General features: G+C 40.8%; 4 protein-coding genes and 1 pseudogene across 5 annotated transcripts; 1 reads left to right on the top strand and 4 right to left on the bottom strand.

Moving 5' to 3' along the window:
• Positions 1-12879: 12879 nt before the first annotated feature.
• Positions 12880-13239, bottom strand: LOC123037304 (putative uncharacterized protein DDB_G0283431). The gene has a single exon (XM_044457367.1). The coding sequence runs from the start codon at positions 13237-13239 to the stop codon at positions 12880-12882; it is 360 nt and encodes a 119-aa protein (XP_044313302.1).
• A 21192-nt stretch (positions 13240-34431) lies between these two features.
• LOC123037245 lies at positions 34432-35069 on the bottom strand. Of its 2 annotated transcripts, XM_044457120.1 has the most exons (3): positions 35017-35069; positions 34899-34956; positions 34501-34838 (listed from the first exon to the last, which is right to left on the bottom strand). In XM_044457120.1, exons 2-3 carry the CDS (start codon positions 34915-34917, stop codon positions 34516-34518), a joined length of 342 nt encoding a protein of 113 aa, XP_044313055.1. In that variant the 5' UTR covers positions 34918-34956; positions 35017-35069; the 3' UTR covers positions 34501-34515. The 2 variants fall into 2 exon arrangements, with proteins under 2 accessions (XP_044313054.1, XP_044313055.1); XM_044457119.1 differs by having other exon boundaries at positions 34432-34838; positions 34899-35050.
• Positions 35070-90930: 55861 nt separating this feature from the next.
• On the bottom strand, positions 90931-91696 carry LOC108045136 (annotated as a pseudogene).
• A 3453-nt stretch (positions 91697-95149) lies between these two features.
• LOC123037210 (proton-associated sugar transporter A-like) lies at positions 95150-248600 on the top strand. The gene is made up of 5 exons (XM_044456955.1): positions 95150-95339; positions 95395-95606; positions 247821-247934; positions 248019-248251; positions 248320-248600. The coding sequence occupies exons 1-5, from the start codon at positions 95273-95275 to the stop codon at positions 248522-248524; spliced, it is 831 nt and encodes a 276-aa protein (XP_044312890.1). The 5' UTR covers positions 95150-95272; the 3' UTR covers positions 248525-248600.
• Positions 149006-152627, bottom strand: LOC108052102 (E3 SUMO-protein ligase ZBED1-like). Its single transcript, XM_044456954.1, has 3 exons — positions 152609-152627; positions 152488-152549; positions 149006-152304 (listed from the first exon to the last, which is right to left on the bottom strand). Exons 2-3 carry the CDS (start codon positions 152504-152506, stop codon positions 150674-150676), a joined length of 1650 nt encoding a protein of 549 aa, XP_044312889.1. The 5' UTR covers positions 152507-152549; positions 152609-152627; the 3' UTR covers positions 149006-150673.
• Positions 248601-288358: the final 39758 nt, after the last annotated feature.

Genomic DNA, 288358 nt, shown 5'->3' with positions numbered 1-288358 from the left:
ATAAATAGTATTCTTAATTAAGAAAGAAGTATTTCTAAGCATGGTCATGCTAAATGCAATTATGAAATAAACGTTTTTAATCTATCCTTATGAACTTTTTGTTTTTTGTTTATATTATTCATTATTATAATGTTTAAATTACTTGTTTTACCGAAGACTAGCTCATATGGACAATAAGTATGTCCCATAGAGGGGGTCGTGTTGAAACAAAAGACAAAATATTGAAGCCATACGTCCCAATCAGTTTTATCAACCGATATGTAAGATCTTATGTACTCATTGAAAGTTCTATGACTTCTTTCTATTGTTCCAACTGTCTGGTGGTGGTGTGCTGTGGATGTAATATTTTCAATATTTAAATATTTGCACAAATCGTCTATAATTGAATTCTTATATTCTGTTCCCATGTCCGTAATGAACGTCTTCATTGGACCGTACTTCAGGATAAAAGATTCAAATATTGCTTTAGCGACAGTATTAGCATTTTTATTCGGAACAGGTATGGCAACTAAATACTTAGTTAAATCACATATTAAAGTGACTGCATACTCATTGCCATTTTCTGATTTTGGTAGTGGACCAATTGTGTCCACTATCACTCTGTCGAAAGCATTTATTGGTGTGTCTGTAATTGTTAAAGGGGTCTTTGTGTGTTTAGTTATTTTGGCTTTCTGGCATTTTTGACATTTTCTTACGTACTCAGTTATATCTTTAGACATACTTTTCCAGTAATAGTGTCTTTTTACTTTGGCCAAAGTTTTTGATATGCCAGTATGACCTCCTTGAATTGGATCATCATGAAATGTAGACAAAATTGCTTCTTTTTCTTTTAAATTTGTTATTTGGGTCACCGGGTTGAGTAGCGCTACTCTTAAAGTTTTCAAGATTTTATTGCCCATTAATTTGAAATTATCTATTGAAGTATGTTCAAAGATATTTTCCCACGGTGCCACTTTGAGTTGGCTGATTTTATGTATACCGGCTTGCATTTCAAGCCTTTGGAAAAATTGATCTAAGTCAATAACTCCATTAGTATATAAATCGCTAACATCATATCTTGCAGTGATTTTTCTGCCTTTTTTAAATAAACATAACGTATTTTTTATCTGCAAGGTCACTACTTTACGTACTTCATCATTGTTTATGAGATTGCATAGGCAATTCTTGTTCTTGATTTTCCGCGCGGAATTTTTGTCTACTTTGATATCTAGTAGTGACTTTCAATATATTTCCAGTTATATTTTGTAGATCATTGATGGTTATCCTTGATAACGCATCAGCTACATAATTATTATTTCCCTTTAAATATTCGACTGTAAAGTCGTATTCTTCTAGTTCGAGCCTCATACGTGTCAGTTTAGAACTGGGGTTGATCATTGAGAAAAGGTATGTTAAAGGTCTATGGTCTGTTTTTATTAAGAAATGTTTTCCATATATATATGGTCTGAAATGTAATATCGCCCAATGAATTGCAGCTAATTCCTGCTCAGTAGTACATTTGTTACTTTCACCTGTTGTAAATGCTCTTGATGCGTATGCAATGGGAAGTTGGAGACCATTATGGTTTTGAGTTAAAACCGCTCCACATGCTTGCCTACTTGCATCTGTTATTATTCAGAATTCTTTAGTGAAATCTGGATATTGTAGCAAGGTAGGTTCCATAAGTTTTGTTTTTAAGTATTGAAATGCATTTTGACACTCATCCGTCCATTTAAAAGGAACATTCTTTTTACATAATCTTGTTATGTGCCGTGAATAGTCGGCGAAATTTTTTATAAAACGTCTGTAATAGTTACAGAATGCTATGAAACGTCTAACGCCCTAAATCTGAGGGCGTACAAATTTAAGTTAATCGTGCCGAGGATCGGAGTCCATCTATGTAGCATTTAGTATATTAGTATATAAGTATTACAATTAGCTTTAAGATTTGGACATGGAGTCCACCCCTGTTATCAATATGAATTAATAGTAACTAAGGAGAAACTAATTAAGCTGGTGTTTACAATTGAAGCCGAGACACGCACCACGGGCAGAACCCCCTTAACCCGCTATCGCACTCCTGAGGGGGGGGCAATCGATATCACGATCGATAACAGGGAACTGGGTCAGAGAACACGACGCGAGCTGAAGTACGATCGCTAGAAATCTGACTCGGTCTCTTCTCTTTGGTTTCGACTTTTCACCGCGAGTAGACGTGTGCACAAACAATCCTCCGACACGCGATTCAGAAGCCAAACGCCTAGCCTGAGATTCACCGTGCTCATCCGCGCCACACCAGTTGACATCCTCAAGGTTACACGTAAGCAAGAACACCCATTGTGAGGGCAGCAGCCAGGGAACCACTTTCACTAATTATCAAATATAAGCCTGAAATTAAATAACTAAAACCCCGCGTGTTATTTCTTTACCAATACACCTCCCCTCCTTCTAACCTCACCCGTTCTCGACCCCGACCTACGCCGTGTGTTTGGTTTCGCATCCACACGACGTACTTCGGCCGAGAGCTCCCTCCTTAGAATCCTCGTAGACTCCGAGCCGGAGTGTAGAAACCCGTAGGCTCCGAGTATAGCCGGAGTGTAGACCCCCGTAGGCTCCGAGTATAGCCGGAGTGTAGACCCCCGTAGGCTCCGAGTATAGCCGGAGTGTAGACCCCCGTAGGCTCCGAGTATAGCCGGAGTGTAGACCCCCGTAGGCTCCGAGTATAGCCGGAGTGTAGACCCCCGTAGGCTCCGAGTATAGCCGGAGTGTAGGCCCCCGTAGGCTCCGAGTATAGCCGGAGTGTAGACCCCCGTAGGCTCCGAGTATAGCCGGAGTGTAGACACCCGTAGGCTCCGAGTATAGCCGGAGTGTAGACGCCCGTAGGCTCCGAGTATATCCGGAGAGTAGACACACGTAGACCCTAAGCTCACCCGGAACGGATCAACCCCGCCGTTCATGCCCAGCGGAGTTCCCCTCCCCGTAGCCCCCGCAGTCAACCCCAATCGGAATCATCCGAATTCACCACCAAGCAGTGCGATCGTCCTCCACCACCAGAGGGCATTACTGACGGGTCTCACCCAAGTTCCCCACCAAGCAGTGCGATCACCCACTGAGTACCTCGTCCTATCACCAGGGGATGCCTCAAGCAGGATCCTCCCGGGGTTTCGCACCAAGCAGTGTGGGCGGCCTTATTCCCACTGCAGGCCGCTAGGCGGCGCTCTAGCAAATGCCTTGTCGTCAACCTCGTGTTCAGATCGGTTTGACCAACGGCTCTTGCGCGTAGAGGGCGCCTTACAGCCTTCCCATACAAATTCCTACTACAGGTCCCACCCTTCTATATAAATTTCTTGTATAGGTTCCTTGGCCCCGATTGAGATTCTACCCCGGCCAGAGAACTGCGTTACAAGTGGCGCCCGAGCAGGGACCTGATAGGGAGAAAGACCAGGAAAACTACCACCTGTATGGGGAGTGCGTAGGCCCCGAGTGAGTGACGTAGTCTAACGGTTTCCGCGAAAGTGTCCCGACCGGGGAGAATAACCTTGACGAACTAGTGAACGCGCCCGGTATCAAGCCCACGAGCTTACTCGCGATCCCGTATAGTCCACGCGATCGAGTGTCTGTGAAAATACAAACGTATGGCCCAAGAAGCCCCGTAAAGACTCCAACAAGCGAAGACATCATTCCAAGACAACGCACCAAAGACTCGCTGCAAACATGGACCCCGACCAGAAAATTTCCGGTGAGTCCGTTCCACACTTATTTCACAATCCCGGGGTTCCCTCGCGGTGGATTTATTCCCGCTTGAAGGCCGAATTACTAGCCTTTGCTGACGAATTCGGGTTCTCCGCCGAGGGGCTCGTCGACGACTTGCGGCGAAACTTTGTCACCCTAGTTAGAGACTCGGAACAAACCCAAGAGGTATGGGCTCGACTAGCCGACCTAGGAAGACAATACTCATCACGTGCTCCGAGCCCCGCACCTTTGGGGGAAGACAAAACCGGCCCCAGCGGCCCCGCCCCGAACATAAGCGTCGGAGCAATCCCCGGTGTCTCCCCCACAGACCGAGCTCGAATTACCCCTAGCCTCACGGTTACTGTCGCCTCTCCGGTCGGCAGTAATCAAGAAACTTTCACGGAGCCGAGCCATGACCGGAATCGCCGCGAGGTTGTTTGCGTCCCCGAACGAATTCGTAAATGGGGCCTCCAATTTGACGGATATTCAGACCCCTTAGCCTTCATCGAGCAGGTCGAAAGTCGGGCCTTATCCTACGGGATAGACCTAGGACTCCTTCCGCGAGCCATGGCAGAGCTGCTGACGAGCAGAGCAGACAAATGGTTCCAAACAAGCCGCCTCCAAGGGGCTGACTGGAAAACATTTCGGCGTGAATTCCTCGAGTTTTTCCTCCCACCCCGATACCTCCAGCGCTTGGACGACCAGATTCGGAGTCGTGAGCAGTTGGAAGGGGAAACATTTAAAGATTTTATGCTAGATCTCCGAGTCCTCATGCGCCATGCGGGCTACAACGAAGGCCAAGAGCTAGATAGGCTTTACGAAAATGTCGCGCCGGAATACCAGATGTATATCCGACGCAGCGAGGTACGGACCATTAGGGAATTAGCCCAATTGGCCACCGAGTTCGAGGCCGTTCAGAAGCGGAGCCTCGGGAGGAACAACTATAACCCCGCCACCAGAAATCCGACAGCGTACCGCTCCCCTTCACAAGGTCAGACCCAACCTACGTTCGCTGAGAGAGCCCCCCTACGGAGCCCACCCCGTACATCTCCAGAGCCCAGAACTGCCCCGCCAGCTAGGGTTAACCGGGTGACCGCACCCGAACGACGAATCGATGTGCGGGATGCTTGCCGAAATTGCGGAGCACCGGGACACTTCAGCCGCGACTGCCGGAATCCTCGACAGTACTTCTGTTGGGACTGCGGACGACGGGACGTCCGCACAGTCGAATGCTGTCGACGCCAACAACCGGGAAACGGGATGGGTCCCCTCGACCGGCGGAATTCGTCGGGACCCAATCCTCCGGAGAACCAACAGTAACCGCACCGCTTAGGGTAGAGAGAGGAAGGATCGCCGCGGAAGTCGACCTTGGAGGACACGTACGGTTAGCCACCATCGACACCGGGGCATCGAGGAGTTTCGTTAGCCAGGACATCGCCGACGTAGTCGGTCAGCCACACCAGTTTAGGGAGATTCGCACCCAGATTAATCTCGCTGACACGTCTCGAGTAGAAGTAACAAGGTTACTCCTTGCGGACGTGACGCTCGCCCGGAAGACAATTCAGGTTCCCCTTCTAGTAATGCCCGCCATGCTGGAACCTTTAATCCTAGGGATGGATTTCCTCGCTTCTATCGGCACTACCCTCCGATGCGGTACGGCAAGCCTCACGCTGTCCCGACAAAGACCCAGAGAAGGTCAGGCGATTAGATACAAGGAACCACGGCCTGACGATCAAGGCAATCCATCAGAACCACCACCTCGACTCCGATCGCGAGGACCAACCAGCCCCGAAGCTACGCCCAGCACAGCCAACGGACATCCATCAACGGACACGCAGGAGCCCCTAGCGAGAAGCGGCGCACCGAACGCGGTGTGCGCGGCAGCTTCTCCTGATACAACGCAGCTCCAGGAAAACCCCGTGGCAGCCCCACGACGGTTGGTGGGAAAACCCCATAGGGATACAGTCACTACAGCTCCCAAGCAACAGGAACGTGTACGACCGGCGCCTGCCGTGGAGAACCCCTTCCACCTGGAGCCCTTGGCTGACTCCGCCATAGCCCGGAAAAGGAACCCTTTTCGAACGGAACCTCGGCTAGGCATAGCCAACCACGAGACAGGGTCATAGCATGACAGGGATGCGCCCGAAGGGCAGCATAGAGTACAGGAAACGCATTACGCCACAGCATGCAAGGAAGAAGACGCGACCAGCCCCACAGGAGGAGACACCAGCATGGCAACCGAGGACCACGACAGGAAACGCCGGGAGGAACACGCCGAGAATCCACGAGGGACATCCGATACGGGCACTGTGTCCCAGGGGAATCAGGTACCCAATCAGGAGGGCAAGGAACGCGGCTGCGAGACTAATCCGCAGGTCCAAGCGTTCCTTAGCGAACAGCTAGCGCGATTTGAAGGAATGGCGGGGGTAGCAAACATAGCGGAACACCGGATCACCATGAGGGACGACCGGCCGATTAAACAACGCTATTTCCCAAAGAACCCTGCCATGCAACGGATCATAGACGAGCAAGTAGACGCGTTGCTGGAGCAGGAATGTATCGAACCGTCGCGTAGTCCGCACAGTGCTCCGTTGGTCTTGGTCCGGAAGAAAACCGGACAGTGGCGCATGTGCGTGGACTACCGGCAACTAAACGCGAAATCGATTCCGGACGCGTACCCGTTGCCGCGCATTAACCACATCTTAGAACGACTGAGAAACGCGAGATACATTTCGACCCTGGATCTGCGCAACGGGTACTGGCAGATACCAGTGGCCAAAGATAGCCGGGCATGTACCGCCTTTACGGTACCCGGACGCGGCCTATTCCAATGGCGCGTCATGCCTTTCGGGCTGCATTCGGCCCCGGCAACTTTTCAGCGAGCCCTAGATAGCGTGATCGGACCCGACCTCGACCCATACGCGTTCGCCTACCTCGATGACATTATTGTCATTGGGGCCAGCCTAGGGGAACACATGGACAACCTGCGCAAAGTTTTCGAACGATTGAGGAGAGCTAACCTGCGCATCAACCAGGAAAAGTGCTCCTTCTTCAAGAGAAAACTGGCCTACCTTGGACATGTGATCAGTGACCAGGGTATCCACACCGACCCGGACAAGGTAGCCGCCGTGCGAAACCTGAGCCCTCCTAGTAGTTTACGGGAGCTAAGGAGATGTCTCGGGATGGCCTCATGGTACCGACGATTCGTGCCCAACTTTGCCTCGGTAGTCCAACCCATGACGAACCTGCTAAGGAAAAACCAACGGTGGAAGTGGGAATCGGAGCAGCAGAATGCATTCGATCTCCTGAAAGGTTTGCTGACAGACGCACCAGTGCTGGCGTGCCCAGATTTCTCCGTCAAGATGACGCTCCAAACTGACGCCAGTAACTACGGACTCGGGGGAGTGCTAACCCAGGAAATCGACGGCCAGGAGCGAGTCATTGCCTACGTCAGCCGCAAACTCGATGCCGCGGAGTTGAACTATTCGCCCACGGAAAAGGAATGTTTGGCCATCGTCTGGGGAATACGGAAACTGCGATGCTACCTCGAAGGCTACAGGTTCGACGTAATCACCGACCACCTGGCCCTGAAATGGCTGGACCAGATCGAAAACCCCACCGGAAGGATTGCCAGATGGGCCTTAGAGCTCCAGCAATATCAGTACGATGTACATTACCGGCGCGGGAAGTATAACGTGGTAGCCGATGCTCTCTCCCGGCAACCACTAGAGCACTTACAGAGACTCACGGACGGCGAGCACCAGTGCAAATGGCTGCAAAGAAAGATGAAGGACGTTCGGGACGACCCCCAGAAGTTCCCCGACTTCATCATTGAAAACGGAGAACTATATCGCCATCTCGGCCACCGTCCAGACGACCAGGACTACGTGCCCTGGAAGCTGTGCGTAGCAGCCGAACATCGGGATCGAATCCTACATGAATGCCATGATGCCCCCACCGCCGGACATCTTGGCATTAGGAAAACCATCATCAGGATCTCGCAGAAGTACTACTGGCCGGGGATGTTCCGCGACGTGCGACGACACGTGCGACAATGTATCCCGTGCCAGAAATACAAGTCAGAACAGCGACAACAGGCCGGAAAGATGCTAACGAGACAGGTCAGCGAACCCTTTGGAGTTCTGTGTGCGGATTTCGTCGGACCTTTGCCCCGCTCCAAAGAGGGGAATACCATGCTCCTCGTCTTCTTCGACATATTCACCAAATGGGTCGAGTTAATACCCCTACGCAGAGCAAGTACGGCGACCTTGATACGAGCTTTCCGCGAACGGATCATCGGCCACTTCGGAGCCCCGAGGAAACTGGTATGCGATAATGGTTCACAGTTCACCAGCAAGGCGTTCAAAGACTTCCTCAAGGAAACGGGAGTGGAACCTCAATTCACTGCCCCATACTGCCCGCGAGAGAATCCGACAGAGCGCGCGAATCGCACGGTGAAGACTATGATCGCCCAGTACGTGGAAAATGGGCAGAACACCTGGGATATGTTGCTACCAGAACTCTCACTCGCGATCAACACAAGTGTCTCGGAATCGACCGGGTATAGCCCAGCCTTTCTCCTACAAGCTAGAGAACCACGGCTACCCGGATCCTGGTACGACAGCGTAACTCCCGGAACAGCAACGACGTCCTCGAGCCCATCGGAGAGAGAGGAACGCCTGAAGGAGATCTTCCAGATCGTGCGGAACAATCTCCAAAAAGCCAGCCGAGAACAGGGGAGACATTATAACCTGCGTCGTCGAACCTGGAAGCCCGAAATGGGATCACTGGTCCTCGTGCGACAACATCATCTGTCTAAAGCAGCAGAGGGGTTCGCAGCAAAGCTCGCCCCAAAGTTTGACGGACCGTATAAGGTGGTCGCTTTCCCGTCACCCAACGTCGTCCGAATCCGCCTACCTGGCCAGCGGAAGGGGCGACTTGCTAATATTGGGGACTTAAAAGCGTTCTTTTCTTCTTCCACAGGTAACCCCGAGGATGAAGACAGCGAAACTCCCAGAGAGGACACCGGCGACCAACCCGGGCAGCCCCAGAGTCCGAACCAACCGACCGCCATTAGCAACGAGGGGTGATCATAAGTACCCTAACCTTCCTTTGTGTCCCCGCTAAGTTTAAGTTTGTCATAAGCCAGTAAGACCTTAAGAATGAAGTTAGGAGATTCTTTCGCTGCAGCCCAGTTATCCCTATTGCTAAGCATCAATAGAACTAAGCTAGTTTAGTTGTTTCTTTCACAGAGCTGACGGGCAGAAATGGACATCATCGTACTGTCGTCCGGCGACAGCGACGAGGAGTTTGAACCCAGCGTTCAAGGTAACCGCCAGTCGACGACCACACGGGATCCTCGGCTACGCCCAGGAACGGCGTACGCCGAGAGATCCACCCGGTCATGCCCGACGGGTAGGCGCCAGCCAGGAGTCTCGGGAAGAGCGACCCCATCCTCTCCCAGATCCTGTGCTCGGTCATCATCCCGCCGGGCAGCGTCGAACTGCGCCCCGGAATCCAGCGACTCCGAGAACGAGTCGATGCCGACGCCACCCCGAGCCGGGGGAGTCTCGCCGCACTACACGGACGCGGCCGGACATCGGATCTACCCGACTCACTATGAGCACTACCCGAGTCCAGCCGGGTCAGCGGAGAGCAACAGGGAGTATAACCCTTGCGGTCGCAGCGAGGACTACCGGGATCAGCCGAACCCCTACCCCAGCGACGAGGAGGAAGAACGGGACGAGCAATCCCCCTATGTCGAGGATGCGAGCGGCTCCGATAACGCGGAGACACACTCGGTGAGCAGCCGGGAGGACGACGACGATTCCAGGGAAGGTGCGGCGCACTACGTTTTCACGGGCGAGGACCGCTGCGGATACCACCAGGGGTCCTGGATCTATCTGATGAGAACCAGCTGGGAGACGATCCGGATAGAAGCACCGTATCGGCCACCCGAGGTACCCATCGTGACCTTCCCACCGTCCCCCGTGCACCTGTGCATCATGGGGCCTGACGAGACCGAGGCAGCCGAAGATCTCGGATTCCCGACGGATTGCCCCGTTGAGGTGACCTACTCGCAGGACGAAGAGATGGGACCAGGGCCGTCCACCTCCCTCCCCTCGCGGGCCGTGCGCGACGCTTTCCCGCGGTCCGACTACAAAGTTTTTCATCGGACCATCCACCACCCTCTCTACGGGCAAAGCCATGGAGTGGGAGTCGGAACCCAGCGACGACGAGGAAAACACCTGGCAGCTTTTCCGACGGAAGGAGCCCACGCTCGCTCTAGCTCCGTGTCCACCACCACCAAGGGATACACTCTTCGACGTGGCGGCCCAGCCCACACTCCCCCTTGGCGGACAGGGACCGGACACCGAGACAGTCGCCTACGATTTTCCCCTCCCCACAACAGCAGCCTCCACTCCATCGGATACCGCGATGGGGATGTCACCCACGACGCTAGACCTCCTGCTGGGACAGATCTCACCAGACATGGAGAGACTATGCTGGGAGCCGTCACAAGAATGGCTTTCGAACCCGGACGACAACCCGCAGGCCGCAACGACAGCCCCAGATCTGGAGCACTCGGCCGCCGAAAACCGTCCACCCCCGCTCCCGGCTGGATGGACGTGTAACACCACCGACGGCCAAGTCTCGGTCGCCGTCTGGCAGGCCATCTGCGCCCGACGTCCTGCAGCCCGCACCGCGCGACAGCGCTTCAGAGTCCCGACCGAGGAGGGCTCCTACCAAGTCACCCTAAAGCCGAACGGCGCGGGAAATATCTCATTCCTTCCCCGAAGTAAGGAGGGAATGTAACGCCCTAAATCTGAGGGCGTACAAATTTAAGTTAATCGTGCCGAGGATCGGAGTCCATCTATGTAGCATTTAGTATATTAGTATATATTTAGTATTACAATTAGCTTTAAGATTTGGACATGGAGTCCACCCCTGTTATCAATATGAATTAATAGTAACTAAGGATAAACTAATTAAGCTGGTGTTTACAATTGAAGCCGAGACACGCACCACGGGCAGAACCCCCTTAACCCGCTATCGCACTCCTGAGGGGGGGGCAATCGATATCACGATCGATAACAGGGAACTGGGTCAGAGAACACGACGCGAACTGAAGTACGATCGCTAGAAATCTGACTCGGTCTCGTCTCTTTGGTTTCGACTTTTCACCGCGAGTAGACGTGTGCACAAACAATCCTCCGACACGCGATTCAGAAGCCAAACGCCTAGCCTGAGATTCACCGTGCTCATCCGCGCCACACCAGTTGACATCCTCAAGGTTACACGTAAGCAAGAACACCCATTGTGAGGGCAGCAGCCAGGGAACCACTTTCACTAATTATCAAATATAAGCCTGAAATTAAATAACTAAAACCCCGCGTGTTGTTTCTTTACCAATACACCTCCCCTCCTTCTAACCTCACCCGTTCTCGACCCCGACCTACGCCGTGTGTTTGGTTTCGCATCCACACGACGTACTTCGGCCGAGAGCTCCCTCCTTAGAATCCTCGTAGACTCCGAGCCGGAGTGTAGAAACCCGTAGGCTCCGAGTATAGCCGGAGTGTAGACCCCCGTAGGCTCCGAGTATAGCCGGAGTGTAGACCCCCGTAGGCTCCGAGTATAGCCGGAGTGTAGACCCCCGTAGGCTCCGAGTATAGCCGGAGTGTAGACCCCCGTAGGCTCCGAGTATAGCCGGAGTGTAGACCCCCGTAGGCTCCGAGTATAGCCGGAGTGTAGGCCCCCGTAGGCTCCGAGTATAGCCGGAGTGTAGACCCCCGTAGGCTCCGAGTATAGCCGGAGTGTAGACACCCGTAGGCTCCGAGTATAGCCGGAGTGTAGACGCCCGTAGGCTCCGAGTATATCCGGAGAGTAGACACACGTAGACCCTAAGCTCACCCGGAACGGATCAACCCCGCCGTTCATGCCCAGCGGAGTTCCCCTCCCCGTAGCCCCCGCAGTCAACCCCAATCGGAATCATCCGAATTCACCACCAAGCAGTGCGATCGTCCTCCACCACCAGAGGGCATTACTGACGGGTCTCACCCAAGTTCCCCACCAAGCAGTGCGATCACCCACCGAGTACCTCGTCCTATCACCAGGGGATGCCTCAAGCAGGATCCTCCCGGGGTTTCGCACCAAGCAGTGTGGGCGGCCTTATTCCCACTGCAGGCCGCTAGGCGGCGCTCTAGCAAATGCCTTGTCGTCAACCTCGTGTTCAGATCGGTTTGACCAACGGCTCTTGCGCGTAGAGGGCGCCTTACAGCCTTCCCATACAAATTCCTACTACAGGTCCCACCCTTCTATATAAATTTCTTGTATAGGTTCCTTGGCCCCGATTGAGATTTTACCCCGGCCAGAGAACTGCGTTACAAGGGTAATCGCCTGAAGCGATATGAGCCGTTGCTCGTTGAAAAAGACGTTATATCTCTTGAACCTTTTTCTAGTTTAATTTGATGGAATCCTGACATTAAGTCAAGACATGAAAAGTATTTTGCTCGACCTAGTTGATCTAAAATATCATCAATTCTAGGTAATGGGAATTTATCAGATAGTAATTTTTTATTAATCTGGCGGTAGTCAATTACTAATCGCCATTTTATTACATTTGACCCGGGGATGATTTCTTAGGAACAAGTAACAATGGGCTATTATATTCGGATACTGACGGTTCAAATCCTCTCTTTAGTTTTTTGTTTTTTTTGTAGGTTTTTTTTTTTATTTTTAAAAATATTATGTTTTTTTTTTTTTTTATTTAAATTTTAAATTTTTGGTTTTATTTTAAGCCAATCTTCAGATGGCTTGAAGTCTAATTGACAGTTGTATTTTTTAATAAATAAAGTCGATGCCTAATATTCCATCGCATGGGAAAAGGATATGTGAATTTACGATATGAAAATCGTGTGGAATTATGTATATAAGTTGTCTGTATCTCCATAGAAACTAAACCTTGGGATTTGGTTATTTCTTGACTTATGCCTTTTATGTCTATGATGTAATCATCTTGGATGTTTTGGAAGTTATCCGAAGTTTCTTTTAAAATGGAAATGTCTGCACCTGTGTCTATTAAAAAGATAAGTTATTTTCCAGTAGCTACATTGAAAAATGAAACGAATATATTTTGGCTGAGATTAATGGTGTGAACTCTGACTTCTTTTATTGTTGAGTATTTAAGGGGCTTTGGGAGTTTTCCGATGTGTTTTGGTTAGTATTTTGGGTAATTCTGACATTGCTTTTGTTATTGCCATTGTGGCCTCGGTTCGAGTTACCACCACCTCTATAGTTTCCACTATAATGGCCTCGTCCTCCATTGTTATTTGGGTAATTGTTGTTATAGTTATTGTTGTTGTAGTTATTGTTGTTGTAGTTATTGTGGTTAACACGAAAATTACCTCTATAATTTCCACGTCCGCGATTTGAGCCGCGCTGTGGATAGTTCTTGAAATATAGGACGGTGTTTGACTGTCCAGTTGCTTCAGTGCAACTATTGACAAATTTGTAAACGGCATCGTTCATAGTACTAAAGGTGCCAGCTTGCATGATAAGTTTTACCTTATCAATTGTGCAATTTTTAGTCATTGCCTTGACTGCATGTTGCGTGGAATAACTTCTGGCTAGCTCTAAAGGTAAACCATCTGTTATATAAGCACCTTCTAAGGCTTTCGTCATCTGCTCAATTTCTTGTGTGTATTGGTTAGCAGTTTTATTGCGCTGATGTAGGTTCATCAGCTTCGCTGATAATACTTCTACAGTTTCGCCTTTGACGTTGCCTCTTAGTCTGGAAATCACTTCAGTAATTGTTGTTTCATTACCGATTAGATTTCTGGCGACACCTTTTAGCTTTGTTTTAATTATGGAAACAGCTAATTCTTCGTGCTCGCCTTTTATTGATTCTATTATTTGTAAAGCATCAATGAAGCTTGTTAAATTTTCAGCCTTACCATCAAAAACTGGTACAAGCTTGGATGCTGTATTAATAAAATCAATATTTGATTGTGCCATTGTGATAGAGTTACTTATTTTGTTTTCTATTACACTCGAAGTATCTGAATCTGTTGAATTGTCAGGTCAGTGTATACCGCCGGAATAGTAAGATTATTCAAATCGTCATCTTCTATTTTGAGGTTTACTTCGGGAAGCTCTTCTGACTCCGATTCGTTCGTTTCTGTTGATTCCGGGTCAGGTGCAGTGTCAACTGCTATTGGAGTTTTTAGAACGGTTGGTACCGATATTTCTAAACTGAACTTTTGTTTAACAAATATTAAATTAGATCGTAGTCGTATCAAAAGTTTCGATACCTGTGACCAATGATCTTGATTTAATCTTTCCCTGTGATCATGTATTAGCATTCGCGCTTCATTAAAGCACTCTACTAATATTTCAACATGCTTCCTAACCGTGTTCTTTTGGATAGGTCTATTCTGGGTTAGTGACTTGTATGATCTGTCAAAATTAGTTTTAATGTTTGATAATTCCCCGTACAATTTGTTCCATTCCATGCCTTTAGTTTAGCCATACTTTGTAAGAAGAATATATTGAAATATTTTTATATTTATTTTTTTTTGTTATTTATTAGCTTGTAATTCCATTCCATTATATTATGGATTTGAATTATTTCTTGAAAACTGTCATTACTATTGCTCTACCTAGTATTGGGTGCTCGTCTACTACCGATCTAACTTGTACGCCTGGAATAGTGGATAATACAATTCCCTTTTGGGTGCTTGTGCAATGTATTAGTGGAGAAGTATCTAAATTAAATGTTTCAATATATAAATTTTCTAAACCATAAATGCTCACTGAAGTTGCTGAAACTAATTGCAGAATTCTTTCTTTAAAGTGAATGTCCCTATCATACGTGTCTCTAATTGCCTTTAGTGTAGCCATTTTTATTTAATATATATTTTTTTTATTTTTATTTATTCATTTTTATTGTATTCCATTTTCTTATATTCTAACAATTTGATTACAGAATTAGTTTTCTATTATTGTTGTTGTGCTATATATTTTTAAATTTTGTCCAGATTATTTGCCTGGCTCATATATTTCTTTTTAAGACAATTATTATGCAGCTTGTAAATTTTGTAAAAGAAAGTGGTGCACATGATAACAACAATGATTATCAAGAGTATATGTACCCAATATAAATCGATGTTGCTAGATTCTACCTTGTTGATGACATTGGCAGTGGAATCCACTGTTTTTATGTCCAAAGTCATTTTGGTGGGTTTTGCATATACTTTTATTTTATGTGTATAAAGTGTTTTATTACAATTATTATGATCTTCTATTGAAAATTTACTTATCGCATTACTGCGGATTTAAATTAACAAACTTCCTACCTAGTTTTTTGCATAGCTTTACGGGCACACTCTAATCGGGCAGAAAAGGTTCCGCTCAATTTTACAAAATATTATATTATATAAAAAAAATATCCATCGTAGTGCAATCAAAAAAATTATGCAACGCAGTGCATGGGTAAAAAAAAATTTTGCTTCCAGCTTGGTTGGTTTCTCTTTCTTCCTTCTACGTCTGCTGGTCGTCGCCGGTTTGGCTACGCTGACGCTCCTTTGAAGGCGCAGGTGGCGGTCGTGCCTCCCACGCTTGATATCTGCTGCTGCTGTCCTGGGCCTATGGGCTCAGGCGGTACCGGTGCTGGTCTTCGCACTGGTATTCGGCTTCATGCATGCGGAATTGCATGCCGCAGAGTTGAGAGGTCCGGGGCAGTCGGTCGGGCAGACTTGTGTTCGCTTCGGCAGTGGCTTGGGAATATTTGGTTTCGATATTAGTTTTTGATTTATAACTTGTATTTGGTTTGCTGAGGGAGTTGTGCCTTGTGGTACTCTATTTTGGAGGGTTTCCCTTAAAAATTCAAGCTCATTATAAAGTTTTTGCGCCGTCGTCCATGGTGTTGATTGAGCAAATAGCACCCACTTTATGCGGGCTATTCTTTTGTTAATTATATTTTTCTGACCTCCACGTACCATCACGCACACTCTACTCACTCAGACGTGTTTTTTTTGGATATCCTCCTTGTATTATTGCCACAATCTTCCCGATCCGCTGCTCCTTGTGACTCTAGTCACGGTCGCCATGAAATATAATTATTCTGTAGTTCAAATTTGCTCCATGATTTCCAAGTTCAATGATTAGTCTTGTTTGTATTTAGATTATATTTGTCTTGAGTTTTATTTGGGTTTATTATGTTTAGTTGGAGCAACAATGGTGCCGCTCCAACGATCGAAGTGTCTCTGTTCTTTTACAATATTCTTTAAGTCTAATTAAGGTTAAGTCCCGTAGCTGCGCTGCTCGCAGGCGGCGGCAGAGAGACGGCTATGTACCTATATATTATATGTATTAAATTATGCTCTCTTAAGCTGGAGCGCGAGGGTATATGCATGCACTTGAGTTCGGCCGGCGCGTGTAACAGAATGCTGACACTTGCACTTTCTGTGAGCGCGCCGATCGACTCGTGTTCGGCCACTTGGGTTTTTTGACCGGGCCTTTATGAATGCACTGCAACAAAGTGTTACAGTGTGTTTACAGAAGATATTCAATATATGCGCATACTACATCTCCCTCCTTTTGATAAATAAAGTAATATATTATGACGTTATTTTATTGGTATATTTTACTTAAAGGAATAATAATAATTTTTTTTATTACAATTTTTTTTTTTTAATTTTTTTTTTTTGATATAAAGAGATTGGAATTTATAATAGTATTCTTATTTAAGAAAGAAGTATTTCTAAGCATGGCCATGCTAAATGCAATTATGAAATAAACGTTTTTAATCTATCCTTATGAACTTTTTGTTTTTTGTTTTTGTTATTCATTATTATAATGTTATTTCTTTCTCCTATTTCCGTTACTTTATACGGACCTGTATATTTAGGATCTAACTTATGACCTGTCTCGTTTTTTAATAAAAGTTGGTCACCTACTGATATATCTATATCCCTTACTTTATGATCGTATATTAGTTTATTTCTATTCTTATTTGCTTCTAACATAACTCTAGCTCTTTTATAGGCTACTTCTAATCTATACTTACTTTCCTTAGCATAGTCATCTATATTATATAGTGCTTCTACACTGTCTATGCTATTAAAATGTTTCGGTAAATTACTTGTTTTACCGAATACTAAATCATATGGACAATAAGTATGTGCCATAGAGGGGGTCGTGTTGAAACAAAAGATCTGGATATTATAGCAAGGTAGGTTCCATAAGTTTTGTTTTTAAGTATTGAAATGCATTTTGACACTCATCCGTCCATTTAAAAGGAACATTCTTTTTACATAATCTTGTTATGTGCCGTGAATAGTCGGCGAAATTTTTTATAAAACGTCTATAATAGTTACAGAATGCTATGAAACGTCTAGCACTGTCCGCGTCGTGCGGAACTGGGTAGTTCATAATGACATCGTATTTCTTGCAATCTGGAAGTATTCCTTTATCAGTGCATTTATGACCTAGAAAAGTCACTTCATGCATAAAAAATGAACATTTTTCTGGATGTAACTTTAGGTTGTATTTCCTACATTTCTCAAAAACATCTGTTAAGTTCTTAAGCATATGTTTTTCGGAACAACCAATTACTATTAAGTCATCCAAACAAAGGAATGCTTGAGAAGGTTCTAGACCAGAGAACGCAATAGTCATCATCCTCTGAAACGAATTAGGAGCTATTTTTAATCCGAAGGGTAATCGCGTGAAGCGATATGAGCCGTTGCTCGTTGAAAAAGACGTTATATCTCTTGAACCTTTTTCTAGTTTAATTTGATGGAATCCTGACATTAAGTCAAGACATGAAAAGTATTTTGCTCGACCTAGTTGATCTAAAATATCATCAATTCTAGGTAATGGGAATTTATCAGATAGTAATTTTTTATTAATCTGGCGGTAGTCAATTACTAATCGCCATTTTATTACATTTGACCCGGGGGATGATTTCTTAGGAACAAGTAACAATGGGCTATTATATTCGGATACTGACGGTTCGACAATCCCGTCAGAGACTTGGGATCTTGCTGGCAGAAGTATTGAATTATTGCCAGAACTATGAGCTATTGGTACATTAATTGGAAATTTTAAATTATTGGGTCTAATTATAAGCCAATCTTCAAATGGCTTGAAGTCTAATTGACAGTTGTATTTTTTAATAAAGTCGATGCCTAATATTCCATCGCATGGAATAGGGAAATGTGAATTTACGATATGAAAATCGTGTGGAATTATGTATTTAGTTGTCTGTATCTCCATAGAAACTAAACCTTGGGATTTGGTTATTTCTTGACTTATGCCTTTTATGTCTATGATGTAATCATCTTGGATGTTTTGGAAGTTATCCGAAGTTTCTTTTAAAATGGAAATTTCTGCACCTGTGTCTATTAAAAAGATAAGTTATTTTCCAGTAGCTACATTGAAAAATGAAACGAATATATTTTGGCTGAGATTAATGGTGTGAACTCTGACTTCTTTTATTGTTGAGTATTTAAGGGGCTTTGGGAGTTTTCCGATGTGTTTTGGTTAGTATTTTGGGTAATTGTGGCCTCGGTTCGAGTTACCACCACCTCTATAGTTTCCACTATAATGGCCTCGTCCTCCATTGTTATTTGGGTAATTGTTGTTATAGTTATTGTTGTTGTAGTTATTGTTGTTGTAGTTATTGTTGTTGTAGTTATTGTTGTTGTAGTTATTGTGGTTAACACGAAAATTACCTCTATAATTTCCACGTCCGCGATTTGAGCCGCGCTGTGGATAGTTCTTGAAATATAGGACGGTGTTTGACTGTCCAGTTGCTTCAGTGCAACTATTGACAAATTTGTAAACGGCATCGTTCATAGTACTAAAGGTGCCAGCTTGCATGATAAGTTTTACCTTATCAATTGTGCAATTTTTAGTCATTGCCTTGACTGCATGTTGCGTGGAATAACTTCTGGCTAGCTCTAAAGGTAAACCATCTGTTATATAAGCACCTTCTAAGGCTTTCGTCATCTGCTCAATTTCTTGTGTGAATTGGTTAGCAGTTTTATTGCGCTGATGTAGGTTCATCAGCTTCGCTGATAATACTTCTACAGTTTCGCCTTTGACGTTGCCTCTTAGTCTGGAAATCACTTCAGTAATTGTTGTTTCATTACCGATTAGATTTCTGGCGACACCTTTTAGCTTTGTTTTAATTATGGAAACAGCTAATTCTTCGTGCTCGCCTTTTATTGATTCTATTATTTGTAAAGCATCAATGAAGCTTGTTAAATTTTCAGCCTTACCATCAAAAACTGGTACAAGCTTGGATGCTGTATTAATAAAATCAATATTTGATTGTGCCATTGTGATAGAGTTACTTATTTTGTTTTCTATTACACTCGAAGTATCTGAATCTGTTGAATTGTCAGGTCAGTGTATACCGCCGGAATAGTAAGATTATTCAAATCGTCATCTTCTATTTTGAGGTTTACTTCGGGAAGCTCTTCTGACTCCGATTCGTTCGTTTCTGTTGATTCCGGGTCAGGTGCAGTGTCAACTGCTATTGGAGTTTTTAGAACGGTTGGTACCGATATTTCTAAACTGAACTTTTGTTTAACAAATATTAAATTAGATCGTAGTCGTATTAAAAGTTTCGATACCTGTGACCAATGATCTTGATTTAATCTTTCCCTGTGATCATGTATTAGCATTCGCGCTTCATTAAAGCACTCTAGAAGAATATATTGAAATATTTTTATATTTATTTTTTTTTGTTATTTATTAGCTTGTATAATTCATTCGTCTATAATTCCATTCCATTATATTATGGATTTGAATTATTTCTTGAAAACTGTCATTACTATTGCTCAACCTAGTATTGGGTGCTCGTCTACTACCGATCTAACTTGTACGCCTGGAATAGTGGATAATACAATTCCCTTTTGGGTGCTTGTGCAATGTATTAGTGGAGAAGTATCTAAATTAAATGTTTCAATATATAAATTTTCTAAACCATTAATGCTCACTGAAGTTGCTGAAACTAATTGCAGAATTCTTTCTTTAAAGTGAATGTCCCTATCATACGTGTCTCTAATTGCCTTTAGTGGAGCCATTTTTATTTAATATATATTTTTTGTTTTTTTTTTATTTATTCATTTTTATTGTATTCCATTTTCTTATATTCTAACAATTTGATTACAGAATTAGTTTTCTATTATTGTTGTTGTGCTATATATTTTTAAATTTTGTCCAGATTATTTGCCTGGCTCATATATTTCTTTTTAAGACAATTATTATGCAGCTTGTAAATTTTGTAAAAGAAAGTGGTGCACATGATAACAACAATGATTATCAAGAGTATATGTACCCAATATAAATCGATGTTGCTAGATTCTACCTTGTTGATGACATTGGCAGTGGCATCCACTGTTTTTATGTCCAAAGTCATTTTGGTGGGTTTTGCATATACTTTTATTTTATGTGTATAAAGTGTTTTATTAAAATTATTATGATCTTCTATTGAAAATTTACTTATCGCATTACTGCGGATTTAAATTAACAAACTTCCTACCTAGTTTTTTGCATAGCTTTACGGGCACACGTCTAATCGGGCAGAAAAGGTTCCGCTCAATTTTACAAAATATTATATTATATAAAAAAAATATCCATCGTAGTGCAATCAAAAAAATTATGCAACGCAGTGCATGGGTAAAAAAAAAATTTTGCTTCCAGCTTGGTTGGTTTCTCTTTCTTCCTTCTACGTCTGCTGGTCGTCGCCGGTTTGGCTACGCTGACGCTCCTTTGAAGGCGCAGGTGGCGGTCGTGCCTCCCACGCTTGATATCTGCTGCTGCTGTCCTGGGCCTATGGGCTCAGGCGGTACCGGTGCTGGTCTTCGCACTGGTCTTCGGCTTCATGCATGCGGAATTGCATGCCGCAGAGTTGAGAGGTCCGGGGCAGTCGGTCGGGCAGACTTGTGTTCGCTTCGGCAGTGGCTTGGGAATATTTGGTTTCGATATTAGTTTTTGATTTATAACTTGTATTTGGTTTGCTGAGGGAGTTGTGCCTTGTGGTACTCTATTTTGGAGGGTTTCCCTTAAAAATTCAAGCTCATTATAAAGTTTTTGCGCCGTCGTCCATGGTGTTGATTGAGCAAATAGCACCCACTTTATGCGGGCTATTCTTTTGTTAATTATATTTTTCTGACCTCCACGTACCATCACGCACACTCTACTCACTCAGACGCGTTTTTTTTGGATATCCTCCTTGTATTATTGCCACAATCTTCCCGATCCGCTGCTCCTTGTGACTCTAGTCACGGTCGCCATGAAATATAATTATTCTGTAGTTCCAATTTGCTCCATGATTTCCAAGTTCAATGAATAGTCTTGTTTGTATTTAGATTATATTTGTCTTGAGTTTTATTTGGGTTTATTTTGTTTAGTTGGATCAGCAATGGTGCCGCTCCAACGATCGAAGTGTCTCTGTTCTTTTACAATATTATTTAAGTCAAATTAAGGTTAAGTCCCGTAGCTGCGCTGCTCGCAGGCGGCGGCAGAGAGACGGCTATGTACCTATATGTTATATGTATTAAATTATGCTCTCTTTAGCTGGAGCGCGAGGGTATATGCATGCACTTGAGTTCGGCCGGCGTGTGTAACAGAATGCTGACACTTGCACTTTCTGTGAGCGCGCCGATCGACTCGTGTTCGGCCACTTAGGTTTTTTGACCGGGCCTTTATGAATGCACTGCAACAAAGTGTTACAGTGTGTTTACAGTAGATATTCAATATATGCGCAGACTACACTGGACTGACGATCAAGCCTATAAATTGTGTACTTACCCGGGAGAATTTCGGAGCTAAGAATATCCGGCCTTAACCAGGTCTCTGTACATACCATAATATTATATGGGAAAGAAAAACTATCCAAATAAAATTTAGTCAGCTTACTAAGTGAGCCTCTTGTATTCTGATAGCAAAGAAGAAAAGAGGAGGCTAGTTTTTTGGGACAGAAGAGGATGTTATTTTCCGTTTCCCCTGAACTATTCTTTTTTCTCTTAGCTTCGTACTCTTTTACAAATATGCCCTCGGGCCAGAAACTGGTGGAACACACAGATGCAAAAAGAGCACAAGGAATACCAATCTTAAATGATGATACTTTCCTAGCATAAGAAAATTTAAATTATTCGACCTTCAAATCATCAACTTGGATTTTGTTACGAATATAAGCCGTAATATTCAATGATGAGAGGTCTGGGGCGAGCCGTGAAACAAATACATGTTTTAGCTGGGGCACCCGAACACAAGTAACCGTTTTTGGTGCAACACATGCAACCCTTTTTGGTACTACAGAATTTGTATCTGTAGTACCAGTATCGGCCGGTAATCCGGACGTTAAGTCTACATGAGGTGCTGGGGCCACTACTTTATTTTGATCGGACAGAGCGGAAGTACCTAGCGGAGCCACATCGATTCCAGCCACTTCGGATACCGAATCACTTTTTACCCCCGATCTTAGTACCATTTGAGTGGCGCCTAAGATTGGCAGCTAAGCTGGAGTCGAATCGCGGGCAGCAGGTTGCACAGCACCTGCCATAGAATGCCCACCAACCGCGACTTTTTTGCGCTTTGGGGAATCGGGCTCAGCTAGCATGCGGCTAGTGAGCTGAGATTCAATCGCCACGAGCAGGTCCGTATTTTTACGGCAGTTCCGGATTAATTCCGTAACACTGCTTTTTGTGAGCCGCCTAATAGTTATTGCCTGGTTCTCGTATACAATTCATTCATCGCAGTAGTAGCGTAGGCCACTCCTCTTATCGATGGCATCACGAACCAGGCCAAAATAGCCAAGACACTTTGCGTGATAAATTTTATCACATGTATGGCAGGGAATACTTTGCTGTCCAGCCGAGATAACTTTCTTGCAATTTTTTAATGAACAGAAAGCCATTTTCGCTGACCACGGACCACTGTGCACTATAGCGGACAAAAAAATCGAAAGCGCTCAAGAACTTTTTAATGAGAGATCAAGCAGAGCGACAGAGCGGGAGCGAAACACCGAATAACTTTGATGTTAGGCACTACGAAATGATATAGAAACGAAAAGAGAGAGAGAGAGCGGGATTATTAACCGATTAACTCCGGTATAAAACACCTCTGAGAGATATGACCGTTGGAGTGCGTGCCGTTCCAACAGCGCTCAACGACGAAGAGAAAGACTGAAAAGAGGAGCAATGGAACACAATAACAACAAACCAGCACCTAATTAAATTATGATAACAACTTTTTGTTTACTACACACAAGTTAATCACGATGCACTCGCGAAGCGAACGGAAATTTGTTAGAAAACACTTAAAGGTGTAGAAACGTTAAAGAGATTTAAGTAAACCCCGGTGGTTTCAATAAGAAAAATGAAAATTCGGAGCGCAAAACAAAAACACGACCGTTCTCTGTGAAGACGCACAAGATTTACATCTCTGAAAAGTTTCTGGTCCGTTCTTCAAACCGAATGGCATTCAGGTCTAATCATAATGTTCATGCTAGGTCAAGCAGGCTATTTTGGTCACCGAATTTGTATCCATATGTATTTGTCGAAAATATTTTGCTTATCTAATATATCGTCCATGACGGGTATTGGGAATTTGTCATCTCCGTAAACTTATTGAAAATCCGATAGTCAACTTTTACTACTTTTTGGTTCTCTTCTACGTTCAGATGTTCTATCAACATATCATGAAAGTAGAATTCAGCTGCATCGGACAAATTTTTCTTGTAAAAAATTGTACTGCTTCTTTTATTTAAACGACATCATTTATTTCTTACGGAAAATGACGTACGGGTTTCTTTTATAAAATTTAAGGAGCTCCCTGTGTCAATTACACACCTCCAGTAGATGTTGTTCATCATTATTCCCATGAACGGATTTCCTGATTTTATTCTTCGTCTTCCGTCTTCGAGGCCCTAAGTGGGCCGTGAATTTGAATTTGAATTTTTTTGTATTATTTAATGTACTTCTGCTTTTTGGTTATTTTCTTTCAAAGTTTATTTTCGTAATTTTGGCGTTGGCGTTAGGAAGGGGGAATTTGTTTACGTCTGTCTCAAGCTTGGCTCGCCGTTTGTTTACTAGGTGCGAGAGTGAGAATGTTTATATGATAAGAACTCGTGAGAACTCAGTAGCAAGCTCTGCCAAAATAAATTGCTTACAATATTAATATGAATACTGGATTAAAGTTAAGTTAATTGTCCCATTCCTAAAATGAATCATCCCAATTTATTGCATGTGTGCTGGGAGGGACAGCTGTGTTTTCAGACTCTGCAATTTATATTTCTTTTTGTGTTTTGGGACGATTTATTTGAATTTTATGTATTATTTTTATACCCTTGCAGAGGGTATTATAATTTTGGTCAAAAGTGTGCAACGCAGTGAAGGAGACATCTCCGACCCTATAAAGTATATATATTCTTGATCAGGATCACCTCCTGAGTTGATATAAGCATGTCCGTCTGTCCGTCTGACTGTTTCTACGCAAACTAGTCTCTCAGTTTTAAAGATATCGAATTGAAACTTTGCACACACCCTTCTTCCTATAAAAATATAAATTTTAGGACATTTGGTCCGTATTTATTTGCACAAAAATTGGAACTAAATTATGTTTACAGAAATTGCCATATTTATACCTAATAACTTTGTCGCTGCCTCTGCCAACGTCGGAGCTTTGGCGTTGTCGTCGCTGCAGCGGGAAGTGGTTCAGACGCTGCAGTCAGCACTTTTTGGGAGCTACTGACCGAAGCCGGGAAGTTGCCCTTGCACTTCTACTTGCTGGTGCAATACCGGATGCGCGTGGCCAACTTTGGTTGCGAATTCGTTTTGTGTTAACTCCTCCACCTTTAAAATCGAGTGTCCACGCTCGATGCGGTCATTGATCTCGTTATCAGAAGCTATTTTGTTGATGTGCAGTATTTTGACCCTTTTAATCTAGAAGCGGCTAGCTAGTGCAGTTAGTCCGATGATTATTATGGAACTTATTAGAAAATTGGCTGTATGCGATGTTGTTTTTAGAAGTTCCAAGGTCTTGGTATTGTTGATGTTCAGTTCTTTTACCAGTTCTAATGATAGCTTTTCTTCTATGGTCATCTCAGTTTGGAGAATTGCTGGCATCGGGTGATAGTGTACCGTGTCTTTGTTGGTGAAGGTCTGTCCATCAATATTAATTGCGGAATTGCTGAAGTTAATAACAAAGGTTCCGTTGAGACTTGTGGATGTCCCATTTATTTGTACGTTGCCGGAGAATTTGTTGAGTAGAATGACTCCAGGTGTGAGTTCGTCAATAACTAGAATGTGTTGGTTGTTGATTCGAGTGCGTATCTAAAGAAGTATCTAAATTAAATGTTTCAATATATAAATTTTCTAAACTATAAATGCTCACTGAAGTTGCTGAAACTAATTGCAGAATTCTTTCTTTAAAGTGAATGTCCCTATCATACGTGTCTCTAATTGCCTTTAGTGTAGCCATTTTTATTTAATATATATTTTTTGTTTTTTTTTTATTTATTCATTTTTATTGTATTCCATTTTCTTATATTCTAACAATTTGATTACAGAATTAGTTTTCTATTATTGTTGTTGTGCTATATATTTTTAAATTTTGTCCAGATTATTTGCCTGGCTCATATATTTCTTTTTAAGACAATTATTATGCAGCTTGTAAATTTTGTAAAAGAAAGTGGTGCACATGATAACAACAATGATTATCAAGAGTATATGTACCCAATATAAATCGATGTTGCTAGATTCTACCTTGTTGATGACATTGGCAGTGGCATCCACTGTTTTTATGTCCAAAGTCATTTTGGTGGGTTTTGCATATACTTTTATTTTATGTGTATAAAGTGTTTTATTACAATTATTATGATCTTCTATTGAAAATTTACTTATCGCATTACTGCGGATTTAAATTAACAAACTTCCTACCTAGTTTGTTGCATAGCTTTACGGGCACACTCTAATCGGGCAGAAAAGGTTCCGCTCAATTTTACAAAATATTATATTATATAAAAAAATATCCATCGTAGTGCAATCAAAAAAATTATGCAACGCAGTGCATGGGTAAAAAAAATTTTGCTTCCAGCTTGGTTGGTTTCTCTTTCTTCCTTCTACGTCAGCTGGTCGTCGCCGGTTTGGCTACGCTGACGCTCCTTTGAAGGCGCAGGTGGCGGTCGTGCCTCCCACGCTTGATATCTGCTGCTGCTGTCCTGGGCCTATGGGCTCAGGCGGTACCGGTGCTGGTCTTCGCACTGGTCTTCGGCTTCATGCATGCGGAATTGCATGCCGCAGAGTTGAGAGGTCCGGGGCAGTCGGTCGGGCAGACTTGTGTTCGCTTCGGCAGTGGCTTGGGAATATTTGGTTTCGATATTAGTTTTTGATTTATAACTTGTATTTGGTTTGCTGAGGGAGTTGTGCCTTGTGGTACTCTATTTTGGAGGCTTTCCCTTAAAAATTCAAGCTCATTATAAAGTTTTTGCGCCGTCGTCCATGGTGTTGATTGAGCAAATAGCACCCACTTTATGCGGGCTATTCTTTTGTTAATTATATTTTTCTGACCTCCACGTACCATCACGCACATTCTACTCACTCAGACGCGTTTTTTTTGGATATCCTCCTTGTATTATTGCCACAATCTTCCCGATCCGCTGCTCCTTGTGACTCTAGTCACGGTCGCCATGAAATATAATTATTCTGTAGTTCCAATTTGCTCCATGATTTCCAAGTTCAATGAATAGTCTTGTTTGTATTTAGATTATATTTGTCTTGAGTTTTATTTGGGTTTATTTTGTTTAGTTGGATCAGCAATGGTGCCGCTCCAACGATCGAAGTGTCTCTGTTCTTTTACAATATTATTTAAGTCAAATTAAGGTTAAGTCCCGTAGCTGCGCTGCTCGCAGGCGGCGGCAGAGAGACGGCTATGTACCTATATGTTATATGTATTAAATTATGCTCTCTTTAGCTGGAGCGCGAGGGTATATGCATGCACTTGAGTTCGGCCGGCGTGTGTAACAGAATGCTGACACTTGCACTTTCTGTGAGCGCGCCGATCGACTCGTGTTCGGCCACTTAGGTTTTTTGACCGGGCCTTTATGAATGCACTGCAACAAAGTGTTACAGTGTGTTTACAGTAGATATTCAATATATGCGCAGACTACACTGGACTGACGATCAAGCCTATAAATTGTGTACTTACCCGGGAGAATTTCGGAGCTAAGAATATCCGGCCTTAACCAGGTCTCTGTACATACCATAATATTATATGGGAAAGAAAAACTATCCAAATAAAATTTAGTCAGCTTACTAAGTGAGCCTCTTGTATTCTGATAGCAAAGAAGAAAAGAGGAGGCTAGTTTTTTGGGACAGAAGAGGATGTTATTTTCCGTTTCCCCTGAACTATTCTTTTTTCTCTTAGCTTCGTACTCTTTTACAAATATGCCCTCGGGCCAGAAACTGGTGGAACACACAGATGCAAAAAGAGCACAAGGAATACCAATCTTAAATGATGATACTTTCCTAGCATAAGAAAATTTAAATTGTTCAACCTTCAGATCATCAACTTGGATTTTGTTACGAATATAAGCCGTAATATTCAATGATGAGAGGTCTGGGGCGAGCCGTGAAACAAATACATGTTTTAGCTGGGGCACCCGAACACAAGTAACCGTTTTTGGTGCAACACATGCAACCCTTTTTGGTACTACAGAATTTGTATCTGTAGTACCAGTATCGGCCGGTAATCCGGACGTTAAGTCTACATGAGGTGCTGGGGCCACTACTTTATTTTGATCGGACAGAGCGGAAGTACCTAGCGGAGCCACATCGATTCCAGCCACTTCGGATACCGAATCACTTTTTGCCCCCGATCTTAGTACCATTTGAGTGGCGCCTAAGATTGGCAGCTAAGCTGGAGTCGAATCGCGGGCAGCAGGTTGCACAGCACCTGCCATAGAATGCCCACCAACCGCGACTTTTTTGCGCTTTGGGGAATCGGGCTCAGCTAGCATGCGCCTAGTGAGCTGAGATTCAAGCGCCACGAGCAGGTCCGTATTTTTACGGCAGTTCCGGATTAATTCCGTAACACTGCTTTTTGTGAGCCGCCTAATAGTTATTGCCTGGTTCTCGTATACAATGCATTCATCGCAGTAGTAGCGTAGGCCACTCCTCTTATCGATGGCATCACGAACCAGGCCAAAATAGCCAAGACACTTTGCGTGATAAATTTTATCACATGTATGGCAGGGAATACTTTGCTGTCCAGCCGAGATAACTTTCTTGCAATTTTTTAATGAACAGAAAGCCATTTTCGCTGACCACGGACCACTGTGCACTATAGCGGACAAAAAAATCGAAAGCGCTCAAGAACTTTTTAATGAGAGATCAAGCAGAGCGACAGAGCGGGAGCGAAACACCGAATAACTTTGATGTTAGGCACTACGAAATGATATAGAAACGAAAAGAGAGAGAGAGAGCGGGATTATTAACCGATTAACTCCGGTATAAAACACCTCTGAGAGATATGACCGTTGGAGTGCGTGCCGTTCCAACAGCGCCCAACGACGAAGAGAAAGACTGAAAAGAGGAGCAATGGAACACAATAACAACAAACCAGCACCTAATTAAATTATGATAACAACTTTTTGTTTACTACACACAAGTTAATCACGATGCACTCGCGAAGCGAACGGAAATTTGTTAGAAAACACTTAAAGGTGTAGAAACGTTAAAGAGATTTAAGTAAACCCCGGTGGTTTCAATAAGAAAAATGAAAATTCGGAGCGCAAAACAAAAACACGACCGTTCTCTGTGAAGACGCACAAGATTTACATCTCTGAAAAGTTTCTGGTCCGTTCTTCAAACCGAATGGCATTCAGGTCTAATCATAATGTTCATGCTAGGTCAAGCAGGCTATTTTGGTCACCGAATTTGTATCCATATGTATTTGTCGAAAATATTTTGCTTATCTAATATATCGTCCATGACGGGTATTGGGAATTTGTCATCTCCGTAAACTTATTGAAAATCCGATAGTCAACTTTTACTACTTTTTGGTTCTCTTCTACGTTCAGATGTTCTATCAACATATCATGAAAGTAGAATTCAGCTGCATCGGACAAATTTTTCTTGTAAAAAATTGTACTGCTTCTTTTATTTAAACGACATCATTTATTTCTTACGGAAAATGACGTACGGGTTTCTTTTATAAAATTTAAGGAGCTCCCTTTGTCAATTACACACCTCCAGTAGATGTTGTTCATCATTATTCCCATGAACGGATTTCCTGATTTTATTCTTCGTCTTCCGTCTTCGAGGCCCTAAGTGGGCCGTGAATTTGAATTTGAATTTTTTTGTATTATTTAATGTACTTCTGCTTTTTGGTTATTTTCTTTCAAAGTTTATTTTCGTAATTTTGGCGTTGGCGTTAGGAAGGGGGAATTTGTTTACGTCTGTCTCAAGCTTGGCTCGCCGTTTGTTTACTAGGTGCGAGAGTGAGAATGTTTATATGATAAGAACTCGTGAGAACTCAGTAGCAAGCTCTGCCAAAATAAATTGCTTACAATATTAATATGAATACTGGATTAAAGTTAAGTTAATTGTCCCATTCCTAAAATGAATCATCCCAATTTATTGCATGTGTGCTGGGAGGGACAGCTGTGTTTTCAGACTCTGCAATTTATATTTCTTTTTGTGTTTTGGGACGATTTATTTGAATTTTATGTATTATTTTTATACCCTTGCAGAGGGTATTATAATTTTGGTCAAAAGTGTGCAACGCAGTGAAGGAGACATCTCCGACCCTATAAAGTATATATATTCTTGATCAGGATCACCTCCTGAGTTGATATAAGCATGTCCGTCTGTCCGTCTGACTGTTTCTACGCAAACTAGTCTCTCAGTTTTAAAGATATCGAATTGAAACTTTGCACACACCCTTCTTCCTATAAAAATATAAATTTTAGGACATTTGGTCCGTATTTATTTGCACAAAAATTGGAACTAAATTATGTTTACAGAAATTGCCATATTTATACCTAATAACTTTGTCGCTGCCTCTGCCAACGTCGGAGCTTTGGCGTTGTCGTCGCTGCAGCGGGAAGTGGTTCAGACGCTGCAGTCAGCACTTTTTGGGAGCTACTGACCGGGAAGTTGCCCTTGCACTTCTACTTGCTGGTGCAATACCGGATGCGCGTGGCCAACTTTGGTTGCGAATTCGTTTTGTGTTAACTCCTCCACCTTTAAAATCGAGTGTCCACGCTCGATGCGGTCATTGATCTCGTTATCAGAAGCTATTTTGTTGATGTGCAGTATTTTGACCCTTTTAATCTAGAAGCGGCTAGCTAGTGCAGTTAGTCCGATGATTATTATGGAACTTATTAGAAAATCGGCTGTATGCGATGTTGTTTTTAGCAGTTCCAAGGTCTTGGTATTGTTGATGTTCAGTTCTTTTACCAATTCTAATGATAGCTTTTCTTCTATGGTCATCTCAGTTTGGAGAATTGCTGGCATCGGGTGATAGTGTACCGTGTCTTTGTTGGTGAAGGTCTGTCCATCAATATTAATTGTGGAATTGCTGAAGTTAATAACAAAGGTTCCGTTGAGACTTGTAGATGTCCCATTTATTTGTACGTTGCCGGAGAATTTGTTGAGTAGAATGACTCCAGGTGTGAGTTCGTCAATAACTAAATGTGTTGGTTGTTGATTCGAGTGCAGGTGGCAGTGCAACTTTTTAATAAATTTGGTAGGCAAGAGGAATTACTTATGTCTATCATATTTCTTTGTGTACAAATGGTTATCTCTTTATAATTATTACAATTTTTGCAAAAAGTTTTCCTTTACATTTGATTACATTTTCGCTTTGAATTTTATTAACATATTGACCAATTTTTATTGGTTTGATTAAAAGTTCTTCACAATAGTTGGTGTCGGTTATAGGAATTTTAATGATATAAATAAGTGTTGGCCCATTGCTTGCTACGCTTACTTCTGCTATTTTCATGGCTTCTTCAAAATTAGTGTATGGCAACTGGTCTTGATCAAGTGTTTTTATAACTTCATTTACCTCTTCATCTCCTAATATCTGGGTGTTACTAATATCTGTTTTTGCCCATTGTATTGCGTGGTTTAAGTTGACAATTTCTTCTTTAAGCATTTTAATTTGAAACATTAATATTGTGCTAGTGTCTCTTTGAGGATCTCCTCCGTATTTTAAGCTGTTTATAAGATTTGCATTGGTCTGGGTGATATTATTTATTTTTTCTACGATAAGTCTGTTTAGAATAACTTGATTGTTGTTGTTAGTTAATGCTGAATTTATTTTTTCCTGAACTATTTCGAAATCTCTACTGTCGGGAGATCCAGCTAACCATTTCCAGGCGCTGCCTAATAAATCTATATATCTTTTCCTTCTACTCTTAATCTTGAGGTTATTAATAAAATTTTTTGAAATTCTAATTTCTTCGGTTATAAATGGCAATATTGGGTCGTATGTTTTTAATTTATAGTTAGCAGTGTAATTAATTTTTTCAAGTGTTTCTTCGTATTTTTCTAAGTCAATAATATGAATTAATCTGAAGGTTCCCGTTTGAACCTTTGCCAGTCCGGTAATTAGAGTCACGATATTGGATTTCGTGTAGTCAGTTATTTGTACGTCAGCAGCGCACGCAGTGAAAAGGGTTCTGTAAATGTGATTTAATTTCGAATAAGTTGTTTATGAATAATTCTTCCAGTTTCTGTTAGTACTGTGGTGTTTCTGTCTTCTTTTACAGTTTCTTTTTATAACTGGCGGATAGTTTTGTACCTAATATTTTATTATTTTGAACAAATATCTTATCTCCTGGGGAATATTTTTTTATTTGATCTCTACTTTTGTTATGGTATGTTAGGTCTTTTTCCTGAGTGGTTGTAATGTTCTCTGTAATTTTTTGTCTCTCTGTTTGTTGTAGTTTAGGGTTAAGTGCTACCTTTCTTCCAAAAAATAAGTCAACTGGTTTTCTGTTAGTGGTTGAGTGTATTGAATAATTATATTTGACAACTGATCTGTCTATAAGATCTTTTAACGAAGCGTGTACTTTGTCGGCCTTTTGGCACCGAATAATTTCTGACAGTGTGGAATGGAAACGTTCGATTTGGCGGTTTGCTAAACTGTTATATGGAGGTGTTTTGTAAACTTCGATATTAAATTGATCTTGTAGCATCCGCATTACGGGAGCCGAACCAAGTGATTTCTCATTATCCATTACTACTATTTCTGGGATACCAAAATTGATTAATAAATCTTTTAAAGGTTCTTTTATGTCTTGAGTTGCTCGAGATTTGACTATCCTAGCCTGTGCAAATTTTGAAAATTTATCTATTGCAGTCAAAACGACTTGTTTGCATGTGAGGTAAAAATCAATCAATTTGACCTGGGTGTTGTGGTATTGGTGTTTTTTGTAACTCTGGTTTGTTGGGGTGTCTTTCGTATTTATGTTCCTTACAAATTTGGCATTCTTTTACAAGTTTTATTATCTTGGCCCTCATGTGTGGAAACAATTGTTGTTTGTTTTCATTGCTATTTCTATGTGCTCTTCTATGCTCTGTTATAATTGCATTCTCTTGATCAGTTTCGTCTTTTAAATCTTTAACTAGTCTGCTTGAGAATCTGGTTTTATATTTATTGAAAAGTGGATAGATTTCCTGAAGTTGACCTAAGGTTTTTTCGTCTGTATGAATTCCGTTAATGACGGACGGGTTGAGTCTATCTCTTAAAATTTTTTATAAGATTTCTGAATTAAAAATTGGTTCTGTAATAAAGACACATTATTACAGAACCAATTTTTAATTCAGAAATCTTATAAAAAATTTTAACGTGGGAAAAACAAGTTCGAATTTATAGGAGGGTGTATTTCCTAAATATAATAGTATAATAAAACATTTACTGGTTCTTCTGCCATTGGTATTAGTCTGTCAGGAGAACTAGAACTGCTGTGAATAGTGCCTGTTAGTAGAGCTGCAAAAAAATCGATAGTAGCACCATCGATAGTTTTGAATTTTTGCGGAGTAAACATCGATACTATCGCGATAATATCGCCCAGATGTAAACATTAGGGGTATTCATGTAAAACCAATATAATAGGGGCATTCCTTTAGGCAATTATTTATTAAAAATAGTGTAATTAGGAAAATTTTAATTTTCAATTATTTACAATTAAAAACACAATTAGTTTAATTTGTTTAAATTTAAGTGAGACCTTTTCTTTAATAGCTTTGGCAGGATTAATTCTAATACTTTTCCTTTGTAAGGAACCAGTTTTTGTTTATAAACAAAAGAATATTAACAGTCTTTGGTTTTAACGATGCCCGTCGATCGGATATAGTAAGGCCCGCCTTGGAAAACATTCGTTCAGATTCCGTGGAAGTTGCGGGAATGCACAGTCCCTGCTTTGCGCTTATAGCCAGTTGGGGCATCTCTTGTTCATGTTGCTGCAGTAAAAAAAAATAAAAAATAATAATAGAAAGAATAGAAAGAATTAACTTACCTTCCAATATTCTAAAGGATCATGAGTTTCTTCTAAGTTCATGCGTTCGAAATACTGCCTTAGCTGTATGATTGACTCAACTTTATTAGATCTTTGCTTCAAATCAATATTTTGTTTCACAAAATGAAGTAGCGACGTTTTTTGTTTTGGTGGTTCCGGAGTGAAAGTGGGTTCCTTATTGGCTTGAGGGAGAGATGAAATTGTTTTCTCGAGGAGAGAAACGGCTTGCTCCGCATTAAAATGAGACCGGAAACCCTCTTTTTTAAATCGAGGATCCAAAATTTTAGCCAAGCGTGTGAAGGACCGTTCTTCATAAGGAAATAGTCGTTTTTTACACTTCTCTATTAAAAGGTGGCACAGTGTTTTTCCTTCTGCTGTCCTTAACTGGTCGCATTTTTCATTTAGACTTTGGACAAGTCCATTTGAAATGGGAATTACACTGGACACAGTCACTTTTGTGCTCGAAGACAATTGCTTCGTTACTTCATCAAACGGAGCCAGCAGGTCTTTCAAATCCTCCAATAAAGTAACATCGTCTGCTGCCAGCGGCTCCGGCGCCATGGACAAGCTAAGCAGCATTGGTGAAATAAACTCTTTGGTTAAGAGTATGCGCTCGACCATTTGGAAAGCGCTGTTCCAGCGTGTGCATACCTCCTGTTTCAGGCTGTATGGCTTGCCGAGACCTTGAGCTATTTTGAATTTTTCATAGGCAATTGTGCTGCTTTTAAAAAAGGTCACTATTCGCTTGCATTTAGCTAACACTGTATGAATCTCTTTTATAGCAAGGCAGTCTTGTATTACCAGGTTAAGGACATGAGCATAGCACGGAAGATGTCTTTTCTCAAGAAGTTCACATGCCTTCACCATGTTGCTAGCATAGTTACGGATAAAACTATTGCGCAAACTTTTGGCAACAGATTCCATTTTATCAGTTCTGCGCGCAATGATGATGCGATATTGTCAGCAGAATGATTTGTTGCACATAGGAGTGGCTGTGTTGCCAATACTGCCGAATTTAGCTGGAAGTTTCCGTCAATGAAGTGAACAGTTATGGTCAAATAACCAGTGTTGGCTTTGCTTGTCCAGCAGTCCGTTGTAATCGCACACTGATCGACTTTGTCAAGCATCAACTGTAGTTTTTCACTGAGCTCTATGTACATGTTTTTCATTTTCACGATCTAACAGCTTGACAAACTTCCTAAACCCTTCGTCCTCCACAATAGAAAAAGGTTGTATGTCCTTAGCAATCATGCCCATCAACGCTAATCAAGACTTGCTTTTCGGACCGAATTGCTGTCGTACTCATCGTTAGTAAACAATGTCTTTATTGTCGGTTGTGTGGCCTTGTACTGGCTGTGAGTTGGGTGGAATCTCCTTAAATGGTCAGCAAGGTTGCTAGTGTTTCCGCTAGTTTTGTAAATTTTTTTACAAATTCGGCATTTTGCTTGTCTACCATCTTTTGTTTTCTCAAAGAGATCCCACACCGAACTTGCCAGTCGGCTCAACTTTTTCAAAGATTTCTCTTGCGCCTTGCCCACTTCTTCAATACCTTTCGATGCTGTCTGCTCCACATCCTTGTCTCCATCTTTTGTGAAAAAAAAATATTTGTGAATTTAATCTCTTAATATCTTTTCCATCCACTTACTTTTTCCCTCGCCATCCATTTTTAAGGAACCACCGAAACCACCAAAATTTGAATATTGCTGTCGAAAACAAAAAAAAAATTAGTAAATATTTAATTTTTCGCATCCAAACGTGTTTACCTTCTTAATTCTTCGAAATCCAAGTGATGAAAATTTTTTGTAATACTATCGTGATAGTCTAAAAAATATCGTAGACGGTCACCGGCGGCCAGCCATCGATATTATCGATAGTACCATCGATTTTTTTGCAGCTCTACCTGTTAGTGTGTTTACTTCCCCTCGCGTTTGAATGGGAGGTCTACTCAGAGCATCGGCAACAACGTTTGCTTTGCCAGGTTTGTGGAACAGTTCGTGATTGTACCCCTCTAGAATTGCTTTCCATTTCTTCATCTGATCGTTACGGCTTTTAGGGTTAGTTGGGTGTGTGAGAGATTCGTAGTCTGTAAATATTTTCACTTTAGTCGGACCGTACAGAAAATTTCTAAGAGTCTGTATAGACCAAATTATAGCTAGCAATTCCTTTTTGTTAGGGGCATAACTTTCTTCTGCCTTACTTAGAGTCCTAGAAATAAACATTATAGGTTTGTCTTCTTGGGCCAATACGGCACCAATAGCATAATCTGAAGCATTGGTAGTTAATTAAAATTCTTTATTGTAGTGTGGATATGATAACATTACCCCGTCGGAGGCGAGAGTTTGTTTTAATTTTCTAAATGCTTCCCTTGCCTCTTTGTCAAGATCAATCAGAGTTTTGCTTGAGGCATTTTTTGAGATACGGCCTCGTCCCTCTTCCCCTCTTAAAAGCGCTGTCAGGGGCTTTCCAAGCTTTGCATAATCTTTAATGAAGCGACGGTAGAACCCTGACAGTCCTAAAAAGGAACGAAGATCTTTAAGTGTCTTTGGTTCGGGGAATTCGACGATTGCTCTCACCTTTTCCGGATTTTTCTTAATACCGGTATCTGCTACTAAAAATCCTACAAATTCAACTTTTTTCTTAAAAAGTTCGCATTTATCTAACTGAATTCTCATGTTTGCGCCTTCAAGAATTTTGAATGTCATCTAGCGCTCTTTGAAAAATGGAAGGGGCATTTTTAAGTCCAAACGGAAGTCTGGTAAACTTATTTTTGCCTTGATTTACTGAAAATGCGGTTTTTTCTATGTCTGATTGTCTGAGTGGGATTTGGTGAAATCCACTTTTAAGGTCTAAAACAGAAAAAAATTTATTTTGTCCTAGTTGTGCCAGTACATTGTTTATGTCTGTTATAGGGTATCTGTCTGGAATATGTTTTTTCTGTCCGGAGGCATCCATTTTTTTGGGTACAATCCATATTGGAGAATTATACGGAGACCTTGAAGGTCTAATTACGCCGTTTTCGAGTAGCTCTTGTATTTGTTTTTCGACTTCGGGCCTAAGAGCTTCTGGGTATGGGTAGTGCCTCGAGTATATTGGACTTTCGTTTGTACTTCTAATAGTGGCTTCTACTTTGGTGGTGTATGTCAGTTTTTCGTCCGGGTCGCCAAATAAGTTTGGAAATTTTAAGCAAATAATTTTTAAATTTTCTTTTTGCTTTTTTGTTGTATGGTCTATTCGAATATCTAACTTGTTGACTTCGGGAGAAGCTTTATGTTTTATTTTAATTTTACGTTTGTTATACCCGTTACTCGTAGAGTAAAAGGGTATATTGTATTCGTGCAAAAGTATGTAACAGGTAGAAGGAAGCGTTTCCGACCCTATAAAGTATATATATTCTTGTTCAGGATCACTAGCCGAGTCGATCTAGCCATGTTCGTCTGTCCTTCTGTCTGTCCGTCCGTATGAACGCTGAGATCTCGGAAACTATAAAAGCTAGAAGATTGGCATTTTGCATGTAGATTTTAGGAGTTCCTACGCAGCGCAAGTTTGTTTCAAAATGGTGCCACGCCCCCTCTGACGCCCACAAGCCACAAGCTGTGGCCACAGTTTTGATGCTATTATGAAAATTTTAATTGATATGTATTTGTTTCGTCAATACCTATCGATTGGCTGAATAAAAGTTTGCCACGCCCACTCTAACGCCCAAACACCCATTAAACGCTTAAGCCTGGCTAGCGCCTACATTTCCGCCTTTCATGGCGCCATGTAACGGATGACTTTGGAACAGCTGGCCAAGGTGCTCAACAGAGTCAACGTTAATTCTCGATAAGGATTTCTATTAAAGGAAATTGCGATGGTTTTCATTTGTCAATACCGAACTATATCCCAAGAACTATGCAAATCAAATCAAGTTAGCCAAGTTGGAGGTCTGAGTCAAACGATGGCGTATGTGTGTATGTATGTAAGCATATACATATGTATGTATTTACATTGTACACAGTTGCAATCGTTTAGCTGAGTAACGGGTATCTAATAGTCGAGGCACTCGACTATAGCGTTCTTTCTTGTTTTTAATTAAAATGTAACCTTCCTGCATATTTATTTGAGCGTTGATTTCGCGAAGTGTATAATTTCCTATAATAGCATCGAAAGATTTTAATGAGGGTAGTAAAAAGAATTTAACAAATGTATCTTTTAAGTCAAATGGGTTGGCAATTGCGTGGTGGGTGATATGGATATCTCCGGCTACGGAGCTTACATAAAAAGATTTATTATTTTCGATTGGTTTTTTTACCAATCGCGGTTGGATATAATTTTTATTAGAGCCGGTGTCTATTAAAATTTTGACCATCTCTCCATCACCGGTTTTACATTGAATGAAGAGGATTTTACTCTAAAAAGTAAAGGCCATTATATTCGGTTTCCTCTGTTTCTTGTTCGAAATCTGGAATTTCCGCGTAGTATTCAGCTGCTGTCTCGTCAGTTTCCGTTAATTGGTCGGTATTTTCTAATGTCTGTTCTTGTTCAGTGTTTATGTGAAAATTTCTCTGTCTTTTATCTACCAGTCCGCTTGTCATTTGAGGTGGTGGTCGTTTTCCCTGCATTCCATTATTTGGTCTGTTCATATAATTTATTTGTCTTGTCTGTAAACTTTTATCTATATCCATAGGTTCTGGCTTAGGCTGAGGTTTTGGAGCCAATGAACGTGGTGGTTGTATTGCTGGGTAAGCAGAATATTGTTGTCGATGTCCACTGAATTGCATTTGCTGCTGTGGAAATAGGGTGTCGTTTTCGGGGTCTGTGGAACGTGAGCTAAATGTGGGATAAATGGTTGTCTAGCTGTGTTGAATGGTTGCTGTGCCAATTTTTTTTGGTAAGGCAGGTCCTCTAGTAGGGCCTTCAAATTTTCTTGAATTGTTTTGATTATTATTGGCGTAATTGGTTGTGAAATTTTGATTTTCTAGTCTTTCGCAAAGTTGAAGTGCAGATGGAAGATCTGCCGGCTCTTTAGTACCTAGCAGTCTAGGCAAGTCGCCGTTAAGACCTCTAATAAAAGTATCAAGCGCCTTGTCTCTGTAAGATTTGGCAAAAAGGTCGATTGATTCTCTTCCCATTTCCATGCATGAAATTTTGTTCAAGATGAGTGATAAGTGAGTATAGACCTGTTGGTAGAAATCTGCTGTGGTTTGATTACCCTGTACTAGCGAAGTCATCTGATATTCTAATGTCGTATCAGCGTAGTGGGCTGTTAAACATTTGGAGATTGCTGTCCAGTTTAGTGGTGTGTTATATGATTCTAGAACTGAGTCTGCATTACCTACTATTTTGTTTCTAATAACATTTAAAATTGAATAGTACCTGGGGGATCCTTCTGTTAATAAATAAATTTTTATTATTCTCTCTACGCTCTTTCTCCAAGAGCTGAATTCTCCTGCTTGCCAGAAAATTCCCTGAGGCTTTTTACTATGTCTGGGACTCTGTCAAATTCATTCATATTATTTGCATTAGCAGTATAGGTTTGATCGAGTAGCGGCACTGAATCTGGATTTAATTTTTGATTTAGAATTCTCTCTACTATTTCTTGTATTTGGGCTTGCATATTAACTAAGTTTGCTGGGACTTGGTTTATTTCAGGAGCTTGTACCCCACTATTGGGTAGCATCGCGGGGCTGATCAGATTATTAGGATTAGCCATTGTAATAAAATATTTTTTGTTTGTGTAGGGTTGTATGTTAAATCTAAATTCTTAAAATAATAATTTTTTAGATTTAGATATGATTTGTTTTGTGTGTTTCTTTGCTTTGTTTTTGCTTTTGTTGTGGCTTTTTTGCCTTTGTTTTAGCTTTTTTAGCTTTTGTTTAAAAGATTTGTTTTAGGTATGTTTCACTTTTGTGATTTCTTATTTGGTTTGTGGTTTGTAATTAAAAGTTAGCTTACAGTAAAATAAAATTCATCCTGAACCGGTCAGTTGGTAGTAGTCCTTTTTGCTCCTTGCTACTGGGGTACCTTTTCCTGACACTCCCGTCCAGTTGTCTACGGCGATCGCCTGCAGTCTGATGTAAGTGAGTCCTTTTCTTGGCGGGTCGTCCAGCAGTGTTGCCTTTCCTTTGGTGCGCCTTTTTTCCGGTGTTACCAGGGCAGCCTATGGGGTGCACTTGCAGGTGATTTTTGGAGACGCGACTTATTTTTCGGATCGGTGGAACCCGGGCAGCCTATGTGGTGCTCTTACGAGTGTTCCTTTGATTCGATACCATGGATATTTCCGCGGACAGGACCCTTAAACGTTGGGCGCCAGTTAAACACGAGTGACTTCAGTATTTAAAAAAATATAAATTTTAGGACACTTGGTCCGTATTTATTTTCATAAAAATTGGAACTAAATTATGTTTAAAGAAATTGCCATATTTATACCCAATAACTTTGTCGCTGCCTCTGCCAACGTCGGAGCTTTGCCGTTGTCATCGCTGCAGCGGGAAGTGGTTCAGACGCTGCAGTCAGCACTTTTTGGGAGCTACTGACCGATGCCGGGAAGTTGCCCTTGCACTTCTACTTGCTGGTGCAATACCGGATGCGCGTGGCCAACTTTGGTTGCGAATTCGTATTGTGTTAACTTATATGTCGGAACGGACGGAATCGGCCGACTATATCCTATAGCCGCCATATAACTGATTGATCGGAAATGCCATAACTTTGGTGTTTGTTAAGTTAGGAAGTTGGGATTTTCTATGGGTTTTATTTTTGGCCAATCAATCCGACCTATCAAATTTCATAAGGATCGGCTTATATCCTATAGCTGCCATATAACTGAAAGATTGGAAATGCCATTACTTTGGTGTTTTTAAAGTTAGGAAGTTGGGATGAATAATTTTGGAGAATATAATTTACAGAGTATTCTGCAAGGGTATATCAACTTCGGCTCCGCCCGAAATTAGCTTTCCTTTCTTGTTTGTTATGATTTTCAATGCATTTTTTTTTACTTTTAATTCTAGTATTTTGAACCGGTAGGCTTTGCCTACATTCGGGTCTATTATTTTTATACCCGTTACTCGTAGAGTAAAAGGGTATATTGTATTCGTGCAAAAGTATGTAACAGCTAGAAGGAAGCGTTTCCGACCCTATAAAGTATATATATTCTTGATCAGGGTCACTAGCCGAGTCGATATAGCCATGTCCGTCTGTCCGTCTGTCTGTCCGTCTGTCCGTCTGTCTGTCCGTCTGTCTGTCCGTATGAACGCTGAGATCTCGGAAACTATAAAAGCTAGAAGATTGGCATTTTGCATGCAGATTCTAGGAGTTCCTACGCAGCGCAAGTTTGTTTCAAAAAGGTGCCACGCCCCCTTTAACGCCCAAAATCGCTTATATACGATTTTAAAAATTTAAATATTTCGGAAAAGTAAAAATGCAGTTTTATTGTGTTTATCAATACCTATCGAAATATAGAAGAACTTTTTCAAATCGGACCATTCGTTAAAAAGTTATGCGTGATCAAAGTTTCTATCTCCATCTCCCTCGCACTCCCTTTACCTGAGTAACGGGTATCTGATAGTCGGGGCACCCGACTATAGCGTTCTCTCTTGTTATTTTTGGGAACAGCCGCGAATATTTTTATACCCTTGCAGAGGGTATTATAATTTTAGTCACAAGTTTGTAACTCAGTGAAGGAGACGTTTCCTACCCTATAAAGAAAATATATTCTTGATTAGGATCAATAGGGGAGTCGATATAGCCATGTCCATCTGTCCGTCTGTCCGTCCGTCCGTCTGTTTCAACACCGTTTGCGAGCTCAGTTTAAAAGCTGGCGATCTGAAACTTTCACAATCATCCTAAAACATGTGTACGCTGATCAAGTTTGAGCAATCGCAGATTCCATAGGAACAATCGGATATAACTTGCAAGAAAGGAAGATATTTCGCGCAGTGTAAAAGCTATTGACAAAAGTCTTTCCAAATCTTATTTTTTTATTCATACCTTGATCAGGGTAAAAGCGCGTGGCGACCGGACGTCTATATCCTATAGCTCCCATAGGAACAATAGGGTGAAATCGGTTAAAATTTAATGATTTTTTGAATTTTTCGCGCAGTATATAAGCTATTGACAAAAGTCTTTCCAAATCTTATTTTTGTATGCAAGTTATATAACACATTACTTAGGGCCACTTACCCGATTTATAAACAACTTTGAGCCCAGCCCAATTTCCATATAATTCAGAACTGACTCCTAGATAAACCCGTAGTCAGCTATTTCATTCAACTACGCCTTCGACTGGTTCCCACCCATATCATTTCACACTCCGCATTGAACGGATTCTGTAAACATCCTCAGCCGATATTCTAAACATCGGAGCCCAAAGCGACCCTCGAAGCTCGGCAGAATCTCGATTTCAGATTCAATTGCCAAATTTCATCATCCTATTTTGCCGGCTCTCTTGAGTCACTCTCTTAATCAATTTTTGAAGATAAAATCTTTTAAGCCGAGGTTTGATTATTAATCATTCAGCCCAAATGCAGTCCGTTTTTGATATCCGAAAGAATAAGACCAATAGAAGTGAATTAAGTATAAGATCGGAGCAGTGAACTATTTTAAGTGCAACCTATGAAATGTTAGTGATAAGTGAAGTTAATTAAATAAAAATAAATTTTTTTAACCGAATCACTAAGGAGATCGTTAATTGGCGCCCAACGTGGGGCCGCATAGTTAAAACCAAGCAAGGCATAAAAATTAAAAAAAAAGTTCAAAAAAGTTTTTATGTGAAAAAATGAACTTAGTGCGGCTAAAAAAAACCCAGATACAACCCGCTGAAAATAAAAAAAAATTGTGTTATAAAAAAGGCAGGAAATCAATAAATGCAATAATCCTCCTTAAATCAAAATAACCAATTAAAACCAAAAAAAGTGTGTTTTAATCTAAACAAATCTTTAAAAGTGGAAATCAATAAATGCAATAATCCATTTTTTAAAAAAAATATATAAAAACCTCCCTAATAAAAGTAGTGCTTGTCAAAAAAAAAATTTTTCACTGCTCCGGACACATAAAGTTATAAAATTAAAAAAAATAAAATTACCAACCAAAAAGTTACAAAAGTGAACAATAAAATAAAAAAGAACCAACACCAGCAAAAAATTCAAAAAAGTGAACCATTAATTATACAAAAGGAAAGTCTACAAAAAAAAAATTCAAAATCTACAAAAGAAAAAATTCAACTAATAAGTTGAATACAAAAATCTACAAATCATCAAAAAGAAAAAACAAAAAAATACCAGGCTGTAGGGCAATCCCTCGCCAAATAAAGAAGGAAGACAAACCAAATAAAGAAGGAAGACAAAACAAAAAAAGACCCCAACAGGATCATCAATCAAGAGAAGACCCCAACAAGGATCATCGGCTGGAAGAAGGACAAGTCGTGAGCGAGAATATTTTTGTATATTAATTAAGAAAAATTATAAGAAATATAAAAATACAAAGTGGAAGAATTAAAGATTTTGAAAATATTTTAAAAATGAATCCAGAACAAGCAGGTCCAAGTAATAAAAGGCCTCACAACGTAATTACCCCTCAAGAGCCTACACATGCAATTAACACAATGATAAATGTAGGAGAATTAATTAAACAAATTGTTAATTGTGAATTGAATCCATTAAAAGAAGAGATAGTAAGTTTAAAATCACAGCTTGCTAATAAAATAAAGAAAGTTGAAGATTATCAAGTAGAAATAGTTGATTCAAATATTAAATGCGAAACATCTTATGAGATCATCAAATCTGTCAGAGAGTATAGGGGTGAAGAAGACAAATATGTTAGCTGGAGGGAATCAGCTGAAAAAGCTATGGGTCAATATGCCAGAGGTAGCGAAAGATTTTTTTCAGCATTATCAATATTAAGAAACAAAAGAACAGGGATACCCAATGACGCCTTAACCCATAACGGTACAGTTTTAAACTTCGATGCCATAATGGCCAGACTAGACTTTGTCTACAGTGACAAACGTCCTATCCTTATTATTGAACAGGAGTTAAGTGTTCTCAGCCAGGGTAAATTATCCATAATGGACTATTATGAAGGAGTCAATAGAAAATTGACTTTATTAATTAACAAAACAATTTTTACTTACGGACGTAACAAACCGATTACTCAGGAAATGAATATATATGGCAGCTATATGATATAGTCGCCCGATCCGGCTCGTTCCGACTTATATACTACCTGCAATAGAAAGACAACTTTTGGGAAAGTTTCAAGCAGACAGCTTTAAAACTGAGGGACTAGTTTGCGTAGAAACGGACGGACAGACGGACATGGCTAGATCGACTCTCGTGGTGATGCTGATCAAGAATATATATACTTTATAGGGTCGGAAATGTCTCCTTCACTGCGTTGCAAACTTTTGACTGAAATTATAATACCCTCTGCAAGGGTATAAAAATTAAATGAAAATACAATACCTGACAGATACCCAATGCAGGATCCTTCAGTAATTTTGTCAAACCTTGGAAAGGCAAAATACTTTTCAACAATTGATTTAGAATCTGGATTTCATCAGATTCTCATGAAAGAAACAGACATTAAAAAAACCTTTTTTTCAATAAATAATGGTTGTTGTAGAGGGGCGATCCTTCCACAAAAATGAGTTGGTTGGCAGAAATAATTCCCACGGCGCAAACGCAAAGGAAGACGAAAAAATGAAGAAGTCGGGGGCGTCGTGGTATTATTCAGTGTGCTTTATTCAGCTGTATACATGAGACTAATTAAAGCTTAAACCGCGCTCCCGCCCGCTTTACTCCGCTGGAGCGAGAGCGGGAGATCGGCAGCGGCCGTCCGAGGAGTTCGCACTCTGGAGCGCGGAGGTTGCGAGAAGCGAGCGAGGGAGCGCAAGAGGGGCGAGAGCGAAAGCTCGCAGAGCTCAGTGAACAGCCCCGATGCAGTGGGCCACTGGCCTAAACATTCCGCCCCCCCTTGCAACTACTCGGGTTGCAACATAGCCTGTTTGCTCTTTTCACGGCTGGTGGCAGGCTCCGGACACGACCCACCCAGACACGGTGCTCTGGGCTACTGGCAGTCCATCTTGAATTTTTAGGAAGCCCGGCCGCATCACGCTCGGATACATATCCGCGCCCAGGATGATGGAGATCGTCGCGGGGAGATAGAACCGCTCATCAGCCAGCGTAATGTCCCGGAAGTGGGTCCTTACCGCGTCGCTCAGCTCCCGGATTGGAGTGCGGATGCGCACGTGAGGCCCTATTTTAAAAATTGCGTCGAGCCGGACAGCGCTGTCGATTCTTGACCCCACGGTTGCCGAACAGATCTGTTCGCCTCCCACGTTGGTGGTCGGCAAGCGGAAACTCGACGCTAGCGAAGCGTCGATACAGCTCATAGGCGTACACGGGTCGATGAGCGCCGCAGTGTCGAAGACTCGACTCCCGGTCTCTAAACGCACCAAAGCCGTCGGTAGGAGGTTGACGCTGTGCCGCTGTAGGAGGGACGTTAGAGACGGCGCGGCGACCGCGGGCTGCGTGGCACCCCGACGAGTAGCAGAAAATTGCCGCGGAGTGTCGGATGAGTGCCGTGGGGTGGCGGACGAGGGCCGAGGAGCGGCGGAAGAATGCCGTGGAGTGGCGGACGAGGGCCGAGGAGCGGCTGAAGAATGCTGTGGAGTGGCGGACGAGGGCTGAGGAGCTCCTGAAGGGTGCCGTGGAGTGGCGGACGATCTCTGCGACCGGCGTGCTGCCGGGCGGGACTGCCGCGATGCCATCGGTGGTTCCGAGAGATGAAGGAGATTGTGGTGATCCTGGCCGCACGTTTTGCAGCGATCACCTCGCCGACAGGCTCTGTCGGAGTGCTCGTGGGCCAAACAGCGGTGGCAGTACCGGTTGGCAAGGACAGCCCGGAGCCTCTTCTCGGCACTCAGACGGAGGAACCGACGACACTTCCGAAGTGGATGGATCCCGCTACAGACTCGGCAACGGTAGGATTGCATACCTAGAGTTCGTCCGTGTTCCAATGCGATGGCCCTGCGCGGACGTGGAGACATCGTGTGAGATCTGATTGGCGGAATAGGACAAATGAAAAATTTGGATCAGTACTGAGAAGAACTGCGAATTGGAACTACGGGTTGGAACTATTAATTGACGCTACGAATCGGAGTGATGAATTGGAACACCGGAGTGAAGGGTCGACTGGTTATTGCGGGCAGACGGCTCTTTCATTGGAAGAAGGACGCCCTTCGCTATAGGACGCTTAATGAGTCCCCGCGCAGTGCGGATATCGACCACACGAACATGGCCATCGGATCCTGGAAACACTGCGTCAATTCTGCCTAATCGCCACTCATTGGACGGAAGGTTGTCTTCCTTGACTACCACCATGTCCCCTGCACGGAGATTTCTTGTAGGGGTTCGCCACTTATTCCGCTTATGGAGTTCCTTGAGGTACTCCTCCTTCCATCGCAGACGAAATTGTTGATGAAGAGCCTTCAGGTACTGCCAGCAGGTCAGTGGGGTCTTCGGACTTCGGCGCGAGCGAATTCAGGCATGCTTCGATCCTAGCTAGAAGCGTGGACAGCTCTTCGAACGTATATTTCCGCGTCACCGTAGACTTTTAGAACAGGGTCTTGAAGCTCTTAACACCTGCTTCCCACAAGCCTCCCATGTGGGTGCTCCCGGAGGAATGAATTGCCAGAGCAGCTGCTGGTGACTATAGGCACCTGTCACAGCTTCCTTGAGAGCTTGGAGAAACCCGCGGGAGAGTAGGGCAGCCGCACCCACAAAGGTCTTCCCATTGTCCGACTGAACTTGACGGGGGCATCCTCTTCGGGACACGAAACGAGCGAAGGCGGCGAGAAACTTCTAAGTCGTAAGTTCGGAAGTAGGCTCTAAATTGATGGCCTTAGTGGCGAACCACACGAACACCAGCACATACCCTTTCGTAATGAGACAGGCTCGTCCCGTGTAGTTTTTTATGTCGAAGGGACCGGCATAGTCCACACCGGTATATGTGAAAGGGCGCGAGAAGGACGTTCGTTCTTTGGGTAAGTCTCCCATCAGTTTCGTTTGCAACCTCTTTTTGTGGATGATGCAGACCTTGCATGAATATATGACGGACGTGACCAAATTCCTCACCCTCGGGATCCAGAACTTGGAACGGATCAGACGGATCATCAGCTGATTGCCACCGTGCAGCGTTATGCGATGCGTAAAATGGACGAGGAGTCGAGACAGATGGCAGTCGTATGGAAGGATGTCAGGATGCCGTTCATCATACTGGAGAAGTTCGGAGGCCGTGACTCGGCCGCATGCTCTCATGATCCCTTGGGAATCAATGAACGGGTTCAGGTTTTGGACAAGGCTGGATGCTGGCACTGGCCGTTTTTGGCTTAAGCAGCCAATCTCAAGGGCAAAGTGACTGCGTTGCGTGACGGAAATCAGGAGCCGCTCGGCCGACGCAATTTCAGGAGCTGTCAAGGGATCCTCAAACGGGGACATGAGCTTTCGCGAACGCTGGATGAACCGATGAGCGTAAGCGAGGACTCGCAACGCCTTGTCGAGTGTGGAAAAACGCTCCAGAATGTCTTCAGGGGTGCCTTCGCAACATGGACCTTGACTGCTCGCTTCTCGAGTTCAGTCACAGGGGGTTCATAGCCTTGAGTTGGCCACTCGCAGCGAGGCCACTGCAGCCAGGCATGACCATGCCACCATAGCCAGGCGAGAACAATCGTAGAGTCCGTCCAACAGTGCAGGGCGGACGCCTGCCCGGGCATCTTCGGAAGAACGGCGTTGGCCATTTCGGACAATAACAAGGCTAAGCACAACTCGAGCCGCGGGAGCGACACCGTTTTTACTGGGGCCACCCGCGTCTTTGCCGTGAGCAAGCTCACCATTACCGCGGACCCAGCCTCAACTCGGACGTAGATGGCTGCGCCGTACGCCTTCTGCGAGGCCTCGCAGAACCCATGATGAACCCATTTCAAATGTGGTCGGAAAGCGACCCATCGGGGAATGTGGATCTGATCGAGAGCGGAGTAATCTTCCAGGAAGTCAACCCATCTTTGGCAAAAATCTCGAGAGAGGGCATCGTCCCATCCTAGATTTTGGAGCCAAATGTCCTGCATGAACATCTTTGCCCGGACTATGAAGGGGGCGAGCCAGCTCGCTGGATCAAATAGTTTGGCTATTTGGGATAGGACTTGACGCTTTGTGAACGTTGAACCTAAGGTCAATTCGGGCGGAATGAAGAAAAAACTCGTCAGACGTAGCCTTCCACCGCACTCCGAGAGTTTTAGCCGTGCTCTCTGCGTCGATTTCAAGGAAGTCCGCGCGAAGGAGATGTTCACTCTGGATGTTGGCCAAAATCGCCTTGCTATTGGATGTCAATTTTCTAAGGGGGAATCCTGCTGAATCCAGGGCCCCCTGGAGCTCGCGGATAGCCGCTTGCGCTTCGGTTTTGGAGTCTGCCCCCGCGAGTACGTCGTCGACGTACATGTACTGTCGGATAATCCGACTCGCCTGCGGATACCTCGACTCTTCGTCGTCGGCAAGCTGTTGCAGGACACGGATCGCTAAGAACGGGGCACAATTGACCCCGAAGGTGACTGCCTTCAACTCGTAGTCGCGGAATTGCGGAATAGAATACGCTGCAAGGGAGTATGCTGGGGGTCTACCGAAATTTGCCGATATATCTTCTCGATGTCGGCGTTGAAAACGAACCTAAAGTATCGCCACTTCAGGATTTGTATCGTGAGGTCGGATTGTAAGACCGGGCGTAAAGTATGTCATTTAGACTGGTCCTGTTTGCGGAAGGGCTAGAGGCGTTGAAAACCACCCGCACTTTAGGGGTTGTGCTCTCGGGCTTAAGAACGGCGTGATGTGGAAGGTAGTACGTGGCGGAACTACTCGTCAAAGGGACCTCGGCCATGTCACCTAAGTCGAGGTATTCTTGGATCACAGAGTCATACCGGGCCTTCAGGGCAGGATCTCTTTTTAGGCGCTGCTCGTTACGCAGAAATAGAGCCAGAGCAAAGGATCGTGAAGATGCGAGCTCGGAACCACTATGCTCGGGATCGCGCAAGGGGACCATCACAACGTATTTGCCACGATTGTCCCTTCTTGTAGTCTGAACAAAATTGTGTTCACAGACGGAATCAGACTCGGGGACTATCTGTGTGGGCACTTCCTCCACCTCCCAGAATTTGGTAAGGAGATGATCCAACGAGTTTTGTCCGCAGGTAACTCGAGTGGAGAAGGCGGACAAATTGCGGGGGCCGCTGGAGATATGGGGCCTGTCAACACCCATCCAAAATTGGTTTCCTGGCCGAGAAGTGAACCGCAAATGTTAGCCCTGGCGTTGCCGAGGAGGATGGACGGAACAATGTCGGCTCCTATCAAGACATCGATTTGGGAGCTCTCGAAGAACTTGGGATCCGCAAGGGGGATGTCAGGAATTCCCTTAAGTAGATTTCGAGGGACTGGATACGAATGCAGATTCCCGGCCAGCTGCGGAAGAACATAAGCTGAAGTTTCTAAATGCAGCCCGGGTCTGGAAGGCGATCGAATAGAAAAATGACAGAGTTTCGTGGACTGAGCGGCAACGGTTTGATTAAGACCAGAGACTTGGGCCTGGATAGTCTTGAATGGAAGTTTAACGAGGTTGAAAAGTCTCTCCGTAATAAAGGTTGCCTCGGAACCAGAGTCGATCAGGGCTCGCGCCTGGAAATTGCGCCCTAAATGGCAAATGTTAATGAGGGCTGTGCCCAGTAAGACGGCTCTTGAGCCGGAAGCGAAGCACACTTGCACATCAGAGTGATCTTCTGTGGGGCTCGTGCCTCTTGTAGTAGGAGCGGGTCGAGACCTGGATGGCGCAGACGGACTTGGAGCGGCCGCGAATGGATTACCGCGGTGCAGGAGGGTGTGATGACGGCTGTGGCACGTGAAGCAGCTATGGGCGCTAGTGCAATCACGTTGCAGGTGCCGTCGTGCAAAACAGTTCAGGCAAAGCTGCTTTTTCTTAATGTAGTCGGAGCGACCATTTACATCCATCTCAAGGAAGCGCGGGCATAAGCGAACAGGATGATTCTCTCTGGAGCAGAGATCGCACCCTCTTGGGGCTGGAGTCACTCTGGCCTCGTAGGAATTAAGCCTACGCGCTGGGGCGCTCGCAGGTGTCGACCTTGGCGGAAACTGACCCGAACTGCTAGGCCTGATGTCATCGATAGCCTCCAGAGTGCGATGACGCTCTGTCAAGAACGAGTCTAACTCATTCCATGTTGGAATCTCATCCTTGTTGTGAATGGATTGCTCCCACAACGAAAGCGTGATTTTGGGAAGCTTTAAAGAAACCATGTACACCAGGAGACAATCCCAAGTCTCGACTTGAATAGAGGACATCTCTAAGGCTGTCAGGCAACTTTGGATTGTGCCTTGCAGCTCTTTCAGAGCGGCTCCGGACTCTTTGGGTACTGCCTGAATGTTGAAGAGGATTTTCAACTGGCTATTGACTAATAACCGCCGCTTTCTGCGCTTTCTGCCCTTGGAATGGCAATGGCAGCCTTTGGTGTTAATTGAGACGGCCGTGGAGACGCGGATTGGAACCTGTCCAAACGGATAGATGGGATCGACCTCGGTTTCTTGTCGTCTCCCGTGGGCATTCTCGGACTCGAACGTTGCGGATCAGCTCTTGTCGACTGACCTCGTGCAGAACGTAAGGATATTCACCGTTAAGCTCTCGGCGCGATCTGAGTCGCCAACGAGTTGGTCGTCGCTGCAAATGAACGCACGCAAAAGAAAAGAAAGCCACAGAGTACGGTCACACTGTTAATTTGTGCGGAGTAGAAAGCACACTGCCATAAACAACGAGAAGAATCGGAAGAAAATATTTGGAAATCGATGAAACTGTATTGATTGTTTATATATTTGTATATCTTGTTACTCTCTTTGTTGACTTCTGTTTTTTTTGTTTATTTTTTTTTTTGCCTTAGTTATTGTTCCCAAATAATTTTATTGTATTTAGTTATTTATTTATTTATATTTTTTAGTTTGAAAAATATCTTTGATCGCAAAAAAAATTCGGAAAAACGCAATTAATATAAATTAATTAATCCATTAAATAAATAAATTACTTTGCCGTAAAAAAAATAAAATAATATTTGTAATTAAATAGTAATTATAATTATGAATTAATAATTTTTATAATTAAATAATAATTATAATTAAAAATACTTATTTTTGAGCGGAGCCGGAACGGTGGATTTAAAAACCTTGGCTTCGTTTCGGGAGAAATGTTCAGTGGGTTATGCCGTCGGCAGCGCAGTGCATGCGTGAGGGAAGCGGAAGAGAGAGAGAAGGGAAAAAAAAATCAGCAAAATTAAATAACACAGCCGTTGGGGCGGTTAATTGCGGCAATTTGGAGAAAAAACAATCACGGTCGCACCCGTGTGGATTTGAATTTATTTTATTTTATGTTCCTATATGTGGAGGCAGAAAATATATTTATGTAGATATGGGCATGCATGCGTTTATGGATATGTGTAGGAGTGGACTGTATTTGAAGTGACGGAACAGATTAAATTATGTGGAGAGAAAAAAACACAAGACAAAAAAATATCTCGACAGCGGGGGACTTTTCGGCGAACAGGGAAACTCCCGAAATTAGTTCACACCGAGTGGCTGATATTAGTTATGCCACTGGCCTAAACAATGGTAAATACGAATTCCTTCGATTGCCAATCGGGTTAACTAACGCTCCCAGAATTGTCCAAAGAGCAATGGATGATATATTAAGAGATGAAGTTGGTAAAATTTGTCATGTCTATTTGGATGACATTATTATTTTTTCAAATACTGTTGAACAACATTACAGAGATTTAATTGTCCTCGAGAGAGGGCATCGTCCCATCCTAGATTTTGGAGCCAAATGTCCTGCATGAACATCTTTGCCCGGACTATGAAGGGGGCGAGCCAGCTCGCTGGATCAAATAGTTTGGCTATTTGGGATAGGACTTGACGCTTTGTGAACGTTGAACCTAAGGTCAATTCGGGCGGAATGAAGAAAAACTCGTCAGACGTAGCCTTCCACCGCACTCCGAGAGTTTTAGCCGTGCTCTCTGCGTCGATTTCAAGGAAGTCCGCGCGAAGGAGATGTTCACTCTGGATGTTGGCCAAAATCGCCTTGCTATTGGATGTCAATTTTCTAAGGGGGAATCCTGCTGAATCCAGGGCCCCCTGGAGCTCGCGGATAGCCGCTTGCGCTTCGGTTTTGGAGTCTGCCCCCGCGAGTACGTCGTCGACGTACATGTACTGTCGGATAATCCGACTCGCCTGCGGATACCTCGACTCTTCGTCGTCGGCAAGCTGTTGCAGGACACGGATCGCTAAGAACGGGGCACAATTGACCCCGAAGGTGACTGCCTTCAACTCGTAGTCGCGGAATTGCGGAATAGAATACGCTGCAAGGGAGTATGCTGGGGGTCTACCGAAATTTGCCGATATATCTTCTCGATGTCGGCGTTGAAAACGAACCTAAAGTATCGCCACTTCAGGATTTGTATCGTGAGGTCGGATTGTAAGACCGGGCGTAAAGTATGTCATTTAGACTGGTCCTGTTTGCGGAAGGGCTAGAGGCGTTGAAAACCACCCGCACTTTAGGGGTTGTGCTCTCGGGCTTAAGAACGGCGTGATGTGGAAGGTAGTACGTGGCGGAACTACTCGTCAAAGGGACCTCGGCCATGTCACCTAAGTCGAGGTATTCTTGGATCACAGAGTCATACCGGGCCTTCAGGGCAGGATCTCTTTTTAGGCGCTGCTCGTTACGCAGAAATAGAGCCAGAGCAAAGGATCGTGAAGATGCGAGCTCGGAACCACTATGCTCGGGATCGCGCAAGGGGACCATCACAACGTATTTGCCACGATTGTCCCTTCTTGTAGTCTGAACAAAATTGTGTTCACAGACGGAATCAGACTCGGGGACTATCTGTGTGGGCACTTCCTCCACCTCCCAGAATTTGGTAAGGAGATGATCCAACGAGTTTTGTCCGCAGGTAACTCGAGTGGAGAAGGCGGACAAATTGCGGGGGGCCGCTGGAGATATGGGGCCTGTCAACACCCATCCAAAATTGGTTTCCTGGCCGAGAAGTGAACCGCAAATGTTAGCCCTGGCGTTGCCGAGGAGGATGGACGGAACAATGTCGGCTCCTATCAAGACATCGATTTGGGAGCTCTCGAAGAACTTGGGATCCGCAAGGGGGATGTCAGGAATTCCCTTAAGTAGATTTCGAGGGACTGGATACGAATGCAGATTCCCGGCCAGCTGCGGAAGAACATAAGCTGAAGTTTCTAAATGCAGCCCGGGTCTGGAAGGCGATCGAATAGAAAAATGACAGAGTTTCGTGGACTGAGCGGCAACGGTTTGATTAAGACCAGAGACTTGGGCCTGGATAGTCTTGAATGGAAGTTTAACGAGGTTGAAAAGTCTCTCCGTAATAAAGGTTGCCTCGGAACCAGAGTCGATCAGGGCTCGCGCCTGGAAATTGCGCCCTAAATGGCAAATGTTAATGAGGGCTGTGCCCAGTAAGACGGCTCTTGAGCCGGAAGCGAAGCACACTTGCACATCAGAGTGATCTTCTGTGGGGCTCGTGCCTCTTGTAGTAGGAGCGGGTCGAGACCTGGATGGCGCAGACGGACTTGGAGCGGCCGCGAATGGATTACCGCGGTGCAGGAGGGTGTGATGACGGCTGTGGCACGTGAAGCAGCTATGGGCGCTAGTGCAATCACGTTGCAGGTGCCGTCGTGCAAAACAGTTCAGGCAAAGCTGCTTTTTCTTAATGTAGTCGGAGCGACCATTTACATCCATCTCAAGGAAGCGCGGGCATAAGCGAACAGGATGATTCTCTCTGGAGCAGAGATCGCACCCTCTTGGGGCTGGAGTCACTCTGGCCTCGTAGGAATTAAGCCTACGCGCTGGGGCGCTCGCAGGTGTCGACCTTGGCGGAAACTGACCCGAACTGCTAGGCCTGATGTCATCGATAGCCTCCAGAGTGCGATGACGCTCTGTCAAGAACGAGTCTAACTCATTCCATGTTGGAATCTCATCCTTGTTGTGAATGGATTGCTCCCACAACGAAAGCGTGATTTTGGGAAGCTTTAAAGAAACCATGTACACCAGGAGACAATCCCAAGTCTCGACTTGAATAGAGGACATCTCTAAGGCTGTCAGGCAACTTTGGATTGTGCCTTGCAGCTCTTTCAGAGCGGCTCCGGACTCTTTGGGTACTGCCTGAATGTTGAAGAGGATTTTCAACTGGCTATTGACTAATAACCGCCGCTTTCTGCGCTTTCTGCCCTTGGAATGGCAATGGCAGCCTTTGGTGTTAATTGAGACGGCCGCGGAGAAGCGGATTGGAACCTGTCCAAACGGATAGATGGGATCGACCTCGGTTTCTTGTCGTCTCCCGTGGGCATTCTCGGACTCGAACGTTGCGGATCAGCTCTTGTCGACTGACCTCGTGCAGAACGTAAGGATATTCACCGTTAAGCTCTCGGCGCGATCTGAGTCGCCAACGAGTTGGTCGTCGCTGCAAATGAACGCACGCAAAAGAAAAGAAAGCCACAGAGTACGGTCACACTGTTAATTTGTGCGGAGTAGAAAGCACACTGCCATAAACAACGAGAAGAATCGGAAGAAAATATTTGGAAATCGATGAAACTGTATTGATTGTTTATATATTTGTATATCTTGTTACTCTCTTTGTTGACTTCTGTTTTTTTTGTTTATTTTTTTTTTTTGCCTTAGTTATTGTTCCCAAATAATTTTATTGTATTTAGTTATTTATTTATTTATATTTTTTAGTTTGAAAAATATCTTTGATCGCAAAAAAAATTCGGAAAAACGCAATTAATATAAATTAATTAATCCATTAAATAAATAAATTACTTTGCCGTAAAAAAAATAAAATAATATTTGTAATTAAATAGTAATTATAATTATGAATTAATAATTTTTATAATTAAATAATAATTATAATTATAAATACTTATTTTTGAGCGGAGCCGGAACGGTGGAATTAAAAACCTTGGCTTTGGTTCGGGAGAAATGTTCATTGGGTTATGCCGTCGGCAGCGCAGTGCATGCGTACGGCACGCGGGAGAGAGAGAGAAGGGAAAAAAATCAGCAACAATAATAACACAGCCGTTGGGGCGGTTAATTGCGGCAATTTGGAGAAAAAAACAATCACGGTCGCACCCGTGTGGATTTGAATTTATTTTATTTTATGTTCCTGTATGTGGAGGCAGAAAATATATTTATGTAGATATGGGCATGCATGCGTTTATGGATATGTGTAGGAGTGGACTGTATTTGAAGTGACGGAACAGATTAAATTATGTGGAGAGAAAAAAACACAAGACAAAAAAATATCTCGACAGCGGGGGACTTTTCGGCGAACAGGGAAACTCCCGAAATTAGTTCACACCGAGTGGCTGATATTAGTTATGCCACTGGCCTAAACAATGGTAAATACGAATTCCTCCGATTGCCATTCGGGTTAACTAACGCTCCCAGAATTGTCCAAAGAGCAATGGATGATATATTAAGAGATGAAGTTGGTAAAATTTGTCATGTCTATTTGGATGACATTATTATTTTTCAAATACTGTTGAACAACATTACAGAGATTTAATTGTCATAATTAAAATTTTGCTGAACGCAAACATGAAAATTTCTATTGAAAAATCAAAGTTCTTTAAATTAGAAACAAATTTTCTTGGTTACGTTGTTTCTCATAATGTGAAAATTTCTACAATTTTAAAATACCCAATTCCAAAAAAAAATTTGAGAGCTTAGAAGCTTTCTAGGCCTAACAGGATATTACAGAAAATTCGTGCAAAATTACGCCAAAATTGCAAAACCATTAACCAAATATTTGGAAGGCGAAACTGGCAAAGTATCTAAAAAAGCTTCGCGTAGAACTTCCATACAGTTGGATGATTGAGCTGTAGGAGCTTTTAACGAGCTCAAAGATAATTTAATCGCACAAATAGAATTAGTACAACCCGATTATAATATATATAATATATAAAAAAAATTACTTTAACCACTGACGCATCTGATTTAGCAATTGGAGCTGTTCTCTCTCAAGAAGGAAAACCAATTACTTTCTATTTCTAAAACTTTATTCAAAACTGAACAATTATATGCTACTAATAAAAAGGAACTTTTAGCCATAGTTTGGGCAAAGACCAATATAAACTCTAAGATGCGTAACGCTTATACATTGGTTTTGCAATATGCAGTTCGTTTTTTGGTGGCGACGAAAATTCCGCTCTCTCCGCTCGCACAAATAGAATTGCACGAATAAGGAAGTGCGTATGTGTGCGTATTTGTTCCAGAAGACTATTTTCGTCCAGAAATCATTTCTGGACTAAGAAACTAATTGAGTGTCAAAAGAACTTCTATGATTGAACAGGATGATTATTTAAATTGCATTTATGTATATATGGCAATGAAGCTTGATGTAAAAGTTTTTTATATACCTTAAAAATTAATATCTGCATATTTAATTCATAGTTTCGTTTTACATATTTAAATTAAAGCTAAAAACAAAACTTTTAAATCAAAACATATAAAACTGCTTTATTAAATTTAAAAATTTTTCAATAAAGTTTAATATATTTGAATATACTATGATTGTTAAACAAAAACAAAGCGACTTTTATTTAAATTAAATATATTTAAAGGATAAAGGCTATTATCCATGTCTGTTTTTTATGAACTTTAAAATGGAAATATTAAATTTAATTTTTATTCAAATATATTCAACTTTGATTTAATGATTTATGGAAATATTAAATTTAATTATTCAAATATATTAAACTTTGATTTAATGATTTATGGAAATATTAAATTTAATTTTAATTAAAATTTATTAAATTTTGATTTAATGATTTAAAATATTTAGGTTAGGTTAGGTTAGGTTAGGACAACTGCCAGACTGTAGCCTGGTACACGTAGACCTCTGTGGGTCCATTGTGATACCGTATGATCTCTATTTTTGGGTCCCCTATCCGTTAAGAGTCAGCCTGTAGGTTGGTCGATCAGCAACCCCCCCATCCGGAGGATTTAATAAAAGAGCTTACACTCTTCAGGTTAGTCTGCGATATTTCGGTCAGGTCATTTATAAAGGGATATCCTAAGTGTTTCAGTCTAAGCCTGCATAGGGCTGGGCATGAACAGAGTAGGTGTTCCACCGTTTCCTCTTCTTCCTCATCCCTGCAGCTTCTACAAAAATCATTTTTTGGGGCTTTTAGCCTGCCGGACGTGTGCGCCAACGAGCCAGTGGCCTGTGAGTACTCGAATTAGCATGCCGCACTCAGTGCGGCTGAAATTGAGTAGTTATGATGTTTTCTTATTGTTTATTACATGTCTGGTGAGAGATTCGGCATTGCGGTGTGTTTTGCCAATAAGTGTTGGCTAATTTGCTGAAATGGTTTTTAATAATTAGCTTGCAAGTAGCCATAGGCATGCCAACATTCTCCTTTCCTGGAAGGAGAGGTATGGTGGTGCCTTGCCTGGCTAGCTCGTCTGCTATACAGTTGCCTACGATATCCCGGTGACCCGGAACCCATATAAGGCTGACAGTAAACTGACTAGCCATCTCGTGGAGAGATTTGCGACAGTCTGCTATTGTTCGGGAGTTTGTATTCGTCGAGTAGATTGATTTAATAGCCGCTTGGCTATCACTATATATGTTTATGTGTCTGTTCTGGGTGTTTAAGTCCCTTAAACAGACAAGTGCTTCCATTATAGCATACACTTCCGCTTGGAAGACACTGCAGTGGTCAGGAAGTCTGAATGACCGCCTGATCTCTAATTGCTCGGAGTATATGCCTCCACCTACGTGTCCGTCTAGTTTGGAGCCGTCTGTATATAAACAGATTGCGTCTATTGAGCCCGGTCGGCCACGATCCCATACTTCCCCGCCTGGGATCAGAGCTTCGAAGGGCGTGTATTTGTATTCACGGGTTTTACATAGATCCGTTTTTGGCGGGATCAATTTGTCATGCTGAAGAATCTTAGCGTGACCATACAGTTGGGCTTTCCATTGCCCCGTATCCCTTAGTCGAATGGCTGCCGATTTCGCCCTTTCCATGCCTGCTAAGTCCAGGCTCTGGAGGTTCAAGATCGCATTCAGCGCTTCGTTTGGGGTAGTTCGAAGGGCTCTACTAATACACAAAGCCGCCATGCGCTGTACTTTGTTAGGGAGAGTTAAGATACATTGTTTGTGTAAAGCGGTCCACCACAGAGCCACTCCATATAGTAGGATTGGCTTGACTACCACTGTGTATATCCAATTGACGATTTTAGGGGACATACCCCATCTTAGCCCGATCTCTTTTTTACAAGAGTAAAGTGCAATGGTCGCTTTCTTGGTTCTCTCTTGGTTGTTTAAGCCCCATTTAAGACGCTTATCTAATACTAACCCCAAGTATCTTGCGTACTCGCTAAAGAGAGAGTTACAGTTGTTTAAAGTGGGTGGGTTAAGTTTTGGGATTTTGTATCTATTTGTAAAATGGACTAGTTCCGTTTTTGAGGGATTTACCCCAAGTCCGTTCTTTGCAGTCCATTCCGATAGTGTTTTTAGTTTTGCGGTCATAAGATCGCATAACGTTTGTGGATACTTACCATTAAAGATGATAGCGACATCGTCTGCGTATGCCACTATTTTACAGCCTCCTCCTTCAAGAATCCGCAGTAGTTTATTTACCGCGATATTCCATAAGAGGGGTGATAGTACACCTCCTTGCGGAGTGCCTCTGTTCACTAATCTAGTCTGGGTCGAGGTCCCTAGTGAGGCCGTGACCAGTCTGCTTATCAGCAATTTGTGGATCAGCCCCACCAGCGGTGGCTCAACCCCTAGTTCAGTGAGGGATTCTGTTATTGCCGTGGGGAGCACGTTGTTGAAAGCTCCTTCTATGTCAAGGAAGGCGATCAAGGTGTATTCTTGTATACTGAGTGATTTCTCGATGTTGCTTACTACCAAGTGTAGCGCCGATTCGGTCGACTTACCTTTGGTGTACCTCTTACCTCTGATATCTGCGTCGGGTCAATGATGTCTCTAATGTGTCTAGGATTTTTAGCAGGAATGATGTCAGACTTATCGGTCTGAAATCCTTCGCTGTAGTATGGGTGGCTTTCCCTGCCTTAGGGATGAAAACGACTTTCGTTTCCCGCCATGCTGTAGGTAGTTCTCCTACTGCAAGAATGGTCTGGAAGATTTTTCTCAGCCAGTTTATAGCTAGTTCTCCTGCTTGCTGAATATGTGCCGGTGTTATATTGTCCGGTCCCGGCGATTTGTATGGCTTAAAACTATGAATGGACCAGTTTATATTACGGTCTGATAGTAGGAGATTTAAGTTTATTCCTTCTCCAGTGTGTCTTCCTGGGGGATGTCCTGTTTGCAGGCTCCCTGGGAAGTAAGCGTCTAGGAGTAGGTTTAGGGATTCTTCACTAGATCCGTCAGCCTATTGGAGATAGCCCAGGGATACGTCTGTCTTAGAAAGTATTTTTCTGAGCCTTGCGGCATCAGTTGTCTTTTCAATATCCGAGCAGAAGTTCTTCTCTTCTCTTTTCTGATGGCCTTTTTGTATGTGGCTAGTTCCTTTTTGTAGCTTTGCCAGCTTATGTCCTCATTTGTAGCTTTCGCTCTGTTGAACAGGTTTCTGCATTTGGCTCTTAGGATTGATAATTGCTGGGTCCACCAAGGAGGTTTTTTCCTTCCTCTTGGTTTCCCTAACGGGCATGCAGCTGTGAATGCCGCGTTGCATGCTTCTGTGAATTTGTTTACTATATTATCTAGCTCCTGAGTGCAAAGAGTGCTTTCTGGTGGCTCCCTGGGGAGGAAGTTCGATAGAATTTCTTTGTATTTATTCCAGTTAGCCCGCCTGGGGTTGGCAAAGGTGACCGGCGCAGGTGACACTAGGGACAAAGTTGTCTCTATAGACCTATGACCTGAAAATGAGTGCTCGTCGGAGACAGCCCAGTTTGTGACTGTGCTTATGAGTGAATCTGATGCCAGGGCTAGATCTATGATCGTTTGGCACGTTTTTGTTATAAAAGTAGGGGTATTGCCCCTATTACAAAGAAATAAGTTCGAATTTAGAATGAAATCAAATAAAGACTCACCTCTGTCGTTGTTGATAGGGCAGCCCCACTGAGTATGGGGGCATTTGCATCGCATCCTATCACCAAACCTTTCTTAAGCTCTTCACATTCCTGTACCAGTCCTCTGACTAGCGCGTCTGGGGGTCTTCCTTTTCAAAAGCCATGTAAGCCGATAGCATCCTAAAAGAGCCGCTTTGCAGCTCCAGGCTTATTGCTGTGTTGTCTCCGTTGCTGTAGTTGCGAAGCAGAAATGTACTAAGATGCCGTTTGGCTAAAATGCAGGTTCGAATTTTACCTTGTTTGGGGTCAAGCATAAGCTTGTAATCTTTTGTTCCTAGTCCAGCAACCCTGCCTCCTGCTACCCAGGGTTCCTGAACTAAGACCACGTCGGCTTCGCCTTTGGCCAGTCGAAGCAAAAGAGCAGCGGACGCTGCTTTACTGTGATGTAGGTTGATCTGCAGGAGTCTTAGGGACATCCCCAGCTGCAACCTCCACCACAGTAACGTCGGCCTCCGAATCGCTCAGGTCCACTTAATCGATTGCCGGTCCCATCGCTCGCATCTCTCTGCTCAGCGACGAGTCGGTTGAGTAGCCGTCCTCCGGCACACCAGGGGCCTCCACTTCCTCCGCAAGCACCTGCTCAGCTGGGTTGCCGGCAGGACTTCCCGAGGAATTAGAGTCCCCTTTATAGATCTTGATATGTATGGCACTGAACAAATAGTTGAAAGTTCCCCGAGCAGCCTCTATGGGAGCGACCGACTCCTTATTTAGTACCACGATCGCTTGGTTCACGTCACCTACGTGCTCCTCCCCCTTAACGACTTTCCAGTCTTTTGTGGGGAGATGTGGGTTGCATTCTTGCAACATATAGAGGATGTCCTCCGGTGATGCGATTGCTGCTGGGAGCCAAATTCTGGCTCGCGGTCTACTGGGGACGTCACACCAATCTAGTGCGACTATGTTTGCCCCTACGTAAACTGCTCCGAGCTGAGCTACCGCCTGTTTATATAGGTCAGCTGATCGCTGATTATCGCAGGCCACCACTTTTACACTGCCCTGGTACCAGCCCGCGTCTATACAGCAAGGCGCTGAACCGGGCTTCTCGCGTACCATACGCAGGCAAATGGGAGACAGCTTGGACTCAACCGCCTTCCATTTATTTCTGGGGATCCTGTTCTCCGGATTTCCCCTATCTATAAGTCCAAGTAGGACCCGATCCTTGGTGATCTCGGCAAAGGAGACCGACGGCTGGATCTTCGATCTCTTCGCCGACGGACCGGGCAGCTCTATGGAGCGTTGCCTCTTCGCCTGAGCACCTTCTTGCTGGGGCTTCTCTTGCCCATAGTTAGGAAACACCGTCCTTGCCCACTCTACCTTCTTTAGCCATTCGGGCAAAGGCGTGGCGACATTGCTTCTGGCATGCGAGCGCAGGGTTTGGGCGGCAGTCCGTCTCTCTGCGTATGTGAACTTCTTTACACCAGCGGGTGACCCGATCGACTTTGCTGCGCCTACCGCTGGTTTTGACGCAGATGCGCACATAGCGGAGGCGTTAGCGACAGTCTTTCTGTCCCCCGACATCCCTAGTTTGGGATGGGGCCCTTTCTGAGCCCTACTGGTGCTTGCAGAAAGTTCATCTTTGCAGCGCCGGGTTTTTGTGGAGTTCCCGTCTCCGTTTTCTTATTTGTATTTTTATTTATTGTTTCCATAATTGGTCCCACGAGCTGCGGAGAAAGGGAAAGGTCCGCCCGGGCAGAGATCCGCGGTACCCGGGTAAGGCGGTAGATAGATCAGGGGGTCGCCATCTCCCTGAGCCCACCGTTTGAGACTGAGCTAGTTGTTGATCCGGGCCCCCAGCCAGGCTGACTCTTGGCACGGTCCGAATTACACCGTAGTCCGGCCCGGAGTGAGATGTTGTTTGGGAGAGGAAGTGGGTAGGTGGTGTGTGGGGGCTATTGGGTTTGTGTAAAGCAACTGTTTAGATGCGGCTGAACAAATCGCATCGTCGGTACTGCCTCGTTGCAAGATACCCGCTGGTTGTCCGGGACTGCTTATTTGCTGGGGTTTCCGTCCACGATTCCGTGTTTGACTTCCACCGCCAGCTTATTCGCAGTTGGCCTCAAGTGAGGTCGTCCGCTATCGGCAACCTGCGACCCGCTCGGTCGCCCCAGCTAGGCGGCTTCAGAACCATCTCACAAGTTCCTCAGACTTACTTTAAAATATTTAAAGTAAATACGAATATCATCATATCTAATACTATCAACCTGCATTTAAATATTTTAATCAAGCAGTTTTATTTTAATTATTTAATAGTATATTTTATATAATGATTTAAATTATTTAAACAATTTAATAGAATATTTAACATATTAACTATTTTAATTATTAAGTATATTTAATAAATAAAATAGTTGATATACAAATACATATACAAATATTTATTATGTATTTTTACAGGGTAGGTTTAATTTTCAAAATTTAGCTACCTTAGGAGTATATTTATATATAATACCAGTACATTTTTTATAAGTTATCCTAGTAACATTGGGGAGTTTCTGACGCTCTGCTTCCATCCCCGTAGATAGCTGATGAGTCTGAGGTGACGTGCAGACGAAACTAGCTAGTCCTATCATAGTCGGGTTCACTCCCCAGGGAGTGTAAGTGTGATGAAAGTTAAGTGGAATAAATCGTTGTGTTATAGAAGAAATTAAAATATAACCAACGTATGACCTCGAGTAATTCAATAACACTACAATTATTGTTTACAAGGTCGCTACAAAACCAACTTAATTTATATTATGATAATAATTTTATAAATTGTTATTATAATACGTATAATATAAAAATACCACATAAATATAAAAATATTCATCCTGTTCAATAGCAAAATTTCTGAAACTCCTAAAAATCGTTCACACGTCGCATGCTGAATACCCTAATGACAATTATTCCAATGGGAAGTCATGTATGAAATGAATTATGTTTTTTTTATATACTTAGATATATTTGGTCATTACAAAAAAATATTATACATTCGAATAATTAGTAAATAAAGTAAATATAAAGGCAATACAATATAAGTATTTTTAATAATTTTATAATTTTAAAATAAAGAGTATATTTCGACAGCGCGCTGCAGCGAATTTCTTAGCTTGTGAATACATGTGCACACATACATTCGTCGGCTGTCGCAATATGCGTGCAAAATTTTCTCCAAAAAAACCCAAATATTGAAATGAAGAGATGGTATTATTTTATTGAAAGTTATTCACCAAAAATTATTTATAAGCCAGGAGAACAACAACATTTGCTGTCGCGGATGCCTTATCAAGAATCCAAATAAATAACTTGACAGAAAGTAATGAATCGGGCTCAGATCAAAACACTCAGCATTCAGCAGAGAGTAGTTTTTGAGAATGTTATACAAGAAACCCGAAAGCCCTTAAACCAGTTTAAGCAACAATTGTGTAATGGTCGTCATTTATAACCAAGTACCAGTTTCAATAAAAACATTTCAGCCAGCATTTTACATCCAGATAACTGATTAAGGAAAGCTCAAAACATTCCACAGATTTATCTCGTCCCTTATCAGTGTATACTTTAAGGAGGCGATCGGTTATCTAGGCTTAGCTTTATCTTATCAGCTGCTTTGTTAAGCGCAGCCAACTTTAGTCGGTGAAATTATTCTCTTCTCAGCAAAAAAGCTTATTGCAGTGGAAATTTTCGGTATATAAACGCCCACCCGGCTGCAATTGCTCTTCTTTTTCAACCAGCAAAAAGTAATATATAATTCACGTATATGTACTCTGCACAACGCCATAGGTTAAGTTTGAAGAGTCGAAAATTCAATTTTTACCATCGCTGATCGTGTGAAATTAATAAATCAAAGAAAACAAAACCAAATTTGTGACCCCAAGTGCATTGGCCAAAGACTAGTTAGTGGTTGGCAAAACCCTAGTTGCCACTTGCACGTGCTGGTTTCCGGAAACACTTCCGGCGGGAAGCTGCTTCGGATAAAACTCCCGGGAAGTATATTGCATCATAGGTATGTGTACTTCTGGATAATATTCTACTGAATAACAGAAGCTATCTATCCCAGTTTCAAGTGTGTACCTGGCCACAAGCCCCATAAGCAGACGCCTCACGGCTAACACCAGCCCTTGGTCCGCAGCAGCCTACCGGATAAAGTAGTGCGCGGTTTCCATATCACGGCCATATCACCCACATAACCCGAAATTCAACTTTAAAGGCAGTTATTGTGCGCAATCTGAATCGACTAGGCGCAGCAGCCTCGGATCAGGAAACCGAGCTCATCATTAAAATTAATAAGGAAGATTAATTAAGTTAGGCCCAGTGAACTTCTGTATACCTTTGTAGAGCCATTAGAAGTGGTGACGATGGTTGTTGGTCGAGGCTAAGTATCCGGCTTTAGCCAAAATAAATTCCTAAAATAAAAGTTTTCCTTTGCCAATAAAATCTTTATCAATGTACAGAGTTTAACCGTCTGCAACAACAACACCGTGTAACCCATCTCTACGCTGGAAGGCCTTTCAACGCTGGAGCTGTAAACATGTGAGTGATACTTGTGCGAATTTGCATACACATCTTGTATTTTATTTAAGCCGATCCAATCTCTCATGTGTTGCTCAATAAGTTGTATAACACAAATTCAAAATTAAATAAAAAAAAAAAAAATGTTATTGTATTGAGAGTTTTGGTGACTGCTTGTACATTTATATTGATAGTTTTTTTGGCAAATAAAAGTAAACAAAGAGAAAGAAAAAAAAAAATAAAATGAATTAAAACTTTGAACAGACAAATTAAATAGATAAAAAAAAATAACAAAAAAATTAAAACCTAGCTATACCAACAACTTTCGTATATCAGCAACCACACCCAATAAAATAAAAATTAACTGTTATGAAATTATAATCTTTAAATATGGAAACGTAAATAAATTTTTAAGAATTTCTATATTAACGTTAATTATGTTTAGGCTCATTTCAATAAATTAAGGCAATGTTTTTGAATAATATCCAAATCAATAATTATAATAAATTGTAATATTAATACTCGCTATGAAAATAATAATTCGTACTTCAACACTTTGTAGTCGTCTGATTTAAACCTCATTATATTTTGTCCGTTTTCCCAAGTCTAAATTATCCGATTGATGATATTAGTAACTTTTAGTAAGTAGTTTCAGTAGGAATCCTAAAAATTAAAGTATGTTTGGGCAGTTAGAGAAGGCAATTAGACCCACCCCACCGCCGAAAGAGCTAAGGTACCAGAGGATTCAACCCGCCGTTTCTCCCAACTGAATAGAAGTTTGAAAGCCCGAATGATCAGTTGCCTGGTTTATCGTGTACCCCGTGAATCCTGTGCTCGATATCTCGGAATCTCATTCTTAGTCAACATGGGACAATTACAAACTTTTGGCATCCCAACGACGGTCCCCCATTACAAACATTTGGCGCCCAACCGGTGAGGCCACTTTAAGGATCAACACTTTTATTGGTACAGACATAGATTTGTGTTTAGGTCACTCAATGCTTATATCATTAGTGCTGAAATAGTTTAGACTAGGTAGGTCGTACTATCGCATTAAAGGGTAGAAGATGACTTCGATCCTCTACTAGGACCACGAAGCTGTTATTCAGAAAAGGATAACAGACCGAGAAACCTATGAGGCTTGACCTACACCAAAAGAAAGGAATGAATATAGCAACAACATCAGCTTTAGGAAAAATCTTTTCTTACTCACAACAAATGCTCGTTTCTTTTAGGTGTTTGTTTTAGTATACCTTATTGTAGGGAAATAGTCTTCCGTGTATAATGAATGAATATTGTGATTTCGACTAAGCACGGATACCAATACTTCAGTATCACTACTATTTTTTTTGCAGGGCTTTACTTTAACAAAACCAAAAACCATGAAAAAAAGGAGATTTTAAATTGCCAGTAAATATTTTTCCTAAGGGTAGCTGTTGTCCGGAACTCGTTAAAATGCGTTTCATTGCGTTTACTTGCCGAATAGAACCCCTTAAGAAGTTATTAATCTGACAGTTTGAAACGATCCAGTTTTATTTTCAACAATCCAGTAATATTTAATTTTCAATTGCCGGTAAAAATTCTTCCTAAGGGTAGCTGTTGTCTGGAACTTGTTAAAATGCGTTTCAATGCGTTTACTTGCCGAATAGAACACCTTTAGATGTTATTAATCTGACAGTTCGAAGTTTAGTTTCAATAATCCGGAACTTTTAGTAGTTAGACGCTACAGGCTAATCCGATTTTTTTTCCTTGCCATTGTATGTCAGGTTCAGGAATTATTAAATTTAATAGAGAAAGAAGAAAACTATTAATCAACATGCCAGTTATTAACACGCCTCCAAATCCCTCTTCTGTGGATAATATAGAGAATAATTGCGCATTATGTGCAACTGTTATGGATAATACCAATGCTTGTTATTTATTGGCGTGCAAACATGTCTTTCACAAAAATTGTGTAGATGCATGGTTAACAGAAAATTCTTGTTGTTACACTTGTAGTGCCCCAATTACCAGAAAGCAAATTAAATTGGTTGAAGGAAATTGTTCGCCATCCCGATCGCAACAATTGCCACCTTCACACGAATCAGGTCAGCAAGGAGTTAAAACCAAAGAGTTAGCCAGAGCGTTAGCTCAATTAGAAGATGGTAGTTGGCCAATCTACTCTTACCTGTCCCTTTAAACGCAAGTGGAGCTCAATCTTCGGCTTTGGATGCTAGCCAGAGTACTATCCCTGTTGAAGGCATTGCTAATAGACCTTCTCGGGGTAGACCTCGCGCGGTTAGATCAGCCCGCACTACAAATACCCGCCGAAATCAAGCGGTGGATTATAATACCATTCAAAACATGATAGAACAAACGGTCAATAGAGTTATAACGTCTTTAAATAATGTCACAACCTGATAATGTTCAGATGTCAGAAATTCGAGAATCACCATCTTTCACTTCATCATCTATACATATTGGGCAGACATTCGACATCATGCAAAAATGGGGAGTTCATTTTGATGGATCAACTGAGGGATTAGGAGTTGAAGAGTTTATTTATAGAATAAAAGTGCTTACTGATGAAACTTTGAATAGTGATTTTATCAGTATGTGTAAGAACATGCATGTCTTGTTCACAGGAAAAGTTCGATCATGGTATTGGAGATACCATAAACAAGTAGATGGAATTGTTTGGTCAAACATTTGCGCTTCACTCCGTCAACAATATAAAGATTATCGATCAGACCATATGAGCATGGAATTGATCAGAGCGCGTAAGCAAAAGCAGGGTGAACCGTTCCCAGCTTTCTATGAGGATGTGGCATCCTTAATTGATAAGGCTTCTATAAAAATTGGAGAAGAGGAGCTTATCGAAATATTAAAGAACAATTTGTTGCAAGATACCAGGCAAAAGTTGCTGTACCAGCCAGTCCATTCGGTAGGACACTTACGTCGCTTAGTTCAGATGAATGAAAACTTATCACATGAGATAAGCTGTCGTGCAGAGTTCGGTAGGACAAAACAAGTAGCTAGTCGCAGACAAGTATATGCTTTAGAAGAAAATAATTCTGAGACAGAGGAGAATGAACAAGCGGATGCTGAACTTGCTGCCTTACGTATCTCTCATGCAAAGATAAAGTGTTGGAATTGTGAAGAGTTAGGACACATCTGGGAGAATTGTTTAGCTGAACGTCGTATTTTCTGCTACGGCTGTGGTAAGCCAAATGTATACAAGCCGCAGTGTCAAAACTGTCACCAAAAGCGGTCGGAAAACCGTCGAACGGGTGCATCCAACAAGAACTGAATGCCCCCGAAAACTTAATTCCAAACACTACATTGGAAAAATACGAAAAATTTAATTTTGTACCAATGCGATTGCGTCCGTACGAAGAGCGGAAGCAAAACTATTTAGAAGTAAGAAATCGTGCATTTCAGGATGTAGAGCCGCAATGCAGTAAACGCATTATTAGATTAAAGTCATATTATGCTGAGGTTAAGAAAAATAGAAAACTACAAATTTCAACTATTTTTATTTACGCTAAAGACTTGCGAAGCTATGCAGAAGTGTCATTCCTGGAGCACACAGAACTTGGTCTGTTGGACACGGGTGCGAACATTAGCTGCATTGGAGCAGAGCTGGCTCAGAAAGATTTTTCAAAGCTTCCTGAATACAAACCATTGAAAACGCGTGCGAAAACAGCAGGCGGGGAAAATCAGGCAATAATAGGTTTTCTTGATATCGAAATGAATTACAAAAGTGTCAAAAAGCCATTGCGATTGTATATTATTCCCACCATCAAACAAAAACTGATTTTAGATCACGATTTTTGGACAACCTTTCAGATTGCTCTTCTCTTCAGGCAGAGGAAGAAACAAATGAGGTTTCCGGGGAAAATTTATATCCCTTAAGCGCTACGCAAAGTCAACAACTAGCAGTAGTGAAGCAACTTTTTCCAAAAGCATCTGAAGGATTAGGTCGCACTCCACTGATAGAACATAGCATTGATGTGGGGAACGCAACACCAGTTAAACAGAGGTTTTATCCTGTTAGTCCCGCAGTAGAGAAATTGCTTTGTAAAGAGATTGATCGTATGATACAGTTGGATGTAATTGAACCTTCCGTGAGCCCTTGGAGTTCACTCATGCGTCTTGTTGTCAAGCCTAACAAAGTTCGACTTTGCTTATCCATTGCCTAGCATCGACGGGATATTTTCAAGATTGCCAAAAGCTAACATCATCTCCAAGATAGACTTGAAGGATGCCTACTGGCAAATTCAGCTAAGCGCAGAATCCAAGCACTTAACTGCATTCACGGTGCCTGGGCGACCGTTATACCAGTTCAAGGTAATGCCATTTGGCTTGTGTAATGCACCTTCCACGATGTGCCGCTTAATGGACCAGATCATACCACCATATCTTCGTCATTGTGTCTTTGGGTATTTAGATGACCTTTGCGTTGTCTCTGAAGACTTTGCCTCACATTTGTCAGTATAAGTTCAATTGGCCGAGAAATTTCGAAAAGCCAATCTTACTATTAATGTGGATAAAAGCCAGCTTGGAGTTACAAGTATTAATTACTTAGGGTATGTAATTGGTAGTGGAGGCATCTGTACCGATCCTGCAAAAATTTCGTGTATTGTAAATTGGCCACCGCCTAAAAATCTTAAACAAGTGCAAGGATTTCTCGGTGTTTGTGGCTGGTATAGACGATTTATACATAATTTCTCTGATCTAACCTATCCAATAACAGATGTACTTTCTAAAAAGGTAAAATTTACTTGGCCCCCAGAGGCTCAAGAGGCTATGGATAAATTGAAAACTATACTGACCTCTGCCCCGGTTTTGACAAATCCGGATTTTGATAAAAAGTTTTATCTTCACTGTGATGCCAGCGATTTCGGAGTTGGGGCAGTATTGGTTCAACTGTCTGAAGATCAGGCTGAAATGCCCATTGCTTTCATGTCGAAAAAACTTAGTCGTTCGCAACGTAATTACATCGTTACCGAACGTGAAATTTTGGCGGTAATACTCGCTATTGAAAAGTTTCGTTGCTATTTAGAATTGCCAGAATTTGAAGTAGTCACCGACCACTCTAGCTTACTGTGGCTCATGAGGCAACAGAACGTGTCTGGCAGAATCGCTCGTTCGAATCGATCTTTCGCTTGCAGCAGTTTATTTATTTATTTTTTTTTTTTTCGCGCGGAGTCCCACGGCCCACTTACCCGCCCAACCGACCGAGGGGCGCAGCCGTGTATCGTACGGCACGATTCGCGATAGGATAGACGCGAGATAGGAAAATAAAGGTAAAGGTCCGGGGAAAAAAGTAATAGTTAGATCAATCTTGTGCCAATGAAGCAAGTATTAATCGTTTTAGGAGCGGCAGATTTGATATTACAGGAAAAAGTCTATTATAGTCAGAACATAATACTCTGAAAGGCTCATGCAAGGCATAGTTAGATCTACAATGATTTAAAATTAGGGGAATATAATTTCTAGTTAATCTACTTGGCACAGAAAAGTTTAGCCGACTTGTTACCTTTTTTGAAAAGAGGAATAACAAATTTTTCCTTCCAAATATTTGGGAATTGGGACGTTTCTAGAGATAAGGTAAGCAACTTGTGAAGAGGTTTGCACAGGGCCTTAGCGCAATACCTAAGCACGCACCCAGGAATACCATCGGGCCCTGGCGAATAAACAGGCTTAATACGAAGAAGATCCAAAAGAAGAGAGCTTTCTGTTAAAGTGGGACAGAATATGAGGTTTGACTTGGGCATGGTGTAAGAATAAGGCTGAGATGAATAATCTAAAGTAGAGTAAGTCGTTTGAAAAAATTGGGCAAATATATCGGCTATTGCCTGATCTGTGGTTCCCGTCATGTTTTCGAACGACAGCGAGGAAGGATAAGAATTAGATTTACGCTTGGTGTTAACAAAATTATAAAACTGTTTCGGGTCCTGAGAGAACTGGACCTTACAACGGTTTAAGTAACTATTATAACACTGAGCATTAAGCACGGTAAATCTTGACCGAGCACTTAGATATCTAGTAAAAAAGATTGAGAACCGGTATTTTTATATTTCCTAAAAAGTCTGGACTTTACATTTTCTGGCTAAACCAAGGTGATTTATTGGAAGTTAACGGATAGTACCACGGAACACTGCATCGGACATATTATTGCATAAGTAAAGATCAGACCAATTAAAGCCAGAAATAAAATTATTAAGCCTCAGAAAGTCTGCCTTGCGAAAACAATGTATTCGTTTGGATTTTTCTGATTTTTCTTCTATAACTCTACCCGTATCAAATGAAAGTTCGATTGTTGGGTGATATGGATCTTCAGGTTGCGTGAGTGGTGCTACTCTGGACAGAAACACACCTTCAGGATTCGATACAAAACACAAATCAAGTAGGCGACCTAATGAATTTCGAACATGGTTTACTTGAGATAGAGATATGTCAAGCAGGCCATCAATAAAATCATGTTGTGCTATAGGTAGTAAGACATTCGATCCATCCTCAGTGGACCAAGTAACTCCAGGTATATTAAAATCACCTAGAACTATCAACTGATCCCTATCGGAAAGCTTATTTGCAACGGACTTAATAACGGATAGGTGATTTAAATAATCAGGAAGTTTAGACAACGGCGGAATATAAGAGCAAGTTATGTATATAAAGTTACCAGGAAGCGATAACTTTACACAAATAAATTCAATGGTATTGAATTCATCAAAAAATAACTCCTGAGACGGGAAGTTTGAATCAACTCCAATTAAGACTCCACCTCCCCGTCTAGAGGGACGGTCATACCTATATATTGTGTACTTACCTGGAAAAACTTCGGAGCTAAAGATCTCCGGCTTTAACCAGGTTTCTGTGAACACAATAATATGAGATGCAGAGGAAAGGCTATCAGAATACAATTTAGTGAGTTTGCTACGCAAACCTCTTGCATTCTGATAGGAAAGAAGGAGGTTAGAAGTTAGTTTTTTGAAATTGGTACACTGGTTTGGCCTCGACTAGGAAGTTTTACTCCCACGGGCCCCTTCTTCTTTATCTTAGCCTCGAGCTCTTTTACAACCATATTATCCGGCCAAAAGTCGCCCAAGCATATGGCTTCAAAAAGCTCGTTAGGGACAGTTATCTTGAAAGATGAAATGTCTCTAGCATAAGAAAACTTAAACTTCTCCACCTTTACACTATTACAATCGGCTTTAGTTTTGTCTTGTATATAAGACAATACATCAGAAGATGTTTGATCAGGGGAAAGCCGAGAAACGAAAATTTGTTTCTTTAGTGGAACCACTAAAAGGGATTTTGGTGGAGCAGACATTGTTTCTGCAAAACCAACTTGAGCCGGTTGTCCGGACTCAGTAGTCCCTTGTGGTGGTGATACTACATTCTGAGAGATAGGTGGATCCACTAATTGTGAAACCACTACGGACAAATCGGAATTCTTAGAAGTCCCTGGTTGCATGCATTCTGTAACGGATTGTTCGGATACCGAATCTTTTTTAGCTGCTGATCTTAGCAACATTTGAGGGTTTGCTGAAATCTGTTGTTCTTTTGATTTCGGTTGCGGGGTGTTCCCCTTTTGCTCCTTACCACCAGCGGCCTTTTTGCGCTTAGGGGACTCTTCTAATAGCTTACGACTATTAAACTGCGAGTCCAGCGCAGATAGGAGATCATCAGCTCGGCGAAAACTATCTCTAGCCACTCCGAAACAGCTAATCAGTCCCATCAGACCGTTTGTTTGGCGCATGAACGATTTCATCTCGTTCGCAACCCCGACACAAGCGTCACAACAAAACTGCAAATTGGGCCCCTTTGAAAGGTCATCACTTGTCCGGCCAGTAAAACCGGCGCACTTGGTGTGCACCATATTTTCACACAGCCAGCAAGTCATATTAGACTGGTCAGCCCTGATTACGAGGCTGCATTTTTTGCAGAAGCAGACTAAATTTTTATTATTCATTTTATTTATTTACCACTGTACAAAGAAAGCGAAATTGAAATTTATAAGCGAGCAGTTATAAGTACCGCAAGAGCGCAGAAACTGCACGCTTAGAACTTTCAAAAGCAAAGAGAGCAAGAGAGCGGGGCGTAAATAAGTTAAAGTGCATGCACAAAAGAGAAACAGCGTGGATATAAATAGGATAGAAAACACAGATAAGAATTACGAAAAACTAAAACAATTTATTAGTATCAATACAAAGTGCACTCGCGAAGCGAACGGAGTTTAAATTTATGTTTAAATAACCGAAAGAAAATTTAATGTTGTTTTTATAAAACCCACCGATGGGAATAAACGAAAACAAAATACAAAATTCGAAGCGCAGAAAAAAAACACGACCGTTCACTTTGAAAGTCAAAGACGATTAAATTCACTTTTTCGCATAGAAAAGGAAAAGATCATGTTGTCCCTGACGCCTTATCTAGGTTATGCGAAAACGAAATATCTGCGTTAGACATGGCTCCTATGATAGATCTTAAATCCGATGCTTTTCAGGATTTTGCCTACACGGCGTTAATAGCCAAGTTTACTGCTAACAAAGAGAAATTTCCAGATATAAAGATAGTAGATAACTTTTTGTATATTCGTACCGAACATGCTGACGGAACCGAATCCCAAGAAGCATAGTCCTGGAAATTATGGGTTCCAGAAACACTGAAAGAAGATGTTCTAAAGCAAGCCCACGATAGTCTTACATCCTCTCATGCGGGAGTGCATAAGACCATAGCCAAGCTAAGGCGAAATTTATTTTGGCCAGGCTTATCTAAAGATGTTAGAGTCTATATTCGAGCCTGTGACGCATGTAAGGAGAACAAAGCACCTCCCCCAATGGGAGAGCACTGTCCATCGTACAGACTCTTTCAACGTCTATATATAGACTTGCTCGGACCTTATCCCCGTAGTAAGCAAGAACATGTTGGCTTGCTAATAGTACTTGACCATTTTAGCAAATACAACTGGCTGCAACCTTTGAAAAAATGTACATCGACGGCAATAATAGAGTTTGTATTAAAACTATAGTTAGTTCTATTAGACTATAGTTAGCGATAATGGTGTCCAATTTAAAGCCTCTCAATTTAACGCTTTTCTAACCGAATTGGGAATAAACCACGTTTATACCGCTCTTTACTCGCCACAAAGTAATGCGGCCGAGCGTGTTAACCGTTCCTTATTAGCTGCTGTCCGTACGTATCTTAAAAATGATCAAACCGAATGGGACTTGCACATCACTAGTATTTCATGTTCTTTAAGATCATCGTTACACCAATCGATAGGATGTTCCCCATACCGTGCTTTGTTTGGATTGGACATGATCACACACGGAGCAGATTACAAGTTGCTAAAAGACTTATCTCTTCTGGAAGAACCTATAGTGCCTTTATCTCGGTCTGATAACTTAGCTCTTTTACGAAACGATATTAGAGTAAATATTCGTCGCGCTTATGATCGCAATGTCCGACAATACAATTTACGCGCTAAGCCGACCAATTTCGCTCAGAATAAATTTGTGGAGAATTACAACGCAAAATTAGGCCCTCAATTTGTAAAAAGCAGAATTCGAAAAAAACTTGGCAATTGCTATTACCAACTGGAGAATTTACAAGGAAAGGAGGTAGGAACCTATCACGCGAAAGACATTCGAAGCTAATTCCCGCTAATATTGCATCTAACGAAGAAATATTATCGGGTGGTGTAATGGTCGTCATTTATAACCAAGTACCAGTTTCAATAAAAAAATTTCAGTCAACATTTTTCAACCAGATAACTGATTAAGGAAAGCTCAAAACATTCCACAGATTTATCTCGTCCCTTATCAGTGTATACTTTAGGGAGGCGATCGGTTATCTAAGCTTAGCTTTATCTTATCAGCTGCTTTGTTAAGCGCAGCCAACTTTAGTCGGTGAAATTATTCTCTTCTCAGCGAAAAAGCTTATTGCAGTGAAAATTTTCGGTATATAATCGCCCACGCGGCTGCAATTGCTCTTCTTTTTCAACCAGCAAAAAGTAATATATAATTCACGTATATGTACTCTGCACAACGCCATAGGTTAAGTTTGAAGAGTCGAAAATTCAATTTTTACCATCGCTGATCGTGTGAAATTAATAAATCAAAGAAAACAAAACCAAATTTGTGACCCCAAGTGCATTGGCCAAAGCCTAGTTAGTGGTTGGCAAAACCCTAGTTGCCACTTGCACGTGCTGGTTTCCGGAAACACTTCCGGCGGGAAGCTGTTTCGGATAAAACTCCCGGGAAGTATATTGCATCACAGGTATGTGTACTTCTGGATAATATTCTCCTGAATAACAGAAGCTATCTATCCCAGTTTCAAGTGTGTACCTGGCCACAAGCCCCATAAGCAGACGCCTCACGGCTAACACCAGCCCTTGGTCCGCAGCAGCCTACCGGATAAAGTAGTGCGCGGTTTTCCATACCCTAGTTGGCCTGCAGTGAGCCCGTCCAAGCGCAAGACGGCCATATCACCCACATAACCCGAAATTCAACTTTAAAGGCAGTTATTGTGCGCAATCTGAATCGACTATGCGCAGCAGCCTCGGATCAGGAAACCGAGCTCATCATTAAAATTAATAAGGAAGATTAATTAAGTTAGGCCCAGTGAACTTCTGTATACCTTTGTAGAGCCATTAGAAGTGGTGACGATGGTTGTTGGTCGAGGCTAAGTATCCGGCTTTAGCCAAAATAAATTCCTAAAATAAAAGTTTTCCTTTGCCAATAAAATCTTTATCAATGTACAGAGTTTAACCGTCTGCAACAACAACACCGTGTAACCCATCTCTACGCTGGAAGGCCTTTCAACGCTGGAGCTGTAAACATGTGAGTGATACCTGTGCGAATTTGCATACACATCTTGTATTTTATTTAAGCCGATCCAATCTCTCATGTGTTGCTCAATAAGTTGTATAACACAAATTCAAAATTAAATAAAAAAAAAAAAAATGTTATTGTATTGAGAGTTTTGGTGACTGCTTGTACATTTATATTGATAGTTTTTTTGGCAAATAAAAGTAAACAAAGAGAAAGAAAAAAAAAAATAAAATGAATTAAAACTTTGAACAGACAAATTAAATAGATAAAAAAAAATAACAAAAAAATTAAAACCTAGCTATACTAACCACTTTCGTATATCAGCAACCACACCCAATAAAATAAAAATTAACTGTTATGAAATTATAATCTTTAAATATGGAAACGTAAATAAATTTTTAAGAATTTCTATATTAACGTTAATTATGTTTAGGCTCATTTCAATAAATTAAGGCAATGTTTTTGAATAATATCCAAATCAATAATTATAATAAATTGTAATATTAATACTCGCTATGAAAATAATAATTCGTACTTCAACACTTTGTAGTCGTCTGATTTAAACCTCATTATATTTTGTCCGTTTTCCCAAGTCTAAATTATCCGATTGATGATATTAGTAACTTTTAGTAAGTAGTTTCAGTAGGAATCCTAAAAATTAAAGTATGTTTGGGCAGTTAGAGAAGGCAATTAGACCCACCCCAACGCCGAAAGAGCTAAGGTACCAGAGGATTCAACCCGCCGTTTCTCCCAACTGAATAGAAGTTTGAGAGCCCGAATGATCAGTTGCCTGGTTTATCGTGTACCTCGTGAATCCTGTGCTCGATATCTCGGAATCTCATTCTTAGTCAACATGGGACAATTACAAACTTTTGGAATCCCAACGACGTACCCCCATTACAATTGCTAATAGCAACGGGGAGGTATACAATACATGAGTCGATAAACTCATTTGGAAATACAAGACATATAATAGAATATGATACTCCAGAAAATTTTGTATCAATTCTAAGGGAATATATTCCACCAAATATAACTATAGGAATTCATTTTACTTTAGAAGATTTTTATAGAATACAAAAACCACTTAAGGATAATTTTATTAATACATTTTTATATACGAAAATATTTGTCCAATATGTCGAAAATGCGGAAGACCAGGCTCTTATTATCACGGAAACTCATTGTAGAGCTCATAGAGGGCTTGATGAAAATTATAAGCAAATATGTAAATTATATTATTGGCCGAATTTATACAAAAAACTTAAAGAGTATATTAATAATTGTCAAATCTGTAATCAGAATAAATACGATAGACACCCAGTGCAAATTCCTATCGGAGAGGCACCTATTCCAGAAAGAGAGGGTGAAAATTTACATATTGATATATATTATGCTCAAAATTTAATATTCATTACTTGTATAGATTCCTATTGAAAATATTTGATAGTTAAAGAAATCCAAAATAAATTAATTATAGAAAATAAAGTTTCGGAAATTTTACAACAATTTCCATTAGCCAAAACTATAATGTTAGATAACGAGCCAAGTTTTTCATCTTCCCAATTTAAATCTTTTTCACAAAGAAATGGGTTATCACTATATTTCGCTGACCTACGGCATAGTACCTCCAATAGACAAATTGAAAGGGCACACTCGACACTGAAAGAAATTGCCCGTTGCATTAAAGACGAGCTTAATTTAGTCGATTATTCAGAAGTTATTATTAGAGCAGCACAAAAATATAATTTAACCATACACTCAATTACTAATCAACGACCATATGACATATTATTTAATAAAATTAAGCATGATACAACTCCCCAACTGCTTAAACAAGCTCAGGAAAAAATGTTAGATTTTCACAATAAAAATAAACGAGAGAAAAACTATCACGTGTGAGGTAATTTTTGAAAAAAAACACGGGGAAAGAAACAAACTTAATTCAAGATACAAAAAACAAGTAGTAAAGGAGAATCATCCTAATAAGGTTATTATTAATAATCGAAATTCAAATTTCAGATAATGATATCATTAACTTTCTTATTATTGATAGTGGCTACATCCAAAGCCGAAATTATGGATTATACAAACCATGATTTCTTCCTTTACAAGGATACCAAAGATGCTCTTATTTATGAATCATACGCGGATTTATTTTATATTACTAATATAAGTTTTTATAAAGAAATAATTAATCTTGAATCAGAATTTATAAATACTGATCAGAATTTACATTGGGAAATAGCACAGGATTTAAAAATAATTAAAATGCTTATCGCACAAATCATACCCAATAGATCAAAGTGGGGAATTAATGAATTCGGCACTATTTGGAAATGGTTAGCTGGTACTCCAGATAGCTGTTCAGAATAAAATCAATGATTTAATACAAAATAATTTTTTTTTTTTTTTTTAACATTTGCATTTTATTTATTGGATCTTCTCTGAATTGAGACTAACAATAAGTATATAGAATCTTAAATTAAAAAGCTATCTGACAGTCAAGGTGACTGGCGCGAAAATTTAGGGGCTCTAATAACTATTGCTGAGCTGGAAGGTCATTGCGTTGCAATCGGGTCCGGATGGAAGCCCTGGCTAGGCCCCTGGCGAGCTGGTTTGGATGAGAAGTTAGCTTGGTGTGGTAGGACGCTTTTTGTTTTGATATTTCATCTTTTACGGGTAGAATGCCAAGATCTCTGTGGATGCTGTCGTTCCGAACATACCAAGGTGCCCCAGTGATAGTTCTCAGGATTTTTGATTGTGCTCGCTGAATAATGTCGATGTTGCTGCTGCTCGCGTTTCCCCACAATTGGGAGCCGTAGGTCCAGACTGGCTTAAGCGTTGAATTGTAGAGCAGGACCTTGAAGTCCAGGCAGAGGGGGGAGCGCGCGTTTAAAAGCCAATGGAGACTGTTTGATTTTAGTTTTAGGTGAATTTTCTTAGCTTCGATATGTCTCCGCCATGTAAGTCTCCTGTCTAGGTGGATGCCAAGGTACGTTACATCGTCAGCTTGTGGAAGTGGCGTGTTATACAGGGTTAGCGGGGAACACGTTTGTCTGTTAAGAGTAAACGTTATGTGTTTACACTTTTGCGCATTTATTTTTATATGCCAGTCTGATAACCACCTCTCCACTACCACGAGATGATCAGCTAGTAGTGCTGTTGCCTGAATTGGGCATTTGGACCGACTTATGATCGCGGTATCGTCTGCGAATATAGAAGTAGCGGTGTATCTGCGGTGTAGAGGAGAAATAGAGTTGGACCAAGGGCGCTACATTGGGGAACTCCAGCCTCTATAGCGTAGTCGTCGGTTGTTGTTGTGTTCCATCTCACGACGAAGGCTCTGTTGTAAAGGTACGATTCAAGTATCCTGTGAATGTTTCCCGGCAGGATCGTTATGATTTTTTGCATAAGGCTATCAAGCCAGACTCGGTCAAAAGCCTGTGCAACGTCAAGGAATACCGCACTGCAGTATTCCCGAAGCTCGAATGCAGTCCGTATTTCTGTTGTTAGTCTGTTGACTTGCTCTATTGTTCCATGGCTTTCTCGAAAGCCAAATCGATGTGCTGGAATAACGTTGTGCTCTTTCAGATATGGAATGATGCGCATCAAAAGGCATTTTTCGAGCAGTTTTGACAGACACGAGAGTAAACTTATCGGTCTATACGAAGCTGGTATTGTGTGATCTTTCCCTGGCTTTGGGATCATTATGATTACCGATTTTTTCCATTTTTTTGGGAAATAGCCAAGTCGTGTAATCCCGTTGAAGAGTTTACAAATAACCTCAACTGCACAGTTTGGAAGTTCGATTAACATTTTGGCAGTTATTTGATCACCGCCTGGGGCCTTTTTTGGTTTCAATTGCTCGCTGATTACTTTTGCAATTTCATTTGGTTGAAACAGAATTGGCTCCGTCTCAGATTCAATTCGAATTGACGGCGACGGTAGTGCGAATGAATTAGTTGCAGGGTTTGGCTGAAAAACATTTCGAAGGTGTAAAGCAAATGTACAAGCTCTGTCTTTGTCGCTTCTGGCCTAGCTGCCTGAAGAGTCTCTTATGGGGATTACTGTTTCGGCCGGCGCACTTAGTTTTGGGTGGGCCCTCCACAAGGGATGCTTAGTGCTGGTGGGTGAAAGTTTCTCAATGTACTGGCGTTGTGCTTTTTCTTCTTCTTGCCTTAGAGCCCTGGTAAGTCTGCGACCAGCTTCTTTAAGACTTTGTTTTGAGGATGGCGATCTGCTGGTTTGCCAAGTACGTCTCAAACGTCTTTTCTCCAGAACAAGCTGTTCGATTTCATGGTTAGTTTTGTGTTGGTGTGTGTGCCCATCCCTCCCTTGCGGTGTTGAGACTTTGGCTGCTGCGACGAGTACAGACTCCAGGGCATCGGCGTAGCAGTCGATGTCATCCTTGATGTTGAGCTGTGGAGTTAGTTCAATGTGGGAACTTACGTACTTTTTGAACTTCAGCCAGTTGGTTCGATGCGACGTCAGCCTGTGAGGGTGCTCGATTAATTCAGGGCTTTGATGAAGAGTTATTAGCACTGGTGAGTGGTCCGATGATAGATCCAAAAGCGATTTTGCAGATATTAGATTGCGAGAGATGTTTTTTGTCACAGCAAAATCAATTAAATCAGGTAGTTTTCTAGGATCTGTAGGCCAGTATGTAGGGCTGCCTGGTGAAACGTAGTCCAGTTTGTTGCATGTTTTAATGAGTGTTATATATAGTTGCCTTCCTTTGGGGGTCACAAGGCGGGATCCCCAGTGCGTGTGCTTGGCGTTGTAATCTCCTGCTGCTATGAATCGCTCTCCAAGCGAATTGTAGAAGTCCATGAATTGGTCTTCGGAGACTGTAAAGCGGGGTGGGCAGTAGACAGCGGCAATGGCAAGGTTGCAGTTGCCCAACTGTAATTTTATCGATGTAGCTTGCAGATGATTTTTAGCAAACCGTTGGTGAAAGTGGTGTTTGACGCGGTCTCTTATTAAGATTCCAGTGCCGCCATGCGCTTTACCATCTGGATGATCTGTGCCATAGAACGGGTATCCCCGTATTTGAAAGTTATATTTGCTGGTGAGATGCGTTTCTGCCAGCAACATAACGTCGATGTGGTTTTCGTTCAGAAATTGAGTTATTTCAGGTTTATGCCGTGAAACACCGTTGGCGTTCCACAGAGTTATTCGAAGGCTAGGCATGGTTTATTTGGACTGCTGAGCTGCAAGCATTTGTAGTAAGATATTTTGGTTTTGCATAAGGGTTTGCATGGTGGTTTTCATGAAGGACATAAATTCCATCATATTTTGTTGCAAAGTAATCATCATAGATTCCATGTTACTTTGTGGCTGTCCCATGGCCTGCTGGATGTTATCAACTTTCGGCTCTATGTGAGCTGTGCCTGATCTTAGAGCATTGGCGTAAGAAATTCCGTTGGTGGTAATTGAAGGGCCAAATGATGATCTGGCTGCTTTTGCGAAGAAAACTTCCGGTGATCTCATGTAAGTGTTTTGTGTGTTCAGGGAGCGTGCCGTTGTTGCTCGTTGCATCCGACTTTTCATCGCCTTGTAGACTGGACAGCCTCTGTAGTTAGCTGTGTGGTTTCCTTGGCAGTTTACACACTTTTTAGTGAGAGAGTCTTCCTTGTTGGCAGGGCAGGGTTCGGAGCCGTGGCAGTTTCCACAAGCTACACATGCTGACCTGAGGGTGCAGTAAGCCCTGGTATGACCGTATTCCTGGCAGTTTGTGCATTGCACTGGTCCGGTCCGTTTGTGCGGCTCTTCCACTGTGATCCTACGGTGCAGAAGGTACTGCAACTTGTAGATCGGGTGCACTGCGTTTTTTTTTCAAAGTTCTGCTGTCTGGCTCCAGCTCGACCTTGAAGAGTGGTTGCGGCTTCTTGTTTTTGTTCATAATGTTTCTAACATTTTTTGCGCAAAAACCGTTTTCTTTTAAGGCCTCTGTAATTTCGCAGGGGGTCACATCGGGTTCTATTCCCTTAAGCACAACTTGCAAACCTTTGCAACTTTTCAGCTGGTACGTGTAGTAATTCTTTTTGGCATCGTTTAAGTACTTCGACACTGCTCGGAAATCGTCTTCGGTTTTGGTTTGGAGTTTAGTTTCGCTTATATTCCCTTTCATAAGCGGAATAACATGAAAGTTATCTTTTCCGACAAGCTCAACTATTTTGTTGACTAGGGCATTCGAGATCTTCTCCCGAATAAAAATAGGTGGGGGCTTTAGTTTCCTTGGGGCTAATTGTTCAGACTCTGTTTCAGGCTCCGCCAGAATGGAAAATCTGTTTTCATCTAATGGCCCGGGATTTACAGGGCCTTTGCTGGAACGATTTATTTTGGGCTTATTGCCGTCCGAGTTTTTTGGGGGTGTTAGCTTGCGCTTGGAGATATTAATGTAGCGATCCATGCCTGTCTGAATGGCCGAACCCGCTTGCAGAATTGTCACTTCTTCTACCGTAGCTTTGTTTTTGCCGTTTGCACCGATTTTTGCACTTGGTTGTGTTGTTGCTTTACCCGCAGCACAAGAAGAGGGTGGAGACGTTATTGCATTGTTGGCGACAGAGACCGTTGTAGTAGTCGTAGTAGTTTCTGTTGTTGTTGCGCTAGGCGGCAGAAGCTCTGTTGGAGTCTTGCATTGCTCACTCCATGGCGTTCGAGCGGTGAAGAGCAGGGCGGGAGAGCAAGAGTTAGCTCTCTGGTTTTCGGCGGTCAGTAAACTTGCACCTTCAAGCACTTTCGGTTCTAGAGTATTACTCGTCACCGTAAAATAGGCGTTGTTACGGGCCAAAGAGAGACGACGTTTGTCTTGATCTCTCTGAATTTTTTCACGGGTTTCGTCTTGTTGTTTTTGTCGTTGAGTGCGCTGATCCACGTTCTTACTCATTTGTTTATAGTTAGTGCGTAAAGATTAATTATTTAATTAATTAAAACTTTAGTTTACGATATGCGATTTGCATCGCGAAACGCAAAACCTCGCTTTTTTTTTTTTTTTTCGAACGTTTTCGACTGATTGGCTAATTGTTTTTCCGGAGCGTTAATAAAACACGTCTGCACGCAGCCGAATTGAACAACTGATACAAAATAATAACGATCAATTCGTTATTAATTCTAAAATATTTAAAGAAATAAAAACGTTATCTGATGAATTCAAATCTGCATTTAAAAGTCAAGAAAATCCACTTAGATACAATTACACTTGCAAAAATTGATGTTTTTAACACTAAAATTTTTAAACAATGAGGACCTACTACTTACAAGAAATTTATAAACATGAACAAAAGCCTGTAATTATAACTGACCTATTGGATATATCTGAATTTAAAATTTCTTTGCACCAAGACATTTTTATTATATACATAAAATATCCCATTATTACCGATCGTTGCGAAGTATACAATTCAAGATCAATTTCACATAAAGATGGAGAATTATTAATCGACAATCACGTCTAATGTCTAATTTTAAGAAAGAAACAATTACTGCACAATAAATCCAGAAGGACCGTGTTTTACCAATTTATTAAATGGAGAAAAAACAAAATGTAAAAAAATCAGATAAAAAAATAAAAATGTAGATCTAATCCAAGAAGGAGCCATTTTTGTAAACGAAAAGAATGTAATCAATGACACCCATTTAGAAGGGTCGTATTTAGTAACTTTTCATGGCACTTCTATAATTAATGATGTAACCTACACTAATGTAGAAAATAAGATATTGAAATACATCACTGCTCGTAAACATACCGATTTTTTAGTAACCGAATATATGTATAATGTCAAATAATTCGGAGCTTTCATTCGATAATATTAACTAACTAACTAAATCCTTTTATTCAAATCAAACAAACTCAAATACCAATTTCGTTAATATTGGTCATACTTACATTTATATACTTAATGATTATGCTTATAATTAAATACAGAACATTTTTAATATTCAAATCACGGCAAACCCATATAGAAATTAATGAAGAAAATAATATACCCGAAAATGAAAATACCAATATTCCCGACAATGAAAACACCCTAGAAGAAAATATCATTGTCGAACTGACTAATCAATTACAGTCAATATACCCTTCAGTTCCAATGAATCGGGACGATTCAATTTAGGATGGGGGGAGTTATATAACACATTACTTTGGGCCACTTACCCGATTTATAAACAACTTTGAGCCCAGCCCAATTTCCAAATAATTCAGAATTGACTCCGAGATAAGCCCGTAGTCAGCTATTTCATTTAACTACGCCTTCGACTGGTTCCCACCCATATCATTTCACACTCCGCATTGAACGGATTCTGTAAACATCCTCAGCCGATATTCTAAACATCGGAGCCCCAAAGCGACCCTCGAAGCTCGATAATGTAAACACCGATTTCCGGCAGAATCTCGATTTCAGATTTAATTGCCAAATTTCATCATCCTATTTTGCCGACTCTCTTGAGTCACTCTCTTAATCAATTTTTGAAGATAAAATCTTTTAAGCCGAGGTTTGATTATTAATCATTCAGCCCAAATGCAGGCAGTTCGTTTTTGATATCCGAAAGAATAAGACCAATAAAAGTGAATTAAGTATAAGATCGGAGCAGTGAACTATTAGAAGTGCAACCTTTGAAATGTTAGTGATAAGTGAAGTTAATTAAATAAAAATAAATTTTTTTAACCGAATCACTAAGGAGAAAGTTAATTTGCATACCTTGATCGGGGTAAAAGCGCTTGCCGATCGGACGTCTATATCTTCTAGCTTCCGTAGGAAAAATTGTTAAAGGTAGCTAAAATATCCCATTTTTCTATTTTTATTTGATATTTTTGCAGTATAAAAGCTATTGACATGAAACTATAAAAATCTTGTACACCTTATTCTTTTTGCTACTTTTTTAATTTTAGCAATTTCGGCAAAGTCTGCAAGGGTATTAAAACTTCGGCTTGCCGAAGATAGCTTCCGACCTCGTTTTTATTTCATTTCAATATACATATCTTGACAGTGCGGGTCCCACGTTAGACGCCAATTACAAAAACGATACCAAAAATATTAAAGAATATGAATTTATTTAACTAATTTTTGAGTTAATAATAATTGGTTGAGTTGATAATAGGATAATTTTCCGGACTACCCAAGCTTGAGATGTTTGTCTTCCTTTGTTGCCTCGGGATCGATTGCTGTGATCATCATCAAAAATTTGGAAGCGAACATGATGCCTAAAATACGGGATCCCGGTGTCGTAATTCTTACAGATGTTTAGTCTAAAGTTTGTCTCGCCGTTGGAGGCTAGCTGGGGGACATTTGCTTATGTCTGTCTCAAGCTTGGCTCGCCGTTTGATTACTAGGTGCGAGTATGAGAATGTTTAAGTGAACTCAGCAATGTCAAAATAAATTGTTTACAATATTAATATGAATACTTGATTAAAGTTATAGTTAATTTGCATACCCATTAAAATACACGTTCTGACCCTTTGTGCCCAAAAGTAAAGAAAAGCGGGGACGGAAGCTAGCTTCGGCAGGCCGAAGCTTTAATAACTGTGCAGACATATTTTTTTTTTTTTTTTCGCGCGGAGTCCCACGGCCCACTTACCCGCCCAACCGACCGAGGGGCGCAGCCGTGTATCGTACGGCACGATTCGCGATAAGATAGACGCGAGATAGGAAAATAAAGGTAAAGGTCCGGGGAAAAAAGTAATAGTTAGATCAATCTTGTGCAATGAAGCAAGTATCAATCGTTTTAGGAGCGGCAGAGAGTCAAGATTTGATATTACAGGAAAAAGTCTATTATAGTCAGAACATAATACTCTGAAAGGCTCATGCAAGGCATAGTTAGATCTACAATGATTTAAAATTAGGGGAAAATAATTTCTAGTTAATCTACTTGGCACAGAAAAGTTTAGCCGACTTAACAAGTCGGGGCAGTCAATATCACCATGTATAAGGTTATAAATAAAGATAGTACCAAGCATCGTTCTACGATTGGCTAGGGATGGTAAATTAATCAAAAGAAGTATACCAGAATAAGAAGGTAATATAAGATTTGCATCCCAGTTTAGGCGCCGTAAAGCAAAAAGAAGGAAGTTTTTTTGTACAGATTCAATACGACCAATATGTATTCCGTATTGTGGACTCCAGACGGGAGACCCATACTCCAGAATCGGACGGACTAGCGAAATAAATAAAGTTTTAGTCAAATAAGGATCATCGAATTCTTTTGACCACCTTTTAATAAATCCAAGCACTCCTCTGGCTTTATTAACCATGGACGAAATGTGATTAGAAAATTTTAGTTTAGGGTCCAAGAGAACGCCAAGATCGTTTACAAGAGTTATTCTATCCAAAGAGCTGCCACTTAACGTGTAAGTCGCGTATATCGGATTGGCTCGATAAAAAGTCATCAGCTTGCACTTGGAACCGTTTAAATTTAGTAAATTTTCTCGGCACCAGTTTTGAAAATTATCTAGATCGGATTGCAAGTCTAAATGGCAGGAAATGTCCTTATACTGCAGGCACAACTTAACATCATCTGCGTACATAAGTACGCGAGAATGACTTATAATTGATGGAAGATCGTTAATAAATAATGTAAAAAGTAACGGACCCAGATGGCTCGCTTGTGGGACACCGGAGGTAACACGGAGAATTTCAGAAATTGAATTTTTAAAAAGGACCCTTTGTGACCTGCCATTTAGATAACTTGAAATCCATTTGAGCAGATCAACTGGAAAACCTAAAAGGTCAAGTTTTTGAATAAGAAGTAAGTGATTTACAGAGTCAAATGCTTTACTAAAGTCAGTATAAATGACGTATGTTTGAAAACTACTATTAAAGCCTTTTATCACAAATGTAGTGAGCTCTAGAAGGTTTGTAATTGTGGATCTATGTTTAATAAATCCGTGTTGACACGGAGAAATAATTGATCTGCAAAGGTGCTGCAAATGAGGAGTAATAATTTTTTCAAAAAGCTTAGGAATAGCTGACAACTTAGAAATACCTCTGTAGTTACTGGCTTCTAACTTGTTACCTTTTTTGAGAAGAGGAATAACAAATGATTTCTTCCAAATATTTGGGAATTGGGAGGTTTCTAGAGATAGGGTAAACAACTTGTGAAGAGGTTTGCACAGGGCCTTAGCGCAATACCTAAGCACGCACCCAGGAATACCATCGGGCCCTGGCGAATAAACAGGCTTAATACGAAGAAGATCCAAAAGAAGAGAGCTTTCTGTTAAAGTGGGACAGAATATGAGGTTTGACTTGGACATGGTGTAAGAATAAGGCTGTTATGAATAATCTAAAGTAGAGTAAGTCGTTTGAAAAAATTGGGCAAATAAATCGGCTATTGCCTGATCTGTGGTTGCCGTCATGTTTTCGAACGACAGCGAGAAAGGAAAAGAATTAGATTTACGCTTGGTGCTAACAAAATTATAAAACTGTTTTGGGTCCTGAGAGAACTGGACCTTACAACGGTTTAAGTAACTATTATAACACTGAGCATTAAGCACGGTAAATCTTGACCGAGCACTTAAATATCTAGTAAAAACAGATTGAGAACCGGTATTTTTTTATTTCCTAAAAAGTCTGGACTTTACATTTCTTAAGTGTGTCAACTCTTTGCTAAACCAAGGTGATTTATTGGAAGTTGACGGATAGTACCACGGAACACAGGAATTAAAAAATGAGTTTATTGCAGAGTAAAAAACATTAACTGCATCGGACATATTAATACATAAGTAAAGATCAGACCAATTAAAGCCAGAAATAAAATTATTTAGCCTCAGAAAGTTTGCCTTGCGAAAACAATGCATTCGTTTGGATTTTTCTGATTTTTCTTCTATAACTCTACCCGTATCAAATGAAAGTTCGATTGTTGGATGATATGGATCTTCAGGTTGCGTGAGTGGTGCTACTCTGGACAGAAACACACCTTCAGGATTTGATACAAACATCAAGTAGGCGACCTAATGAATTTCGAACATGGTTTACTTGAGATAGAGATATGTAAAGCAGGCCATCAATAAAATCATGCTGTGCTATAGGTAGTAAGACATTCGATCCATCCTCAGTGGACCAAGTAACTCCAGGTATATTAAAATCACCTAGAACTATCAACTGATCCCTATCGGAAAGCTTATTTGCAACGGACTTAATAACGGATAGGTGATTTAAATAATCAGGAAGTTCAGACAACGGCGGAATATATGAGCAAGTTATGTATATAAAGTTTCCAGGAAGCGATAACTTTACACAAATAAATTCAATGGTATTGAATTCATCAAAAATAACTCCTCAGACGGGAAGTTTGAATCAACTCCAATTAAGACTCCACCTCCCCGTCTAGAGGGACGGTCATACCTATATATTGTGTACTTACCTGGAAAAACTTCGGAGCTAAAGATCTCCGGCTTTAACCAGGTTTCTGTGAACACAATAATATGAGATGCAAAGGAAAGGCTATCAGAATACAATTTAGTGAGTTTGCTACGCAAACCTCTTGCATTCTGATAGGAAAGAAGGAGGTTAGAAGTTAGTTTTTTGAAATTGGTACACTGGTTTGGCCTCGACTAGGAAGTTTTACTCCCATGGGCCCCTTCTTCTTTATCTTAGCCTCGAACTCTTTTACAACCATATTATCCGGCCAAAAGTCGCCCGAGCATATGGCTTCAAAAAGCTCGTTAGGGACAGTTATCTTGAAAGATGAAATGTCTCTAGCATAAGAAAACTTAAACTTTTCCACCTTTACACTATTACAATCGGCTTTAGTTTTGTCTTGTATATAAGACAATACATCTGAAGATGTTTGATCAGGGGAAAGCCGAGAAACGAAAATTAGTTTCTTTAGTGGAACCACTGTAAGGGATTTTGGTGGAGCAGACATTGTTTTCTGCAAAACCAACTTGAGCCGGTTGTCCGGACTCAGTAGTCCCTTGTGGTGGTGATGCTACATTCTGAGAGATAGGTGGATCCACTAATTGTGAAACCACTCCGGACAAATCGGAATTTTTAGAAGTCCCTGGTTGCATGCATTCTGTAACGGATTGTTCGGATACCGAATCTTTTTTAGCTGCTGATCTTAGCAACATTTGAGGGTTTGCTGAAATCAGCTGCTGATCCGCCGGAATGCTCTGTTGTTCTTTTGATTTCGGTTGCGGGGTGTTCCCCTTTTGCTCCTTACCACCAGCGGCCTTTTTGCGCTTAGGGGACTCTTCTAATAGCTTACGACTGTTAAACTGCGAGTCCAGCGCAGATAGGAGATCATCAGCTCGGCGAAAACTATCTCTAGCCACTCCGAAACAGCTAATCAGTCCCATCAGGCCGCCTTTAGTTTGGCGCATGAACGATTTCATCTCGTTCGCAACCTCGACACAAGCGTCACAACAAAACTGCAAATTGGGCCCCTTTGAAAGGTCATCACTTGTCCGGCCAGTAAAACCGGCGCACTTGGTGTGCACCATATTTTCACACAGCCAGCAAGTCATATTAGACTGGTCAGCCCTGATTACGAGGCTGCATTTTTTGCAGAAGCAGACTAAATTTTTATTATTCATTTTATTTATTTACCACTGTACAAAGAAAGCGAAATTGAAATTTATAAGCGAGCAGTTATAAGTACCGCAAGAGCGCAGAAACTGCACGCTTAGAACTTTCAAAAAGCAAAGAGAGCAAGAGAGCGGGAGCGTAAATAAGTTAAGGTGCATGCACAAAAGAGAAACGGCGGGGATATAAGAAAAGAAAACACAGATAAGAATTACGAAAAACTAAGACAATTAATTAGTATTAAATACAAAGTGCACTCACGAAGCGAACGGAGTTTAAATTTATGTTTAAATAAACCGGAAGCGAATTAGAATTGTTTTGATAAAACCCACCGATGGGAATAAACGAAAACAAAATGCAAAATTCGAAGCGCAGAAAAAAAACACGACCGTTCACTTTGAAAGTCAAAGACGATATGAAATATATATATATAAATATAAATAGAAAAAATGGGATATTTCCAGTCTTGTATTTGGGTTATGCAATGCAGCACAATAAATGTGTGGACTGATGGATAAATCCAAGGGGCATTGCTTGTCAACGATTTGTATATCTTAACAATGAAATGGTAACTTTACCTACTTTTGAAAAACTTTTGGGTTTGTTGACTCAGCGACTGTTTGCAGTAAGCAAATCTTACCCTAAAGTAAGTAAGTTCTTGACAGCCAAGACCAGTAATCGCTATACAACCACGGAGAATTTTAGGGAGGACAGGATGATTTACCCCGGCCCCGTTCTTGTAAAACCAGATTTAAATAACCATTATCCAGACTGATGATGATGAAAAAATTCAGGGGGTATGGTATTTAAAAAAAAAATTTTGTTTTCTGAATGCACATCACGTAAAACTTCCGAAGTTATGGGCAGTATAACGTAGGTAAGTTAGCAAGTTTTATGTTCGATTTTTGGGTGTCCTAAACTTTAAAACGGTCTCCTCAAAAATTGTTATTTTTAAAGTCGGTCTACACGATTCTTTTTGCGAAAATGGAGGTTCTTGACTTTTAATTGCTTTTTAAAAATTGAAAAAAAATATAAAAAAACAAGAAAGGAAAGCTAACTTCGGACGGAGCCGAAGTTGATATACCCTTGCAGAATATTCATATGATGCATTCTTAATACTCATAAAAAGTCCCAACTCCCTAACTTTAAAATCACCAAAGTTATGACATTTCCAATCGTTCCGTTATATGGCAGCTATAAGATATAGTCGGCCGATCCTTATGAAATTTGATATGTCGGATTGATTGGCCAAAAATAAAACCCATAGAAACTCCCAATTTCCTAACTTAACAAACACCAAAGTTATGGCATTCCCGATCAATCAGTTATATGGCGGCTATAGGATATAGTCGGCCGATCCCGGCCGTTCCGACTTATATACTGCGTGCAAAGGAAAGAAGGGTGTGTGAAAAGTTTCAATTCGATATCTTTAAAACTGAGAGACTAGTTTGCGTAGAAACAGACAGACGGACAGACGGACATGCTTATATCAACTCAGGAGGTGATCCTTATCAAGAATATATATACATTATAGGGTCGGAGATGTCTCCTTCACTGCGTTGCACACTTCTGACCAAAATTATAATACCCTCTGCAAGGGTATAAAAATAGAGATTGACCGAAACCGGGCGTACAAAATGGCAGAAAAAAGGCGACAGACGATGTTGCACCACTGTTGCAATTCCTTGGCTTCACTAATTTCCATGAATTAAGTTATTTGCTCTAATTTAATCATACAAAATAGTTTGTGCTTTTCCACCCCACCTCTAGTTGTTTGTCGAGTGAGCTATCGGTTGCTTAGCTCCATAGCTTGAGCTACGAACAGCCGTTGTAATAAAAGCTATCAAACGAAGGCGAAAGGATTTCATTTTGGTCATTTCCGAATTAGAGCTTGGTGTACAATTGTTATTTGACATATTAGGGCCTTTGTAAATATGTAAATACAACATCTTTATTATAATCATAGGACTACCACTTTTATTTAACTTTGTTATGAATCTGCCTCGCCCGATTGCGTTTGATGAGCTTTAATATTTAAGATATTTGGGCACTGGCTAGAAAGCTTAACGAAAGTACAAGCAGTCGCAGCCAGTCTGGCGGAATATTTTAAAAGTGTAAGTTCCAGTGGAATTTTGTAAGGCAGGTTGCTACTCTGTTTTTTTCAGAATTTATTATGAGGAAAGTATTGAAGATAGAATACTCAAATTAAGTAGAGTTTATAAAGCAACATTTTTTTTTTAATAAACATACATGTAAATGTATTTATAAAGAACAGCTATGCCATTTCATAGGAGTTTATCAGCGACAGATTTAATTAATAAGAATAAATACTTTCCACGATTGGTTTCTGAATATTCGCTAATTTAGCATAACATATGTAGAAGTAAATTTGAAGGACTAGGAACCAGTACGACATATAATTATGTTTATGTATATGTATGTAAATGCTAAACGGTAATAAGATACAATTTTCAAACTAATATAAATGAAATGGTTTCTCTTATTGTCAAGGGCATGCTTAATTTTTAGTAGAACATTTTGGCTTATTTGCAATTGCGCTCTATACATATAACGATAAGGAAATAAATTATCAACTAAATTACACTTATAGGCATCGAAAACTAACCAACTTTTATGGGCAAACTAATTTGCGATTGTTTGTATTCTTATCAAGTGGTACTGCCAGGTATGAAGGAATCGGGTATAAGGGTAAAAATCTCACATAATCTAACTAAGTCCCAAGGTGACTGAACAAATAAGTTAATAAATATGAATCAGGTCCGGGTTTCCATAAAGAGATCCCGGATAGCCGCTCTGCTGCTACTTTTTTTTGTCGAATATTGGAAGCCTTGACTTGACCGCACCTTCGCACACCATCATCCTTTGCTGTGCCGGCTTCTTGTCGAGATCAAAGCACAGAGCATCCGGATTCAGGTGCCGCTTGAAGTCCGAATAGCGACGCGACTCGTAGAGGTAGTTGGATCCCAGTGCCGAGGCAGCCACAACAGCGGCCACCGTTCCGTTCCCATTGCGGTGGTGCAGCGATGGTGGAGAAGAATCTTGCCGCTTTCGCTCAAAATACTCTACTATCTTGGTTATCTGGGCGGATCGCGTGCTGGGCAGGGCCGTGAAGGAGCGATCGTCACAGAGCAGGGAATCGGATCCTGCCAAGCTGCTTATGTCATCGGAACTGTCCGTGTAGATGGACGAGGTGCGGTTCTTGCAGTACAGCAATTGGTTTGAATCTCAGAGTCGAGGGCTAGTCGATTGATCAGGCCTGTCGTGGCCTCCATCTGTGAATCGCTCCCATTTCCGCTAAGCAATGCATGATGGCAGGTGTAGCGTCGCTGGTGTGTGGGTCGCGACGCCACAATTTCGGCGTCCAAGTCATCCATAGAGTCCAGCGCTGTGGAAGATAAGGTTCTCTCCGATCACAGCGGGATCATTGTCGATTAGCAAAACCGATGACGAGGTCGAAGATGTCTCGTCTAAGCAAGTGGCTCTGCTGTTGTAGTTGGGCCGCAGCAGCGGCAGCAGTTACAGCGGCATTCGAAGTGGAGGTGGCGTAGTAGCAGCAGCGACACAGACTCGCAAGTTTATCGTTGATTTCACTATCTTTGTATTTGACATACAAATTTTCTTGAATGGCTGCATGAAAAAAGGGGGAGGGTGAGTCCACACAATGACGGACCGCTACCTGAAGTAATTCCGCCGGTTCTGCTAACATATATAGAAATATAATACAGATTCTTAATCTGAACAGCATTGTTGATACAATTAACTACAACTATAAATGAAATATTAACAATAAAAAAATTATGAGCTTTTGAAAAAAAAATTCGATTTATCTAATTTCTCCTCTACATAATATTATGTTTGATAATAAATTTTCAATATTTTTAAAAATTCTTAGCTTGCAAGTTTCATTAAACCCTAACACATATCATATTGGCGCCAAGATTCTAACTATTGCTTCATTACAGCGACTTGTATCACTTCCGCTAGTTGGAAAAACGTAGTTTTGAGAAAAACGCGTTTAAAGTTCCATTCAAGTATGGGCCTATCTATACAAAAAAGCAATACAAAAATAGATTTTTTTCCCATAACATAGTAGCAATCTGCCTTAAGTACTCTTGACGTAGCACATATCATGTTTTTCAATTATACACTTGGCAGTTTCAAAGAAATCATAATTTTTCTTATTTTCAAGAAAGAACATTTCACATTAGCCAGCAAATATAAATAAATATCATGATCAAATGTTTTCATGAAACTATTCGCATCCGTCTTACCACTAACCATACAACATATAGACTGGTCATTTCATACAACGAATTTGGTCATAAAATTTTTCAATCGGAGGGCCCCAGTGCTGGAATCGGCAGGCCCCGACACTTCGTGTGCCTTCGGGTTTTTTCGCCCTCGTTCTAATTCTTATTTTGACGCTCGCGCTCGAGTTCGGTCGTTCAGTCGCAGAGACGCGCATTTTGAAGAAGGTTGGCCTGCGCTTGAATTGGGCTTTGTATGTATGCGTGTTCATGCATTCTCATACAGGGGTGCATGTGTGCGATCATTTTATTTCGATGCAGCAAGAATACTTTGTCTTTTGCTACTTTTCAGACTTGGTACCCTAACAATATGGGCGTATTCACTATTGGGTTAATGATAAAAATAAGAATATTATATGTTATAGTATATTTTTAATATTTCAGCATATATTTCATCTTGGTTTACAAATTCAAATCAGTGGTAGCAAAAAAATGTTTTGCATATATGTATGTATTCCAATTAATAGAAATCAATCTACTGAGATAGGAACAGGGCACATCGCAGTCGGTGTCTGCGCTTAGTGGTTCAGAAAACTTCAAACCAAATCAGCTTTGGTTGTTGTTCTGCGAGCGGATGGTGCCTGCATAGCCTACCGACGATTGAATTTTAGGGGTGGGTACAGAAACAAGAACGTTTTTTAGGACACTTGTTTTGAATGTTATGTTTAATGATAATTAATTTTATAATTTTTTTTTATATTAAAAATCATTAAAAGTTTACTTCTTGATTTAAAATAGTAATATAAATTTAAGAAAATCACTTCAAATTTTTTTGTCTGTACTTTATAGTGGATAAACAATTTGTTATTTTCCAAGATTAAAACTATAAAATTATTATATGTACATATGTATGTATATTTATCGGTAACTAATTCAAGCGGCGACTTTCAAGAATAAGCAAACATAAAAATATATATAACTAGATCATTAAATAACAACATTAAACAAAATTACACTGCGAATCAAAAAAAAAATCAACCAAAACTCATTAAACATATCATTCAAAACAAGTGTCCTAAAAAATGTAAACAAAACAAAAGCCAAACAGCCGTTCTTGTTTCTGTACCCACCCCTAAAATTCAATCGTCGGTAGGCTATGCAGGCACCATCCGCTCGCAGAACAACAACCAAAGCTGATTTGGTTTGAAGTTTTCTGAACCACTAAGCGCAGACACCGACTGCGATGTGCCCTGTTCCTATCTCAGTAGATTGATTTCTATTAATTGGAATACATACATATATGCAAAACATTTTTTTGCTACCACTGATTTGAATTTGTAAACCAAGATGAAATATATGCTGAAATATTAAAAATATACTATAACATATAATATTCTTATTTTTATCATTAACCCAATAGTGAATACGCCCATATTGTTAGGGTACCAAGTCTGAAAAGTAGCAAAAGACAAAATATTCTTGCTGCATCGAAATAAAATGATCGCACACATGCACCCCTGTATGAGAATGCATGAACACGCATACATACAAAGCCCAATTCAAGCGCAGGCCAACCTTCTTCAAAATGCGCGACTCTGCGACTGAACGACCGAACTCGAGCGCGAGCGTCAAAATAAGAATTAGAACGAGAGCGAAAAAACCCGAAGGCACACGAAGTGTCCGGGCCTGCCGATTCCAGCACTGGGGCCCCCCGATTGAAAAATTTTGTGACCAAATTCGTTGTATGAAATGACCAGTCTATATGTTGTATGGTTAGTGGTCTTACTTAGAAGATTTACAGATTGGGACACAGTACCAGTTCGGATTCCCGGAAAAAAAATTTCCGCTCTCAATCGCTTAGTCTTATTTGTAATCAAAACGGATACTTTTTATCGTCGACTTTAAAGCTGCATTTGACACCATTAACAGTCACAGATTTTTTAGGCATAGTTACCTTCGATTCTCGTTCCTTCTTACTAATGACACGAATCTACTCTAAAAACAATTCTTAGCTTGTAGCACTCATGGTGAGTTTCGTCACGCCTAGTGTATGGTGCACCACAACCTCGGCAAAGAGAATTACTTCTCTGATCTGCCGGGCTAGATGTAAAGTTTTGGTGCTAAACTACAGACATCACTGGACCTCAACAAACGTGGAATGCAGTCTGTCTTTAAGAAGCTTAAAAAGTGTCTCGTTTTATTAAAATTTTTCCATTTCGGATGTCTATTCTACAATACCGCTCCCTCAAAAGGATAGCAGGCTTATTACCTGAATAGCAATGACTGGGACAAACTGTCTTTCTTTCTTGACCAGGCATGTCTGTACTGAAATAACATCATGTCAGAAGTATTTTTCTAAAATCAAAAAAATATCGTATTGAAATTTCCATTTATATGTATAGACAAACTGCTAACAATGGTCTTTATTTATTTTAAGGACTTCTTTTGGTACCAAATGGCGAAACCTTGGGATATTGGCTTGGTGATGGAAATGCATACGCGGAAGATATAGTTTCAGAAAAGATGAATTTACAAAATCTCACTTATAGTCATCAAACGACATCGAAATCTTCTCATTCCTGGGGTATATTTTTTACAGTATTGGGAACTGTGCTTTTGGACTTTGATGCTGATGCTTGTCAAAGTCCTGCACGAGCTTATCTTTTAGACGTATGTTTACCAGAAGATCACGCAAAAGGGCTGTCTACATTCACCATAATGGCAGGAATGGGAGGATTTTTTGGTTATTCAATGGGAGGTCTAAACTGGGACGAGACTGAAATCGGTAAGAAAAATCAAAATAAAACTTCGCCCAGTTTTAATTATTACTTTTGTTTTAGGACGGCGATTGGGTGGACATGTGAAGGCCGTCTTTTCAATAATAACAATAATTTTTATAATGTGTGTTGCATTTACAATAACCAGTTTTGCCGAAATCCCTCTTTGGGTACTCGCAAATGCGGATTCAAATCATGGTAAGGCGGAGTCTAGATCATATGGTGCCTGTGGAAGCAAAGATGAAACATATTCCGTTCCCGAAGAAAATACACAGGTAATTTTTAACAAGAAGATCGAAGAGTAAAAAATAAAAGTAAAATGAAAAAACTATTTACTATTATTTATAAATCAAGTACTGTGCTTCCACATAAGTGATAAATACATTTCACGCTTACAATGCTTAAGCTTGTTATTCCAACATGTACTTCCGGTATAAAAGAATAGTACAAGTTTTAGTCGTTTTTTAAGCAAACGTAAAAGATATTGAGTTTCCTAATGTCATATTGTTCAAAGCATTCGTACTTGTCCAAAACAGTCTTTTATTTAGTTTATAAAATAGTACCTTTAAGACTTGAACTATTCTAAATTAATTTTGGAGAACCTGGTTTTATTTCACAGTTCCTATGCTCGCATTTTGAGCCATATTTAAATTGTTTTTTTATTTTTTTATTATTAACTTGCTTTTATTTATTGAATCTTCTCTTAATTTTGAGACTAACAATAAGTTTACGAATCTTAACATTAAAATGTAACTAACAGACTGCATTCTGGTTGCGCGTCCCCCAAGTCGTTCGCGGCTAGGGTAAGCTGGTTGCCAGTATTTAGTTATATATTTATGATAGTGGTGCTTAATTCGGCTTCTGATTAGAATTCCAGTTCCACCATGTGCTTTACCATCTGGATGATTTGTTCCGTAGAATGAATAGCCTTGAAGTTGAAAATTATATTTGTTGGTAAGGTGTGTTTTTAAAAGGAGCATTATGACGATATGATTGTCGAGTAGGAATTGAGCTAACTCTAGTTTATGATGTGAAACGCCGCTGGCGTTCCACGTATATATCCGTGGGGAAGTCTTTACTTGGATTGTTGGGAAACCAGCATTTGAATCCATAGATTTTGGTTTCGCATTAAATCTTGCATAGTTGTGCGCATAAACGACATAAACTCCGTAAGGTTTTGTTGCAGGCTGCATATCATAGCTTCAAAGTTGATTTTTGGCTGCTCCAGGGATTGATGCTGTTGAGCCGTTTTCAGTTCTTGAAATGCTGATTGCAGAAATTAACTTTTTGAGACAGGGATAGGCAGCCCTGATTTTAAAGAGCTTGCAAGTATCACATTTTTGTCAGAGTTTGTGGGTCGTAGTGAGGATCTGGCTGCAGTCGAGAATAAGCAACTGGGCAACCTCTGTAGTTAGCAGAGTGATTGCCACCGCAGTTGCCGCACGTTTGCCATAACTTTGGTGTTTGTAATGTTAAGAAATTGGGTTTTTCTATGGGTTTCATTTTTGGCTAATCAATCAGATTTACCACATTTCATTAGGATCAGCCGACTATATCCTATAGCTGCCATATAGCTGAACGATTGGAAATGCCATAACAGAATATTCTGCAAGGGTAGATCAACTACGGCTCCACCCGAAGGAAGCATTCCTGTCTTGTTTTTGTTCTGGTTTCGTACAGCGCAGCGGCAAACGTATTAATATTTGCGGTGCTAGCTTTTGTTGACAAAGGTGCTAATGATGTCGTTAAACGCACAGTTGCGGTTGCTGTTGTTGTTTCAGTTGACGTTTTTAAGGGGGGAGCCTGTTTTAGAGCCTGCAAAAAATAGATTTTTTTTGCATAAATGTCTAGCCAAACTATCTAAGAATGTGTCCCTAAAATTTCAGAAGAAAATTCCAAATATTTTTAAAGTTACAGGAAAAATAGTGAGAAAGATTTTTATATACGAAAACTTTTTTTTACGATTTCTCCCAACTGGCGGGAAAGATAAAGAACTAAAGGTTCGAAACGAGACAACCTTTATTGGATTCGTGATAAAATTCTTAATACCTTAAAAAAGATATGATTAACCTATTTTTAATCTGCTTTGAATTTCTAACTTTTTGTTCAATTTTTTAGGTTTAACCAGAAGCTATACTATTGAAAATAATAAATTTTTTGATTTTTTTCGGATAAAAATTGCGACCAGGCATAATATGACATATATTTTAATAAAAAAACTTGAGAAGACTTTTGAAATGAATAACAATAAAACCTGAAAGTTTCGTTTCAATCGAAAAAAAAAAGTGTTCGAAAAAATCGATTTATTAAAGCTTCTAAAGCAGGCTCCCCCTTAAAGAAATTGCGGTGGTCATTGCATACCATAGGTCATTGCATACCTGCATTGGAGCACATTCAGCGCTCTTTGGCTGCGGAGACATCGATGGTAGGGGGGTCAATGCTCAAATACTATTAAATTAATAATATTTGTATTAACCCACTTGTTAGAAAAACACACCATTTAGAAACGTATTTTTACTTTTTTATTAATGCTCAGAATTAATTTCCGCAAAACCTTGGCATTACTTAATTTACCAATATAAACTCACAAGCTGCGGGGTGAAAAATTAAACAATCTTTTTAAATCCAGGGACTTTATTGAAAATACTCAATCTTGGTCATAAACGGATATTAAAGTTATTAACCAACTGCACGCTCTTTGCCTAAATTAGGACTGAAAGTGACTCAAAAAGAAATGTCAAAAGTATTTTTTTTTTCATAGCGAAAAAGTGTTTAGCAGCTGAGAATTTCAGTTTGGAGAGCTCATGGTGAAATGTTTGCTTTTAACAATATTAGCTCATGCGAAGCCAACGATTTTACTAATCACGTGGATTTATAAATCCAACACAATCATGGACATTTGTGATTGTAAATCTCTCGCACGCAAAAAAAAACTATGCTCAGAAAACTATCAACTATTTACGATAAGTTAACCTTGCAAGTAAGTCATACTTTAGGGGTTCAAGCAGGTGACCTCATCGCCAATGGGATCGGTAGATTTTTTCGAACAGGCCTCTCGATAAGCTATTGTTACTGACGTGGTTACTAAGTTCCTAGAGGAATTGGTATTAGTTCGAGGTGTTGAGGATGGATGAACGCAAGATTGCTGACACCAGTGGCCATAGGAAATGCCCGCCGCCTTAAAATTTTCGATTGTTTATTTCTTTTGATTCTGTGGTTCGGGATCGAAATGAGAAACGTTGTTCGTATTGATCAAAACTATAAAAATACAAAACAGCGTATCGTCTATAAGAGCGTCTACAGCTTCAGGTATATTCACAGCAGTTTGACCCGTAAAGTATCCCATTAGCTTGGTTTCCGTGCTTTCGGCATTTCCTCAAAGCAAGCCAAGTTGTGCAAACCTCTCCTCCCCCTATGATGGCGGTGTCCTCCGTCTGTCCGTCCGTCACGTGTATTAATATTTGTTAGGCAATCTGCTTAGATATTAGGGACATGCTTTGGAGTTTCCAGAATGTGAGAACTCACTTTTGTATTTTTGAAAACACAATCGTCCTTGACTTTCAATGTGAACAGTCGTATTTCTTTTCTGCGCTCCAATTTTGTATTTCGTTTCGTTTAAACCCATCGGTGGGTTTTTCAAAACATTTGTACAGTCATTTAAATTCAGTTCGCCTCGCGAGGGAACTACAATATTAACTTTGTACTCAAACTTAAAAGTTTTAGTTTTGTATTTCTGCGTTGGGTTTTCGGTTCTTGTAACACCACCGTTTTTCTTTTGTGCTTTATCCGTCGTAGTGCTCTTTTTGCGGTACTGTTCGCTTATAAATTTAAATTTCGTATTTTTGGTACAGTGGTTCAAATAAATAGAATGAGTAACAATTATTTGGTATGTTTCTAACCAGTCTCACATGACTTGCTGGCTAAGTGATGACCTTTCAAAAGAGCCCAATATGCAGTTCTGTTCTGACGCTTGTGTCGAGGTTGCGAACAAGATGAAATTGTTCATACTCCAAACTAAAGGAGGCTTGATGGAGCTGATTAGATGTTTCGTTGTTGCTAGAGATAGTTTTTGACGAGCTGATGATACTGCCTGCGCTGGACTCGCAGTTTAAAAGCCGTAAGCTGGTGGTAAATAGCAAAAGGGAAAAACCCAGCAAACTTAATCAAAAGAACAGCAGAGCTTTCTGGCGGATCAGCAGCTGATTGCAGCAAACCCTCAAATCTTGCTAAGATCAGCAGCAACCAGGGACTTCTAAGAATTCCGATTTGTCCGATGTGGTTTCACAAGAGTCACAAAGGACCAGTGAGTCCGGACAGCCGGCTCAAGTTCGTTCTGCAGAAACAATGTCTGCTCCACCAAAATACCTTTCAGTGGTTCCCATAAAGAAACAAATTTTCATTTCAAAACGAAAGCCGATAATAGTGTAAAGGTGAAAAGTCTAATTTGGTTCTGCAGAAAGAATGTCTCCTCCTCCAAAATCCTCAAATTTTCTTTTCTAAACTAAAACATTTTCAGAGTTCATAAGGACTACGCATTCAGAGTCGCCAAAGTGATCGCTTCTGCCGAATCAGAGCCGAATTTCCTAGACTTATAAGGGCGAATATAACTGTTGAATAATAAAGTGATTTCCGATTATGAGAGCCAATACTCTTGTATATATCAAAATGAACAAATACAGTTGTGTTCTTTCTAAAAAGAAAAAAAAAAAGGTCCTACCGTAGCTTGAACTAAAAACTGAAGAGTTGGCACGATTTAGAAGCTCAACGCGATTGACTGCAGCCTCAAAATTGGTTCGTAAATTCAGCGAAATGTTTGTTTAAGCCATAAACAGACCAAGAATGCGATAAAAGGCGGTTGATAGATTTTACCAAGTCGCACAAGTCCGTGCTCAAAATAATTTTCGCTGTTGAGTTCGTACTTTAGGAAGAGTATTGTAATCAAATGTGAACAACTGTTAAAATGTATTTTATGAATTAGCATGTAATCCCGAAATATAGAAGCAAAATCTTGAGATTCATGATCACCACCACTTGGAAGGCAAGAAACATTTCGATTTAGTGTGTCTAAAATGTTAGCTAATATTATTCAGGAGGACAATATTCATTGACTGTGTAACAGGCCAAGTAGATTAAATATAAGCTGGCCACACTATAAGAGCGGTGGCTCTCTCTTTCAAGAGAGGAACTATCTCTCTCTTTCAAGAGAGAGAGCTCCAGAGAGAGCTGCCTGCGTGCAGCGAAGTAAAGTCTCGATCGAACGAAGAACCAAGAACGTGTGTAATAAATTAAAGTTAAATAAAGATACCGTGTTTATTCCTGGTACAACTGATAGGCCAAAATTTGTCATAGACTAGTTGGCGAGGACTGATTGGACCCATTGTCCTTACCAGGAGGGTTGTAAAAATGCGAACTACATGACCAGCAGCGCCCAGATCAACCTAGATGAGCCACCCAAAATTTTGAGCTGTCCTGTAAGTTTTTACATCGGTTTTTTGTCATAACACGCTTTAATACAATGCCAGTAAAGGGCTTTTCAGGCCCCGATTTGTTTGGAGGGGAAACATTATCAGAACTTTTTACGTGTCAGCCACAACTTTGAATACTTTAATTAAACACTTCTGTTTGCTATCGGCGACTATATGTATTTATTATAAAAAGTGTTCTCAACAGGCCTCGTTTATTAAATTGTATTTCCGCTGACATCAATGATAAGTGACAATGACGGAATGCTAATTATAAGTGTAAAAAAACGTATTTATAAGATGAGCTGAAATTGGAATAATGGGTAACTCAAGTGTAACGAGTTCAAATTAAGACGGTTAAATTCAAAATTTTATTTTCACCAGCAACATTCCCCTCACCGTGAAACGCGTAAGTCTTTTTACCTAAAACGTCAAGAACCGCTAGCTTAGAGATGGGGCGCTTAAGTGCACCAGTTGATGTCTGCACTTCCGCAATTCTGATTTGATCATCCTAAGCCTTAAACGTTTGGGTAACAAGGCCCTTCTTCCAGCCTCCTCTGGGTTGATTTTCGTCACAGATCAAGACTAGATCTCCGTTTTGAATTGGCTTGGTATATGCAAACCATTTGGTGAGCTTCGTTAAAGTAGGAAGGTACACTCTTATCCAACGTCTCCAAAATACATCCTTTAGCTGCTGAGCAATACGGTACTGTTTTCGATGGCAGTAATTATAAATCTCTCCAGGAGTTTTTGTAGAGTTTATGGATCCTAGTAGAAAGTGATTTGGGGTGATTGGTTATACTCTTGGTGCTTGCTCCTTTATAGTTACGGCTAGGACACGCTTATACTTAGGATTAGCTGGACAGTCAAACTCCCAGTTGATGTCCTTGGTCGCCAGCGTTGTCTCTATATACTCACAATGGGAGTACTCCTCAGAATATTGTCGATACCACCAAAGTTTGTGCATATATCGGAGCGAAAACGCCTCGTCTATTCACGAAATTTCTATTAACTACAATGCCTTCATCAGATGATAAGTCCTCTGCAACCCAACGCTTTTCATGACGACGCTCTATTGTAGTCAAGCCCTGTGTAAGTAAACGGTCAATTGTACGGCGTAACATTATCTTTGGGCAATTGCCCCAGCGTGGCCACTGGCTTTACGTTTTCGTTTTTGCAGTACTGACAGTACAATTTGGCTCGTTTGCTAGCTGTACGTATACTGCTCAACCAGAACTTACAACGTATTTTGTTTACTAAATATTAGTTCGTCATTTTGATGTCAACATATTTTCTGATAGTACAATATAATTAAGTCGGTAAGTGCATACCCATTTGGAAGTATTATTGGCTGACGAGTACTTACAGCCAGTATAGATGCATTGTTCAGATGCAGGGCAGGCTCCTGCCCCACCAACAAACCATCTTCATTTAGACCAGGTGACCATGAATATATTGGAATTCATTTGGAAATTAAATCATTTTGCCGAAGAGCGCTTATTTACATAGCTTACACAATGTTTTCTCAGCATTGACCAATTCTTTGAAGGAAATTGCTCTTTTTATACCCTTGCAGAAGGTATTATAATTTCAGTCAAAAGTTTGCAACGCAGTGAAGGAGACATTTCCGACCCTATAAAGTATATATATTCTTGATCAGCATCACCAGGAGAGTCGATCTAGCCAAGTCCGTCTGTCCGTCCGTCTGTCTGTCTGTCCGTCCGTCTGTCCGTTTCTACGCAAACTAGTCCCTCAGTCTTAAAGCTATCTGCTTGAAACTTTCCCAAAAGTTGTCTTTCTATTGCAGGTTGTATATAAGTCGGACCGAGACGGATCGGGCGACTATATCATAGAGCTGCCATATAACTGAACTTTGGTGTTTAAAGTTAGGAATTTGGGATTTTCTATGGGTTTTTTTTTGGCCAATCAATCCGACCTACCCAATTTCATAAGGATCGGATGACTATATCTTATAGCTGCTGCGGATACGCCCGAAGTTAGCTTTCCTTTCTTGTTTAATTTTATTTTCGTTTTTTCGGATGTTTTCTATGAATCTGGGCATCCACCTCATCTTTTGCTTTAGGCGCATAAAGTTTAAAAAACGACCAATGTCTATTGGTTATTCTATTGCCATTGTCAGGACTATCTTGCGCTTTTCGTTAGAGTCATCTGGTAATGCGATCGTTTTATCGGTGGCTGGGCAGGCAGATTCCTGTTCTTTCAGGAACAATAGGCTTAGAGTCCACACAGTTTATCATAAGATCAGCCAGCATGCCAAACGGGCCGTACACTGACATAATGATACTGAGAAGTTTTTCTCTTATTTGGAACTTTTATTCCTGCTTTATTTCGTTATCAACTCTGTTCATTTCAATATCGAACAAGAATACATCCTTTCTACTATCCCAAAACATACCTAGGATCTTATCGACTGAACTAGAATCGAGATTTATCAATGAAGGAATTGTAATGTCTGGCGAGCTGTCTGCACCGTTTAGCAAGTTTTGGATATTCGATGAGTTTGATATTAAACCTCTCAAATCGAAGTTGGCTAATTTGTGGACGTTCTTTACTTCATAGCTTATCTCAATGCTACAAAATCATCTACATTTCTTCTAGGACCTTAATAATAGCTTCCTTCCTGTTAGAAGCATTTAAGGCATTTTGATTTTTTATATACTGCGCACAGCAAGGTTAACATGTAGCTCCAAATATAAGTACTTGCTTCTTATAAACCTCAATATTGTCATCGGAATCACACCATAGGAATCTGAAGGAGTCTTGGTCTGATTCTTTGACCTTTCTTTGCAAGAACATTTCTCGGGTATCGGCGTATACAGTTATTATGCCTTGTCGAAATTAGAATAGCATTTAAAGTAGTGAAGGGTTTTCGTCTGGTCCCCTTATCAATTGGCTGTTTTAAAACAAGCCTAATCTTGTTTAGTTTATTAATGTTATGCACACCAAAGTGAGGGAGATACCAGGTTCATGGGCCGACACTTTTTATATATACAAAATCCATTATAGCCTCTTAATATTTCTCCTGCTTGTCAGAATCGAAAATCTTGCGATCAGCCGCGTGAAGCCGCTTTAAAGCCATATCTAAGCTATTAGGAAGGATTATATTATCATCACTCCACAAAAGAGCTGTCTCGTAATTCTGGTCAACACGTAGAGAACTTTCTTTTAAAATTTTTCGAGCCCTGACAATTTCATTTTATTCCAATACATTATTTGTTAACTTAACCAGAAGGCTCTCTGAATTAAAATATTTCGCTATTAAATCATTTAAATCCTTTTGAAAAACGGTGTTTATATCATTATAAGGATTTTCTTATTGAGGTTGTGTGCGTCCATATGCAAGCGGTCTGAACGGCTATTAAACTCTTTTCCAAATAAATACTTCCAAGCGTATGGTTAAATTGCAATTTTCCACTCCAATCAAAATATTTGCATCTATTTGCTGGACTTCTTCCTTGTTGATCTTGAACTGTTTCTGTCGAACTATTTACAGCGACAAGATTCTTATCTTGATGTAGCATGTAATTATGAAACTAATTACAGTTTTCGTCCTTAAAAATTCGTTTCTTCTTACACACGTTTAGGTTGTACCCCTGTCGAAGACATCCAAAGTTTCTTTAAGTTTCTTGACCATTAACCACCCATTAATTTTATCTATCCACGAACCAAAATGTCCTAGATCAGTATAAGGTTGGATACCTGAGTTCGCATGGGTAGATTACTTACAAGGTCATTTAATAGGACAAGAGCTTTACAGATGCTGCAAAGCGTGAGCAGATTTAAGAGCCATGATCAGGTTTGATACTTTTGCTGCATATCATATATAATTTTGTTCAGGTTGTTTTCTGAGATCTGCTGTATTTCAGATACCTTTTCTAACTAATTAGCAGTCCTGATTGTCCATACCTAAACTGTATAATATGATCAACATTTACTGGATTTATTAACATTGCTGCTAACTCTTCTTTAGCAACACCTTTTAAGCCCTTCTGTAGTCGGAGTTCATTTTTCAAATCTGAGTACTTGTATGCGAGAGTTCTCTCAACAAACATACTACTGACGTCTCTTTGGCGAATTCAAGTTCGATACACGCAGCGAATTCTAATCTGAGTGAATTGCCGAAAATTCAAATCAAACGGTTCTCTGGCAACTACACAGAGTGGCCCTTCTTTCAAGGCATCTATGAAAACACAATTCATAACAAGCAACATTTGTCCAACACCGAGAAGTTCCATCACTTGAAAACTCTTCTTGTTGATGAGGCTCCCAACTTGGTACGGCACTTTGCCATTACGGATACAGCATACAACACTGCTTGGGAATCGTCCACGGCACATTGTAAACGCATTTTTGGAGCAGTTTATGAGCCTACCAACAACTACAAAGGTAGATGCATCAATTCTACGGAAGGTGTCAGACGGAGCAAACGATTGGATGCAGTCAACCAGATGGGACGCGATTGCTGGATCATCTATTTGGCCTGGAGAAACTTGACGCCGATACGCGGTGCAGGTGGATTGAGCGCAGCATGGACACAGATTCCCCCACTCTCTTATCGCCATTTCTTCGGTGTTCGGATGGGTAATAACCTCACTCATCACATCGAATCCAAGCAACGCTATTGCTCTGACTACAACAGTAGACATAGGCGCCACGCTTAAGAAGTTTTGGGAATTGGAAAACGCTCAAAGCAGCGCAAAATTGGATCCGGAGGATGACCAGGCTGGGTGGGAAGCTATTAGTAGTTTTAGATGGAACATTTCGCGACGCAAATGGTAACGCTTTAAATGACACCCTGCTTACAGGGCCCAGTATTCAGCGCGATCTATTTGCTGTGTGCGTTTGTTTTCGAATGTACACATTTGCATTCTCATCGGACATCGTAAAAATGTTCGCCCAGATATGGGTCGAAGAAAAGCACAGAAACTTCCAGAAAATCGTTTGGAGAGGAGATTCATCCGATCCCATCAAGCATTTCCAATTGTGCACGGTTACCTACGGAACTTCATGCGCACCATTCCTGGCGGTGCGAGTGCTGGAACAACTTGCTGTCGATCCTCAAGAGGAATACCCAAATGCGTCGGAAATTCTGCTGGAGGATTTCTATGTAGATGACGTTCTTACTGGGTCAAACAGTGAGGATGAGCTACTTCGAAACCGAAACTAGCTGATTCAGCTGATTTCTCACGCAAACCTTGAACTCGGAAAATTGGTATCCAATAGACCATGTATACAAACTGATGATAGCGACACACAATCTGCACAAACGTCACCAGTAAAGGTTCTCCGACTGTAGTAGCATCCTGGAAAAGGCATTCTAACGCACAATGTCGGTCTAGCTGAAAAGCCGGATTGCACAAAGAGACAAGTCTTGTCCGACGTCTCGAGGATATTTGATCCTCCCGGACTCTTGTCACCCATTGAAATCCAATTCAAAATCCTTATCCAAAAGATATGGCTCTTGAATTTGGATTTGGATGACTCACATCCAACTAAACTCTCGGACAACTGGCTCAAGTGGAGAGCAGATTTGGACACATTTCAAACATTCCAACTTCCACGATTGGTCGCCAAGGACCCGGACAACATCGAACTCCACGGATGCGTCAACCAGGGCATATGCTGCTGTGGTGTACATCAGAGTCACAAATGACGATGGTTCCATCTTGGTATCCATTGTGGCTGCAAAAACCAGGATGGCTCCACTGAAACAACAATTCTTGCCACGTCTGGAACTTTGCGCAGCACTTCTCCTCAGCCAACTGATTCGCTCGTTCACATCTGGATTACGCCACAAAAACATAACAGTTTTTGGCTCGTACGACTCATCACTAAAGTTCACCTGCTTATCGTACCAGCCACAAAAAAGAACTGGTGGTCACAAGAAAATTCCCACGGCGCAAACGTAAATGGAGACGAAATTAAGAAGGCGGGGGCGTCGTGGTATAATTCAAGTGCTTTATTCGGCTACGTACATAAGACTTGACTTAAACCTAAAACCGCGCTCCCGCCCGCTTTACTCCGCTGAAGCGAGAGCGGGAGATCGGCAGCGGCCGTCCGAGAAGTTCGGATGCGAAACCCTAAGCTCGCACTCTGGAGCGCGGACGTTGCGAGAAGCGAGCGAGGGAGCGCAAGAGGGGCGAGAGCGAAAGCTCGAAGAGCTTAGTGAACAGCGGCGATGCAGTGGGTCACTGACTTAATCATTCCGCCCCCCCTTTCCAACTACTCGGGTTGCAACAAAGCCTGGTTGCTCTTCTCACGGCTGGTGGCAGGCTCCGGACACGATCCACCCAGACACGGTGCTCTGGGCTACTGGCAGTCCATCCATTTTCAGGAAGCCCGGCCGCATGACGCTCGGATACATATCCGCGCCCATGATGATGGAGATCGTCGCGGGGAGATAGAACCGCTCGTCAGCCAGCGTAATGTCCCGGAAGTGGGTCCTTACCGCGTCGCTTCTGGACCCCACGGTTGCCGAACAAATCTGTTCGTCTCCCACGTTGGTGGTCGGCAAGCGGAAACTCTAGCGAAGCGTCGATACAGCTCATAGGCGTACACGGGTCGATGAGCGCCGCAGTGTCGAAGACTCGACTCCCGGTTTCTAACCGCACCAAAGCCGTCGGGAGGAGGTTGATACTGTGCCGCTGCAGGAGGGACGTTAAGGACGGAGCGGCAACCGCGGGCTGCTTGGCACCCCGACGAGTAGCAGAGAATTGCCGCGGAGCGTCGAATGAGTGCCGTGGGGTGGCGGACGAGGGCCGAGGAGCGGCTGAAGAATGCCGTGGAGTGTTGTGGAGTGGCAACGGATCTCTGCGACCGGCGTTCTGCCGGGCGGGTCTGCCGTGATGACATCGGTGGTTCCGAGAGATGAAGAAGAGTGTGGTGATCCTGGCCGCACGTTTTGCAGCTATCACCTCGCCGGCACGCTCCGTCGGAGTGCTCGTGGGCCAAACAGCGGTGGCAGTACCGGTTGGCAAGGACAGCCCGGAGCCTCTTCTCGGCACTCAGACGGAGGAACCGACGACGTTTCCGAAGTGGATGGATCCCGCGACAGACTCGGCAACAATAGGATTGCATACCTCGAGTTCGTCTGTGTTCCAATGCGATGGCGCTGCGCGGACGTGGAGACATCGTGTGAGATCTGATTGGCGGAATAGGACAAATAAAAAATTTGGATCAGTAGTGATAAGAACTGCGAATTGGAACTACGGGTTGGAACTATTAATTGACGCTACGAATCGGAGTGATGAATTGGAACACCGGACTGAAGGTTCCACTGGTTATTGCGGGCAGGCGGACTCTTCCATTGGAAAAAGGACGACCTTCGCTAATCCCCACTCATTGGACGGAAGGTTGTCTTCCTTGACTACCACCATGTCCCCGGCACGTAGATTTCTTGTAGGGGTTCGCCACTTATTCCGCTTATGGAGTTCCTTGAGGTACTCCTCCTTCCATCGCAGACGAAGTTGTTGATGAAGAGCCTTCAGGTGTTGCCAGCGGCGAGAAACTTCTAAGTCGTAAGTTCGGAAGTAGGCTCTAAATTGATGGCCTTAGTGGCGAAGCACACGAACACAAACACATACCCCTTCGTAACGAGACTGGCTCGTCCCGAAGTGTAGTTTTTGGTGTCGAAGGGACCGGCATAGTCCACACCGGTATATGTGAAAGGACGTTCGTTCTTTGGTTAAGTCTCCCATCAGTTGCGTTTGCAACCTCTTTTTGTGGATGATGCAGACCTTGTACGAATATATGACGGACTTGACCGAATTCCTCACCTTCGGGATCCAGAACTTGGAACGGATCAGACGGATCATCAGCTGATTGCCACCGTGCAGCGTTATGCGATGCGTAAAATGGACGAGGAGTCGAGACAGATGGCAGTCGTATGGAAGGATGTCAGGATGCCGTTCATCATACTGGAGAAGTTCGGAGGCCGTGACTCGGCCGCATGCTCTCATGAGCCCTTGGGAATCAAAGAATGGGTTCAGGTTTTGGACCAGGCTGGATGCTGGCACTGGCCGTTTTTGGCTTAAGCAGCCAATCTCAAGGGCAAAGTGCCTGCGTTGCGTGACGGAAATCAAGAGACGCTCGGCCGACGCAATTTCAGGAGCTGTCAAGGGATTCTCAAACCGATAAGCGTAAGCGAGGACTCGCCACGCCTTGTCGAGTGTGGAAAATCGCTCAAGAATGTCTTCAGGGGGCGCCTTCGCAACATGGACTTTGACTGCTCGCTTCTCGAGTTCAGACACAGGGGGGTCTATAGCCTTGAGTGGGCCACTCGCAGCGAGGCCACTGCAGCCAGGCAGGACCATGCCACCACAGCTGGCTGTCCGCAAGGTCTTGAAGCGCCACCCCCGGCAAGCGAGATCTGCCGGGTTATGCTCGGTGCGGACGTGTGCCCATTTCTCCACCTCGGTGAGCTGGGTGATCTTGGTCACACGATTTGCCACGAATGTTGTCCAGTGGAACACTGGCTAAACGAGCAGCGCGAGAACAATCGTAGAGCCCGTATTACAGTGCAGGGCGGACGCCTGCCCGGGCATCTTTGGAAGAACGGCATTGGCCATTTCGGACAATAACAAGGCTCCGCACAACTCGAGCCGCGGGAGCGACACCGTTTTTGCTGGGGCCACCCGCGTCTTTGCCGTGAGCAAGCTCACCATTACTCGGACGTAGATGGCTGCGCCGTACGCCTTCTGCGAGGCCTCCCAGAACCCATGATGCTCAATTTTCAAATGTGGTCGGAAAGCGACCCATCGGGGAATGTGGATCTGATCGAGAGCGGAGTAATCTTCCAGGAAGTCAACCCATCTTTGGCAAAAATCTAGAGGGAGGGCATCGTCCCATCCTAGATTTTGGAGCCAAATGTCCTGCATGAACATCTTTGCCGGACTATGAAGGGGGCGAGCCAGCTCGCTGGATCAAATAGTTTGGCTATTTGGGATAGGACTTGACGCTTTGTGAACGTTGAACCTAAGGTCAATTCGGGCGGAATGAAGAAAAACTCGTCAGACGTAGCCTTCCACCGCACTCCGAGAGTTTTAGCCGTGCTCCCTGCGTCGATTTCAAGGTAGTCCGCGCGAAGGAGATGGTCACTTTGGATGTTGGCCAAAATCGCCTTGCTATTGGATGTCCATTTTCTAAGAGGGAATCCTGCTGAATCCAGGGCCCCCTGGAGCTCGCGGATAGCCGCTGGCTCTGTCGGATAATCCGACTCGCCTGCGGATACCTCGACTCTTCGTCTTCGGCAAGCTGTTGCAGGACACGGATCGCTAGGAACGGGGCACAATTGATCCCGAAGGTGACTGTCTTCAACTCGTAGTCGCGGATTTCTCCATCGGAATTGCGAAATAGAATACGCTGCAAGGGAGTATGCTTGGGGTCTACCCAAATTCTCGATGTCGGCGTTGAAAACGAACCTAATGTATCGCCACTTCAGGATTTTTATCGTGAGGTCGGATTGTTAGACCGGGCCCGTGTAAAGTATGTCAGACTGTTCCCTTTTGCGGAAGGGCTAGGGACGTTGAAAACCACCCGTACTTTAGTGGTTGTGCTCTCGGGCTTGTGAGGAGTCTTGAACTCCCCACAAATCCCGATGCAGGAGATGCAGGCCTACCAACAGCGGAGGAGGCGAGAAAGCCGGAGAAATGAAGGGCATCCAGGTCAAACGGGAAACATTCGGACCTTGGACTCTCATATGGCAAGGGCAACGAGGTCATACGGTGAATTGGCGGACTTCGGACCCGCCTAAAGAGGACATACCGTGAACTAACGGTACCTCGATGGACCTTGGACCCGCGCCCGGCAAGGGCAACGAGGTCATACGGTAAATTGGCGGACTTCGGACCCGGATGAAGAGGACACGCCGATAATGAACGGTACTTCAGTGGACCTTGGACCCGAGCTCGGCGAGGGAAATAACGGCACCTACAGCGCCTATAAAAGGACGGCGCAAGCGCAGCTCGGGACAATACGAGTGCGAGAATCAGAGCGAGTGCGTGAACGCGGAATAAGTACAAATCAAAACCGAAGTGCCCAAAGATCAAGATCGCAAAGTCGAGACGCCGATCGACGATAAGTCTACAAGGCTGAAGCTACAACGCTGAGATCCAACGGTGCTAGGTCGTGGTGAAATCAAACTTAAGGAGTTCTTGCGCGGTGTCAGGCGATAAAGGTGGCTAGGCGTAAGGGAGAACTTTGTTCTACCTGCTAGGCGATACACCTTGCCGACAAAGTCCAGGCTAAACTGCGGAAGCCAGGCGATAAGGCGAAACTTCGGTTCACCTGCTAGGCGATACACCTTGCCGGCCCCGGTAGGGAAGCTCGCATAACATCCAGGGTTTTTGGTGGAGCCGTCCCGATCTCAGTCACCCGGAGCAGCAAGTCGAAGCAACGCAGTAGCAGGCCAGGAGCGACGCAGCGGTAAGCCTGGAGCGACGCAGCAGCACACCAGGAGCAGCGCAGCAGCGATCCAGGAGCAACGCAGCAGAAGACAGCGACAACGGGCAGCAGAATAATAGCAATAAGGCTATATTTTAAAGAATCAATAAACCAGCACCAACCTAATCATTTCTGGCGTTATCCTTTGGTCACGGGCAGTCACTCAATATAAATTTGGTGGAACGAACTCACAACCTCTCTGAGCTAGCCGCACATTTACGTAGCGAGCAGAAACGAAAGAATCAGGTCGTTACATCTGGCGCCCAAGAGTGATTGTACTGACCAAGGAAACAAAAGTTCCGAAATGGGGAAGTCCTGGATTTATAATCTCAGGAAGGAGGAATAGAACTGGAGGGCTCAGTCGAGTCGATGAGGAAGACTCTGGGAGACTTCGTTGACCAGACGGCAGAGGAGCCGGACATCGCCGATTTGGTAACGGGCCTGGAAAAGAAATTTCGGAAAATGCCCACGCCAAAATTCAAGCTCACAACCGCAAGTGCCGAGGGCCTCATAGCGAGCTTGGAGGTGTTGAGCATCGCAAGCCACGCAAGCCGGCAGCGGGAGAATAGCCGGGAAAGAAAGGAGAGTTCCAGGACGCACACATAGGACTACGCGAAGGTGGCGAATCAGGTCCGGGAGTGAAATTTTCGGTACGACTGAAACGACAAGCCGCTGGAAGTTTTGGAGCAAGTAGAGTGGTCAGTCGTGACTTACGGTCTCGACATAAACCAGATCCCTCGAGCAATGCCGGAGCTGCTACAAGGCAGAGCCTTGAAGTGGTTCATCGCCAACAATAGGCACAGGGAGACCTGGGGAGACTTCTTATACAGCTTCCAAAATTACTTTCTTCCCCGAGGATACATGGCGAGGCTGGCGGACCAGGTCAGACAGAGGAATCAAGCCTACGGGGAAAGCTTCAAAGATTTTATGGTGGACATGCAGACCCTGATGCGGCCACTGAATATGTCGACCAAAGAAACGCTGGAGAGGATAAAAGAGAACAGCACGCCGGCACTCCGAATGTTCGTTCGCCATATGAATGTCGAAATTTGGATACCTTGATGGCGCTGGCAGACGAGTTTGAGGAGCTCGACCAGCAGCGGGAGAAATTCGAGCTGGAAAACAATCCCCGCATGCAGCAAGGGCAGAGCCACCCAGAACCAAGGCCAAGATCAGACCAGGGTGCGGTGTGCAGGCGGTGCCAGGAGGACCACGAAGTACGCCGCGCGGCCACGAACCAGCAAACAATCGCGGCGGATACGTAGCAAATCCTACCCAGACCACTGGGCGAAGGAATGCCGAAACCAACGGCTTACGTTCTGCTGGCGATGCGGAAAAATAGGAGTTCGGACGGTTCAGTGCTGTTCCGGGTCGGGAAACGACAAGTGACCCCAGCCTCCGAGGGGCGGCCAGGGATCGCAAGGTGCTACCTCTCGAAATTAATGGGCGACCTGCAGGCGGAAGAAATGCAACTGTCCGCCACGGTGCTCATAGGTGAAAGTAAAATTAAGGCCACGGTGGATACCGGCGAGTTTCATCAGCAAAGAGCTGGCGGACAGGCTGCAGGCGGCAGGAAGGGACGGACCCACGAGAAGGCAAGTACGGATGGCAGACGGTCGCTGCGGGGAAATAAAATCACAGCTGTAGACCAAAATTGGACTGGGCACGAAAACAATTTCAATGGAGCGGCTGATTTTACCAGGACTGATCGACGCCCTGATGTTGGGATGGAATTTTCTCACCAGAATCGGGGCCGAAGTCGAGTGCGCAGGACACAGCGCGTCGATACCGGCAAAGAATAGACGAGGAGGATGGCTGGAGGAGAAACTGTCAAAAAATTTGCGGAAAAGGATGTGGAGGGATTTCTAAAAGCCGAGTTGGACGAACTGGAAGGCATAAAGGGAACATCCAACGTGGCCGTACATAGGATCACCATGAAGGACGACCAACCAGTCAAACAGCGGTACTACCCTAAAAATCCAAAAATTCAGGGTGAGATAAATGCCAAGGTAGACGAGCTGCTGGAAAAAGAATGTATCGAGCCGTCTAGGAGTCCCTACAGCTCACCAATAGTCATGGTGAGGAAGAAGACTGGAAAGTGGAGGCTGTGTGTGGATTTCCGGCAAATAAACGCGAGGTCCGTAAAGGACGCATACCCAATGCCGATGATAAATTACATCCTGGACCAGCTGCGGGAGGCGAAGTACATCAGCAGTCTCGACTTAAAGGACGGTTACTGGCAGATCCCCTTGGAGGCAGAAAGCAGGCAGTACACGGCGTTTACTGTACCAGGAAGGGCCTGTTCCAATGGAAGGTGATGCCATTTGGCCTACACTCCGCGTCGGCAACATTCACGCTTTCGCGTATCAGGACGACATTATCGTCATCGGACGAACGCTAGAAGAGCATATGGATAACCTGAAGGAAGTGTTTAGGAGACTACGGGCTGCCAACCTGAAAGTAAATGCGGAAAAATGCAAGTTTTTTTAGAAAGGAACTGCAATACTTGGGCATCGCATAACAGAGCAAGGCATCGGAACAGACCCAAAAAAGTATCAGCAATTGCCTTAAAAAAACCCCCGGCCAACGTTAAGGAGTTGCGACAATACTTGGGAGTGGCGACAATACTTGAGCTGGTGAGGCGAAATATGGAAAAGGCAGCGCAGGATCAGGCACGCCACTACAATCTCCGTAGACGCCCATGGAAACCGAACATCGGTGACCCAGTCTGGGCTAAGGAACACCATCTGTCCAAGGCTGCAGAAGGATTCGCCGCAAAATTGGCACCAAAGTACGACGGGCCGTTTAAGATAATAAATTTTAATTCGCCGGTGATATGCAATTCGCGGCATGAAAGTACTGGCAAAGAAAAACCGCCCACATTAGCCAATTAAAACAACAATGCATTGGTGGCCAGAACCGAGGATCAAAGTCGGACTTAGCGGGGGCGCACTGTAAGTCCAAAGAGAGGGAGAGGACGATACACAGTATCGAACGCACACAGATACGTTAGGAGCGCGAGAGCGAGAGAGGGAGGGTCATAGGATGCGGATACCGTTACCGGGTAAAGAGAGGACCCGTTGGAGCCCCGTAGCAAGGGGGAGTCCAAAGGCCGCGGCGGACAACGGAACTAGGAACCATCGGAAACCGAGGTTTCGTCAGCGCGCGAGCGCCACAAGACGGGCCTATTTAAATCAGGTCGCCAACACGTACGCAACGAGCAGCAGCAGCAGTAAGTCCGTGAGGGGAGAGGGGCGGGGAGGCAGCACTGGGCAACAGCCAGCGGCGAGATGGAGGCGGGACTCAGGTTCCGCACTCCAGCTGCTGGCGTCCCCCCTAGTGTCGCGGTCCCCGTCACCGAACCCAGAGACGGAGGACGAAGGACGGATCTCCGACGTGGAGCTGGAGGAGGAGGAGGAGGTCGGCGTCCGGCCGGCGTCCGGCCGGCGTCCGGCCGGCAGGGCAGGAGACCGAGGTGCCGGTCATCGACCTGTCCTCGTCAGAGGAGGAGGAAGACAAGGAGGACACCGGGACGGATTTGGTGAGTCCGGAAGTCTCCTCGGACGAGGAGGACGAGCCACGCCAGGCGGCGAAGGCCCGGATGGAGTTCCGGAGGATCCGGAGGGCCGCAGCCGGATACGGGCGGATTCGCTTGAACGACGCAGCGCCATCGTGCCGCCCGGAGGAGCTGAGGCGGATATTCGCAGCACGGGCGGACGTGGTGCAAAAAGTGTTCGCGCATCGGGCGGTGGCACGGGCAGCCGCCGCAGCCAGAGAGTGGCAGAAGCGGCTGGATGAGGCCGAGGCCGAAGAGGCGGCAATATGGGCACAGCCGGGCCCTCCGGAGCAGCCGCCGTCGCTGTCGCAGCCACCGCCACCACCGTCGCCGCCGCGGGCAGCAGGAAGCACCACCGCCACCGCCACCACCGTCGCCGCCGCAGGGAACACCACCGCCACCGCCATCACCATCGCCGCCGCAGGAAGCACCACCGCCACCACCGTCGCCGCCGCAGGGAACACCACCGCCACCGCCACCACCATCGCCGCCGCAGGAAGCACCACCGCCACCGCCACCGCCGTCGCCGACGCAGGCAGCAACACCGCCACCGCCACCACCGTCGCCGACGCAGGCAGCAGCACCGCCACCGGCATCCCAGGCAGGTCGTGACGGAGCGGAAACGCCACCGCCTCCACCGCCGCAATGGGTGACAACCCCATCACCGCGGCCAGCAAAACGGCTCGGCGGAGAGCCGGAGGTCTGGGAGAAGGGGCCATGGGTGTGGCCGTCACCGGGAGAGCCAGCCCCACGGCCGTCCAAATTCGCCAGGCTGTCGTCGTGTCCGGAGCCGCGGCCCCCACCAGCAAGGCCGTCAATAAGTCGAAAACAGTCGGCGGATAACAGCCTCTGGGAGGAGGTGGCCGAGGAAGGGTGGCCGCCCAGGGTAGCAGCCGAAGCCAGCAGGCAGGTGAGGAGAGCCCGGAGCAGCCGCTGGGCCAAGCTGCTGGTAGTAAGTGGCGTCCGTATCGTATCCGGGTGGCGGGCTGGGTGGTGAGGGTCCTGAAGGGCTAATAAAAGGCATCCAAGATTTGAAACCGAAAAGTCTTTGTTTATTTACATTTGGGAATAAGGGAGTTGCCGGACGTACTGTCTGGGAAACTGGGGACTGTCTGGGAACAGGGAACTAAACATCAAGGGCGGGGAAAGTCACCACTTTCATTACGTTTCCGAAGGAAGGGTGAAATGTGAGGAGTCTTAAACTCCCCACAAATCTCGATGCAGGAGATCGGCCTAGCAACAGCGGAGGAGGCGAGAAAGCCGGAGAAATGAAGGGCATCCAGGTCAAACGGGAAACATTCGGACCTTGGACTCTCATATGGCAAGGGCAACGAGGTCATACGGTGAATTGGCGGACTTCGGACCCGCCTAAAGAGGACATACCGTGAACTAACGGTACCTCGATGGACCTTGGACCCGCGCCCGGCAAGGGCAACGAGGTCATACGGTAAATTGGCGGACTTCGGACCCGGATGAAGAGGACACGCCGATAATGAACGGTACTTCAGTGGACCTTGGACCCGAGCTTAGGGGTGCAGAAACATCGAGTGAAACATCGATAACATCGATGTTTTCAAAACATCGAAACCATCGATGGTTCGTGACCACCAACACATTTTCATTTTTGCAAAACAAACAAAGTGAAGTGCACCCGAGCCGATGCCATTATTGCCACAAGGCAATTTATGGAAAAGGAAAACACTCCTGACACTTGCGACCCCTTAAAGTATTGGGAGGTATGATTTTCAAATAATTATGTGGGATTTGAATCAGGCGGGCTTAATGCACGGCACACTCGTAGCGGGTTAAGTTATATGGCAACTCTTAATCAGTTTACCAAAACATAAAAGTACTCGATTCTTCTAAGGCCGTCGATACCTGAACGAATGAGGGAGGAGTCGTCGAATAGCGTTCGTAAAGAGAACAGACAATTTAAGAAAATCAAGAAAGAACTTTGTAAAACTAATATAAGCACCTCTAATGTTTAAACTTAATCCCAATAAAACATTGTGAATATAATAATTCCTACAATTATGGCAAACATTTTAAATAAGAAATACTTCTTACAGATGACTGATGACAACGAATTAAAATTGGTTGCAAAAAAATATTTCTGTGTACAAGCCTTGTCCTGTATCGATGTTTCACTCGATATTTTTTTGAAAACATCGAAAACATCGATGGGCACGAACATCGATGTTTCTGCACCCCTACCCGAGCTCGGCGAGGGAAATAACGGCACCTACAGCGCCTATAAAAGGACGGCGCAAGCGCAGCTCGGGACAGTACGAGTGCGAGAATCAGAGCGAGTGCGTGAACGCGGAATAAGTACAAATCGAAACTGAAGTGCCCAAGGATCAAGATCGCAAAGTCGAGACGCCGAACGACGATAAGTCTACAAGGCTGAGGCTACAACGCTGAGATCCAACGGTGCTAGGTCGTGGTGAAATCAAACTTAGGGAGTCCTTGCGCAGGGTCAGGCGATAAAGGTGGCTAGGCGATAAGGGAGAACTTTGTTCTAACTGCTAGGCGATACACCTTGCCGACAAAGTCCAGGCTAAACTCCGGAAGCCAGGCGATAAAGGTGGCTAGGCGATAAGGCGAAACTTCGGTTTACCTGCTAGGCGATACACCTTGCCGGCCCCGGTAGGGAAGCTCGCATAACATCCAGGGTTTTTGGTGGAGCCGTCCCGATCTCAGTCACCCGGAGCAGCAAGCCGAAGCAACGCAGTTGCAGGCCAGGAGCGACGCAGCGGTAAGCCAGGAGCGACGCAGCAGCACACCAGGAGCAGCGCGGCAGCGAGCCAGGAGCAACGCAGCAGAAGACAGCGACAACGGGCAGCAGAATATTAGCAATAAGGCTATATTTTAAAGAATCAATAAACCAGCACCAACCTAATCATTTCTGGCGTTATCCTTTGGTCACGGGCAGTCACTCAATATAAATTTGGTGGAACGAACTCACAACCTCTCTGTGCTAGCCGCACGTTTACGTAGCGAGCAGAAACTAAAGAATCAGGTCGTTGCAGGCTTAAGAACGGCGTGATGTGGAAGGTAGTACGTGTCGGAACTGCTAGTCAAAGGGACCTCGGCCATGTGACCTAAGTCGAGGTATTCTTGGATCACAGAGTGATACCGGGCCTTCAGGGGAGGATCTCTTTTTAGGCGCTGCTCGTTACGCAGAAATTGAGCCAGAGCAAAGGATAGTGAAGATGCGAGCTCGGAACCACTATGCTCGGGATCGCGCAAGGGAACCATCACAACGTATTTGCCACGATTGTCCCTTCTTGTAGTCTGGACAAAATTGTGTTCACAGACGGAATCAGACTCCTAGAATTTGGTAAGGAGATGATCCAACGAGTCGTCGAGTCCGCAGGTAACTCGAGTGGAGAAGGGGGACACATTGCGGGGGGCCGCTGGAGATATGGGGCCTGTCAACACCCATCCAAAAATGGTTTCCTGGCCGAGAAGTGAACCGCAAATGTTAGCCCTGGCGTTGCCGAGGAGGATGGACGGAAGAATGTCGGCTCCTACCAAGACATTGATTTGGGAGCTCTCGAAGAACTTGGGATCCGCAAGGGGGATGTCAGGAATTCCCTTAAGAAGATCTCGAGGGACTGGATACGATGGCAGATTTCGGGCCAGCTGCGGAAGAACGTAAGCTGAAGTTTCTAAATGCAGCCCGGGTCTGGAAGGCGATCGAATAGAAAAATGACAGAGTTTCGTGGACTGAGCGGCAACGGTTTAATTAAGACCAGAGATAGTCTTGAATGGAAGTTTGACGAGGTTGAAAAGTCTCTCCGTAATAAAGGTTGCCTCGGAACCAGAGTCGATTAGGGCTCGCGCCTGGAAATTGCACCCTAAATGGCAAATGTTAATGGGGGCTGTGCCCAGTAGGACGACTCTTGAGCCGGAAGCGAAGCACACTTGCACATCAGAGTGATCCTCTGTAATGCTCGTACCTCTTGTAGAAGGCGCGGGTCGAGACTTGGATGGCGCAGACGGACTTGGAGCGGCCGCGAATGGATTTCCGCGGTGCAGGAGGGTGTGATGACGGCTGTAGCACGTGAAGCAGCAATGGGCGCTAGTGCAATCCCGTTGCAGGTGCCCTCGTGCAAAACAGTTCAGGCAAAGCTGCTTTTTCCTAATGTAGTCGGAGCGACCATTTACATCCATCTCAAGGAAGCGCGGACATAAGCGAACAGGATGATTCTCTCTGGAGCAGAGATCGCACCCTCTTGGGGCTGGAGTCACTATGGCCTCGTAGGAATTAAGCCTTAGCGCTGGGGCCTCGCAGGTGTCGAGGCATCGATGGCCTCCAGAGTGCGATGACGCTCTGTCAAGAACGAGTCTAACTCATTCCATGTTGGAATCTCAGCCTTGTTGTGAATAGATTGCTCCCACATCGAAAGCGCGATTTTGGGAAGCTTTAAAGAAACCATGTACACCAGGAGACAATCCCAAGTCTCGACTTAAATAGAGGACATCTCTAGGGCTGTCAGGCAACTTTGGATTGTGCCTTGCAGCTCTTTCAGAGCGGCTTCGGACACTTGGGGTACTGCCTGAATGTTGCAGAGGATTTTCAACTGGCTATTGACTAATAACCGCCGATTTTCGAAGCGGTCGGTGAGGCTTCGCCACGCGGAGATAAACCCTTCGTTGGTCAGCGGGGCTTTAGGAACAATGGCGTGCGCATCGCCACTTGTTTTGGACAGTAGGTGGAACAACTTCTCTACCGGTGTAAGACGCGAGTTGTGGATGTATATCGCGGTAAAAAGATCTCTGTTGGTGGGCCAACGCAGGTAATCACCAGCGAAAACTTCGGTGTCGACTGGTGGCAAACGACAGCCCGTAGACGGGCAACTTTCATAGCTCTTCTCCACCTTTTCCCACAGGGCCCGGATTTGGTCCCGATGGACTTGGCACATGCCACGGGAAAGTCGTTCTGGTGCAGCGGCGCTCGGAGTATGAATATCCGCTTGAAATTGGCTAACCCGGTCTGTTGTGCCAATAAACTTTTTCAGGGCGATGTCCATCGCAGTTTGAGCCATCTTGGACGCCGACCGAGAAAGCCTTGACGGTGGACCGAGGATAGTCTCGAAGGACTCGTCGCTTTTTGCCCTTGGAATGGCAATGGCAGCTTTTGGCGTTAATTGAGACGGCCGCGGAGACGCGGATTGGGACCTGTCCAAACGAATAGATGGGATCGATCTCGGTTTCTTGTCGTCTCCGTGGGCATTCTCGGACTCGAACTCTGCGGATCAGCTCTTGTCGACTGACCTGAGCAAGGGGCGTTTCGTTCGGAACGTGAGGATATTCACCGTTAAGCTCTCGGCGCGATCTGAGTCGCCAACGAGTTGGTCGTCGCTGCAAATGAACGCACGCAAAAGAAAAAAACGCAGAGAACGTTCACACTGTTAATTTGTTCGGAGTAGAAAGCACAGTGCCATAAAAAACGAGAAGAATCGAAAGAAAATATTTGGAAATCGATGAAACTGTATTGATTATATATCTTGTTACTCCCTTTGTTGACTTCTGTTTTTTTTTGCTTGTTTTAATTTTTTTACCTTAGTTATTGTTGCCAAACAATAAAATTGTATTTAGTTATTTATTTTTTTTTTTTTTTGGTTTAAAAATATCTTTGATTGCAAAAAAAAATCCGGAAAAACGCAATAAAAATAAATTAATTCATACATTAAATAAATTAATAACTTTGCCGGAAATAATTAAATAATATTTATAATTAAATAGTAATTATAATTATGAATTAATAATGTTTATAATTAAATAATAATTATAATTATAAATAATTATTTTTGAGCGGAGCCGGAACGCTGGAATTAAAACCTTGGCTTTGGTTCGGGAGAAATGTTCACTGGGTTATGCCGTCGGCAGCGCAGTGCATGCGTGAGGGACCCGGCAGAGAGAGGGAAGGGAAAAAAATCAGCAACAATAATAACACAGCCGTTGGGGCGGTTAATTGCGGCAATTTGGAGAAAAAACAATCACGGTCGCACCCGTGTGGATTTGAATTTATTTTATTTTATGTTCCTGTATGTGGAGGCAGAAAATAGTTTTATATAGATATAGGCATGCATGCGTTTATGGATATGTGTAGGAGTGGACTGTATATGAAGTGACGGAACAGATCAAATTATGTGGAGAGAAAAAAACACAAGACAAAAAAATATCTCGACAGCGGCGGACTTTTCGGCGAACAGGGAAACTTCCGAAATTAGTTCACACCGAGTGGCTGATATTAGTTATGCCTTGTTATTTTCCACCACACAATTTCACTTTTTGTCGTATTTCTTTTTCGGAGGCAGAATTGCACTGCACTATGTACACAAGTCTGGATGCACATATGTATGCCTTGACCGTTGGCAAGTTAATGTACAACGGGGAACGAAAGGAAAACGGCAAGGAGTATGGCGACGCACACAAAGCGGAGACGGATAGAAAATTTTTTGAAATTGAAGGAATGTTCAATTTCTCGACTGCCGTTGTCGGGAAAACTCGGACGTGGAGTTGACACGAAAAAATTGATCTTGCTGCAGTGTGAACGAAATTCAATGTTCAAACCACTGCTAAAGACCGGCAGCGAGAGGGAGTCGGAAAATGCTCGTACTTATCTTTTTTGCGGAAAAAAATCACAGGAGCTGCTGGTCGAATGGCAGAAGGATATCCTTATCCGGCTCGAAGGACCAAAATGTTGTTCCCACGGCGCAAACGTAAATGGAGACGAAATTAAGAAGGCGGGGCGTCATGTTATAATTCAAGTGCTTTATTCGGCTGCGTACATGAGACTTGACTTAAACCTAAAACCGCGCTCCCGCCCGCTTTACTCCGCTGAAGCGAGAGCGGGAGATCGGCAGCGGCCGTCCGAGGAGTTTGGATTCGAAACCCGAAGCTCGCACTCTGGAGCGCGGACGTTGCGAGAAGCGAGCGAGGGAGCGCAAGAGGGGCGAGAGCGAAAGCTCGGAGAGCTCAGTGAACAGCGGCGATGCAGTGGGCCACTGACCTAAACAGTTGAAAACAGAACTTTGGAAATCCTTGACAATATTCCACAGAGTGCTTGGCGTCTCGTAGGTTCCAAAACAAAGCAAAAGTTGCAGTATTGCCCCATTCAGAAACTGTGTTTAGGGGCGCGTCGGGATGTTCGTGAACGCTTGCAGCTTTAATCGTCTCTAATATATAGGCGCATAATAGCATCTCTATTCTATTCTATATACTTTAACCTATGTACAAGAAAAAATGTATACATATATCTTTTAGGTTTCTGGCAACGCCGTTAAGACGGCTTCGTATTGCGAAATTCAATTCAGTGTCAAATAGGCTTCGCAATTTTTTTTTTTTATTAAAGCTTGGTTTTTTTTATTGGATCTTCTCTTTATGAGTCTTACAATAAGGTTGCAAATCTTAAAATAATACATTATCTAACAGTTTAATTTTAATTAAATAGAGACTACATGGTCCTAATAATTAGCGCTGGATTGGAAGGTCGTTGCGGCAAAGACGAGAACTGCTGGAAACTCGCGTGAGGGCTCTCGCGAGATGATTTGGATGTACTGATAGCCTGTTGTAGTACTGTGTTGTGATTCGTGCTATTTCTTCTCTGACGAGTAATATGTGAAGGTCCCTGTGAATGTTTACATTCCGAACGTACCACGGTGCCCCGGTGATGGTTCTGAGAATTTTTGATTGAGTTCTTTGCATTATATCCACACTGCTGTTACTGGCATTCCCCCACAACTGAGAGCTGTACATCCAGATTGGTTTCAAAACGGTGTTGTATAAAAGTACCTTATAGTCCAGGCTAAGGGGCGAGCGGCTATTGATAAGCCAGTGGAGGCTGTTGGCTTTGAGCTTTAAATGTGTTCTTTTGGCTTCAATGTGGCTGCGCCAAGTAAGACGTCTATCGAGGTGTACACCAAGATATGTTACTTCATTTGCTATCGGAACCACTGTGTTGTTTAGAGTAAGTGGAGCGCAGTCTTGCCTGTTAAGTGTGAACGTTACGTGTTTGCATTTTTGTTCGTTAACTTTGATTCGCCAGTCGGATAGCCATTTCTCCACTGCCACTAGGTGTTTAGCAAGTTGCGCCGTTGCTTGCTTGGGGCATCTCGAGCGGCTTAGGATCGCTGTGTCATAAGCAAAAGTGGATGTGGTTAGTTGCATGCTCGTTGGGATGTCCGCAGTGTAGAAAAGGTAGAGTGTTGGTCCTAACACGCTGCCTTGAGGAAGTCCGGCTCTGATGATGTAATCATTGGACATGGCAGCATTACATCTTACTGAGAATTTCCTGTTGTAAAGGTATGATTTCAGAAGTTTGTGAGTGTTGGATGGGAGCATTTCTGTTATTTTGTGCATTAAACCTTCTAACCATACTCTGTCGATAGATTGTGATACGTCCAGAAATATCGCAGTGCAGTACTCCCTTTGTTCGAATGCATTTCGGATTTCTGAAGTTATGCGGTTGACTTGCTCGATGGTTCCATGTTTTTCTCGAATTGGTGAGTCGGGATTTTGTTGTGTGTTCTGAGATATGGGGTAATATGTGCCAAGAAGCATTTTTCGAAGAGTTTTGATAGACACGTTAGTAAACTAATTGGTCCATATGATGAAGCAATTGTGGGGTCTTTGCCAGGTTTTGGTATCATTATGATGATCGACTTCTTCCATCTCTTTGGGAAGTGTCCATGTCTCGTTGACTCGTCATTGAAGAGTTGGCAAATAGCTCGAACTGCACAGAAAGGAACTTCAATAATCATTTTTGGTGATATTAGGTCGCATCCTGGAGATTTTTTTGGGTTGAGTTGTTCATTTATGATTTTGAGTAACTCATGTGGTCTAAATACAATTGGTTCATACGTAGATGTGTCGATATCTGATGTTGCTGGCAGTGAGATCCCGTTTGATGCTGTATTGGGCTAAAATACGTTTTGAAGATGTTCTGCAAATCTGTCGGCTCTTTCTCCGTCGCTGCGCGCCCAGTTGCCTGTGGATGTCCTTATTGGCATTGCAGATTCTAATGGTGCGCTGAGTGATGAGTGTGCTCTCCAATGTAATGATTTTGGGACCTTTCTTCTTCCTGACGTAATGCAGCTGAGAGCCTCCGAGTAGCATCTTTTAACCTTTGTTTTGCAGATGGTGATCTGTTGGATTGCCAGTCTCGCCGTGAGCGTCGCTTTGCTAGAACAAGCTGTTCTATTTCAACGTTCGTGTAACTTATATGGCCAATATGTAGGTGTCCCAGGTGACACACAGTCTAGCTTATAGCTTGCTTTTATCATTGCATTGTACAACAGCCTTCCCTTTGGAGTCGCAAGTCGAGATCCCCAGTGCGTATGCTTGGCATTAAAGTCTCCTGCTACTATAAATTGTTCGCTCAGAGAGTTAAAATAGTCCATGAATTGGGATTCGGATATTGTAAACCGAGGAGGACGTATACGGCGGCAAGCTTTAATGAACGGGGATCCATCTGTACATCTATAGATGTAGCTTGCATGTAGTTAGTGGCGAAGCTATTGTGGAAGCAGTGCTTAATGCGATTTCTAATCAGAATCCCAGTGTGCTTTCCCGTCTGGGTGATTCGTGTTATAGAAAAGTAGTCTCGAATTTGGAAATTGTATTTATTTGTAAGATGAGTTTCTGCGAGTAGCATTACATCGATATGGTTATTATTAAGGAATTGAGTTAACTCGAGTTTGCGCTTTGAGACGCCGTTGGCGTTCCACAGTGATATACGGAGTGGAGCCATTGATTTCTTAGTCTGTTTTTGAGCAACAAGCAGCTCAATCAACACGTTCTGGTTTCGCATAAGATCTTGCATAGTTGTCTGCATGAATGACATGAAAGCCATCATACATTGTTGAAGATTACATATTATTGTTTCAATTTTGTTCGTAGACTGTTCTCCTGGTTGATGAGGGGAAACTGATGATCGTGGCTTGGTGGGAGCGCTACTTTTCAGACCCATTTTTAGAGCAGTTGCAAAGTTTTCGGGTTTGTCGGTGAACTCATTATTAGCTGAAGATGGCTGTAGGGGGGAAGACATCACGCGTGGTTTTCATAGGTGTTATATGTGAGCGAGCAGTGATCACTCTTTGGTGTGTACGACTCAGTTCCATGTAGACTGGACAGCCCCTTTATTTTTTGGGCATTTGTGGGAGTCATGAAGGTCTCCACAAGCAACGCATACTGGACGAAGCGTGCAATTAGACCTTGTGTGGCCATATTCCTGACAATTAATACACTGCACCGGCCAGCGGCTCTTCTACGGTTATTCTGCGGTGTCGTAGGAACTGGAGAGTAAAAATTGGATGCACTTCATTTTTTTTAGAGGCTTTTATTTGGTTTCGGGTTCAAGTTCTACCTTGAAAAGAGGTTGAGGCTTTCTTTAATAACATTTTTTACATTAGAGAGAGTTTTGTAGTTTACTTCCGTATTAGTCTTCAGACTTTTGTTTCGTGAATATTTCCCTTTGTTAATGGAATTATGTGGAAATTGTCTGGTCCGATTAGATTCAGTATTGAGTTTACTAGGTCATTAGAACTTTTCTCTCGAATGTAAATCGTCGGGGGCTTAGGCTTTTTATTGTCCCCTACGATGTATTCAGGAGGTATATCATCGGATTTATCTGCCCAAATAGCAAATCGGTTGGGGTGCTGCGAGTTATTTTAGCAAAATTACCAAGTCTAGAGTTCTGCGGGCTGAGCTTACGTTTTATTTGTATATACCGATCCATACCAGTCTGTACGGCCGAACATTGTTTTGAAGAGAGCGCGCTGGTGTAAGGTGCTGCATTATTTGCTTGCACAGCAGATTTCGTTGTTACAGTATATGGTATTGCGCGAGCAGTCGATACTATTGTAGTTGTTGTAGATGTTGCCGTTGCAGTTGCTAGTGACGTCACTGTACTGGTGACCGTGGCTAAGCAGGTTGGCATAAGGGAAGGGTATGGGGTTTTGTCCAACAAGAGCGCTCGAGAGCAAGAGAGCGCCCTGCCTAGCGATGTTGGATTGAGTTCTTTACTCGGGCTTGGGGTTATTGATCGTGGTTGATTAGTTTTTGTTGGGTTTGCGGTCGCGTTGTCCTGCATTGACACGATTGAATGGTATGCCTTGTTACGTTGCAGAGTGAGCTGACGCTCGTCTTGCTGACGTTGGAGCACCGTATGAGTGTCGAATTCACTCATAACTTACTGTTTTGGATTTTCTTCTTGTTTATTTACACAAAAAGTACGAAGTTCATCGCACTAAGCGTCTTTTCGCCCACTGTGTGTTGTTGTTTTTAGCTTGCACTGCTTTTATTTAAATTTTCTTTGACGATAAGAAGACAGGAAAAACACGTCAGCACTCGCCGACGTTCGCAACTGGCAAAAATAAAAATTAATACAGTCTACACATATGCAACTTAACTCATTCTTATATCTGAACAATCGTGTAATTTCTTTTCTGAATGGTTCGTCGTGGTTCGTGATGTAAGATAAGGGGTATTCTATAAAATGTCCAGGTTACCACGGAAGGGTGGGTAAAGAATAGGTGGAAAACAACATCCAAGTCTCCCTAATCCTTGATCTTTTGGAAGATCTGTTTCTCTTAGCGTAACTTAGTAGTTGGTATAGCCGATTACAACAATTTTAGGTACATCTTATTAGTTTCCGAAAGTGCACTTATTTTCTTGTTTTATATTAGGTATAGCTGAAGTAGAAAGAACCTACGTCCGACGATCATAGCGCAGAGCATCGCTAGAAGTGCACATACCGGGTAGCGACATGAGAACCATTAGTATTCGAGTTGAACGCTACATATCACTGGGGCACCGCGGTATATTCGCAAACGAAACATCCATAATGGCCTCGGCATGCTTGCAGTAAACTTTGAAGTAGACAAACAAAAGACGACCTGCAAATCATCGCGCAAGAGGCTTGACTCGGGTTTCCAGCAGAACCCGCCTACAACGCAACGAACTTATTGATCCTACGTACTGCGCCAATTACACTATTCCAGTACTGTGTTTCTAGTTTTCATATCCTTGCAGACGTTATTATAATTTCAGTCAAAAGCTTGCAACGCAGTCATGGAGACATTTTTGACCATATAAAGTATATATATTCTTGATCAGCATCACCAGGAGAGTCGATCTAGCCATGCCCGTGTGTCCGTCCGTCCGATTCTACGCAAACTGGTAGCTAAGTTTTAAAGCTCTCTGCTTGAAACTTTCCCAAAAGTTGTCTTTCTATTGCAGGTAGTATATAAGTCGGAACGAGTCGGATCGGGCGTGTACCTCCCATAGGAACAATCGAAAAATTTTTTTTTTTAAGGTATAACATTTTTTTTTATTATAAACATTGTTTTTATTTATTGAATCTTCTCTTAATTTTGAGACTAACAATAAATTTACGAATCTTAACATTAAAATTTAACTAACAGTATAATAAGACTGCATTCTGTTTGCGCGTCCCTCAAGTAGGTCGCTGGGTGGGTAAGTCATTGCGACGAAGGCGTGATTGGTTGATCAACCTCTCGCCAGGTGGTTAGGGTGCAACGATAGCTTGGTAAAGTACTTTTCCTTCTGTTCTGCGATCACTTCTTTGACTAGTAGAATGTTTAAGACGCGATGTATGTTTTCGTTGCGAACGTACCACGGTGCCCCGGTGATTGTTCTCTAGATCTTCGACTGAGGTCGCTGGACTAGGTCAATATTGCTATTGCTGGCATTCCCCCATAACTGAGAGCCGTACATCCATATAGGTTTTAGTACCGAGTTATACAGCAGAACTTTATATTCAAGACTAAGGGGAGACCGAGCGTTGATGAGCCAATGAAGGCTACTGGCTTTTAGCTTTGGGTGTGTTCTTTTGGCTTCAATGTGCCGGCGCCATGAGAGTCTTCTGTCGAGGTGTACTCCTAGATATGTCACTTCGTTTGCTTGCGGGAGTAGAGTATGGTTTAAAATGAGCGTCGGGCAGTTTTGCCTGTTCAGGGTGAACGTTTTGTTCGTTCACTTTAATTCGCCAATCTGAAACATCGACCAGATGAAGAGCTAGCTGCGCAGTTGCTTGCATCGGGCATTTTGAGCGGCTGAGAATGGCTGTATCATCAGCAAATGTTGTTAGTCGTGTGCTTGTTGGGATGTCTGCTGTGTAGAGGACATATAATGTTGGCCCAAGCACGCTTCCTTGAGGAACTCCAGCTCCAATAGTGAAATCGTCAGTTATAGCAGTGTTGCATCTCACAACAAATTTTCTGTCGTAGAGGTAAGACTCTAAAAGCTTATGGGTGTTGTAGGGGACCATTGTTTTGATCTTGTACATTAGACCTTCTAGCCAAACTCTATCAAAGGCTTGAGAGACGTCGAAAAATATGGCAGTACAGTACTCTCGTTTTTCGAACGCGTTCCGAATTTCTGATGTTATCCGGTTGACCTGCTCAATTGTTCCGGGCTTTTCACGAAACCCAAATTGATGTGACGGAATTCCTTCCTGGATTCTTAGGTATGTGTTTATCCGAGTCAATGCGCATTTTTCAAAGAGTTTAGATAAGCATGGAAGTTGGCTTATAAGTCTATACAACGTTGGGATTGTGTGATCTTTTCCCGGCTTTGCTATCATTATTATAATCGACTTTTTCCATCTCACTGGAAAGTTGCCAAGTTTTGCGATGGCATTAAAAAGCTGGGTGATAGTGCAAACGGCGCAATATGGGAGCTCAATGATAATTTTTTCGGATTCAGATAATTTTTGATGATGTTAACGATTTCGTTTGGGCGAAACCTTACCTTCTTACCTACTTATTCAAGTAGACTTCTGTTGATTAATTTACCCTCCCATGCATGAGCCTTTCAGAGTATTATGTTCTGACTATAATAGACCCTCAAATCTTGACTCTCTGCCGCTCCTAAAATGAGTAATACTAGCTTCATTGGCACAAAATTGATCTTACTATTACTTTTTTCACCAGACTTTTACCTATATTTTGTTATCTCGCGTCTATCTTCTCGCGAATCGTGCCGTACGATACACGGCTGCGCCCCTTGGTCGGTTGGGCGGGTAAGTGGGCCGTGGGACTCCGCGTGAAGAAACTTAATTAGCTTATGCTGAAGCTGAGGCTTATATGGTTTAATAAACGCAAACTTGCTGGCTCTGTCTGCATCGCTGCTCGCCCCGACGCCAGTGGGATTTCTAATAGGCATCATAGTTACTTTCCGTGAGCTTACGCCATATTGAGTGTTTTGGACTAGATGTTGACAAATGCTCTATGTAGCGTCGGTGGACATAAGCTTCCTCTTGCTGTGAAGCTTTAGTGGGTTGACGGGAGGCATGTTTTAAGCGTTGCCTAGCAGATGGCGATCTGTTGATTTGCCACTCTCCACGTAAGCGTCGTTTTCGAGGACGAGCTCTTCGATTTGTAGATTTGTCTTTTTTTGGTTGCAAGTAGTTTGAGGTGTTGAAACTGGAGCTGCAGAGACGAGTACAGACTCCAGTGTATAAACTAAGCTGTCTACATTGGCTTGATCGTTGAGATGAGCTCAATGTGTGAGCCAATATATTTCCTGTACTTAACCCAATTGGTTTGGAAGTCAATTTAAAGGATTGTTCCAATGTTCCTGGATATCGGAGTAGAATAAACAGGACAGGCGAGTGATCATATAAAAGATCCGAACGCTTATCAGATTTTTAGAAATGTTTTTGGTAATCGAAAAGTCTATTAAATCGGGTACTTTCTTTGGGTCTGCCGGCCAGTATGTTGGTCTGGCTTTTGTAATTGCATTATAGAGCTGATTTCCTTTTGGAATCACGAGACGTGATCCCCAGTGTGTGTGCTTGGAATTGTATTCTCCTGCTGCTATGAAGTATTCTCCTCGTCAGTTAAAAAACTGCATAAACTCATCTTCAGCTATAGAGAAGCGAGGGGGGCAGTATACGGCGGCAAGTGTAAGTTGGTTACCAGTATTTATTTGTGTATTTATAGATGTGTTCTGTAGGTAGTTTTTAGCCAATTTGTTATGATAGTGGTGCCTAATACGGCTTCTGATTAGAATTCCAGTCCCGCCATGTGCTTTACCATCTGACTGATATCATAACTTTAAAGTTGCTTTTTGGCTTCCGGCGATTGTTGCTGCTGAGCCGTGTTTGGTTCTCGGTATGCTGATAGAAGAAATGAACTATTTGAGACAGGGTTAGCCATTTTAAGCGATTTTAAATCGCTCGCGTTTGGCACATTTTTGTCAGAGGTTATGGTGAGGATCTGGATCTGAAAGCTGTCATCTGTTTATTTTGTGTGCGACATTTCTGCTCCTTATAAAGTGGGCAGTCTCTTTAGTTAGCAGTGTGATTGCCACGGCAGTTGCCGCACTTTTTCGAGTTGCAGTCATCTTTTCTCGCTGCGCAGTGTGCGGTGTCATGAAGTTCTTCACAAACTACACACACCGGGCTCAGTTTACAGTATGACCTTGTATGGCCATATTCTTGGCAGTTCGCACATTGTATCGGGTTTATGCGGTTCCTCAACTGTAATTCCGCGGTGCAGCAGGAACTGAAGATTCGTATTTCTTTAGGGGCTTATTTTCTAGTTCGAGCTGAACCTTAAAGAGTGGCTGCAGCTTTCTACCCCTGTTAAGGATGTTGAAGACTGTCTTAACGCGAAATCACTTCTCTTGTAGCGCATTTGTTATCTCTGTAGGCGTCACGTCGGACTCTATGCCCTTAAGTACGACTTGCAGGCGCTTGCTACTTTTTAGCTGATATGTGTTATATTTATTTCGATAATACTCTGTAATTATCTTTAGACTTCATTTGAACCTTTGGCTCTTGGATGTTGCCCTTTACAAGTGGTATTATGTGGAAGTTATCCTTTCCAATAAGCTCGATAATTTTGTTGAGAAGAACATTTGAACTTTTTTCTCAAATATAAATAGGCGGAGGCTTTGGCTTCCTTTTCTCGACTTCAGTAGATTCGGCCGCCTTAATGTCAGAGGTGTCAGCCATGATTTTAAATCGGTTTGTATTCAAGGGCGTTTCTTTTGCAGCTAGGTTTGCATTACCACGGGTTATTTTGAGTTGAGAATTTAGGGGGCTCAGCTTTCTTTTGATTTGGATGTAGCGATCCATACCAGTCTTCACATTAATTGTATTTGTTCTGTTTTTCGGGCAGCGCAGCGGCAGGCGTATTAATATTTGCGCTGCTAGCTGATGATGTCATTTAGCGCACAGTTGCGGTTGTTGTTGTAGTCACAGTTGACGTTGTTAAAGAAATTGCGGTGCTAGTTACTGCTGATGAGCTAAGGTTATTGCATACCTGCATTGGAGCACATTCAGCGCTCTTCGGCTGCAGAGACGTCTATGGTAGCGAGGGGGAGCAAGAACGCGCTCTCTCGCTCGCTACGTTTAGGAATTCGGTCAAGTTTGGGGTAATTGCCCGCGCTTGATCAGGGCTTGCATTATTTTCAGTTGCTTTAAAAGAGAAGTACGCGTTATTTCTTTGTACTGAGAGCGGTCTCTCGACCAGCTCACGTTGAAGTTGTGTGCGAACGTCGTTCAGACTCATTGTATTCGTGGTAAAGTTAATTAGAGTTTTAAGTGTTAAGTTTTATATTAATTAAGTGACCAATCAATATAAACATTCGCGATTTCATCGCAGAAAGCGTCTTTTCGCGTTATAGTAGATTTTTTAAACCAGTCACTGCACTTTTATGATTTTATTGAATACTTTTTCCCGGAGCACAATAAATACACGTCTGCATGCGATGACGGTTTAAACTCTCTTAGTATAACTTTGTTGGCTAAATTTTTTTTTTTGTTTTTTGGGATTTGGTAATATTTAAATACTATGGAATTACGATTTTAATAAAATTAAAATCGGATATGTATATCTATAGCTAAGGAACATCGAAAAAAAAACCATTTTAAAAAATATTTATTTTGCTGTTTTTGTGTTTATCAAAATATTTCCGCCAGTCTTAGTAAGTATTTATATATCAGAGTTACGCTTTTAGTTTTGTCAAAATCGGAAGACAATATACATATACAGCTGGGTTCGCCGAAATAGCAGTGCGGCAGAAGAAAAACTATAAAACGGTGTTTTGGAATACTCCTTTTTGTTAGTTGATCTAATGCACATTGATTTTGTAAAATGGAACATAGAGATAATAAATAAGCAAAAGTTTCGTTAGATTTGCCTTATTTTTATTTTATCTTGATATTTTCTCTCACGTACAAATCGTTTTGGCTATTCACCGAAATAGCAGTTTTTGATTTTGTTTCGCAAGAAGTGCCGAAATTTTTTGTAATTTTGTGAAAAGGGAGTTTAATTGAGTTCGTTATTATAGTTAATACGACAATAAACTTTTACTTCGCAAAAAATTTTATTTTAAAGGGTAAAGGACCCGACTGCTCCAAGCGAGAAACGGAAGAGATCATTCGGCTTAGAAGGGAGGGCGAAATATATAAAGATATTTGAAGTCTCTTGAAATGTTCTGCCAAGATGGTTTTTAATGCCATAAAATATGAACTGGTACTTGAAAAACGAGGTGGGATTCGCAAAACTACAATTGCAGAGGACCGACGCATAGTACGCTCTTTTTGCTTCCTATAGGGATATAAAAGCCAGGTTAGAGTTCGTCAAAATCTACTTGAACTGACCACTATCCAAATGGCGTCCAAACTGTTTTAATTTGTTGGGAAAGGATCAAGACAATATGTCGGTCGACCTCCAAATAAAGATGTACCACCCAAACCATACACTGAAGACAGTAGAGCACGGTGGCCTTAAAATCATGGTATGGACATGCTTTTCATACAATGGTGTAGGTCCCGTACATATGATCGATGGGATCATGGAGCAACATGCATATGCACAAATACTTAAAACTGTCATGCAGTCGTATGCTGAAAAAGGGATGCCTTTTATTTGGACATTTCAGCAGTACAGTGATCCTAAACACACCAGCAAGGTAGCCAAGGAGTGATTTATTAAAAAAAAAGTTGATGAAATGCTATGGCCAGCACGGTCCCTGGATTTAGATCCTATTGAAAACTTGTGGGGAGACATCAAACCCTACGTTTCAAAGAAGTCCCCGACTTCTAAGCCGCAGCTTTGTCAATTTCTGCAGGAGGCATGGGGCCAGATTCCCCTCAAGCGTTGTCAAGATTTGGTGGACTCCATGCCACGTAGGTGTGAGGCTGTGATAGCTAATAAAGGCTATACAACAAAATATTAGACCATAGACGAATATTGTTTTAGTAGGATTAGATTATTTATAAGATATTTTGAACTTTATTAAATTTTTTGTTAATTGTTTACTGTGACTGCATTTCAATGAATTGCATAATATATACTTTTTATACCCGTTACTCGTAGAGTAAAAGGGTATATTGTATTCGTGCAAAAGTATGTAACAGGTAGAAGGAAGCGTTTCCGACCCTATAAAGTATATATATTCTTGTTCAGGATCACTAGCCGAGTCGATGTCTGTCGTCTGACCGTCTGTCTGTCCGTCTGTCTGTCCGTCTGTCTGTCCATATGAACGCTGAGATCTCGGAAACTATAAAAGCTAGAAGATTGGCATTTTGCATGTCGATTTAAGGAGTTCCTACGCAGCGCAAGTTTGTTTCAAAATGGTGCACGCCCCCTCTGACGCCCACAAGCCACAAGCTGTGGCCACAGTTTTGATGATATTATGAAAATTTTAATTGATATTTATTTGTTTCGTCAATAAATATCGATTGGCCTAATAAAAGTTTGCCACGCCCACTCTAACGCCCAAAAACCCATTAAACGCTTAAGCCTGGCTCGCGCCCACATTTCCGCCTTTCATGGCCCGTGGTACCAATGTCTTGGGGTAGATGGCGCAATACAATATCGCCATCTAACCAATGACTTTGGAACAGCTGGCCAAGGTGCTCAACAGAGTCAACGTTAATTCTCGATAAGGATTTCTATTAAAGGAAATTGCGATGGTTTTCATTTGTCAATACCGAACTATATCCCAAGAACTATGCAAATCAAACCAAGTTAGCCAAATTGGAGGTCTGCTGGTGCAGGACAAAAGCTGCCTGCGCTAAAGCAGCGCTGGTGCTGATGCTCGTGCTGTAAAGCTGCCAGCGCTAAGAGATCGCCTAATTCAAATTGATAATTTGAACTTTTTGTCCTTTTTTTCTGTTGTCACTCTAATTCACATTATGTTAATGCAAAATTTAAAGTTGTTTAGCTGAGTAAAGGGTATATAATAGTCGAGGCACTCGACTATAGCGTTCTCTCTTGTTTTTGTTGTTATTAGCTATATCTTATAAAATGTTTAAGTTACCCAAATGAAATAGTTGTTATATTATTTATAATTAAATACTCTAAGCCTTTATGAAATAAATTGTTAACAAAGTAGTGTTTGTAATAGAATTTTTTAATCTTACGTGCAGGTCGTAAGCACTGCTATTTCGGTGAACACAGCTGTAGCTGCCATAGAAACGATGACAAAACTCAGCGCAAAATCGACACAGCTTCATTGTTTTTAGTAATGTGGACATATAAATCGTAATGTAGTCGTTTTGGTATAATCGTTTATAATTTTTGATAAAGGAAATTTATTTAGTAGTATTTTAAAATTCATTACTTTGATGATATTATTTTCTATGATTAAAACTTGCTTGTTATTAAATTTTTAATTTATTACTGATTCCGATATTTTGCACAATTAACACAATATATGTTTGGATCTACGTAGTGTAAAAAGATATATAACTTTACTTGTTTAAATATATGTATTAATCTTTATTCAACTTATATCAACTGCTCTTCTCAAAAGCAAGCAACGCTATGGAATTTTCTTGTATTTTTTTCGTCGATCAGGGGACCGAAGTGAAAAAAAGGCCCGACGAAAAGTGAACGCCAGCTGTTTGCCTCTCGCTCTCTCTCATCATAGAGTAAGAAACTATATAGAGGTTTCATTTGCTCTGCCCGGGCCTCTGCCAAAGCTCTGCTGAGAGCCAGGTTCGAAGATAACTTATTCTAACTGCGGTTTCTCACCACTTCTATCATGTGCGAAGCACAAGCAATAGTATGGGGAATTCTCACACCTATCCTTAGGAATAAGAGCGACCAGTGCAGCAATAAGAATTCACCATGGGCATCGACAGAGCAAATTAAACCTCTATATAGTTTCTTACTCTATGACGCAAGCCACCGAATGACGCGTGTTGATCTTTCTCTATGCTTCCATTCCTTTTATCTGTGTTAGTGTGCTAGGCATACATTTTATCCTTAAATGCTAAGTGAACCTGCTAGAAAGGGATGACAGTATAATGCTTAAATCTAACGGAGAATCGATCTTATTGTTATACAGCAGGCTTCATGCGTAATTATCTAAATGTATATAGTACAGTGGGCCTTGCATGTATCCTTACTGCTACAACTCGGTCGTCCTGACTGGATGATACCCTGATCACTGTTAACATTGATATCCAATTTTTACATAAGGTTTTTAATTACAAAAAAAAATGTACTTAATTTAGTTACAATATGGTACTCGTTTTACCAATACATACAATTATTTTACAAAATCGTTCCTTAATATTATATTATGCCATTTATTTATATACTTTTTCCCTTTTTTCTTTGTAATGCTCCAGACCTTGGTACGGGTTACGGGATACCTGAAATCCTTCTACGTCTCTTAACAAGAATCTGTCATTTCTTAATACTTTTGAAATTTAATAATAAATAATAATACATTTTCTAGTAACTCCTCCTGTGCTATCGACATTTTTACCATTAATCTCCTATTTTGTATTCAGAAGGCTTTCTGGCTGTCTTGTCATAATGTACTTGTACGCTTGTATTTTTTCCTGATTTTTTGCAGTTTTATTTCTAATTTTCTCCAAAAATCCGTCTTCTGGCATATTTTCCGATTCTTATAACTTTTCTTTCAACTCGTCCACTATCCCTCTTAGTTCTATCCCAAAAAGCACCTTGCCTGGACTTTGTTTTATACTGCGGTGTTGGGTGTTATTCAGTACGTGTTCTACTTTATCTATTACTGTGTTTCAATATATACCTTTCTCCGGCTCTATCAGCTTAGCTATCATTGGTCCAAGACTTCTGTTGACTCTTTCAACTTCCCCATTTGCCTGCGGTGATACCGTTGCTATCTTCATATGCTTAACGTTAAACTCTAATAAAAAATCATCGAACTCTTTGGACGTGAAACAGCTCCCTCTAACTGAAATTATGCATTTTGGCTTACTAAAAATAGTCCTTTAATGCTGTAATGACTTTCCTTGTGTTGGTGGTCTTAGTGGCATATAACCGTGTGAACTTTTGTAAAACCGTCGATGACTACAAAAATATGTTTTTTTGATCTACCTGAATCGAATGGGCCATAATGATCGATATGTATTAACTCGAACGGTTTGTTGCCTTTTGGAATGCAGTGTTAAAATCCCTCCTTCCTTAGGGGAAAATGCAATACATTTTAAAAAGTATTCAATGTGACTTAAACATTTGCCTTTAGCGTTAGGAAACCAATAAGTTTTCGAAATGGTATCTAACATTTTGTCCCTGCCTATGTGGCCGATTTGATTATGGTACTTGTACAGAATATGCTCTTCCATATCCGTAGGAACATAAAATAATAGTCTGCCATCGTTATATTTCCTATACACTATTCCGTTTCTCATTTCGAATAATTTATGCTCGTTTTTCTCTAGGCGTTTTTTACTTTCCTGAATTTTTGGATCCTTGGCTTGGCAGACTATTCTTATTATTATTATCTAATGCTAATTTATAGTTAAAACTGTAAGCTAACAGTGGGTTTATATCAAAGTATTGTGCGTTGGTGAACTTGGTGTGTTCAAGTCGCATTCTGTTGATATTAATTTGTTCTCTTCTATACATTTCGTATTTGTGTGTGAATGTAGTGGGTTTCAGTTCATTGTCTAAGCATTGTTTTAGGTGGCGAGCGATGTCAGTAAAATTGTAGCTAGGGGTGTATATAAGGGTGGATTGAAGGCTAAGTTTGGCACCTGAGTCAGCAGTTTCCTTGCCTTTTATTCCTATGTGGCTAGGAATCCAAATAAGGCTTATTTTTGGGAAGTTTTTGTTTATGATGTTTATTACTGCGATTGTCAATGACAACAGACGTGTTTTTATATCGCTCCGCCGCGAAACTAAAAATACACCACAAATAGCCGAATTCTATTTCGCGAAAAGACGCTCAGAGTGTACGCATAGGTACTTGTGCTCATGTGCTTTCGAAATGATCAATTACTAAGTGTTCTAATTACTAAGATAAGTAATAATCAAATAAAGGCAATGTGTAAGAGCGAAAGTTTTGTATCGAAAAGCTATAATGAGCAAGACTCGGCAGCAACAACAAGACGAACGTCGGCTCTCGTCTATCAGAAATATCGCTTACTTCTCCATAAGAGCGGAAGAGTTCTGTTAACTCTGCAACTCGGCAACAACTGCAACACTGCAAGCGAATACGGAGAGAGCACGCTCCCCCTTTCCCGGCTTATTATGTCCAAGCGGCACACCCGTCTCCCGACCCCTACAACATAACCAACGATCTTCCCATTACAACAACGACCAGCACAATGCCCTCGTTTAAAACGGTGGCTTCGACATTAACGACGTGAACAACCACCACATCAACTGCAGTTTCTGTTTCGTCAGCTCTTACTGACAAGCTTTAGGGGCTAGCTTACTGACAAGCTGTAGGGGCTAGCTTGCCAGTATGACCCAGATATACAAAAAATGTTAACGGATTATTAATACAAACAGGAATCGATCGATATGTGCAAATAAAAAGAAAACTAAGCCCGCAAGCAGCTAAAAAATCTAATCCATCAAAAGTAAACAAGAAAATTGGAAACACTGTGTCAAACAATGCGCTGACAAGTAATACAATTTCTATTCTTGGTGATCCAAAAGATGATGACAATACCGCTCAAACACCTAGGGCCAAGCAACCAAGCCCACCACCAATTTTTGTACGTCAGGGAAACTGTGCTGAATTGGTTAAAAAAATAACTGATCAAATTGGAGCAAACAAGTTCTATGTAAAGTCCATAAAAAGGGGTAACATCAACGAAACAAAAATACAAGTGAACGACGAGCAAGATTACCAATCAGGAATAGGGCCACACGAAAACTTACTGAACTTTACGCGATGTCTGCGTTGCCTGCGGGGATGCACATTCAACTGAGGCCTGCCCTACAAATAAGGAGAACCACTCTGCCAAAAAATGTAGTAATTGTGGGGAAAACCACACTGCAAATTACAGAGGTTGTCCTATCTATAAAGAGTTAAAAAGTCGACTAGGCCAACATATAGTTGCAGCTCGAAATCCTGTAACCCGAAACAATTATCCATATAGACCATCGACCACGACCCCGGGAGTTTCTTTTGTTCTGGCAAACACACAATTGCCTAACGGCGTAGAAACAATGCTGGTAACTATAACCAACACAATGGTAGCAATACAGCAAACGCTGCAGGAACTTATGCTCTCTCAACTTACGCTTTATTAAATCTGCTTAGTTGGTTTCCTCAAAAATATGTTTCTGGAATGCGAACGGCATTTCACAGAACAAATACGAGCTCTTGCAGTTCCTAGATCAGTATGACATTGACGCCATGCTTATATCAGAGACTCACCTAACAAACAAAAACTATTTTCACCTTAATGGCTATACATTTTATGAAACAAACCATCCAGATGGCAAGGCTCAAGGCGGTATTGGCATACTGATCAAGAAACGCATCAGGCACTATGAGTTACCATCATTTGCAACAGCCTGTATATAAGCTACATCAATACACATCGATACCAGAAGCGGTTTCTTAAACTTATCCGCTGTATACTGCCCTCCACGCTTTTCCATTTTCGAAGATGAATTTGTAAAGTTCTTGACCTATTAGGTGACCGTTTTTTAGCGGCTGGTGGTTACAATGCAAAACACACCCACTAGGGCTCTCGACTCACCAACCCCAAAGGAAGACAGCTGTACAACGCTATAATAACACCAAGAAACAAGCTCGGTCTTATCTCTCCTGGTAAGCCTACATATTGGCCAACAGATCCTAATAAGAAGCCTGACTTGATTGATTTTGCCCTCGAGGGAGCGGCATAAAACAACAAACTATCTTCTACGCACAGCTTTAGAGGATGAATCTAATCGATCTCAATTATCCTATTTGCAGCATCTCTCCCCAAAAAGCAAACGATATCCACTGCGGAAAGCTAAATCAGGTATGTGTCCACCAATCGAAAGTGAGTCTTATTCCAATCAAGAGAAGTGATAAAAATGATAAGGGCTCAAGAAAAAAATAAAGGACACGATTTAGTCTCCCCTAAAATGATTATAGAATTGCCGAACTGTGCAGTAAAACTTCTCACCACAATATTCAACAGCATGATCATATTGGGCTATTATCCACAACAATGAAAAAAGTCTGTCATCACTATGATCCACAAAGCCGGAAAGGGCAAGTCCCAGTCTTTATCATATAGGCCAATCAGATATTTGAAAAGTTGCTCCTGAATCGTATAAAGCAACACCTACAGTCCCATAATGCCATTCCAAACCACCAATTTGGTTTTCGCAAGAAACACGCAACCGTTAAACAAGTACACCGAATAACCTCCGAGATACGAAATACATTTGAAAATCGAGAGTATTGTTCCGCAGTCTTTCTGGATGTCGCCCTGGCCTTCAACCGCGTTTGGCTGGACGGCTTAATTTATAATTTATAATTTGCTTCCACAGTACACCCAAAAAATACTGGAGTCATATCTTGAGCATAGAAGTTTAGCGTGCTTGGTATATAATTTACACAGCAGACCTTCCGACAACCAGTCTTAAAAGCTCGACATTTACTGATAATACTACCATTCTAAGTCGATCTAAGTGCTCCATAAGAGCAACGCAACAGTTAATAACTCATATCAGGCTTCTACAGAAATGGCTAGCAGATTGGCGCATAAAGGTTAACGAGCAAGAGAGTAAACACGTAACCTTTACCCTAAACAGACAAACATGCGACCCACTATATCTGTACAACATTCATATTCCACAAACAACTGAAGTAACATATCTTGGAGTCCACCTTGATAGACGGCTTATATGACGAAAGCACATCGAAGCTAAAACAACACAACTTAAATTAAAAGCAAGAAGTCTTCATTGGTCAATAAATGCCCGTTCTCCGCTGAAATTGAAGTACAAGGTTCTTCTGTACAATGCAGTCCTCAAGCCAATTTGGAAATATGGCTCCGAGCTATGGGGAAACGCATGCGTTAGCAACCTAGAAGTAATACAGCGAGCTCAATCAAAGATACTGAGAACTATAACTGGTGCACAGTGGTACTTACGGAATGAAAACATTCACAGAGATTTAAATGTGAGATCTGTTAAAGACGAAATCGACAACGTAAAAGCAAAGTATACGATCAAGCTATAGGCTCATCCAAATAGGCTTGCGCGGTCTTTAAACTGGAACACTAGCCATTCACGACTCAGGCGAAGAAATCTCACCACCCAGCAACAAAAGCTAGGGCCGTTCTCCTAAAAAAACTTAATTTTAACTAATGGGGATTGTAAGGACCTGAAAAGTTGTTGGCAAGTTGTTGTAGGGGTATTTTGTTTATTATGAGATGACAGACTAGTATCGATAGCTTTATGTATGGTAGTCATATTACATTTTTTACATTAAAGAATCGGATAGGAGATACGGGGAGGGATAGTTGGTTGCATGATTTGATTATCCTGTCTATGGTAGTGGGGGATCTGTATTTTCTTTTGTGTGGCTTTATTAGTTTTGTTATATGGGTGCCGTGGGCGCAAAGGATATTTTTGCCTAATTTGGCAGTAAGGAAGTTTCGTTTTTGTTCAATGTATTGTGTTTCTAGTAGTAAGTTTTTTACTGGTGTGGTTCGATAGGCTCCTAAGGCTGATCTAAGAGCTGCATTTATTGTTGTTTACTGTTAATCAGTTTAATTTAGATTTGGGAGAATATCCGTAAATTGGCTGGCAAAGATCGATTTATGAAATGAGGATAGATTTAATAGTATTGATAAGAGTGGTTGTGTTTCTGTTATATTTAAGGGAAGAGAGATGTTTAATAATATTTAGAGTTTTTGATAGTTCTGTTTTTACTTTTGAAATATGGGCGCTCCAGGTGTATTTGTTGTTAATAGTAAGTCCTAGTATTCTGAGGGAGTTGGTACTGGGAAGTTATGTTTTCTGCAATTGTAAAGGACTTGGCATTTTTCTTTTGATAGAATTGATCCAGAGTACGTACACCAGTCGTCTATTTGAGAAAGCAGGATTTGGAGGTTGGTATTGGGGTTTTTTTGTTTATAAGATGGAAGTCATCGGCGTATGCTGTTAGTTTTATTTCTTTGTGTAAGGAGATAATATGAGAGAGTGTGTTATACCTTATATGAGAAAAATAATTACTGAGATTGGAGACTGGAGATTGGATGCCATTGTTGAGTGGGAAAAAGCTTGAAAGGTTGTTGCCGGACTTAATGATTATTTTTCTGTTTGATATAAAGTTAAGGACGTAATTTAATATGCGTTTTCCTATTTTCCATTCCTTCAGCTGGTTAATTACTAAGTGGATGCTATTTTATCAAAGGCCTTGTTGAAGTCAAGAGAGATCAATGGGAAATGTGTAGCAGGGCCCTGAAGGGACTTTAAAACATGAACCCAAAATAAAATTCATGCGAAGAAATATAAATTTGTTAGTTTAAATAGCTGTTAAATTACTGCAGCCGTTACTGCGGTCGTTCCGAGTAGCCAGATCGCAAGTATCTAGGTTTGGTGCCAGTTTTAACTAGGCGTCGCCACCTGATCACGATCGCACCAGCGTTATCACCTGTTCACGATCGCACCAACGTTGCCACTGTGTTAGCGTTGCCATTACGGTAGCGTTGCCGACCACGTTAGCGTTGTCAACCACGTTAGCGTTGCCAGTCGGACCTATCGGTTGAGCTCTGATTGGGATAAACGCAAAAATTTAGGCACCACGTTCCTGGAGAATTTTCTCTGCAGCCGAACAGATAAAAGCTCGAATTCCAATTGGGACGACCTTTTTACTTTGTGCGCATCCGAAACCGACAGTCCGGTCCGTGTCCGTTGGCACGGTGAAATATAACCTCTGTGCGGGTAGCTAAAGTGAAAATTTAAATCAAATTGGTGCTGAAAACTTGGCTAGTAGTGCCACCGCGTCGAATTCCCCAGGCCAAGGGTATTTTCGGTGGTGCTTGCAGGAAGGTGTTGTTTGCAGAGAAAAGTGAGTTATAAGGGGATTCAAAGTGAACCCGCGTGGTTAGCCTAATTTTTCTACAGGGACAAATTTTGGAAAAGTCGGATCACGGGATAGCTTCGTGTCCGGCTTAAGATCTCATGACTGCTGAAAGTGGCTGAGAATTCTGGGAGTAAATCAGGCTTTCGAGGGGCAGGATCCGGAGGTATGTAAATGAGTGAATAGTGCGGATGGGCCAAACCTAACCACAGTGCTTTTTAGGAGGTTGTGCACCTAAGCCTCGGGCAAGGGGAGAGAAGAGAACTTATGTAGCTAGCTAAATCAACGCTCCTAAACCAGTCGCCGGCATTAACCCGTTGCTGCAAGAAAATATCGGAGGAAATTTAATCCCCAAGACCGTCGCCAACCTGCAGCCGTTATATATATCACCACGATGCTCGCGATCGAACCCTTCTCACATGGAAAATCCACACGTTTTTAAATATGGAGAGAGTCTATGAAAATTTTATTCTTATTTCTTTCGCCCTTGTTGTATAACCTGCCAAGACCAAATTCTGAGCCTCCACTGAGGAGCAGCATGTTCCTGTTCGCAAATAAATTTTTTTTTGTAGATATAATTTTATTTTAGTGATGATCATTTCTAGAATCAATTAATTTAAATTAGTTTGAAGTTCCTAAAATATGCTTATATAATATTTCCTGTTTATCTAACCTAAATTTTTCCAGTGTATGCATATGCGCGCTGTTAAGCCTAAAGCTCTGACCAAACAATAACAATGCTCTTTTTGCATTAAGTTGCATTCTACACAGCGTTTGGCCAATTACATTTTTTTTATTGTTTTATGGTTTTCGAGTAGCAAACAAAGCTCCCTATGCGACCTTTAAATATTTCTTTCAGCTTTCAGCCATGGGGAGATCGATCTTTCGTCGCTCGATCTGGATCAAATTTGTGAGTTATATTGCGCAAGCTTTACTTATGTTTACCTGTCCTATTTACATAATGAAAGAAGAAATTTGTACATTGAATTTTAATGAGAATTTGCCAAGAGTTGTGAGAACGCCATTAAAACAGAAAATTAATGAAGTATTTAAATAAAACAAAAAAAAAAAAAAAAAATTAATAAAAAAAATAATTAATTAATAATGGTCCGATTTGAAAAATTTCGATAGGTATTGATAAACACAATAAAACTGCATTTTTACTTTTCCGAAATATTTAAATTTTTAAAATCGTATTTAAGCGATTGTGGGCGTTAAAGGGGGCCTGGCACCTTTTTGAAACAAACTTACGCTGCGTAGGAACTCCTAGAATCTGCAAGCAAAATGCCAATCTTCTAGCTTTTATAGTTTCCGAGATCTCAGCGTTCATACGGACGGACAGATGGACATGGCTATATCGACTCGGCTAGTGACCCTGATCAAGAATATATATACTTTATAGGGTCGGAAACGCTTCCTTCTAGCTGTTACATACTTTTGCACGAATACAATATACCCTTTTACTCTACGAGTAACGGGTATAGTAAGTCACCACGCTTGGAGCGTTCTAAAAATTATATTCTTACATTTATTTTGTCACAAATTTATTTACTTACTCTACCATATTATACCATACCCTATCATTGCTTATATTCATTAGAATTATTTTATAATGTTAAACCCTAGATTTAGACTGAATATTAAATTGTGTTGAATTTGAATAATGAAAACCAACTAAACTAAACTATCTGAACTCAGCTGATGTCTACGCGGTGGTAGGATGAAAGGGATCATCAGCAAACGCTAGAGGAAGAAGATCACAGGTTGGGAGGGCAAAGTGCGACCACAATTACAACAGTGGCTTCGCCTTGTTTACTTTCTCTCGCAGCTTCAATACTTTCTTCGCTATTCTTTTAACTTTTGAATATCTATCAAATTCTACCGGTTATTTCTTGCATTTTATTGTCGCTAGCACGCAAATTTTCTCGACTTAGTATTATTAATGTGTAACTAGCATGATCCGTCCGAAGCAAGACCTCCACCCCCAAAGCCGACGAGCAAGAGCCGGAACATAACGCGTGCCCCAGCAAGGACGGGTCCAAAGCATCCCAAACCTCGTTGGACGTTACAAATATTTCTTGAGGGAAAGGGATCTTGTTGCTTTGTGGTCTACTAAGAGTAGACTGTCTACTTTGCTTTCTTTAAGTTAAAGGAGGGTTTGGAGGTGTAGGGTGAGGGGGAGGTATTAAGGTTCATTGAGATTAAGATAGGAAGGTGATCACTTCCGTAGAGGTCGTCTATTGTTTCCCAGAGAAATTCTGGGCCTATAGTGAATGAAGAAAAGGATAAGTCTATATGTGTGAAAGAGTTGTGAGTGGAGAAGTGGGTGGGGCTTTTGTCGTTTAATAAAATGAAATCTGAACGGTCTAGGAATTTGGCAATAATATTGCCTATGGTATTAGAGCTAGGAGAGCCCCAGTAGGGGTGCCAACTATTAAAGTCTCCGAGGACTAAAGTGGGTGTGTTGTCGAAGCTAAGGACGTTTTTTAAGTTACTTCTGTTAAAGGACTTAGTTGGTGAAAAGTAGGCTGATATTATGTTTAGTTTAAGTTTTTTATCTATTGAGCCTCTAGTTATGTATCAGGAGTGCTGCGCCCCTGTAAGAGTTGGCGCAGCATTGATTAATTAATATCGTTCCTTTGCAGTGTTGTTTGGGTTACTTTGAGCGTTTTAGTTGGTTTGTATTTACTGTTTTCGATTTTCGATTAGAGTGTTCTTACTGGTTCTGTTAGATTCTGTTATATCCATTTCGATGTTGTCCTCGCTTGGAGTTTGTGGGGTAGGTTGTATGATGTCGTCGTAGGTCGTGATCTCATGAGTGTCCGATTTATCCAGAACTGGGGCGTCAGAATTTGAAGGAGCTTGTGATGCAACTTGGGAGTAAGGAGTGGAACTGTGGAAGTGACGCTGAATGTAGATTATTGTGACGCTTTTGAAATCAACATTTTCTATTGTTTTAATAGCCATTATTCTTGTCCAATGGGCTATGATAAGGGTTGTCGAGGTGTTTGCAGTTGATGCAGAATTTAGGCTTGGTGCAATATTCGTCGTCGGGGGAGTAAACTTCAGAGCAGATAGAGCAAGTTTTGCCGTTATTGCAGGCCTTGATGGGGTGATTACATTTTTTGCAGTTTCGGCTTTAAAGAGATCGAGGAATGTGTGATCGAATTTTGACACGTTCATATCCAATATTTATGGTTTCGGGAAAGGTGGTGGTGGCGAAGGTGAGAATGATGAGTCCGGTTTCTTCAAGATTATTATCTTTCTTTCTGAGTGTTTTATCTACTTCGGTGACGTTTTGCGCCTTGAGTTCATTGAGAATTTGCTTATGTATCGGAGGTCATTGGAATAGATGACTACTTTTGAATAGTTAGGTGTTTTGTGTTCTGATGTTTCAACTTCAAAGTCGTGGAATTTAGTGAGTTTCATTAGCCATTGAGCTTGGAGTCGGTCTTTGTTTTGGACAAGAAGAGTACCTGCTTTGGTCTTTGAAACTGACGTTACTTCCCCGCAGCATGTATAGTCAATATCTTTTTTGATGATGAACTTTTTCAATGGATGCATTTTTATACCCTTGCAGAGGGTATTATAATTTCAGTCAAAAGTTTGCAACGCAGTAAAGGAAACATTTCCGACCCTATAGTGTATATATAATTTTGATCAGCATCACCAGGAGATCTAGCCATGTCCGTCTGTCCGTCTTTCCGTCCGTCCGCCCGTTTCTACGCAAACTGGTCCCTCAGTTTTAAAGTTATCTGCTTGAAACTTTCCCAAAAGTTGTCTTTCTATTGCAGGTAGTATATAAGTCGGAACGAGACGGAACGGGCGACTATATTATATAGCTGCCATACAACTGAACGATCGGAAAAGCCATAACTATGGTGTTTTTAAAGTTAGGAAGTTGGGATTTCCTATGAGCTTTATTTTTGGCCAATTAATCCGACCTACCGAATTTCATAAGGATCGGACGACTATATCCTATAGCCGCCATATAACTGATTTATCGGAAGTGCCATAACTTTGGTGTTTGTAAAGTCAAGAAGTTGGGATTTTGTATGGGTTTTTATTTTTGACCAATCAATCCGACATACCAAATTCCATAAGGATCGGCCGACTATATCTTATAGCTGCCATATAACTGAACGTTTGGAAATGCCATAACTTTGGTGTTTTTAAAATTAGGAAGTTGGGACTTTTTATGAGTATTAAGAATGCATCAAATGAATAATTTTGAAGAATATAATTTACAGAATATTCTGCAAGGGTATATCAACTTCGGCTGCGTCCGAAGTTAGTTTTCCTTTCTTGTTGTTTTTTCTTTAAATGAAGATGAATTTGGGTGTATAGTAAGGTGTTTTTGATTTGATTTATGTCTGGTGGTCGTGTCATGGTTGTTGTTGTTGGGCTGCTGCCCGATGCACTTGCACTCTTGTAACTGTTCAGATGCAGAAATTGTTTTTCTTTAGTTGGCGAGTTAGCTTTGTGGTCTTATTTGTTTTGAAAAAATTGGTAGATAATCATTGCCGATAACACTAGCGTGGATTTGCCTATAGCACGTCTTTACTCTTCGAAGTCTAGGTTGTTTCTGCAGATTATTAAATTATCCTCAAACGTATTTGATTCTACTATCAAAATATTCGTGCATCTACTAAGAGCGTCAACATGTAACATAAATCTTATTACCTTATCTATGTATCAGCTCGTAATCATAATTTTGGAGTTCTAACGCCCACCTAGCGTCAAAGTGAGAGAATTGCAATCAGTAATAATCTTAAATCGTTTTCCATACAAATATATCCGAAATCACGTAATTTAATATGCGTTTTCCTATTTTCCATTCCTTCAGCTGGTTTTTATTACTAAGTGGATACCTATTTTATCAAAGGCCTTGTTGAAGTCAAGAGAGATCAATGGGAAATGTGTAGCAGGGCCCTGAAGGGACTTTAAAACATGAACCCAAAATAAAATTCATGCGAAGAAATATAAATTTTGTTAGTTTAAATAGCTGTTAAATTACTGCAGCCGTTACAGCGGGCGTTCCGAGTAGCCAGATCGCAAGTATCTAGGTTTGGTGCCAGTTTTAACTAGGCGTCGCCACCTGATCACGATCGCACCAGCGTTATCACCTGTTCACGATCGCACCAACGTTGCCACTGTGTTAGCGTTGCCATTACGGTAGCGTTGTCGACCACGTTAGCGTTGTCAACCACGTTAGCGTTGCCAGTCGGACCTATCGGTTGAGCTCTGATTGGGATAAACGCAAAAATTTAGGCACCACGTTCCTGGAGAATTTTCTCTGCAGCCGAACAGATAAAAGCTCGAATTCCAATTGGGACGACCTTTTTACTTTGTGCGCATCCGAAACCGACAGTCCGGTCCGTGTCCGTTGGCACGGTGAAATATAACCTCTGTGCGGGAAGCTAAAGTGAAAATTTAAATCAAATTGGTGCTGAAAACTTGGCTAGTAGTGCCACCGCGTCGAATTCCCCAGGCCAGGGGTATTTTCGGTGGTGCTTGCAGGAAGGTGTTGTTTGCAGAGAAAAGTGAGTTATAAGGGGATTCAAAGTGAACCCGCGTGGTTAGCCTAATTTTTCTACAGGGACAAATTTTGGAAAAGTCGGATCACGGGATAGCTTCGTGTCCGGCTTAAGATCTCATGACTGCTGAAAGTGGCTGAGAATTCTGGGAGTAAATCAGGCTTTCGAGGGGCAGGATCCGGAGGTATGTAAATGAGTGAATAGTGCGAATCGGCCAAACCTAACCACAGTGCTTTTTAGTAGGTTGTGCACCTAAGCCTCGGGCAAGGGGAGAGCAGAGAACTTATGTAGCTAGCTAAATCAACGCTCCTAAACAAGTCGCCGGCATTAACCCGTTGCTGCAAGAAAATATCGGAGGAAATTTAATCCCCAAGACCGTCGCCAACCTGCAGCCGTTATATATATCACCACGATGCTCGCGATCGAACCCTTCTCACATGGAAAATCCACACGTTTTTAAATATGGAGAGAGTCTATGAAAATTTTATTCTTATTTCTTTTGCCCTTGTTGTATAACCTGCCAAGACAAAATTCTGAGCCTCCACTGAGGAGCAGCATGTTCCTGTTCGCAAATAAATTTTTTTTGTAGATATAATTTTATTTTAGTGATGATCATTTCAAGAATCAATTAATTTAAATTAGTTTGAAGTTCCTAAAATATGCTTATATTATATTTCCTGTTTATCTAACCTAAATTTTTCCAGTGTATGCATATGCGCGCTGTTAAGCCTAAAGCTCTGACCAAACAATAACAATGCTCTTTTTGCATTAAGTTGCATTCTACACAGCGTTTGGCCAATTACATTTTTTTTTATTGTTTTATGGTTTTCGAGTAGCAAACAAAGCTCCCTATGCGACCTTTAATTATTTCTTTCAGCTTTCAGCCATGGGGAGATCGATCTTTCGTCGCTCGATCTGGATCAAATTTGTGAGTTATATTGCGCAAGCTTTACTTATGTTTACCTGTCCTATTTACATAATGAAAGAAGAAATTTGTACATTGAATTTTGATAAGAAATTTGCCAAGAGTTGTGAGAACGCCATTATAACAGAAAATTAATGAAGTATTTAAATAAAACAAAAAATAAATAAAAATAATTTAGAAAGAAAGTGCACAAAATTTTTATAAAAATAAGTCACCACGCTTGGAGCGTTCTAAAAATTATATTCTTACATTTATTTTGTCACAAATTTATTTACTTACTCTACCATATTATACCATACCATATCATTGCTTATATTCATTAGAATTATTTTATAATGTTAAACCCAAGATTTAGACTGAATATTAAATTGTGTTGAATTTGAATAATGAAAACCAACTAAACTAAACTATCTGAACTCAGCTGATGTCTACGCGGTGGTAGGATGAAAGGGATCATCAGCAAACGCTAGAGGAAGATGATCACAGGTTGGGAGGGCAAGTGCGACCACATTTACATCAGTGGCGTGTGTGTAGTTAATAGGAATGCGTAGAATGTTAAAGTTATGTGTGTTTCTTGTAGGGCAAGAATTAGGGGGTTAATGGTCTTGATCAGGGTTTCGAGTTCGATGTTGCTATTTCTATATCCATGGATTTAAAGCATTAAATGTAAAGAGAGGTGTATTACTTAGTACTAGTTTGAGTGATTAATTAATATCGTTCCTTTGCAGTGTTGTTTGGGTTACTTTGAGTGTTTTAGTTGGTTTGTATTCACTGTTTTCGATTTTCGTATAGCCAGAGGGTTGGTTTTTTCTTTGTTGTGGCTTCTGAGAGTGCAGTCCGATATTAGAGTGTTCTTACTGGTTGTGTTAGATTCTGTTATATGCATTTCGATGTTGTCCTCGCTTGGAGTTTGTGGGGTAGGTTGTATGATGTCGTCGTAGGTCGTGATCTCATGAGTGTCCGATTTATCCAGAACTGGGGCGTTAGAATTTGAAGGAGCTTGTGATGCCATTTGGGAGTAAGGAGTGGAACTCTGGAAGTGACGCTGAATGTAGATTATTGTGGCGCTTTTGAAATCAACATTTTCTATTGTTTTAATAGGTGTCGAGGTGTTTGCAGTTGATGCAGAATTTAGGCTTGGTGCAATCTTCGTCGTCGGGGGAGTGAACTTCAGAGCAGATAGAGCAAGTTTTGCCGTTATTGCAGGCGTTTGTGATTACATTTTTTGCAGTTTCGGCTTTAAAGAGATCGAGGAATGTGTGATCGAATTTTGACACGTTCATATCCAATATTTATGGTTTCGGGTAAGGTGGTGGTGGCGAAGGTGAGAATGATGAGTCCGGTTTCTTCAAGATTATTATCTTTCTTTCTGAGTGTTTTATCTACTTCGGTGACGTTTTGCGCCTTGAGTTCATTGAGAATTTGCTTATGTATCGGAAGTCATTGGAATAGATGACTGCTTTTGAATAGTTAGGTGTTTTGTGTTCTGATGTTTCAACTTCAAAGTCGTGGAATTCAGTGAGTTTCATTAGCTATTGAGCTTGGAGTAGGTCTTTGTTTTGGACAAAAAGAGTACCTGCTTTGGTCTTTGAAACTGACGTTACTTCCCCGCAGCATGTAAAGTCAATATCTTTTTTGATGATGAACTTTTTCAATGGATGCATTTTTGTTTTTTCTTTAAATGAAGATGAATTTGGGTGTATAGTAAGGTGTTTTTTCTCGCGGTGTGGTTTGGTTTATGTCTGGTAGTCGTGTCATGGTTGTTGTTGTTGGGCTGCTGCCCGATGGACTTGCACTCTTGTAACTGTTCAGATGCAGAAATTGTTTTTGCTTTAGTTGGCGAGTTTGCTTTGTGGTCTTATTTGTTTTGAAAAAATTGGTAGATAATCATTGCCGATAACACTTGCGTGGATTTGCCTATAGCACGTCTTTACTCTTCGAAGTCTAGGTTGTTTCTGCAGATTATTAAATTATCCTCAAACGTATTTGATTCTACTATCAAAATATTCGTGCATCTACTAAGAGCGTCAACATGTTACATAAATCTTATTACCTTATCTATGTTTCAGCTCGTAATCATAATTTTGGAGTTCTAACGCCCACCTAGCGTCAAAGTGAGAGAATTGCAATCAGTAATAATCTTAAATCGTTGTCCATACAAATATATCCGAAATCTGCGCAATGCGTAAATAAAGGCTATTGTCTCCAGCTCGAAGCTGTGATATTTTGATTCTGCAACGGATGTGCGTTTGGATAAATATAAGATCATATAAGGTTCCTCTGTTGGTGGTGCTGGCTGCGGTCGTGGAGTTGTTGTCATAACGGAGTTCAGCTCTTCCTGCAAAGCCTTGGCCGCTTCCTCCGAGTTCGATTGGGCAAGGAACCCTTGCTTCTTGAATCGCGGATCGAGAATTGTTGCGATACGAGGAATCGTTCTAGTTTCATATGCAAACAATCTTTCCCTTAGACGAATCTTCATGTAATCTGCGGCAGCGATTCCTTCAATTGTTTTGAAATCGAATCCATTAACTTTGTGGAAAAGTTCACAAATTACAGGAATGATCAACGAAATTGAGACATTGGTGTTCGTCGAAACCGACAAGGTTGCATCCGCGCATGGAGCAAGCAATATCGAAATCTCTTTTAAAACGTCAATTTCTTCGGCAGACAACGGTGAAGGGGCATTGTGAGATACAGCCAATACTACACTAATATATTCGTTTGTCAGAATTACTCGCTTGATCATTTCGTATGCGCTATTCCAGCGCGTCGGCATTTCTTGAACCAGGCCATATGGAGTTTCTGTTTTTTGTGCTGCTTTGAATTTTGCATACGCAGTCGAGCTTCTTTTAAAAAACGATACAACAGTCTTGCATTTGCTTATAATTTCCTCTAATATTGGCTGTTTTAATATGTCCTGGACCAGCAGGTTAATAGTGTGGGCCACACACGGCAAGTGTTTGTATTTTAATGAAACGCACGCCTTTTTCATGGAAGCGTCGTTATCAGACACAAGACATACAACTTTTTGCGCTATCGCCCAGTCATCTAGCACCGATTTTATCGTTTTTGCTATATTTGCAGCGGTGTGATTTGTTGGCGTTAGAAGATGTTGTGTTGATAAAATTGCCGATTCCAATTTGAAATTATTGGATATGAAATGGCATGTAATGGTTATGTAGCCCTCGTTGGCTCGAGATGTCCACAAATCAGTTGTTAGTGCCAGATGATCAACACTGTTTAGAATTCCTCTCAGCGTTTCTATGCATTTTTCGTACTCTCTTGGCAAATAAACATCCCGCAAGTATGTTCTACTTGGCAATTTGTATCGAGGATCCATCTTTTTAAGAAGGGCACTAAAACCTTCATCCTCGACACAACTGAATGGCTGAACGTCGACAGCTATCATATTCAGTACCATCTCGTCAAGTTTGCGTTTCCTCGCCGAATCATTTGTATAAAAAACCGTGGCCCTTCCCGCAAACACATCCAACGCGGTTGTAGGATTTTTGCCCTTGATATTTTTTATGCGTTCTGGGTGGACGTGATTCAGGTGGTTGAGCAAGTTTGTTGTGTTTCCCAATGTGCGTATCGCTTTCCCACAATACTTACACACACCGTGTGTTTTCTCAGCCGTTTTGTTGAAATGATCCCACGCAATGGAAGCTTCACGCTTCTTTTTTTGAGCTGGCTCCTCCACATTCTCCTCTGAATTTGATGTTCCTAAAAAAGTAATATTTTCATATAAATATCATATAAAATATTATATACATATCATATATCAAATGTACATGTCATGCGGTTGCATGCAAGCAGGCGTACATACATACATATGTATGTATGTATGTATATGTACATTTGTAGATGCACACATATTTCACCAGCTTTTATATTAACATTACTTACGTTTCAGGTATCTGTCCATGACCGTCCACTCCACAACTTCATCCAGCACCACCAACAGAACACTAATATAAAACAAAATATGAGTAATTTATAAAAAATAAATGAATACAAATTTACTTACAATTACACGTTTTCTTCCTCAGATGCGCAGTTAGAGATGGCTTGCCAAACATCGATGTTACCGATGTTTTGAAAACATCGATTACATCGATGTTAACATCGATTTTTCTCCACCTCTAATAAGATGGGGTGCAATTTTCCGTCTTCTTTCTTTTCGCACAAAACAGCACCAAAACCAAGAGCACTGGCATCACAGTGTAGTTCCACATCGTCTTTGTAATTGTAAATTGCCAAAATCGGTGCCTGCACTAGCTTATCTTAAAGACTTAAAAAACAGTTAATTTCCTTTTCGCCAATCTTAAATTTTTCATCTTTTCTGAGAAGATTATATAATTTTTTGGCTAATGTTGAAAAATCCTTTATGAATCTACGGAAATATGAACACAAGCCAAGAAAACTTTGAAGAAAACTTTAATCTTTGTTTTGTCTGGTGTTGGAAAATGTTTTATGGCTTATATCCCCTTGTCGTCAGCTCTGATACCCTCTTCGTTTATGATAAATCCTAAATATTTAATATTAGTCTGAAGGAACACGCATTTATCCATACGTAATTCTAATTTGTTTGAACTAATCTGAGAAACACTTTTTTTTAAACCTGTAAATGTTCTTCGGTATCCTTGCTGGCGATCATTATGTCGTCCATGTATACAATTACTTTGTTGTCTCTAATCAGATCTTCAAAAATCTTGTTTACAAACCTCTGAAATACTGCCGATGCAGTTTTTAGACCCATTGGCATCTCTAGTTTTAAGGCGAAAGCGGGAGCTAATAAAGCTTTCATTCGCTCTTGCGAATTCGCCCCGTCTCTCGCTCCAAGAGATGATTATTGAAATTAAAATACCAGTGTTAAATCGAATCCGATCATCACCACACTCCATTTCGTCGTCGCTAGTTTTCGCAAATAAAAATTTGTCGCTTCTCCAATCAAAGCGGCGTTTTTGTTAATACAAAATAGTATTTAACTTTTCATGGTGAGTGTTCGCGATTGTGCAAACTAATTTACACCAAAAAACAATAAAGTCGCGTCGGTACGGCAACTAACTCTTTTTTGGAACTACGTTGGAAGTTTCTGCCGACCCCTCTGTTGCTGTTGCTGCTGTTACGCTGAGATGGACCCAAAGGAAGTTTCAAGCCCCGAATTGGTCTAGCAGATATAGAGTGCTAAAAGTTGAAAGTTAATCTGTGGCGTTTTTTTAATTGGTAAAAGTTTAAAGTTAATCTGTGGCGTTTTTTTAATTGTGTTTGGCCCATTTTTCAGCTTTTTGCATTCGTTAAGAATCGGTAGATGGTGAGCATTCTAACCAAGAAAATAATAATTTGCATGTACTAACAATTTTAATTCTGACATACATATATACATACATATATAAATATTTCAAATTAAGGGGACCCCCCATTCTCGATATCAAATTTTGACGATTTTCAATGGGCTGGAAAATGAACATATATTATTTTTTAGGCTTGCAACTTTGCATCCATTTAATTGAAGACTTAAATAATAAGAAAAAAATTAAACATAATTTTTTTTTTATTTTCGTCGGCGTAGTGGATATAAGCTCACTGGAACATCTGAAACCAAAAATTCCAACGGGATTAGGAAGAGTATATGTATGGCTATAGCATGAATTCGGAGAAAAATTTACAAAATGGCGGACCTTTGAACATTTTTTGTTTTTAAATCGCCTTCTTTTCAGCCACAAATCAAGGTAAAAAGTAAAGAAGATCTTCACTATCCTAGTTCATGCTATAGCTATATATGCATAGAAAATCGTATTAAAATTTGGAACCAATTGGATAAATAGTTTTATTTTTTTTTCGGACGTTGATGCACTATTATCAGCGCAAACAAGTGGCCCTTACGACACCAAGCAGTGCTTGTTACGCGCGGAGCCTAATAGAAGCCTAGAAGTTAAAAGCACAATGCAGAAGCGGACAGACAAGATTAGAAATACGTACGAGACTAATACTAATACTAATTTTGTGCTAGGTAAGATAAAATTAATGATTTTAGGCTTGGCAAAGAGTCGGTAGTAGAAATAATGTGGTATAGTCTTTATAGTCGTTACACAGTACTCTAAACGGTTCATGCATATCAAAGTTAGATCTACAAAGAGGAACATAGTTCCTGGTAATTCTATTGGGCACGGAGAAGCTTATGCGACCCAGTAACTCGGGACTCTCCACATCCCCGTGAATAAGTTTATAGATAAAAGTTGTTCCAAGCATCGTTCTACGGTTTACTAAGGATGGTATATTAATTAGGAGAAGTCTACTAGAGTAGGATGGTAAAATAAGGCTTGCATTCCAGTTAAGGCCCCGTAGAGCAAATAATAAAAAGTTACTGAGGACTGAGGACCATAGAAGTAATATGGTCACAAAACTTAAGTTTAGGGTCAAGGCGGACGCCAAGGTCATCAACATGCGTAATTCTAGACAACGCGCAACCACCCAGCGTATACGGACAAATACCCAGCGTAAAAGTGGCATATTGTGGGTTCACCCGAAAAAATGTCATTACTTTGTACTTAGCGCTATTTAAATCCAAAAGATTTTTACAACACCATGTTGAAAAGCATTTAGGTCCGATTGTAAGTCTGAACTGATGAAAATTTTGTCATATTGCAGGCATAACTTAAAGTCATCTGCGTACATGAGGACACACGACTTTGTCAAGACTAGAGGGAGATCGTTTATAAATAAAGTAAAAAGAAGTGGGCCAAGGTGGCTTCCTTGTGGGACGCCTTAAGTAACTCGGATCAAATCAGAGATCGAGTTTTTAAAGAGAACTCGTTGAGTCCTACCACTCAGATAACTTGAGATCCATGTTAGAAGATCACATGGAAACCCTAATAAGTCTAGCTTTAATACAAGAAGCGAGTGATTTACTGAATCAAACGCTTTACTAAAATCAGTGTAAACTACGTCAGTCTGCATGTTCTTTCTAAAGCCATTTATTACAAAAGACGTTAGCTCTAAGAGGTTTGTCGTCGTAGATCTTCGCCTTATAAATCCATGTTGACATGGAGATATAATCGATCTACAAAGATGTTGCAAATGGGGTGTAATAGTGTTTTCGAAAAGCTTTGGGATGGCGGATAATTTTGATATGCCTCTGTAATTACTTGTATTGCATTTATTTCCTTTCTTATGAAGGGGAACGACAAATGACTCCTTCCAAATAAGTGGAATTTGAGATGTTTTTAAAGACAAGGTAAACAATTTGTACAGCGGTCTACACAGAGTTTCAGCACAGTACCTCAGCACGCAGCCTGGAACTCCGTCCGGACCCGGTGAATAGACAGGCTTAACTTTATGGATATCCAAAAGAAGGGAGCTTTCGCTTAACCTCGGACACAAAATCAAGTTCGACTTGGGTATGGCATTTGAATAAGACGGATTTGGACGGGATGAAACAGAATATGTTGTCTTGAAAAACTGGTCAAATAGATCGGCAATTGCCTGATCAGAATTTGACGTAGAGTTTTCGAATGATAGTGATGCAGGGTAACAGGCTGATTTACGCTTAGTGTTAACAAAATTATAAAACTGTTTTGGATCTTGTAAAAATTGGACCCTACAACGAGTCAAATAGCTTTTATAACTCCGGGCGTTAAGCACGATAAAATTTGACCGAGCCCTTAGGTACAGAGAGAAGGCAGATTGGACTTAATATTTTTTAGGTGGGACAACTCTTTATTAAACCACGGAGGTTTATTTGAAATTGACGGATAGTATAACGGAACACATAGATAAAAGAAGGAATCCAATGCATTATAAAAGATATTAACGGCCTTAGCCACGTTAGTGCATGAATGTAATTAGGACCAGTCATAGCCGGATATAAAAGTATTTAAAAGATGAAAGTTCGCCTTACGGAAGCAGCGGATTCGTTTAACCGACTTTTCGGATTTTTTATTCAGCTCTGTTCTTGCGTCTACAGTCAGCTCTAGAGTTGGATGATAAGGATCTTCCGGTTGTGTAAGTGGTGACGTTCTTGATAGGCAAACGCCTTCTGAATTTGAAACAAAACACAAGTCCAGTAAACGTCCTAAGGAGTTCTTAACATGGTTCACTTGGGATAGCGCAATGTCAAGCAAGCCGTCAATAAAGTCATGCTGCGCTAAAGGAAGTAAAATGTTAGAGTTTTCGTCAGGGGACCATGTCGCACTAGGTATATTAAAATCACCCAATACTATTAACTGATTTCGATCTGACAGTTTTTTGGAAATGTACTGAATAACGGAAAGGTGATTTGCGTAAATAGGGAACTCAGATGATGGTGGGATATATGAACAAGTAATATATACAAAACTACCGGGAAACGATAATTTTATACCTAGGAATTCGATGTCATAAAATTCTTCTTCGAAAGTTAGTAATTCAGTCGAAAAGGTGGAGTCGACAGCAATCAGGACTCCACCTCCCCGTCTGGACTGACGATCAAGCCTATAAATTGTGTACTTACCCGGGAGAATTTCGGAGCTAAGAATATCCGGCCTTAACCAGGTCTCTGTACATACCATAATATTATATGGGAAAGAAAAACTATCCGAATACAATTTAGTCAGCTTACTAAGTAAGCCTCTGGTAGTCTGATAGCAAAGAAGAAAAGAGGATTCTAGTTTTTTGGGACAGAAGAGGATGTGGAGGGCGCTAGGGATGGTTCTTTAATGGTATTTTAAATTTCCCCTGAACTATTCTTTTTTCTCTTAGCTTCGTACTCTTTTACAAATATGCCCTCGGGCCAGAAACTGGTGGAACACACAGATGCAAAAAGAGCACAAGGAATACCAATCTTAAATGATAATACTTTCCTAGCATAAGAAAATTTAAATTATTCGACCTTCAAATCATCAACTTGGATTTTGTTACGAATATAAGCCGTAATATCCAATGATGAGAGGTCTGGGGCGAGCCGTGAAACAAATACATGTTTTAGCTGGGGCACCCGAACACAAGTAACCGTTTTTGGTACAACACATGCAACCCTTTTTGGTACTACAGAATTTGTATCTGTACTACCAGTATCGACCGGTAATCCGGACGTTAAGTCTACATGAGGTGCTGGGGCCACTACTTTATTTTGATCGGACAGAGCGGAAGTACCTAGCGGAGCCACATCGATTCCAGCCACTTCGGATACCGAATCACTTTTTGCCCCCGATCTTAGTACCATTTGAGTGGCGCCGAAGATTGGCAGCTAAGCTGGAGTCGAATCGCGGGCAGCAGGTTGCACAGCACCTCCCATAGAATGCCCACCAACCGCGACTTTTTTGCGCTTTGGGGAATCGGGCTCAGCTAGCATGCGGCTAGTGAGCTGAGATTCAAGCGCCACGAGCAGGTCCGTATTTTCACGGCAGTTCCGGATTAATTCCGTAACACTGCTTTTTGTGAGCCGCCTAATAGTTATTGCCTGGTTCTCGTATTCAATGCATTCATCGCAGTAATAGCGTAGGCCAGTCCTCTTATCGATGGCATCACGAACCAGGCCAAAATAGCCAAGACACTTTGTGTGATAAATTCACATGTATGGCAGGGAATACTTTGCTGTCCAGCCGAGATAACTTTCTTGCAATTTTTTAATGAACAGAAAGCCATTTTCGCTGACCACGGACCACTGCGCACTATAGCGGACAAAAAAATCGAAAGCGCTCAAGAACTTTTTAATGAGAGATCAAGCAGAGCGACAGAGCGGGAGCGAAATACCGAATAACTTTGATGTTAGGCACCACGAAACGATATAGAAACGAAAAGAGAGAGAGAGAGAGCGGGATTATTAACCGATTAACTCCGGTATAAAACACCTCTGAGAGATATGACCGTTGGAGTGCGTGCCGTTCCAACAGCGCTCAATGACGAAGAGAAAGACTGAAAAGAGGGGCAATGGAACACAATAACAACGAACCAGCACCGAATTAAATTATGATAAAAACTTTTTGTTTACTAAACACAAGTTTATCACGATGCACTCGCGAAGCGAACGGAAAGTTGTTAGAAAACACTTAAAGGTGTTGAAACGTTAAAGAGATTTAAGTAAACCCCGGTGGTTTCAATAAGAAAAATGAAAATTCGGTGCGCAAAACAAAAACACGACCGTTCTCTGTGAACACGCACAAATCTTTTGAGTAATCTCTTACGCCAGTCGTAAAAATACTGTTTCGAGAAAAACGCGTTTAAAGTTTTGAGAAGCTCTCGCTGTCGCTTAAGGCTTCCTTCATAAATCGGCTATATCTTCGAAAGTTTTTGAAATGTTCACTTGAAATTTTAAAGGAACATTCTTGAATACTTATAAGTAAATAAAAAAAATCGATTTTTTGAAACCGATAATGGAGGCGGGAGTCCCCTTAGGCAGAAGTAAATCGCTTTGGACATTAAAAAACCCAAATTAGTGCAAACTTAATTCTCCCATTTTCTTCGTAGTGAGCACCAATATAATTTATTGCTAAAAAAGCTGGAAAAAAGTGAAAATTTTAAAAAATGAGATATTTGCGGCAAAAAATCAGCGTTTTTCATAATTTTTTCCCGCGCCTTTCAGCATCAGGCTTATATCGATATTATGTCGATAGCCGCGTTCACATACGCACGCACACCACTGCCGCGATTTCGAGTTATCTTTGTCGTTTTCGTTCTCGATCTCGGCAGCAGTGCAATTGTTGGTTTGCTTTAACGGTTGTTCGTTGGTTTTCGGTACGCTTGGGCGTTGGCGTGTTCTTCCCTACAGTGCGTGCGTTCGGCATAGTACCATCGTAGGTTTTTTATACAAAATTCTAAAAACTGTAATTTAGATTTTTTTTGATATTCTTTCGGCACTTAGCTCCCCTACAGTGCATGCGTTCGGCATATTACTTGTTAGTCGTTTTATATATTATTAAACAAATACACAGAATTAATAAAAAATAAAATATATATATATTTAAAACGTCTTCGATTCCAAAAATAAATAAATAAAATATAAACGCAATGGCATCCTAGGGTATCGAAGAGCTTAAACATAAACGAGATATTTACAAGAATAGTATAAACCTAACGTATCGCAACTTAATGACAGTAAATTCTCTGTAAATCCGGTTGAGCTAGAGTGTCGATTAGAAATCCTAAATTCGCACATTCCAAATGCTTCACTTCTTCAAAACCAAATAGAAGTGAGAGGTCCAAAAGATGCCTTCCGCGAAGAGTTGGAAGAGTAATCAGTTTTAACGAAATCATTATTGATTTCATTTTTAAATAACGCAAAACGAAATTCTGTAGAAAAATCCGCTCCGTAGCCAAGTCGGCCGCCTCAATGCCGCCTGCCGAGCGTCGCTCTTCCAATATTTAGCGGAAAACACTGCGAATTTAAAAATTTTATAATCCTTTTTGAAACATTTGTTCACAAAGATGATACGCTACACGATATTGAGAATTTAAATTATTTAATTTCGTGTTTAGCTGGAGACGCTTTAGGAACAGTTAGGGCATTTCAAGTCACTGCGGAAAATTATCCCAAAGACCTTGCTAGCCTGAAGCGGGTGTACGATAATGATTGCCTTATTTCTTTTGACCACATATCGACACTTTTTAATTTGCAAAAAATTACCCAGCCGTTAGCTTCAGCCTTGAGAACCCTCATCGACAGAGTGAGACGACATTGAACAGGCGTTACGAACATATGGTACCGGAAGAGGCCTCCAAGCCCAAAACTGTTCAGCAAGTCCAATCTAATCCTAATAAGAAGGGAAATAGGAGTTGTTCGTTTGTCGCTGCCAGGAACGACACTCAGCTCAACATCAAATTGGAAACTGCGCTTCCTTCGCAGCTCTAACAGTTCAGCAAAGTTTCGATTTCGCTAAATGAGCACCCTTGTGCATTAACTGCCTTCGAAAGGAACACACTTTTAGAAAATGCAAATTGAACAGATGCAGAGTGTGCAATTCCTCACACCATACGTTGCTGCACATAGATTTCCCAAACACAAATCGCGCGTTGCCACCCTCTGCTCAGCCCACGCTCATGCAGGAGACTCCATTCGCTTCGCATGTTTTGCATGGAGTCATTCTTGCAACTGCTGTTGTGAGCGTTCAAACAAAAAGTGGCGAGTTTGTATTGGCTCGAGCGTTGCTCGACTTAGGATCACAAATAAACTTTGTGACCGATAAAGTCGCTCAGAGACTTACGAGGCATTGGTGGGACGAATGCCCAAGCTACAAAAAAAATACACACGGTTGTGAAGTCGCGAGTAGGGAATAGCTGACAAAATGGTACATCTCAGCTGCCAAGAGGAAGCGTTGAACTTAATTGACACAACCCTTCGGAAATTTTGGACTGTGGAGGACTGGCCGCCCAAGGCTAAAGTCCATACTTCTGAGCAGAAACTTTGTGAACAACACCTTGAGAAAAATACTGTCGTCCGGTAGATTTTCGGTTCGTATGCCGAACCAACCAAAGTTCGCAACCAAAGTCGCAACCAAAGTTGGCCACGCGCATCCGGTATTGCACCAGCAAGTAGAAGTGCAAGGGCAACTTCCCGGCATCGGTCAGTAGCTCCCAAAAAGTGCTGACTGCAGCGTCTGAACCACTTCCCGCTGCAGCGATGACAACGGCAAAGCTCCGACGTTGGCAGAGGCAGCGACAAAGTTATTGGGTATAAATATGGCAATTTCTTTAAACATAATTTAGTTCCAATTTTTGTGCAAATAAATACGGACCAAGTGTCCTAAAATTTATATTTTTTTAAATACTGAAGTCACTCGTGTTTAACTGGCGCCCAACGTTTAAGGGTCCTGTCCGCGGAAATATCCATGGTATCGAATCAAAGGAACACTCGTAAGAGCACCACATAGGCTGCCGGGTTCCACCGATCCGAAAAATAAGTCGCGTCTCCAAAAATCACCTGCAAGTGCACCCCATAGGCTGCCCTGGTAACACCGGAAAAAAGGCGCACCAAAGGAAAGGCAACACTGCTGGACGACCCGCCAAGAAAAGGACTCACTTACATCAGACTGCAGGCGATCGCCGTAGACAACTGGACGGGAGTGTCAGGAAAAGGTACCCCAGTAGCAAGGAGCAAAAAGGACTACTACCAACTGACCGGTTCAGGATGTATTTTATTTTACTGTAAGCTAACTTTTAATTACAAACCACAAACCAAATAAGAAATCACAAAAGTGAAACATACCTAAAACAAATCTTTTTAAACAAAAGCTAAAAAGCTAAAACAAAGGCAAAAAAGCCACAACAAAAGCAAAAACAAAGCAAAGAAACACACAAAACAAATCATATCTAAATCTAAAAAATTATTATTTTAAGAATTTAGATTTAACATACAACCCTACACAAACAAAAAATATTTTATTACAATGGCTAATCCTAATAATCTGATCAGCCCCGCGATGCTACCCAATAGTGGGGTACAAGCCCCTGAAATAAACCAAGTCCCAGCAAACTTAGTTAATATGCAAGCCCAAATACAAGAAATAGTAGAGAGAATTCTAAATCAAAAATTAAATCCAGATTCAGTGCCGCTACTCGATCAAACCTATACTGCTAATGCAAATAATATGAATGAATTTGACAGAGTCCCAGACATAGTAAAAAGCCTCAGGGAATTTTCTGGCAAGCAGGAGAATTCAGCTCTTGGAGAAAGAGCGTAGAGAGAATAATAAAAATTTATTTATTAACAGAAGGATCCCCCAGGTACTATTCAATTTTAAATGTTATTAGAAACAAAATAGTAGGTAATGCAGACTCAGTTCTAGAATCATATAACACACCACTAAACTGGACAGCAATCTCCAAATGTTTAACAGCCCACTACGCTGATACGACATTAGAATATCAGATGACTTCGCTAGTACAGGGTAATCAAACCACAGCAGATTTCTACCAACAGGTCTATACTCACTTATCACTCATCTTGAACAAAATTTCATGCATGGAAATGGGAAGAGAATCAATTGACCTTTTTGCCAAATCTTACAGAGACAAGGCGCTTGATACTTTTATTAGAGGTCTTAACGGCGACTTGCCTAGACTGCTAGGTACTAAAGAGCCGGCAGATCTTCCATCTGCACTTCAACTTTGCGAAAGACTAGAAAATCAAAATTTCACAACCAATTACGCCAATAATAATCAAAACAATTCAAGAAAATTTGAAGGCCCTACTAGAGGACCTGCCTTACCAAAAAAATTCGCACAGCAACCATTCAACGCAGCTAGACAACCATTTATCCCACATTTAGCTCACGTTCCACAGACCCCGAAAACGACACCCTATTTTCCACAGCAGCAAATGCAATTCAGTGGACATCGACAACAATATTCTGCTTACCCAGCAATACAACCACCACGTCCATTGGCTCCAAAACCTCAGCCTAAGCCAGAACCTATGGATATAGATAAAAGTTTACAGACAAGACAAATAAATTATATGAACAGATCAAATAATGGAATGCAGGGAAAACGACCACCACCTCAAATGACAAGCGGACTGGTAGATAAAAGACAGAGAAATTTTCACATAAACACTGAACAAGAACAGACATTAGAAAATACCGACCAGATTTCGAACAAGAAATAGAGGAAACCGAATATACTGGCCTTTATTTTTATACCCGTTACTCGTAGAGTAAAAGGGTATATTGTATTCGTGTAAAAGTATGTAACAGCTAGAAGGAAGCGTTTCCGACCCTATAAAGTATATATATTCTTGATCAGGGTCACTAGCCGAGTCGATATAGCCATGTCCGTCTGTCCGTCTGTCTGTCCGTCCGTATGAACGCTGAGATCTCGGAAACTATAAAAGCTAGAAGATTGGCATTTTGCATGCAGATTCTAGGAGTTCCTACGCAGCGCAAGTTTGTTTCAAAAAGGTGCCACGCCCCCTTTAACGCCCACAATCGCTTATATACGATAAATTTAAATATTTCGGAAAAGTAAAAATGCAGTTTTATTGTGTTTATCAATACCTATCGAAATGTAGAAGAAATTTTTCAAATCGGACCATTCGTTAAAAAGTTATGCGTGATCAAAGTTTCTATCTCCATCTCCCTCGCACTCCCTTTACCTGAGTAACGGGTATCTGATAGTCGGGGCACCCGACTATAGCGTTCTCTCTTGTTTAGAGTAAAATCCTCTTCATTCAATGTAAAACCGGTGATGGAGTAATGATCAAAATTTTAATAGACACCGGCTCTAATAAAAATTATATCCAACCGCGATTGGTAAAAAAACCAATCGAAAATAATAAATATTTTTATGTAAGCTCCGTAGCCGGAGCTATCCATATCACCCACCACACAATTGCCAACCCATTTGACTCAAAAGATACATTTGTTAAATTCTTTTTACTACCCTCATTAAAATCTTTCGATGCTATTATAGGAAATGATACACTTCGCGAAATCAACGCTTAAATAAATATGCAGGAAGGTTAAATTTCAATTAAAAACAAACGTAAAATTAAAATAAAACAGAAAGCTTCTCCCGAAGTCAACAAGTTAGATATTCGAATAGACCATACAACAAAAACGCAAAAAGAAAATTTAAAAATTATTTGCTTAAAATTTCCAAACTTATTTGGCGACCGGGACGAAAAACTGACATACTCTACCAAAGTAGAAACCACTATAAGAAGTACAAACGAAAGTCCAATATACTCGAGGCACTACCCATACCCAGAAGCTCTTAGGCCCGAAGTCGAAAAACAAATACAAGAGCTATTCGAAAACGGCGTAATTAGACCTTCAAGGTCTCCGTATAATTCTCCAATATGGATTGTACTTAAAAAAATGGATGCATCCGGACAGAAAAAACATAGAATGGTGATTGACTATAGGAAGCTTAACTTGGTCACTATTCCAGACAGATACCCTATAACAGACATAAACAATGTACTGGCACAACTAGGACAAAATAAATTTTTTTCTGTTTTAGACCTTAAAAGTGGATTTCACCAAATCCCACTCAGACAATCAGACATAGAAAAAACTGCATTTTCAGTAAATCAAGGCAAATATGAGTTTACCAGACTCCCGTTTGGACTTAAAAATGCCCCTTCAATTTTTCAAAGAGCGCTAGATGACATTCTTAGAGAACATATAGGAATTAGGTGTTTCGTCTACATTGACGACATTATTATCTTCAGTAAAAAAATCATCTAAAAGACATAGAAATTGTATTCAAAATTCTTGAAGACGCAAACATGAGAATTCAGTTAGATAAATGCGAACTTTTTAAGAAAAAATTGTTGGGATTTTTGGTAGCAGATACCGGTATTTAGAAAAATCCGGAAAAGGTGAGAGCAATCGTCGAATTCCCCGAACCAAAGACACTTAAAGATCTTCGTTCCTTTTTAGGACTGTCAGGGTACTACCGTCGCTTCATTAAAGATTATGCAAAGCTTGCAAAGCCCCTAACAGCCCTTTTAAGAGGGGAAGATGGACGAGGCCGTATCTCAAAAAATGCCTCAAGCAAAACTCTGATTGATCTTGACAAAGAGGCAAGGGAAGCATTTAGAAAATTAAAACAAACTCTCGCCTCCGAGGAGGTAATGTTATCATATCCAGACTACAATAAAGAATTTCAATTAACTACCGATGCTTCAGATTATGCTATTGGTGCCGTATTGGCCCAAGAAGACAAACCTATAATGTTTATTTCTAGGACTCTAAGTAAGGCAGAAGAAAGTTATGCCCCTAACAAAAAGGAAATGCTAGCTAGTCTATACAGGCTCTTAGAAATTTTCTGTACGGTCCGACTAAAGTGAAAATATTTACAGACTAAGAAGAACACCCAAATAACCCTAAAAGCCGTAACGATCAGATGAAGAGATGGAAAGCAATTCTAGAGGAGTACAATCACGAACTGCTCCACAAACTTGGCAAAGCAAACGTTGTTGCCGATGCTCTGAGTAGACCTCCCATTCAAACGCGAGGGGAAGTAAACACACTAACAGGCACTATTCACAGCAGTTCTAGTCCGTTGGCAGAGGCAGCGACAAAGTTATTGGGTATAAATATGGCAATTTCTGTAAACATAGTTTAGTTCCAATTTTTGTGCAAATAAATACGGACCAAGTGTCCAAAAATTTATATTTTTATACCCTTGCAGAGGGTATTATAATTTTGGTCAAAAGTGTGCAACGCAGTGAAGGAGACATCTCCGACCCTATAAAGTATATATATTCTTGATCAGGATCACCTCCTGAGTTGATATAGCCATGTCCGTCTGTCCGTCTGTCCGTCTGTCCGTCTGTCCGTCTGTCTGTTTCTACGCAAACTAGTCTCTCAGTTTTAAAGCTATCGAGTTCAAACTTTGCACACACCCTTCTTTCCTTTGCACGCAGTATATATGTCGGAACGGCCGGGATCGGCCGACTATATCCTATAGCTGCCATATAACTGATTGATCGGAAATGCCATAACTTTGGTGTTTGTAAAGTTAGGAAGTTGGAATTTTTATACCCTTGCAGAGGGTATTATAATTTTGGTCAAAAGTGTGCAACGCAGTGAAGGAGACATCTCCGACCCTATAAAGTATATATATTCTTGATCAGGATCACCTCCTGAGTTGATATAGCCATGTCCGTCTGTCCGTCTGTCCGTCTGTCCGTCTGTCCGTCTGTCCGTCTGTCTGTTTCTACGCAAACTAGTCTCTCAGTTTTAAAGCTATCGAGTTCAAACTTTGCACACACCCTTCTTTCCTTTGCACGCAGTATATATGTCGGAACGGCCGGGATCGGCCGACTATATCCTATAGCTGCCATATAACTGATTGATCGGAAATGCCATAACTTTGGTGTTTGTAAAGTTAGGAAGTTGGAATTTTCTATGTGTTTTATATTTGGCCAATCAATCCGACCTACCAAATTTCATAAGGATCGGCCGACTATATCTTATAGCTGCCATATAACTGATTGATCGGAAATGCCATAACTTTGGTGTTTGTAAAGTTAGGAAGTTGGAATTTTCTATGGGTTTTATATTTGGCCAATCAATCCGACCTACCAAATTTCATAAGGATCGGCCGACTATATCTTATAGCTGCCATATAACTGATTGATCGGAAATGCCATAACTTTGGTGTTTGTAAAGTTAGGAAGTTGGGATTTTCTATGGGTTTTATTTTTGGCCAATCAATCCGACCTACCAAAGTTCATAAGGATCGGCCGACTATATCTTATAGCTGCCATATAACTGAACGATTGGAAATGCTATAACTTTGGTGTTTTTAAAGTTAGGAAGTTGGGATTTTTATGAGTATTAAGAATGCATCATATGAATAATTTTGGAGAATATAATTTACAGAGTATTCTGCAAGGGTATATCAACTTCGGCTCCGCCCGAAGTTAGCTTTCCTTTCTTGTTTTAAATACTGAAGTCACTTGTGTTTAACTTGTATATTGAATTCATGGAGGAATATGTTTTCATGGGACACATGCCTTCCACCAACGACAAAATTCCAAACACTCCGCACTATTTCATTCCGCACCAGTGCGTTCTATGGCCACAAAGTACTTCAACCAAGTTAAGAGTAGTTTTTGATGCATCGTGCGGTACATCGACGCAGGTATCGTTGAATGACATCTTGATGGTAGGCCCAACCATTCAACAGGAGCTGTACTCGACATTGCTTCGGTTTAGATTGCATAAGTTTATTCATAAAGATTTTTATGTTGACGATTTGTTGACTGCCGCCGGATGCGTTGAGGACCTGCAATGCCGTCGAGACGAAGTTTCTCAGGTTTTGCAAGAGGCAGGATTTGAACTGGCAAAGTGGTTTTCAAACTGTCCAGAGTTATCCGCATCTGATAGCGCTGTAATGCCACTTACGGCAGGCTCAGACGTAACCGGTCACCGGTTAAAGATTAGTTCAAATTTCGGTTGGATGACTCTTTCCTGGACCTTCGCGCGACAAAAAGAAATATTTTGTCGGTGACTGCTCGACTTTTCGATCCACTTGGCCTCACAAGGGCAATGATCTTGTTGCAGGAGCTGTGGCTTTGAAAGCTACACGAGTCGCTACCAATGCAGTTGCTTACTTCATGGGATACCTTTAAAGCAACGCTTCTTCAGGTGCCGAAAATCCACACAGATCCGCAAGTCCCCATTCAAATACATGGTTTCGCTGACGCTTCCATGCGAGCGTAAACTAACTGCTGAAGGTTTAAAGGTATCTTTATTGACCGCCAAATCAAAAGTAGCTCCCCTCAAGACGAAAACTTTGCCTCGCCTTGAGCTGTGCGCAGCTTACCTTTTAGCAGATCTGTATAATCGTGTCAGGCTATTGCTTAATTGGAATTGAGAATGATTTCTTACGGACAGACTCCGAGACCACATTACACTGGATCAAACCCATCATTCGTCGCTGTCGGTTTTTGTATCAAACCGCAGAGATTCAGGAGTGGTCGGAGAACGCAACTTGGAGACACGTTCCCACAAAAGTTGGTTCGGCGGGGCTCGGTTTTTGCTGGACTCAGAAATTAATTGGCCTATAAATCAGCATTTCGAACTGCCGGCCGCACTAGTGTCGATGTAATTATGCAAATCGGCATTAGCTCTCGTAGTCAGCACAGAGCCAAAGTATCTGCTTCAGAAAACTTTTCGTCGCAACTGAAGCTTCTGAGAGTTTTCGTATGGGTTTTCATTTATTCAAAGGTGCAAAAAAGGGTCGAAGACCTTTGAAAAAGTATTTCGCAAAGAGAACTGAATTTCGCTTTTGAGAAAATTGTTGAAGTTATCATATTTCACGAATTCAGTGACGATATTAGTAAAATTCGGAAAAATAAACAGGAAGCAACGAATATTCAAAAGCTAAGCCCCTTTATTCAGGAGAATAAACTAAATTGGTGTTTCTCGATATTGTTACGAGTTGGTGGTCGGTTATTGAATGCTCCTATCCCGTACGAAGCCAAATTCTCGTTGTTGCTGTCTAAAATCTCACAATTCATCAGATGATATGTGTCATTTGTCAATTGTCACGCCGGCCCTCGAGCTCTTGTAAGTCGTCTGCGCGAGAAAGTTTGACTAGTCAATGCTCAAGAAGTCTGCCGTCGAACAGTGCGATCGTGCATTCGCTGCTTTCGCTGTAAGCCGCAACTCTTGACGCAAATCATAAGAAACTTGCCAGCAGATAGACTTCGAGCTCTCCGCCCGTTTGACATCTGTGGCGTTGATTTTTGTGGCCCCTTTAGCACAACGTATCGTATCCGTGTTAAGCCGCCGTTCAAGTCGTACGTGGCCTTGTTCGTCTGTTTTGCGTACAAAGCGGTCCACTTGGAGCTTGTGTCTGAACTAACCACTCATGCTTTTCTGTTGGCTTTTCAAAGGTTCGTGAGTCGTCGCGGGATACCGGGGAAGGTGTGGTGCTACAACGCCACCAACTTCGTCGGACCGACCGGCACATAAGGGAGTTCCGAGCCCATCTGGAGGAGCAGGGGGGCAGTATACAATGGTACGCATCAAAAAAAAGGATGCGATCTTGCGTTCATCCCGCCCAGAGCACCGCACTTCGGCGGATTTTAGGAGGCAGGTGTGAAGTCTGTAAAACACCTGTTCCTTCGGACGGTCGGCCAAGACCACTTGAACCCTCAGCAACGACCCAAACGATGGCGAAGTCCTGACCCCCGGACATCTGCTCATCGGCGGCCCGCTGTTGGCCCCACCGTCGGAAGCACTCTCGGACCAAATAAATCTGACCTGCTTGCGTCGATGGCGAAGTGTCTTGTCGCTCAAGCACATGTTGTGGCAGCGATGGTCCCGGGAGTACATCTCCAGCCTACAGCAGAGGACAAAGTGGCACAAGGAGGAGCCAAATCTCGACGTGGGAAATATGGTCGTCGTCGCCGAGGACAACCTTCCAGCCCAGCAGTGGAGGATCAGACGAATGGAAGTGGTCCACGCCGGCGCCGATAAAAAGGTTCGTGTGGCGGAGGTTCGGACTCAGGAAAGAGTGTACCGGAGAGCTGTACATCGGTTGGCTGTATTAACGTTGTTGGGCTAAAGGACGTCGTCCCTTAAGCATAGCTCTAAGAGATGATTATTGAAATTAAAATACCAGTGTTAAATCGAATCCGATCAAAACCACACTCCTTTTCGTCGTCGCAAAATTTCGTAAATAAAAATTCGGCGATTCCACAGGGAAGCGTCCTGGGTCCCGATGTATACACTCTGTATACTTCGGATCTGCCATGTCCTACACAACCGGGCACACTTCTGGCCACCTACGCTGATGACACTGCCTTTCTTGGCAGGACTTCCTGGATCTGAACCACTATAGGTGGAATACTGCTATTAATGGAAGAAAGTCGCAACATGGCAATTTTACTCTAAGAGGAGTGCTTCCTAGAGTTGAACTCCACCATATCACCATCCCGAAATCACCCCAGCCGCAGTACTTTGGTCTGATTCTGGACAAGCGGCTCACCTGGAAAGTGCACATCCAGAAAATTGCAGCCACCTGTCTCACTAAACTCAGAAAGCTGAATTGGATGCTTAAGCTTACGAGCAAGCTCAGCCTTGGCAACAAAGTGCTGCTTTATAAATCAATTGTGGTACCCTCAATGACCTACTGCATCCAATTATGGGGCATGGCTTCAGACTCTAATGTGGCTAAAGTTCAAAGAGCCCAAAACCGGGCGCTGCGGCAGGATTTGCAAATGCGACCTGGTATATCAGAAACAACGCCCTAGGAAATGACCTCCACATTCCTTCTGTCAGGAAACAGATAAACCGCCACTCGAGTCGGTTCAACGATCGACTGGCTGTCCACACCAACCACCTAGCAGCTTCCCTGGCCAACCCGACGTGTAGACGAAGACTGAAGCGAAGACACCCCGCCGATCTCTGGACAAGAGGATGACTCAAGTCCTTAAGCATTAAGCATTTACTGTTAATTTGTTATAAAATTTGTTAATCACTTCTGTTATGTTTTTACTTTATTTGTTCTTTATTATTCCCAACGTATTATAACCAATTATTTGGTTGATCGACGTTAACTAAATCTATTTGTTAAACCAAAAAAATCTCCAATCAAACTTTTTAAATACTATCGGTGAAGCGTATTCGGATTCGATGGGTTGTATAATACCGTTATTTAAATAATCATCTAGCAAAAGTTGCAATTTTTCTTTTTCTGAATAAGGTAGTCGTTTAGGAGCAAACCCAAATGGTTTGGAAGTTTCTAAATTTAATTTAATTTCATATTTAATGAAATAATTTAATATTCACTTTTAAACGACGATTTAAATCCTGGTCATCATTTGTGCCGCATGTGTAATCCGCCTCTTCAGTTTCTAGGAAACTTATACTAAACATCTTTCTAACCGTTTCTTCATAGTTTTAATTGTCTCGCTAACTTGACTGACTGCTTTACTAACTTCGGGATTAACAGTTTTATTAACTGTGGATTTCGTTGTTGCATTTTGACTAACTGTTTGATTAAATCTGGGACTCACTGTCTCTTTTTTCCCAACAGTTTCATTACCTGTATCACTAACTGTATCATTAATTGTGTCACTAACTGTTTCATTAACTGTATCCTTACGAATTTTAAACTTATTTTTCTGTATAATATTGACATTTTTTTTTTTTTTGTGTATTTAATTTTGTTTTTGTTTATTGAATCTTCTCTTAATTTTGAGACTAACAATAAGTTTACGAATCTTAACATTAAAACAAGAGAGAACGCTATAGTCGGGTGCCCCGACTATCAGATACCCGTTACTCAGGAAAAGGGAGTGCGAGGGAGATGGAGATAGAAACTTTGATCACGCATAACTTTTTAACGAATGGTCCGATTTGAAAAATTTCTTCTACATTTCGATAGGTATTGATAAACACAATAAAACTGCATTTTTACTTTTCCGAAATATTTAAATTTTTAAAATCGTATTTAAGCGATTGTGGGCGTTAAAGGGGGCGTGGTACCTTTATGAAACAAACTTGCGCTGCGTAGGAACTCCTAGAATCTGCATGCAAAATGCCAATCTTCTAGCTTTTATAGTTTCCGAGATCTCAGCGTTCATACGGACAGACAGACGGACAGACAGACGGACAGACGGACATGGCTAGATCGACTCGGCTAGTGATCCTGAACAAGAATATATATACTTTATAGGGTCGGAAACGCTTCCTTCTACCTGTTACATACTTGTGCACGAATACAATATACCCTTTTACTCTACGAGTAACGGGTATAATTAAACTAACAGTATAATAAGACTGCATTCTGGTTGCACGTGCCTCAAGTTGGTCGCTGGGTGGGTAAGTCATTGCGACGAAGGCGTGATTGGTTGATCAACCTTGTAAGACCTCTCGCCAGGTGGTTAGGGTGCAACGATAGCTTGGTAAACGACTTTTCCTTCTGTTCTGCGGTAGAATGTTTAAGTCGCGATGTATGTTTTCGTTGCGAACGTACCACGGTGCCCCGGTGATTGTTCTCAAGATCTTCGACTGAGCTCGCTGGACTATGTCAATATTGACATATATGTCATATATTGACATTTAAACTGTGTTTTGTGTTGTATGCATTATTATTTATTTTTACCATCTTCAAGGTGAATAGATCTTGTTTTAGTTGGCAAGCCTCCATAAAATTTCTTCCAAGAACTACATCATGGCTCATAGACTCGTTTGGGACTAGAGATCAAAATAACACTTTATTCTTTCTTTTATAACGTAACACAAAATGTTTCAAATATTTATAGTTGGCTCTTGTTTATCCCGAAAAAGTTTTCCGAAACGGATTCCAAATTAACTGTACTAGATAAACTGCTTACTTTAGCAAAAGAGATTGAACTCCCAGTGTCTATGAGGCATGCTGCAACTATTGGGGCATCAGAGTTATTGTGAAAAAACGCACCGCAGGCATATCATGGACCAGGCTCTCTTTTCGGCTTAAGGCACTCCTTGGCAAAATGCCCTTTGGAATTGCAATTGGCGCAACCCAAGTCCTTGTTGCCTGCGATTTTTCCGGATAAATCCTTCGAAGAAATGCCTCCTTACGCTCCGGCAAACGGATTCCTGAAAAAGCCCTTAAGCCCTTCTCCCGGCTCAGAGAAGCATTGTATACGACCCTGATCGTGCAGTCCTGCTGCTGAAATTCCCTCTTTGATGTTTTCTAGAAGCTACTTTACGTCAATAGCGTGATTTTGTCTAGTAGTAGCATACGCATGCCCCCGGCATCCAGATTGTAGAGCAGCGCGATGTTTTGAAGCTGTGTGATCCAGTTACGAGCACACCGGCTGCCATCATACTCCATTGTTACTTCTTTTGCCAATGCGAGCGCCGCTGCTGGAGATTCTAAGCGTTTGTTTACCTTCTCGACGTCGCGTTGATCATCACTGTCAGCGGTCTCTTTTTCAACACTGGGTCTTCCACTACCAATGTTATCGTTGGCTCTGGTAATTTCAGTGCTGTTCGCTTTAACAGCGTTTCTGTAAGTGTCACTGATTCTCGAAGCTGTTGCCGATGACGTAATGGATTTGGCGAACATGATGAGTTTTGCTGTTTTTGGCGTCGTTGATTTCTGTATGAATTCGATGTAATACGGCCATGCTTGCAACGCTTTCTCGGCATCTACAAGGGAGAGCTGCCCTATGCCGAAACTCTCTATGGGTGGTGACGTCAATGCTTCCAGGTCGGACGATGTCTCTTCTACCTGTTGCTGTAGCAACAACGATGCGGCTCCATCCTCTGGTTCTACCACAGATTCGCTGTTGTGCGGCTGACCGCTTTGGCGACTTGTTGTTTTAGTTGGGGGGTCGCCACGAACCCCCGCAAGCAAAGCATGCAGACGCGCTATCAACTTCGTTTTTGAGCCAGAAGTTTGTCGTCCGAGAGCACCGTAAAGCTGGAGCACCGTAAATTGGTTTAAATCTTCGTCAGGCATAGTGACCACTTCTGATGTTGTAAATGGATAAATCACTTTACTCGATTAAATATCAGGTTGTCAAATATCTCCATTCCGCTTTTTTTGGTTTTTGAATTTGGCGGCTTTGTGTAAAGCGCTACATATCGGTATCGGGCAATGCTATACATCAATTGAAAGGTCTTGACATAACCTACAAAACGACGGTATTCATAACAAGTTTGGTTATTGCGTTGATTATTCATGTGTAAACATGGAGTTCGCTAACGCCGAAATTCGCGCTGTTTTAAAGTTTTCCTTCGTAAAAGTTAAATCCACTAGAGAAACATTCCGTGAGATTAATGGTGTTTTAGACCTGTGACGACGAATACCTATCAAATCATGGAAAACATCGAGCTAGACCAGCATTTGACATCTCGTGACATCGGCGAGGAGATAGGAGCTAGTCACCAAACCGTTTAAAACCATCTGCAGAAGGATAGATACAAAAAATAGCCTGATGTTTGGGTGCCGCATGATTTGACGCAAAAAAACCTGATGGACAGAATCAACGCCTGCGATATGCTGCTGAAACGGAATGAACTCGACCCTTTTTTGAAGCGGATGGTGACTGGCGGATCACATACGACAATATCAAGCGAAAACGGTCGTGGTTGAAGACCGGTGAATCGTCCAAAACAGTGGCCAAGCCGGGATTGATGGCCAGGAAAGTTTTGCTCTTTGTTTGGTGGGATTGGAAGGGAATCTCACACTATGAGCTGCTCCCATATGGCCAGACGCTTAATTCTACCATCTACTGCGAACAACTGGACCGCTTAAAGCTGGCGATCGACTAGAAGCGACCAGAATTGGCCAATAAGAAGGGTGTACTGTTTTAGCAGGACAACGCCAGACCACACTTCTTTGATAACTCGTCAGAAGCTACGGGATCTCGGATGGGAGATTTTATCGCATCCTCCATATAGCCCGAACATGACTACCACCTGTTCCTGTCCATGGCCAATGCCCTTACTGGTGTAATGTTGGGCTCAAAAGAGGGTTGTGAAAAGTGGCTGTCAGAATTTTTCGCAAATAATGAGGGAAGTTTCTACGAAGGAGGTATTATGAAGTTGCCGAAGAATGCCCCTTATCGACCTTTCTCTATACTTCCACTCCTTTTATCTGTGTCAATGTGCAAGGCATACATTTTATCCTTAAATCCTAAGTGTACATGCTAGAAAGGGATAACAGTATAATACAGAAAGCTTAATGCGTAATTATCTAAATGTACAGTGTACATGTGTAAATGTATACTGCTACAGTCAATAATTTGGAAAATTTGGTGGGCTTTTTTTATACAATTTTGATATCTTTACATTCAGTTGGTTGTTGTTGGTAATACCAAAGCTTCTTTGATCGTAACATTGGAGAGTTTCTGATGCTTTGCTTCCATCCCCGTAGATGGCTGATGAGTCTGAGGTGACGTGCAGACGAAACTAGCTAGTCCTATCATAGTCGGGTTCACTCCCCAGTAAGTGTAAGTATGATGAAAGTTAAGTGGAATAAATCGTTGTGTTATAGAAGAAATTAAAATATAACCAACGTATGACCTCGAGTAATTCAATAACACTACGAAAAACATTATCTTTATAAATTAATAAATTGTTCTTGAAGAAGAGGGGGGTAAAAATTTTCTACCCTTGTCGTCATCTGTAAAATAAAACAATGATAGATTCTTAATGAGTACGAATGTCGCTACGTCATGAAGCATCATTACATTTTTTTACTAATTTTTAAATTTTGTCGAATTATTTAAAAATATTATAAATTTCAAATTTTTATACCCGTTACTCGTAGAGTAAAAGGGTATATTGTATTCGTGCAAAAGTATGTAACAGGTAGAAGGAAGCGTTTCCGACCCTATAAAGTATATATATTCTTGTTCAAGATCACTAGCCGAGTCGATTTAGCCATGTCCGTCTGTCTGTCCGTATGAACGCTGAGATCTCGGAAACTATAAAAGCTAGAAGATTGGCATTTTGCATGCAGATTTTAGGAGTTCCTACGCAGCGCAAGTTTGTTTCAAAATGGTGCCACGCCCCTCTGACGCCCACAAGCCACAAGCTGTGGCCACAGTTTTGATGATATTATGAAAATTTTAATTGATATGTATTTGTTTCGTCAATAAATATCGATTGGCCTAATAAAAGTTTGCCACGCCCACTCTAACGCCCAAAAACCCATTAAACGCTTAAGCCTGGATAGCGCCTACATTTCCGCCTTTCATGGCGCCATCTAACGGATGACTTTGGAACAGCTAGCCAAGGTGCTCAACAGAGTCAACGTTAATTCTCGATAAGGATTTCTATTAAAGAAAATCGCGATGGTTTTCATTTGTCAATACCGAACTATATCCCAAGAACTATGCAAATCGAATCTAGTTAGCCAAATTGGAGGTCTGAGTCAAACAATGGCGTATGTGTGTATGTATGTAAGCATATACATATGTATGTATTTACATTGTACACAGTTGCAATTGCCCGGCAAAGATAACTACTTTCAAAGAAAGCTATTCGCTATACCCGTTACTCGTGTTGTGCAAACATTTAGACTTTAATATACAAGTTAAAAGATTGATTATAATTTTATATAAAAAAAATCAATCTTTTCTTTATTGAGTTGGATTAAGAACTAACTTTAATTAAGCTAAATAATTATTCATTATGACTACGCGTCGTTCCATCGCTGCCGCCGCCTCTACCGCTGTTGCTGCTTCTGCTAACGTTCTTTGTTATTATTGGTTGCTGCTATTCTTCGCTGACGCTGTTGGCCAATTTTAATTGTCATTGGCCAATGCATTCAAGTTATAGTTTTTGTTGTATGCACTTGGCCAAGTTCGATCAACTTTAGAAATTGGCTATTCTGCATTCCCACGATCGCTGACCGAAAGGTGCAAGCTCAGCGCACGTGCCTTAGTTCGTGTGAACTTATTGGGGGCATTTGTTGTGCAACCAATGCTTACTCTTACATATGTCTGGGTCTTCATATAATTTTAGGTGTTAAGTCTTCCCTCCTTAAACGCGACTGTCCTCGGTCGCAACGACGTAGAGAATAGTTCCAGAATGTGGGGGCTTTTCTTGCGTTTCTGGCACGGAAGCTGATGTACTTTCCGTTGATTTACGTCTTCGTAGGAGTTTCGTGATCGATCCTATTATTAGTAGAAGTAGAATGATGGCCGATCCGTAGCTAACGGAAGATTCTATAGTTGTTTTGCTTCTTAGTTTTTCCAGCGCTTTTGTGTTGTTTATATCGAGTTCCTTCCTCGCCAATAGTTACTGTTGAATTACGGTATTGTATTATAAAGGAGCCTTGCAGTTGTAGAAGTTTGTCGTCTAGCGAGACTGGCCCACTAAAGTCGTTCAGTAGTATGGTGCCTGGCAGTATTTCCTCCAAATCTGGGATGTGTTGATTGTTGATCATCTTACATTCAGGTTCTTGAAGGTTCAGGAGAGCGTTTACGCAAGTATCATTGCTTAAATCTAACAAATTTTCTGAATTACAAATTGTCTTATCATTATGGGATTCGCAAGGTTTTTTAATTGCAAATAATTGTCTCTTACACTCTAACAAATTTTCGTATTTTATATCATTGATTATTTGGGCTTTTTTTATTGCTTTAATTTTTAAAGTTCTACAATTATCTGTTTTAATAGTTGGGAGGCTAATAATATAGATGAGGTCGTTGCCATTTGTGGCTAACTTAACTTTAGCAAATTCCAATAATTCCTCTATGTTAAAATATAAGTCGTTTTCCTTTTTAAAGATATCTTCCACTTCTGTAGTTTCTGTGCTTGTGAATACAAAAGAGTTTATTGTGTTAGATTTGGCCCATGTAATTGCGTATATTATATTGGTTATTTCTTCTTTTATTAATTGAATTTTATACTTTAAAATATTTGCTTTCTGATTTACGATTTCTTCCGAGCTCTGGGTAACTTTTAATATTGCGTTAGTTGCATTAGTAAGTTGGTTAATTTTTTGGTTAATTAATCTGTTAATTACTACTTGTTTATTGTTGTTTTCTAATTGCTCATTTATCTTGTTTTCTAAGATCTCGTAATCGTGGTGGTCTGGTGATCCCGCCAGCCATTTCCATGCAGTACCTATTGCTTCTATTGCCCTTTTTTGTCTTTTTTGTGTTTGAAGAATGCGTAAATCAGTATGAATCTGTTTTAATTCGTATGAGAGATAGGGGAGTAATGGATGAGATGAGGTGAGTGAATGAAATGAATCTTCTAACTTCGCCAGAGTTTCTTCATAGCTGTGTAAGTTAAAGATGTAGATGATTTTAAATGTTCCGTCTTGCTTAGCCGCAAATCCGGTTTCGAGTGAGATGATTTGTGAGTTGGAATAGTCGAGCACTGTGGTTATCCCCAGGCATGTTGGTAGAAATAGCATGAAAAATTATGTTCTTATATTATTTTTATGTATGATTTTTCCGGTTTGTGTTTTAATAGTGGTCATTTTGTTTTAATCCACTTTCTCACCTTTGTATCTAGGTGTAAGTTTAGTTCCTAACCTTTTATCTATTTTTACGTGGACTACATCGCCAGGTTTAAAAAGCTTTAGTTGTATTTTGTCTCGATTGTGATATTCGAGGTCGGCTGTTTGTTTCTTCTGGATATTCTGTTTAATTTCCTCTCGATTTTTTTCTATGTCTTCTATTGAACTGGAGATTGTGCTTCTAAAAAATATATTTATGGGGCTTTCTTTTGTTACAGAATGGATCGATTTATTATATTCTTGAACTGCTTTAAAAATTAAGTCCTCAAATGTTATGCTCCCGTTGTCTTTTTTGAGGCACCGCATGATTTCTGTTAGGGTTGAATGAAATCTCTCTATTTGTCCGTTACTTGTCGATGCATACGGAGCAGTCGTGTGTACTGATATTTTGAGTTCATCTTCTAACATGAACTTGATTGCTGCTAAACCTAATGAGCGTTCGTTGTCCATTATTATCCATTTCGGCATACCGAAAGCAATCAACATTTCCCTCAACGGATTTTTAATATCTTCAGATGCCCTTGACTCTAAAATTTTTATTTGAGCATATTTAGAAAATTTGTCAATCCCTGTTAAGATTCTATGTTTTTCTGTAATATAAATATCAATGTGAACTATTTCTCCTGGGTAATTAGGAATAGGGGTTGGTTGGATTTCTCCTCTTGGGGAGAAATGGCTCCTAGGCTTTTCATTGTGTCATTGCCCAGTATACCTTGAAAGGTTTTTAATGTTTCTAGCAAAAAAAATTTCATGGGTGAATCTGAAATTTTAGGGAGCTTAAGTATTGCATGTTGTGTTGTTTTAGTTGTACCACCGACTGAGCTAACGTAAAAATTTTTCTCATTTTGTTTTGGTTTTGGTACTAATTGGTTTTGAATATAATTTTGATTTGAGCCCGTGTCTATTAAAAATTTTAGGATTTTTCCGTTCCCCGTGGTTACTTTAAAGTAAGGCAATGAGGAACGATTTATTCTAAAAATAAAGCTCGGACATATCTATGTATTCCTGCTGCTCAGTATCGTTTTGCCATACATTTTCTACCTGAAGCTCGTTTACATTATTTTCTTCTACCAACCGATAATACTCTTGCTCTGGGCTTGGTGTATCTTCTTCTTTATTTTGTTGTGCGGTGCTTTCTGTCTCTGGCTGAATATGGAATTGCCGTGGCATTTTGTTAGTGTTTGTAACGTTGTAAGCACTAAGAGGTCTTTTCCCTGCATAATCGTTATTTGCCGGCCTTTTCATGTAATTTATATGACGCGAGCGAACTGACTGATCGACCTCCATAGGTACCGGTTTCGGTTGGGGTCGTGGGGGAGGTTTTGGGGTGCTGTAGGATTCTACTGCACCGGCCTGATTTGTATAGGGCTGTTTATAAGGTTTAAATTGGTTAGGCTGGGTAATTGGGGTTGCTCCAGTTACTGGTACCCATTGCATTTGGTTCGGGTTATGATAGAGTTGTGGATGGAAGTTTTGTTTGACGGCTACCATCCTATTTGGCTGTTGGGGCTTTGGAGGTAGTAAAGGTGCCTTCCCTAAATATGGAATTTTCGGTGTTTGACTATTCCTAGTGTTCTGATTCTCAAGTAGACTGCACAGATGTAGGGCGTGTCCTAAGTCATGTGGCTCTTTAATGGCCAGTAGTTGTGCTAAGTTGCCGTTCTGACAAAGGTGTCTAAGGCTTTTTCTCTGTACATGGCTGTCAGAGATTGCACAGTTTCTTGTGAGGCATCTAAGTTGCCAATTTGGTTTAGGATTAGTGATAGCTGTTGGTACACTGCTTGATAATAATCGACTATACTATCGCTACCTTGATTAAGAGCATAAAGCTTGTATTCGAGAGTCTTTAGGTCACGTTTGTCAGCAAAATGCGCTGTTAGACATTTTGAGATAGCTGTCCTATGAATCCCTGTTAAGATGCTATGTTTTTCTGTAATATAAATATCAATGTGAACTATTTCTCCTGGGTAATTAGGAATAGGGGTTGGTTGGATTTCTCCTCTTGGGGGGTGTCTATCATATTTTGATTCTTTACAAGTTTGACAGGCTTGGATATTGCTTGGATTTTCTTTATTGCTTGTGGAAAAAAATAATTTTTTAAAATTTGTATTTTATTTTCTTTTGCTTCTCTATGGGCTCTTTTATGTTCGAGGGTAATTATTTTGTTTTGTTGAGATTCTGAAGTTACATCGTCTATTTCGTTTTGAGTAAACCTTATTTTGTATGAGTTGAAATAGATGGGGTAAATGTTTTGAATTTTTCCCATTACTTCTTCGGATGTAATGATTTCGTTTAAAAGCTTAGGGTCAAGTCTGGTAGTTAGAATTGCTATAAGTTTCTCTTCTGTGTAAGACTTTTGTTTAATTATATGTATGTGGTATCTTGGAAATGGTATTTCAAAACTGTAGGAATCTGTGTCAGCTGTCAGTAAGTATATCTGATTTTTAAATACATTGATTGGAGCTTCTACCGAAAATATGAGGTTGTGTGATGAGCTTTCGTCGCTGTGGAATGATCCTGAGGAGCTGATTGAATTTATTTCAGCAGGGGCTCGGGATAGCGCATCCGCTACTACGTTAGCTACTCCGGGCTTATACCTGATCTCGTGGTTATACTCGCCAATGAGATCTCTCCAGCGTTTTAGTTTAGCGTTATGATTATTTACGCTATTTGAAAAACTCAAGGGTTGGTGATCCGTGTATACTACCACCATCGAATACCCATAAAGGTAATGTCTTAAGCTCTGGATAGCCCAAACTATAGCAAGCATCTCTCTTTCGTTGGTTGCATAGTTTTCTTCGGTTTTTGACAGGGTGCGTGAAATGAACGTTATTGGCCTATGATTTTGTTCCAATACTGCGCCTATTGCGTAGCTTGAAGCATCGGTAGTCAACTGGAATTCTTTTCCGAAATCTGGATATGAAAGGGTTACATCCCTGGAGACGGGGGTATTTTTAAGTTTTTCGAACGCTGTAATCGCATCTTTGCTTAGGTTAATAGCAGTTTTGCTTGACTTGGTCTTAGATATACGGCCTTCTTCGCCTCTTAGGATAATGGTTAAGGGCTTTGCTATTTTTGCATAATCCTTTATAAACCGCCTATAATAACCTGTCATGCCCAGAAAAGAACGAAGACCTTTTAATGTTTTCGGGACCGGAAATTTTGTAATCGCTTTTATTTTTTCTGTATTTGTTTTAACTTCATTTTCTGATATTGTATACCCCAAGAAATCTACTTCGTTTTTGGAGAAATGGCATTTATCTATTTGGACTCTCATGTTTGCGTTTTGTAGGGTTGAAAATACCTTTTCGAGATTTTGACCGTGATCTACTTCATTTTTGCTAAAGACTATGATGTCGTCTACGTATACATAGCAAATTTTCCCTATGTACTCTCTCAGAATGTCATCTAAAGCTCTTTGAAAAATGGATGGGGAATTTTTTAGACCGAACGGAAGTCTCGTAAATTCATATTTTCCGCCGTTTACAGCGAATGCTGTTTTCTCTATGTCCGTGTCTTTCAATGGTATTTGGTGAAAACCACTCTTGAGGTCCAATACCGAAAAATACTTGTTGTCCCCAAGTTGTGCAATAATTTCGCCTATCTCAGGGATCGGATACCGATCTTCATTAAGTTTCCTATAATCGATTACTAATCTGTACTTTTTTTCTTCGGACTGACCGGACTTTTTCGGAACTACCCATACAGGTGCATTATATGGCGATCTTGAAGGTCTTATAATGCCATCTTTTAGCATCTCGTTTATTTGTTTTTCTACTTCCTGTTTTAAAGATATTAAGTATGGGTAATGTTCTCCGTAAACTGGGGAATCGGACGAAGTTCTGATCTCGCCTACTACTTTAGTTGTGTATGCTAACTTCGTATCAGGATCTGCAAAGAGGGTTTTGTGACTTTGTACGAGGAGATTTATAATTTATTTTTGAGACTCGGTCATATGTATTTACTGCTTGTGTTGCTAATTGGTGAATTTTAATTTTGTGTTTATTTCCGAGAATTAATGTATCGTTCTTCACATCTATAATGGCTCCTAGGCTTTTCATTGTGTCATTGCCCAGTATACCGTGAAAGGTTTTTAATGTTTCTAGCAAAAAAAATTTCATGGGTGAATCTGAAATTTTAGGGAGCTTAAGTATTGCATGTTGTGTTGTTTTAGTTGTACCACCGACTGAGCTAACGTAAAAATTTTTCTCATTTTGTTTTGGTTTTGGTACTAATTGGTTTTGAATATAATTTTGATTTGAGCCCGTGTCTATTAAAAATTTTAGGATTTTTCCGTTCCCCGTGGTTACTTTAAAGTAAGGCAATGAGGAACGATTTATTCTAAAAATAAAGCTCGGACATATCTATGTATTCCTGCTGCTCAGTATCGTTTTGCCATACATTTTCTACCTGAAGCTCGTTTACATTATTTTCTTCTACCAACCGATAATACTCTTGCTCTGGGCTTGGTGTATCTTCTTCTTTATTTTGTTGTGCGGTGCTTTCTGTCTCTGGCTGAATATGGAATTGCCGTGGCATTTTGTTAGTGTTTGTAACGTTGTAAGCACTAAGAGGTCTTTTCCCTGCATAATCGTTATTTGCCGGCCTTTTCATGTAATTTATATGACGCGAGCGAACTGACTGATCGACCTCCATAGGTACCGGTTTCGGTTGGGGTCGTGGGGGAGGTTTTGGGGTGCTGTAGGATTCTACTGCACCGGCCTGATTTGTATAGGGCTGTTTATAAGGTTTAAATTGGTTAGGCTGGGTAATTGGGGTTGCTCCAGTTACTGGTACCCATTGCATTTGGTTCGGGTTATGATAGAGTTGTGGATGGAAGTTTTGTTTGACGGCTACCATCCTATTTGGCTGTTGGGGCTTTGGAGGTAGTAAAGGTGCCTTCCCTAAATATGGAATTTTCGGTGTTTGACTATTCCTAGTGTTCTGATTCTCAAGTAGACTGCACAGATGTAGGGCGTGTCCTAAGTCATGTGGCTCTTTAATAGCCAGTAGTTGTGCTAAGTTGCCGTTCTGACAAAGGTGTCTAAGGTTTTTTTTAATTTTTTTTTTTCGGACGTTGCCGCACTATGATCAGCGCAAACAAGTGGCCCTTACGACACCAAGCAGTGCTTGTTACGCGCGGAGCCTAATAGGCGTAAAAACGAGATCGCGAGAAGTTAAAAGCACAATGTAGAAGCGGACAGACTAAGATTACAAATACGTACGAGACTAATACTAATACTAATTTTGTGCTAGGTAAGATAAAATAAATTGATTTTAGGCTTGGCAAAGAGTCGGTAGTAGAAATAATGTGGTATAGTCTATTATAGTCGTTACACAGTACTCTAAACGGTTCTTGCATATCAAAGTTAGATCTACAAATATTTAATGTAAGAGGAACATAGTTCCTGGTAATTCTATTGCGGACGGAGAAGCTTATGCGACCCAGTAACTCGGGACTCTCCACATCCCCGTGAATAAGTTTATAGATAAAAGTTGTGCCAAGCATCGTTCTACGGTTTACTAAGGATGGTAGATTAATTAGGAGAAGTCTACTAGAGTAGGTTGGTAAAATAAGGCTTGCATTCCAGTTAAGGCCCCGTAGAGCAAATAATAAAAAGTTCTTTTGCACAGACTCTATCCGGTCTATATGTACACCATACTGAGGACTCCAAACTGCAGAACAGTACTCCAGGATTGGACGGACTAGTGAAATGAAGAGAGTCTTTGTAACATAGGGATCATCGAATTCCTTTGACCACCTTTTAATAAATCCAAGTACTCCCCTGGCTTTATTCACCATAGAAGTAATATGGTCACAAAACTTAAGTTTAGGGTCAAGGAGGACGCCAAGGTCATCGACATGCGTAATTCTAGACAACGCGCAACCACCCAGCGTATACGTTGCATATTGTGGGCTCACCCGAAAAAATGTCATTACTTTGCACTTAGCGCCATTTAAATCCAAAAGATTTTCACAACACCATGTTTGAAAAGCGTTTAGGTCAGATTGTAAGTCTGAACTGCTAGAAATTTCGTTATATTGCAGGCATAACTTAACGTCATCTGCGTACATAAGGACACGCGACTTTGTCAAGACTAGAGGGAGATCGTTTATAAATAAAGTAAAAAGAAGTGGGCCAAGGTGGCTTCCTTGTGGGACGCCTGACGTAACTCGGATTAAATTAGAGATCGAGTTTTTAAAAAGGACTCGTTGAGTCCTACCACTTAGATAACTTAAGATCCATGTTAGAAGATCACATGGAAACCCTAATAAGTCTAGCTTTAAGACAAGTAGCGAGTGATTTACTGAATCAAACGCTTTACTAGAGTCAGTGTAAACTACGTCAGTCTGCATGTTCTTTCTAAAGCCATTTATTACAAAAGACGTTAGCTCCAAAAGGTTTGTCGTCGTAGATCTTATAAATCCATGTTGACATGGAGATATAATCGATCTACAAAGAAATTGCAAATGGGGTGTAATAGTGTTTTCGAAAAGCTTTGGGATGGCGGATAATTTGGATATGCCTCTGTAGTTACTTGTATTGCATTTATTTCCTTTCTTATGAAGGGGAATGGCAAATGACTCCTTCCAAATAAGTGGGAAATGAGATGTTTTTAAAGACAAGGTAAACAATTTGTACAGAGGTCTACACAGAGTTTCAGCACAGTACCTCAACACGCAGCCTGGAACTCCGTCCGGACCCGGTGAATAGACAGGCTTAACTTTATGAAGATCCAAAAGAAGGGAGCTTTCGCTTAACCTCGGACAAAAAATCAAGTTCGACTTGGGTATGGCATTTGAATAAGACTGATTTGGACGGGATGAAACAGAATATGTTGTCTGGAAAAACTGGGCAAATAGATCGGCAATTGCCTGATCAGAATTTGCCGTAGAGTTTTCGAATGATAGTGATGCAGGGTAACAGGCTGATTTACGCTTAGTGTTAACAAAATTATAAAACTGTTTTGGATCTTGTGAAAATTGGACCCTACAACGAGTCAAATAGCTTTTATAACACCGGGCGTTAAGCACGATAAAATTTGACCGAGCCCTTAGGTACCGAGAGAAGGCAGATTTTGAACCGCACATTTTAAATTTATTGAAAAGTCTGGACTTAATATTTTTTAGGTGTGACAACTCTTTATTAAACCATGGAGGTTTATTTGAAATTGTCGGATAGTATAACGGAACACACAGATAAAAGAAGGAATTCAATGCATTATAAAAGATATTAACGGCCTTAGCCACGTTAGTGCATGAATAAAATTCGGTCCAGTCATAGCCGGATATAAAAGTATTTAAAAGATGAAAGTTTGCCTTACGAAAGCAGCGGATTCGTTTAACCGACTTTTCGGATTTTTTCTCTGTACATGGCTGTCAGAGGTTGCACAGTTTCTTGTGAGGCATCTAAGTTGCCAATTTGGTTTAGGATTAGTGATAACTGTTGGTACACTGCTTGATAATAATCGACTATACTATCGCTACCTTGATTAAGAGCATAAAGCTTGTATTCGAGAGTCTTTAGGTCACGTTTGTTAGCAAAATGCGCTGTTAGACATTTTGAGATAGCTGTCCAATCTAAGGTGGTATTATAGGATTCTAGTACTGCGTCTGCTTGTCCGATGATTTTGTTTCGGATTGCTAAAAGAATTCCATAATATTTTGGTGAGCCGATTCTCATTTCGTAGATTTTTAACACCCTTTCTACACTTTTTTTCCATGAAGAATATTCGCTTTTGTTTCCCGAAAAATCTTTAAGTGTCCGCACGATGTCTGGTAATTTGTCTAAGTCACTAAGATTGTGCGCTAATTCTCTTTTAATTGTTTGGTCTGTATATTTGGAAAAATCTGTATTGGGATTAAGTATTTCTTTAACTAGGCTGCTTAGATTTTCCTCTAGGACAGTTTTAATTTTTTCCTCGATGTCTCTCTCGGTCATGATTCGCGTGTTTGATTGTGCGTTACTAACTGACGAAGGTGCGCCAAGATTAGCGAGTCTGTCTGCTAAATTTTGTTCAGTCATTTGTGATATATAAGCAATAAAAGGTTGAGCTTAGTTTTAAATTTTGATTACTCAGAATTCGGAAGGTTATTAATTAAATAAATATAGTGTGGGTCTTTGATTATTGTGTAAATTTTTGACTTTTTGTCTGTGGTTTTTTTCTTAAAGCTTAATTTCTTAATTTCTTTTTGTATATTATTTTTAATATTTTTCAATTTAAATTTGTTTCCTTTGATAGGTTGCTTAAAACTATTCTTACAGTAATAGCATATCTCGGCGTGCTCTCGTGAGCGATCTCTCCTGAGTATTGGTTTACTAGGGGGCCTCCTCTGTACCTTACTCACGTTCCCTCCGAACGGATACTAAAGGGATCACGGCGATAAGTTTGGCCTGATTAGTCCGCTAGGCTCAAGTCCTGTTTTTCCAGGAGTGACAATATAGTAGCTTTTTTTAAAAGGCACTTTCGCACTTCCGGGTCTTGGATTTTTCTTTTTCACTTCTCGCGGATTGGGCGGAGGTTCAAACGAAACGTTAGAGCTTTTTATTTTCCCTAACTTCACGAGGCGCGGAACTTGTTATCCTTTCGCGGCTTTTAATCAGGTCCCTGTTCGGACGCCAGTTAAAAGATTGATTATAATTTTAAATAAAAAAAATCAATCTTTTCTATATTGAGTTGGATTAAGAACTAACTTTAATTAAGCTAAACAATTATTCATTATGACTGCGCGTCGTTCCATCGCAATTTTAATTGTCATTGGCCAATGCATTCAAGATATAGTTTTTGTTGTATGCACTTGGCCAAGTTCGATCAACTTTGGAAATTGGCTATTCTGCGTTCCCACGATCGCTGATCGAAAGGTGCAAGCTCAGCGTGGCTCACGTGGCTTAGTTCGTGTCAATTTATGGGGGGCATTTTTTGTGCAACCAATGCTTACTCTTACTTATGTCTGTGTCTTCATATAATTTTAGGTGTTAACTTACATAATACTATTTAAGAATGTATGTGTTTAGCCAATATAAGTATGTATGTTTAATATTTCTAGTCAATTTATTGCATAAACAAAATCAATTCGGCTGCGTGCAGACGTGTTTTATTAATGCTCCGGAAAAACAATTAACCAATCAGTCGAAAACGTTCGAAAAAAAATAAGCGCGAGGTTTTGCGTTTCGCGATGCAAATCGCATATCGTAAACTAAAGTTTTAATTAATTAAATAATTAATCTTTACGCACTAACTATAAACAAATGAGTAAGAACGTGGATCAGCGCACTCAACGACAAAAACAACAAGACGAAGCCCGTGAAAAAATTCAGAGAGAACAAGACAAACGTCGTCTCTCTTTGGCCCGTAAGAACGCCTATTTTACGGTGACGAGTAATACTCTAGAACCGAAAGTGCTTGAAGGTGCAAGGTTACTGACCGCCGAAAACCAGAGAGCTAACTCTTGCTCTCCCGCCCTGCTCTACACCGCTCGAACGCCATGGAGTGAGCAATGCAACCCTCCAACAGAGCTTCTGCCGCCTAGCGCAACAACAACAGAAACTACTACGACTACTACAACGGTCTCTGTCGCCAACAATGCAATAACGACTCCACCCTCTTCTTGTGCTGCGGGTAAAGCAACAACACAACCAAGTGCAAAAATCGGTGCAAACGGCAAAAACAAAGCTACGGTAGAAGAAGTGACAATTCTGCGGGTTCGGCCATTCAGACAGGCATGGATCGCTACATTAATATCTCCAAGCGCAAGCTAACACCCCCAAAAAACTCGGACGGCAATAAGCCCAAAATAAATCGTTCCAACAAAGGCCCTGTAAATCCCGGGCCATTAGATGAAAACAGATTTTCCATTCTGGCCTAGTCAACAAAATAGTTGAGCTTGTCGGAAAAGATAACTTTCATGTTATTCCGCTTATGAAAGGGAATATAAGCGAAACTAAACTCCAAACCAAAACCGAAGACGATTTCCGAGCAGTGTCGAAGTACTTAAACGATGCCAAAAAGAATTACTACACGTACCAGCTGAAAAGTTGCAAAGGTTTGCAAGTTGTGCTTAAGGGAATAGAACCCCATGTGACCCCCTGCGAAATTACAGAGGCCTTAAAAGAAAACGGTTTTTGCGCAAAAAATGTTATAAACATTATGAACAAAAACAAGAAGCCGCAACCACTCTTCAAGGTCGAGCTGAAATAACTCAATTTCTGAACGAAAACCACATCGACGTTATGTTGCTGGCAGAAACGCATTTCACCAGCAAATATAACTTTCAAATACGGGGATACCCGTTCTATGGCACAGATCATCCAGATGGTAAAGCGCATGGCGGCACTGGAATCTTAATAAGAGACCGCGTCAAACACCACTTTCACCAACGGTTTGCTAAAAATCATCTGCAAGCTACATCGATAAAATTACAGTTGGGCAACTGCGACCTTGCCATTGCTGCTGTCTACTGCCCACCCCGCTTTACAGTCTCCGAAGACCAATTCATGGACTTCTACAATTCGCTTAGAGAGCGATTCATAGCAGCAGGAGATTACAACGCCAAGCACACGCACTGGGGATCCCGCCTTGTGACCCCCAAAAGAAGCCAACTATATAATGCACTCATTAAAACATGCAACAAACTGGACTACGTTTCACCAGGCAGCCCTACATACTGGCCTACAGATCCTAGAAAACTACCTGATTTAATTGATTTTGCTGTGACAAAAAACATCTCTCGCAATCTAATATCTGCAAAATCGCTTTTGGATCTATCATCGGACCACTCACCAGTGCTAATAACTCTTCTTCAAAGCCCAGAATTAATCGAGCACCCTCGCAGGCTGACGTCGCATCGAACCAACTGGCAAGGTAGGGATGGGCACACACACCAACCCAAAACTAACCATGAAATCGAACAGCTTGTTCTGGAGAAAAGACGTTTGAGACGTACCTGGCAAACCAGCAGATCGCCATCCTCAAAACAAAGTCTTAAAGAAGCTGGTCGCAGACTTACCAGGGCTCTAAGGCAAGAAGAAGAAAAAGCACAACGCCAGTCCATTGAGAAACTTTCACCCACCAGCACTAAGCATCCCTTGTGGAGGGCCCACCCAAAACTAAGTGCGCCGGCCGAAACAGTAATCCCCATAAGAGACTCTTCAGGCAGCTGGGCCAGAAGCGACAAAGACAGAGCTTGTACATTTGCTTTACACCTTCGAAATGTTTTTCAGCCAAACCCTGCAACTAATTCATTCGCACTACCGTCGCCGTCAATTCGAATTGAATCTGAGACGGATCCAATTCTGTTTCAACCAAATGAAATTGTAAAAGTAATCAGCGAGCAATTGAAACCAAAAAAGGCCCCAGGCGGTGATCAAATAACTCCCAAAATGTTAATCGAACTTCCAAACTGTGCAGTTGAGGTTATTTGTAAACTCTTCAACGGGATTACACGACTTGGATATTTCCCAAAAAAATGGAAAAAATCGGTAATCATAATGATCCCAAAGCCAGGGAAAGATCACACAATACCAGCTTCGTATAGACCGATAAGTTTACTCTCGTGTCTGTCAAAACTGCTCGAAAAATGCCTTCTGACGCGCATCATTCCATATCTGAAAGAGCACATCGTTATTCCAGCACATCAATTTGGCTTTCGAGAAAGCCATGGAACAATAGAGCAAGTCAACAGATTAACAACAGAAATAAGGACTGCATTCGAGCTTCGGGAATACTGCAGTGCGGTATTCCTTGACGTTGCACAGGCTTTTGACCGAGTCTGGCTTGATAGCCTTATCCATAAAATCAGAACGATCCTGCCAGGAAACACTCACAGGATACTGGAATCGTACCTTTACAACAGAGCCTTCGCCGTGAGATGCAACACCACAACATCCGACGACTACGCTATAGAGGCTGGAGTTCCCCAATGTAGCGCCCTTGGTCCAACTCTATTTCTCCTCTACACCGCAGATATTCCCACGAACGAGCGGCTAACTACTTCTACATTCGCAGACGATACCGCGATCATAAGTCGGTCCAAATGCCCAACTCAGGCAACAGCACTACTAGCTGATCATCTCGTTGTAGTGGAGAGGTGGTTATCAGACTGGCGTATAAAAATAAATGCGCAAAGGTGTAAACACATAACGTTTACTCTTAACAGACAAACGTGTCCCCCGCTAACCCTGAATAACACGCCACTTCCACAAGCTGACGATGTAACGTACCTTGGCATCCACCTTGACAGGAGACTTACATGGCGGAGACATATCGAAGCTAAGAAAATTCACCTAAAACTAAAATCAAACAGTCTCCATTGGCTTTTAAACGCGCGCTCCCCCCTCTGCCTGGACTTCAAGGTCCTGCTCTACAATTCAACGCTTAAGCCAGTCTGGACCTACGGCGAGCAGCAGCAACATAGACATTATTCAGCGAGCACAATCAAAAATCCTGAGAACTATCACTGGGGCACCTTGGTATGTTCGGAACGACAACATCCACAGAGATCTTGGCATTCTACCCGTAAAAGATGAAATATCAAAACAAAAAGCGTCCTACCACACCAAGCTAACTTCTCATCCAAACCAGCTCGCCAGGGACCTAGCCTGGGCTTCCATCCGGACCCGATTGCAACGCAATGACCTTCCAGCTCAGCAATAGTTATTAGAGCCCCTAAATTTTCGCGCCGGTCACCTTGACTGTCAGATAGCTTTTTAATTTAAGATTCTATATACTTATTGTTAGTCTCAATTCAGAGAAGATCCAATAAATAAAATGCAAATGTTAAAAAAAAAAAAAATTTATTGCACAGCTGCTGGTGCAGGACAAAAGCTGCCTGCGCTAAAGCAGCGCTGGTAAAGCTGCCAGCACTAAGAGATCGCCGAATTCAAATTGATAATTTGAACTTTTTGTCCTTTTTTCCTGTGGTCACTATAATTATCATTAAGTTAAAAAAACAAAAAAAAAACACAAGAAGGCATATTTATATTAAGTTGTTTAGCTGAGTAACGGGTATCTAAAAGTCGAGGCACTCGACTATAGCGTTCTCTCTTGTTTTTTATTGGTTCTAGTGATAGATATATATTTAAAGAATATTCATGCCAAATTTTAAGTAAATTGACTGATTAGAACTTGAGAGCTTGGTAGCCACAACCGCATCAAAAAACCAGAAAGGAAAGCTAACTTCGGGCGGAGCCGAAGCTGATATACCCTTGCAGAATACTCTGTAAATTATATTCTCCAAAATTATTCATATGATGCATTCCTAATACTCATAAAAAATCCCAACTTCCTAACTTTAAAAACACCAAAGTTATGGCATTTCCAATCGTTCAGTTATATGGCAGCTATAGGATATAGTCGGCCGATCCTTATGCAATTTGGTAGGTCGGATAGATTGGTCAAATATAAAACCCATAGAAAAACACGTTCCTGCAAAATCTATTTCGATTTGAAATTTTGCACACTATTTCTGTACCGAAATCCTCAGGTACTGACGTCGATTTTTTTTAACTGATTATTTTTCATTTTATAATAACTAATATATCGAATTTTTAGGCTAAAATCACGTTTTTGACTTCAAAATTTTAGCAAAAATCCAAAAATTGAAAAAAAAAAACTCAACGTAGTTACCTTTAGAAACATATTAACTAATAAAGAATTTTCTTTAAATTTTTTCTGATGATCCAGTAACGAATTATGCTGTTCACCGCAAAACCTTTTTTCTTGGAGGCTCATTTATTTTTTTTCGATGAAAATTTGTGAAAACATCGTTTAAATGTTATATTTTGATACGCTTATAAAATAATTAATCTGACATTAGCCGTATCGTGTGACAAAATTCATGAAAATAGGACTTTTTTTGTCCGAATTACCCATACCCCCCTTAAATCATGTTTTAATAATTTAGGGTTAAATATACCAAGCCTGGTCAACTCCATTCCTAACTCAATATCTTCTATATATTCTGTAAAATGTTCTAAGTTAAGTTAATGTTAGCCTGTTGTTCCCTTTCATCATCTTCTTTAAATTTATTAATAACCTCAATTCCATTATTTATTACGTCAATGATCATATTTAAATATGTGTCTTTTTTATTATTCTCTGATAAGTTATTTATTTTCTGCTCTAACTCTTCCTTATCATCTTGATCTAATGTTCCAAATAAAATTTTGTAAGTTGAACGAATAATGTTAAATAATCCTCGCTTATTACGTTTAGCTATTTTAATTCCATTTATTTCTCTTTTAAGTTTTTCTGATAGATAACATATTTGAATAATAAATTCATTGCCTTCTTTTAAAAGTTTTTTAAATTGTTGTTCTGTTTTAGTTATCAAGAAAGTGATGATTTTAATCAGATTTATGTCCTTTCATTTCCTTCTGCTTCCCTGGAATTATCGTACTTCTATTAATTATCTTTTTTTTTAATTTTGATTTGTAGTGAGTTATTATCCTGCCTCTATTTGTTTCTTCGAAATGTTTTTCATCTACATTCCTCAAGCTTCCTGTCTTTTTAAATGGGTTTGTAGTTTTTGATTTTACTATGGGTGATTGTGTCTATTTCAAAATCATGAAGTTTGTCATTTAATTTGAAAATTTTCTTTGTTTTTCTTTCTTGTGCGTTATACTCAGGACTTCCAGCATAAAAAAATATGTCAGCTGATATTCTTTTTGTCAGATTATGTTAGTTTTATGATTATAAAATTAATTCAAACTTAGTATACCTATTTTCTTTACTGTTTTATGAAACCTTTCAATATCTGAAATACCATTTTATTGAATACTTTTATTATGGCCCTTTTAGCTTCTTGTGACCTCAACAAGAGTGGCGAATTTTGAGTATATATCAATGAGTATATATCAATTGCTGGTTTCCTACCTTATAAAAATCTATGAAAAATTTTTCTTTAACAATTTTACATTCGTTAATAATGTTCTGTATTCATTTTTGATATTCTGGAAGATAATATTCTTCCTTAAACCAATTATCAGTTTTTTCAATTCCTGGGTGTAGCAAATAGTTAAGCCTTTTTAATATCTCTTGGTGCATCTTACTACTTTTGTTAAATGATTTGAATTGATTATTTCTACATAAGCTTGATGAAAATCTGGGTCACCGTGAAAGTATATTGCGCTCTTTTTTGTGCATAGATATTCTTTGATGATATCTGTTGCAAAAGTACTTGTCATTTTTGTGTAAGCTAATTTGATTTTTCATTTATGAAAATAATGTTGTACATCCCTGATTTCTTCGTTTCCTTTTATAAATTCAATCTGTCTAGAAAAATAATTAATTTGTCTTTCAATTATTGAAATGTAATTTTGATTATCTTCATGTGCACTATGTACTATTGCATCTACGCTGTTAGCAATTTCTCCTAACATGTTTTCTTCTATTTTAACCCAAGATAATGCATAATTTTCTTTTCCTGGCAAATATTTTATTTGATAATCGAATTCATTTAATCTAATTTTCCATCTTTGTAATTTCATGTTTGGTTCTTTTATGTTACTCAACCAAACTAAGGTATTGTGATCACTTAAGATTTCGAAAGGTCTGCCAAACAATTATGATCTGAAGTATTTTGTAGCCCCTACGATAGCTAGAAGTTCTTTTTCTATTGTAGACTAATTTATTTCGTGTTCGTTTAATATCCTAAGTCACGTGGCTCTTTAATGGCCAGTAGTTGTGCTAAGTTGCCGTTGAGGCCTCTGACAAAGGTGTCTAAGGCTTTTTCTCTGTACATGGCTGTCAGAGATTGCACAGTTTCTTGTGAGGCATCTAAGTTGCCAATTTGGTTTAGGATTAGTGATAACTGTTGGTACACTGCTTGATAATAATCGACTATACTATCGCTACCTTGATTAAGAGCATAAAGCTGGTATTCGAGAGTCTTTAGGTCACGTTTGTCAGCAAAATGCGCTGTTAGACATTTTGAGATAGCTGTCCAATCTAAGGCGGTATTATAGGATTCTAGTACTGCGTCTGCTTGTCCGATGATTTTGTTTCGGATTGCTAAAAGAATTCCATAATATTTTGGTGAGCCGATTCTCATTTCGTAGATTTTTAACACCCTTTCTACACTTTTTTTCCATGAAGAATATTCGCTTTTGTTTCCCGAAAAATCTTTAAGTGTCCGCACGATGTCTGGTAATTTGTCTAAGTCACTAAGATTGTGCGCTAATTCTCTTTTAATTGTTTGGTCTGTATATTTGGAAAAATCTGTATTGGGATTAAGTATTTCTTTAACTAGGCTGCTTAGATTTTCCTCTAGGACAGTTTTAATTTTTTCCTCGATGTCTCTCTCGGTCATGATTCGCGTGTTTGATTGTGCGTTACTAACTGACGAAGGTGCGGCAAGATTAGCGAGTCTGTCTGCTAAATTTTGTTCAGTCATTTGGGATATATGAGCAATAAAAGGTTGAGCTTAGTTTTAAATTTTGATTACTCAGAATTCGGAAGGTTATTAATTAAAGAAACATAGTGTGGGTCTTTGATTATTGTGTAAATATTTGACTTTTTGTCTGTGGATTTTTTCTTAAAGCTTAATTTGTTAATTTCTTTTTGTATATTATTTTTAATATTTTTCAATTTAAATTTGTTTTTTTTTGATAGGTTGCTTAAAACTATTCTTACAGTAATAGCATATCTCGGCGTGCTCTCGTGAGCGATCTCTCCTGAGTATTGGTTTACTAGGGGGCCTCCTCTGTACCTTACTCACGTTCCCTCCGAACGGATACTAAAGGGATCACGGCGATAAGTTTGGCCTGATTAGTCCGCTAGGCTCAAGTCCTGTTTTTCCAGGAGTGACAATATAGTAGCTTTTTTTAAAAGGCACTTTCGCACTTCCGGGTCTTGGATTTTTCTTTTTCACTTCTCGCGGATTGGGCGGAGGTTCAAACGAAACGTTAGAGCTTTTTATTTTCCCTAACTTCACGAGGCGCGGAACTTGTTATCCTTTCGCGGCTTTTAATCAGGTCCCTGTTCGGACGCCAGTTAAAAGATTGATTATAATTTTATATAAAAAAAATCAATCTTTTCTATATTGAGTTGGATTAAGAACTAACTTTAATTAAGCTAAACAATTATTCTTTATGACTACGCGTCGTTCCATCACAATTTTAATTTTCATTGGCCAATGCATTCAAGTTATAGTTTTTGTTGTATGCACTTGGCCAAGTTCGATCAACTTTGGAAATTGGCTATTCTGCGTTCCCACGATCGCTGATCGAAAGGTGCAAGCTCAGCGTGGCTCACGTGGCTTAGTTCGTGTGAACTTATTGGGGGCATTTGTTGTGCAACCAATGCTTACTCTTACTTATGTCTGTGTCTAAATATATTTTTAGGTGTTAACTTACATAATACTATTTAAGAATGTATGTGTTTAGCCAATATAAGTATGTATGTTTAATATTTCTAGTCAATTTATGGCACTCAAAAACATAAACACAGCTGCTGGTGCAGGACAAAAGCTGCCTGCGCTAAAGCAGCGCTGGTGCTGATGCTCGTGCTGTAAAGCTGCCAGCACTAAGAGATCGCCGAATTCAAATTGATAATTTGAACTTTTTGTCCTTTTTTCCTGTGGTTACTATAATTAACATTAAGTTAAAAAAACAAAAAAACCAAAAAAAAAACACAAGAAGGCAAATTTTAAGTAAATTGACTGATTAGAACTTGAGATATTGTGGCTACCGCATCAAAAAACCATAAAGGAAAGCTAACTTCGGGCGGAGCCGAAGCTGATATACCCTTGCAGAATACTCTGTAAATTATATTCTTCAAAATTATTCATATGATGCATTCCTAATACTCATAAAAAATCCCAACTTCCTAACTTTAAAAACACCAAAGTTATGGCATTTCCAATCGTTCAGTTATATGGCAGCTATAGGATATAGTCGGCCGATCCTTCGGGCGGAGCCGAAGTTTATATACCCTTGCAGAATACTCTGTAAATTATACTCTCCAAAATTATTCATATGATGCATTCCTAATACTTATAAAAAATCCCAATTTCTTAACTTTAAAAACACCAAAGTTATGGCATTTCCAATCGTTCAGTTATATGGCAGCTATAGGATATAGTCGGCCGATCCTTATGCAATTTGGTAGGTCGGATAGATTGGCCAAACCCATAGAAAAACACGTTCCTGCAAAATCTATTTCGATTTGAAATTTTGCACACAATTTCTGTACCGAAATCCTCAGGTACTGACGTCGAGTTTTTATACCCTTGCAGAGGGTATTATAATTTCGGTCAAAAGTGTGCAACGCAGTGAAGGAGACATCTCCGACCCTATAAAGTATATATATTCTTGATCAGGATCACCTCCTGAGTTGATATAGCCATGTCCGTCTGTCCGTCTGTCTGTTTCTACGCAAACTAGTCTCTCAGTTTTAAAGCTATTGAGTTCAAACTTTGCACACACCCTTCTTTCCTTTGCACGCAGTATATATGTCGGAACGGCCGGGATCGACCGACTATATCCTATAGCTGCCATATAACTGATTGATCGGAAATGCCATAACTTTGGTGTTTGTAAAGTTAGGAAGTTGGAATTTTCTATGGGTTTTATATTTGGCCAATCAATCCGACCTACCAAATTTCATAAGGATCGGCCGACAATATCTTATAGCTGCCATATAACTGGTTGATCGGAAATGACATAACTTTGGTGTTTGTAAAGTTAGGAAGTTGGAATTTTCTATGGGTTTTATATTTGGCCAATCAATCCGACCTACCAAATTTCATAAGGATCGGCCGACTATATCTTATAGCTGCCATATAACTGGTTGATCGGAAATGCCATAACTTTGGTGTTTGTAAAGTTAGGAAGTTGGGATTTTCTATGGGTTTTATTTTTGGCCAATCAATCCGACCTACCAAAGTTCATAAGGATCGGCCGACTATATCTTATAGCTGCCATATAACTGAACGATTGGAAATGCTATAACGTTGGTGTTTTTAAAGTTAGGAAGTTGGGATTTTTTATGTGTATTAAGAATAGGAATAATTTTGGAGAATATAATTTACAGAGTATTCTGCAAGGGTATATCAACTTCGGCTCCGCCCGAAGTTAGCTTTCCTTTCTTGTTATACCCTTGCAGAGGGTATTATAATTTTGGTCAGAAGTTTGTAACGCAGTGAAGGAGACGTTTGCGACCCCATAAAGTATATATATTCTTGATCAGGATCAATAGGGGAGTCGATATAGCCATGTCCGTCTGTCCGTCTGTCCGTCTGTCCGTCCGTCCGTCTGTCCGTCTGTCCGTCTGTTTCAATACCGTTTGCGAGCTCAGTTTAAAAGCTAGCGATCTAAAACTTTCACACTCGTCCTAAAACATGTGTACGCAGATCAAGTTTGAAAATCGCCCCGATCGGATGTCTATATCCTATAGCTCCCATAGGAACAATCGGATATATCTTGCAAGAATTGATGATATTTCGCGCAGTGTAAAAGCTATTGACATGAATCTTTCCAAATCGTATTTTTTTATGCATACCTTGATCAGGGTAAAAGCGCGTGACGATCGGACGTCTATATCCTATAGCTCCCATAGGAACAAAAGGGTAAAATCGTTTAAAATTTAATGATTTTTAGGATATTTCGCGCAGTATACAAGCTATTGACATGAATCTTTCAAAATCGTATTTTTTTTATGCATACATTGATCAAGGTAAAAGCGCGTACCGATCGGACGTCTATATCCTATAGCTCCCATAGGAACAATAGGGTGAAATCGGTCCAAATTTGATGATTATCAGAATATTTCACGCAGTGTGTAAGCTACTAACTACTACTACTTTATTTACGCATATCTTGATTAGGGTAAAAGCGCTTGCCGCTCGGAAGTCTATATCTTAAAGAAGATAGGAAAAATTGTCAAAGGCTGCGAAAGTATCCGTTTTTTTCTATTTGTATATGACATTTTTGCGGTATAAAAGCAATTGTCTTGAAACGATGCAAATCTAGTTTACTTGTGTATACCTTATTCCTTTCGCTACTTTTTCACTTTTAGCAATTTCGGCAAAGTCTGCAAGGGTATTAAAACTTCGGCTTGCCGAAGTTAGCTTCCGTCCTCGTTTTTTTTTAATTTTGATTTGTAGTGAGTTATTATCCTGGCTCTATTTGTTTCTTCGAAATGTTTTTCATCTACATTCCTCAAGCTTCCTGTCTTTTTAAATGGGTTTTTAGTTTTAGATGGGTGATTGTGTCTATTTCAAAATCATTAAGTTTGTCATTTAATTTGAAAATTTTCTTTGTTTTTCTTTCTTGTGCGTTATACTCAGGACTTCCAGCATAAAAAAATATGTCAGCTGATATTCTTTTTGTCGGATTATGTTAGTTTTATGATTATAAAATTAATTCAAACTTAGTATACCTATATTTTTTACTGTTTTATGAAACCTTTCAATATCTGAAATACCATTTTATTGAATACTTTTATTATGGCCCTTTTAGCTTCTTGTGACCTCAACAAGAGTGGCGAATTTTGAGTATATATCAATGAGTATATATCAATTGCTGGTTTCCTACCTTATAAAAATCTATGAAAAATTTTTCTTTAACAATTTCACATTCGTTAATAATGTTCTGTATTCATTTTTGATATTCTGGAAGATAATATTCTTCCTTAAACCAATTATCAGTTTTTTCAATTCCTGGGTGTAGCAAATAGTTAAGCCTTTTTAATATCTCTTGGTGCATCTTACTACTTTTGTTAAATGATTTGAATTGATTATTTCTACATAAGCTTGATGAAAATCTGGGTCACCGTGAAAGTATATTGCGCTCTTTTTTGTGCATAGATATTCTTTGATGATATCTGTTGCAAAAGTACTTGTCATTTTTGTGTAAGCTAATTTGATTTTTAATTTATGAAAATAATGTTGTACATCCCTGATTTCTTCGTTTCCTTTTATAAATTCAATCTGTCTAGAAAAATAATTAATTTGTCTTTCAATTATTGAAATGTAATTTTGATTATCTTCATGTGCACTATGTACTGTTGCATCTACGCTGTTAGCAATTTCTCCTAACATGTTTTCTTCTATTTTAACCCAAGATAATGCATCAGCTACATAATTTTCTTTTCCTTGCAAATATTTTATTTGATAATCGAATTCATTTAATCTAATTTTCCATCTTTGTAATTTCTTGTTTGGTCCTTTTATGTTACTCAACCAAACTAAGGGTTTGTGATCACTTAAGATTTCGAAAGGTCTGCCAAACAACTATGATCTGAAGTATTTTGTAGCCCCTACGATAGCTAGAAGTTCTTTTTCTATTGTAGACTAATTTATTTCGTGTTCGTTTAATGTTCTACTGGCGTAACATATTGGCTTATGATTTTGTGATAGGACTGCTCCTATGGCTATATTGCTAGCATCTGTGGCTAAGGAAAATGTTTTATCAAAGTCGGGATATATAATATTAATATGGGATCTGAAGTAATTAAGATTTTAATTTTTGCCTTTCAAAGGGTATTATAATTTTGGTCAAACGTGGGCAACGCGGTGAAGGAGACATCTCCGACCCTATATAGTATATATATTCCTGATCAGGATCGCCTCCTGAGTTGATATAAGCATGTCCGTCTGTCTGTTTCTACGCAAACTAGTCTCTCAGTATTTAAGATATCGAATTGAAACTTTGTACACACCCTTATTTCCTTTGCACGCTGTATATATGTCGGAACGGCCGGGATCGGCCGACTATATCCTATAGCTGCCATATAACTGAACGATCGGAAATGCCATAACTTTGGTGTTTGTAAAGTTAGGAAGTTGGGATTTTCTATGGGTTTTATTTTTTGACCAATCAATTCGACCTACCAAATTTCATAAGGACCGGCCGACTATATCCTACAGCTGCCATATAACTGAACGATTGAAAATGCCATAACTTTATTGTTTTTAAAGTTAGGAAGTTGGGATTTTCTACGGGTTTTTTTCCTATAAAATCCACTAAAAACGATTTTATCTCCTATGGAGTATTTGGTTTAATTTAATGGCACTGATATTTTTTGGGTTTGTTTTTATACTAGTGGTTGTAACTTCATGACCTAGAAATTCTGTTTCTTTTTTCAAGTATTCACATATGTCTAATTGTCGCGTAACTTTCCAAATACTTTTCTTAGTGATAAAATATGTTCTTCCAATGAAGTGGAAAAAAATATTATATCATCTAAATAAACTAAACAATCTTTATAATTTAGTTCGTCTAATAAATTATTCATAAGTCTTTGGATCGTACCCGGAGAATTTTTGAGCCGGAATGGCATTCGTTTATATTCGTTATGGCCATTTTTTGTTGAAAATGCTGTTTTAGCGATTGATTCGGGATCAATTTGAATTTAATGGAATCATTTTGCTAAATCAATTGTTGTGAAATACTGACATCTTCCCAATTTGTCTAATATTTCGTCCATCCTGTGTATTGGAAATTAATCGTTAATGGTTATCTCATTTAAATGAGATAGCTGAAGCATCAGCTTTCTTACCATCCAGATGGGTGAAAAGTAAGAAAATTTCGATTTACGAATTATTCCCTGTTCCATCATTTCATTCATTTGTTCGTCGACTTCTTCGTCGAAAGTTTGAGGATATTTATAAGGTTTCTTATAAATAGGATCCTCATGTTTGGTTTGAATACTATGTTTAATTGAACTTGTGAAAGTCAAATTTTCGCAATTTTTTTTTCAATTTTTTGCACTGAATATCGTTGTATCAAATAAAACCTTTTTCAAACATTCTTTTTCTTCTTTATTTAAATGCTCTAACCTGAATTCGGTGCATTCACGAAGTTCGTTATCAATGGCGAAATTAAAAGATTGATCCCCAGATGAGGGTGGATTAAGGCATTTTATTGCGGTTTTATCCTTTTTATCATCATCACCGTACATGATAATTAACTTATCTTCACCTAAGGTTACTGTTCCCTCTTCGAAGTTTATTTTAGCTTTACATCCTTTCAAATAATCCCTTCCAATTAGAACTACATAATTGTTTGAAAATTTATGTTAATAAAATTTTTGTTCTATTGGACAAACTTTACTTGGCTTTATTATTACACTACTTTTTAATTCTAATGATCCATTTATCGTAAAGACTTTTAATTTTTCATTGTTAATTTCAAGATCCCAAAAATTTTCGTTCATTATGTTGATAGATGAACCTGTGTCTACCATGGCTTTAAGAAGTTTATCTTTTACGCCTACTTTAATAAAGGGGTACAATTTTCTGGCTCCGAGGCTGTTTGCTGAAAATTTACACCCGTCCTATTCTGTGTGCTATCGATTTCTCCTTGTCTTTTAACAGGTGCACTTAGAGAATTATTGGACATTGATGCTTGGTAATTTAGCGAGTTTTGAGCTCTGCCTTGGGCTAGAGAATTTCCAAATTCTTGATAATAACGATTTTGATTCGCTGAGGACTGAGGAACTGTTGAATTATTTAAATTTGGATTTGGATTTGAATACGAATTTGTGTCTTGGGTAATAATTTGAATTATTCTTTTGATGATAATAATTTTGGTGGGTATTTCCCGAATTCCTGCGATTATCGTAACGCACCAATCTATAGCTCTCAAAAGGATCTGCATCCCAATGTCCTAATACCATTGCTATTTCTTTTGAATTATTAATTGTGGAAATATCCCTTTTTGACAATGCATTAAATAATCTATCTGGAAGTTTCCTTTCTATGCATCTTTGAATGGTTTTATTTATTGATGCTGTATAAAGTGATTTATCAGTGTGGTCTGCCTCTAATTCTAATTTATTAATCATATTTGCTGATCTACGTTTTAGCTCGTCTACGAACTTACTAATGCTTCCTCTGTAGGTCGACTGGTTTATGTTGTCAACGTGGTCTTCATATGGCCTATGGTCCTTGAATGATCTAATTAAAGCCAATTTCGTAGAAATCCGGTTCATCGTCTTCTCCTCGGATAAAACAGCTTTAGCAGCGTCCACTCTATAGCTCCGTAGATGATGTGTGTTTGACGAACGTCCTGAGTTGGGTATAACTGCAGTAGATATTCAACCCGTCCAATATTCCCCGCCTAGATCAGCGGGATTGCCATCAAAATAAGGCAATTCTCTTATCTGACCAATTAATTGGTTCAGATGTATTTCGGATAACTGGGGTGGATTTGCCATTTTTGTTTTTGGTTTTCACACAATTTTTCAATATTTCACTTTTAATGAGATTGACCGAATTGGATTTTATTTTGTTTACAAAGGTTTTCAATATTTCACTTTTTTGAAGTGCGATTGATTCGCACATAAGTTCTTTGGCGGATCTCACTTGGGAGTTCGACGATTTTATTTTCTTACTAGTCAGTTGTTTAGTACAATCCCTAAGACCAGTTTAAATCCGACGTTTAACTTTCATTTGAAATCCTACTGGCTGCGCCAATTAAATATTCGTACCGTAAGTTTGTTGTAAAAAAAACTTTATTTAATTTTTATTTAAACCGATATAATTTTGTTTTCTATTTGGAAGAACACTGACCTGATAGTTACAAGTCTCAAACTGAAATCGCTCTCTAACTCCTACTTTATCTACGATCAAACTTCGGTTCTGAGCTTTGGAGCTTTTTAATGAGTGTTTTTAGTGTTTATTGAGTGACTTTCATAATTGTACTTTGGACCGTTCTTTGTGCTCATCTTGTTTATGATTTCGGTCCCGAAATCTGAGTATCCTGAATCGTGGGAAAGAGCCGATAGTCAGATCAGCGGCTCATTCTAATTGTTTAGTCTATTAGTCTGGAGTTTTTAATAACATGGAAATTTTCCATTGGTTTGTTGACAATTAGGTTTCGATTTCTCTGAAAGTAATGTGTACGTGTGTATGTATGTGTGGGTGTGTAGACATGTACATAGAGGTTTGTGGTGTTATGGATATGTCACTATATATATTATATATATAGTATTATATATTATATATAGTGACATATTCAAATATTCATACCAAGAAATAGCCATATTCAATGTAAAAAATCCACTTCCGGAGCTGGCGATGCCGCTCTTCAATAACATAAAAAATTCTTGCAATCCTAAGTACCGCGACCTAATTGGCACTCTCACTCTGAAATTATTGAATACAATCAATATCCCAAGCGGGTAATCTCGCTGCCAAATTTATGTAAACAAAGAGCCACACAAGTAAGATTTTTGTCACAAGAATTTAGTCTTAAGCCAATCTTCATTAATAAAGTCTCAGCACCGCATGTAATTGTGTTTTAATTCAAAGATCGGCGTTGATCTTAACCCAAAGGGTGGATCATTTACTCGACTCAAAGTCAATAATTTCACTGGCGCAGTCGGTAGGATACAAAAAGTATCCAAAAAAAATAACCTCGAGTGGAATATGAATTGCATTTTATAATCCAGTTATCGATAAATAATTTCGCATCACATTTTAAAACCCTTCAACGGTTGTCCAAAAAAAAGTGGAAGAATAAATAAATAAAAAAATAAAAACAATAAGTCCAAAGACAACTAACAGTTAAACAACCTATCAAATTTTTAGAAAATTAAATTAAACAAGCAACACAACTTAAATAAGTGAAATAAAAATAAAACAAAATTTGTATTTCTACTGAAATTTTTACAAAATTATAACTTCACAATAACAATGGCGCAATCAGTGGACTATGTAAATTCAACTAATGATGTGCGACAACAGAGGATTCTACTTGGAGCCATCGAAAGAAACTTGGGCGGACATGCAACACGATCATCACTCTTAGCTCGAGACTAGTTGCAGAATTTAAATCACAGTCACCGAACTACAAACTACTGGAGAACTTCAGGGAGAGACCTTACAAAGGAAATCTGAGATCATTCTGCGAAGAAGCTGAAAGACGACGTTAAGTGCTGATTTCGGAATTGCATCGGAAGGTAACCAATCAAATTTTCTTATTTATGTTCAGGCGATTAAAGATTCCATTAAAATACTGATCAGAAAATTACCTATTCAATTATTTACTATTTTAGTTCATCATGATATTTCAGACTTAAGATCGTTAATTACTATTGCACAAAATGAGGGAATATATGAAGAACATATTAATTTTGAATTAAATAAAAATCCAGAAAACCGTAATAAAAACGCAAACCCTAATCAGAATTTTAAATCATACAAATTCAATACAATTACCCAAACCCAATATCGACCAAGTTATCCACAATATTCTCAACCACTCCAACCTAATTTTAATCCATACACGCAATCACTTAGACACCTATACACAGCAGATACCTAACAACTAAGCTATGTGTCACGTACCAAATCGTTTCGCACCCAACCAATACATGACCAATTACTCACAAATTATCCTTTTCCACAATATTTCAATAAAATTCAAAATCCTCATACAGCATATTTTAAAGGAAATACGTACCCTCAATTGCAACCACCCTAAAAATTATAGCTTCCCGGTTACCAAATGACTTAGACCATCGGATAGTGAGCAAACTAAAATGTCTATTGACGAATTAAGATTTCAAGGCGCACACGAATACGAAGAATTGCAACCTAATTATTATGAACAACAGTATTATGACCACAATCAATATTACGAGTAGATTAATGTGGGGCAACAACAGGTACAATCCATCCAATATAAAGATGAACAAGATCAAAATAGCTCAGACCCAAACGAAAATTTTCGGTTAACAGCCCCGGACATCACCAATACATAGAAATATCAAACAAAGTTTGAACGTAAATGCCTTGAAGACACCGGATCCACAATAAATATGATGAATACAAATTTTTTTTTAAATATTTTTTTTTTTTTTGTCCACTTATTTCGGTTGCACTTTGGCAACCGTCTTCAGGGCAACTATAATCAACATCAAAACACATAAAATAACCTAAATTTAGACAATGAAAAACAAAGCTTTAAAAAATTATTACACCTACATAATTTTACACGTCTGCACCGTCGGACGTGGAGATTAATACTAGTTGTTATTAAGTAAGTGTCTGTAAATGTGAGCGAAATTTTCAACGTCTGTTTTGTAGTTCAGTCTTATGCTTGTTTTTTGTAATGTTGTTCTTGTTCCAAAATAGTCGTTGCTTAAAAATTTGTTATGTGTTATGTTATTTTATTTGTTTTTATGTTGATGATTGATGATAGTTGCCCTGAAGACGGTTGCCGAAGTGCAACCAAAACATATTGGAAAAAAAAAAATAAAATTAAAAAAAAAAAACTTTTATTTAAAATTTTTCAATTGTTGACCTCGAGCCGGAAAAACTCAAAAATTAAACATACATCAAAAGTCGCCAGCAAACAAAAAACGGAAGGCACGCCGTACGTATACACCAACACAAACATGGGATATACGCATATTAAAAACCACTATAACAACTACAAGGACATAATAAACAAATTTCAGACAACATATAAAAAACAAGTAAAATTAAAAGCTCGTTTAATCTTTTTGTTAAAATGCAGAAAGTCCCAGTTAATTCAAATTTTTTTAAAGAATGCAACTAAATGTAATAAGCTATTTATATTTGACAATGACGCACACCCAGACATTATAAGAGCTTTAGCTAGACATTCACATATATTCCACAAAAAAGTACTAAAAATTATAATAAAACACAAACATGACTTAATGAAGGAACTAAATTCCTGAAAGGCAGTTAAACTCAGCTGACTTAAAAACGTTTATGAAGAGCGAGAGAAATGTCGCGAATAAACTAACAACAACATTGAAAGAGAGACATGAGAGAAAGTATAGAAAACTACAAAAGGAACAGAATAATATATTCACGAACAACAAAAAAACGAACGATTGGATTGTCAACAAAACAAATGTGGAGTTCCCTCCAGACGTAAAAGCACTTCTTGCAAAGGGTCCAGAGTTTGCAATACCAATAGAGAAGAAGAATTTCCCTCTCTTTAAGTATATAGCGGACGGAGAGGAATTGGTGCAAACTCTTACAGGTAAAGAGCAACAAGAAGAATCACGCGCTTAATTCTCTTTACTTATTAAAGATCATATGACGTCGGTTCGGAAAAGTGCAATAGATCTGCGCAATACTAGACACAGTGGGGCAGACATGAAAATTTTTAAAGGAAAATGACGAAATACTAATTTTAGCTTCTGACAAAGGAAACAAGACAGTTGCTATGGACAAAGATACTTACAATCAAAAAATGAATAACATTTTGGAGGACAGGAACACGTATCGGATTTTACGAAAGGATATAACATCGAAACTTCACACAAAAAACAATGAATTAGCGGAAAATCTATTCACAAACTGACTACCAAAAATCCACAAGGAAGGGACTCCATTAAGACCAATATGCTCATCTATTAAATCACCATCACACGGACTTTGTAAATATATTTCAAACATATTAAAGAACATCACCATAGACTCTAGCTACAACATCAGAAACTCAGTAGAATTTAAAGAAAGAATCAACAACACGTACATCTGTGATGATGAAAAATTAATATAATTTTCTTATAAATAGGATCCTTATGTATGGTTTGAATACTATGTTTAATTGTACTTGTGAAAGTCAAATTTTCGCCTTCTTTGTACTGAATATCGTTGTATTCAAAGAAAACCTTTTCAAACATTCTTTTTCTTATTTGTTTAAATGCTCTAACCTGAATTCATTGCATTCACGAAGTTCATTTTCAATGGCGAAATTAAAATATTGATCCTTAGATGAGGGTGGATTAAGGCATTTTATTGCGGTCTTATCCTCTTCAATATTTTATTTTAGAGATGTTGGATGTCCAGCTTAGCGCTTAGCCAGACAGCGCAACACAGCTGAGCTTTCGTAGAGTAAGAGGAAGAGCGCCGCATAACAGCTCTCCCTTGTTGTTGATTTCGGCTGCGTCCGATCGTAACCAATGTTCAGTTTATAACTTTCGCTACTCCGTTTCGCATGCAAACGGCATGCAATTCGGCCTGCCGGCCTTGCAATCAACACAACATTGAATTTGAACTCATAAAACTCTGTAAAGTTGCCAATAAACAACGAAATATTTATATTGTTAATTAGGACAATTTGTTTGTATTTAGTGGTTTAATTATTGGATTCTTGAGCGCCGTTATGGCCAACAGTGCTAGTGAAAAGGCTAACTCTAGCCTCAACATTTTGGTGACCCCTACGTGATAGCAATTCGGCTATTGCATTAACAAATAATTAAAAAATCAATGCGAGCGTTCATTTTAGAATTCATTTTAGAATTTTCGTCCATGCAGTAAACGGTTTCAAATACAGTTTCGTGAACACCGGTCACCGGTCACTGCAACGGTTCTTATCAACTCGATCTCATTCCACTTTGGTGTTGAGTGCTAACAGAACATTGTGGTGAACTATGTCGGACGAAGATGTGGGAAGTGATACGCCGGTGCAAAACAGGGTGTCTTTTAACAAACGCAAGGTGAACGCCCTTGTTCAGCGAATGCAAAGTATTAGCAATGAGCTTTCCCAAGAGGCTATTGGGAGGCTTAGCACAATTGATTTAGAAGTGCGTTTAAATTAAATAAACCAATTAGCAACCTCATTTAATAGTGCGCACGATTCGGTTGAAGAAATCGATAGTCACGAAATCGATAGTCAAACTCGCGAAATTTTCGACAATTGTGTAATGGCAATTATAGTTCGTGTTCGCAGCCAACTGCAGATTCGTAGGCCAGAGCAGCCGACCTGCTCTACGTTCCGCCATAAAGACTCATGGGAGCGGCCAACCGTCGTTGTGGCCAACAGATCGCGCGTCCCAGAAGTAAAATTGCCTACCTTTGCTGGTGGCTACACGGAGTTTGCAGATTTCGTATCCGTTTTCACATCAATAATACATAACGATTCGGAATTGTCAAATATCGAGAAGCTTCAATATCTGCGATCCTGTGTACACGGACCGGCGTTGGATACAATTAGAGCGCTGGAGATTTCTGACGCAAACTATCTTGTAGCGCTAAAATATTTAAATAAACGTTTTAGTAACAGGCGTCTTGTATTTCAGGCACACATCAGCGAGATGTTTGTGCTTGAGAAGGTGGAGGTGGCGTCTGCAATAAAATCACGGAAACTATCGGACAAGCTAAATGCACATTTGCGTGCCCTTTTGGGAATGGGCACCTTGGAGTAGCTTTCTGGAGCTATATTTGCCTACACACTTCTTCAAAAATTGGACAGAGCTACTCAATCTAAATGGGAAGAAAATGAAGCGATGGGTTAAATACCGAAGATGGCGTTTTTGGAGGCACGATGCCAGCGCCTGGAAACTATGGAACATGCCACATGCCACATGCTACTAACTATAGTAGAAATTCATTTGTAGCAACTAATTCCAACGGTCAGGGTTGTGGATTTTGTGGAAATTCTAGCCACTCTATATACTCATGCACATCTTTCGGCAACCATACACCGTCTGCTCGATTAAAAGAGGTCAAAAGGGTTGGGCTATGTATCAATTGCCTTAAAGGAGCCCACCAGGTTCGAGCAAGCAAATCTAACAGTGCGTGTCGCGTCTGTGGCTTAAGGCATCACACATTGCTTCATTTCAACACACCGGATGCCACTGCAGCACCAAATTTGACGAGCGTGTCCCAACCCGCCGAGACACCTTCTCCAGTGGAAGAAACTTATTCCCCCAGCATTCTTATAGCCCAAAATCGCGATCAAGATGTAGTGCTTCTTGCAACAGTAGTCATCATGGTAAAAAATTATGATGGAACTCTCGTTCCATTCCGCGCTTTATTAGATTCAGGCTTGCAGGTCCATCTTATCAGCTCTAAGTTTGCTCAGCAGTTGCAACAAAAACGAACCAAGTCTTCAGATGTGGTGTCAGGACTCGGAGACGTCAGCTTTGCATCCGATGGCTGCACTATTAATTTAAGCCTGCATTCTCGAGTCTCTGATTATCAGGCCAATATTGCCGCTCTAGTTGCACCTAAGATCACAGATCACCAGCCAAGTTTCTCCTTTGACATTGCGAATTGGAACATTCCGAATAACATACGATTAGCGGATCCAGAATTCTTCAGGCCTCAGCGCATCGATCTTCTCATAGGAGCCAATTTGTTCTTTGATCTTCTCTCAGTCGGCCAAATCAAGTTGTCGCCGGACCTACCAATACTTCAGAAAACGCGTTTCGGTTGGGTGGTTTCAGGAGGTAGCAGACAATCTCAGAGGACGGCATTAGTTGCAGCTCAATCCACGCCGCAAGATAAACAAGAGGCAAATGAAAAAATCGATATACTGCTAAGGCGTTTTTGGGATATTGAATCCTGTGGTTTAAACTTGGAAAAGGTCAAACAAGAATATATAGATTGTGAGAATCACTTAAAATCCAATTTTTCTCGCCTCCCAGCTGGTGAGTTCTCCGTAAGGTTGCCTTTAAAGCGAAACTTGGATGTTTTAGGCGATTCTTATACACAGGCTTTTCGGCGGTTTCTTAACTTAGAAAGAAAGCTGGATCGCATTCCTTAGCTAAAGGAAAGGAATATAGAGATTTGGCTCACATGTCGCTGGTGCGTCCCGAATCAAAGGGGGGCAGTTCGACCGCGAAGCTTAGGGTTGTATTCGACGGCTCTGCTGCCACGTTGATTTTCGTTGAACGATGTTTTCATGAACGGTCCCACTCAACAAGCTAAATTGTTCCATACGCTGCTGCGTTTTCGAACCTTTCGAGTAGCATTAACCGGAGACATTTGTAAGATGTACAGATGTGTTCGCGTTCCAGAGCCTGATAGCTTTCTGCAGTGAATCCTATGGAGAGACTCTTCACAAGAGAAAATACAAACCTATAAACTCGATACAGTTACATACGGAACTAGATCAGCGGCCTTTCTTGCCACACGTTGCATGCAGCAGTTGGCTCATGATGAGCAAGATGCATATCCGATCGGCTCTGTCATTCTAAATCGTGATTTTTACGTCGATGATTTAATGATAGGAGGCGAATCTACAGAAGAGGTGGCTGAGATCATGAAGCAGGCAACGGAATTATTGAAGAAAGGCCACTTTCAAATCAGAAAGTGGTGCTCTAACGCATCAGAGCTTTTAAATGGAATTTCTAGCCAAGATAATGTGAAGCTAATAAGGTTTCACGATGGAACAGACTTCACAAAGACCCTTGTATTACCTTGGGATCCCGTTTCAGATCGATTTCTTTTCTTTGTCTCGCCAAGATCGATGTCATCTAGGCCAACGAAACGCTCTATTCTGTCCATTATCGCTCGCTTTTATGACCCTTAGGGTTGGTTAGACCAAAATATTTCTACAGCTCTTATGAATGGAGCAACTTCATTGGGATGAAAGCTTGCCGGCCTCGTTGGCATCTGCTTGGATCGCCTTCTATGATAGTTTGTCTGGCTCACCACGTTTTTCCTTTCCCCGGCTAGTTGTACTTCCAGATACTCAAGTTGAAGTCCATTACTCGCATATGGTGCTTCCATCTACATTATAGCAAGAGAAAAGGGAGTAACTCAATCGCATTTGCTATGCTCTTAAGGGTATCACAGTTCCAAAGCTGAAGCTGTGCGGAGCAGAATTGCTCGCTCAGCTTATTAATGAAGTAGCAGGCATGAAAATATTCGCCGTAAGTTCTATTGTTGGTCCGACTCAACCACTGTTTTGTCGTCAATTCGCAGCAGGCCCGCACGGCTTACTGTCTTTGTATCAAATAGACACATTGTCAAGGGGAGCTCTTCCTTCAGAGCTCATAGGCTCAAAATTATCGTTTGCAGTGCCAGCTTTCCTATCCGAAAATCAAACGTTATGGCCAGTATCTGTAATTTCAAAGGAACCATTACCAGAGCTTCGTAAACGAGTCTTCCTCGCAACATGTCCATTTGCGGACCTAACGAAAGGTCACAATCCGACCTAGTTGGAGGCACTCGAATGCTTATTCGCTCGATCCAACAAGTACACCTGTGCCAGGTTGCGCTGTCCAGCTCAACATCGCCACTCAATCCATTCGTTGATGAATTTGGGATTCTGCGCTTCGGCGGAAGACTTAAGAATTCCACTCTGGACTTTAATGGTCGTCATCCTATTATACTTCCAAGGACCATCCTGTCACAGTCGCTGTGATCTTATATTTCCATGAAAAGAATATCCACGCTGGACCTCGTGCGCTGCTGGCTATAATTCGTCATCAGTACTGGCCGGTCGGCGGACGCAAATTAGTGGCAAGCGTAGTTAACAAATGCATCAGGTGTTCTAAGGCCAAGCCGCGTTTACTCCAGCACATCATGGCAGACCTCCCCAAGGAAAGATTGGATGACGAAGTGCGTACTCGGCCGCCAATAAAATGTTACATCTGCGTGTTCATTTGCTTCGCAACGAAGGCCATACATCTGGAACTGGTGCAGGATTTGTCTACTCCTGCTTTAATTAGTGCCCTTCAGCGTTTTATTTCTACTAGATGCCGACCCAGAGAAATCTGGTCTGACAATGCGACTAACTTTGTGGGAGCTTGTAACCAGCTTAAGCGTTTAAGTTATTCATGAGCGATAACCATCAGAAGGCAGTACAAGACTTCTGCGTAGCGGATCAAATCGATTGGCGTTTTATACTTCCTCGCTCTCCGCACTTTGGTGGGCTGAGGGAGGCTGCAGTAAAAACTGCTAAGAACCACTTCTATCGCTCAGCTTCCAGCTCTATCCTCAGATTTGTTGACTTACGTACTCTAGTTTGCCAAATTACTTCAATCGTAAACTCACGACCTTTAATTTCAATTACAGAGCATCCACGACTTGTAATTGATGAGTCCGTACATCTGCTCATTTTTTGGGCACAACTCCACCCAAATCTTTGGCAATTCCAGACGTCACTGGATTAAACTTCAATTGCCTTGATTGTTGGCAAAAAGTTTCATATCTTCAACAGATATTTTGGTCCCGCTGGAAGGAGGAGTACCTACCCCTCTTACAGGAGAGATCTAAATGGAGGTCTAACCAACCTGGACTTGCTGTCGGTGATATAGTCCTTATCACCTTACCGCTAATCGACTGAACAAGCTAATCGTCGGAGCTGATGGCGTTGCAAGAGTTGCTGAGCTTAAGACCGCACTGGGCACCACAATTAGGGCTGTTGCCAAGCTATGTCTGCTGCCTAAGATGGATGTTGGAGACCCGTGCCCTCCAACGGGGGGAGTATGTCCAGCTTAGCCAGACAGCGCCACACAGCTGAGCTTTCGAAAAGTGACAAGAAAAGCGCCGCATAACAGCTCGCCCTTGTTGTTGATTTCGGCTGCGTCCGATCGTAATCTATGTTCAGTTTTTAACTTTCGCTACTTCGTTTCGCATGCAAACGGCAAGCATTGCGGCCTGCCGTCCTTGAATCAACACAACATTGAATTTGAACTCATAAAACTCTGTAAAGTTGCCAATAAACAACGGAATATTTATATTGTTAATTCGGACAATTTGTTTGTATTTAGTGGTTTAATTATTGGATTCTTGAGACCAGTATTGGCCAACAGTGCTAGAGAAAAGGCTCACTCTAGCCGCAACATTGGATTAAGGCATTTTATTGCGGTCTTATCCGTCTTATCATCATCACCATACATGGCAATTAACTTATCTTTACCTAAGGTTACTGTTCCCTCTTCGAAGTTAATTTTAGCTTTACATCCTTTCAAATAATCCCTTTCTATTAGAACATCATAATTGTTTGAAAATTTATGTAAATAAAATTTTTGTTTTATTGGGCAAATTTTACTTGTTTTTATTATTACACTCCTTTTTAATTCTAATGATCCATTTATTGTATAAACTTTTAATTTTTCATTGTTAATTTCAAGATCCCCAATATTTTCATTATGTTGATGATGAACCTGTGTCTACCATGGCTTTAAGAAGTTTACCTTTTACGCCTACTCTAATAAAGGGGTAACATTTTCTGGCTCCGAGGCTGTTTGCTGAAAATTTACATCCATCCTATTCTGTGTGCTATCGATTTCTCCTTGTCTTTTAACAGGTGCACTTAGAGAATTATTGGACATTGATGCTTGGTAATACGAATTTGAATTTGAATGACTGTTACAAAATTTTACTGTGTCTTGGGTAATAATTTGAATTATTATTTGATGATAATAATTTTGGTGGGTATTTCCCGAATTCCTGCGATTATCGTAACGCACCGATCTATAGCTCTCAAAAGGATCTGCATCCCAATGTCCTAATACCATTGCTGTTTCTTTTAAATTATTAATTGTGGAAATATCGCTTTTTGACAATGCATTAAATAATCTATCTGGAAGTTTCCTTTCTATGCATCTTTGAATGGTTTTATTTATTGATGCTGTATAAAGTGATTTATCAGTGGGGTCTGCCTCTAATTATAATTTATTAATCACATTTGCGGACTTGCATTTTAGCTCGTCTACGAACTTACTGATACTTCCTTTGTAAGTCGTCTGGTTTATGTTGTCCACCAGGTCTCATATGGCCTATGGTCCTTGAATGCTCTAATTAAGGCCAGTTTTGTAGAAATCCAGTTCATCGTCTTTTCTTCGGAAAACGGCTTTAGCAGCGTTCACTATAGTCCTCTCTATAGCTCCGTAGATGATGTGTGTTTGGCGAACGCCCTGAGTCGTGTACAGGTGCAGAAAATATTCAATCCGTCCGATATATCCGCCTAGATCAGCGGGACTGCCATCGAAGTAAGACAACTCTTTTATCTGACCAATCAACTGGTTCAGATGGATTTCGGATAACTGAGGTGGATTTGCCATTTTGTTTAAGCTAAGTTTTTAAAATTTTTCAGTTTTAATAATGAGATGGACGCAATTGGATTTTATTTGGTTTTGAAAATATGTTCTGCAATATTTCACTTTTCGAAGTGCGATTGACCGAATTGGATTTTCAATTGCCTACGTACGACGATTCGCACATAAGTTCTTTGGTGGATTTCACTTGTGCGGTCAACGATTTATATTTTCTTACCAGTCATGATATAAAATCCCTTTTAAAATCGACGTTAACTTTTCACTTGAAATCCTATCGTCTGCGACAATTAAAAATTCGTGGAAGAACACCAACCTGATAGTTACAAGTCTAAAACTGAACTCGCTCCCTGACTCTTACTTCATTTACGATCAAACTTCCGTTCTGAGCTTTGGAGCTTTTCAATGAGTGGCTTTAATGTTTATTGTGTATCTTTTGTAATTGTACTTTGGACCGTTCTTTGTTCTCATCTTGTTTATGATTTCGGTCCTGAAATCTGAGTATCCTGAATCGTGGGAACGGGCCGATAGTCAGAACAGCGGCTCGTTCTAATTGTTTAGTCTATAGTCTGAAGTATTTTAATAACATGGAAATTTTCCATTGGCTTGCTGACAATTAGGTTTCGATTTCTCTGAGGGTATCTTAAAGTAATGTGTAAGTGTGTATTTGTGGGTGTGTAGACATGTACATAGATGTTGTAGTGCTATGGATATGTCAGTATATATATTCAATACCTCTTCGAATTCAAAAATAAATTAATAAAAAATAAACGCAATGGCAACCAAGGATATCAAAGAGCTTTAACACAAACAAGATATTTGCCGAAAAAGTATATACCGAACGTATCGCAACTTAAATTACGGTAAATTGTCTGTCAATCCGGTTGAGCTAGAGTGTCGTCAAGAAATCCTAAATACGCACATTGAAAATGCTTTACTTCTTCAAAACTAAATAGAAGGTAGATATGAAGAGTTGGAAGAGAGTGCAGTTTTAACAAAATCATTACTGATTTCAATTTTAAATGAGGCTAAACGAAATTCTGTCAAAAAATCCGCTCCGCAGGCAAGTCTCCCGCCACAAATCCGCCTGCCGAGCGTCGCTCTTCCAACATTTAGCGGAAAACACTCAGAATTTAAAAATTGTATAATCCTTTTTTAAACTTTTGTTCACAAATATGATAAGCTTCACGATATTGATAAATTGAATCATTTAATTTCTTGTTTAGCTTGGAGACGCTTTAGGAACACTTAGACCAATTCAAGTGTCTGCGAAAAATTATCCCAAAGCCCTTGCTAGCCTGAAGCTGGTGTACGATAATGATTGCCATATTTTTTTTGCCATAATTACCCAGACGGCAGCTACAGCCTTGAGAACCTTCATCGACACAGTCACATTCCTTTATGACTCCTTGCTATTTATTGGGGATGATAAACGCATTACTAATGCTATTTTAATACATCTGGTAATGAGCAAGGTCGATGCAGGAACTAAAAAAATGGGAAGAACCATTAGACTATACTTCGCTTCCTCTTTGGACCGAATGTGAGGCGACATTGAACAGGCGTTACCAACACATGGTAGCGGAAGAGGTCCAATCTAATCTAAAGAGTTTTTCGTTTGTAGCTGCCGGGAACGACCCTCTACAATGCGTGTATTGCAACTCAGCTGAACACAAAATTGGAAACTGCTCTTCCCTCGCAGCTCTAACAGTTCAGCAAAGATTCGATTCGCTAAATGAGCACCCTTGTGCATTAGCTGCTTTTGAAAGAGACACAATGTCAAAAAATCCAAATCGAACAGATGCACAGTGTGCCATTCTTCACACCATACGTTGCTGCACATAGATTTCCCAAACACAAATCGCGCGTTGCCACCCTCTGCTCAGCCCACGCTCATACAGAAGACTCCATTCGCTTCGCATGTTTTGCCTGCGACTAGATAGAGTCATTCTTGTAACTGCTGTTGTGAGCGTTCAAACAAAAAGTGGCGAGTTTGTATTGGCTCGAGCGTTGCTCGACTCAGGATCACAAATAAACTTTCTGACCGATGAGCTCGCTCAGAAACTTATAATGGACTAATGCCTAAGCTAAAAAAAATACACACGGTTGTAAAGTCGCGAGTAGGGAACAGCCAGTTGTCCTCCGTTTTTTGGATCCAAAAAAATATTTCTGGTTATCATCCGGATTAAGCGGGTGGAGAGTGCCTGAAAATATTTAGTTGGCAGATCCATTCTTCTTCAAGCCCCAAAAAATAGATATGCTTATCGGTGCGGATACGTTCTTTGAACTTTTATCTGTTGGACAGATCAAGCAGGGGCCTGAGCTTCTCATCCTACAAACAAGAAAGGAAAGCTAACTTCGGACGGAGCCGAAGTTGATATACCCTTGCAGAACATTCTGTAAATTATATTCTTCAAAATTATTCATATGCTGTATTCTTAATACTCATAAAAAGTCCCAACTTCCTAACTTTAAAAACACAGACGTTATGGCTTTTCCGATCGTTCAGTTATATGGCAGCTATATGATATAGTCGCCCGATCCGTCTCGTTCCGACTTATATATTACCTGCAATAGAAAGACAACTTTTGGGAAAGTTTCAAGCAGATAGCTTTAAAACTGAGGGACTAGTTTGCGTAGAAACGGACGGACGGACGGACAGACGGACAGACGGACGGACAGACGGACATGGCTAGATCGACTCTCCTGGTGATGCTGATCAAGAATATATATACTTTATAGGGTCGGAAATGTCTCCTTCACTGCGTTGCAAACTTTTGACTGAAATTATAATACCCTCTGCAAGAGTATAAAAACAGTTCTCGGCTGGATAGTGTCTGGGAGATGTGCCTCTGAAGATAAAATAAAGGCTGACAAAATGGTACATCTCAGATGCCAGGAGGAAGCTTTGGAGCCAATTGACACAACCCTGCAAAAATTTTGGACTGTTGAGGACTTGCCGCCCAAGGCTAAATTCCATACTCCTGAGCAGCAAGTTTGTAAACAACACTTTCAGAGGAGGTGGTGTTTGCGCACTTGGCTCGTTAGTATAAATTTCCTAGTTGTAAGGCAAGAGCGGGAGCCTATAAAGCTTTCATTCGCTCTTGCGAATTCGCGCCGTTGCTAAGCATAGGTCCTAAGAGAAGTAACTGACTTACAGTGTAAAATCGAATTTGAGCATCGCCGCTCTAGATTTCGTCGTCGCCAATTCGCTCAGTAAATCGCTAATACAAATCAAAGTTTGCGTTTCTTTTTTGGTTAATACAAGTTTGTACTAATTTTTCAAAGTCATCGGGGATCTGAAACCGAAAAAGGCTCCGGGCGGTGACTTAATTAGACCGAAAATTTAATACTTTTTTTTTTGGATTGCTTTGCTATTTATCTCCTTCTCCTTTCGGATATTAGCAATAAGTGTATCATATCTTATTGTATTATAACTAACAGTCATATGACTGGTACTGAGTAATGCGACCCTCAAAATTATTGCTGGGTTTGAAGATCGTTGCGTTGTAGTCGGGTTCTGCTGGAAACCAAAATCTAACCTCTTGAGAGATGATTTGGGTGCACGGAGAGTTTTTGTTTGTAGGTCGTCTTTTGTTTGTCTGTTTCATCTTTTACTGCATTTTTGTTGCGAATATACCACGGTACCCTAGTGATTGTGCGCGCTGGATGCCCTAAACTATCATTGCCTGTTGAGAGTAAACATTATGAGTTTACATTTTTGTTAATTTATTTTAATACGCCAATCAGATAGCCACCTCTCAACTTCGCTGTGGTGATTGCCTAGTTGTGTTGTAGCTCGGCATGGGCTCCTCGAGCAACTTAGGATTGCAGTGTCGTCAGCGAACGTAGATGTTGTTAGCTGCTCGTTTGTAGGAATATCCGCTGTATATAGGACGAACAGAGTAGGCCCAAGTGCGCTTCCTTGCGGGATTCCAGCTTCGATAATGTAGTCGTCAGATGTTGTTGTGTTGCACCTTACTGCGAAGACTGTGTTGTACAGATACGACTCAAGTAGTTCATAAATGTATGCAGGCAAGTGTGTTTTGATTTTATGCATGAGGCCATCGACCCAGACTCGATCGAAGACTTGAGATACATCGAGGCAGTGCGGATTTCGGATGTTATTCTTTTAACTTGTTTGATTGTACCATGTTTTGACGGAAGCCAAATTGATGTGCCGGGATAACATTGGGTGCTTCCAGATGGTATTATGCATGTATGGCGGCAGTTTTCGAACAATTTCGACAGACACGATAGCAAACTCATTGGTCTGTAGGATGAAGGAATTGTGTGGTCTTTTCTGGGTTTCGGTATCATAATGATGGTAGATTTTTTTTCTCGGACAGTAGCAGAGACAAATGAAGAGTTTAAGAGTTTACAAATAGCGTCAATAGCAGTGTTTGGAAGTTCAATTATCATTTTTGGTGTTATTAGGTCTCTCCCTTTCTCGGCTCCAGATCCCCGATGAGTTTCGCGATCTCTTTTGGCTGAAGCAATGTTGGTAAGGATATAGTTTCAGATTCGATTTGTGGTAGGAGAAATGGACCAGTGGCAGAGTTCAGCTGGAAAACGCTTTGGAGATGTGAAGAAAAAAGTTTCGGCTCTATCTTCGTCGCTGCGGGCCCAGCTACCTGATGGGTTTCTTATGGGAGTGACTGTTTCGTTTGGACAGCTCAGATTTGGGTGAGCCCTCCTCAGAGGATCTTTTGTACTGGTTGGTGAAAGTTTTCCGATGTACCGCAGTTGTGCATTTTCAGCGTCTTTCTTCAGGGCTCGGTTTAGTGTGCGAGTTGTTTCCTTAAGACGTTGTTTGGAAGATTGCGATCTATTGGTTTGCCAAGCACGTCGCAGACGCCTCTTTTCCAGTAAAAGGTGTTCCAATTGCAGATTAGTTTTGAAATAGTTGATTTGCACATCCTTCGGCTGTGGTGTTGAAACAGTGGCTGCTACCACGAGTACATCTTCAAGAGCATCAGTGGATCTTTCGATGTCCGCTTCGATGTTGAGCTGCGGGGTTAGTTCGATGTCAGAACTTACATACATTTTATATTTTAACCAGATTGTTCTGTGCGATGTCAGTCTCTCGGGGTGATCTGTAGTTTCTGGGCTTTGAAGAAGAGTTATTAGCACTGGCGAATGGTGTGATGAAACGTCCGAAAGCGCTTTGGCGCTTATTATATTGCGTGGAATGTTTTTTGTCACCGCAAAATCTATTAAGTCTGGGACCTTTCTGGGGTCTGCTGGCCAGTATGCGGGGCTACCTGGGGGGAAACATAGTCCAATTTGTTGCTTAGTTTTATAATTGCATTATATAATTGGGAGTCACGAGTCGTGATCCCCAGTGGGTATGTTTGGCATTATAATCTCCTGCTGCTATGAAGCGATCTGCAAGTAAGTTGTAAAAATCGATAAAATGTCCTTCAGTAACTGTAAAGCGAGGCGGGCAGTAGACAGCGGCTATGGAAAGGTGTCCGTTACCTGACTGCACTTTGTTAGACGTGGCCTGCAAGTAATTAGTTGCAAACCTTTCGTGAAAGTGATGTATGATGCGTTCCCTGATAAGGATGCAGGTTCCGCCGTGCGCTTTACCGTCTGGATGATCTGTGCGGTAGAAGGTGTAGCCTCTTATTTGGAAATTGTATTTGTTTGTGAGGTGCGTCTCTATCAGTAGCATAATGTCGATATGATTTTCATAGCTACAAGCAACTGTAACACCATGTTATGGTTTTCAACCAGTGTTTGCATGATTGTTTTCATGAAAGACATAAATTCTATCATACTTTGTTGCATAGTAACCATCATAGCTTCCAGTGGGCTTTTCGACTGTCCTGGGACCTACTGAACGTTTCCTAGATAAGACTGGAGTGGGTTTTCAGTTCCTGTTTGAAAGGCATCGGCGTATGAGAATTAGGGTTGTCGAAAATTTTAAAAATATCGTATCGATGATATTTTTTTTATCAAAAAAAAAAAAAAGATAATATCTAAAATATCACATAAAAATGTCGATATATTTGATATTTTTTGTGTTAAATGAAAAATTGACCGCCCACAATAAAAAGACAATGTTTCTTTTTAAAAACAATAGTATTTTATTATATATATTTTATGACCAGTATGCAGGGTTTAGGGATTTTAATAACACCCTTTGCGTAGCACACAACACATTTGATGGCGGACGCCGTTTTTTATATCCGTATAGTTTGAATTTACACTCAATTTTTTTGTTTCGCGCCTGAATTCTTTCAGTCGTTTTTAAGTAAGTGTACAAGTTTTAAGTGTTTTGGTGGCTTGTTGTTCTCACTCGTCGCATGCGGTTCTTCAACTCCTTGTAGACCACACAGCCCCTGTAGTTTGCCGTGTGCTTTCCTCCGCAGTTTTCACATTTCACTGATCCAAGTGTCCTGGTGTGCCCATACTCCTGGCAGTTTGTACATTGCACTGGGGCGTTCCTTTTATGTGGTTCTTCCACCTTAATTCTTCGGTGCAATAGGTATTGCAGATTATAGATTTTTTTTTTTTTTTTTTTTTTCGCGCGGAGTCCCACGGCCCACTTACCCGCCCAACCGACCGAGGGGCGCAGCCGTGTATCGTACGGCACGATTCGCGATAGGATAGACGCGAGATAGGAAAATAAAGGTAAAGGTCCGGGGAAAAAAGTAATAGTTAGATCAATCTTGTGCCAATGAAGCAAGTATTAATCGTTTTAGGAGCGGCATAGAGTCAAGATTTGATATTACAGGAAAAAGTCTATTATAGTCAGAACATAATACTCTGAAAGGCTCATGCAAGGCATAGTTAGATCTACAATGATTTAAAATTAGGGGAATATAATTTCTAGTTAATCTACTTGGCACAGAAAAGTTTAGCCGACTTAACAAGTCGGGGCAGTCAATATCACCATGTATAAGGTTATAAATAAAGATAGTACCAAGCATCGTTCTACGGTTGGCTAGGGATGGTAAATTAATCAAAAGAAGTCTACTAGAATAAGAAGGTAAGATAAGATTTGCATCCCAGTTTAGGCGCCGTAAAGCAAAAAGAAGGAAGTTTTTTTGTACAGATTCAATACGACCAATATGTATTCCGTATTGTGGACTCCAGACGGGAGACCCATACTCCAGAATCGGACGGACTAGCGAAATAAATAAAGTTTTAGTCAAATAAGGATCATCGAATTCTTTTGACCACCTTTTAATAAATCCAAGCACTCCTCTGGCTTTATTAACCATGGACGAAATGTGATTAGAAAATTTTAGTTTAGGGTCCAAGAGAACGCCAATATCGTTTACAAGAGTTATTCTATCCAAAGAGCTGCCACTTAACGTGTAAGTCGCGTATATCGGATTGGCCCGATAAAAAGTCATCAGCTTGCACTTGGAGCCGTTTAAATTTAGTAAATTATCTCGGCACCAGTTTTGAAAATTATCTAGATCGGATTGCAAGTCTAAATGGCAGGAAATGTCCTTATACTGCAGGCACAACTTAACATCATCTGCGTACATAAGTACGCGAGAATGACTTATAATTGAGGGAAGATCGTTAATAAATAATGTAAAAAGTAACGGACCCAGATGGCTCCCTTGTGGGACACCGGAGGTAACACGGAGAATTTCAGAAATTGAATTTTTAAAAAGGACCCTTTGTGACCTGCCATTTAGATAACTTGAAATCCATTTAAGCAGATCAACTGGAAAACCTAAAAGGTCAAGTTTATGAATAAGAAGTAAGTGATTTACAGAGTCAAATGCTTTACTAAAGTCAGTGTAAATGACATCTGTTTGAAAACTACTATTGAAGCCTTTTATCACAAATGTAGTGAGCTCTAGAAGGTTTGTAATTGTGGATCTACGTTTAATAAATCCGTGTTGACACGGAGAAATAATTGATCTGCAAAAGTGCTGCAAATGAGGAGTAATAATTTTTTCAAAAAGCTTAGGAATAGGTGACAACTTAGAAATACCTCTGTAGTTACTGGCTTCTAACTTGTTACCTTTTTTGAAAAGAGGAATAACAAATGATTCCTTCCAAATATTTGGGAATTGGTACGTTTCTAGAGATAAGGTAAACAACTTGTGAAGAGGTTTGCACAGGGCCTTAGCGCAATACCTAAGCACGCACCCAGGAATACCATCGGGCCCTGGCGAATAAACAGGCTTAATACGAAGAAGATCCAAAAGAAGAGAGCTTTCTGTTAAAGTGGGACAGAATATGAGGTTTGACTTGGGCATGGTGTAAGAATAAGGCTGAGATGAATAATCTAAAGTAGAGTAAGTCGTTTGAAAAAATTGGGCAAATAAATCGGCTATTGCCTGATCTGTGGTTCCCGTCATGTTTTCGAACGACAGCGAGGAAGGAAAAGAATTAGATTTACGCTTGGTGTTAACAAAATTATAAAACTGTTTCGGGTCCTGAGAGAACTGGACCTTACAACGGTTTAAGTAACTATTATAACACTGAGCATTAAGCACGGTAAATCTTGACCGAGCACTTAGATATCTAATAAAAACAGATTGAGAACCGGTATTTTTATATTTCCTAAAAAGTCTGGACCTTACATTTCTTAAGTGTGTCAACTCTTTGCTAAACCAAGGTGATTTATTGGAAGTTGACGGATAGTACCACGGAACACAGGAATTAAAAAATGAGTTTATTGCAGTATAAAAAACATTAGCTGCATCGGACATATTATTGCATAAGTAAAGATCAGACCAATTAAAGCCAGAAATAAAATTATTAAGCCTCAGAAAGTCTGCCTTGCGAAAACAATGTATTCGTTTGGATTTTTCTGATTTTTCTTCTATAACTCTACCCGTATCAAATGAAAGTTCGATTGTTGGGTGATATGGATCTTCAGGTTGCGTGAGTGGTGCTACTCTGGACAGAAACACACCTTCAGGATTCGATACAAAACACAAATCAAGTAGGCGACCTAATGAATTTCGAACATGGTTTACTTGAGATAGAGATTTGTCAAGCAGGCCATCAATAAAATCATGTTGTGCTATAGGTAGTAAGACATTCGATCCATCCTCAGTGGACCAAGTAACTCCGGGTATATTAAAATCACCTAGAACTATCAACTGATCCCTATCGGAAAGCTTATTTGCAACGGACTTAATAACGGATAGGTGATTTAAATAATCAGGAAGTTCAGACAACGGCGGAATATAAGAGCAAGTTATGTATATAAAGTTACCAGGAAGCGATAACTTTACACAAATAAATTCAATGGTATTGAATTCATCAAAAAATAACTCCTCAGACGGGAAGTTTGAATCAACTCCAATTAAGACTCCACCTCCCCGTCTAGAGGGACGGTCATACCTATATATTGTGTACTTACCTGGAAAAACTTCGGAGCTAAAGATCTCCGGCTTTAACCAGGTTTCTGTGAACACAATAATATGAGATGCAAGGAAAGGCTATCAGAATACAATTTAGTGAGTTTGCTACGCAAACCTCTTGCATTCTGATAGGAAAGAAGGAGGTTAGAAGTTAGTTTTTTGAAATTGGTACACTGGTTTGGCCTCGACTAGGAAGTTTTACTCCTACGGGCCCCTTCTTCTTTATCTTAGCCTCGAACTCTTTTACAACCATATTATCCGGCTAAAAGTCGCCCGAGCATATGGCTTCAAAAAGCTCGTTAGGGACAGTTATCTTGAAAGATGAAATGTCTCTAGCATAAGAAAACTTAAACTTTTCCACCTTTACACTATTACAATCGGCTTTAGTTTTGTCTTGTATATAAGACAATACATCAGAAGATGTTTGATCAGGGGAAAGCCGAGAAACGAAAATTTGTTTCTTTAGTGGATCCACTAAAAGGGATTTTGGTGGAGCAGACATTGTTTCTGCAAAACCAACTTGAGCCGGTTGTCCGGACTCAGTAGTCCCTTGTGGTGGTGATACTACATTCTGAGAGATAGGTGGATCCACTAATTGTGAAACCACTACGGACAAATCGTAATTCTTAGAAGTCCCTGGTTGCATGCATTCTGTAACGGATTGTTCGGATACCGAATCTTTTTTAGCTGCTGATCTTAGCAACATTTGACGGTTTGCTGAAATCAGCTGCTGATCCGCCGGAATGCTCTGTTGTTCTTTTGATTTCGGTTGCGGGGTGTTCCCCTTTTGCTCCTTACCACCAGCGGCCTTTTTGCGCTTAGGGGACTCTTCTAATAGCTTACGACTATTAAACTGCGAGTCCAGCGCAGATAGGAGATCATCAGCTCGGCGAAAATTATCTCTAGCCACTCCGAAACAGCTAATCAGTCCCATCAGGCCGCCTTTAGTTTGGCGCATGAACGATTTCATCTCGTTCGCAACCTCGACACAAGCGTCACAACAAAACTGCAAATTGGGCCCCTTTGAAAGGTCATCACTTGTCCGGCCAGTAAAACCGGCGCACTTTTCACACAGCCAGCAAGTCATATTCGACTGGTCAGCCCTGATTACGAGGCTGCATTTTTTGCAGAAGCAGACTAAATTTTTATTATTCATTTTATTTATTACCAAGAAAGCGAAATTGAAATTTATAAGCGAGCAGTTATAAGTACCGCAAGAGCGCAGAAACCGCACGCTTAGAACTTTCAAAAGCAAAGAGAGCAAGAGAGCGGGAGCGTAAAAAAAGTTGAAGTGCATGCACAAAAGAGAAACAGCGTGGATATAAATAGGATAGAAAACACAGATAAGAATTACGAAAAACTAAAACAATTTATTAGTATCAATACAAAGTGCACTCGCGAAGCGAACGGAGTTTAAATTTATGTTTAAATAACCGAAAGAAAATTTAATGTTGTTTTTATAAAACCCACCGATGGGAATAAACGAAAACAAAATACAAAATTCGAAGCGCAGAAAAAAAAACACGACCGTTCACTTTGAAAGTCAAAGACGATATATGATGGGGTGCACTTCATTTTTCTTCAAGGCTCTGTTGTTTGGCTCCAGCTCTACTTTGAAGAGTGGTTGCGGCTTTTTGTTCCTGTTAATGATTTTACTAACGTTCTTTGCAGAAAAACCATTTTCTTTAAGGGCATCGATAAATTCATCGGGGGTTAAGTCGGGCTCGATCCCTCTTAGTACAACAAGCCCCTGCTGCTTTTTAGTTGGTACATGTAGTAGTTTTTCTTAGCTTCGTCCAGGACACAGCTCGGAAATGTTCTTCGGATTTGGTCTGAAGTTTGGTTTTGTGAATACTTTTGTGATAGAACGTAGATGCACGCTCCATTCGCTCGCATGGAAGCGTCAGCAGAAACATGTATTTGAATCGGGACTTGCGGATCTGTGTGGACGAATCGCGATACCATAGTTTTTGGCAGCTTTAGAAGCGTTGCTTTAAATGTATCCCACGAAGTAAGCAATTGCATTGGTAACAACATCTTTGCCCTTGTCACTAAAGGACACAAGAGGCCAAGTGGATCGAAAAGTCGAGCAGTCACCGAAAAAATATTTCGTTTTGTAGCGCAAAGATCAAAGATAATCTTTAACCGGTAACCAAACCACGCCAAGGGTCTCAGGTACGTCTGAGCCTGCTGTAAGTGGCATTACTGCGCTATCAGATGCGGATAACTCTGGGCAGTTTAAAAACCACTTTGCCAGTTTAAATCCTTGTTCTTGCAAAACCTGAGAAACTTCGTCTCGAAGGCCTTGCAGGTCATCAACGCATCAGGCGCCAGTCAACAAATCGTCAACATAAAAATCTTTCTGAAAAGCCAGTGTGGCTTTTGGATAAGTTGATTGCGCCTTCTCTCCTAGCCGAGGAGAATCAGAAGGATCTCGTCTCCGTACTACGACCTGAAAGATTCGGCATAACGACTGGCATAACGGCAAACTTATGCAATCTAAACCGAAGAAATGTCGAGAACAGCTCCTCTTAAATGGTTAGGCCTACCATCAAGATGTTATTCAACGATACTTGCGTCGATGGACGGCACAATGCATCGAAAACCACTCTCAACTTGGTTGAAGTACTTTGTGGAACGCACTGGTGCGGGATGAAATAGTGCGGAGTGGAATTTGGTCATTGGTGGATGACTTGTGGCCCATGGACACATATTCCTCCATGAATTCAATATACAACTTCCTCCACGAAGGGTCCTTTGAAAATTTCTTTCTAGCGACAAAAATCAACGTTTCGCAACTTCGAATGATGAGCCAAGAGAATTTGGGTCAGATTTGAACAGCAAACGAACCGAAAATCTACCGAACGACAATCTTTGAGTATTTTTTTCAAAGTGTTGTTCACATAGTTCCTGCTCAGGAGTATGGACTTTAGCCTTGGGCGGCAGGTCCTCCACAGACCAAAATTTCTGCAGGGTTTTTGGTTTTGTGAATACTTTTGTGATAGAACGTAGATGCACGCTCCATTCGCTCGCATGGAAGCGTCAGCAGAAACATGTATTTGAATCGGGACTTGCGGATCTGTGTGGACGAATCGCGATACCATAGTTTTTGGCAGCTTTAGAAGCGTTGCTTTAAATGTATCCCACGAAGTAAGCAATTGCATTGGTAACAACATCTTTGCCCTTGTCACTAAAGGACACAAGAGGCCAAGTGGATCGAAAAGTCGAGCAGTCACCGAAAAAAATATTTCGTTTTGTAGCGCAAAGATCAAAGATAATCTTTAACCGGTAACCAAACCACGCCAATGGCCTTAGTTACGTCTGAGCCTGCTGTAAGTGGCATTACTGCGCTATCAGATGCGGATAACTCTGGGCAGTTTAAAAACCACTTTGCCAGTTTAAATCCTTGTTCTTGCAAAACCTGAGAAACTTCGTCTCGAAGGCCTTGCAGGTCATCAACGCATCAGGCGCCAGTCAACAAATCGTCAACATAAAAATCTTTCTGAAAAGCCAGTGTGGCTTTTGGATAAGTTGATTGCGCCTTCTCTCCTAGCCGAGGAGAATCAGAAGGATCTCGTCTCCGTACTACGACCTGAAAGATTCGGCATAACGACTGGCATAACGGCAAACTTATGCAATCTAAACCGAAGAAATGTCGAGAACAGCTCCTCTTAAATGGTTAGGCCTACCATCAAGATGTTATTCAACGATACTTGCGTCGATGGACGGCACAATGCATCGAAAACCACTCTCAACTTGGTTGAAGTACTTTGTGGAACGCACTGGTGCGGGATGAAATAGTGCGGAGTGGAATTTGGTCATTGGTGGATGACTTGTGGCCCATGGACACATATTCCTCCATGAATTCAATATACAACTTCCTCCACGAAGGGTCCTTTGAAAATTTCTTTCTAGCGACAAAAATCAACGTTTCGCAACTTCGAATGATGAGCCAAGAGAATTTGGGTCAGATTTGAACAGCAAACGAACCGAAAATCTACCGAACGACAATCTTTGAGTATTTTTTTCAAAGTGTTGTTCACATAGTTCCTGCTCAGGAGTATGGACTTTAGCCTTGGGCGGCAGGTCCTCCACAGACCAAAATTTCTGCAGGGTTGTGTCTATTGGCTCCAAGGCTTCCTCCAGGCATCTGAGATGTACCATTTTGTCAGTCTTTATTTTATCTTCAGAGGCACATCTCCCAGACACTATCCAGCCGAGAAGGGTTTTTTGTAGGATGAGAAGCTCAGGCCCCTGCTTGATCTGGCCAACAGATAAAAGTTCAAAGAACGTATCCGCACCGATAAGTACATCTATTTTTTGGGGCTTGAAGAAGAATGGATCTGCCAACTGAATATTTTCAGGCACTCTCCACCTGCTGGTGCTCATAGCTTGATCCGGATGATAACCAGAAATATTTTTTAGGATCCAAAAATCGGACGACAACTGGCTATTCCCTACTTGCGACATCACAACCGTGTGTTTTTTTTATAGCTTGGGCATTAGTCCCAGCAATGCCTCGTAAGTCTCTGAGCGACTTCATCAGTCACAAAGTTTATTTGTGATCCTAAGTCGAGCAACGCTTGAGCCAATACAAACTCGCCACTTTTTGTTTGAACGCTCACAACAGCAGTTGCGAGAATGACTCCATCCGATGTAGTCGCATGCAAAACATGCGAAGCGAATGGAGTCTCCTGCATGAACGTAGGCTGAGAAGGGGGTGTGAGGAATTGCATACTCTGCATCTTTCGAAGGCAGTTAATGCACAAGGGTGCTCATTTAGCGAAATCGAAACTTTGCTGAACTGTTCAGCCTCTTTGGCTACTATGTATTGGTACCGCCGGTTTAATGTCGCCTCACATTCGCTCTAAAGAGGAAGCGAAGTATAGTCTAATTGCTCTTCCCATTTTCTTTTAGTTCCTGCATCGACCTTGCTCATTACCAGATGTATTAAAATAGCATTAGTAATGCGTATATCATCCCCAATAGACAGCAAGGAGTCATAATGCCCTGTGACTGTGTCGATGAGGGTTATCAAGGCTGTAGCTGACGGTTGGGTAAGTTTTTGCAACTTAAAAAGTTACGATATGTTGTCAAAAAAAATAAGGCAATCAATATCGTACACCCGCTTCAGGCTAGCATGGGCTTGGGGATAATTAATCGCAGTGACTTGAAATGGCCTAATTGTTCTTAAAGCGTCTCCAGCTAAACAAGAAATTAAATGATTGCATTTCTCAATGCCATATAGCGTTTCATCTTTGTCAACAAAAGTTTCAAAGAGGCTTATAAAATGGTTAAGTTAGGAGTATTTTTTTTTGTATATATTTATTTTTGGAATCAAAGAGGTATAAAATATATATTTTTTTTATTAACAGTATGTATTTGTTTAATCAAATATAAAACGAGTATCGAGTAATATGCCGAACGCACGCAGTGTAGGGGAGCTAAGTGCCGAGAGAAGTACAAAAAACCGTACCGACGCGTACAAGGGGGTGTTTATACAAAAAAATTCGGCACAAATCGCGAATATTATTACAAATTGATCACGTCATAGTCACCATAAAAAGTTAATACTATTTTATAATAACAAAGAAACGCGAACTTAGATTTGCGATAGCGGAGTATGTATTTTTTGAAACTTTGCGAATTTTGCGACGACTTTATTGCTCCCGCCCTCGCCTTACAAATAGCCGTCATGTTTTCGAACGTCAGCGGGGAAGGAAAAGAACTAGACTTACGCTTGGTGTTAACGAAGCTAGAAAAGTTTTTCGGGTCGTGATAGAACAGGACACCCGGGTCAAAAGTAAAGAAATGGCGACTAGTGATTGAATGTCGCCAGATTAAAAAAAAATTACTATCTGATAAATTTCCACATCCTAGAATTGATGATATTTTAGATCAACTAGGTCGACCAAAATACTTTTCATACCTTGACTTAATGTCAGGATATCATCAAATTGAACTAGAAAAAAGTTCAAGAGCTATAACGTCTTTTTCAACGAGCAACGGCTCAAAACGCTTCACGCAATTACCTCATGGTTTAAAAATAGCGCTGAACTTATTTAAAAAAATGATGACAATTGCACTTTCAGGTATCGCAGGCATTCTTGTTATGGATGACCTTATTGTCATCGGATGTTTTTAAAAAAACATATTTTTTTTTTGAGTTTTTCCGGCTTGAGGTCAACAATTGAAAAATTTTTAAATAAAAGTTTTTAAATGTTATTTTTTCCAATATATTTCGGTTGCACTTCGGCAACCGTCTTCAGGGCAACTATAATCAACATAAAAACACATAAAATAACATAAATTTAGACAATAAAAAACAAAGCTTTAAAAATGATTACACCTACATAATTTTACACTTCTGCACCGTCGGACGTGGAGATTAATACTAGTTGTTATTAAGTAATTTTGTGTAAATGTGAGCGCGATTTTCAACGTCTGTTTTGTAGTTCAGTCTTATGCTTGTGGGTGTGTTTTTTAAATGTAACATTTCTATGGTAAAGCGTTTTTTGTAATGTTGTTCTTGTTCCAAAATAGTCGTTGCTTCAAAATTTGGCGAGTGACCGCTGGTTTTACAGTGGGCCATAGGTGCTGTTTTTTGTATATTAGCTTAGTGTCTTAATTTGAAGTCTAAATCCAACCTAAAAACTCGAATATCACCACATAGATCAGACTTCAAATTAAGACACCAAGCTAATATACAAAAACATAAATCAAAGGTCACCAACAAAGAAAATTAAAAAAACATATGATTAAAAGCTTTGAAAAGTTTTCGATGTAGAAAACAGAAACATAAATTACACCCTGAAAAGTGTTCATTTTCAGGCACAAAGATCCCTTCTTAGGACACAATTGTACTGACAAAGACCAGACACCAAGAAATATGATGTCATAGAAAAATACCCAGTCCCGACGGACGCAGATAGCGATAGAAGATTCGTAGCATTTTGGAATTATTACAGACGCTTTATTACAAAATTATCCGTTTACTCCCGCCACATAAATGGATTATGTAAAAAGAATGTGAAATGTCAAAAAGGGTTCAATTACCTAAAAGTCCAATTGATGAAACCCACTCTACTAGAATATTCCGATTTCAATTCTGCATAACAACAGATTCAAGTAAATAATCATGTGGAGCGGTATTAACACAAGATTATAATGGAATCCAGCTTCCAGTAGCAAAGGCATGTAGATCATTCACAAAGGGAGAAACTAACAAGAATACTACCCAACAAGAATTAGCAGCTATCCATTGGGACATAAACCATTTTCGACCATGTATGTATGGCGAACATTTCACAGTAAAATCCGATCATAGACCACAAACTTACTTATTTTCCATGACCAATCCCAGTTCAAAATTAACACGTATGAGACTTGACCTAGAAGAATACGATTTCACTGTAGAATATCTTAAGGGAAAAGACAACCCTATATAACCGATGCTATCACATACCTAAAAATATACAAACAAATAATTGAATTCTGAAAGTCACTACCAGAAATCAAAGTAAACAGAAAAATTCCTGCGCAGGAAAAGGAAAAGATAAATTATAGTTGCGTAGGCATACTCTAACTAAAGCTTCTCAGCCTAACGTATTCGAAGTCATTGTATATGATGATGTACGAAAAGTAGTAACCGAATAACAGATTCGATATGCTTATTAAAATATGGAAGAAATGTTTTATCAAGAATTGATGTTAGCAATATGTACCCCAATGGGAATCTCGACGTAGATCGGTCCTTCCAAAGTCTTGATCAGCAAGCCGGTAAACTAAAAATATATATATATATTTTTTTTATAACTTTGCTTTATTTTTTTAATCTTTTCTTGACGAGATTAACAAAAAGTATTAAAATCTTAAAAAAACTAGTATATTATTATTTCAGTTTATCTGAAATAACACGTTTCTAATATTTATTGCTGGATGGGAAGGTCATTACGACGAGGATGAGAGTGGCTGCTCACTCTGGTTAGGGCTCTTGCGAGGTGGTTGGGGTATGCTGAAAGTTTATTTTAGTATTTTTCCATGGTTTGCGCTATTTCATCTCTGACGGGGAGTATGTACAGATCTCTCTGAATGTTATCGTTCCAAAGGCGCACGGTGCACCGGTGATGGTTCTGCCGATCTTGGACTGAGCTCTCTGCATAATTTCTACGCTGCTGTTACTGGCGCCCCCCCCACTAAGTGATCCGCTAGTTGCGCTGATGCTTGTTGTGGACATTTTGATCGACTAAGGATTGCAGTATCGTCAGCAAACGTAGACATGGCAGTACAATATTCCCTGTTCTCAAATACGGTTCAAATTTCCGATGTTATACGGTTTTTCTGCTCAATGGTACCATGCTTTTCGCAAAAGCAGAATTTACGTGCTGGGATTATGTTAAGGTTTCTTAGATATGGTACAATACAGGTCAACAGGCACTTTTCAAAGATCTTTGATAGTAGACTTATAGGTCCATAAGATGAGGCGGCTGTGTGGTCTTTTACAAGCTTAAGTATCATTATGATGATCGACTTTTTTTACTTCTAAGGAAAATAGCCGACTCTCATCATTGCATTGAAGAGCTGGCATAAGGTGAAAATGGCACATTGTGGCACATTCTCTTCTTAGCCGGAATTTTTTACCAAGGAATTGAGTCCGGCTGGAATGCGGTCATGTTTATGATCTGTGAGGAGTTAATTAGCTCCGCACAAATAAGCCAAGGGGTGTGTATGATCACCATGGAGGAGGCCTACCAGTTGCCAGATATGCGGCGAATTCGCCCGTTGTAACGGTAAGGCGGCGAGATAGAAGGAAGACGTTAGAGCGAAAGGGCAATACCGGAGAGTCTACATGCCGTGTGGAAAAGGGAATAACGGTAACGCGAGTTAACAGCACACATCAAGTCAAGTCAGTGAACAAGCAACCGAACGTGAGTGAACAACACAAGTCAAATCAACATCAGGAGCAAGCAGAGCCACGCCGATTCAACAAGGAGCAATATCGTTACATCGAAACGTTGAAAAACAGGTAGCTGTGGATCTTAAGGCATCACGCGGCTAGGTCCAGGCGCTTTGTTCCAACTCTTGTCGCGATTTGAGCTTGGTGTATTGCTCAGCGAGTCCGGCAGAGTTGAACAACAAGAGCCCTTCGACAAAGAACCGTGGGCTCGGAAGGGAAGTTGTCTAAAATCAGCTGCAGTGCGAAAGGATTGCCTCGACGAATCCCGGTGTACGCCTGAACCGTGAGTTGAGAATTGTGCGACTAGCCAAGAAAAACGCGCGTCCGAATCACGGGTCTCTCGAGAGGCTTATGCGTCGAGGGCATAGTAGTTCGCCGCCAAAGTCCTAATAAGGCAGCTGACCGAATCCCGAGAGCCAAAGACCCGCTGCACCAAGTCCTGCAAGAGCACGCAAATAGCAGTGGCAGGATATCGCGCCGTGAGCAGAGCAAGGACATCGAGGAGACGAAAAACGACGAGCGGTCATCGCAGGCCAGCAGCACTGGACGAATTACAGAGACCCCGGAAGAAAACCCCAACAAACTGAGGGAGGTCTTTGAGATCGTACGAAGAAATATAAAAAAGGCATCCCAGGACCAAGCCAGACACTACAATCTGGGAAGGAGGCAGTGGAAGCTGGTAATAGGAGACGTAGTATGGGCAAAGTAACACATCTATTAAAAGCCGCAGAAGGTTTTGCTGCAACGTGGCGGAACAGGAACACCAGCCAATACAAAAAGGGGAAATGATGCACAGGGACCCCGACAACGAGGCAGACGGATTCAGCGTTAGGCATACGCCCGATTCATCCATCGATAGGCAGAAGAAGGTGTACAAGTTAACTAAGTTAACCGGGCGAAGGCAATAACCGATCGCCCGAAAGCTCGCTCCGGCCAAATTGCTGACACAGCGTCTGGCCGGAAGCTCGTGCATAGCCGGCAAGCACTACCCATTGGAGTGGCCGCTATGAGTCCCTTTTTATGTTAGCTTTAAGTTCAGTTCAATTTTGATATTCACCGAATAAAGAGCACAAGCTCGTTCAATATAACTCCGGCAACCGCCGTTAACCATTTTATTATTTACAAACTGACTGAGTCTCTAGGCCAGCAGGTTAAGAAGGGCAGTCACCCTTCCAACATAATCCTCCTAATTCATCATTGGGACACCTTCGGCCAGCCGGCCAACAATCAACAGTGGACCTGTCGTCCGCCAGAGAAGAAGAAGAGAAGTCTCCGAGTACTGACGGCGATTCACCATTAACCGGATAAATAATTATATTAATTGGCGCCCACGTTAAATTACCCATCTAAGTCGGGAAATCATGTAAGTGAGCACTTCTGTTCCAAAAAATTTTTCCGGCATCTGCATTGGTAAAATATTTAAATACGCTATATTTTCTGCAGCTCTGTATTAGAGTTTCGTGTTAACATTTTTATAAATAAACATACTCACTAATTGGCTGACAATTTTATTGGTGTAATCACATGTGATATTATTTGTGTTTTTCATTGTTTGCATTTTTTAAAAAAAATTCTTTCAATAAATATCTTGGTGCCCAATATTATCGCCAATATAACTACCAGATTACATTTTTAATACCCATCCTAGACGCAAAGGCGCCGCCGGGAAATAAATTTATTAATTGTGCATTTATTGATATATTTTTATTGGCGACGGATACTGTCTCATTTAAATTTGTGCATTTAATTTACCCCTTATATATAGTCATCTTTTTGCTTACACCTAAATTCTTTGTGTTAGCTTGGCAACAGTCTTGGGTTTGTTTTTGTTTCCATCGCTTACCCACTCCACTACGACACTCGAACTCGACACCGCGACGTTTGTATTCCGATTTTGTTTAGCTTCGCTTCTTTGTCTTTCAGAGCGGCAGCTTAGCCACCACGGATCTTTACTGTGTCAATTTTTGTTGTTTATATTTTTGTTTGCCATAGCGGAGACCCGGTCCCCGTGATCCCCCTCTCCTTGTCACTGCTTGGCGAGGCAACAGCTCAATTTCCAACGAGCTCTCGTCCATCGTTACCAAGCGGCATCTCAGCCCCCGCGGCCCCCGCCCTCGCTATATCCGTGGGCAAGACCGCTTGAGCATGCATTAAATCGCTGGGCCGATTTAGCTTGCACGGCTCCATATGAGCAACCCATTCCAACAATATAGGAACAGCAACCAGATCCCCAGTGACTCTGAATCAGAGACTGAAGGGCCGGCAAAAACTTCTACACCGAAAAGTGTAATCGTCGGCACTCCCTCAGCCAGAAACATGGCATTTAACCCAGATCAAATAAAGGCGGTAGTAGACGCTGCCGTCGACCATGCCCTACAGGACAGCCAGCGCAGGGAGAATGAGTTGCGCCAGACTATCCAACAACTGGCCAACCAAGTGGCGGCGATGCAGGTCGCACCTGCCCCAACAGTAGCTCCTCAGATTAAAGTTTATACACCCATAGACATTAATAACACCGTGATTTGTAATGAGCCACTAGACGCCGTCAAATGCCTGCCCGAATTTTCGGGTGCCCAGGAAACATACGTCTCCTGGCGGCAGGCGGCAGTAGGCGCATACTATATTTTTAAGAATTTCGTAGGAAGTTCACGCCATTATCAGGCAGTTATTATAATTAGGAGCAAAATAAGGGGACCGGCTGATGCAGTGCTATCCTCATTTGGCACAGTGCTTAATTTCGACGCGATTATAAATCGACTCGACTTTACTTATAGTGACAAGCGGACAATGCATGTCATAGAGCAGGAGATGGGCACCCTCAGACAGGGGAGTCTCTCGCTTCTACAATATTATGACGAGGTTGAAAGGAAGCTCACCCTCCTCACCAACAAGGCGACCATGACATACGAAGCCTCGGCTGCACGAGTTTTATGCGAAAAATTCCGTGATGATGCCCTTCGCGTATTTATCTCAGGATTAAAACGCAGCCTCACTGACGTCCTCTTCGCGGCGAAGCCCAAAGACATGCCATCAGCACTTGCCTTGGCTCAAGAGGTGGAGGCGAACCATGATAGGTATACCTTTGCATCATCATTTGCAAGAAGCCAGGAAGACAGGGAGAAAAAACAATTTCCTAAGGCGCAAGAGCGTCCGCAGGCCGCCCCTCATGCTAATTCCCAATATAGTGGCGGTAAAAATCCCCATTTTACTAAGCAACACAAGGCACAAGTCCACCCTGCTCCACGCAGCGATAGGCACCAGGGAGACACTCCAGAACCCATGGAAGTGGATCCATCATTGTCTAGGATGCTTAAGCCATCACAGGCCCCGGCATACCAGAATAGGAAGCCGGCGACATCCGACAAGTCGCGCCCACAAAAAAGGCAAAGGGTAAATCACATTGCCCAGGGCGCTGACAAAACTGGTGATACGTACAAGAAATTGATGACGATGCCATCAGCGAGTACGACTCGGACGCCATCAATTTTTTAGGGGAAAATCCCTGCTACCCGTCATCAGACGAAGAGTAGCGGGGATCGACATGAGACTCCTAGTCGATACGGGCGCGGCCAAAAATTTCATCCGACCACATGAAGGACTGAAAGGCGTCCGCCCGGTAGAAACTCCATTCACGATTCATTCGATCCATGGAGTCACCAAAATCACGAAGAAATGCTTCGTGTCAATTTTCAACTTGAAGGCCACGTTCTTCATTTTACCAGATTTGTCTTCCTTTGATGGAATAATCGGCCTCGACCTTTTAAAGCAGGCAGGGGCGTCACTTTGTCTGGCCTCCGGCCAGCTCAAATGGGGCACGGAAGTAGAGAAAATTGATTTTCATACTTGCCCCGATGTAAATTTCACTGAGGTGGATTGCTCAGACGCACCACCTTTGGTCCGAAAAGCATTTTTGAAAATGCTCAGCGATAGGAAAAAAACCTTCGCTGACCCCAACGAGGCTCTATCTTACAATACGTCGGTGGTAGCCACCATCAGAACTGTTGATGAGAAGCCCATTTATGCCAAACTTTACCCATATCCAATGGGGGCAGCTGATTTTGTCAATGGCGAAATCCAAGATCTGCTAAAAAATGGCATCATCCAAAAGTCGAAATCCCCCTACAATAACCCAATATGGGTAGTAGATAAAAAGGGCACCGACGAAACTGGCAAGCGGAAAATGCGTTTGGTATTGGATTTTCGCAAACTAAACGAGAAAACAATACCCGATCGATACCCCATGCCGAACATCTCGATGATATTAGGAAACTTAGGCAAGGCCAAGTATTTCACAACCCTGGACTTGAAGTCCGGCTATCATCAGATCACGCTGGCAGAATGCGACCGTGAAAAAACTTCCTTTTCCGTTAACGGAGGAAAGTACGAGTTTCGCAGAATGCCATTTGGATTAAAAAATGCAGCCAGCATTTTCCAAAGAACAATTGACGACATACTGCGAGAGCAGATTGGCAAATTTAGCTATGTCTATGTTGATGATGTTATCGTCTTTTCGGAGGACGAAAACTCCCACATCCGGCACGTGGATTGGGTTCTCAAGAGCCTACACGATGCAAATATGAGGGTATCAACAGAAAAGTCACGATTTTTCAAGAAAAGCGTTAGCTTTTTAGGGTTCATAGTCACCAATAACGGGGCTACCACAGACCCAGAAAAAATAAAAGCCATTCAGAAGTTCCCAGAGCCTAAGAACATATTCGAAGTCAGATCATTCCTTGGCTTGGCCAGCTATTATAGATGCTTCATAAAAGATTTTGCGTCTATAGCTAGGCCCATCACTGATATCCTGAAAGGGGAACTTGGAAGTGTCAGCAGACACAGATCCACGAACATCCAGGTGCAGTTCAGCGAGCCCCAACGGCTGGCTTTCCAAAAGCTGCGTAACATTCTGGCTTCAGAGGATGTCATCCTCAAATATCCTGATTATAAAAAGGCATTCGATCTAACGACGGATGCCTCGGCATTTGGCATTGGCGCGGTACTATCCCAAGAGGGAAGACCCATTACCATGATCTCGAGAACCCTAAAGGACAGAGAAGTTAATTACGCCACTAACGAGCGTGAATTATTAGCCATAGTTTGGGCGCTGGCCAAGTTACGCCACTATTTATATGCAGTAAAAGACATAAATATCTTTACTGATCACCAACCGTTGACCTTCGCAGTATCGGAGTCCAATCCGAATGCGAAGATCAAACGATGGAAAGCCCGCATCGACGAGTCCGGCGCTAAAATTTTTTACAAGCCCGGCAAAGATAATCTCGTTGCGGATGCCCTCTCAAGACAGCAACTTAACGTTGTGGAAGAGGAAGAAGCTTTTTCTAGCGCGGCCACAATTCACAGTGAGCTGTCGCTAACCTATACCATTGAAACCACGGACAAGCCTTTAAATTGCTTCCAGAACCAGATAACTCTGGAGGAGGCACGCTTTCCGTTGAAACGCAGCTTCGTCCTCTTTGGAAACAAGAGACGGCATGTGATTAACTTCTCCTGCAAAGAGTCATTACTTGATGAACTCGCGGATATAATCGTTCCTAAAGGCGTAAACGCCATTCATTGTGACTTGCACACGCTGGCAATGATACAGGACGAATTGGTTCGGCAGTTTCCAGCCACCAAATTTTGGCATTGCAAAAATCGTGTAACGGATATTTTTGCAGTTCCTGAGAGACGGGAAATCCTCACCGTCGAGCACAACAGGGCTCACAGATCGGCCCAAGAAAATGTTAAGCAGATACTCTCCGAGTACTACTTTCCAAAGATGGCCAAGCTAGCCACCGAGATTGTAGCAAACTGCAAAACATGTGCGAAAGCCAAGTACGATAGGCACCCAAAGAAGCATGAGCTAGGCGAGACTCCGATCCCCTCTCATGTGGGAGAACTACTACATATCGACATCTTTTCCACAGACAAGAAATACTTCCTCACTTGCATCGACAAGTTTTCGAAGTTTGCAGTTGTGCAACATGTCCACTCCAGGACAATCGAGGATCTTAAACCGGCCATACTCCAAATCATGAACTTTTTCCCTGGGGCTAGAGTAGTCTATTGCGATAATGAACCTTCGTTAAACTCGCACACTATCTCAGCCATGCTTGACAACCATTTTGGTGTTAGCATTGCAAATGCCCCACCACTTCATAGCGTCTCAAACGGGCAAGTAGAGCGCTTTCACAGCACCCTCTTGGAGCTTGCTCGTTGCCTAAAGATCGACAAGGGGATAACCGATACTGTGGAAATTATTTTATTGGCAACCGCCAAATATAATAAATCAATTCACTCTGTCGTTGACAAACGGCCGGTCGACATCGTGCAAAAGCACCCAGACGACCCACAGACGGACGTCCAGAATAAGATCGTTAGGGCACAAAACACGCTCAGGGCCAGGGAAAATGCCTACCGACAATGCAGAATATTCGATGTCGGCGAGAAAGTTTTGGTTAAGTCAAACCGAAGGCTTGGCAATAAACTCACACCACTGTGTGAGGAAAAAGCTGTTGAAGCGGACCTGGGGACCACGGTCTTCATTAAGGGGAGGGTGGTCCACAAGGACAACATTAGATAATAATTCATTTTTTTCTACTGTTTACACCTAGCCACTTGGCGTAAGTTTTCTTTTCCACATTTTTTCACCCATAGCCACTTGGCATTAGTTTTTTTCTATATTTTCTAACCCCTATTCACTTGGTATAAGTTTTTGTTATAATTGTGCTTTTTTCTTTATGCTTTGGTGGTGGGCTACAATATTTTAAACAAACACTACAATACATCCAATATTACAGGTTCGCATTCGTATCCCTGTTAGTCCTGCTTACCGTAACATCGGGGCACGTCTCGGACTACTCACAGGCCAAATATATTCCCATCATTGATGGTAGAATTTTAGTTTGGGAAGAATTCGCGTTCGTTACACACTCGGCGAATCTCTCGGAATATAGGCGCGTGGTGGAAGAAACGGATGGCATGACCAGCATGTTTCCCCAGTCACACATGCAGAAACTTTAGAGTGTCGATGTCGCTCATCTGCGTGACCTGCTCGACTCGTTGAGCATCCACCATAGGGTAGCTAGGAGTTTGGATTTCCTAGGAGCGGCGTTAAAGGTAGTGGCGGGTACGCCAGATGCAGAGGATTTCGAAAAATTAAATTTAATGAATTTCAGTTAATAAATGCAAACAATAGGCAGATAAACATCAATAGTAAAGTACAAGACCAAATTAATAATATTACTACCACCGTCAACCAATTTCTGAGGTCAGCCAAGGGAACCCAAGTTGACACGGGGCATCTTTATGAGATGTTATTATCCCGAAATAGAATGATTAGTATGGAGCTGCAAAATTTATTACTAGCTATAGCTCTAGCTAAGGCCAACATTGTGAGCCCTAGTATACTAGATCATGCAGACCTAGAAGATATATGGATAGAAGAGCCCACAGATACCCCCATCAAAGACTTATTGTCCGTTGCTTCCGTTAAAATATTACAGTCCGATAACTTTTTGTATTTTGTCATCAAATTTCCAATAATTAAGTCGTCGGGTATTAAAATTACTGTTTTCCCCGTGTCCCATCATGACTCGATGCTCAGGCTGGAGGACAAAATAATAGCTGATTGCAATGGAGCAATTCGCACGGTCAACAATTGCTCCACAACACCTGGAGCCACATTTTGCCAGCTGGCGTTAAGAAGGTCGTGCGCGCAAGAGCTCCACGTTGGAGGCATAGCGCACTGTGACATCCAGCACAGCGATCTACATCCAATTACTCACGTAGATGAAGGCATTAAACGATCGTCCGGCACGTGTGAGTGTGGATAATGGCACTTACATCCATGTACGAGGCACGCATCTCATTACCTTTACTGAGAGTGCCATGGTTAATGAAACCCGATATGTCAACAATGACAGGGCCCAGAAGAGGGTCCCAGGAGTAGCCAGCTCGCCCTCCCTGAATATTACTATGGAGCACAACATCCTCAGTCTTCCGTACCTTCACCGCTTGAGTGAGCGTAATCTGGAACACATCAAGAGAGTCGGGGAGAATATCAACGACTATCATTCACATCAGATAGTACTGGTGGCAGGAGCAATATGCTGCGCGTTGATCTGCGTCGGTTTCACCTATCGGCGAGTCATCCAGGCCAGGAGAGCTACTGCCCAGATAGCAGATATGATCGCCCAAATAGGGTCGGCCGAGGGCGGCCTTAATCCTGAGGGGGGAGTAGTTAACTAAGTTAACCGGGCAAAGGCAATGACCGATCGCCCGAAAGCTCGCTCCGGCCAAATTGCTGACACAGCGTCTGGCCGGAAGCTCGTGCATAGCCGGCAAGCACTACCCATTGGAGTGGCCGCTATGAGTCCCTTTTTATGTTAGCTTTAAGTTCAGTTCAATTTTGATATTCACCGAATAAAGAGCACAAGCTCGTTCAATATAACTCCGGCAACCGCCGTTAACCATTTTATTATTTACAAACTGACTGAGTCTCTAGGCCAGCAGGTTAAGAAGGGCAGTCACCCTTCCAACATAATCCTCCTAATTCATCATTGGGACACCTTCGGCCAGCCGGCCAACAATCAACAGTGGTCCTGTCGTCCGCCAGAGAAGAAGAAGAGAAGTCTCCGAGTACTGACGGCGATTCACCATTAACCGGATAAATAATTATATTAATTTACACAAAAAAAAAAGCGCGCACAAGGTCCCATAAAACGAGGCATATATATATATAATTAGCCTCAGGCATAAGCCAGAGTCATCCGCATATACGCCACGTAGAACAGGGGGCTCACAAAAGAATATAAAGGGTACTCAAAGACAGACGGATTCAGCCTCCGGCATAAGCCGGAGTCATCCGCCTTTACGCCGGGCAGTACAGGATGTACACAAGGAAAAGAAAGGGTGCACGACAACCCATGCAACGAGGCAGGCAGATTCAGCGTCGGGCCGCGTATAGCAGGTTTGAGAAGAGATCTAGCCAAGTCTACTGGCGGCCGAAGAAAGGGGAGAGACGGCACAGCGGAGCTGTACCGTAGGAAATGAGCTAAGCAACGAGAATGTGTCAAGGAACTGAGCGGCGCCGACAAATATAAAAGCCCAAGGGAAAAGCGGGATCATGGAAAGGGAGACGCCAAAAACCGAGGAGTCATCGGGATGGTCCAAGCAAGGCAAGATCATTGAAAGACGATCAGCAGCAAAAATGAGCACGCGCACGATCAGGTCCGAGGTTCGAAAGAGGATGGCCGCACAAACCGCGGCCGGGTCCAACCCGGGGAAAGGATGGTCGGAGGACATGATGGGCAGCATCCTGCCCGGGAATCCCAACACGTCGGGTTGCATGGGGAGCGAGAGCTCACCCCAGCAGATGTGGAAGTCATCCACCTGGCCATGATGGAAGCCCACCAGCAGGCCAGGAGGAAACGGGAGGAGGATGAGGAGGAGAAGGAAAGGGAAGAGGCAGCAAAGAGACGCAAGGAGTACGCTGCGGGACTTTGGGAGGGCGTCCTCAGGACCGCCCAGCTGGAGGAGGAGCGCCTGTGGGCAGGACCCGTCTTGATGGACGAGGTCCCGCCGGTCTCGCCCGGGATGGTCGGAATCCCTTCCACCCCACACTACATGTCCGAGGGATAGGAAGAGGCGGTGCCCGCACCATTGGGAGGAGGTGGAGGACCTGCGGGTGAGCCCACCACCCTCACCGCAGGAGGATGCAACCGCGGCTGCTGCCGACTGGATCTCGGCTGAACCATTCTCGCCCGGACGCACCTAGGGTAAGGAGAAGAGGCGGAAGAGCTCCGTGAAACACCACCGGAAGGCCATCAGGAATGGGAGGAGGATACCCACGGGCCCCAGGGACGGTATTTCCGGACGGAGATACCCAAGGGCATGGAGATATAAGCCATGAGCTGCACTCCTTCACGGTGCAAGGGGTCTTTTGGAGGCAGCATACCGTAACGTGATCCTGGCTAGGGATCATCTTGGGCGGGAAGAAAAATGGAGAATCGGCGCTGTAGAACTCAGAAACGAGCTGTGAGCGTCGAGGAAATCATTTGGAGGATCAGGAGGACTCGAAGGCTTTAAAGATTTGCAAGGATAACAGCTGGAGAGAAGAAGAAAATCAATTCTATGGGGGAAACATCTTGGGGCGGGAATTGTTTTGAACTAGAGGAAGCGACGTCGAGGAAAGGAGGACCATCATCAGCGACCCGGAACAGCGGATCGAGAGAACTCAAGGATAACAACCGGAGAAGAGGAGAAAGTCTTATTTCGTTCCGAAGAAAGGAGATAATGTGAGTAGTTAAATACCTACGCACAAATAAGGCAAGGTGGTGTGTATGATCACCAAGGAGGAGGCCTACCCGTTGCCAGATATGCGGCAAATTCGCCCGTAGTAACGGTAAGGTGGCGAGAGACAAGGAAGACGAGAGAAGGAGAGCGATAGGGCGATATCGGAGAGTCCACGTGCCGTGTGCAAAATGGAATAGCTGTACGGCACGGACTTTGGACTCTACAGTGGTGCCGTGCACAGAGGGCGAAAGGTCGAACGGTAAAACCACGGAATATGGACTTGGAGACAAGGAGACGCCGAGAATTAACGGGATACATCGGCCTATATAAGCAGGCCGAGCGCAGGAGGCTTACACAGTAAGTCAAGTCAGTGAACAAGCAACCGAACGCGAGTGAACAACACAAGTATTGCTCGGCGAGTCCGGCAGAGTTGAACAAAAAGAGCCCTTCGACAAAGAACCATGGGCTCGGAAGAGAAGTTGTCTAGAACCAGCTGCCGTGCGAAAGGATTGCCTCGACGAATTCCGGCAAACGCCTGAACCGTCTGGTGAGAATTGTGCGACTAGCCAAGAACGACGCGCGTCCGAACCACGGGTGTCTCGAGAGGCGTATGCGTCGAAAGCACAGTAGTTCGCCGCCAGAGTCCTAGAAAGGCAGCTGACCGAATCCCGAGAGCCAAACCCCTGCTGCACCTAGTCCGGAAGCGTTCGTCGTGAACCCAGCGGCTCTGAATCATCGAAACCATTCCTCCGTGGTTCGAAGTGATAGAGTACCATCCCTAAAACACCATTAATCTCACGGAATCTATCTCTAGCGAATTTACCTTTTACGAAGAAACAGCGCGAATTTCGGCGTTACCGAACTCCATGTATAACTTTCCAACGCAATAACCAAACTTGTTATGAATCGCTCTGTACAAAGCCTCCAAATTCAAAAACCAAAAAAGCTGAAGAGCGATACTTGAGAAATTGACATTAAGGGTTGTCAATCCAGAACTCAAAGAGACGGAAGTGGGAAAGGACGGCCGGTGGGACTTCATCTGTGGTACTAGCTGCTCAATACAATCTGAGCCCGAAGTAACTTTGTAAATGAAACTGGATATTCTGAAGTAGAACATGTCCCAATAGGACAATCAAAGAACAGCGACAACTTAACCAGCCGCCCTCGAACATTGTAAAATTTGTTAAACACTCCTGAAAAAAACTTGATCCTTCAGGATTAAAGTCCTTATTCATCGACAAAGGATGCTCGGAAAGCTTCTGGTCATACATCCATAGAGTGAACAAAGCTCACTACAAAGCGTAAAGGCGTTAAATTTCTCCCCACAAATAAGGCAAGTAGAGAGTGAGTAGGGAGTGAGAAAAAATGTTAAAGAGAGACGGCGATACCGGATAGCCCGCTTGCATTGTGCAAAAAGATAGAACGCGGTAGCGCCTGACTGTAGACAGGCATCACGCGGCTAAGTCCAGGCGCTTTGTTCCAACTCTGGTTGAGTTTGCGGATTGCTCGTCGAGTCCGACAGGGTTGAAACGTCTGAAAAGGACTGCTTTGATCGAAATTAACTGTGTCGTTTACTGGATCTGTGCTTTGTATCAAATCCTGTTACACCACGGATACATTGTTTTCCCACAGCAAAACTTCTGATGCTAAATAATTTTATACTTGGCTTTGATTGATCTGTTGGCTACCTAAGCCATATTGTGTAAATCCCTTAAGGGGGTATATAGCTTTTTCATTTTCAAAAAATCGAACATTTTTTTTTTGCTATATCTTTAAGAACAACTTTTCGAGAACATTTCCCCAAATTTTCATAAAGATTTGAGCAGTAGAAAAAAAGTTGAACGATCGTTTTTTCATGTAAAAATTTGTATTTCGCCGAAATAGATAGTTTTGTAAGAATTTTAGCGTCCAAAAACGTCATTTTTTGCATAAAACGTTCCCGTATGCACAAAAAAAAATTTAAAAACGTTCGATCAAGTACAGGATACTACTTTAAACTAATGAAATATTTTTATTTTTTCGGTATCAGTTGACCCATTTGTCCTGGGGAATTATCACCGCAAAGCTATTAAAAAGAAGGCGTTTAAAGGAACACCCGCACCTTAAAAACTATTTAATATTTTTTCAAAATTTTTTGCATAAACATTGTCAACAATATAAACTTTCCGAAAACATTCATTTAATAAACACAATAGTTACATATATAAAAAAATCCAAACATTCATTTTTGTTTCGACAAAAAAAAGGTATACATATACCCCCTTAATACTTTTTACCCTGCAACCAACACATTTTACTTCTGTTAATCTGTAATATAGTATATATAGAAAATGTAAGGCGAAAAACGTTCTGGTCAACAAAATTGTTGCGCTGATCGGGTATCAATGTGGAATTCCAATGTTGTCTCACGGCATAAATTCGAATAAGCTCAATTCCTGAAGGAAAATCAAAAATGTATTATTTGAAACGCACCTCACAAGCAAATACAACTTTCAAATAAGAGGTTATACATATTAGTGCACAGATCATCCGGATCGCAACCCCACGGCGGAACCGGAGTCTTAATAAGAACGCTATAGTTTTGCAAACAAACTTCTTGGAGGCCACATCTATAAAAATATAGTTAAGGAACGGAAACCATTTAATTGCTGCCGTCTACTGCTTGCATCGCTTGACAATTTCGGAAGGACAGTTCATGGATTTCTACATTTCACTTGGGGATCGTTTCATAGCCGTAGGAGACTACAATGCCAAACAGACGCACTTGGGTTCACGTCTTGTGACTCCCAAAGGAAGGCAATTGTACAATGCAATTATAACTTTAAGAAACAAATTCGACTATGAAAGCTCCTAGATCTTAATTATTTTGAAGTGACAAAAAACAAATCACGCAGCCTAATAAGTTCCAAAGCGCTTTCTAAACTGTTTTAAGACCACTCATGTGTGCTAATAACACTTCTTCAAAAAACTTTCGAAAAACTTTCGCCAATCAGTACAAAAAATTCCCTTGGGAGGGCTTACCCAAATTTAAGCGCTCCGATCGAAACGATTACACCGATAAGAAACTCTTCAGGGTGCTGGACCCGAAGTGACGGACGCAGAGCTAAAACACCGGTGTTTTCTAGCCAAATCCCGCCACAAATTTATTTGTCCTACCAATTTGTTTGGCTTCCGAAGAAACCATGGAACCATCGGGCAGCGTTATTGTAGCCCTATACTCTACAGTAGAGTATTTTCCGTGAGATGCAAAGCAGAAACATTGGACGAATACATGATTGAAGCTGGAGTTCCACATATTCTGCGGATATCCGTACGAACTATATACTAACAACTTCCACGGTACCGAGCGATACTGCGATCCTGAGTCGCTCCAAATGCCCTATCCGAGCAACAAGCCAAATCGCTAATTATCATGCTGTAGTAGAGAGGTGACTATCTGACTGGCGTATCAGAATAAACGAACTAAAGTGTAACGTTCAGTCTTAATAGACAAACATGCCCCCTGAGTTCTTTTAACAGTACCCAGATCCACCAATCCAACGCAGTAAAGTACCTCGCCGTGCACCTCGACAGGCGATTAACCTGGCGTAGATACATCGAATGCAAGAAACTGCACTTAAAGCTATTAGCCAACGAAGTCCACTAGGTTATAAACGCTCGATCACCTCTGTGCCTAGTCTAAAAGATCCTGCTCATATGGCTTCCAGCTATGGGGGAGCGCAAGCAGCACCAACATTGTCATCATACAGCGCGCACAATCGAAGATCCTGAGGACTATCGCTGGGGCACCATGGTATATTCGCAACATCCTCGCAGTAAAAGACGAACCCAGCAATAGTGATCCGGGCTTTCAACTCTGTGCCGGTCAATATGACTGTTAGCTAAGTAATATTTTAAGATTTGATACACTTATTGTTAGTATCGTAAGGAGAATTTCAACAAATAAAAGCAAAATTATAATAAAAACGAGGAGGGGAGCTAACTTCGGCAAGCCGAGACTTTGCCGAAATTGCTAAAATTGAAAAAGTACCGAAAAAAATAAGCTATACATAAATAATTAGGTTTGTATAACGTCAAATAAAAATAAAAAAAAGGGATATTTTCGCCTCCTTTAACAATTTTTACTACGGAAGCTATAAGATATAGACGTCCGATCGCTTTTACACTGAACAAGGTAAATAAGACTTAAAAATATTTATGTCAATAGCTTACACATTGCGGGAAATATTCTGTAAGTCATCAAATTCGGACCGATTTCACCCTATGGTTCCTATGGGAGCTATAGGATATAGTCCGATCGTCACGCGCTTTTACCCTGATCAAGGTATGCATAAAACAAATACGATTTGGAAAGATTCATGTCAATAGCTTATATACTGTGCGAAATATCCTAAAAATCATTAAATTTTAACCGATTTCACCATATAGCTATAGGATATAGACGTCCGATCGGCACACGCTTTTACACTGATCAAGGTATGCATAAAAAAAAGGATTTGGAAAGATTTATGTCAATAGCTATTACACTGCGCAAAATATATTCCATTAATGCAAGTTATATCCGATTGTTCCTATGGGAGCTATAGGATATAGACGTCCGATCGGAGTTGTTTTCAAACTTGATCTGCGTACACATGTTTTAGGACGACTGTGAGTTTCAGATCGCTAGCTTTTAAACTGAGCTCGCAAACGGTATTGAAACAGACGGCCAGACGAACAAACGGACAGAAGGACATGGCTATATCGACTACCCTATTGACCCTGATCAGGAATATATATATTTTATGGGGTCGGAAACGTCTCCTTCACTGCGTTACAAACTTCTGACCAAAATAATAATACCCTCTGCAAGGGTATAACGAGGACGGAAGCTAACTTCGGCAAGCCGAAGTTTTAATACCCTTGCAGACATTGCCGAAATTGCTATAATTGAAAAAGTAGCGAATTAAATAAGGTATACATAAATAAACTAGATTTGCATAGTTTCATGCCAATAGCTTTTATACTGCAAAAATGTTATATAAAAATAGGAAAAAAGAAATTTTTCCTACGGAAGCTATAAAATATAGACGTCCGATCGGCAAGCGCTTTTACCCTGATCAAGATATGCTTAAATAAATACGATTTGGAAGGATTTATGTCAATAGTTTTTACACTGCGCGAAATATCATCAATTCTGGCTAGATATATCCGATTGTTCCTATTGGAGCTATAGGATATAAACTTGATCTGCGTATTAAAACAGACGGACAGACGGACATGGCTATATCGACTCCATTATTGATCCTGATCACTGCGTTACAAACTTTTGCAAGGGTATACAAAAAATTTACCAGTTTAATGCATAGAGTTATAACAATTCTGGTTCAAAACATAGTAAAATGTAGTTATTTTTAGCTATACCGTGGTGATAAAAAATAATTTGAATGGTTAATTTTTTTTGTGTTGGTCTATTTATTTATTTATTTATTTTAGTAGAAACCTGTAATTTTTTTTTTTTTTAGGTAAAAACTGAAGTACATCCGTCCAATATATCCTTAGCAAATGACTTTGTTGATGAAACATGTTTAAACGAAAATCCAGATGCTATACAAGAAAATGCAGGTGCAAATGAAGAAGTAATGCAAAACCAAAACCCTTTGGAGATAGAATCTTTACGCCACTATTTACTTTCTATTGTCTACATGCCGTTATCATTGAAGATGATTTGTATTACCAATCTTTTTTGCTGGATGGCGCATGTTTGTTATTCACTTTATTTTACGGATTTTGTGGGCGAAGCAGTATTTAAAGGAGACCCCAAGGCAACTCAAGGATCTGTGCCTCAACTTCGTTACGAAGAAGGTGTTCGATTTGGTTGTTGGGGCATGGCAATGTATTCTCTGTCATGTGCATTTTATTCACTTATTATAGAAAAACTTATTCAACATTTTAGGTAAGTGTTTCTTTTAATTAATTTAAATTTTTAACAGTTATTTGTAAATTCTGTCTTTTTATTTAAAGAGCTAAATCTGTGTACGTTGGAGGACTTCTTTTCTATTGTATCGGAATGGCCTTAATGGCATTAACTCGAGCAAAGCTAAGTGTTTTAGTTTTTAGTTGGACAGCGGGTATTATGTACTCTACGCTTTTCACTATGCCCTATCTACTGGTTGCTCACTATCATAATGTTTCAACCGTAAGTATTATAAATAAGACTGTCACATAACATTTACATTGTATTTATTTTTAACGAGGACGGAAGCTAACTTCGGCAAGACGAAGTTTTAATACCCTTGCAGATTTTGCCGAAATTGCTAAATCTGAATAGATATAGACGTCTGATCGGCAAGCGCTTTTACCCTAATCAAGATATGCGTCAATAAATAAGACTTGGGAAAATGTATGTCAGTAGCTTACACACGCGCGAAATATTCCGATAATCATCAAATTTGGACAGATTTCACCATATGGTTCCTACGGGAGCTATAGGATATAGACGTCCGATCGTCACGCGCTTTTACCCTGATCAAGGTATGCATAAAAAATACGATTTGGAAAGATTCATGACAATTGCTTATATACTGCGCAAAATATCCTAATAATCATTAAATTTTAACCACCCTATTGTTCCTATGGGAGCTATAAGATATAGACGTCCGAACGGCACGCGCTTTTACCCTTATCAAGGTACGCATAAAAAAATAAGATTTGGAAAGATTTATGTCAATAGCTTTTACACTGCGCGAAGTATCTTCCATTTTTGCAAGTTATATCCGATTGTTCCTATGGGAGCTATAGGATATAGACATCCGATCGGGGTTTTCGGTTTTTTTTTTCGGTTTTCAAACTTGATCTGCGTACACTTGTTTTAGGACGACTGTGAAAGTTTCAGATCGCTAGCTTTTAAACTGAGCTCGGAAACAGTATTGAAACAAACGGACATTTTTTTTAAATAGCGGCTGTAGTATGTACTTGTCTGGTTGGCAGCAACTTTTACAAGCAAGGTATACATAAATAAATTAGATAAAGTGCATAGTTTCATGTGAATAGCTTTTAAACTGCAAAATTGTCATATACAAATAGGAAAAAAAGGGATATTTTCGCAGCCTTTAACAATTTTTCTTACGGAAGCTATAAGATATAGACGTCCTATCGGCAAGCGCTTTTACCCTGATCAAGGTATGCGTAAATTAATAAAAAACGAGGACGGAAGCTAACTTCGGCAAGCCGAAGTTTTAATACCCTTGCAGACTTTGCCGAAATTGCTAAAGGTGAAAAAGTAGCGAAAGGAATAAGGTATACATAAGTAAAGTAGATTTGCATCGTTTCAAGTCAATTGCTTTTATACTGCAAAAATGTCATATACAAATAGAAAAAAAAGGGTATCTTTGGCAGCCTTTAACAATTTTTCCCATCTCCTTTAAGATATAGACTTCCGAGCGGCAAGCGCTTTTACCCTAATCAAGATATGCGTAAATAAATAAGAATTGGAAAAATTTGTGTTAGTAGCTTACACACTGCGCGAAATATTCTGATAATCATCAAATCTGGACCGATTTCACCCTATTGTTCCTATGGGAGCTATAGGATATAGACGTCCGATCGGCACGCGCTTTCACTTTGATTAATGTACACTCACTCGCATATCTCTGCGTACACCCCAAAAAAATTTCAAAATCTAACTTTAAACCCTAGCTGTTCGGCCATTTATGCATATATTCAACCCATTCTTTTTTTTAAACATAAGTATAATTTATTGTCTTCATTGACGTATTTTTTTTTTAAATTATTCAACAGTGTCTTATATTTTATTTTTAATTTTAAACTTAACACTACCAAAAAATGTACCCGCAAAAGTCTGCGTACACCTGTTTAAAACACAAATAATATTATTTTTAGTAACTGGTAGGGTATCCTTTTCTCTGCAAAACTTCCGTAAGGCGTCTCGGGATGGAATCCACTTTTTTTTTGTCTCATTTGCAGTAATTTTCCCCTACTCCTCGAGAATCACATTCTTAAGCATTTTTTTAGATGTTATCGTGTGTCTTCGGATTTTCCTCTCAAGAAGATCCCAAAAATGCTCATTTGGGCTTAGATCAGGTGTTCGCAGCTGATTTATGACGTTATACAGCAGCCAAAGCTTGGTATTCTGTGCCGTATGCTTCGTGTCATTGTCTTGTTGGAACCAACATTCACTTTCGAGCCCTAATTTTTCAGCACTTTCTTTTAAATTGTTTTTTAATATGTCAATATAGATTTTCTGATCCATTATTAACTCGATAAATACCAATTTTCCAACGCCACTTGCTGCCATACACCCCCACACCAGTATTCCGCTTCCGCCTTGCTTTACTGTGCCAACCAAATTTTCTTAATTTGAGGCTTCTCCGCTTCTCCTTCATACCAAAACCTTTCCCTTGATTCCAAATATGCAGAATTTAGTTTCGTCGGGAAATATAACCTTATTCCAGAAGGCGTACAGTATCTTCGGAAACTCTTTTGGAAAATCTATCCTCGACCTTCAGCTTTGCCTGGTGAGCTGTCGTCCTTGGGTTGAGCTGAATAGATTTGATAATATTCCTCTGCTCGCGGTTTATAAGCAAAGGCGGACGGCCAGAACGAGCCTTTGGCAAGATACTTCCAGCCGAGTTGTAGTTATTTATCACTCTTTGGATGGTTCTACCAACTAAAGCACCAATTTCTCTATAAGATTTTCCATCCAAAAAACCTTTTAATATAATTTTCCACTCCTCAACAGAAATTTCCTTGCCTTTTTGTTCCATGTTGCAATATGCTCGTTATCATAATGAAAGAGTTTCATTTTCACTGCGTAATGTCTATTTTTAGACATTCTAAAGTAGATCGGCAACAACAAAATTAAAGGAAATCGCACAATCCTGCATTCCTCGAAGTTGAAAACTGCTGTACGCAGACTTTTGCGCGTACACTTTTTCGTAGTGTTAGGTTTAAAATTAGAAATAAAATATAACCCCCTGTTGAATATTTATAATATTTCTACGTCAATGAAGACAATAAACCATAGTTTTGTTTAAAAAAAGAATGAATAAAATACATGCATAAATGGCCGAACAATTAATGTTCAAAGTTAGATTTTGAAATTTTTTTGGGGTGTACGCAGAGATATGCGAGTGAGTGTATGCATAAAAAAATACGATTTGGAAAGATTCATGTCAATAGCTTGTATACTGCGCGAAATATCCTAAAAATCATTAAATTTTAACCGATTTTACCCTTTTGTTCCTATGGGAGCTATAGGATATAGACGTCCGATCGTCACGCGCTTTTACCCTGATCAAGGTACGCATAAAAAATAAGATTTTGAAAGATTTATGTCAATAGCTTTTACACTGCGCGAAATATCTTCCATTCTTGCAAGCTATATCCGATTGTTCCTATAGGAGCTATAGGATATAAACTTGATCTGCGTATTAAAACAGACGGACAGACGGACATGGCTATATCGACTCCCCTATTGATCCTGATCAAGAATATATATACTTTATAGGGTCGGAAACGTCTCCTTCACTGCGTTACAAACTTCTGACCAAAATTATAATACCCTCTGCAAGGGTATAAAAAAAATGTATGTCAATAGCTTTTACACTGCGCGAAATATTCTAAAAAAACATGAAATTTTGACCGATTTCACCGTATTGTTCCTATGGGAGCTATAGGATATAAACGTCCGATCAGCACGCGCTTTTACCTTGATGAAGGAATGCATACAAAAATATGATTTATAGCAATAGCTTTAACACAGGGCGAAATATTCTGAAAAACATCAAATTTGGACCGATTTTACCCTATTGTTCCTATGGGAGCTATAGGATATAGCAATCGGCACGCGCTTTTACCTTGATGAAGGAATGCATAAAAAAATACGATTGAAAAAATGTATGGCAATAGCTTTTACACTGCGCGAAATAATCTAAAAAACAGCAAATTTGGACCGATTTTACCCTATTGTTCCTATGGGGGCTATAGGATATAGACGTCCGATCGGCACGCGCTTTTATCCTGATCAAGGTATGCATAAAAGAATACGATTTGGAAAGATTCATGTCAATAGCTTTTACACTGCGCGAAATATCATCAATTCTTGCAAGATATATCCGATTGTTCCTATGGGAGCTATAGGATATAGACGTCCGATCGGGGCGATTTTCAAACCTGATCTGCGTACACATGTTTTAGGACGAGTGTGAAAGTTTCAGATCGCTAGCTTTTAAACTGACTAAAATTATAATACCCTCTGCAAAGGTATAAAAATGATTGTGAAACATAAAAATATAAAGAACAAAATATATAAATATTAAAGTTAAAAGAAAATTTGATATTATTTGAAAAAGATTTTTTTTTAAATCAGAATAGATTTGCAATATATTTTGTTTGCTTTTTTTTGTTTGTTTAATATACCACTATAGATGTTTAATAAAAGACAATTTTTAGTCTATCCTTATGTACTGTTTGCTTCTTATATTTATTGTTTGACATTATATTATTATCTCTTTATGTTATTGTATAGGGACCAGTATATTTAAAACCAAACTTGTGTCCTATTTAATTTTTTAATAAAACTTGCTCTCCAATTTTTAGTTCAAAGTTTAAGCTATTTTTGTCAATCTGTTTTATCAACTGAGATGTACGAGCGTATGAACTCATTAAGTGTTCTGTGGCCTCGGTTCACGGATCCTACAGTCTGGTGATGGTGTGCAGTTATGTTCTAAATATTTAAATTCTTGCATATATCTTCAATCGTTGAATTTTGATATTACATTATTTACATAATAGGCAAAAGCTTGTTAGTGTGTTTCTGATATAGTTAACGGAGTCTTGGTATGTTTTGTTGTTTTCGGTTTTTGGCATTTTTGACACTTTTTTATGTAGTTGAAATATGTCCTGTCATATTTTTCTAGTAATAATGCCTTTTTATTTTTATACCCTTGCAGAGGGTATTATAATTTTGGTCAAACGCAGTGAAGGAGACATCTCCGACCCTATAAAGTATATATATTCTTGATCAGGATCACCTCCTGTCTGTTTCTACGCGAACTAGTCTCTCAGTTTTAAAGATATCGAGTTCAAACTTTGCACACACCCTTCTTTCCTTTGCACGCAGTATATAAGTCGGAAAGGCCGGGATCGGCCGATTATATCCTATAGCTGCCATATAACTGATTGATCGGAAATGCCATAACTTTGGTGTTTGTAAAGTTAGGAAGTTGGGATTTTTTATGAGTATAAAAAATGCATCATATGAATAATTTTGGAGAATATAATTTACAGAGTATTCTGCAAGGGTATATCAACTTCGGCTCCGCCCGAAGTTAGCTTTTCTTTCTTGTTGCTATTGTTCTAGCTATACACGTATGCCCTACTTGGACTGGATCGTCATGGAATGTATTATTCTCTTTTTGTATTATCATTTGGTAATAGGGTCTTGAGTAGCGATACTCTTAAAGATTTTAATATTTTGTTGCCCATTGTTTTGTTGGAAGTTTTGACTAGTTTGGCTAGGACTTCATTATGGTTTGTGTTTTGATGGGATTTTATGAAATTGTAATCATCTAGTGATTCAATCTTTATTAAGTCTAATTTAATACTGAGTTTCTATTTTTGTATTGTATTTAAGATTCGGACAAAGGTGGAATTTCCAATGAATACTCCATTTTCGAATTGGTAAAACTATATATATTGTTTCTGTTGTTCATATAAGAACGCCCACCGATAACAAATTTTTTTTAATGCACTGCGATGCATAAAATTTAATTTAAAAAATTAAAATCGTAAAATTAAGCGGAACCCGTTGTGCCCGATTAGCTACACAAGCACTAGGCAGGAAAAATGTAAAAAAAACACAACAGCAGAATAAAAAATTCAAAGATTATATATGTCAATACAAACAAATAAAATAAGTAAATCTGAAGAAATATTGAAAATTTTTACAATAAGGCAGTAAGGTAGTAGAGCTAAAATTGGCAGATTCGACAGCAAATGTAATAAACAAAGTCGAAGTCAACGACACCGATCTAATTTTAGTGACAATACTTATTGTTGTTATTTTATTAATAATCATAGGGCAAGTATTATGTAAATTGTATTAAATGCACAATAATTGTGTTAAAAAACGTTATCAAAGCCAGGCAAATGAACTGGAGAAATTTTAATACAAATGTTTACTAAGCAGTAACAAAGATTGCTTAAAAGCAAAAAAATACATGAATAAAAATATAAAACTACTCGATTGAAAAGAAAAAAACCAATTAAAAATGGCCACGTTAAAAGCAATAAGAGCAGTCTGTGATAGGGATGCCCATTTTAAAGAAAGAATTCAAGAATTGGTCTCAACGACCCCTATAAGCATCTATCAGTTAGAATGTCTTCATATGGAAACTTTTAATTTAGAATTTTCTCCTTTAATAAATTGCACACAAACACTAAAGGCAAGTGTATTAACCACCATTCCAGGTGTGCAAGTGAGATCTGTCGTCGACAATCATCAGAAATTAGGCAGAACACTATTAATGATGGTCCTTAATAAATAATTCATACCCATAATATAATGGAATGCAATGAATTATATAAGGAGTTAAATAAAATAAATTTTGACTTTGAAAAATCATATAAGTCATTAAATCAAAATAGGCCAATTCAAAAAAAAAAACAAACATAAAACATACAGAAATATTAGTAATATGCTTTAATGAAGCACGTATACTAATACATGGCCAAAGATCACAACTAAATAAAGACCATTGGTCTTTAATTTAAATACAATAAAACAAAAGTAAAGTTTGGATATTTCAGTTCCAACTATAATGAACACTCATTTGGTACTTGGTGATGACCCTAAATCAATAGAATCTGTAGAAACTCGATTGAGCCAGAAATAGAAGAGCAAAGAGAGACATACAAAATCTTACCATCCCAGCTGTTTTAATGTCAGATTAAAATAACACGTATTCTGATAGTAACTCAAGTGAAATAGAGGAAAAATTTAGCAACAACAAAATACTGGCACAAACTAATATTGATTTTATTAATACTGCATCGAAGCTTATACCCGTCTTTGATGGTAAAGCTGAAAATTTAACAAGTTTTATAGATGCATTAGAAATAACAGAATCAATAAAAGGCGAACACAAAAAATTAGCTGTTTCAATAATAAAAACAAAAATGAAAGGTTACAATACAGTAACCGAAGTCATTTCCCGATTAAAATACAATGTTAAAGGCGAAACTGTAGATAATTTGTCAGCAAAATTGATGAACCTACAACAACGCAATAAAACTGCTGAAGAGGTTGAGCAGATGACAAAAGCTTTAGAAGGTGCGTATATATCTGATGGCTTAAACCTAGTGTTAGCCAGAAGTTAGCCATCTCAGCATGCAGTTAAAGCGATGACTAAAAACTGCGCAATCGTTAAGGTAAAACTTATAATGCAAGCTGGTCCTTCTATACAATGAATGAAGCCATATCCAAATTTGTAAATAGTTGCACAAAAGCAATTGGATAGTCAAACACTGTCCTATACTAATGGAATTATCCGCATCGCGGCGGAAATTGCGGACGTGGAAATTATAGAGGCAACTTTCGTGGTAATCATAATAACCACAACAACTACCAGGATAACAATGGAGGACGAGGCCAATATAGAGAAAACTGTAGAGGCCGTGGTAACTCGAATCGAGGCCACAACAACAACAACAATCAAAATAATGTCAGAGTAGCCCAAAATACATCGGAAAACTTCTAAAACTTCTAAATGTTTAACAGTAGAAGATTCAAGAGTTCACACTATTAATCTCAGTCAAAATAAATTCATATCCCTAATCAAAGTAGCTACTGGAAAAGAACTTGTCTTTCTAATAGACATAGAAAGAAATTTCTGATATCTGTCACGACATCCAAGAAATTTATAATATAGACATAAAAGGAATAAGTCAAGAAATAACCAAATCTAAAGGTCTAGTTTCTATTGAGATACAGAAGACTAAATAAATAATCCTACACGATTTTCATATCGTGAATTTACAATTCCCTATTTCATGTGATGGAATATAATGAATCGATTTTATTAAAAAATACAACTGTCAATTAGACTTAAAGCCATCTGAAGATTAGCTTATAATTGGACCCAATAACTTAACATTTTTAATTCATGTACCAATAGCTCACAGTTCTCAATACTTCTGCCAGCAAGATCCCAAGTTATTAGAAAAATTCCACTTAATTCAAAAGAAGACAGTGTATTGATTCCAAATCAAGAAATTAAGCATTGTATTTACTATACATTGTAAATACCATTACAACATCCAAAAACGCTTTTATAAGGCTACTTTGTACTACATAATAAAAATCACTTTCGAACTACGATGTTGTCAAATCCAATCTAGAAAATAGAGAAAAGTCTGTATTATCTCAAGTTCGGGACACAGCTTTCAAGCCTATGCACCCAATATAGCGATGTATTCGGATTGGAAACCGAATCAATAACTACAAATAATTTCTATAAACAAAAACTGAGATTAAAAGATGATGAACCAGTGTACATAAAAAATTATCGAAGCCCACATAGTCAGGTGAACAAAATATAAAAGCCAGTAGGACAAGAATGGAAGCTGATCAAGAATACATATATACTTTATAGGGCCGGAAAGGTCTCCTTCACTGCGTTAAAAACTTTTGACTGAAATTATAATACCCTCTGCAAGGGTATAAAGATTGATCTCCGACGGGATTGTTGAACTGTCCGTATCCGAATATAATAGCCCATTTTTACTTGTTCCTAAGAAACCATCCCCCAGGTCAGAAGTAAAGAAATGGCGATTAGTGATTGACTATCCCCAGATTAATAGAAAATTACTATCTGATAAATTTCCACTTCCTAGAATTGATGATATTTTGGATCAAGTAGGTCGAGCAAAATACTTTTCATGCCTTGACTTAATGTCAGGATTTCATCAAATTGAACTAGAAAAAAGTTCAAGAGATATAACGTCTTTTTCAACAGGCAACGGCTCATATCGATACACTCGATTACCTTTTGGATTAAAATTATCTCCTAACTCATTTCAGAGAATGATGACTATTCTCTGGACCAGAACCTTCTCAAGCATTCTTTATATGGATTACTTAATAGTAATCGGTTGTTCCGAAAAACACATGCATGAAAACTTTGTTTTTGAGAAATCTAGGAAATACAGCCTGAAGTTACATCCCGAAAAATGTTAATTTTTATGCATGAGGTGACTTTTTCTAGGTCATAAATGCACTGATAAAGCAATACTTCCAGACGACAAGAAATATGATGTCAATTTGAACTACCCAGTACCGCACGAGTCGGGCAGCGCTAAACGTTTCGTAGCATTTTGTAACTATTATAGACATTTTATAAAAAACTTCTCCGACTATTCACGGCACATAGCAAGATTAGGTAAAAATAATTTTCTTTTTCAATGGACGTGTGAATGTCAAATTGCATTTCAATATTTAAAAACAAAACTTATGGAACCTACTTTACTACAATATCCAGATTTTACCAAAGAATTCTATATAATCACAGAGGCAAAATGGCAAGCATGTGGAGCGGTTTTAACTCAAAACCATGATGGTCTCCAACTTCCCATTGCATTTACAAAAGGAGAAAGTAACAAGTGTACTACTGAGCAGGAATAAGCTGCAATTCATTGGGCAATATAACATTATCGACCATATGTATATTTATGAAAAACATTTTATAATTAAAATAGATCGTATATCTATTTCCAATGATCAATCCAAATTCTAAACTGACACGTATGAGGCTCGAATTAGAAGAATATGACTTTACAGTCGAATATTTAAAGGGAGAAGACAATTATGTAGCTGATACATTATCTAGAATAACCATTAAAGAGCTACAAAATATTACAGAACATAGACAAAAATTCCGGGCGGTAAATAAAGAAATAAAATTGCCTAAGCCAACTATTGAAAAAGCTTCAAAGCGCGACGTATATGAAGTCATCAACAATGACGAAGTACGTAAAGTAGTGACCTAGCAGATTAAAAATATGCTATGTTTCTTTAAACATGATGAAAATAATGGCAAGATATGATGTTATCTATTTATATGCTAATAGAATTTTTGATTTAGGTCAATCCTTCAAAGGGCTTGAAATACAAGCCGGTATGAATAAAATCAGCCAACTGACCTAGCACCGTGGTAAAATATCTTTGATCAAGTTTCAATCAATGATTTCAAAAATATGGGCAATAGAACATTAAAATCATTAAGAGTAGCGCTTCTCAACCCGGTGACATAAATAAAAATTTTAAAAGAAAAAGAAGCAATAATGTCTACATTTCATGTCATATCAAAAACTTTGGCCAAGTAAAAAGACATTATTACTGGAAAAGTATTTCTGAAGATATAACTGAGTACGTAAAAAAATGTTAAAAATGTCAAAAAGCCAAAATTAAATCGCAAACAAAGATCCCAACAATAACTGATACACCTATAAATGTTTTCGACAGAGTGATAGTGGACACTATTGGTCCACTACCAAAATCAGAAAATGGCAATGAATATGTAGTCTCGCTAATATGTGACTTAACAAAATATCTAGTTGCCATACTAGTTGCCAATAAGAACGCAAATACTGTCGCTAAAGCAATTTTTGAATTATTTATTCTGAAGTACGGTCCAATGCAGACGTTCATTACGGACATTACCAAATTCAATCATAAATGACTTGTGCAAATATTTGAAACTTAAAAACATAACTATTGCAAACCACCACCAGACAGTTGGGACAATCGAAAGAAGTCATAGAACTTTTAATGGATACATACGATCTTATATATCAGTTGATAAAACTGATTGGGACGTATGGCTTCAATATTTCGTCTTTTTTTTCAAAATGACCCCCTCAATGGCACGTAATTATTGTCCATATGAGTTAGTATTTGATAAAACAAATAATTTATCAAAAGAATTTAATAGTATAGATAAAAAAGAAAAAGATATGTAATATATATGAATATGCTAAGGAAAGTAAATATAGACCAGAGGTAGCATTTAAAAGAGCTAGAGTTATGTTAGAAGAAAATAAGAATGAAAATAAGAAACTATATGATCAGAAAGTAAAAAATATAGATATATCAGTAGGAGATAAAGCGATTTACTAACATTATAATAACAAATAATAAAAATAAGAAGCAAACGGTTCATAAGGATATATTAATTAATTTTATTTTCTTTTGCTATTAAGTATAATTAATAAAAAAATCAGCAAAAAAAATATTAATTTAAAAATTATTATTATTATTATTTAAATAACTTCATATTATTACGTTATTTTTCAAAATTTACAGATTTTATTTATTTATTTATTACATTAAAGTTAGCAAATATCAGCCAACATAAACATAGTACCCGACTCACATCAAGTGGGAGGGGGGAAGGACAGGTAAGTTAGGATGTTTGTTATAATTAATTACCAGAGCATTCAGAAATTATCAAAAAATACAATTCGTTATATTGCGAACATAAAACATGAAATGGATCATGTACCTCAAAATTCGTCTTACAAATATCGAAGACAATAGGTCGAAAGTGAAGAGTTAATGGAGAACCGCATTTGACCCAGCAGGTAGGTTGAATTTACAAATCCAGTTATTAATTTGTGTGTGCCATGGTGTCATGGCAGGTTCTTGAGGTAGGGCAGGTTCAGTAGACGCAGCCTATCCACGATAGATGGTAAGTGAAGATGTGTTTCTCAGTTTAAACCACATAAAGCAAACAAAAGGAACTGTTTCTGTATCATTTAATAAGGTCCTGATAATTGGTATATTGAGGAAACCAAACACACGAGCAGTATTCAAGAATTGGACGAACCAAGGATATGTATAAGTGTTTCATGGTATAGGGATCCTAAAATTTCTTAGACCAACGTTTAACAAAGGAAAAAACCCCTTTAGCTTTACCAACTATAATGCCAATGTGATCAGAGAAGTTTAAGTTGTGGTTGAATTAAACTCCAAGGTCTGTTACGGAATTTATGCGTTCAAGATCATTCGACCCAATATAATATGATGTGAGGAGAAACCTCTTCCGATAAAAGGACATAACTTTACATTTTTATACCCGTTACTCGTAGAGTAAAAGGGTATATTGTATTCGTGCAAAAGTATGTAACAGCTAGAAGGAAGCGTTTCCGACCCTATAAAGTATATATATTCTTGATCAGGGTCACTAGCCGAGTCGATATAGCCATGTCCGTCTGTCCGTCTGTCTGTCTGTCTGTCTGTCCGTATGAACGCTGAGATCTCGGAAACTATAAAAGCTAGAAGATTGGCATTTTGCATGCAGATTCTAGGAGTTCCTACGCAGCGCAAGTTTGTTTCAAAAAGGTGCCACGCCCTCTTTAACGCCCACAATCGCTTATATACGATTTTAAAACTTTAAATATTTCGGAAAAGTAAAAATGCAGTTTTATTGTGTTTATCAATACCTATCGAAATGTAGAAGAAATTTTTCAAATCGGACCATTCGTTAAAAAGTTATGCGTGATCAAAGTTTCTATCTCCATCTCCCTCGCACTCCCTTTACCTGAGTAACGGGTATCTGATAGTCGGGGCACTCGACTATAGCGTTCTCTCTTGTTACATTTCGAGTTGCTTAAAAACATTAAATTCTGGATGCACCAAGAATGAAGGTTGTTCAGATCGGCTTGCAAGAGTTCATGGGAATTGGGGTTCGATAATGGCAAACAAAGTTTTACGTCGTCAGCATACATACAGAGAGAACTATTTGAGGCAAGTCATTTATGAAAATTTCAATCAGTGGGGATCCTAAGTGGCTCCCTTGCGGGACACCAGAGTTCACGTGAACAGAGTTTGAGATTGTGCTTTTAAAAGCTACTCTCTGAGTCCGGTTCGAAAGGTATGCTGAAATTTACTTAGTTAACGTGATCGGGAATCCTAGTAGTATTAGTTTTTTCAATAATAACTGATGGTACACGGAAGTCCTTACTGAAGTCCGTAAAAATAACATCAGTTTGATTATTATTTTTAAAAGCGTTTCTGATGACTGAGGTAATTTCCAGAAGATTTGTAGTCGTTGACCATCGTTTCATAAAACCATGCTGACATTACTGAGCTGGATTGGTGCCGTAGCTGAGCGGTAATCAGCTGTTCAAAAAAACTTGGGGATCGCGCTCAGTTTTGCAATACCGCGGTAGTTTTTTATGTCCGATTTGCTTCCCTTTTTATGAAGTGGAATGATTAAAGATTCCTTCCAAACTTCAGGGAAATACGAATGTAGGAGGAATAAATATAGATAGGAAAAATTTTGCAAATAAATTCGCAATATCTGCGTCACAGAGGCAGATGTCGTATCAAGGTGAAGGCAAAATGGAAATTTTTGCGATTTTCGTTTCGAATTAACAAATGCGTAGAACTGCATGGGGTTATCTTGGAATTCTATTCTGCAACGGTTTAGGTAAACGGAATTGTGGACTAAGGAATTTGAACGAGCTATTATATACATCGAATGGTCAACTTGCAGCCCAGTTCTCTAATTTCTTAAAAAGTCTGGACATGGAGTTTTTCAGGAAAGAGAGTCTACGATAGAACCAAGGTTGCTTATGAGACACGTTTGCAGAGGGAAATGAGGGAAGGATCGTATCGAAAGCTGAATAGAGTATACCATAAAACTGTTCTACAATATGTAAGGGATCATCGTTTGTATCCATAAAAGACCAATCGAGTTCCGATAAATGCCTATTCATTTCTGCGAATTTAGCTCTTCGAAAACAGCGAAAAGATGCTGGTTCGATTTCGGGACATGACAGTAATAGAGCTGATCCTTCTAAAGTATCCTCAAGTGTAGGATGGTAAGCGTCTTCAGGATTGGAGAGAGGGCTAATTCGAGTTACGAATGCATTGGCGAACTCCGAGACAAAAATAAGGTCTAAATAATTATTTAGTTTTTTGGAACGTTGGTTGAAGGAATCTGAGGCCAGAGGATTAAGCATGATTGCGTACTTGTGAACAATAACATGTTTAGGCCATATAGAAACATCGAGAGCCTTATTAAGATGTTCCTCAGGAAGTCCAATTTTAAACTTGAACTTCAAGACGGATAGTTCGTGCAACATTCAGTTTGCTGCTCAAATAGTTTTTGACGTCATCTTCAGAAGCACCAGGATTAAGGCGAGAGACAATAATTAGCTTTTTTTTGTGAAACGCCCGATAAGGGCTTAGGCTCCATATGAGCGGCTCCAGATAAGGTTGACTGCGATGGTCCCGCGTTCGTATTAGAAGGCGTCAAAATTATGCCAGAGCCAACTGCAGTAGGACGCGACGTAGATGCCTGGTCATTGTTGACGAGCTGCAGATCAGAAGATGCGACTCGATCGGGCGGTCCAGAATAGCCAGTTGCAGGAGTAGGTCCAGAGGAAGCGTCTGCCGTGTAGCTGTCAGCAACCCAAACGACCAATAAGGACTGGTACTCCAGATAGGATTGCCTTATAAATGCCATAATATTGACTTTAATATTATAGTAGTATAGATACATGCAAGGCCCATTGTACCATATACACAAAAAATAATACGCATTAACAATAAGATAGATTCTCCATTAGATTTAAGCATTATACTGTCATCCCTTTCTAGCACGTACACTTAGCATTTAAGGATAAAATGTATGCCTAGCACACTGACACAGATAAAATGTATGGAAGACGCGGCATTCGGTGGCTTTCGTTTGAGAAGAACAGTTGACAAAAATTGAATAAAAGAAATGGAGAATAATACATATAATTAAACGAGTGAAGTGATTTATCCTTTTACAACATCAGAAATTAGTGACCACTTCACCACTTCACCTCACTATGCCTGACGAAGATTTAAACCAATTTACGGTGCTCCAGCTAAAAATCTGGAGGTTCATGGCGACCCCCAGCTAAAACAACAAGTCGCCAAGGCGGTCAGCCGCAGAACAGCGAATCTGTGGTGGAGCCAGAGGATGGAGCCGCATCGTTGTTGCTACAGCAACAGTTAGAAGAGACATCGTTCGACCAGGAAGCATTGACGTCACTACCCATAGAAAGTTTCGGCATAGGGCAGCTCTCCCTTGTAGATGCCGAGAAAGCGACATTAGAAAAAATTCGCACCGAAATAGATGCAAGCATGGCCGTATTACATCGAATTCATACAGAAATCAACGACGCCAACAACAGGAAAACTCATCATGTTCGCCACATCCATGACGTCATCGGCAATAGCTTCGAGAAGTCGCCGATGGTAACAGTGACACTCACAGCAACGCTGTTAAAGTTAACAGCACCGAAGTTACCAGAGCCAACGATAACATTGGTAGTGGAACCCCCAGTGTTAAAAAAGAGTCCGCTGACAGTGATAATCAACGCCACGTCGAGAAGGTAAACAAACTCATAGAATCTCCAGCAGCGGCGCTCGCATTGGCAAAAGAAGTAACCATGGAGTATGATGGCAGCCGGTGTGCTCGTAACTAGATCACACAGCTTCAAAACATCGCGCAGATGCCGGGGGCATGCGTATGCTACTACTTGCCAAGCTTAAGGGGAATGCTCAACTTTGGCTTCACGCAAACGCCGCACGCGTGCTGGAGCCAGACGGTCGGCTCTGCGAGCAATCAATCGTAGCTTTCGGAGCAAAAACGTCCAAAGGGGAACTAAGAAACGCATTCCAAAACCGTCAATGACGTCCAGAAGAAAAGTTTACTACATATTTCGAGGACAAAATCATGCTAGCAAACGACATAAATATTGACAACCCTGACCATGCCGTCCTCCCCTGCGTGCCAGGCGACTATTCTGCCGAGAAGCCATTGTTGCTTGGCAGTTTTGACACCTGCATCCCATAGTCCGCCCATGTGCGGAGCCCGCGGTGGTGTGAACACAAATTCGCATCCGCTTTTTTATGCGAATTCGCGTATCGCGTCGGCTTCGTCCTCTATCCTCTCTCGAAGGGCCCGGAAGTGGCGATTCGCTCCGACGAAGTTCGTCCCGGTGTCGCCCAACGAACCTTTGAAAAGCCAATAAAAAGGAATCTGTGGTTAAATCTGAAACAACTTCTAGATGAACCGCTTTGGACGCAAAACAAACGAAGAGCGCAATGTAGGACTTATACGGAGGCCTACCACGAATTTTCAATGTCGTATAGACAGGGCCACAAAAATCGACGCCACATATAGCAAATGGGCGGAGAGCACGGAGACGATCTGCGGGTAAATTTCCCATAATTTGTGTCATTAGTCGAGGCGTACACTTAAAGCAGCGTATGCATGATCGAACTATCTGACTGAAGACCTCAGATAGTTTACATTCCAAATACGCTGTCGAAGGAGACACACAAGGGCTCGTGGACCAACATGAAAATTGGAATTGGTGAAGATGCCGAACATAGCTCTGCACAAATTGGGAGCGTTTTGTTAACAACAATGGAAACTTGGTATCTTATGATATAGGAGCATTAGCTAGTCGCCCCCCAACTCGCAACAAAGAAAAGTGACACCAAGTCCCCTTGTCTTCATGGATGAATGGATTCAATCGCTGAAGACTTGGGCCAACCAATCCTTTACGAACTTTTTCTCTTTCTTCATGATACTCGTGCTTCTGTAATATCTCGACAATTTTTAGAAAAGCTTCATTATATTCAGTCGGCGACAAAGTTTTTTCAAATACCATACTTTTGTCTTTGCATTTTCTTATGAAGCGGAACATATAAACGAATACCCGAAGCAGTTTAAGGTGTGACGAAAATCCCTCGATGACATCTACCAAATCCAAATTTCTTACAGCAGCGGTCAGTCCGACCGCAGTCTTCCTCGATTCTTGTAGTAGGACTTCTTCATCTAGGTCAAAGTGTGCATTCTGGGGCCAGTTTGCATCTTCCTCTTTTAAAAACGCAGGTCCAGTAAACCATATTGACTGTATGATTTCGTCGACGTCACAGCCTCTTGCTGGGCTCTGTTTCGTTGGAACATGCCGCCATGTAGCTTCACCTGACCACTCTTGAATCTCCGCAACTCTATTCGATACGAATGTGGATAATGAAGATGGATGAGACCGGATCCAATGAAGCGTAACTTCAGAATCCGACCAATAAACAATTCGTACGATAGGTACCTTTAATAGGGGCTTGATTCTGTGGCAGAGATCTGCGAGAAGATGAGCGGCACATAACTCAAGCCTTGGGAGTGTCTTAGTCTGGAGCGGCGCTACTTTAGACTTCGAAGTCAACAGCTATATTTTATAACCTTCTGCAGTTTTGCTACGAATGTAGACGCAAGCTCCATAAGCTGTTAAGGATGCGTCGGCAAAGGCATGTAATTGGACCGGTGACATCGGATCGGTATGCACAAACCGGGGAATAGATATTTCCTCTAATTTAGACAATGTCATTTTTATCATATTCCAAGCTGTTTCCAAATGAATAGGAATCGACTCATCCCAATCTAACTTATTTAGCCAAAGTTCCTGCAATAGGATCTTTCCTCTAATTATAATAGGAATAATAAGCCAAGGGGGTCAAACAGCTTCGATGTCACCGATAGTATGTTCCGTTTTGTCGCTCGGAGACCCATGACAGCAGTGTCAATTTGGAACTTGAAGGCATCTTCGTTAGGCAACTCCGATATTCCTAACGTCTTAGTTGACTCTGAGTCCGAGATGGGTATGGATTTACCTGTGCTCTCAGATGCGGTAACGTCAGGTGAGTTTGAAAGCCACTTTGTCAATTCAAAACCTGCAGTTTGAAGAACCTGAGATATTTCAGACTTAATAGTCTTTAACTTCTCTACGCATGCAGCACCAGTCAACATATCATCGACATAAAAGTCGGATCCAATAACCTTAGCAGCTCTAGGAAAAGAAACTTTGGCAGACTCACTTAACCTTTTTAAACACCGAATAGCCAAAAACGGTCCAGTACCATATGTTACGGTGTTGAGCTTATATATTCTCAAGGACTCAGAGGGGTCTCTTCTCCACACTATAAGTTGAAATTGCCTATCTGCTTTATGCACGATCACTTGGCGATACATTTTCTTTACATCGGCGGTCAGGGCGAACCTATGCAGCCGGAAGCGCAGTAACGTTGAGTACAACTCATCTTGGATTGTCGGACCAACCATCAAAATGTCATTTAGAGACTTCTGAGTTGACGATTTACAAGACGCATCGAAAACGACACGTATCTTGGTTGACGTACTTTGGGGTGGATCACATGTGGGATAACATAATGTGGAGCAGAAGGAAGTTTATCTGTAAGAGACATATGACCTAAGGAAAGGTACTCCTCCATAAATTCTAGGAACATTTTCTTCATCTCAGGGTCTCAAAACAGCCTTATTTCAAGCGACAAAAACCGCCGTTTTGCAACTTCAAAAGATTTGCCTAACTCATTTGGATCCGATTTAAACGCCAGTCTTACTTCAAACCGACCTGATGGCAAAACCTGAGTAGTCTTCCGGTAGTGTTCTTCACATAACTTTTGCTCAGGTGACAGAATTTTCTTTAGAGATGGCATTTCTTCCAGTGACCAAAACTTCTGTAGTATGCTGTCAATAGACACTAAAACCTCTTAACTACAACTGAAACTTTTCAAAACTTCTGTATGGGAAGATGCCTTATATCTACCCGATACAACCCAGCCGAAGAGGGTTTTCTGCAGAGTTGGAAAGTGAGGACCCTGTCTAATTTGTCCAACAGCTAATAGTTCGAAAAATGATTCTGCTCCTATTAACATATCTATTCTTTGTGGCATGTAGAAATAGGGGTCTGCTAGTTTTAGGTTCTTTGGAATTTTCAAGTCATTGATATTGACCGACTGGTCAGGATGATACCATGATATTGATTTCTAAATCCAAAAATCGAAAGAGAACTCACAACCATTTATACGCGACTTCACCATTGTGTGTACCTTTTTCTTAACTTGAGAATTGGTCTCGTCAATACCAAGTAAGTTTATACACGACACCTCTTTACGAATCTGTAAGCGGTGAGCAAGGTCCTCTCTTATAAAATTCGTTTGGGACCCAGAGTCAAGAAGTGCTCGGGCCCAAATATATTCACCGTTTTTATACCCTTGCAGAGGGTATTATCATTTTGGTCAGAAGTTTGTAAGGCAGTGACGTTTCCGACCGATAAAGTATATATATTCTTGATCAGGATCAATAGGGGAGTCGATATAGCCATGTCCGTCTGTCCGTCTGTTTCAATACCGTTTGCAAGCTCAGTTTAAAAGCTAGCGATCTGAAACTTTCTTAGTTTTTTTTTAAATCGTATTTTATTATGCATTCCTTCATCAAGGTAAAAGCGCGTGCCGATTGGACCTATATCCTATAGCAAAATTTCATGTTTTTTAGAATATTTCGCGCAGTGTATAAGCTATTGACATCCATTTTTCCAAGTCTTATTTATTTATGCATACCTTGATCAGGATAAAAGCGCGTGCCGATCGGACGTCTATATCCTATAGCACCCATAGGAACAATAGGATGAAATCGGTCCAAAATAGATGTCTTATTTATTTACGCATACCTTGATCAGGGTAAAAGCGCTTGCCGATCGGACGTCTATATCTTATAGCTTCCATAAGAAAAATTGTTAAAGGCTGCGAAAATATCCCTTTTTTTCCTATTTGTATATGACAATTTTGCAGTTTAAAAGCTATTGACATGAAACTATGCAATTTATCTAATTTATTTATGTATACCTTGCTCAGAGTAAAAGTTACTGCCAATCAGACAAGTACATACTACAGCCGCTATTTAAAAATGAAATTGATTACGTATAGCCATAGCTCGCAAATAACTGTTGACCGTTTTTCTTCTAGCGCTCTCGTTGCGAGCACAACCGAAAAAGTTCATACTCTCTCGCTCTCGCTCTGAGCAAGAGACTCTTGCTGTCTTTATTCATGTTTTCTGTTGAACGCATTTCGTTGAGATCTTTGTATATCGCTCTTTCAATGAGCAGTGCGTAAAGAGCGGAATGAGAAACGGTCACAAAATGAGAGTCAGGAAAAGACCGATTGACCGAAAAACTCAATGCAAACGGGCTTCACATTTACTTTCGTTGTTGTGAAAAAGAAATAACATAATTTGTTTAATAGAGAATTTTAAATTTTTTTTCAAATATTTTTGTTAACAAGTTCCATTTTGATTCCATATTCCATATATCTGCAAAACAGACGCTTAACGAAAAAAACGCAAAAGACCTTTTGCTTAACTGAATACGACAAAACGGTCTTGGAACAACCAGGACCAAACAGAATAGAAAACAAGAAAGAACGCTATAGTCGAGTGCCTCGACTATTAGATACCCGTTACTCAGCTAAATAATTGCAACTGTCTACAATGTAAATACATACATATGTATATGCTTACATACATACACACATACGCCATTGTTTGACTCAGACCTCCAACTTGGCTAACTCGATTTGATTTGCATAGTTCTTGGGATATAGTTCGGTATTGACAAATGAAAACCATCGCAATTTCCTTTAATAGAAATCCTTATCGAGAATTAACGTTGACTCTGTTGAGCACCTTGGCCAGCTGTTCCAAAGTCATCCGTTAGATGGCGCTTTTGTATTGCGCCATCTACCCCAAGACATTGGTACCACGGGCCATGAAGGGCGGAAATGTAGGCGCTAGCCAGGCTTAGGCGTTTAATGGGTTTTTGGGCGTTAGAGTGGGCGTGGCAAACTTTTATTCAGCCAATTGATAGGTATTGACGAAACAAATACATATCAATTAAAATTTTCATTAAAATTTTCATAATGTGGCCGTCAGAGGGGGCCATTTTGAAACAAACTTGCGCTGCGTAGGAACTCCTAAAATCTACATGCAAAATGCCAATCTTCTAGCCTTTATAGTTTCCGATATCTCAGCTTTCATACGGTCAGACAGATTGAAACAGACGGACAGACGGACAGACGGACGGACGGACTGACGGACAGACGGACATAGCTAGATCGACTCGGCTAGTGATCCTGAACAAGAATATATATACTTTATAGGGTCGGAAACGCTTCCTTCTACCTGTTACATACTTTTGCACGAATATAATATATCCTTTTACTCTAAGAGTAACGGGTATAAAAACGGTTTCGCTCTGAACGGGAGCGAGCTCTTTCAAGAACCAATAAATCGGTTGCTCTCTGAGTCTTTTCGTAAAGAGTCAGGAAAAGACACTTATTTGCAGACAACAAGAAACGGTCGACAGTAATTTGCGAGCTCTGCTCTCGATATAGCCATGTCCGTCTGTCCGTAAGTCCGTCCGTCCGTCTGTCCGTCTGTTTCAATACCGTTTGCAAGCTCAGTTTAAAAGCTAGCGATCTGAAACTTTCACAGTCGTCCTAAAACAAGTGTACGCAGATCAAGTTTAAAATTCGCCCCGATCGGACGTCTATATCCTATAGCTCCCATAGGAACAATCGGATATATCTTGCAAGAATTGATGATATTTCGCGCAGTGTAAAAGCTGTTGACATGAATCTTTCCAAATCGTATTTTTTTATGCATACCCGATCGGACGTCTATATCCTATAGCTCCCATAGGAACAATAGGGTAAAATCGGTCCAAATTTGATGTTTCTCAGATTATTTCGCGCAGTGTAAAGGCTATTGCCATACATTTTTTCAAATCGTATTTTTTTATGCATTCCTTCATCAAGGTAAAAGCGCGTGCTGATCGGACGTCTATATCCTATAGCTCCCATCGGAACAATACGGTGGAATCGGTCAAAATTTCATGTTTTTTAGAATATTTCGCGCAGTGTATAAGCTATTGACATACATTTTTCCAAGTCTTATTTATTTACGCATACCTTGATCAGGGTAAAAGCGCTTTCCGATCGGAAGTCTATATCTTATAGCTTCCGTAGCTTCATTTAATTGTTAAAGGCTGCGAATATATCCCTTTTTTCCTATTTGTATATGACAATTTTGCAGTATAAAAGCTATTGACATGAAACTATGCAATTTATCTAATTTATTTATGTATACCTCGCTCAGAGTAAAAGTTGCTGCCAATCAGACAATTACATACTATAGCCGCTATTTAAAAATGAAATTGATTACGTACAGCTAATCTTTTTATACCCTTGCAGAGGGTATTATAATTTTGGTCAAAAGTTTGTAACGCCGTGAAGGAGACGTTTCCGTCCCCATAAAGTATATATATTCTTGATCAGGATCAATAGGGGAGTCGATATAGCCAAGTCCGTCTGTCCGTCTATCCGTCCGTTCGTATGTCCGTCTGTTTCAATACCGTTTGCGAGCTCAGTTTAAAAGCTAGCGATCTAAAACTTTCACATTCGTCCTTTTACAAGTGTGAAGGGTGAAATCGGTTAAAATTTAATGATTTTTAGGATATTTCGCGCAGTATACAAGCTATTGACATGAATCCTTCCAAATCGTATTTTTATATGCATACCTTGATCAGGGTAAAAGCGCGTGCCGATCGGCTCCCATAGGAACAAAAGGGTGTAATCGGTCCAAATTTGATGTTTATCAGAATATTTCGCGCAGTGTGTAAGCTACTGACATAAATTTTTAATTTTTTATCTTGATTAGGGTAAAAGCGCGTGCCGATCAGACGTCTATATCTTATAGCTTTCGTAGGAAAAATTGTTAAAGGCAGCGAAACTATCCCTTTTTTTCTATTTTTATATGACATTTTTGCAGTATAAAAACAATTGTTCAATAGTTAACTTATTCCTTTCGCTACTTTTTCAGTTTAAGCAATTTCGGCAAAGACTGCAAGGGTTATAAAACTTCGGCTTGCCGAAGCAAGCTTCCGTCCTCGTTTCTCTTAGCTTCGTACTCTTTTACAAATATGCCCTCGGGCCAGAAACTGGTGGAGCACACAGATGAAAAAGAACACAAGGAATACCAATCTTAAATGATGATACTTTCCTAGCATAAGAGAATTTAAATTGTTCGACCTTCAAATCATCAACTTGGATTTTGTTATGGATATGAGCCGTAATATCCAGTGATGAGAGGTCTTGGGCAAGCCGTGAAACAAATACATGTTTTAGCTGCGGCACCCGAACACAAGTAACCGTTTTTAGTACAACACATGCAACCCTTTTTGGTACTACAGAATTTGTATATGTACTACCAGTATCGGCCGGCATGCATAAAAAAATACGATTTGGAAAGATTCATGTCAATAGCTTGAATACTGCGCTAAATATCCTAAAAATCATTAAATTTTAACCGATTTCACCCTATTGTTCCAATGGGAGCTATAGGATATAGACGTCCGATCGCCACGCACTTTTACCCTGATCAGGGTATGCATAAAAAAATAAGATTTGGAAAGATTTATGTCAATCGCTTTTACGCTGCGCGAAATATTTTCCATTCTTGCAAGTTGTATCCGATTGTTCCTATGGGAGCTGGTCCTGGTTCTCAGCCCAGTGTGGTTCAGACTGCTGCTGGGGGGCGTAAGAAACTTTCAGTTGTTCCACAAAGGAAGCAATTATTTGTTTCTAGATTCACCCCAGATACCACATCTGAGGATGTTTTGGAATTTATACGTGAAAAATTCCCATCCGAGGATATTGCAGTTGAACAATTTCGATTTTCTTACGCTCGTAGGATATCGTCTTTTAAAATATTTGCTCCGCCTGATGTGTTTAATGTGTTACTTTCTGAAAGTTTTTGGCTTAATGATGATTTAGTAATTAAAGAATTTGTTCCAAATAAACCGAGAACAAATAACAGGCCTTCCACTGTGCCAAAAAACTAAATAGTTTATTCTTGGCGTATCAAAATGTTAGGGGACTAAATATGAAGCTACACAAGCTTTATGCCGACTCCTCTGCATTCACCGAAGATATTTTGGCTTTTACGGAAACTTGGCTAAAACCAGAGATATCTGACTCTGAAGTTCTGTCAAATAACTTTAATACTTATAGGACCGATCGCCCCTCACGTAGGGGGGGCGGTGTACCGATTGCCGTTACCTCTAGCCTAACATCCGAAAGAATTCTCACTCATATCCCAAACGAAATCGAATTTGTAAGTGTGAAAGTTTCCTTGCAATCTTTATCTATTTTTGTTACATGTTCCTATATTCATCCTGGCTCTGATCTAGTTATTTATGAGCACCATCTGTCCGCAATAAAATCCGTACTATCCCTTCTTTCTAACAGAGACCTTTTGATAGTTTTGGGTGACTTTAATCTACCTGATATTTCTTGGTCTCCTCCCACTGACTCACTTGTCGCTATATCTTTATCCGCCCATGACTTTGTAGATGGCCTTTTAGAATTATCGTTACAGCAAGTAAGCTTTATACGAAATTCTTTAAATAGACAATTAGATCTTGTGTTTGTTTCAGACCCGTCCGAGGTCACGGTATGTAGAATTGACGCTCTTGTTGTACCTGAAGACCAATATCATCCAACAATGGAATTGACAATTTGCCTCCCCTGCTCTGATACCTTCTCTCCTTTAGTGCCCCCAACTAAAATGAGATGTTTTCGTAAATGTGACTATAATAAACTTAACGATATGATTTCTCATTATAATTGGACAGACTTGTACAATTGTACAGACATTGAAAGTGCCACTGAACTATTCTATATAGAGTTAAATACTTTTTTAATGAATGCGTTCCTGATAGGTTTCCTTTAAACCTAAACAGGCCTCCTTGGTTTAACAATGCGCTTCAAAGACTTAAAAACCTTAAATCAAATACTTATAAAAAGTATAAAAAATCGGGTAAACCATCAGATTTTTCGAAAAATGTAGTGGCTCGATCGGATTTTAATGTTCTCAACAGTCATTGCTATTCTATGTAGATACAAATCGATGTAAATTTGAATTTTCAAAGGATCCGAAACAGTTCTTCAACTTTGTTAATGCCAAGCGTAAGTCATCGGCATTGCCTTCATCGGTACGTCTAAACTCCATGTAGGCATCGACGGATTCCGACATTGCTGATTTATTTGCTGAGTTTTTCCAAACCACTTATAGTTCGACAGCTTGGTCAAATTCTAACTACCCTAATCCCTTAAATAGGGCAAATTGTATTTTTACCCCTTTAATTACTGAAAACTCTCTCTTAATAGATTTAGAAACAACAACGCCGACTTATTCTCCCGGTCCAGATGGACTTCCTGAATGTGTGCTCAAGTTTTGTGCGTCAACCATTTGTAAACCGATTCTTAAACTTTTTAATTTGTCTATTTCATCATCAGTTTTTCCTACTATCTGGAAGGACTCTTTTATTATTCCACTTCAGAAAAAGGGTGCGAAGGCTGATGCCAAGAATTATAGAGGTATTTCCAAATTGTCGGCAATTCCTAAAGCATTTGAACGTATTATAACTTCTCATTTGCAACATTTATGTTCCTCGCTTATATCACCGTGTGAGCATGGTCATGTTAAGCGAAGATCGACCACCACCAACCTTCTTGATTTTTCATCTATTGTAATAAATGGATTTTAAAAAAAAATGCAGTCTGACGTTATATATACAGATTTTAGTAAGGCCTTTGACTCCGTCAACCACTCTCTTCTCTTATTCAAATTTCAAGTTACTTGAATGGTAGGACTCAGAGGGTTATATTCAAGAATTCTGTTTTAAAATTGATCTACGTGACATCTGGAGTCCCTCAGGGAAGTCATCTGGGTCCTTTGCTGTTTACTTTGTTTATCAACGATCTTCCCTCTATTATAACACATTCTCGTGTACTAATGTATGTATGCTGATGATGTTAAGCTTTGTTTATCATATAATGATATAGCGTCGGGATTTAACTTACAGTCAGATATTGATTTTTTTCATGAATGGTGTGAGTACAACCTTTTAAAGTTGAACTACCTTAAATGCAACGTTATGACTTTTTATAGGGCTACTCCTACGTTTATTAGTTATTTTCTTGAAAATACGCCACTCGACCGTATATATTCAGTTAACGATTTAGGTGTTCTTCTTGACCCTAAACTTAAATTTGACTGCCATATAATGTCCACTGTTATTAAAGCCATGAGTGTTCTTGGCTTTATAAAGCGTTGGTCAAAAGAATTTGATGACCCGTATACGACCAAATTATTATTTACCTCCCTTGTCCGTCCTATTTTGGAATATTGTTCGTCGGTTTGGAGTCCACATTATCAAGTGCACATTGACCTTATTGAGTCGGTACAAAAAAATTTCTTCTTTTTGCCCTTCGTAGTTTGAACTGGGATCAAAACGTAAGGCTACCTTCCTACCAGAGTATATTACTGTTGCTTAATTTACCTACACTTGTGAATCGTAGAAAAATGCTTGGTACTATTTTTATGCATAATCTTATAAGAGGTGATATTGATTCTGCAGAACTTGTAAACCGCCTAACTTTCAATGTTCCTGTTAGACTAACACGAAATTATATCCCTCTAAATTTGCCACGATGCTCATCAAATTTTTGTCTGCACGAGCCCTTTCGCGTTCTATGCAATACTTATAACAACCTTAATCATCTAATTTGCATTTCCACTTCTATCCCGTTATTAAAAACTAATATTTTAACTCATTTTCTTTTCTCTTAATTGTGCCTTTTATTTTCACTTGTGTCTTGTCTCTATTTAATTTATGTATTTTCCTCGCGAACTCGCATTTTTTGCCCAAATTGATAATAGGGCCACTTGTTTGTACTGCTCGTAGTGCATCAACGTCCATTAGAATATATAGACATCCGAAATGAGATGTTTTCGTAAATGTGACTATAATAAACTTAACGATATGATTTCTCATTATAATTGGACAGACTTGTACAATTGTACAGACATTGAAAGTGCCACTGAACTATTCTATATAGAGTTAAATACTTTTTTAATGAATGCGTTCCTGATAGGTTTCCTTTAAACCTAAACAGGCCTCCTTGGTTTAACAATGCGCTTCAAAGACTTAAAAACCTTAAATCAAATACTTATAAAAAGTATAAAAAATCGGGTAAACCATCAGATTTTTCGAAAATGTAGTGGCTCGATCGGATTTTAATGTTCTCAACAGTCATTGCTATTCTATGTAGATACAAATCGATGTAAATTTGAATTTTCAAAGGATCCGAAACAGTTCTTCAACTTTGTTAATGCCAAGCGTAAGTCATCGGCATTGCCTTCATCGGTACGTCTAAACTCCATGTAGGCATCGACGGATTCCGACATTGCTGATTTATTTGCTGAGTTTTTCCAAACCACTTATAGTTCGACAGCTTGGTCAAATTCTAACTACCCTAATCCCTTAAATAGGGCAAATTGTATTTTTACCCCTTTAATTACTGAAAACTCTCTCTTAATAGATTTAGAAACAACAACGCCGACTTATTCTCCCGGTCCAGATGGACTTCCTGAATGTGTGCTCAAGTTTTGTGCGTCAACCATTTGTAAACCGATTCTTAAACTTTTTAATTTGTCTATTTCATCATCAGTTTTTCCTACTATCTGGAAGGACTCTTTTATTATTCCACTTCAGAAAAAGGGTGCGAAGGCTGATGCCAAGAATTATAGAGGTATTTCCAAATTGTCGGCAATTCCTAAAGCATTTGAACGTATTATAACTTCTCATTTGCAACATTTATGTTCCTCGCTTATATCACCGTGTGAGCATGGTCATGTTAAGCGAAGATCGACCACCACCAACCTTCTTGATTTTTCATCTATTGTAATAAATGGATTTTAAAAAAAAATGCAGTCTGACGTTATATATACAGATTTTAGTAAGGCCTTTGACTCCGTCAACCACTCTCTTCTCTTATTCAAATTAGATCTGCTTGGGTTTCCTGGTAATCTATTAACTTGGATTTCAAGTTACTTGAATGGTAGGACTCAGAGGGTTATATTCAAGAATTCTGTTTTAAAATTGATCTACGTGACATCTGGAGTCCCTCAGGGAAGTCATCTGGGTCCTTTGCTGTTTACTTTGTTTATCAACGATCTTCCCTCTATTATAACACATTCTCGTGTACTAATGTATGTATGCTGATGATGTTAAGCTTTGTTTATCATATAATGATATAGCGTCGGGATTTAACTTACAGTCAGATATTGATTTTTTTCATGAATGGTGTGAGTACAACCTTTTAAAGTTGAACTACCTTAAATGCAACGTTATGACTTTTTATAGGGGTACTCCTACGTTTATTAGTTATTTTCTTGAAAATACGCCACTCGACCGTATATATTCAGTTAACGATTTAGGTGTTCTTCTGCACCCTAAACTTAAATTTGACTGCCATATAATGTCCACTGTTATTAAAGCCATGAGTGTTCTTGGCTTTATAAAGCGTTGGTCAAAAGAATTTGATGACCCGTATACGACCAAATTATTATTTACCTCCCTTGTCCGTCCTATTTTGGAATATTGTTCGTCGGTTTGGAGTCCACATTATCAAGTGCACATTGACCTTATTGAGTCGGTACAAAAAAATTTCTTCTATTTGCCCTTCGTAGTTTGAACTGGGATCAAAACGTAAGGCTACCTTCCTACCAGAGTATATTACTGTTGCTTAATTTACCTACACTTGTGAATCGTAGAAAAATGCTTGGTACTATTTTTATGCATAATCTTATAAGAGGTGATATTGATTCTGCAGAACTTGTAAACCGCCTAACTTTCAATGTTCCTGTTAGACTAACACGAAATTATATCCCTCTAAATTTGCCACGATGCTCATAAAATTTTTGTCTGCAAGAGCCCTTTCGCGTTCTATGCAATACTTATAACAACCTTAATCATCTAATTTGCATTTCCACTTCTATCCCGTTATTAAAAACTAATATTTTAACTCATTTTCTTTTCTCTTAATTGTGCCTTTTATTTTCACTTGTGTCTTGTCTCTATTTAATTTATGTATTTTCCTCGCGAACTCGCATTTTTTGCCCAAATTGATAATAGGGCCACTTGTTTGTACTGCTCGTAGTGCATCAACGTCCATTAGAATATATAGACATCCGATCGGGGCGTTTTTCAAACTTGATCTGCGTACACTTGTCTTAGGACGACTGTGAAAATTTCAGATGGCTAGCTTTTAAACTGAGCTCGCAAACAGTATTAAAACAGACGGACAGGCGGACGGACTGACAGACGGACGGACTGACAGACGGACACACGGACATGGCTTTATCGACTCCCCTATTGATCCTGATCAAGAATATATATACTTTATGGGGTCGGAAACGTCTCCTTCACTGCGTTGCAAACTTCTGACTAATATTATAATACCCTCTGCAAGGATATAAAAAGATTAGCTATATGTAATCAATTTCATTTTTAAATAGCGGTTGTGGTATGTAGTTGTCTGATTGGCAACAACTTTTACCCTGAGCAAGGTATACATAAATAAGTTAGATAAATTGCATAGTTTCATGTCAATAGCTTTTATACTGCAAAATTGTCATATACAAATAGGAAAAAAGGGATATATTCGCAGCCTTTAACAATTAAATGAAGCTACGGAAGCTATAAGATATAGACTTCCGATCGGAAAGCGCTTTTACCCTGATCAAGGTATGCGTAAATAAATAAGACTTGGAAAAATGTATGTCAATAGCTTATACACTGCGCGAAATATTCTGAAAAACATCAAATTTTGACCGATTTTACCCTATTGTTCCTATGGGAGCTATAGGATATAGACGTCCGATCAGCACGCGCTTTTACCTTGATGAAGGAATGCATAAAAAAATACGATTTGAAAAAATTTATGGCAATAGCTTTTACACTGCGCGAAATAATCTGAGAAACATCAAATTTGGACCGATTTTACCCTATTGTTCCTATGGGAGCTATAGGATATAGACGTCCGATCGGGTATGCATAAAAAAATACGATTTGGAAAGATTCATGTCAACAGCTTTTACACTGCGCGAAATATCATCAATTCTTGCAAGATATATCCGATTGTTCCTATGGGAGCTATAGGATATAGACGTCCGATCAGCACGCGCTTTTACTTTGATGAAGGAATGCATACAAAAATACGATTTGAAACAATTTATGGCAATAGCATTTACACTGCGCGAAATATTCTGAAAAACATCAAATTTGGACCGATTTTACCCTATTGTTCCTATGGGAGCTATAGGATATAGACGTCCGATCGGCACGCGCTTTTATCCTGATCAAGGTATGCATAAAAAAATAGGATTTGAGACGATTCATGTGAATAGCTTGTATACTGCGCGAAATATTCTAAAAATCATTAAATTTTAACCATTATCACCCGACATCCGATCGGGGCGGTTTTTAAACTTTATCTGCGTACACTTCTTTTAGGACGACTGTGAAAGTTTCTGATCGCTAGCTTTTAAACTGAGCTCCCAAACGGTATTGAAACAGACGAACAGACGGACGGACGGACAGACGGAAAGACGAACATGGCTATATCGACTCCCCTATTGATCCTGATCAAGAATATATATACTTTATAGGGTCGGAAACGTCTCCTTCACTGCGTTAAAAACTTCTGACTAAAATTATAGTACCCTCTGCAAGGATATAAAAATATTAGCTATACGTAATAAATTTCATTTTTAAATAGCGGTAGTTGTATGTAGTTGTCTGATTGGCAAAAACTTTTACTCTGGGCAAGGTATACATAAATAAGTTAGATAAATTGCATAGTTTCATGTCAATAGCTTTTATACTGCAAAATTGTCATATACAAATAGGAAAAAAAGGGGATATTTTCGTAGCCTTTAACAATTTTTCCTACGGAAGCTATAGGATATAGACGTCCGATTGGCAAGCGCTTTTACCCTGATCAAGGTATGCGTAAATAAATAAGACTTGGAAAAATGTATGTCAATAGCTTATACACTGCGCGAAATATTCTGAAAAACATCAAATTTGGACCGATTTTACCCTATTGTTCCTATGGGAGCTATAGGATATAGACGTCCGATCGGCACGCGCTTTTATCCTGATCAAGGAATGCATAAAAAAATACGATTTGGGAAGATTCATGTGAATAGCTTGTATACTGCGCGAAATATTCTAAAAATCATTAAATTTTAACCATTTTCATCCGACATCCGATCGGGGCGGTTTTTAAACTTGATCTGCGTACACTTCTTTTAGGACGACTGTGAAAGTTTCAGATCGCTAGCTTTTAAACTGAGCTCGCAAACGGTATTGAAACAGACGGAAGGACGGACAGACGGAAAGACGGACATGGCTATATCGACTCCCCTCTTGATCCTGATCAAGAATATATGTACTATATAGGGTCGGAAACGTCTCCTTCACTGGGTTACAAACTTCTGACCAAAATTATAATACCCTCTGTAAGGGTATAAAAAGAATAGTTCAGGGGAAATGGAAAATTCCATTAAAGAACCATCCCCTGCGCCCTCCACATCCTCTTCTATCCCAAAAAACTAGCCTCCTCCTTTCTTCTTTGCTATCAGAATACAAGAGGCTGACTTAGTAAGCTGAGTTAATTGTACTCGGATAGATTTTCATTCCCATATAATATTATGGTATGTACAGAGACCGGGTTAAGGCCGGATATTCTTAGCTCCGAAATTCTCCCGGGTAAGAACACAATTTACAGGCTTGATCGTCAGTCCAGACGGGGAGGTGGAGTCCTGATTGCTGTCGACTTCACCTTTTCGTCTGAATCACTACTAACAAGAATTTTGTATAAATTACTTGTTCATATATCCCACCATCATCTGAGTTCCCTATTTACGCAAGTCACCTTTCCGTTATTCAGTCCATTTCCAAAAAACTGTCAGATCGAGATCACATTACTTCCTTTAGCGCAGCATGACTTTATTGACGGATTGCTTGACATTGCGCTATCCCAAGTGAGCCATGTTAAAAATTCCTTAGAACGTTTATTGGACTTGTTTTTTGTTTCAAATTCACAAGGCGTTTCTCTATTAAGAACATCACCACTTACACAACCGGAAGATCCTTATCATCCAACTCTAGAGCTGACTGTAGATGCAAGAACAGAGCTGAATAAAAAATCCGAAAAGTCGGTTAAACGATTCCGCTGCTTTCGTAAGGCAAACTTTCATCTTTTAAATGCTATTATTTCCGGGTATCCAGTCATACCCCGAATCCGAATTTTATTCATGCACTAACATGGCTGAGGCCGTTAATATCTTTTATAATGCATTCTTTTATTTGTGTGTTCCGCTATACTTTCCGTCAAATTCGAATAAACCTCCATGGTTTAATAAGGAGTTGTCACACATAAAAAATATTAAGTGCTTAACGCCCGGTGTTATAAAAGCTATCTGACTCGTGGTAGGGTCAAATTTTCACAAGATCCAAAACAGTTTTATAATTTTGTTAACACTAAGTGTAAATCAGCCTGTTACACTGCAACACTATCATTTGAAAATTCTACGGCAAATACTGATCTGACAATTGCCGATCTGTTTGCCCAGTTTTTCCCACAAGGAAGCCACTTTGGCCCACTTCTTTTTACTAAAACGATCTCCCTCTAATCTTGACATGGTCGCATGTCCTTATGTACGCAGATGACGTTAAGTTATGCCTGCAATATAACGAAATTTCCAGCAGTTCAGACTTACAATCTGACCTAAATGCTTTTCAAACATGGTGTTGTGAAAATCTTTTGGATTTAAATAGCACTAAGTGTAAAGTAATGACATTTTTTAAAGTGAGCCAACAATATGCCACGTATACGCTGGATGGTTGTGCGTTGTCTAGAATTACACATGTTGATGACCTTGGTGTCCTTCTTGACCCAAAAATCAAGTTTTGTGACCATATTAGGGGAGTACTTGGATTTATTAAAAGATGGTCAAATGAATTCGATGATCCCTATGTTACAAAGACTCTGTTCGTTTCACTAGTCCGTCCAATTCTGGAGTACTGTTCAACGGTATGGAGTCCTCAGTACGGTGTACATATAGACCGGATGGAGTCTGTGCAAAAGAACTTTTTATTATTTGCTTTACGGGGCCTTAACTGGAATGCAAGCCTTATTTTACCATCCTACTTTAGTAGACTTCTCCTAATTAATCTACCATCTTTATTAAACCGTAGAAAGATGCTTGGCACAAGTTTTAAAAAAAATTTTCGATTTTTTGAAAATGAAAAACTCTCCACAAATCCCGATGCAAAAGAGCGGCTGGGCAACAGCGAAGAAGTCGAGAATGCCGCAGAAGTGAAGGGTATCCAGGTCAAACGGGAAATATACGGACCTTGGACTCATGCACGGCAAGGGCAACAAGGTCAAACGGTAAACTGGGGGACTTCGGACCCGCACTAAGAGGACGCCCCGTGAATTAACGGTACGCCAGTGGACCAGATCTCGAGGAGGGAAATAACGGCACCTCCAGCACCTATTAAACAACAGCGCAAGCGCATCTCAGAGACAGTACGAGGGTGAGAGTCAGAGCGAGTACGTGAACGCGGAATAAGTAATGTCAAGACCCAAGTGCCCAAGGATCAATATCGCAAAGTCTAGACGCCGAAATACGACAAGTCTAGAAGGGTGAGGCTACAGCGCTGAGATCCAAAGGTGCTATAAGGGACAACCCAGTTCATTATATGCGATACCCCTTGCCTAAAAAGTCCAGATGGCTAGGCGATAAGTCAAAACATTGTTTCACCTGCTAGGCGATACACCTTGCCGGCCCCGGTAGGGAAGTTCGCCTAACATCCAGGGTTGCGGTAGAGCCGTCCCGATCCCAGTCACCAGGAGCAGCAAGCCAGAAGCGACGCAGCAGCAGGCCAAGGGCGACTCAGCAGTGCCCAGCGAGGAGCGACGCAGCAGAGAACAGCGTAAGGCTATAGTACGAGAAACAATAAATAAGTACCAACGCAATCCTTTCTTGCGTTGTCCTTTGGTCACAACCTCTCTGAGCTATCCGCACGTTTACGTAGCGAGCAAGAACTAATGAATTAGGTCGTTACATCTGGCTCCCATGAGTGATTATCCTGACCAAGGTAACAAAAGTTCAGATATGGGAAAGTCATGGATTTATAATCTCAGTCTCTGACGAGACGAGCCAGGTTCTCTGAGTAGAACTTGAGGGCTCAGTCGAGTCGATGAGGAAGACTCTGGGAGACTTCGTTGACCAGACGGCAGAGGAGCCGGATATCGCCGACTTGGAAACGGGCCTGGAAAGAAAATTCCGGAAACTGCCCACACCAATGTTCAAGTTCACAACCCCGAGTACCGAGGGCTTCATACCGAGCTTGGATGTTTTGAGCATCGCAAGCAAAGGCCGGCAGAGAGAGTAGCCGGGAAAGGAAGGAGACCACCAGGACGCACACGCAGGACTACGCAAAGGGAGCCAAGAAGGTCCGTGGGTGGAACTTCCGCGGCAACGACAAGCCCCTGGAGTTTTTGGAACAAGTAGAGTGGTCAGTCGTGACGTACGGTCACGACATAAATCGGATTCCACGAGCAATGCCGCTACACGAGCTACTACAAGGCACTTAAAGTGGTTTATAGCCAACAATCGGCACTGGGAGACCTGGAGGAGACCCAGGAGGACTCGAACACACAACCGAGAGGTACCCTGCGCGGCCACAAACCTGGAAACAATATCGACGGATACGTGATTAATCCTACCCAGGCCTGCCGCAGATGCGGGGGTCCAGACGGAAAATTAGGAGTCCGGACGGTTCAGTGCTGTTCCGGGTCAGGAAACGCCCAGCGACCCCAGCCTCCGAGGGGCGGCCAGTGATCGCAAGGTGCTGCCTCTCGAAATTAATGGGCGACCTGCAGGCGGAAGAAATGTAACTGGTCGCCACAGTGCTCATTGGTGTCGAAAAGATTAAGGCCACGGTGGATACCGGCTCCACCGCGAGCTTCATCTGCGAAGGGCTGGTGAGCAGGCCACAGGCAGCAGGAAGGTTCGGGCCCACGAGAAGGACCACCATGAAGGACGACCAACCAGTCAAACAGCGGTACTACCCTAAAAACACGGAACAGACCCAGAAAAGGTATCGCAGATTGCACAGTCATCCTAAAACAAGTGTAAGCAGATCAAGTTTGAAAGCCGCCCCGATCGGATTTCGGGTGAAATCGGTTAAAATTTAATGATTTTTAGGATATTTCGCTCAGTATACAAGCTATTCACATGAATTTTTCCAAATCGTATTTTTTTATGCATACCTTGATCAGGGTAAAAACGCGTGCCATTCATACGTCTATATCATATAGCTCAGATAGGAACAATAGGGTGAAATCGGTCCAAATTTGTTGATTATCAGAATATTTCGCGCAGTGTGTAAGCTACTGACATAAATTTTTCCAAGTCTTATTTATTTACGCATATCTTGATTAGGGTCGATCAGACGTCTATATCTTATAGCTTCCGTAGGAAAAATTGTTAAAGGCTGCGAATGTATCCCTTTTTTTTTTATACCCTTGCAGAGGGTATTATAATTTTGGTCAAAAGTGTGCAACGCAGTGAAGGAGACATCTCCGACCCTATAAAGTATATATATTCTTGATCAGGATCACCTCCTGAGTTGATATAGCCATGTCCGTCTGTCCGTCTGTCCGTCTGTCCGTCTGTCCGTCTGTCCGTCTGTCCGTCTGTCTGTCCGTCTGTCTGTTTCTACGCGAACTAGTCTCTCAGTTTTAAAGATATCGAATTGAAACTTTGCACACACCCTTCTTTCCTTTGCACGCAGTATATAAGTCGGAACGGCCGGGATCGGCCGACTATATCCTATAGCTGCCATATAACTGATTGATCGGAAATGCCATAACTCTGCTGTTTGTTAGGTTAGGAAGTTGGGACTTTCTATGGGTTTTATATTTGGCCAATCAATCCGACGTACCAAATTTCATAAGGATCGGCCGACTATATCTTATAGCTGCCATATAACTGATTGATCGGAAATGCCATAACTTTGGTGTTTGTAAAGTTAGGAAGTTGGGATTTTCTATGGGTTTTATATTTGGCCAATCAATCCGACGTACCAAATTTCATAAGGATCGGCCGACTATATCTTATAGCTGCCATATAACTGATTGATCGGAAATGCCATAACTTTGGTGTTTGTAAAGTTAGGAAGTTGGGATTTTCTATGGGTTTTATATTTGGCCAATCAATCCGACGTACCAAATTTCATAAGGATCGGCCGACTATATCTTATAGCTGCCATATAACTGATTGATCGGAAATGCCATAACTTTGGTGTTTGTAAAGTTAGGAAGTTGGGATTTTCTATGGGTTTTATATTTGGCCAATCAATCAGACGTACCAAATTTCATAAGGATCGGCCGACTATATCTTATAGCTGCCATATAACTGATTGATCGGAAATGCCATAACTTTGGTGTTTGTTAAGTTAGGAAGTTGGGATTTTCTATGGGTTTTATTTTTGCCTAATCAATCCGACATATCAAATTTCATAAGGATCGGCCGACTATATTCTATAACTGCCATATAACTGAACGATTGGAAATGCCATAACTTTAGTGTTTTTAAAGTTAGGAAATTGGGATTTTTTATGAGTATTAAGAATGCATTATGAATGATTTTGGAGAATATAATTTGCAGAATATTCTGCAAGGGTATTTCAACTTCGGCTCCGCCCGAAGTTAGCTTTCCTTTCTTGTTTTTATATGACATTTTTGCAGTACAAGTTTACCTTATTCCTTTCGCTACTTTTTCAGTTTTAGTCTGCAAGGGTATTAAAACTTCGGCTTGCCGAAGTTAGCTTCCGTCCTCGTTTGTATTAGTGTTCGTCTGAACATTCTGGCAAAGGTCGGCAAGATTAGGTGTATTTGTTAATTACAATTGAGTATATTTATTTATAACATTGCAATACAAAATTATAACATTGCAATACAAAATTAGTGGACTGTATTTATTCGATATATTTTATTTTGCATAATAAATTTGACACTTTGCAAAGGCATGCTATTATTGAAATTTAACATTTTAGTGAAGATTATTTATAATATTTTTTTTTAGCATAAAACATTTTTATATCATTGATTTATTCTATCTACCAATTCAAATATTAAGCATACCGCTAGGTCGTAACTACCTTCGTATTTTTATTTTTCTTATAATATATACAGTTAATATAGATATTATTACAATTGCTAAAATTAGGGATGCATGTCCAGTTAAATGAATAAAGTCTAACTCCCTCAGTTCTAGCTTGTGAGTTTTTAAATAATGAATTTGCTTTGATAAACGATTGATGTCGACCGTATAATTAATTAATGGCATGTCGAGCGGGTTCAAATAAATTCCGTTGATTTCTCCAATGTAAGACAAAGCTAATGTTCCCTGATCATCTAGCTGAATACTGTGTTGAACAACCAATATTTTATCATCAGTTCGAGCAGTACAATCTGACCTTAAAGTCATTATTCCTTAATCAGGTAAATCTACCTTCTCTATTTTTGAGTTGCTATATTGAACTGTAGCCTTAGAATTGTTCTGAACCTTAAAAAGCCAACTACTTTTCTTTTCCAACTCAACCCAATATGACTTACTCTCTCCAATCGATTTATACCTGCAGTTCGATGCATTATTTGTTTTGAGAGGTTTAATCTCACAACTATTGTCGTTAGCACTACTCCAAGGCCAACTTCCCTCAATAACTCTTTTATTCGACTGCCACTTTTGTAATTTATTTATAGTGGATTCTGTCATAAGGTGATATGCATCGATCTCCAAATTATAAATCAAGTGCTGAGAATCTACATGCACTGTGACCATGCGGTCGTCTAATTTAACCATGTCTACCAAACAATGGTATTTTGGCATTAATTATTAATTTTATATCCACAACTAAACCTCTAGCCGTCAATGACGTGTAAACCTCCTTTAATTCTGTGCTTGTTCTTTTTCCTGGCAAGACTAAATTTTCAGACAAACTGTCTTTTATTTTTTAAATCTCACTTTTTAGCTGACTAGGTTTTAATATGTTTGTATTAAGTCGGATATATTGTTTATGTCCATTAATAGATTTATGGTTCCATATTAAATTTTTCGCATTTATCGATAATGTTACTTAGCTGTTTGGTTATCATAAAAAAGTTGATAGACTCTTTGTACACATAATAAGATTCTTGCAATACCACCGTCATGTTCTTGATACTTTCGTAAATTTCTTTAAGACTGTCGTCGCATGCAGACGTGTATTTATTGTATTCCGGGAAAAAGTATTCAATAAAATCACAAAAGTGCAGTGACCGTTTTAATAAATCTACTATAACGCGAAAAGACGCTTTCTGCGATGAAATCGCGAATGTTTATATTAATTGGTCATTTAATTATTATAAAACTTATCACTTAAAACTCTAATTAACTTTACCACGAATACAATGAGTCTGAACGACGTTCGCACACAACGCCAACGTGAGCAAGACGAGAGACGGCTCTCAGTACAGAGAAATAAAGCGTACTTCTCTTTTGAAGCAACCGAAAATAATGCAAGCTCTGATCAAGAGCGGGCAATTACCCCCAACTTGACCGAATTCTTAAACGTAGCAAGCGAGGGAGCGCGTTCTTGCTCCCCCTCGCTACCATCGACGTCTCTGCTGCCAAAGAAAGCTGAATGTGCTCCAATGCAGGTATGCAAAAACATCATCAGCAATAACTAGCACCGCAATTTCTTTAACAACGTCTACTTAACTACAACAACAACTGCAACCGTATCGACTGCGCGTTTAATGACATCATCAGCTAGCAGCGCAAATATTAATACGTCTGCCGCTGCGCTGACCGAAAAACAGAACAAAACCAATGAATGTGCTAAGCCGGCTGTGCAGACTGGTATGGATCTCTACATCCAAATCAAAAGGACGCTGAGCCCTCTAAATTCTCAACGCAACAGCCTAACTGGAATAGAAACGCCTATGAACTCAAACCGATTTAAAATCTTGGAAGACACCTATGACGTTGAGGCGGCCGAATCCAATGAAGTCGAGAAAAGGAAGCCAAAATCTCCGCCTATTTATATTCGAGAAAAAAGTTCCAATGTTCTCGTCAACAAAATGATCGAGCTTATTGGAAAGGATAACTTCCACATAATACCTCTAGTAAAGGGCAACATTCAAGAGACAAAGGTTCAAATGAAGTCCGAAGATATTTACAGAGTATTATCGAAATATCTTACCGAGATTAAAAATAACTTTTACACATATCAGCTAAAAAGTAGCAAAAGTCGTACTTAAAGGCATAGAGTCCGACGTAACGTCTGCAGAGATAACAAAGGAAGAGAAGGGATTTAACGCTAAGACAGTCTTCAACATTCTTAACAGGAATAGAAAGCCGCAGCCACTCTTTAAGGTTGAGCTCGAACAAGAAAATAAGCCCCTAAAGAAATACGAAGTGCACCCTATTTACAAACTTCAGTTCCTGCTGCACCGCAGAATTACAGTTGAGGAACCGCACAAACGCAATGGCCCGGTACAATGTGCGAACTGCCAAGAATATGGCCATACAAGGTCATACTGTAAACTGCGCCCGGTGTGTGTAGTTTGTGGAGATCTTCATGACTCCGCACACTGCCCAGCGAGCAAAGATGACTGCAACTCGAAAAAGTGCGGCAACTGCGGTGGCAATCACACGGCTAACTACAGAGGCTGCCCTGTTTATAAGGAGCTGAAAAGTCGCATCCACCAGAGAGGAACTGCCGCCCGCACCCAAAATCAACAGATGACAGCTTCCAGATCAAACCCTGAAGTCTTCTTCTCGACTGCAACCAGATCCTCACTAGGACCCATAAACTCTGATAAAAATGTGACTTACGCAAGCGCTTTAAAATCAGGACTGGCTAACCCTGTCTCAAAAAGTTAATTTCTGCAATCAGCATACCAAGAACCAAACACGGCTCAGCAGCAACAATTCCCGGAGCAGTCAAAAAGCATTTTTGAAGATATGATATACAGCCTGCAACAAAGCCTTACGGAGTTTATGTGGTTTATGCGCACAACTATGCAAGATTTAATGCGAAACCAAAATCTATTGATTCAAATGCTGGTTTCAAAACAATCCAAATAATGACTTTCCTAAGGATATCTTCGTGG

Source organism: Drosophila rhopaloa, unplaced genomic scaffold, assembly GCF_018152115.1.
Source record: "Drosophila rhopaloa isolate 14029-0021.01 unplaced genomic scaffold, ASM1815211v1 contig_155, whole genome shotgun sequence".
In the NCBI taxonomy this organism is placed as follows: Eukaryota; Metazoa; Arthropoda; class Insecta; order Diptera; family Drosophilidae; genus Drosophila; species Drosophila rhopaloa.
This window is presented reverse-complemented; position numbering and strand designations above follow the sequence as displayed.

Excerpts from the sequence above, each read along its gene's own strand:
- LOC123037304 (XM_044457367.1), bottom strand. The coding sequence starts at position 13,239 with ATGAACGATGCCGTTTACAAATTTGTCAATAGTTGCACTGAAGCAACT.
- LOC123037210 (XM_044456955.1), top strand. The coding sequence starts at position 95,273 with ATGGCAGGAATGGGAGGATTTTTTGGTTATTCAATGGGAGGTCTAAAC. Across the intron at positions 95,340-95,394 it reads CTGGGACGAGACTGAAATCG|GACGGCGATTGGGTGGACAT; the intron begins GTAAGAAAAATC and ends CTTTTGTTTTAG. Across the intron at positions 95,607-247,820 it reads TTCCCGAAGAAAATACACAG|GTAAAAACTGAAGTACATCC; the intron begins GTAATTTTTAAC and ends TTTTTTTTTTAG.